This window comes from Ceratotherium simum, chromosome 1, assembly GCF_057802395.1.
Source record: "Ceratotherium simum simum isolate JZ-2026a chromosome 1, ASM5780239v1, whole genome shotgun sequence".
NCBI classification, from domain to species: Eukaryota; Metazoa; Chordata; class Mammalia; order Perissodactyla; family Rhinocerotidae; genus Ceratotherium; species Ceratotherium simum.
The window spans coordinates 30,181,204-30,469,561 of record NC_141900.1 but is presented as its reverse complement, the minus strand read 5'-3'; the positions used below and the strand labels follow the sequence as shown (position 1 = coordinate 30,469,561).

General features: G+C 35.7%; 1 protein-coding gene and 1 non-coding gene across 2 annotated transcripts; one reads left to right on the top strand and one right to left on the bottom strand.

Annotated features, from left to right (window-relative positions):
• The first annotated feature begins 51,936 nt into the window (after nt 1–51,936).
• On the top strand, nt 51,937–248,303 carry SEMA3D (semaphorin 3D). Its single transcript, XM_004431298.3, has 18 exons — nt 51,937–52,259; nt 114,466–114,656; nt 142,354–142,514; nt 159,926–159,988; nt 169,282–169,401; nt 174,393–174,486; nt 177,095–177,223; nt 187,524–187,666; nt 202,237–202,351; nt 203,555–203,624; nt 206,307–206,451; nt 219,466–219,688; nt 221,845–221,933; nt 223,764–223,805; nt 226,676–226,833; nt 229,095–229,159; nt 236,616–236,755; nt 243,972–248,303. The coding sequence occupies exons 2-18, from the start codon at nt 114,506–114,508 to the stop codon at nt 244,395–244,397; spliced, it is 2,334 nt and encodes a 777-aa protein (XP_004431355.1). The 5' UTR covers nt 51,937–52,259; nt 114,466–114,505; the 3' UTR covers nt 244,398–248,303.
• LOC147918168 (U6 spliceosomal RNA) lies at nt 154,178–154,283 on the bottom strand. Its single transcript, XR_015553522.1, has one exon. It is a non-coding gene; the product is annotated as a U6 spliceosomal RNA (small nuclear RNA).
• Nucleotides 248,304–288,358: the final 40,055 nt, after the last annotated feature.

Genomic DNA, 288,358 nt, shown 5'->3' with positions numbered 1-288,358 from the left:
TTTCATAAACATAAATATATAAGTATAAAATTGTCTACAAATAATAGAGAAAATATACATTAAGCATATTAGGTAATTAAACAAGATACATACTTTAAGCTTATCCTATCCCCATAACTTATCTATTAATAATTTTCTTGAAAGCAACACCTATAAAGAACATTAATGTTGCTGACTATTCTTATTGCCAATATGAGATTGCTCAGATAGATTTACAAAATAAGAAATTCTGAAGCGGCAAAGTCTTCAGTGGGAGGGTGTTAGAATAAATTCAAGGTAAAGCCATTTCATACTCTTTCATACATAATGCATTCCTGAAAAGAGCTACAACTCAAATATTGAAAACTTATCTTTATTTGGAAGATTCCATTTTTAGTTAGTTTAAAAAAATTATAAAACTCATTAACAATGAGTGCATGTAAAACTGGTAAAATTTGAATAATGCCAGTGGATTCTACCAATTTCCATTTACTGATTTAATTTTGTAGAAGCATATTGCAAAACATTACCATCGTGGGAAACCGGTGAAGAATGCACTAGATTTCTCTGTACTATTTCTTGCAACTGCATGTGAATATAAAATTATCTCAAAATAAAAATGCATTAACTCAGGGCCGGCACCGTGGTGTAGCGGTTAAGTGTGCGCACTCCACTGCTGGTGGCCCGGGTTCAGATCCCGGGCGCGCACCAAGGCATGGCCTGTCAGGCCATGCTGTGGCGGTGTCCCATATAAAGTGGAGGAAGATAGGCACAGATGTTAACCCAGGGCGAGTTTTCCTCAGCAAAAAGAGGAAGAATGGCATGGATGTCAACTCAGGGCTGATCTTCCTCACAAAAAAAAAAAAAAATGCATTAACTCTACCTCCTTCTTTAGACACAACTTTCAATTATATACCTCTAATATTTTGTGCCTATTCTTCATCTTAGGTACTTTACTCAAAATTGATAAGTTGACTGGCTTAAGTCAAATTAGAATGCAATTGCTGGTCAAAGATTTGCTCTTTTTAAAATACCTAATTATTTCCACTTTATCGCAGTATATACATTTAATGAGACACTGTTTTTCACACGAGTGACATCAGTTTTACTTTTCTATATTCCAGTTATTTAATAAAAACTTAAAACAAAACACTAAAATATTTAAATCATTAAACCAACAAATGCAAAGTATTCTGATAGAGATGAAAACACTGTAAAAAGAGTTCTTGGATTACAGGCAGTGTCACCAGGAAACAGCTTGAAATGCTACAAATGTGCTCATAGTAGTTTGAATGTGGTATATAAAAGCCAGTTGAGGTGTCAATGTGCAACTGCAAAAACTGTGGGGTGTCTGAAGCCATGTATGAAAATCTGGAGTAAATATTGTGGAATGGCATGGAGTCAAGGGAAGCTTACAAAATCTTAGTTGTACAAAAGAAACTAATAATCAAATAGGTTTTTAATAAGAAGTTTAGAGATTGAAGACATTAGAATATGCCTATAACAAAATGCAAATATTGAACTTTGAGCAGCCACCGCTCTCCTCTCCCTCTGCCGCTACCTGCCGCTCTCCTCATTCTGGCCTCACTCTCTGCAACAGCATTCCTTGCTACTCGCAGAGAAAACAGATGTCTCACATAAAATTGTGCCTATGTAGTCATCGTTTTCACCTTATGACACGCAATTAAAAGTGTTCATCATTGTTCTAGGCTAATTCGCCCACTTGTGTTTCAAAATCATGAACTCTATTTCTTCTGAAAACTTTTCTAGCAATATTAATTATTTTCTCTTTCACCCATATCATGCATCTAACCCTCTCAATTGACTCCTCGTCCTCAGCTGATGCCTGCTCAGATCGCTTCCATCAAAAAAACAAAGAAAAATCCATCCCTTGAACATATATCCCGTTCTAAACCTTACTTACCTTCCTTTGCCCTCTGAGAAATAGCTGTAAAATTAAGATGCTTTAGGTACATGGTAAATTGGTAGACTTAATCATCTTTTTTATAATGTCTACTCATCAGTTTAAATTTGTTTTCACAAAAATTGAATTTTTAAGTGATGAAAAAGACAGGAGCACTCAGTCTTTGCTTTATAAAATACCTTATTCTAATACACTTAGTAAGACATTCAAATTCTGCTAGACAAGACTAATTTTTATATATCTAAAAGAACTCACAACAATAAGTAAATTTGGAAGAGAAATAACATATATATAGATATCTTTTCCCAAATAGTAACAGAATTGCAATGATCCCAGAGAGGGAATTTTTCTAGAGAAGGGAAAATAACACTGTCCCCCACCACTGTTATTTTCCTCTTTCTTAATATGCCCAGAGGTGCTGCTGAGCAGCCCTGGGGCAGTTACGGCCTGTCTGTCTAAATACCTTGCTGAGGTTAATGACATACACACCTGTGCCAGCTCCTATCAAGCTTAGCTCACTCCCTAAGCAGCTGAGACATTCCTTAGGAAGCAGTGTTTATCTGAGCCCCTGAGGGCTGCTGGCCCGCACCGTGAGGGAGCTCTGCTCCAACAGATCTATGATGAAGAGCTGGGCAGTGGTGCAAACGGACTCTCCCCCTCCCCTTATTTTTCAGACTTTGTTTTGCCAAGCTATACATTCTAAAAGGAAGAATTAAAGTGAATAACACTATTTGCCTCATTATATCTTAGAAATGTCAAAATAATTTTAGTTCTTTTAAAACAACTATTTGATTATCTTTTAACATGATTTCTCTGAAAATAGATTTTATGCTGGATATCTATTTCTCTCTATACATGATTAACAGGGAAAAGTTTTAACTATAGAAGGCTTTCAAGAGTTTTTTCTGAGCTTTTCTTAAGCTTTTCTAGGCTTAAACTACATAGGTGCAGCCCTCAAGCCAGTGTCATCGGAGAGTTTGCCAGTGAGCAATTGTAATGCCATGGTCATTGCAATAGGACCACTGATCTCTGCAAAATCTCTTGTTTATCTTCCAATGGTTTCTGCTTCACAGTTGCCTCCTTTTGGGCCCCAGCAGCCTTGAAGGAAAACATTCTGGTGGACGGCATGATATGAACCTACTCCGGTTTGTGTGGGTGGCTTTGGGTTTATATGTCTTGGTCCTTTTCCAACACTTTACTAAAGCTTCCAGCTTTCTCTTCTTTTTTTTATTTCTTCCTCTATTTCGTATGTGGGACAGCACCACAGCATGGTTTGATGAGCAGTGCGTAAGTCTGTGCCCGGGATCTGAACCCACGAACAACAGGCTGCCAAAGCAGAGCACCCGAACTTAACCACTACGCCACCAGGCCAGGCCCTCTTCTTTTTTTTAAATTGTGGTAACATTGGTTTATAGCATTATATAAGTTTCAGGTGTACATCACTATATTTTGATTTCTGTGTAGACTACATCACGCTCACCACCTGTGGAAAACAGTATGGCGAGTCCTCAAAAAATTGAGAAGAGAACTATCAGCTTTGTCGTCTTTCTCACAATCTTCAAGGTATGCCCAGGGCCATTACAAAAGCTAACAGATGAGAGGTAGATACTGAATCCTTCATCTTCATCCTCGGCAACTACACCCCCTCTAGCTGCCAGAAACCTGAAAAGCTTCAGTTGAGCTTTTATTTTTTCCTGAAATGTTTTAACAGAAAAGTTGTAGACAGCATTCCCTTTTACCTCTAAAAACTTCAGCTTATAATATCTACGAACAACAACATTCTCTTACATTTACAATTGTACAATTATCAAATTAAGGAAATTGAACATTGATAAAATACTATTATCTAATATACTTTCTTCATCAGTTTTTTGACAGATTTCCCAATAATATCATTTATGACATTTGCCCCTGATCTGACTCCAGTTCAGGCTCTTGCATTGCCTATGGTTGCCATGTCATTTTAGTCTCTTTCAATTTGGAAGAGTTCTGCAACTTTTCTTATCTTTCACAGCCATGATATTTTTAAAGTACAAGCCTGCTGTTTTGTAGGAATAGAAGCTTTTATTATTGTTTTCTTTATTCTTATTGTTGTTATTGATATCTCTTCCTCTATATCAGCCATGAGTACTGGTAAAACTAGCCACTGCCCCCCCCCTTGCCGCACCCCATCCAAGATGATTACAAATATCCTTCCCTTCTTTCCTTTTCACGTCAATAACAATAATTGAACAAAGTTGGTGAGGGTGAAGGTTGCACTGGGGGATGCTCTGTCTAGGTAAACATAATGTAAAGCCTAGATTTAACCTAGTTCCAGAGTATTTATATAATAATCCTCTGGACTGTAGATTCTGATGAGATTATCCAAACTAATCATTTATGTACACACTTTCTCTTTGCCTTCTGGTAAGAATTTACAGGTGAGGCAATGTAAGTTTGTATCATGGCCCATATGTGGGAGGATATTGTCCCACCTTACCCAAGCATAGATGCCAAGCTATTCCTCTCTACACTGCCACCACTCCTCTGGGTGTAAAGTCCGTCCATGTTTTGTTAGAGGTTCTAACAAATGTCCTGAGTAATTAGAAAAACAGGATAATTCAGATGAGGGTTAGCAAGTGTTTGGTAATGGGTAGTTGTTCTGCTAGATGATGTAATGGTGATTTGAAGTCAGGAGCTCACACCCCACAACAATTAGTCTTGCAGAGGTTATGAACAATGACATGTGGTCAGCAAGCATTGGCATAGCTTCCAGTGATTCCCCAGTACTGACAGTCTGATGTTAACCTATACATTTTTCCAAAGCCCATTTCATCCCTCCTTCATCTCTAGTACTGCTCCCTCAGGTCATATTCTCATCTCTACTTCTCCTCCCTGTCCCAGCCCAAGTAAACCTCCAGTTATCTCCTAGTCCTCCAGATGGAGTGGATGAATCTTCTTCATTTTCCTTCTAATGTGACTATTTTTAATTAACTATTTCCTACTTTCTTCTACCCTTTCTTGTGATACATGGAGACCGTATTTTTTACGAAAAAGAGGAATTTTATTTTTCCTCTTTATACTCTGCCTATAATAGTGCCACTTTCCCCTCAGCCCACATGAAGCCTCTGAATGACTTGAAGAAAGAGCATATGTAATGAAATAAGAAAAAGAAAAGTGCAAAAAATAAAATCTCAACATTTTATCTTGCTACGTAAGAAACGTAGTGAAGACTGCTACCAGAGGACTTTATTGCTAGCTCATTGTGGTAGTTGAAAGAATTGAGTGATGATTTGGAGATTTCAACTCTTAGATATTTAGGAAACTTACAGTATTTTTTTACAAAACAAAAATGGAGTATCCATTTCAGGGAAATTAATGATTAATTTGGAATTGCAGAGGTTGAGTTCTCAGTGCTCACAACACACCAAGATGGATAATCTTAAAGCCATTTGGTAACGTGTCTCTGGAATTTAGAAGAGATGTTGGAATAAATCTAGACAAAGGTGATGGATATAGACAATGGGGTAAATACTATAACATAGTAATGGGGCTGGAGAGAAAAGAAGAAAAAGCCAAGCACAGAATCTTGGGAGTGTCTACATTTAGGGTGGAGAAAGGAAATAAACCTATGAAGACACAAATGGAAAAAAGGCATAGTGAGAGAACTAGAAAAGATTTATAAGAACAACAACCAATATATCATTGAAGGAGAACTCCTCAAAGAGGAGAAGGTGTAAAATATCACAGGAACTGAGCTCGAAGTCTTCAAGGGCTGGGACAAAAGCACATGATTAGGGTAAAGCTGTTGTTCTTGTTGAGCTTGTTGCAGTGGGCAAGAGGAGATGAAAGGAAAGCGGAGTGGGGATAAGAGAATTTAACAGGCAAGTAGAGATTACTCCTTTGTGCCCTTTGACATTGAGAGGAAGGAGAGTGGTTTAATGACTACATGAGAAGGTAGAAGGTTTGAGGGAAGGCATTTTGATGTGGGGGCGAATTAAGCATGCATGAAAAGTAGCAAGCAAACAGCCAAGGAAGAAGGAGATCTGAATACCATGGAAGAAGTGTGATCATTAATGAATTAAATTCAACTTAAATGAGCAAGAAGGAACGCAGCACATTAATAGGGAATTTAATCTTAATTAAAAAAAATTCGAGAATGGATAATGAGGAAAAGAAGAGAGATATTAAAACATCTCACATTGGATGACCTCGATTTCTACAGTGTAGGAAATGAGATATGTTGACTGCTTTAGTGAGAGTAGTGCATAATTATGGAAGATAAAAATAATCTGAAACACTGTTGATACTTCAATAGATTGTCAACATTGAGGATCTTGGAGGACTGATTCCATGTATATGTGTTGAACCCAAAGAGTGGCCCAAAATTACCAACACAGAAACTATAGTGTAGAGATAACCAAGGTTTTGATTTTTAAAGTAAGTGAAGAAAAGAGATTCTTAGGGTTCTAGCAATGCCATTGTTAAACTGGCTGAGCATAATAGAGACATGTGATTCTGTAAGGGCTCTAAAAAGCTTAGTGAAGAGAGGCTGAATAAGTCACAGAGGAGACCCATGGTGGCAAAAATCAGATTCAAGAGAATGGAGGGGGTGAGCAACGTGAAAAGGAGGGAATTGATTAAGATGCAGAGATACAGATGGATAGTCAAAGCTGTTTTGTTGTACGGTGGTCTGGAAGTGGTGGTGGGAAGAGCAAGATATGCTGATTGGACGTCACTAAATGAACTACAGAACAGAAGATATTTGAGTTTTGCCGTTCAAGATAACTAGGCTTTGTTTAAAGCAGTTAAGAGGAGATTTTTTTTTTTTTTTTTTTGAAAATAAGATGTATGCTGGAGCTTGCTTACATTTAAAACCGGGTTCCAAAGGATGGGGTAGAAAGTAAATAGTAGGCTGGCAGAGTAGGTAGTTGGGAATAAATAATCAACAGGAATAAGGGAAGCAAAGGATTTAGAAATAGACTTGATCAAAAATGTTAGTTAAGTAGAGGGGAAAATCCTAAGTATGTTAAATATGTAAAATTCTGGTGTTGGAAGACTTTTTATATTTAATCATTTCCAGTGTTCCATTTGGAATGCTAGCAGGATAAAATAGGACTATAAAATTTTACTTACTTTATTTTGATTTTTCACCAAAGACACTTAAAGATATATTCATATTAAAGTTATACATGTTACCAAACAGTATAGGTAATATGTGAAGTTCAGCAATAATGCTTTTATTACAAATAATTATTTTATTAAAAATAATGACCATTTTTGTGCATAAGTTCCAGTGGGGTAGATCCTACTCCCATCGAATGTTCTTGTTAAATATGGGAGATATTTTATATAATTTTACTGAATCAAAATATTCAACTATTGGAGGACATTTTAAAAATTAGCAACGAATGATGACACTTATTTAATAAGGCAGCACTTCAATCATATTCTGAAAAGTATTTTGCGTATTCTGAGAGTGAAATGATAGTTGGCAAAATCTTTCTAAGACAAAAGGATTATCTCACGAACTAATGTGTTTTTTTTAAAGATGTTATCTTCTGAAGGCTTAAGATTATATATGATTTCAAGATTTCTAAAATATTGTGACATTTTCTTTTTATTAAACATGGAAAGGCTCTATTTTATAACTGAGCATTTCCTCTTTCTTATACTGAATAACTCTTGGATAAGAAAAGAAATAAATACAATGGAAACAAGAAATGCATTTTCCAAAGAAAAGTTAAAAAATTAAGGTTTTATCTTATTTAGGAAGTAAACTGAATGTAAAAACATTGAAACAAGTGCTGGAGTTCCTTTTCTTTACTTTATGGAAAACTCACACAGTATATTGTGGCCAATATGCTGTGCTAGGTAAGGCTTTGTATAAACTGAACAACTCAGTTGCCCTCTAGAATTACTAGCATTGTAACAAATAGGTCATAAGACACTAAGTAGGTTTAGTTTGTTGTTGTTTGCCTCTTAGCCTACAGCAATGAGTTGCAAAGGAGGCACATGACTTCCTCTCTCTTCACCCATCTCATAATTCTCCCATCTCCACTTTCATAAAAAAAAAGGCATCATAAAAATGGCAGTTTTTAAGATGGCAAAAAGTAATAAGAAAAAGAGAGAAGGTAAAATGAAAGATCAGAAGAATAACAGATCACTAGGCCCCTTTGAAAAACAATTTTCCAAAACATGTGGGTGGTCAAAGAAAAGAACAGAATCAAGAGATTACGTGAAGAAAGAATAGAAGTTCAACTCTGCAGTCTGGAAGGCGTCAACACAGGTTATCTGATGAGATTCTTACACTGGAAGTAAATATTAGATCATCGTGAACCACTAGATTTTTGTCAAGTCTTACATGTCTCTCAATAGATAAATAGATAAATAGATAGATAGATAGATAGAGATATCTCTGATCTCTGATTTGTTCCATTTTTGCATAAACATACTGCTTAGTTAATGAGAAACACCTGAGCAAAAATGAAAATAAAGTCATCACTTATAAAATTGATATTTAGTGTAGAAAAATATCTGGACAACTGTTTCTTTCCCTTTTTTTATCTGGACATGTTGAAATTATTTAGCCACAACTCTGTAGTGTGTTGGATATGTTTTGACTTTTTATGGGCAAATGTTTTACAAGAAAAACAAAAGTAGAAACCCCCCAAATATCTATCAGTATGACAAACATATCAAAAGCTCAGAGGTACATAAGAAAGTAGTCACAGGGCTGGCCCCGTGACTTATTGGTTAAGTGCACACGCTCCGCTACTGGCGGCCCGGGTTCGGATCCCGGGCGCGCACTGATGCACCGCTTCTCCAGCCATGCTGAGGCCGCGTCCCACATATAGCAACTAGAAGGATGTGCAACTATGGCATACAACTATCTACTGGGGCTTTGGGGGAAAAAAAAGGAGGAGGATTGGCAATAGACGTTAGCTCAGAGCCAGTCTTTCTCAGCAAAATGAGGAGGATTAGCATGGATGTTAGCTCAGGGCTGATCTCCCTCACAAAAAAAAAAAAAAAGTAGTCACAGTTTTAAGTGAAAATACGTGTTGTTGTCCTGTATAAAATTGATAAAAAGTACAGTACAGGGCCCTGGCCTGGTGGCCCAAGCAGTTAAGGTGCACACACTCCGCTGCAGCGGCCCGGGGTTCGCTGGTTCGGATCCCAGGCGCGCATCGATGCACCGCTTGGCAAGCCATGTTGTGGCGGCATCCCAGATAAAGTAGAGGAAGATGGGCATGGATGTTAGCCCAGGGCCAGTCTTCCTCAGCAAAAAAAAACAAAGAAAGAGGAGGATTGGCAGATGTTAGCTCATGGGCCAATCTTCTTCACAAAAAAAAAAAGTACAGTACGATATTGTACCTATGACCAATTTAATACATTATAATAACAAATATTAAAAACTAATGTTTTCCTATGTCTCTATGCCAAGTTGATTAGTATCAAAATTAATGAGGGTGATGAACAATTTTTTAATTTATAAATTATTTGATGCACATATTTATTGCCAATGTTAATCTTTGTTTTCAATGTGATTTGCCTTGGAAAAATAGATTCTTGATCACAAATTAAAGACTTTCATATTATTGCACAAAGAATCTGAGAGAAATTGCACTTATAAGTAATGAAGTCTTACTTTAACAATTTCTTCACAATGAAATGATAAACAGAACTCTAATTTGTGAAATTCATCATATATTTGTTTTCTAAAAAAAGAATACAGTTTTTATCTGTAGACTTTATATTATAAATATTCATACATATATTACATATGTTTCAATTAAATGTCATATAAATTGACAATGTTTCAAAGAGAGTGATGTGGATATTTTTATTGTGTTCATACATTTTCAGCCCTAATCCTTACAATTCGTAGACAGAACATTTACAATTTTTAAAGAAATATTTTCCATCAGGATAAATACTTTGCAGTAAAAGATATAAATACAAAGGATAAAAAGAGTCAATTAATTCAATATCATTTTTCAAAAAAATAAACTGTAGAAAAGTTATCTCATTTATTGTTTTTATGATTCTATTTTATTTTTATTTCAAAGAGCACAAAGGTCATTGTGCTTAATGCACATGTCTTATAAGGAACCACAAGGTTTTTTTTATTTGCCTTCAGTTATTCACTGATGTCTAGATAAATCTTTACAGTCCCATAAATTTCCACAATATAAACTCGATAAAAGGCTACATGGCATGTACTTTGAAAATATCTGCCTTTGCTGTCTATAACGTTTCTATACCAAAAAGAAGACTACGTTTAAGCTTCACTTTAAACAATACTAATTAATTTGATGCAAATCTTTGGCTTAGAATACAAAGACTTTTCTTACATATGAACAACAACAACAAAAATCAGTATCTTAGGCTTTCAATGTTGAAACTGGAAAACTGCCTTCCCTTCATGTAACCATGTCATTAAAGCAAATTCTAAGTTCAAAATCCTTTTTGATACCACAACTACCACAAAATCTGCAAATATGCTATCTGGGGTCCTTCCACAGCCACAGAAATTGAAGGAATATTTGCTATCATTTATAGTTTAATTCCATACTTAAGTAAAGGAAAAGAGGTCACCAAGTATATAGTAAGTGTGTCATTAAGTAAGAATGTGAACTAGTTTTATAAAAGTATGGACACTGAATTTTCTCTAGATTGAAGCTGAAAAACCTCCAAGGGATTACAATTTTCACCTGCAACATGAAGTTGCCATTTTAATTTAAACCTTAAAAAAAGGATGGAATGGGTATGTCTTAGGTTTTTTTGAAACTGAACTCTTGAGCCCACTTCTAAAAAAAAGCTGTATGTTTAATAGACTGTCATATAAATTCAAGCGGGTAAAGAATATTTATACCAGAAAGAGTGAATAAAACAGATGAAAGCCATGGAATTTTAAACAGACTTAATACTGTAGAAAAATGTATTAGTAATGCACTTGTAGAAAAATATAGGAATTTGATGGGGAGGGGCTAAAAAAGAATTTTGACAATTTAATGATGAATTGATGAAAGACAAGCTATAAATGTAATTTAAGAAAAATTTCCCCTGTTTTAAATCAAAATTAGTACAATGTAGAAGCTTTATAGTCCTATTGTATAGTTTTGTATTTGTATTGTATTTGTATAGTAAGTAAAAATTTCAAGGCAATATAGTTAATATCTTTCTTAAGAAATTATTTTTGCAGCATGAAATCATATAATCCATTTTTGCTTATTTAAAAATGCATGCTAACACTTAAAAGCTTAAAATATTCCAATGCAACATGCTCTAGGAAAATTCACGACACAGCCTGTACTCAGAAATAAATTTTGATGTAGCATATATATATTGATTGCTGATGTTTCTCTGTGCCTTTAGTAGCACTCTTATTTTTCACAATTTTTTATTTCACAATGCTTAGGATAACTTCAAGTTTTATCTTTCAGACAAAGTGGAGATACAAAATTGTATCTATTAAAAGCGTGTTTAATAATAGGTCTGTGTGTTAGATCTAAATAAGCCACTGAATACAATAGCCTTTGCGTTACTCATAGCTTCCACACTTTTCTACTTACTGATCCCAGCCAGTTATACAAAATCTTTTGAAAAATTATCCAAAAGATAATATATACCTAAGGCAAACATAATTTAAAAATTAAAGAAGAGTATAGCCTAAAAAGCAAAGTGTCTCCCACTTAACTCCTCCGTCATTCCAGAGTCTCCTTCTAAGATATATACTTATAATATCACATACATTTCCTTGCATATCTTTAGTATTGCCACTGTATATACATAAATTCTTTGCTTTATACAGCTATTTCTCCTCAATCATGTTGCTTGCAATAAAAGTATAGATTGTCCATATTTCCATATCAATACATATAGATCTCCCAAATTCTTTTGAACAGCTACATATTATTCTACTATATTGATACATTAAAATTTCACTTAGAAATGAAACTTTAATTTGCCTCCAATTTTTCTTACTATTTTAATATTGCAACGAAAATTCTTGAACATATATATCATTGTAACTTATTAGAGTATTTTAGTAGGACACATTTTCAGAAATTAAATTTTTGGCAAATATTGATTTTAAAAATAAATTTGATTAATTATGTCTGGAAATTGGATTTATTCAATCCATTGTCTGCAAATTTATGCAATTAATAGATTTTTTTTAAATAAACACAACTAAAGAAGAAATTAGCTCCTATTAATATTGATGTTATGGACTGAAAGTTCATATCCCCCTCCAAAATTCATATGTTGAAGACCTAAATACTGGCTGGCTGTATTTGGAGATGAGGCCGCTAAGAAAGTAATTAGGGTTAAATGAGGTCATAAGAGTGAGGCCCTGTTCCAATAGGATTAGTGTCCTTATAAGAAGAGATCAGAGAGCTTGCTCGCTCACTCACCACACACACACACTGAGGAAAGGCCATATGAGCAGTAGTGAGAATATGGCTGTCTACAAGCCAGGAAGAATGCCTTCACCACAAACCAACCCTACTGATACCTTAATCTCAGACTTCTAGTCTCCAGAACTGTGAGAAAATAAATTTCTGTTGTTTAAGCCACCTAGTCTGTGGTATTTTGTTATGGCCACCCAAGCAGACTAAGACAATTGATGTCACAATTTTTCTGTCAATTAGAATAATTATCTAAATAAAAATTGATGATAATTATTCAGAAAAACTTTTATATCTATATATACTTACTGTATATACTTAATATATCTTTATATACTTACTCTTCTACACCCCCCATAATAAAATTCACACACTGTGAGTAAGATAAAAGTGTTATTATTGAAACTTTACAGATGAGGAAACTCAGGCTCAGGGAAATAAGGAAATGCATCTACGGCCTCAAAACCGGTAAATTATAGCCTAAAGATATGAACCAAGATTTCATGAGTATCAACTTATGTCCTTTAACCTGCAATGCATTCTATTCTTTCTTTCATATATCTTCAAATATGTGTTGAACAAACTTTAACGAGCATCCATTCTATGTTAGCACTGTGTGAGAAAATAGATGAGGGAGGAACATAGTGGTGTAGAATCAGAGAAGTAAACGGATGGTGTAAGCAGGGTAATAAATGCTCTGATAGAAGTCCACCCAGGGAGCATGGAAACAGGCAGCTGACTCAGTCTGGAGGATGTCAAAGAAAGCTCCCAAAGATGGTGATGCTTAGACTCGTATTAAAGGAGCCGTGAGAATTATCCAGATCAACAAGGGAATGAGAAGTCTAAAACAGTTCTTGTTAGGGGCCAGCCCTGTGGCGTAGTGGTTAAGTTCCATATGCTCTGCTTCAGAGGTCTAGATGTCCGGGTTTGGATCCAGGGCACAGACCTATGCCACTCGTCAGCCATGCTGTGGTGGTGTCCCACATATCAAATAGAGGAAGATTGGCACAGATGTTAGCTCAGGGCAAATCTTCCTCAGCAAAAAAAAAAAAGCAAAAAGAAAACAGTCCCTATTAGACTTCAATTTTCAGTAATACAGAAGATGAAGGCTAGTTACTGCTCCAAGGCCCTCTCCATGAGAATATATGTATATAGATAAATACATGTGCACACATATTAATCACATTGATATTTACCTACATGCATTTATATTCATTCCTGTATCAAAAATTACATTTATATTTATACATATTACATATTTACATTTAAATTCATTTCTATATCTATAGTTATTGAAATTCATGAGTTCACACCCCACTTCCAATCACATACAGGGTTCATTCTGGGTTTCTCCATTTCCATATTTGTAACTTCCTTCTCTGACAGTATGAAACCTGGGTCCCATTATTCTTAATTCGTTAACATATTTGATTCACCTCTATATTAACCAATCTCTCATTACTATGGCCACCCATCCCTTGCATGGACAACATGCTTACCAACTCTTGCACTAGAATAAATACCATCTTCACCACGTTCAGTTTTTAATACCCCATGCTCATTCACCCCACGTATAGATATCCTCCCACCCTACTTGGACTCTGAAACTCCAAGGCAAGCAATCCCTCCACAGGGGTGCTCTTGGCTTCTAGAACTTGAGCTCTGATGCCCCACACCAGGTCACCCCACCCCTCTATAGGGATGACTTCCTCATCCTGCTTTGGCTCTTTTTTTTCCTAAAGCTATAAGGCAGATTTTATTCACTACTACAGCAGTAGAGGAGAGACCCCAGTGTAACCTGAGTTCTACTCCTCTGAAACAAAAGGCAGGAGGCCTTTTAAACACTGAGGCGTGCTAAAAGAAAAGTACTGAAGGATGTTAAGGAGTATGATTAGGCCATCTGTGTCTGCTAACTGACACTTATTAAAGTTAGGCCCCTACCCTCTCACATAGCCTGGGAAACAGGGGCCTTATCCTTTTTTTTGTTTTCATTGAGGTAACATTGCTTTATAACATTATATAAATTTCATCATTATATTTTGATTTTTGTGTAGATTACATCATCTTCACCACCCGAAGACTAATAACCATCCACCATTGTACACGTGTGCCTAAACACCTGTTTCACCCTCCTCCCTCCCCACTTCCCCTCTGGTAAACACCAATCCAATCTCTGTCTCTAAGTGTTTGTTTGATGTTGTTTTTATCTTCTATTTATGAGTGAGATCATATGGTTTTTGACTTTCTCCCTCTGACTTATTTCGCTTAGTATAATACCCTGAAGTTCCGTCCATGTTGTCGCAAATAGCAAAATTTTATCTTTTTTATGACTGAGTACTATTCCATTGTGTTTATATACCATATCTTCTTTATCCATTTGTCCCTTGATTGGTACCTAGGTTGCTTCTGAGTCTTTTCTATTGTGAATAATGCTGCAATGAACACAGAGGTGCATATATCTTTATGCATTTGTGTTTTCGTGTTCTTTGGATAAATACCCAGCAGTGGTATAGCTGGATCATATAGTAATTCTATTATTAATTTTTTGAGGAATCTCCATACTGTTTTCCATAGTGGCTGCACCAGTTTGCACTCCCATCAGCAGTTTATGAGAGTTCCCTTTCTCCACATCCTCTCCAACACTTGTTATTTCTTGTCTTGTTAATTATAGCCATTCTGACGGGCATGAGGTGATATCTCATTGTAGTTTTGATTTGCATTTCCCTAGTAATTAGCGATGTTGAAGATCTTTTAAAGCACCTGTTGGTCATCTGTATATCTTCTTTGGAGAAATGTCTGTTCAGATCTTTTGCCCATTTTTAAATTGGGTTTAGTTTTTTTGTTGTTGAGATGTATGAGTTCTGTATATATTTTGGAGATTAACCCCTTATCAGATACATAATTTGCCAATATCTTCTCCAATTGTTAGGTTGTCTTTTCCTTCTGTTGATAGTTTCCTTTGCTGTGCTGAAGGTTTTTAGTTTGATGTAGTCCCATTTGTTTATTTTTTCTATTGTTTCACCTGTTTAGTCAGACATGGTACTTGAAAATGTGCTGCTAAGACTGATGTCAAAGAGCGTACTGCCTATATTTTCTTGTAGAAGTTTCATGGTTTCAGGTCTTACATTCAAGTCTTTAATCCATTTTGAGTTAATTTTTGTGTATGATATAAGACAATGGTCTACTTTCATTCTTTTGCATGTGGCTGTCCAGTTTTCCCAACACCATTTATTGAAGAGACTTTCCTTTCTCCATTGTATGTTCTTGGCTCCTTTTCAAAGATTAGCTGTCCATAGATGTGTGGGTTTACTTCTGGGCTTTCGATTCTATTCCATTGATCTGTGTGTCTGTTTTTGTGCCAGTACGATGCTGTTTTGGTTACTATAGCTTTGTGGTATATTTTGAAATCAGGGAGTGTGATACCTCCAGCTTTGTTCTTTTTTCTCAGGATTCTTTTGGCTATTCAAGGTCTTTTGTTGTTCCATATAAATTTTAGGATTCTTTGTTCTACTTCTGCGAAAAACATTGTCGGAACTTTGATAGGGATTGTATTGAACCTATAGATTGCTTTAGAAAGTATGGACATGTTAACTATGTTAATTCTTCCAATCCAAGAGCACGGAATATCTTTCCATTTCTTTGTGTCTTCTTCAATTCCTTTTAGCGATGTTTTACAGTTTTCAATGTACAGGTCTTTTACCTCTTTGGTTAAATTTATTCCTAGGTATTTTATTCTTTTTTTTTTTTTTGCTTTGGCTCTTAATATCCCTCACCACGCTGCACCTCCCGGCGAGCTCATACCTTGCTTACTGTGCTCTGCCCCACCTAAAGGTTGTAGGGCCGAATTGTTCAAGAAGAAAAAGAGGAAGGAAAAGAGGCAAGAATGAAAAGGAAGAGGAAGAGTCACAAACCACAAGAACTCAGCTTGCTCTTTTTCCAATGGAAAATCAAGAACAGTGATTCTCAAAAAGGAAATGCCACAGATTCTGTGGTTTTAGAAGCATAGCCAATAAATAATTTTGTATTTGGAATAGGAAACAAATATATTGTTTTCATGATACAAACTACTCAAAATGAAGCCAGACAAAATCTTCTTTGATAAGGATAGGATCTTGTGGTGAGGAGGAAAGGAAGTGAGATTTTTGTATTTATCAAAATGAAGCATCCGTTTAAAAATATTGCCATAGAGGATAGACATCTCAGCTTTTAGGGAATACTTGCTTAGCTGGCTTTATTCCACTCAATATTTATTAGCATTGCAGGGTAAAAGGTAGTTATATGACCCTTAAATAATTCAACACCAGGAAATCCTCAATTCCCTTAACTTCTAACTCATTTTATATGTTTATATATAATGATTTAATATCATTACATGTATGTTTAATATCATTATTATATATCATACATATAATCTCTAATATCATAGAACTCTCTTTACAATGAAGATATTATAGCACTTGTGTGAAAATCTATGATTGGCTAATTAGAAATTCATTTTCTTGTTACTGTTTTCTCATTTTTTTAAATATATTTCAAGTATTCAAACAAATCAGAAACAAACAGAGTGAAAAGCTATAGTGCGCAATTATTAAAGTAGGTATTATTGATAGAGTAACACGGGATGGGGGATTTACTCCACGTATTAGTGACCTTGCTCCTTCTTTTGGGCCACTTGGGCATGGCTATTTCCATCTATAAAAAAACTACAACCAAAGGGCCACATCATAATATTCTGGTTCAATTAAAAAATAATTGAGGGCTGGCCCCGTGGCTTAGCAGTTAAGTGCACGCGCTCCGCTACTGGCGGCCTGGGTTCGGATCCTGGGCGCGCACCGACGCACCGCTTCTCTGGCCATGCTGAGGCCGCGTCCCACATACAGCAACTAGAAGGATGTGCAACTGTGACATACAACTATCTACTGGGGCTTTGGGGAAAAAAAGGAGGAGGATTGGCAATGGGTGTTAGCTCAGAGACAGTCTTCCTCAGAAAAAAAGAGGAGGATTAGCATGGATGTTAGCTCAGGGCCGATCTTCCTCACCAAAAAAATAAATAAAAAAAAAATAATTGAAAAAAAGCCTTTAAGAGCTATAATATGTCTTTTGAAGAACAATTTCAAGAATTTACCTTAAGGAAAATTTTTTAAGGAAATCAGAACACATACAAACTTTTAGCTATACTAATAAAGATAACTATGCTATATATAATTTTAAAAATGGAAACTACTTAATGTCCAACAATGCAGGATTGAATGAATAATTACTTTATAGCCATAAATGGAATATCATAGAGTTTTAAAAACAATTTGAAGTAGACATTCATTAGGAAATAATTGTTTTATACATTTTTGAGTGAAAACCTAGTATATATTGGTATATATGAACATAATTTTATATTAAAAAACAAATTAATATATATATATTTGTGCATATGTACATAGAAAAAGATTTGATTGGGTGTAGATTAAAATACCATTAAGTCCTGGGGTTACCATTGATTTTATTTTTAGTTTTTCTTGTTTTCTCCCAAATCACTCTTTTGTTCTTTTTTTTTTTTTTTGCTATTCCTTCAACAAATATTTATTAGCTCTATCTCCTTCTAGGCTCGAACAGAAAGTTTCATTTCTTTTTCTTTTGGTGAGGAAGATCAGCCCTGAGCTAACATCCATGCCAATCCTCCTTTTTTTGCTGAGGAAGACTGGCCCTGAGCTAACATCCATGCCCATCTTCCTCCACTTTATGTGGGACGCCGCCACAGCATGGCTTGAGAAGCGGTGCATCGGTTCGCGCCCGGGATCCGAACCCGCACCGCCAGCAGCAGAGCACACGCACTTGACCGATACGCCACAGGGCCAGCCCCCGAAAGTTTCATTTCTTTCCTTTAAATAAAGATAAGTTATCGATACCTTAATATTCTTTCTAGCTCAATATACATGGCCCATCTCTTCTTATTTATAATTATCCAAAAAGGCACCTGAAAAAATATCCTGCAGCACCTCAAGTTATACCTTGAGTGATTTAAGCCTTGGGAAACATTAAAATTAAACTTAGCGTAAAGCAAATCTTTTGAATTTGACCTTTAAGAGTAAGAAAATCTAGGGAAATAATAAAGGGAGAAACTTTATCTCTGAGTATACATAAAAATTCTCTGTTCAAGAATTGTGGAATGTACTAGCTTGAGTTGTAGGTACACAGCGAATGATTTAGAAAATCAGTATCTTTCTTTAGCCAGGTATTAAAACCAAATAAATAAAATTTCTATATCCTGATTTCTAGCATAAAAAATTCTGATTACTAGAAAAATGTTATTCTACCTAGCTAGTTCAAGATACACAGTGAATTAGACTGACTACATCTATTTCTAAATTTACTTCATGTGATCAAGTAGATTAATTTGAAATATTAAGATAATGATTACTGAGTAGGAGGGTGACTATAAACTATAGGAAAATGGTCTTTTAATTTAGTATTTCTTATAAGCACAGAGAATTCCTAAACCAGTAGCTGCTGTACCATTTAATTTCTATAAATTGGTTCAGGTGTTTGTGTTATAAACAATAACATATGATCATAAGGAGTTAAGGATGCTGCGGTAACTTACAAATCAAAGAGTGTGACTTCATGAAAAGCAGCTGTATCCTCTTTATGTTAGAACCAGAGAACTAAACTGCCTAAACAGACCAGGGCAGTATTGGTATTGTTTACATTCTTTTTTTGCTCTAAATTTGGAAAACAGTCAATGAACATCAGCTGAGAGTTAAATCATTATTTTCTCTAGTGTATATTTCTTTGAATTTTTACTAAAATAAACAATCTCCTTAATTACTACTTTTGGATTATGATAGGATCAATTTTGCAAACACTTCTCTATATCATGGATTATAACCACGAAAGTTTCTGGTAGGATGCTGTGCATCTCTCTAACACAAAACCATGAGATCTATTTGTGAAGTGCTATCCTCAGCCCAACAGGAATGTTAGGATGAGATCCTATTGTGCTACTCCGTGTTACTACAGTTCAACCTCTGCAAGCTTTTACAACTAATTGTCTCATCTGAAGAGGATACAAGAGCTTTTTTCAACTTCCCTTCTGTATTACCTACAGTAGTTTGACTTATGCAGACTCACATAAATCCAGGTATTGCTGCTGCTGCTACTGATGATGAACAGTCTCCCCCTGGTGCAACACTGTGTATGCAAAATGGAGATACACAAAATCAGTCCAGTTCCATCATTTCTACGATGTTAAAAAAAGAAGCTGATGCCTTGTATAAAGGTCATTTGCCCTTCACTTTGCAGAAACATGGAAACTCATGTTCTACTTATTGCTTGGAGGGGTCTTTTTTTATTATGCTGTAGTTGAACACGTGAATTTGTGTATTTAAGACGACGTGATTGAGTCTGTATGAGAACTAGCTAAATGTAACAGCTGTCTGTGGTATAATGAGGGGCCCATCATATAAATTGCTAGTTATAGGTAGACGGTGATTATCTTTAACATAAAATAATGAATTTTTTTCATTCATGTTCCAATTATACTGAAACAAAAACCAGAGCAAGCAGAACTGTTTTAGAAAGTTTATGTTATAAGGTCCAAAGCCTGAATGTGAGCCCAAAGTCTGCTATGTGTCCTTCAGGAGGCAATTTTTGGAATGACTCATTTGTAGGCAAAGTCAAAATTCAAGAATATTGAAGCACTTTACTTATGCAGTCTTGCAGCAGAGATGGCTAGCTGTCTGTCAAAATCTGTGTTCTTCCATTTACCATGCAGAGTTATCACTGGAAAGTGCCGTCCAGCCCTCCTTGCATCTAGAAGGGGACATATGATAGTTCATCCCAATGCAGCACACGCAGAATCGATGTGTGCTATTTATGGGCCAAACCATTTAAAAAGGGTGTGTCATCTCCACTTTCCCTTCCTCTTCTACCAGCTGGATGCAAAGAACTCCAGGCTTTAGGGGATGAAGGAGCCACAGGATAGAAAAAGCCTGATTCCCTAAATGTCCCCATGAAATAAAGTCACCCACAGACTGGGGACAACTGTATCAGGCTAATTGATATATAAGCAATAATTAATTGTGTTAAGGGACAGAAATTTGGGGATTATTTAAGAAATTATTATTACTCAAATAATACAGTCTCTATGACACTCAAATAATGATTTGGGGCAGGGGAAAAGGTAGGGTACAGGAAAAAAGAGGAGAAGAGAGGAGCATAGGTGTGACAAGGTTTTTGTTAATGTGTGAACAAAATGATATACTAAACAATGATATAGCCAAAACTGGACTCATGGTTAAAATATGCACATTCTAGTTCCACGTCTATCACTGTTACTTTAGGCAACTTTGCTGTTACTTTACACAAATTTTCTGGGCCTTTTCTTATTTGCAAGTTAAGAAATTCCACTAGATGAACTTCATAATTACTTTCAGCTATAACATTCCCATTCCATATTTCTACTAACACGTGAAGTGATGTACTTTAAGTTACAAGGTGAACTAGCATTTATCCATGAAGAATTGTGCCATAGAGTAAGGAATACAGTGCTGGGAGTCACCCACCAGGATTCCAGTGTTTGTTCTCCCTCTAGATGGCTGCGGGTATTAAGAAAAGTTATTTAAATTCTCTGGACTTCAGTTCCCTCACCTATAAAATAAAAATAAAGATAAAACTATTTTTAGATTTCTTTTAAGCTCTATACCTGGCAATTCTATAAATAGTCCAGTTTGTGTGATTTTTATGGAAATGAAAAGCAATAGCACTAGTGTGCTTCTAAATAAATGACACAGCTTCCTTTACAAAGTGCTATCAAGAAGTTAGGCAAAAATCTGTTGACCCATAAATAATTTTTAAGAGATCATGACATTTTCACCAGCCCTTTTCTCACTTATCATTTCCTTAGTATAAGGAAACTCCCCTGAACAGCATGGCAGAGGCAGCAGAAGTGCAAATTTATAGTTAGCTCCTAGCCCCTAGGCCAGGGTCACATTCCTCACTGATGACGTAGCCCCGGGCAGGAGCGCCACTAGAGGCTGAAATGCAGCACAATGCCTTCCTTTCTGTGAGGCAGAGAGGCGGGTTGCTTGTGCCATGATTAGTCAAGGATGAGAAGATGAAATTTTTCTCAAATTAAGCTTTGAATGAATCAATTAATTCTGTCCATGTCTTTATGACAGCTCAGATCCTTCATACACAGAAAAGTGAATCGCCTGAATTCATCTTAAAAAAAAGTCAGTGGAAAAGAAAATAAAATGGCAATGACAGATCAGTTTAACCTTTAGCCATTAGTAGGCACACGTACACAGAAAGAGACAGAAACAGAGAGAGAAAGAGAGAGAGAAGTCTTTTTTATTAATACACGCTTTGTACTGGAATGGTTAGTTTCTACACATCTCCAGACACTCACCTCAGGTACTTTTTTTCCGTTAACGTAATTTGAAATTTAAATACAAAATTCCAATTTTATCTTTAGCTACTTAGAAAAGAGCTTTGTTTAAATAAAATGTCAACTCACTGTCAAAAGTATAAACACAAGGAAATGTTTAGCTTCTCGGGGGGATGTGGTATCAAAATAAATTTGAGAGATAAAGACTTTCAGATGGTTTTTTTTAGTTTTAAGGGTGTATATTCTATAAATGAGAGTACATATTAGGATAATTGGACAAGTAATGTACACATCTTGAGAACCGACAGCTAAATTTGATTGGGGACTTCTAAACCTCCCTGCAACTTTTGGCAGTTTTATTATCTGTAATGATTATTATGTTTGCTTCTGTGCTTTGCCTTTAGAAATGTCTCGCTTGATGGCTATTAACCCACATGTGATGAATTTGAGTGGCATAAAATAATCCCAGTTGAATGTGGCTTTCATAAAAGGAGAATTGGACATTTAAGTCAATGCTATTATTTCTTCACTTTTTTTGTGCTATTCACAACATTGATTGCTAAGTTTTCAATATAGATTTTCCCTCCTGCTTTCTCCTAAAGATACGCATAACGTTATTTGACATTTTACATGAGACGTCTGATTTTTCTGTATGTGTATGTGTATACATTTCATGTGAGTGACCATAATATGAAAAATTGAGGTATTATATACTAACCTATTTTATATTTGCTTATATTTTGAGAGCACTAAACATAATAAACTATCGTCGGTGACCACCAGATGAGAACATCTTGACAACCATCTTGGATGGTATGATGTAGGGTTCAAGAACACAGGGTTTGACAGAAGACAAAACCATATTCAAATCCTGATCAGTATGTGAACTTTGGCCTATGATCTAGCCTCTCAAGGCTTGGTTTTCCCAGCTGTAAAGTGAGGGTATGTTGGAGTCTTAACCTTTAAAAGGATGCAGTTTCTACTTCAAATAATAGAGTGTTATCTGAATTTCTATTTTTCTCCTTTTGCAATTTAGTTTGCATTTTAATTATATTTTTTGAGTTTTTTACTCATATTTTCCTCTCTCCCTAACATGGGCATCTACTGTCCATAATGAAATTGCCTGGTTGAACAATGGGCAGTTTAGATATGGACTCATCATTCCTTGTCTAATGGTCCAATGGGGTCCATGCTAGTTTTGTCTGTTTCTCTGTTAGGGTCATGATATTGGAGTGCAGGTCTGCTTGAAAAGATCTGAGGCCAAGGCCCTTTGGACTCCCCCAATCACTTTTTTACCTGACCCTGACCCTTGTAAAAAAAAAAAAAAGTGCAGTTTGCTGGTCCAACTTCTTCACTGCTCTCACCCAGTTTTCTGTTGAATTCTTTGTCCTACAGTTTGTGTAACATGAGTCTCTATAATCGAGTCCTGGCCTCTCTGACCTGAACCAACTGACTATACCATGGGTTTAAGTGATCACTCTGGTTGGATCAAAGAAGCAGAAAGTTCCTTTCATTCTCTGTCAACACCATCTCAATAGTTGTCTTTCAAACAGCACTGACTCTTTATCAGGCAAAAGTAAAACACTAATTTTAAATCTGTAGTCTTCTTTAGATGTTACAAAATCCATATATACCAATTATCTTTTTATTCCTTCTACCAAGAAAATGATGTAGCTAAGGCAGGTGTTACTGTAATCATAATTTTACACACAAGAAAGCTAAAACCCAGAGAGGTTAAATGAGTTGTCCAAAGTTACACAGTAAGCAAGGCGCAGAACTGAGGTATAATCTCAGGCTTTTTGAATCCAAAACCATTATTTTTTTTCTCTGACTTGAGCCATTCATAAAGTGTGAATCAAAATGAGGGAAGACAGCGTACCAATAAACATTTTTTGTTTCTTTTCAGGGGAAGAAGTGTGGCCAGAAATAACATAATGGTAAATTAAACATAAATTTAGGAATAGAACTTTGTCTGGAGAGAAAAAAAATGGATCCTGAAACTCTGACACCCATATGTATGTTTTATTGAAATGTTTCCAGGCTGGCTTGTTGATATAGGCCAAGAAACCAAAGTGTCACTAAAAGAGTGAATTGTTTAGGTGCATAGCCACAACACATGGTGTCCAGACCTGACTCAGAACATCTAGGATATGTTACCAGTTGTGAATATAAAGAACAGAACACCTGAAAGAATAAGATGACATAAAGTAAATTTAAAAAGTAAAAACATAGATTTCTTATTATTAAAGCTAGAAGCAAACAAATATATTTAGAGGAATTACTGACAATTTGCTAATGACATAGCAGATAACATATTTAAGCCTTGTTGATTTGAAATTCCCTATTGACAAAATTGGAATAATATTGATGAAAAAAATCCTGTGAGGCAATTGTGGGAGACTTTGAGTGTGTTCTTTCTTTATGTATGAATAATTTATCATTCAAAGTACTTTACAGTAATTTTTATTTATTTTTCTTCCACAAATTTCCTGTTAAATGGTTAAACCATATTGCTAGGTGTAATGTGAGATACTTTGCATGCATAATTATAGAATTATGTAAATATTCCACCAGTATTACTATCTCTCCAATGATAAGCATATATTTTGATCATTTTCACATCACTGAAAGACTTCTACAGTCTGGAATAGCTTTCTTGTGAGTGTATGCATGTGTGTGGGTGCATGAGTTGTGACTCTCTATACTTCTATTAGGCATCTTATTTGAAAATAGATATTTTAATCTAACTACTTTTACTAGATATATTGCATCTATGAAATAAATTGAACTCACATATAATTACTATATGATAGAGAATAACTATAGAATTGGTAATGTATTGCTGAGCAAATCAAAACGTCTTCCATTCTATATTGACTATTAATATGTACCAGGTATGAACAAAGTACTTGAAATACAAACATGAATAAAATATCATCAGTGTCCACTCATCTCTGATTCATTGAGGCCATTATCAGAGAAGCCAATATAACCAATTCTGCTCTTTAGTAGTAGAAACTTCTTCAGGCCCCAAAGAGCTCCTAGATTTCTTTCTTTTTCTTTTCTTTTTCTCTATGGGTTCTAAAGAACAATCTATGTTCTTTTCTCTGGCAGTTGCCACTACAAACTCTTTCCCCTAGGGTTTTTCACCACATATGCCTGAGTATACAGAGGATTTGACCTTCTAAGCTGTACACCCCTTGCTTGCTACCACTCAAGATGTGAACATGGGCCATATTCTATTTAACAGTTCTACAATTAACCATGATTAAGAAGCAGAGAGGAGATTTTCCAAAATTAGTGCATAGACAATTCGAGAATCTATGTCTTTTACTTCTCAATTTTAAGTGTGTTTCAGAATCACTTGGAGAGTACATTAAAAATGAATATCATGGAGCCCACCCAGGACCTATTGAATCCAATCTATGGTAGTTGGGACCTGGGAATTCCCATATTTTAAACATGCCTCCTGAGTGATAAAAATTGCTTTACAATCTCATAATATAGTGCCTAATTACAGATGGTAAATACAATTCTAGGACATTGGTCTCCAAAGTAGGTAAACAACTCTGGCTTGCTTATAACAGGAATACAGTATTCCAACTTTTATGTATATTAATCTTTATCGAAAATAAATAAACAATTAAATTATTTTCTGTTAAAGCTCAGGTTGAAGATTATACCACTAATAAAAACACAAATGAAATACAAAAAAAAAGAGGCAGAGCTGACACATCTTCCCCAAGTACAGATTTTTTGAACTATGCATCATGAAGTAGAATCAATGATGATCTCATCAGATATGCCAAGAAATCATATAAAAATATCCAAAATTTTCAAGACTATTTGAAATATAGAGTCATATCAAAGATAGTTAATGGTATACTTTTAATGAAAAAGTGAAAAGTACATTGAAATGTTGTTTATTTAATAATTATTTTATTCCTAATTCTTATTTTATGAATGTTTTATAATGTGCATAATGTATTAGTACAGTCGTAAATGTACATCATTTATAAATAAATAAACATACATGTGGGGAAACATTCAGATAGTTTTCACTCAAAGAAGTGTTCAGTCAGAAAAGTGTAGAGAACAAGTCTAGAGACTTCTTCTTTTATCCAATTAAAGGATATATCCCTTCACAAATTCTCTATTTTTTATGCAGGAAACAATCAAAGAAGAATAATTGAATGCCCTTTTATCTTAAATGAACAATTTGTGTTTCTTTGGGACTCCTACCCAGGTGGCACTATTCGGGCACTCAGCCATGCCCTAGAATAACTTTGTCTTTTGTAGACAACTCTATAAATGGCAAACTAATTAGCTAACTAATGATTATTATTAAAGCATACAATTCTGTGAATGCTACAATTGATCACTGAAAAGGGTGAGATCACAGAATAGTAGTAATAAATGATAATTTAATGACTAGTTCATGGCAAGTGTTGTGCCAAAATTTCATCAAAGGCAGTTATTGTCTCCATGTATAAATGAGGAAACACCTACATCAAGAAAACTAATTGCTTGGCAGAGTCATAAAAGGCTTCATAAGAGACAACATTTTTACTGGTCCTTGACAAATGAAAGAGTGTTTGCTTAGGCACCTTTTGGCAAAGGACATTCCGAGGCAAAGAAACACCACAACAAAAGGGTCCTCACATATTGGTTTCTGGGAGTTAGAACGCTCTCATTCATCTATCCTCTATTTTACTGGCTAGGTCTTACACTTCTTTATGATATTGACTTTTCTCCATTTATCAGTCTTCCTTGTCTATTGAATTGTGTCCCAGAACACATATCTTGATTTCTCATTTAATTGCCTGTCTGTAATCTCCCAACATTATTTTCACTACACTATAAGACCTTTGAAAGCAAGGACCATATCTCTCTCACTCATCTTTATCTTTCCAGAGTCTAGGAGAATGTAAACATATAGTAGGTGCCAAATAAATATTTGATGAATGAATGGCTGAATATATTAGCCTGGCTTGATAACAGGCATATGCAACTATCACCTTGTGGTATCTAGACAGAGTAAAAATAAATACTAGTTTAGCCTAAGTTTTGAAGGCCTATAAGTAAATAGAAGTCACAGCACTATAGTTAAAGAAGTGTAGACAACTGGAGGAGAAAAAAAATGGTACATATAAGATTAAACAAATTGGCCCTGAATCCAAGATGCTCCAGATTACTCACTCTGCGATATTAGCGGGCAATCTCTTGATACTTCTAAGCCTCGGTGTCCTTATTTCTAGTATATGAATAACAATAACACCTATTTCATAGGGTCTTTACACAGGTAGATGCAACATGAAACTAATGAAGCTTCTGCTTCAAGGCCTGTGATTTGCACAGGCACCTTTCAAGGCCCTAGCTAACGAGTGCAGGAGTAGTTACTATTGAGAGTGGTTATTACTCACTGTTAAAGAAAATCTGAAATGTCCTGAAACTTCACAGCTTTTATATGAAAAAACGTATTAGAATTTCCTGCAAATTTGACATTCCTAAATGTTTATATGATCTTGGCCACAACAAGTTATAAAGCTGAAGGACCTTTTCTAAATTACCAATGATAAAATACAAATTTTAAATAACTTTGATCGAGAAAAGACTGATTTTTTTCCAATTCTTTCTGTAGGAAAAAAATATTACAAAATTATTGTCATATGAAAAGGCCAAATAAGAATCATAGGAAGATGTGTATATGTGCATAGTCTGACCAGTCCTTAGAGTACTTGATTTGGGGTTTATATGTAGAAATAACCACTTTAATCATCATTATAAAGGACAGATGTTAAATTAAAAGAATTAAAAGAGGAACAATCATCTCACTCTCACCAGACTAAAATTAAAGAGCATCTTTCTCTTTATTGTCATTTGTTTCTCCCCTTCCCTATTGAATGATGCTAGAGAGGTCACCCTAGGTACAACTAATAAAACAGTGCAACCACTTTAGTATAAAATGAATACAACTGAAGTATATTTTCTAATGATGACCAATGTTGAAATGTGGAAAAGGTCTTTGTTGCTATCGGTCCAAACATCCAATTAGTGATTTTGGAACTAATCAACAAAGACTGATCAAGTGTGGATCACGCTCATCAGAGGAAGAAAGCGCCAACTGACCAAAACAATGTGTGTATGCTATTACTCTTCTGATTTGATGTTCGACAAAATAAAATGGTAGCTTCCCAAACCACAATGCCAGGTTATGTATCCAACTGGATTTTGTTTATTTGAATCGATACACAGGATTGTGCACGTCTATGGATTTATATTACCATAGCCACAGATGGTAGCCACTTAATGTATGACATTTTTACACAGATGCACATGTTTTCAATGATGCTAAACTTAATAATTTATATATTTTTTTATATAGCCCCCGAGACTGAAAGTCAGCCAAAGAGAGCCACATCTAGAAATGTTGCTGATGTCAACTAAATTAAGTTTAGCATAATGTTGTGCAAACAAAATAAAAATGAAAAATAAAACACATGTATCAAATGCAGTTTTAGTACTAATCAAATACTGTGGATCGCAAAGGTTAAAGACATCATGCACTTATATTAAGTGATTAAAGGGAGAACAGCTTCTGTTTAAACCCCAGAATACTGTCCCCTCTGGTCTTCTTAAAGGATTACACCGCACTAAAGAGAAGAACATTTTTCACCCATCTGTGAAGAAATACAGGCTATGGCGGATGCAGGGGGACCATCAATACACTAAATAATTAGAAAACAATTCCCTGGAGATACAGAATTTAAAGGGTGACTGTTTAGAAAGCAAACACATGCTCTAGAATTACAATAACAAGAACTCTTACCTGAAACTTACTGGAAAGCAGTTTTTTTCTTGCAGTTAATATTTAGCTCACCTGATAACATACAAATGAAGTGAAAAATGTCACATTGGAATTTAGTAGACTATACTTTCAAAGGAATTTCAACTCTTAAAGTTCAGTATCTCTGTGGGTGCTTTCAGCATTTGTAGAAATTATTCGAAAGTCTGGCAAAGTCTTTTCACATGCTGTTATTGCAAATAGAAACAATTTTTAATTCTTCATAGGTGTGTTTCTAAACTAAGCACACCACATTTATTAGATAACTGCTTACTGATAAAATAAGTTGCAGGAAAGACAATGACCATAACGGATGGTGTCCAATATGACAACTGTGACTTTTTAAAATCAGTAACATACATTGCTTAACATCTGGGAAAACTGATCTTGTAAGATTACTAGTATTAAAATCCCTAAATGCATTCTAATATGTTTTGTTATAAACTGATAACTTCTAGGATAAATCTACATGAATAGGAAACAGTTCTTTTAATATTTGACAAAATAAGCTTTCTTATGGGCAAAATTTAGGCAAGTCTATGATTCTGTCTAATGCACCATTATTACATGAGGTTTCATTTTAACAGACAGTTTGCCTGAAATGCAATCAGATGGTATAAAGTTGTTATATATTGAGTGGAAATGAAAAATACCTAAAATTAAATAATAAATAGCACATGTTTTGAAAATAATAGTATAAATTTGTAAATTAGATTTCAGAAGAAAACCATGTTACCAAAGCTGAAGTTTTAATATCAAAAAAGTTATCTTTGATAAATCATTGAACAAAGGTTAATTTATTCCAACTGTATAAAATTTTGATATTAAAAAGAGGAATATTTTTCAAATGTCTAATTACACAAAGACACACACACACATGCACACACATGCAAGTCACAGACTTATTCTTTTTAAACCTAAGCCCATATCAAAGCTGAAAAGTGGAAGAGACCACACAGGTACCATATTTCTCAGAATAACTGATTAGCCCTGAAGTCTGCTTCAGGAAAAACACCAGCTTAATAGGCACCCACCGCTGTTCTGAGGCTGGGGGTTTTCCAGCAAACACAATTTTTGCTCTGTTGAAGTGCTTTGATGTTAAGAATGCAAGTATCATATGAAAGAAAATGCTCAGGCTTTCTATCTTCACTTAAAGGTGTGGGATGCATGAATCCTCTCTAAAGAAAATATCAGCAAAGAAAAAGACACAGGGAAAAATGTGAATTCAATCTGGAAAAAGCCTTCAACAGAGATTAGCAAGCAGCAGAGCAGAATTAAAGAATAGAAACAGAGTTAACAAATGTTTAGAACTGGGTCCCATTTCTCTCTATATTTTCACCCATTTTTTATGAACTCATCTTTAGAGGCTCAATTTTTCAGAAATTCCTTAAACTTGTCTTTAAGCCCATTCATCCTCTTTGGTTAAACACCATTGATGATTGTGTCTGAGACAGAGGTGGGAGAGTAGAGAATCAGGGAATTCCCTACTTAATCTCTCATAGCACCATGCAACTTTCTTCCTAACACCTGTTACAGTTCCAATTTTATATCTATTTGAGAGCTAATTTTACAGTATCTGTCTCTCATCTAAACCATGAGTTAAGAGATTGTTTTTACTCACCATTTATCTCTAGCATCTGCAGCACTGTCTGACTCATAGTAGGCATTCAATGTACCATTTGATGCATGAATAAATAGAGGTGACTATAACAAAATCCTTGGCCTAATCCTACTGAAGACCATAAGCAATAAGCCTAAGAGTCCGGAAGATCATGTATTGACTCATATCTTACAGTATGTGCAGATCAAACAAATTAGATGGAGTAATGCTTGGCATAAGTTAGCAGAACAGCTTTTGATTTTTTGCCCTCTGTGGCTTTAGAATAGATAAAACAGTTTCCGTCTCTAAATATGGTCTCTTTCAAAATCATCTTTAATCCTACTTAATGTTTGATTTTATGTCTATTGTGTATGTGCTAACTCTTTGAACTGGTTGCTAATGCAAAAGAAAGTATATGGGCCATGATATAATTTTATTCATTTCAGATCTATGCTTTGCATCTAGTTACCTGGAATCTTCTGTCATTGTACCTTTCCTGTGTGAACTCCTAATGATCTTAAAATGTGTATGCACATATGGATGATTTTCAATTAACTTTGGAGTGTCAAAAGAACTGTGATTTGAGGAATTCGCTAAAACCATAAACTAAATGAAAAAGAGTAAGCCTGTCTCCTATAGTTTTAGTTTAAAAATAATTTTTCATTTTAAAAATCATTTGTGTTATGACTACATAATGATTAACCAATGTTTTGATAGGAGAAAGAAAGGCAAGAATAATCAATTTATTATCTTCCCAGGTGTAGAAATGTATTTTTTGTTTTCAAAATGAAGGTTTGTGATGATATTAATTAATATTTGCTGAGAGGCTGTGGTATATAATAGAATCTGCACAAAATGGATCCTAGTTCAGAATGTCCCAATTAGCTAATGGTGTGACCTTGGGCAAACCATTTTGACCCTCAATTTATTCATCTGTAAATAAGGAGGTTGGATCAATAAATTCCAAACCTGAAGTTCCACAATTTTCTGTCATAGCTCCAGGGTTATCATTCCAGTTCTGATGTTCTTGGCAAAGGTTTGAACGGAGAATTTGAATACATTGTAAATAGTTTGCCAGGTTTAATAATAATCAAGATGAAGACTGAGAATTGCAGCAAAGAGTACTTTTTTGTTGTTTTAAAGAAAACATATTTCAGTTGACCTTGATGAGAATTAAATATGTAGACACTGCATGTAAAATGTTTACAGCCTAAGAGCTCAAAAATTAGCTGCTCATTTATTATTGAAAAATCTTAATATGTTGAATTGAACAGTTTGAGTTTTAGAGTTTGTACTGGTTGGTAGTCTGATATAAAATTTTATTGGGGAGAAAAGGAATGTAGCATTAGAAAATGTCAAAAGAAAGCTGGGGATGAGGGGGATAAGATGGACAGAAAGGGAGACGATCAATAAAGAATAATAATTCTTTTTGCTCTTAAATGCTTTTAGATAATTAGTTGGTGAGAAACAGAACATCTACTCACCAGTGATGCACTATGATGTGTTCATCTCTCCCCACACCCTCTCCCTAATCCTTTCAGAGGCCTCCTTTTGATTCAGAGATACCTAACTAGCCTCTACCCAGGGGACCAGATGGTGTATGTCAACTGTGATGACTATAATTTTCACAAAGCTTTCATAGTATTGCACCAGTTGTACTTGTGTGTATGTGTGTGTATTATATTTAAAATCTACACTGTTATACACTAAAAAAAAATGGTATTCTCAGAGACTCGGTTTTGCCATCAATCATATCAGTTGATATATTCTGAGTTTGTTCTGTTAAAGAAATTTCATGCTCAGACTACTCTATAGGCTAATTTTGATTAATGTATTTTGTTATTTAGTGCTACATATTAAATTGAAAAGTTGACCATATGCAGTGCTGTTCTGGGGTTAAATAAGACTAATGGTATATAAATAAATCTGATGGGGTTAAATCAGACTATTGGGATGTAAAAGAGCCAAATTGCCCTTGGCTACATTTGATTAGGATGTACACATACCTTATGCTTGTCTTTCTTCAGAGGTACTGATCTCTCAAAGTCTGAAACAAAATTTCCCTCTTCCAATTAACATATCTAGATTATTTGTAATGATGTGTGGATTATCTTTGCTGTTTAAAGCTATATATGTGTGTATGTCAGAGAAGGATATAGCTGATAAGGCTTACTTACTTTCTTTGCCACTCTTCTCTTTTCACATTTCCCAATGGCAGTGTAGGGCGAGATGTGATGGAATAGGTGAGAGTGAGCAAAGCTTATCATCTTCTCAAAGTCACCACTCTTGTTTCTCCAGGCTCAGAAATCCAATTTTTTTGATTCTGTACAAAGGATATGATGAATTCATATTTTGGAAAATGCCAAATGAGCAAGTAACAAAATCAAAATTAGGCCTAACCAGAGGCTAAATCCAAATCTCACCATCGGAGGATGAACACCTAGGAAACAGAAAAAATAAAACATTATTTAAAAATTAATTATTTTTCAAAACAATTTAATGATTAAGTTTTTAAAGTTTGGCATAAAATGCACTAATTTCTTAGCACTGTCAATAACTTCTTTGTGCAGTAACTCTATTGTAAATTTGCAATATCATATGGATGCTCAAATATGATACTTTGTTGGTTGCTATGATGGTGATAATACAATGCTTAAAGAAGGCAAAAAGTGTCTCAACTTGTTTTGACACATCTGTATGTTAAATTTTTAAAATAGGGCCGGCCCTGTGGCTTGGTGGTTAAGTGCGCGCGCTGCAATGCTGGTGGCCCGGGTTCGGATCCCGGGTGTGCATCGAGGCACCACTTCTCCGTCCATCCTGAGGCCGAGTCCCACATACAGCAACTAGAAGGATGTGCAGCTATGACATACAACTATCTACTGGGGCTTTGGGGGGAAAAAATAAAATAAATAAATAAAATCTTTAAAATAAAGCAACCGGCCGGCCCGGTGGCTTAGCGGTTAAGTGCGCGTGCTCCGCTGCTGGCGGCCCGGGTTCGGATCCCGGGCGCGCACCAACACACCGCTTCTCTGGCCATCCTGAGGCTGCGTCCCACATACAGCACCTAGAAGGATGTGCAACTATGACATACAACTATCTACTGGGGCTTTGGGGAAGAAAAAAAAGGAGGAGGATTGGCAATAGATGTTAGCTCAGAGCCGGTCTTTCTCAGCAAAAAGAGGAGGATTAGCACGGATGTTAGCTCAGGGCTGATCTCCCTCACAAAAAAAATAAATAAATAAATAAAATAAAATAAAGCAATGTTTTACAATTGATGTAGTTAATTGGCAAATGTAATTATGTAAATCAAATGTTTATATTTTGTAATTAATGAGTTACTGAACTTTCTTTTATAAATTAGTGTGTGCAAGTTTGAAAATTGAATCTGAGTAAATTAGCATTCATTTAGCATATTATTTAAATAAATGAAATTGAAATTTTAAAAGATAGATGCTCATTCTCGTCTGAGGTCAGTGAAAGAAACAAGATATTTTCATCGAACTCTGTCAGTAGGCACTGTAGATGGTGATGCTATAACTAATTTATTAAGCTATTTTTTTTCCTATAGTAAATGACCAAGGTAAAGACCTATCTCCATGCTAGCTGCAGAACTTGAAGACTGGTATAGATGAAATTTCACTGAGGCAATTCACAAATTAAATAATTTTGTACTGATAAAAGAAAATACTATTTTCACACAGTTAACATGATTGCTTCCACTTATATTTTTATTTATATTTGCATGTACATGCTGCTTCACAAAATCAGTTGGAAAAAAATCCTTAGTCCTTGGATCTAGATATATGGCAATAGATCAATGCAATTGGCATTCAAGATAAAAATAAATAACATTTCTGAATTTCCACCTGGATCTTCACTTTCATTGAATATACACTTTGTTCAACATCTTTCCTAGAGGAGAATGATTAGTAGAGCCTTCACAATAGATATCATAAGAAACATATGCACTCTGAAAGAATATCATTTTGATTTCTTCTACAGCTGGTTTCAGGAAACTACTTTCTGTGCAAGCAACCATTGGATGTTATTAAGTATATGTCATCTGAAAAGCACTATATTAAGACATTTGTTAAAGCATTCTTTTCAATGTGAGAGCAGCCATTCTACCTTGTTGGAACATCTTGCATAAATAAATGCCAAGGCAGTTATAAAACCTCTCCTCTTTTATGGAGTTTGGCTGAAGGAGAATAATGAAAACATCCCATTATCTTTCTGCTTATGACCAGTAATTCTGTCACATGTCACTTTAACTGCTTTCTAAACATATAACTAAAGAATGTGAAAAAAATTTTTAAGATTGTGATTTCTCAATTAATCATAATCTTCACTGTGTCTTCTCTCTTATCTATGACAATTGTATAACAATTCCTAAATTTCCACACTATAAATATTGCTACTTTTGTGAGATCAAGAAATCTGTTGGTAAGAGAGTAAAGCAGAAACAGAATTTATTTGATATGATGACAATCTATTAATCATAGAATCATTGATCATGCAAATGTTCAGATACAACAAAAATAGTGTGGAAGTAGGTATTTGGCAAATAGCACGTTTGAGACAAGGACTGAGTCCAAAGCTATACTTTAGTGACTACATATTGTACACAGTCCTTCCCCCTCCAACTCCAGGCCAGTGTCAAGACTCCCTCACATTTTGGTGAGGAAATGCCATCTAGATGATCTTCTGGACATCTTCTCCCAAATTGGTGATATTATTTTAAGCATTTCAGTGTCTCATTTTAATCTTTAGACCCTAAAGATACCTCATTAGCATTTAAGTATACGTAACAAGGGTACAATTTTAAAGGCTCTTCATGTGCTTCCCTTCTATCCTTCTGAGCTCTTGGCCTTCTCCTGTTCTGCCCATAGTGTCTGTTTTCTGGAGCATGGAATTTGTGTCAGAAATGATGCATAGAAAAAGAACAACATTCTGCATATGATGTTCAACAATAAGATTTTGCAGCAAGAGATAGTTTTGTGAAGCAGGATTTTCCTGAAAGAAAGTTGTCTATTTTTCCCCTCATCCTTTAACATGTTCAGAGCCAAGCTTGGCTTGCTGGACCAAAGATTTTTACATAAAGTAAGTTATACGTATTTGGAAATAAGAAGAGAAAAAGGAAAACCTTGGTGATTTCCAGCCAATGGGTATTAGAAAGCAGAAGAGAGAATGAAAGCAGAGTCATGGATCAGTCAAGGGTATCCCAAGGTAGGCCTGGAGCGGGGAAAGTTTATTATAAGTCAGTGTAGAGGGAGGCTATGCCCCAACCATGTACCAACCTGAGCCCACACACATCAACTTGGGGTGAGGGAGGCTATGAGATGCCATTTTCATCAGAAACTTTCCTTTCCATGTGACCCAGCTAAAGAGACATAGCTAAGAGCCTGGAGAGACTGCCAAGATCAAGCTGTCATAGCAAGAAACTCTGAATTGATTGTTGCAGAGGAGACTGCCAAGCTGTGGCTCCATGGCCTTAGGAGGCAGATCAGTGTTCTACAGAACCAGTGAGGGCTGAGGTAGGCATGAGATAGTCATGAAATGCTGCTGGGCCTGATGAAATCAAAAGATCACTAGGTGCCCCCATCATGGACTTTAGTGCAGAAGCCAACAGGACAAGCATCACGCACCTGGGTAAGGGGATGTTCTGGAGGACAGAACAAGCCGGAGACGACACGCTCCAGGACTCTGGTGCTTCCCTGCCACTGGGGGGCTACACAAGCACCAGGCCATGATTTTAGGGAAAGAAGCAAAGGGAGGGACAAATTGTCCCATAGTGTGGTCATTTTTTTATCCAAAAGAGACAGAAAACAACTTAAAAGGAAAGTTTAATTTATTGATTTTAGCTAAGATAAGTGAAGGTAAAGGAAAAGAGGAGAAAGAGATAGGGAAAAGAGAAAAAATAACGGGAAATTTTTTTTGTTTTAATTTTTCTCTGATTACTGATGTTATAATTTATTAGAAAATTTCAAAATATCTTTGAGTTTCTTTCAGGGTCTAGAAAGTAACAAGAAAAACTGTATAACGTGTTGGAGTTCTTACTGAATTTGGAAAGAATGAAACCAGGAGTGTTGATAGGGAAAATGAATGCAAGAAAGCCAATTCCTAAGGTTAGAGGAAGAAAACACTGAGTGAGACTGGGAAACTAACGCTGGTTCCAGTGATCTTACATCCCAAAGCCTCTCTTCAGGACACTCAGCCTCCTCTTAGCCTCACCACTGTGGAAGAAGCCTCTTCTCCCAGATCATATTAACAATCCACAATATGGAAGGGAGCAAGTACCCATACCCATCACTGCTAGGAGTCCTCTCCTCATCCCACATTGAAAGAACTAAATATGTCTTCTCCATAGAAATGTTCTTTATTACATAGTAAGTTTAGGTTGCATTGCACTGGCTTAGGTCTAGGGGCTGTTCCTAGGAAAAATTAATTTCTAAGTCTAACCAAATCAATACATGACTTTGGAGGGCTATTTTTAAGTGGTCAACAGTCTGTTTTTACTGTATTAGATCAGTAGCTGCCGTTTGAAAGGTCTATTCATTCAAGTACTTTGGAGTAATGCTCAGTCAGTTTCAAATGCCTTTAGCAAATTGGAAAAGTCACTGCCCTCAGATGACTAAAGCAGAAAAGGTCAATTAAGTAATAGTCTATTCTAGTCTACCAAGCCTCTTCCCTGCCAGTGCCAAAATATGAATTTAACTTTTAGGAACTCAAAGTTTTTAAAAAATGTTTTTTATTATGAATTAGTTATACAAAAAGAAGTATTTATTTTAAAAGCTACCTTCTCTGTTTAATCTAGATTACATAGGACATATAATTTTCAACTATTTCTCACATCTGCACCTCCCCCTGATTCTATGAGTCATTCCTTGAGTTCAGATTCTTATTACCCTGGAAATTGGAATAATCTCTTACAAGGACTTCTAATTTCTCGCACCTCTAACACATGCTATTGGAAAGCTAGGCCTCTTAAAGCAAGAAGCATTAATATTACTAGTGTGATCAAAGGTTTTTTTGTTTTGTTTTTTTTTCAATCCTGTTCAATTTGTTTGTTTTTCTCTCTCCTGTTCAATTCGTAAGGTCCTGGCTTTCTTAGTCAGACATCCAAAACCTGCTATGATATCTTGCACATCTACTTTTTCAGTCTCATTCCCCACTCTCCACTTTTATAGATCCTCATTCTAGTAAAATTGAACATTTTCCTATTCCCCTAACACACTACCCACATTCCCACATTTTTACTTTGTTCACGTGCTTTTCTCATGAAATAGCCTCACCTTACAACCTCTCCCACTTATACTCCACACTTCCCAGGTACTTATATTCTGCTCATCCTGCAGGACCTTGCTCAAAAGCCATCTTAACTACAATCTATCTATACACTTAACTTTATAATCTCTTCTGCACAATGTTAGGTTATGTCTTTTTTTCTCTAAACTGCAATAGAACTTTACAGTTAGTCTTTTTTGAAATATCCCTTTTTGTCTTCAAAACATATGGCAAAACTACAATTCTGGTTAAATTTAACATTTCATTTAATCAGCCCATGAAAATATATGTTATATGAACATATTCATATTTCCAAAATAATTAGGACAAAAATATACAACCACATTGATTTTCTTACTGGCAACTCCCTACTCTTCTGGATATCTATTGCATACTTCCACTCTCTCCTCATTACACCAACTCCACTCTTCTCTTCAGCTCTTGGTCTTAATCCTACATTACTAAAAGAGGTGATAAGAAGAGAACTTCCACAAGCTCACACTTAATCTTCTACTTGCTGATCTGCATATAACTCTGCCCTCCCTCATTTTACCACAAACTGTTCTTGCTCTTATTAACAGTAACTTTTCAGTTTGAGTACTAGACCTCATCCTCTCTTGCCTATGCAAGGATATCATTCCAGAAGTTCTCTCCTAAATCTGCAGAATCATATATCTTTCTACTTCTACTATATAATTTCCATCAGTATAAAACCATAATGTAATTGTTTTTATGGAAAAAGAAAAACCTTCTGGGTTTCTGTAGAATAATGGTAACCACCTGCATTGGAATCCCTCCCCACAGCCTCTAAAAACCCATACAGAAAAAGAAGGAATGTACATGACACCACCCTTACCTCATTCCTAGATCTTAACTAGGAGACAGAAAATACCACAATCCTTAATTTAAATATAAGTAAGGAAATGAACATCCAAAAATGAGTAGGGCCAGATCTGGAACCCACATTGGAGCTAAGAGTGAGGAGGAGACTGAACAGAAACAAGGAGAGGGTGGTGGGGCCTAGCAATGGCAGAAAACATAAAATAACCCACAAGAGAAAGAGTCCCACACTCAGATACTGAGAAGAGGTCACAGCATGGACTGCTGGGGAATTATAAAGAAGGGACTTGACAGTTCAGGATCAAAACTAATAGTTTTGGAAAGGTACAGCTCTTGGGGGAGAGGGAAGCATTCCCTGGGGGATTGGTGCTGGCGGGAAAGAACAGAACAAATGGTGGAAACTAAGCATCCTATGGAAACGTAACAGAATTGCAAAATCAGAAGAGTTACCAATCCTTCTCATCCCTTGAAATGAAAGGAGCCATCCATGAATAAAACTGCCTTTTACTGTACCAAAAGAAGACTGTATTTTAGAACTAAGAAACTTAAGAATCCACACACTCAAACTCCTCATAGAGAATTACCTGTTTTTGCTGGTCTAGGAAAATCTGTTCTTTCAAAAGGAACAGAAATTAGCAAAAATATCCATATATAATTTAGTGAAAAGAAAGCAGACAATGAGAATTGAAACATTTTAGCAGATGAAAATCATTCCCATTTGAAATAAACAATATCAAAAAGAAAAACAGAAAACCAGACAACATAAAGAAAAAAATTACAAAAATATAACATTATATGTACAGTACATAGAGCACAAAGTAACATGACTGAGTTTTGTGAAAATAAACTAGTCATATTAAATGTAATGGGCTTAACCTACCTATTAAAAGATAAACATATTCAAATTGGCACACAAAGTAAAAGTCAATTATATGCTGAATTCGTGAGACAAACCTAAAATGATGTTATTCAGAAAACTAAAAATAAAAGGATGGGCAGAGATGTATCAGGAAATGTAAACAATAAGAAAGCATGGATTGTAATCCTGATAACAGACAAGGTAGGATAGGTAAAAAGTAGGAGACTACCACTTTCAGTGCAACAGAAAACAAGTAAATGAAAAAAATAAGGTTTAAGAAGAATTAAACAACATAATCTAGAGGATAGACTTTATGGAAATATACAGAATAGCAGAAAAGTGCCTTCATTTCAAGTACACAAAAAATAGTCATGAAAATTGAGCATATATTTGGTCCCTCAAATCCCCCAAATTTCTATAAAGTATAAATATTACAAGCAACATTTTCTTACAGGGATACAATAGATTTAGAAAATAACACAATTTAAAACTCAATGATAACATTTCTTTCTCCTGGAATTAAAAAAAACAAAAACAAAAACACCCCAAACTCTACTCATTTATTGGAGAGAGAGGAAATAGGAAATAAAATTGCAGAATTTCTGAAAAATAATGATAATTCAGCACTACATATCAGACACTATTGGCTCTGATTAAAGTCATAATCAGAAGAAAATGTATAGCTTTATGTGTTTATATTAATAGAAATGAAAAAGTGAAAATGATTGAATTAAATTCCCAAAACACATGTTAACAAAAAAGAAAGGAAACCCTAAAAAACAGCAAGAAGACAATAATTAACACACAGCAAAAAATTAAAGAATTTTAAAATAGAAAACAATGTAACGAATTAATAAATGAAAAAGCTGCTTTCTGAAAAAAATCAAAATAATTACTAGCTTACCAAATTAAAATATAAAAGACTCAACAACATAAAAATGAACAACTGGATCAAAAAATGGGCAGAGGATGTGGACAGATATTTCTCCAAAGAAGATATACAGATGGCCAACAGTACATGAAAATATGCTCAGCATCACTAATTATTAGAGAAATGCAAATCAAAACTACAATGAGATATCACCTCAGACTCGTCAGAATGGCTACAATTAACAAGACAAGAAATAACAGGTGTTGGAGAGGATATGGAGAAAAGGGAACCCTCATACACTGCTGATAAGAATGTAAACTGGTGCAGCCACTATGCAAAACAGTATGGAGATTTCTCAAAAAATTAAAAATAGGAATACCATATGATCCAGCTATTCACTACTGGGTATTTATCCAAAGAACATGAAAACACTAATTCAAAAAGATGTATGCACCCCTATGTTCATCACAGCGTTATTCACAACAGCCAAGATGTGCAAGCAACCCAAGTATCCATCAATGGATGAGTGGAAAAAAAGATGCGGTTTATATACACTATGGAATACTACTCAGCCATAAAAAAGACAAAATTGTGCCATTTGTGACAACATGGGTGTACCCTGAGGGTATTATGCTAAGTGAAATAAGTCAGACAAAGAAAGACAAATAGCATATGATCTCATTCACATGTGAAAGGTAAACAAACAAACACACAGATAAGGAGAAAAGATTAGTAGTTACCAGAGGGGAAGGGGGTGGAAAGAAGGCAAAAGGGGTAAAGGGGCACATATGTATGGTGACAGATGAAGACTAGACCATGAGTGGTGAACCCAATGCAGCCTATACAGAAATTGAAATATAATAATGTACACTTGAAATTCACACAATGTTATAAGCCAATATAACCTCAATAAAATAATTTTTTAAAAAGTTAGAGGATTGAGATTTCAAGTTTACAAAACAGATTGATATACTACTGCTTTGTGTCTGCTTGCTAATAAATGTGATTTAAAAATAAAAAATACATAAAAAAAGAAAAGAAAGAAAACATAAACATAATAAGAAATTACAACTGGTAAGAATCATTGAAACAAATTAAAAACTAAGTGATTATTTTGCCTGACTCTATGCAAATAAATTTGTAAACCTAAATGAAATAGATAATATTCTAGAAAAATATAATTTACCTATATTTATCCCAGTAGAAATAGAAAGGTTAAATTTCTATAGAAGAAAAAATTGTTAAAGATTTCCACCAAAAATTTCATAGACCAAATAATAACAATCGTATGATAATATTCATGAATAACCTGAAAGGATACATAGTAAAGAAACAGTAAAAGAATTTAGAAAATTAGCAGAATATAAAATTAATATATAGAAAGCAATAGCTTCTACATATATTAACAATATCCAGTTAGAAGATATAACAAAAGAGAAACCTCATTTACAATATCAGCAATAAAGTAAAATATCTAGAAGTAATACTATTAAAACATGTACAAAACCTATGATAAAAGCTTGAAAACAGTACGGAAAGACACAAAAGTAAATGGAATGATGTTCTTTGTCATTGGTTTGAAAGAGTCCAAGATCATAAAGAGTCAGTTCTCCTAATCTTGCATCATAATTTTCTATATGAATCTTAAAATCAACTTGTTTACCTCAAGGAAAAAAAAAAAGATCACTTATGAATCATACTGTGTATGTCTGTCTTCTTTCACTAACTATTGGTTTTCTGATATTCATGTACATTGGTGGTATAGTTGTAGTTTATTTATTTTTATTGCTGTGTAACGTTCCATTGTGTGAATTGTCCACAATATATTATCCATTCTTTGTTGAGGATAGTTTGCATGGTTTCCAATGTGAGATGATTTTACATAATTTTGCCATGAACATTATTGTACGTTTATTTTGATGAACATTTTATACATTTTACTTGGGCTTTATCTATGCTCTATCTAGAATTTCTGGTTATAGGGTATGCATATATTTATAGGTAATGCTAAAGAATTTTCCAAAGCAGTTGCATAAATTTACACTTTCGCCCACAGTGTATTCGAGTTCTGATCTTTCCATCTTTAGCAACTATTGGCATTTTGTCTTTTTCTTTTAGTCATTCCAGTGAGTATGTAGGATAATCACATTGTGGTTTTAATTTGCATTTCGTTAATGACTACAGAAGTTATTGGCCCTTTGAAAATCTTATGAAGAGTCTGCTCAAGGCTTTAGACCATTTTTCTATTAGATTCTCTGTCTTTTTCTCAATCATTTGAATAAGTCTTTTACATATTCTGAATATGAGACTTTGTGAAATACATGCATTGCATATATCTTCTCTCACCCTGTGGCTTGGCATTTTCCTTTATTAATGGTGTCTTTTTTTTTTTTCTGGTGAGGAAGATTGGCCCTGAGCTAACACGTGTTGCCAATCTTCCTCTTTTTGCTTGAGGAAGATTGTCCCTGAGCTAACATCTGTGCCAATCTTCCTCTATCTTTTGTATGTGAGATGCCACCATAGCATGACTTGATGAGTGGTGCACAGGTCCACACCTGGGATCCGAACCTGAGAACCCTGGGCTGCTGAAGTGGAGCCCACAAACTTAATCACTATGCCACTGGGCCGGCCCCTTAATGGTATCTTTTGATAACCAGAAATTCTTAACCTAATATAGCCCAATTTCTCAAGTTGTTCCTTTCTGATTAGCAGTTTTGTGTACTATTCAAGCTATCTTTGTCTTCTCCGAGGTATGAAGATGTTCTCCCACGTTGGTATCAAGAGATTTATTGTTTTACTTTCACTTTGAGATCTGAAATCCACCTGTAATTATTTCTGTATAGGTGTGAAGTAGGGTTCTATATTCATTTTTATTTTAATTCTGAATCTTCAATTTTCGTAGAACCTATTGGTCCATTTTTACATTCAAAACATTAATAAATGCATTCTATTTGGGGGAATGTTGCAAAAGAAAAGGTGCTAAACTGTCCCAATATTTAATTAATTATTATGTTCTAATTATTATTTATCTTTGTCTCACTAATTTAAAATACCATCTTTGATTATATATAGCATATATTTTGGAGATAACATTTTTGGGGTACAAATATTTTTACCTCAATTGTTCCTGGTTACCTCAGGACCCATCAGTCACTGAATTGCTAGTATCCCATGTCTTATGGGGTCATCAACTGAGAGAAGACCCGAAGGAATGCCGTGAAACAAAGAGAGTCAATTTTGAGCTTTAAGATTTCCAAACAGATTTCTTAGAACTCCTAGCAGGAACTTAAAAGACAAGGCTTTGTATTTGCACAAAAAAAGTCTGTTTTCAAGTTTGTAAATCCGAAGTAATAAAGTATATGCCATAAACAAGAGATAAGAAAGAGAATAGATGAAAAACCAGATTATCCCTACTCAGGGACTCCATGAAGCTTGACCATTCTGGGAAGTCGGCACTGACTGGAAGAAGAAAAGAATTAGATGGGAATATGGGTTTCCTCCAGCTTACCAATGTTTGACAAAGTCTGGGATGACAAAATATCCTGTACATTTGGTAAAATGATAGTAAAGGAGATTAGTACCTTGCTTCTGGACCTCTGGAGCTAGCAGCCTCACACTTGTGCCCCATAATACAATGGTGTAGAGTCAGTAAGTAGAACTGAGAGACTAAAATGTTCAGCCACAGGAGGATCCAAGAAAGCCATCACCACTCTCAAATCCCTATTTTTCACAGGTGTTGGAGTATCAAGGGATAACACGGCATGTAAGTATCTGAGAGGGGGCTGGTGATCCCAAAGGTGCCTCGCATTTAGAACAAAGAAAAACCTGAGAGAAAATTACGACTGGATGATGGGTATTCAGCAGACACAGTGGGAAAAGAGGATAAATTCCAGGAGCGGACTTTGTATTCATTTTAGTGTATGCCAGTGGAAGAAAGAAAATGTCTTTAAAGATATTCCCTTCCCTCTTGTTATGGACTGAATTGTGTCCCCCTCAAAATTCATATAACGAGCTCCTGACTCCTAGGACCTCAGAATGTGACTGTATTTGAAGATAGTGCCTTTGAAGAAGTAACTAAGGTAAAATGAGGCCATGTGGGTGGGCCCTGATCCAATATGACTGATGCCTTATAAAAAGAGGAGATTAGGACAAACACATATGCACAGAGGAAAGACCACGTTAAGACACTGCAGGAAGACAGCCATCTACAAGCCAAGAAGATGAGGAAAGAGGCCTTAGAACAAACCAACTCGGCCAACACATTGATCTCAAACTTCTAGCCTCCAGAACTATGAGAAAATAAATTTCTGTTGTTTAAGCCACCCAGTCTGTGGTACTTGTCATGGCAGCCCTAGCAAACTTTAGTGGCACCTGTTCTCTGAGTGCCATTCTTCCTTTCCTTTTACTCTTCCAGATCCCGCCACCCTTCTCTTGTTGCTCCTTCCGATATCTTTTCATTCAATTCCGTACATTAAATCCTTCGGTTTGACACACTTGGACTTGTTTCTGTGTTCATAACTGGCTCATAAAGGGCTTGAGACAGACTTTAAGTTGGGTAATAGAAAAATAAGGTGACATATACAAGCATGTTCATGCAGCATTGTTTGTAATAGCAAAGTACTGGAAACAACTCAACCAGCCATCAATCTAAGAATGGATAACTCATGACATAGTCACACAATCACATAATTAAGAGCAACGAAAGCAAACATGACAACAGCATACATAATAGGGAAGATGAATCTTAGATAGTGCTGAGTAAAGAAAGTCACAATAAATTACCATTTTTATGAAGCTGACACTATTTATAAAAAGCTAATAACAACATATCATGCAATATATTGCTTAGAGCCATATACATATGTGGGGATAAAAGGAAGAGAAAATAAGCACTAAATTTAGAATATTGTTTACTTCTGTGTGGTAGGCAAAGGGGTGGAATCAGGGAGGAATGCATAAATAACTTTCAAAGATACTCATACTGTTCTAATTCTTAAGTTGGGCGGCATATCTTGAGTGTGAATTCTATTTTATTGCGTATGTGCGTATGCTATTTTTTGTATTTCAAATGCTACATAACAGAAGTAATTTTTAGAAAGGAAGTCATTCCTTGCCCACTCAATTTTGGAGTCAGAAAACAAAAATCTCATTACATACGTGAATTATAATGTATATCCAAATCTGTTTTCTGGACTTCTAATTTGTTTTATTTGGTTATCTATTCACTAACCAGTACCTCACTGTTTTAGTATCTTAAATTTATAATGTCTTGGGCCAGCCCCATGGCTCAGCGGTTAAGTGCACGCGCTCTGCTACTGGCGGCCCAGGTTCAGATCCCAGGCGCGCACTGAAGCACTTCTTCTCCGGCAATGCTGAGGCCGCATCCCACATACAGCAACTAGAAGGATGTGCAACTATGACATACAACTATCTACTGCGGCTTTGGGGAACAAAAAAAGGAGGATTGGCAATAGATGTTAGCTCAGAGCCGGTCTTCCTCAGCAAAAAGAGGAGGATTAACATGGATGTTAGCTCAGGGCTGATCTTCCTCACACACACACAAAAAAATTTATAATGTCTTCATAGCTAACATTGGCAGAGCACCATTTTTAACATTGGGCATGCTATCAATAACATCATAACTTAAAATATTGACTTTCATTATTATGAATGACTTGTCTTTTATTCTTAGACATGTTAATTTAATTCCTTAATATATTTTTTAAGTGGCAATGTTTTTGTGTTTTAAAATTGGCTCCATTCTTAGAATTAGAAGTTTTAAATATAATAAAATTAGAGATAATTTTTAAAATATATGTATTATCACAGACTTTCAATGTAGACACTCTTTTGGCAACATATGAATAAAATTTGGGAAGTAAAACTTTGCCTGACATAGGAAAAGATAATTTTACTGAAGTGTGAAGTAGAAAGAGAATGCAATTTGTTAATAGTATTATATTATAGTGATTATTATTCACTAAATTAAAAATCTTGAACTGTTTTATGAATGCCCTATGCAAATGATAATTCTAATGAAAGTATACCTGTGCTTCAAGGGTCAGAATGATCATCGAACTAGATAAACTTAAAAGAAGAGGATTCCATTTTAGCAGTAACTTAGAAAAACAATAGCTCGATGTATTAAACTTTGGAAAGTTGTATTTATTCTTTCTGATAAGTAAGACACAATTTGCTCTTTTTCAGTAGCAATTTGCTAAAGAAAAAATGCAGATTAGGAAATGGCCCACTGGCCCACTTACACAAGCAGATGCAGTCAAATAGAAAATATATGATTTAAGTCACTTAACTTTAAGTTTCTTTGTATGTAAAATAATAATAATAATGTTAATCATAATAATTATTATTATAATAGGGTTAGACTAAGGATTTAGCAACCTGGCCTGTTTTAAATCTTTGACATTCACTTAGTTACTAAGTTATTTAAATCACAGTTATGTGAAAGTCATTCTCTTGATCAGCAGAGGTCACTTCCCACTAAACCCATCTGCACTTTGTTGTTTTAGGGAAACATGGTGGGCAATTTTTGAGGTATCATGAAATTAACTATATCTGCAAATCATAGGATGTAACACATTTGTTATATCCTCACTTCTGAGTAAACTAGGGGGAAAGAAGAGAAAAAATATATGCAGAATGAAAATCAATATTCTGTTAACTGCTTTATATTTTACTTTTTTTGTGTGTGTGTGTGAGGAAGATCAGCCCTGAGCTAACATCTGCCAATCCTCCTCTTTTTCCTGAGGAAGACTGGCCCTGGGCTAACATCCACGCCCATCTTTCTCTACTTTATATGGGACGCTGCCACAGCATGGCTTGACAAGCGGTGCGTCGGTGCGCGCCCGGGATCCGAACCAGCGAACCCCAGGCTGCCGCAGCGGAGTGCGCACACTTAACCGCTTGCACCACTGGGCCGGCCCCCTATATTTTATTTTTTTTAATGGAAAAATCAGTATCATCCCACAGTTAAAGAAATATTAGAGGCACAAACACAGTAGGAAAGGAAATCATGAATTTTCTCCTATTTGTGGAAACTGATGGTTTAAGTCTGTCCAAAACAAACCTCACTATTTAGGAAAGAAATTCTATCTAATGCGTTTATTTGGAAGGCATTTTTACAATATCTGAAAGAATCTGTGGGTTATTTTGGAAAGTCTCCCCCCGTTTTTAGGGATACTGATTTCGTTGTGGGTAAGCAGCTGCTTATGACCTTGAACAAAGCAGAAGTCTTGGAATGCCTTCCTGCTGTCTGCATGGACCTTTTCTCTCCGGTTACCGCACAAAGAAATGGTTTAATTCCACTTGGAATATAGGTATATTCGAGTTTCAGGAAATAATAGAGTACTGTTGATTATCTGTGAACTAGAACAAACAAGCCACAAGAGGGCATATTTTTCTTGGTTTCATCATCCTTATACAAACAAGGCTTTTGCCTTGATTAGGTATCATAAGAATCGCTCCCACTCCCCCTCCCCCATTTTCTTAGAAGAATACACTGTATCTAAAGTATGCTGTAAGGGTGGAGTGGGGGTAGCATGAGGTGTTAAGAAAAGCAAAGTTAAAGACGATATTTCTTTCCTATATGATGTATAAGAAAGTTGTTTATTTTTCCCGAAAAGCCTTCCTTGGGGATGTTGGTTGATATAAGAACATTGTTAAAAATAAAAAAAAACAGAGTCGTTTATTTGACTATAAACTCCCTCATTCTGCAACAGCTATGTGGACTCCTATATCAGGCACAGAAAGGCTTTCCAACCTCTAGTGAATGTTCATAGTCAAGGAGGTTTTCTTTTCTGAGGTCTCAGGACTTGAGCCAAAGGGGTTGGGCTGTGTTTTTATTTTTATTTTGAAGTGCATTCCTGCTGAATTTAATTATTCACCACACCCCAACCCAGCTAAGTAAATATAACCTTAAGATTCTGGCTTAGAAAGGTTTTGAAAAATAGTTGATTTTTTCTCTTTTTTTCAAGAAAAGGCTCTACAGCTGGGTGCTGTTTTTGTAGAGGGCATTGAGGCTGGAGTCAGAAGGAGCTGGGTGATCACTCCATCCTCTTGGCCTTGGTGTCCTCACGTATAACATCAAGGCTACAAGGTCTCTGAGGCCTCTCCTGACTCTGAATGTTTATGATTATTTATGATGTTATGAATTTAAAACTCAGGGACATTAAGCAAAGTTCTAATAGTTTTACATTCCAATTAACTGACCATAAACGACCTTCTGTCTTTGATGATTAGAAACAGGGATACATTTACTTCTGAGAGTTCTATGTATGTGTGATTAATACTGAAATAAAGATAAAAGTCAGGTGTGCTCTCTTCCAACACTAAACATGATCTAATGATCTTAATACGTAACTAATGATCCAGTGATGAGTAGATTGCCATGATCAAACGAAACAGGTGGAAAAACATATCTGAAGTTTATAAAGGGAAAACACCCGATAGATGATTAGGCGGTGGGTGAGCTGCTTTCAACTCCTGCCATCATTTGTCCCAATTAGACATAAACTAACATATATTCCAGTTTTCTCATATGAGTATAACCACATTTCTTACCTGTCAGTACTGATATGTTAATATGTGGGAGAACATACATAAAGTAGTATTTATTATAAGGTAGAGAGGTTTTATGTATGACCAAGGTATGACTAGTTTTATAGAAGTGAACACCGAATGGCTTGGGTTTTATCTCCATTTGTCTTGTCTCTGTGCATAGAACTTTGCAATCTCTTTTTATCTATTTTCTTTTTTTTTCCTTTTAAATTCACCAAATTTGTCTTTGTTTTGTGAATAGAAGACTGTACAGAGAGAACTAGGACTATAGATTTTGTTGGAAAAGAACTACAGGCTAGTACCTTCTGCCGAAAGTACAGCCAAATCCTCTGAGATCCTGCTGGATTTAAATTCTGGACCCAGTAATTATCTTTCTCCTGTTTTCTGGGCAGAGGTAGCTATATGTGGAGTTGGAGAAGCTTAGACTATATCTATTCTACGTCTACCCAACCCTACTGCCTTCCCCTACGGCTCCCATCATAGATTGACGATTCTTGAAATCCTACAATAGAACTTTCTTTGGCTTCATTCAATATTAAAATGTAATCCTCCAAGAAATAGTGTATTTCACATTATCTAACAAATATCTACTACCATATGATAAGAATGACTTACTCAGATTCTATCTGTGAGCCCTAACAGAGATGGCGAGGGGTGGTATGTCATAGAGGAAGAGTCGTGACAAGTTTACTTATTCAACAGTTTTTCCAAGCACCTGGAAAGTACTTTTTTTTTCTTTCCTTTCTTCTTTTTTCCTTCAGACTGAAACAGGCATAGCAGCAGCAATTAGGTAGTTCTAACTGATGATATACATATCTCTTTCAGTGTAATTAAGGATCACTTGTTGAATCTTGAATAGTCACCCTTGGAGATAAGCTAAACTATATAATACACCTTATATTTTAACAAAACTCAATGTAAAATAGACTTCCCACTGAGTGTTACTGCAAGAATCTAGATAGGGTATTAGCCCTAAAGGACACATTCCCAAATTGCTTTTGTGACAGTAAGTCTCAAACTCCTAGAAAGGGCTGTAAAACCACGCTGGTGGGATCCTGTATAGTTAGTAGAAATTCAGAAATAAATTCAGTGACTGATTATCCTCATCATATCCACTGCTTTCATTAACTCATTTAACCCCCAGAAATTTGTTAACACCTACCATATGCAAGACACTCAGAGAAGTACCCTGAGGACTACAAAGCCATGGACACAGCTGAGGCCATTCATCACAACTTGGGGCTGTGCAGCTGATTCTGCCTGCTGCGTGCTCAGAGTAATTAAAAGGAAGGCAAGCACAGAACCTAGTTTCCAGATGTTGTCTTCTCATGGTATCTTCAGGATGCTCTAGTAAATGCAGTCTAAATTTGAAGTCAGGGTACTTCAAACTAAATCAGTTCAATACAAATTCACAGGCATTGTTTTAGGGGCTGAGGAAACAAAGACACAAAATAGCCAACACTCTTGTACAGGATGCAGAAACATGCATAACTAACTATGATATAACACGAAAAGGGCTTGTAATAGTGAAATCAAAGTGCTTCGGGAAAACAGGAGGGAGTGATTAATTCTGTAGGAGTTTTGTAGAAAAGGTTGAAATAGTAGCAAGAGGGAGATATCATTTGCTTTGAGTATGTTAAGCTAGAATTTAGACAGGAAGGAAAAAGGGGAAATCCAGAGTTAACCATAATTCTAGTTAAACACAATATTCTGGCCAATAAAGTGACAAAATTATTAGAAAATTCATAAACAGTTTTTAAAAATCAAAAACTACTCATATGAACCTACCACGTGCAAAACCCTAAACTACGCTGTGGGAGACAAAAGAGGTATTTTGTCCTCACGCTCAGCTTGCAATTTGGATTGAGGAGCAACAGCATAAACAAATAAAAACAATAGAAAAATATAGAAAAGTGCAATAAACACACTAAGGATATGGTTAATTACAAAATGAGTGGCATAACATTGAATATAAAGCATTCAGAAGAAATGTTGCCATAGGTTAGAATAGTCTATAGAACTTAAATTTTCCTGTATCCAAAGAGGAAAATTATGGGGTGGGTTGGTTGACAGTCAAAACCAAAGTTACCAGAGATGGGGCAGCATGAGACACAGGAAAGAACCTTGGTCAGAGTTAGAAAACTAGAGTCCCTCCTGAGCCTGGCTCTGCCACTCACCATCTGTAACTTAAAATGACTCATTTAGCTTCCATGGCCCTCAGCTCTCTGTTGCTGAGGGGAGGCTGAATGAAGAGTCTCCTCCTCCCTTCCAGTTCTTCCATTGTAGCCATTGTCTGCTCACTACCCCCAAACCAAAACATCCCTTGTCATTTGCCAAGGGAGCTCTGGGACTTTACAAGCTGTGCTCTTAAATCCAGCTGACAAATGCAGGATGCCGGGGCTGCTTTTTTTCTACAGCTCTATGTCAAGTCAGCTTTATGTTTGGGACTAATAAGTGCAAGGTGTGTGACCACAGACCTAGAGTTCTAATCACAGAAGGATTTACCATGCAGGGAATAAGGCCCAAGCTTCAGGACTCATCACTTGCACAGGCCCTTTCCACGACCCTGAGGGCAGCCCAACAATGAATTCACATGGTCATATGTTTTTGTAAAATCTGTAGAATTAAGCTATTTCTGCACTATTTTTCTTAAAGAGCATCCTACTTCCAAATTGTGTAAGTTCCAGGCTCCTCAAAATGTGGATCCACCCCTGTCCCCATACACTTCCAAGTTTCCTGTTGCATGAGCAAGCTGTGCACAAATCTACAAAGGAAACCTCCTAAGACAGGAATAGGTGACATAGCTCTGTTGGCCTGGTATAAGTTAAAGAGGAAAGAAGACTTACATCTTGTTTTTTGTTTTTGTTTTTTTTTTTCCCCTCTGTTCCTTCTCGGTGCCAGCACCTAATGGAGGGCTGATCTCTGTCGCTCATCCCCATGCCTGCTCTTTCAAGGCCAGTAACAGTGGACCGGGGTTTTACAGACTGGAATACCGGCACTCTTTTTGAGGCTTAGAATTTTTAGGATAGTGTTTGTCTCGTTTCTTCCGCAGGAGATCCTTAGAGACTTTATGGTATAGAATAAACAGGTCCTAAAGACCCCGGCTCGGGCTCAAACGTCAGAGGTTTCTTTATAGACAGTGTCCTGTCCGGAAAACACCCCTCGGCGCGCGACCGGAGCTGCATTTAACCCCCGCTGCTGACAGCCCGCGCGGCGGCAGGGATGGCCTTGTGCACGCCGGGGAGGGCTGGCGCGCGCACAGGGAGGGGGGCCGCGGGCTGGGGGAGGAGATCGGAAGGGGAGAGGTAATCCCCGGCGTTTTGAGCATCCCCTTTTTAGAAAGACTGAGTCTCTCCCCGGACAGCTGCTGCGGTCACACCACAATCTTAAAAGCTGCCCTCCCTCTTGGAGCGTGCCTTTCCGCGCCACCCTCGCCTCCCCAAAGCTCCAGCTGGTGCCTGGCTCTCCGCCTGTCCCGGCCCGGCGCTCGGGGCCAGCAGCGCCCCCTGCCTCCCGGCCCGGCCTCCGCGGCCGCAGCCACCGCTCTCCGCCAGGGCCGCCGGCGGCTCCGCGGCTCAGCCAGCGCTGCCGCTCAGAGGAGCTCGCGCCGGTGCCCGGGTCGCCGCCTCGCGCGCCCACAGCCTGCATCCCCTTCCTCTCTCCCTGAAAGCACATCAGGCAAGGAGACGGGGAGAGACGAGTCCGCGGCAGGTAAGGCAGGTTTCGCGTCACCTGCTACTCCAGTAGCAGGGCGCGCTGGGGACTGCGGTGGTAAGCAGCGGTGACTGAATTTAGGGGTGGCTGTGGGTCCGGAGGGAGGATGCGGAGCGGCCGGGAGATGAGGAACCGTCCTGAGGCAGAAAAAGCGCTCCGGAGTTGAAGGGAGTGGGCGCGCGGGGAACAGAGCCGGAGTCGGTGCGCTGAGGGGCGGACGGCCCGTGCGCGGTGCCGGGACAGCGTGGCGGCGGGGGCGCACTCCCACCTCCTCGCCGCCGCCTCGGCCCGAGCCTCCGGCGGCCGGCGCGGCGCAAAGTTTGCCTCCTGGGACGCGCCCAGGGACGTCACTCTCTCCCTCGCTCCGTCGCGCCGTCCCGGCCGAGGCGGCGGAGAGCGCGGTTGGACGTGCCCCCTGGCTTCCGCCGGCTGCAGGTTCATTTGGAGACGCCCGGGTGGAGAGCGTCTGGGGAGGACTTGACCGAGGGCATCTGCGCACTCGCTCGCCCCTTTCCCGTTGGGCTGGGGGAGGGGACGGGGAGACCGTGGTGGCTGTTTTTGTTGTGGTGCTTTTGGGGAGGGATGGGAGACGCCTTTTGCCTTGGATGGGAATCGCGACGCGCCGTCTGAAGGCGGCGTGCATCCCTCGCGACCCTGAGGGGCAAGTTGGAGTCAGACACGAGCCACAAAGCTGGCTGGCTGGGAAGTGCGGTTACTGCAGAATGCACTCTGGCCCAGCGGGGCTTCCCTTGGTAGCCTCGGCTTGGCTCGCTCTGGAAAAGCCCGGATTTGACTCTGCTGGGAATTTAACCCCCGGCTGTTCCCTCTCGGTCCCCTGCCGACGCGCCCCGAGGTGACGCGTTAATGGGCGGCCCTGGCCACTTCTCCTTTCCTCCTGACTTGGGTTCGGCCTGGTGGACTGAGTTGCTTTGCTTCTCCCAGCGCGCCGAGGCGACTTGACAGGAGGAGGAGACGCCGCGCTCTCGCCCGCAGCCTGGAATCGAGGAGCCTGGACCGCAGCGCGCGCCCGGCCGCTGGGGCCGCTGACGTCCGCAGTTCCGCGTTACGGAGTTCGGCGTTAAATAGGCGGATTTGTCGCCATTTAGCTCCGAGTGAAGCCGTAATAAAAGGCAGGTGTCCCTACGAGAACTCTTCTTTTTCCACCAAAACCCCTCTCATCCTTTAAATTGTCAGGGTTGTTTGCACAAGCAAAAGACGGCGGGGGGGTGGGGGGAGCGGGGGGGTGGGGGGAGGGGGGGGACGATACTTAAAGTCTCAAGTTTAGCCGGAAAAGATTCCCCTCCTGTGTGTGTGTGTGTGGGGGTCCCTAACGCGGAGGGAAGGGTTGAGAGGGAGGTGGGGGAGACGGGATGAGACCCCTCCTGGGTCTGGTGCTGCTATTGTGTAACCATGGCAACCGCCAGGGCAAGTGCGGTCAGAGCCTTCCGGGTTCCGCACGTGGAAAGAAAAATGTGAAGGGTGGGGAAGGGAGAAAGCCACATGTCATCACTCCAGTGATGACTTCGCTTCTCCCTCTGCTCCGAGGCCAGACAGCGAGGAGGATGAGCAGGAAGAGTCAGGATTGAAAGTGAGCAGCCTCAGCCAGAAGTTGCTTTTACTCTGTCCAGCCTTGGAGTCGCTGAGGCTCGCCCGATCAACTAAAGCTGGCGGGAGGAGCCATCGCTAACAGACTGCAAAGTGATGGTCCAGGTCAGGGAGATGGGAAAAGACCTTGGTCCTTGGAAGAGAAAGGCCAGGAAATACAGGAAGGTGATGTGGGGAGAGATAAGAATAGGGTCAAGAGGTAGTTGAGAGACAATAAGACAGTACTGATCTGGACTGTCAACATTTCAAATGGAATTTGCCCATTTATGAAATGGAAAATTGGTAGAGAAGGGAAGGGACGTTTATCTAACACTTTGCATCCCACGTGCTTCGTACGTTGTCGCGATTAACATTCCCAACAATACAACACAAAGTGACATTTTTCCTTTTTCTTAGATGAAAAATAACAGAGTTAGAAATGGCTGGTGTCCCATTTTGGCTTTTGCAATCTTAACAAAGAATTACGATTTTTAAAAATAATATTGATGGTTAGGGGAGTAGACAAAGCAGTTATTCTCATTTTAGAGATGAAAATGAGATGTAAAGATAACTGATGTGTCCAAATGTAAGCTAGGAAGGGGAAAGCTGAGAATGGAACTGTTTTACCTAGGTGTGAGTCACCTTTCAGGGACGTCAGGCTACTTTCTATGACCTCACTTAAAGGGAGGACCTTTCTAAGATCGGTTTGATGCTGTATCTGTAATATTATAATTTGTAGGGGAAGAACACACAAATGTAAATGGGATCCAGTTGAGGATCGGTGTGGGCCATCAAGTCTATAGGCCATGAATCATATATACATGATATTAATAATCTGTATTTGTACAGGACCTGTACCTTATGGGAATCATTAGTGGCTTTAATAATGTTTGTAAAGGAAAAATGAGGAAAAAAGAAATGTATTTTGTCAAATAGTAACCCCATGGCTGTGTTGAGAAAATTTCCTGAGATGAATGAAGTTTTCTGTAGTCTACTTATTGCTTTCATGACCTGTGTACCTAAAAACTTACTTCATATTTTGGCACCTCTGGTTTACCTTTGTAAGACTCTGTTGCTCATTCCCTTAGGAGGAGTGGTGATTTGACTCCTGTTACCTTCCTGCTGACTCTCTGAGAAGGGAGATCAATGGAAAATATGGCAATGCAAAATGTTTTGGAATTATCAGGAAACTATAATCAATGTGAGCAAAAACTAAGAGTAAAAGGTAGAAAAATAATTATGTGGCTTTTCTTTTGCCTTCTTGCAGAATTGCCTTTATAGATACATCTTAGTTAATGAATTTGCATGGGAAAAATGCATAAAGATAAACTGAATTTTTAATCTCTTTTTGTGTGTCTGTGTAGGGAGGATTAGTAAGGGTGAGAGTTGGAATTATTTTTGGTGGCAGAGAAGGTCAGGAATATAAACAGTTACAAAGGCAGAGGAAGCACATGTACTCTTTCCAATGACAGGCTAACAGATCAACTATAGGTTTGAACTTGAGTCACTGAGCTGGATTACTCTCACATCTTTTCTTTTCCAAAACTAGGAAACATGTTGTTTGGGGTTGGAATTATATTAAGGCAGGAAGTTTCATAGTGCCTGGTTGTTATTCTTCGTACTATGTTCTCATTCCATTGCATGGGCATTTGTTAACTATCAAAAGATTTATCACAGACCTGAAAGTGTCCCTGAAGATGTTTTCTGGAATTGGCAGGTATCTCTGTGGCCCAGCTGGTGTTTACTGCTTGTACAGAGTTATTAAGTTAAATTCTCCCCATTTTGATTAAGTATTTGGAATATCAACTTCTCGGTCTCAAGGGGAAAACATTCCAATAGGTGCTGGCTTAATGAATATTAATATGTCTTCAGATTGTTTGTTATGGCTTCATTATTTTTGGAGAAACAAATGTGACTCTGAACTTTACTGTTCTGTCTGGGAGATATAATGCTTTGATGACATATGTTCCTTGGGAAGCATTCTTATCAATTAATAAGTGATTTATTTAGTAAACAAGAGTAACCATAGCTCTAGTTTGAAAAGTTACTATTCTTTCTGTAAATACCTGGAGCTATATAAATTACCCAAGTAAAGTGGCAAGTATTTCAACACTCAATGACATATTCCTTGAAAGGAAAAAGAAATATTCACATTTGTGAAATAAGCAGTAATAACAAAACTACTACAATATCAATAAAGAGTGGTGTAATGAGCATGTGAAATAGGGTATATAAGAATACTTAGTAAAACGTTGCATGCTGCAAAGTTATTATTTTATTTTTAAATTTCTTGTATTTTCTAGAAGGACCCCACTAACAAATGAGAATCTACCTCATCTATGTCCACATTAGTTCACCTTAACTTTAAGTACCTAAATGATAATTAGAAAGAAGATATAGCTAAAGCAAAATTCACTATAAACAAGAAATACACTGAGAAGCAACTGCAACACCTTTGAAATTATTTTGAAATTTAAGAAATAATAATGAGATATACTTAAATTATTAGACATATAAATATAACTTATTAAAAACAGTTGAGTGCTTCAAAAAGCTGGAATATATAATGACATATACTGTTCATACTTAGATTTTAAATGATTTTCATGACTTGTAATCTGTCTTTGTTAATATTTGATCATTTATCTCCATGTTAATCACAATATTTAATAATTTCTGATGTCATGAAGCAATATCTTTAACCAGCTTGCTAATCTTTCACTGGTAAATTTAGACAGTTTGCTCATTCTTTAGCAAGGCTCAATAAGCTACAAATATCCGTCCCATAAAAATGCATACAATAAACTGAGATTTAGTGACCAAGGGTTCCTAGAAGAGTCCGTGTCTATCTGAATCTGAATCTGTCATCCCTTTTAAGATGTGCTGTCTTCTGCTTCGGAAATTAGGAATGACTTACTTTATGTTCCTGTTTCTTCTACTGAGCATTTAACGTAACTTGAACATTTTATGTTTTTAAAACTAGTGGTTAATAATGTGTCCTATTAGTAAGTTCTACTAGCAAGTCACAGGAAAAATGGAAACATTTTGCTATGTTTTTCTAATTAAATAGAATTAAGCATCATGAAATGGGACTATTACTACTAAGAACAAAGTCAATTGAATAAACAGGAAAGTCTAAATCATTGAGTATCTTAAAAGAAATATAGTACTATTGCTTTCATGGAAAATAAAATGGTATAAGTATATGAAGGTGATATTATTAATCTACTATCAGATAAATGTCCAATTTATTTTTCCTATATTAATTATGTATTTTACTAAGTTTCCTCTTTAGTCAATCTTTTGCATATCTTTAAACAGCGTTTAAGGATTACCGTGTCGTATTTGGTCCGGAAATGAGCCTATATAACTCGTACCTAATAACTGTGTTAAACATGTATAGTTTCAAGCATATTGCATTAGCAGAAATTAGACGAATAAAATTGCTCAGTAGAGATGTTATCTGGAGTTGCCTTAGTGAAGAGACAGAGAAATAGCATAATCCATACATTTATTATCACTATGTATGAACTGCTTAAAAACAATGTCCAGAAAAAAACAGTACCCTCTTAAATTGCTTAAATAGTCCCATAGAAGCCTTTCTTTCACATATTGACCGCTGGATCCATGCCTAATGATGTCATAATTTCAAATTATGTCTAAATAATCTAGTTTTCTTTGATGAGATGTATAAAATCAGTGTTAGGCTTTTACACCCCCTTTTTGTTTTTTATTCTTATCATAAAGACCAGTGCATACATATGAGGTTCAGGCGTTCTTGGGTTTTGGTGTTTGTTATTGTTGTTGCTTTCAGATAAATATCATATCTGGGGCCGGCCCCGAGGCTTAGCGGTTAAGTGCGCGCGCTCTGCTGTTGGTGGCCCAGGTTCGGATCCGGGCGCGCACCGACGCGCTGCTTCTCCGGCCATGCTGAGGCCATGTCCCACATACAGCAACTAGAAGGATGTGCAGCTATGACACACAGCTATCTACTGGGGCTTTGGGGGGAAAAATAATAAAAAATAAAGAAAGAAAGAAAAAAAAGGAAAAAATAAATAAAATTAATAAAAAAAATATATCTGAAGTGATTATGCTATGAGAGAAAGAAGTGTTTTCTAAGGTAAAAAATGAATAGTATTCTTATTTGGAGGAACACTTTCAATTTTGAAATATAACACTTCATTTCAAAGACAGATATTTGGAACTTTCAGAATTCTCAGTTCACTTGTAATACTAAATACTGGGTCAGTAGAAACTGATACTAATTTGAGTTTTCTTGTTGAAATGGGGTGTGTGTTTTTTGTAAATCTTTTATCTTTATAGTAATAATTTTCACTACAAATATAGTTTGTGATCATTACTGAAAAACTAGAAATTACAGATAAATATAGAGAAGTGTGAGCAAAAAATGTATCCATAAATCTACTATACTCAAAGATATATGTTAATTCTTAGCTTAAACATGAAATTTATTTTCAAAGTAAGTTTTGTCTGTGACGCCTAGATCTTTTCTAATACTGTTCTCCAATAAAAGGATCCTTGGAGAAATGGCTGATTATAGGACTGGGGTAGGACATATACAATGTGAGCCTGAAGCATCTTGTAATGCCAAAAAATAAAGAAGTGCTCAAAACACACATATACACACACCTCACCACATACACACAATGATAGGGGTATGTCAAAGAGACACAGGAGCCAATTGAAAGAGCCCCCAATGGCCAAAGCTGGAACAATTTGAGCAAAAAAATAAAGTAGTATTGATTATAACCCAAAGTATAAAATAAATATCCATGAAATGATGCTAATATAAATAAATAATTGAATAAATTAATAAATGGAGAAGACACAAATTTCCCATGCAGTAAAATTTCAGATGATTTATGTAGATGCTTTGCCATCAAGGAAGGGGAGCATAACTCTCTGCTTCTGAAGTGTCAGCTGAGCATGGTCACTTCCTCCAAAAAGTACAGTATGGAAAGTGGGGAAAAAGAGTACTTTATAGTTGATAAGCCTAGCAAACAGTATCTCAGCCAGGTGATCAAGGTCAACATCAGTAGTCATAAAGCATGTTGATAGTATGTGCTCTTGATATGTTGGGACGAAAATTTACCTCTGCAGTCTCTCTCCCCAAAACCCATAACCCCATTATAACCATGAGAAGACATCAGACAAATTCCAATAGAGGAGCAGTCTATGCTATACATGACCAGTACTCTTCAAACCTGTCAAGATCATCAAAACCAAGGAAAGTCTGAGAAACTGTCACAGGCAAGAGGAAGCCAAAGAGACACGGACTACGTGTAATGTGTTATCCTGGATGGGATCCATGAAAAGAGAAAGAAAATTAGATAAACACTAAGGAAATCAGAATAAACTATGGATTTTCGTTAATAATAATGGATAAATATTGGTTCATTAATTGTAACAAACGTCCCTACTAATGTAAGTTGTAAAAATAATAGGGGAAATTGGGTATGGGTTATAGGGGAACTCTCTGTACTATCTTCTCAATGTTTTTGTAAATCTAAACTGTTCTAAAAAATAAAGTCTATTATTAAAAATTCTGTTTGAAAGTGTATAGACTAACCATGATGAGAAACTATATAAAAGGCGAACCGTTCTCTGATCAGCAAGGTTAATGTCCTTCAGTTAAATGCTTGCTTGATTCCCTAGTTCAAGGTACTGCTATTTTGCCATTTTTTTCCTATCGACGCTAAATATAATAGATCTTATCGTAATAAACACATATTTTGAATTAGTTGTTCTTATAATTACTTATTTTTTGAAATAAAATGTATTATTTGTATTACTAAAAATTTCCAGATCACCATGATTATGGGTTCTCATGCAAAGAAAACTGTGTATTAGTTATGACCTGTAAATCAATCTTAAATATTAAAAGAGAAGGCTGGATCCATCTACTTCTGTCTCTGCTGTTTTATTGATATTGACAAGATCTGTCATCAGTGCCAGATGTCTTCAGTTCTAGATGATGATTATGCTTCCAAAATTCTTGCCAAAATGGCTCAATGACTATTTATTATTTTTTCCCTTCTTTGAATTTTAAGGATGTCTACTACATTGTCTGTTAAATATTATTCCCTATCAAATATTATATGTCTAATACACATATCATTACTATTTTTAAAATTAGAAATATACCGAGGAGGCTTCTATGTCCCAGAACACTCATAAAAGCTGAGACTTATGTATGTTCTAGCCAATGTACAATGGGCAGGAAATAGAAGCTGCTATTTCTCTTTCTACCTGTGTGAGTATGTGTGTGTGTGTGTGTGTGTGTGTGTGTGTGTGTTTTCAGTGCTTTCCCTCACTTTATATAGATGTTTTCTCTCTATATATGTATATAAATCACATTATTCCTTTCCTTCCCTGTGTTCCAAATTGTTTCATATTTTTTTAAAAATTTGAGTTTTATTCTCTTTTAGTAAGCTCTCCTTACAGTTGGGCCAAAAGTCCTGTTATTTTACTTTTCTTATCTAAGCTTTTATACATGCTGATGTCTTATTTTTTATAGTTACCTCATATTTATAATTGTTTAACAATTACCTGACTCTGGGCTTTACAGTTAACTACAATTTCTACTGAATTTGTGTTTCTACTGAATTTGTGTTACACTGTGGCAACTGTTGAAAAGTTTAGCCATGCTTTTTTTTTTTTCTCTTTTTAGTTTGTATGAGTCATAGCATAAAAGCACATTTCAAGAACTTGTTCAGGAAAAGTCATGGAACTCTATTCCAGAATGTGTGACTAAAGGGCCTCTTTTTTGGTGATACCCCACTGCATTTCCTGAAATAATGGAAGTGTCTGGAAAAGACTCAGGTCAATATGACTAATAAGCTCTGGGCTCTCTTTGGAATCTCAGATTCAGGGTTTTCATTTTTGTTACACAAGAGAATTGAATACATTTTTTTAAAAGAGAGATCCTGTGTGTGATAATTTAACTCAATCAAAAAGAGGAATGAAGAAATATGATATTCTGACCAAAACCTTATAAAATGCATACCTAGTTTGCATAATAGGGATACATGCAATTCATATTTTTGCATAGACTAACATGCTCTCTCCTTTTTTACTTCTTATCAATATATTTTCAAGTAATGGATGGCCTATGAAGACATAATTATAACTAGAGTACTATTTTTAAAAATGTCTTTGTAAATAAAAATAGTCATCTCAAATCTTATCAATTTTGAGGTTTGACCCTGTAGTAGAGGAAAAATTTTTGTAATGGTAGTGCAATTGTATACTTATTAATTTTATCCTTGACATATATTCTGATTCACAATTTACTCTTTTGTCCACGTCCACACTAGCTTCTGTCTTATAGCTTCAAATATTACCTTCTCATAATCGAATTAGTGTGTTATAAGCTGCCCCCGGAGCAGGTTGGTAGAAGATTCAAGTAGCCAGACTATTCTGTCTGCAAAAGTACTTGCATGATGAAATAGTGTAAGATGAGTTATTTATAATTTTAAAATGGGAAGTTAATATAAATCAAGAAATTGTATCAACTTTTGAAGTTAAGACTTTTATCACCTGTAAAGTAGCCGTTCAAAAGCATTTATATTGGATATCCAGATGAGAGAATAACATTTCCCTTTCTTTGGCTGGATTCACATTTCACAGAGCCGTGGGGATTGTTGTCTTAGACTACACTGTGATGAGGTTTGGCAGAGAATGTTCATTGTTCAGGTTTTAAAAAGGGCAAGTTTTTGGCAGGAGTAACTTGCATGGTGAGGGAATGCTACGCTTACACATGTGCACTCAGTAAACCCTTCAGAGAGCTTGGGCTGGGATACTACAGACTCCTCACGCCATGCCACCCTCTGTCTCTGCATGTTGATTGTCTAGAACCCGTCTTCTGTTGTGTCACTATCACATAGGCCTTTTCATATGCAGGGAAATGGTACTTTTGATTCATATTTCAAAAGTTATTAGAGTACAGTGAGTAGTCATTTTACTTGAGATTTGAGATTGCACTTTCACTTGAGATTTATTAAATATAACATTGTGTTCAGATCTACTTCCCCCTAATATTTATCAGTCACACTACCGTCATCTGCATGACAGCCAACAATCATCCTTTTTATATATTTGTAACCCTTGGTTATTTCTGATAATCAGAAATGAAGATTTAGAGTTTCCCTTTTTTCCTTTATTGTGTGCAAGCAGTGTTGAAAAGCGTTTGTGCTTTAAGTAGATAATGTATGAGGATGATCAATAAACAAGACAAAACAGCATCAACGATACAGGCCTACAGTTTCTGTGCTCCTTCCTTATGGGGCTTTGGCTGTACTGATTTTTCCTTTCACTTGGAGTAGTTTTGTCTTTTACTGCTGCCACCTCTCCTGGATGTCCACTCTCCTTGCAACTGTCACATATCCACTAAATCTTGTCTGGAAAAGTGCTTTTCACTCGATTCTACCCACGAGTCTTTAAGATCTTTTTCAGTCCCCAATAACTCTTACCCTCTGTCTTCTAGTATCACAAGATTAAGTTTCTCAAAGATAAACACCAAATGGTTGTTACTTCCACATCTTTCTCCGTATTCCCATAGCACATCACCAAGTCTTGTACATAATAAGTACACAACCTCTAATACTTGAATTGAAATTAATCCATTTAGAATCCATTACCTCTGTTTTTTCCTCTTGTGAATACTTTAGATGTGTAATTCATCATAAAGTTTATTTCACACATATGTTCTTTCATCACAAAGGTTATTTCACATATATTCATATTACTGTTGATGCTTTCATATCTCTAATTCCCTTTCCATGTTTTCTTTAATTCAAGAAATATTTATTGAGTTCCTGCTATGTGCTGGGCGCTATAAGAGTCACTGATGAAACACAGATGACCATTACGCTGAAGTAGACAATTATAAAAGAATTCATTGTCAGGGCCAACCCGGTGGCGCAGCAGTTAAGTGCGCGTGCTCCTGGCGGCCCGGGGTTCACCGGTTCAGATCCCGGGCATGCACCGAGGCACCACTTGTCAAGCCGTGCTATGGTGGCGTCCCATATAAAGTAGAGGAAGATGGGCACGGAGGTTAGCCCAGGGCCAATCTTACTCAGCAAAAAAGAGGAGGATTGGCATTGGATGTTAGCTCAGGGCTGATCTTCCTCACAAAAAAAAAGAATTCATTGTCATCATGGGTCAGATCAAATCTCTTTATGATATTAAATCCAATAAACAAAGGTCCTATTCATAGTCTTGGTCTTTCCTCTCTACACTCTTTTCTTTAATGATATCATCTTCTTCCCTAACTTCTGCTTTTAACTGTGTGGAGATTATGCCCAGAGCATTATCTCCAACCCTGACTACTCTCGGTCCCAGTTATTTCACCACACCACTACAACACCTGTGGCTTAGTCTTCAATGTTCAGTACTCATAAAGGAGGTCACTCTGGTAACTGAAAGTTTCAGAGTCTTTGCTTAGTGTAACTTTAAACTGGGACTTTAAAGTCTGGGAGGGAATATGGTGCAATGGTTAAGACTCTGCCTTATGAGAGCAGACAGCCTGAGTTCGCATCCTAGCTATCACCTCTTAGCTGAGTGATTCAAACAAGTTACTTGACCTTTCTACATGTATTTCCTATCTTGAAACTGGAGGTTCGTGAAAGTACTAACCTCATACGGTTATTGTGAGGAATAAATGGGTTAATATAGGAAAATCAAATGCTCTGTGGCACATTACAATATCTGTGTGAGTGTTTTCTTTATCCTTACATAGATTATGCATATTGCACATAGGTCAGATTCTCACGCCATCTACACACTGTTTTACTGCCTTCTTGTTCTGTATCTGCTGAGTTACATTCACCTCATTCAAAGAGCAATCCTTTGGTGACCTCCCTCAGGTATCTTCTTGGATAAGAGAATGACATTTTAGGATTGACTGTTATCGCCTCCTTCTTTCGCACAGAAGTGTGTTTAAAGAAACATAATCTGGGGGCACACTGCAAATAGATGTAAAATGTTTCATGATATAGGGATGTGGGGAAGAATCCCAGGCGAGGAACTCTTCACTACTAGTTGCTATAGAAACAGCAGCTAGTTATAGAAGCTAAATAGCAAGTAATACAATCCTTAGGTGCCCTATCTAAATTTTCAGACTTATTTCTTAACATCCCACCATGCTTTTGTAGCTGTCTACTCCTGGATTTGTAACATTACATATTTCCTTGCTGAAGTGCCTCATCTTCAAATGGACGACACAGGTTTGTTCAACAGCCTCTCCCCTCTTTTTTTTCTTTTTCCCCAATGCATCGATATTTTTTAGCCCTCCAACATGAGCCTGCTGTCATTAGGTCCTCTTGCCCAGAGCTTACTTCCACTCTTTGAGCGCTACCTTTTCCCTGTACCTCCCCTAACCAGGTATTGCTCTTGGAACCTCTCATTAAATGCTCTCACTTTTCTGCAGTTTCAGAACATTCTATTTTAGTTCCCTTTTTAAGGAAGCGAAGGGAAACGAAGGGAGCTGATTCATTGTCCACAACTTGAGGATCTGGAAATATGCCCAGCAACAGTCCCCTGTAGTAGAGTCTCCTGCCCAGGGACTATACCTTTTCTAGACCACATGCCAGTGCTGAACTTGCCTTACTTGAGCTGTTTAGCTAGTGAAGAGCCCTGGTTCCTTAATCCCTAAGTTTTGAGTTTCAGGGGACCTTGCAGGAGCCTGCAATGCAGCACTTAACGGAATCAAGTTGGCTAAGGGAAGCTAAGCCCTCATCTCTCAAGGAGGAAGTTTAGGAAGAGCTCAGAGATAAATGAGTGACTCCTGCATCTAGACTTAATCTAATACGTGAAGAGCATCTTTGTCCCATGCTGCCTCATCTGCTTGGCATTTCTCTGGAATATAACTAATAGATGCAGTAAGATTTAAGTTCCGTGATAATTTCCAGAAATTGAACTTAAAGGTCATGTCGGCTACTGAGCAAGTGGAAGTGAAACTGAATAATGTTCCAGTTATTTATGGGAAAATACTTTTCAAATGCCTTTTTGGTACTGTTTCAGATTAGTCTGTTCCTATAATTGTCACTTTTGCTTATGAATGTTCATCAATATACCTTATATTGGTAATAATTTATAAATAATTTATATCTTATTGTATACCTTATATATATCTTAACAATTTATAAAACCCTATTTCTATTTCACAGGAAGTGAAATAGAGAGAGGATAAATAAGATTTACTTGAAAAATTTCTAAATATTTTCTAAATAATCATAAAGCCTATCATTCTACAATGTTCATCCTACGAATAAGAAATATTTCCTATGGTTGCAAATAGATAGATGTAAATAGATGTAAAATGTTTCATTTACCTTTTCATATGCGGAGGGAAAAGAGGTTTTTATATGTATGTATAATGTGACATTTATTATTCCAGGTAGCATATGGCATTTTTTTATTCCATTAGTTCTTAAGGATAATGTTGTTAGAGCAAATCAAGAGAAGGAAACATTTTAAGACTAGAATCAAGAGTCAATTTAGTTAGTTTTGTTTTTATAAATTCACTTTTATTCCTGTCTTTTTTTATTACTTTAATGAGTAAATACTCATAAATTTACTGGCTTCTCTCTTGATGGGATTTTAAGTAAAGGAGATAGTTTATATTACTTTCTAACTATTTTGCTGGGGCAGGGAGGGGTGTCTTTATCGAATGATTACTTTTAGGTGTCATTCATGGGCACCAGCCAGGTTAGTAGTGGGTTTTCCGGGTATTTACAGGGTCACTAAAAAAAGGGTGATCTGGGTCAAGGTAACAATTCTTATTCCAGGTCCATAGCCCAGGATTGAAGACAGGTAGGGAAGTGGGAAAATCTTAGGGCTATCATGCAGGTTCTTATTTGGGGCCTCTCTAATTCCTGGGTTGTATCCGACTGCTCCTTCTCTAGCTCCGTTACTGGTTCCCCTTTCTCCTCCCACTAATTGCACTTTGCCCACAGTTCTGTTCTTTTCTCTCTAATGACTTTCCTCACTGATCCATTCACTTTTCTCTTTCCAGTTATTGTTTACATGGGAAAGACACATAAATTATTAACCCTGACCTCTCTCCTGGTCTTGATCACTCTGCCAGTGCTCTTTCCAGTAGGCCCTAGTCTAAGGCAATTGATCCCTCATTTAACAAGCAATTTATCATCTCATCATGTACTTTTTTCCATTGTGGTGGTGATTTTGTGCACACAAATGTTTACACTATATTATGGTGGAGAGGGAGTACACTTTTGAGTCACAATTTATTATTTGGGAAAATTCAGTTATTTAGCTCTATCAGGTTTGGTATACTCATATACTGAAGTGGAGTAAATGACAGCTTTGCATACAAAACACATGTGAATATTAAATGAGAAAATGTAAGTAAAGAATCTCTCCCAGTGCCTGACACCATTGTTATTTAATAAATCAACAAACACTAATATAGTCATGTGCCATATAAAGACATTTGGGTCAACACCAGAGGGCATATAGGATAGTGGTTGCATAAGACTAGTATCGTATAGCCTAGGTGTGTAGCAGGCTATACCATCTAGGTTTCTATGAGTACACTCTGTGACGAAATCGCCTAACAATGCATTTCTCAAAACGTATCCCCGTCGTTAAGCCACGCATGACCGTATTTCATGATTTTGCCCATTATATATACAAAGAATTATTATTTTAATGGGAACTGTGCACTCAGCCTGACTTAGAACTGTTTTATGTTCCTCTGAGAACCTAGATATGTTAACCTTCAAACTTTCTCATTGATCTTATACTTTTTGAAATGAATGTATATTATTTCCAGTCACAATGGAACAAGTAATATCTTCCCACATATAAGGTCTGAGGTTAAACTTGATTCCAGCAGGATATAGATTACCTCATGAATTTTTTTCCTGCTAAAGGAAGTTGAATATTTCAAGTTACTGAAATAGTCTTTAGATACAAAGGATGGAGAGTTTGTGTAGACAGCAACTTTCAGGAAGATATTATTGAATTGGAAGTAGAAGCCAATGGCCATCATAACTAAGTATTTAGTTTGTGAAATAAAATAGTAAATCCTTATTTTGTTTTCCTATAAGTTTAACATTTAGTGTTCAGTGTTGCTTATGCTGTTCATCCTGAATACAGTTCCTTCCTTTTGTCTTTTTATTATTTTTTTAAAATTTCTTAGTATCCTGTCCATTTTTCAAAAGCTAATTAAAATCTCACCTTCTTCTTCAAGATATCAATTCACAAAATATAAGTAAGTTCAGTAACTTATTTTCCCTGCCACACACATTCACATTTTATAATAAATCTTTTTCATTAAAAATTATTTTATATGGATACATTTTATATCCCTAACAAACTCTCATCTCCTTAGGGTAGAGATGTCTGTCCACATCTTGTATTCATTCTCTTTGCCACCTAATATAGCAATCAGACTTTGTTGATTTGTAATTGCCAGCGAAAAAAATAAAATCAAAGTAGAGTTGAGAGGGTCAAAAATAAGATCCTAAATCATGTGTAGCATCGGCAAAATATTATTTTGTTTAAATAAATGATGAAATATGTGAACTTCAGCTACTCTTTTTCAGTTTTAGTTAGAAAGAATCAGGAAGTCTTAGAATGATTCTTTCTCAATCAAAGACATCTAAAATAAGTCTCATAGATAGCAGTAGTTATTTACTTTAAAAAAAATATGTTAGGTGCTAGGATGAGCTTTTCATAGCCTTCTGTACCATTAAGTTAATAAGCTATGAAAATGATCCAAGTGCTGTATTTCGCCTCCTTACTATCAGTTCACTTTGGCTTTAGGTTATTTGCATTCAAAAGAGTGTTAAAACCAAAAAATACTGTGTGAAAGTAGCACACAACCTGTTAGTGTTCAGAAAATGGTATTCCTAATGTTCACTTTTACAGTCTAAATATAATGAATTTGTGCATATCCAGTACAGAATTTTGGAATTTCTCCAGCATGGTGTATTTTGTTAAAACTTGTTTAACAGAACTAGTACCTGAGGGTTTTTGTTTGTTTTGTTTAATTCCAGCCTTGGAAATAATCAGAGTGTAAGCCTGATAAACTGTCACTCTCAAGATATCTATTTGGAAATCTCTCTAATTAAAAAAAATTATAAGTAGTGAAATAATTTTGTTTAGTTTGTTTCATAGACTCATGATATTTCAGAATAAAAAAGCAACCTGAGAGAATGTCTAGTCCAATTTCTTAATTTTACAGAGAATTGAGGATGAAGTAATGTGGATTCTCTCCTCCCTCCCTCCCTTTGTTCTTCCTTCTCTCCCTCTCTCCTTTACTTCCTTCCTTAAACATGAAAGAACAACTTCTATGTTTTAAGATTGGTGCTGAGTGTTTGGAGAGGAATGGCCCCAGGCTTGAGTAATTCATAATCCATGTCTATAAGACAATATTGCAGTGTGTTCCGAGGCACGCAGCTAAGTAATCAGAAAGCTAAGATTATAAGTGAAGTCTCTTCACTCCTAGAAGGGCAAACGTCCTGCTTCTTACTGATGTGGACAAAGGATTTAGAAAATACATCTAACGTGTTCTACTAGAATTTTTGTTGACACTTAGACCCAGGCGAGGTAACTACTACTTGTCACATAATGATGACCATTTCTGAAAGAACAAATTAATTTTTTTATCTGATAACCAAAGACTCTATTTTGCTTAGGATCACCAAAGCTATAGAGCTGCCCTTGATATGGTCTCTACCTAGCTACTTTTCATTATAAAAAAAAGAGTACACTTATAAATGTGTACCTTTTATTAACACTATAGAATTTTCTATCTGTATATCTATGTATACACACTCATATATACATATATATGCATATAACTAAAGGGGAGCAGAATATGTCACTCGAAAATATGCCTCTTTGGTATAAGGATTGTCTTGACTTGGTTATTTTTAAGAAACAACAGACACAGGAGAAGCTCTGAAAACCTAGAAGTTACCCTTTTGAAAGAGAAATTTACCTTTATAAGGGAAATCGCCAATTTTAAAGGTCTTCCTCTCTGTACCAGGAAGAGAAGGATGACTAAATCTTGAGAAACTCTTATCAGTGGAGAAGACCACTGATTTAAGTCTGCATAACAACCATACCCTTGTTTACTGTACTTTTCCTGTTAACCTTCTGTAACTGCCCTCCCTCCACCATCTTTCTTTTGTCTTTAGCTAAAGGAGGTATTTAAGGTGATAGCGTGGGCCATTTTGGTAAATTACTCAGTTTTTCTGAGTGTCTCCCATGTACACTATGCAGGAGGTACACATGTTATTAAACTTCCATTTGTTTTTCTTCTGTTAATCTGTCTTTTTATTACAGGGGGTTCTCAGTCAAGACTAGAAGCATAAAGGGAAAATTATTCTTCCCCTACAATCTATATATATGTGCATATGTATGTCTTTCATTCAACATGTTAATCTTTTAGCATATATATGATTCTATATACTATATATATGATTACATTTACTTTATATTATATATAGGATATAGTTTTATATATATATACATGTATGTCTGTGTGTGCATATATATATATTTATATATAAAGTAAAATTAACATGTTAGATGATAGACATTAGGTGATAATAAAATTTTGGAAAGTTATTAAATTTTTAAAAACTTGTTAAGAAAGAATCAGAGCACTGGGGCAAAAGAGGGAAATCCTACTGTCTCATGTACAGTAGTTTTTATAATAACAGTAAATAACATGAAAGCACATACTGACTCAAACTCTCCTCTCCCGGTTGTAACACTAATCCTTTGAAATTGCTTGTTTTCTAGTCTGTGTTCTCCATTATAATGTAAGCTCTGTAAAGGCAGGAATATGTCTGTCTTGATCATCGCATTATCACTACGGTGCTAATAAATACATGGTAGGTCCTCAATAAGTAAGTATTAAATGAATGAATGATTCTTATGTAGGATGAATGTCTGTGAAATGTCCTTTGTGATGCTCTCACTGGTTTAGGACATTCAAGAAGATTCTTTCAGACAACATAGAAAATGTGAAGTCTTTGATTTGCTTTCTTTTTCTTATTTGAGTTTACCCTCTAACTTACATTGTTGTTATCTATCAACTTTAGAATAACTTCATCATTCAATAAACCTAAACCAGAGATAGATTATTTGAAGGCAGCTTGTACTCATGCGCATTCTATAACTCATTTGTAAAGAGAGGCTTCTGGTAGTAACTCAGCTATTTTAAAATAAAAAATAAAAATAAATCATACTTAAACATTGTTAAAAGTTGTTCAGTAGTATTTGGTGTTCATTATTCCTTGCACAATTTGTTCCCAGTAGCTTGTAGAAAGGATGAAGCTTTCTTGGGACTGGCATCTAACTGCAACCCTCCCTGCCCAAAATGCTAAGTAATGATAGATTATGTGGGTAGACATGGGTCCTTTTCCACGTTTTTTTTTTTTTTTTGGCTGAGGAAGATTCACCCTGAGCTAATATCTGTTCCCAATCTTCCTCTTTTTTTTTGCTTGAGGAAGATTAGCCCTGAGCTAACATCTTTGCCTATCTTCCTCTATTTTGTATGTGGGTCACCACCACAGCATGGCTGACGAGTGGTGTAGGTCTGCACCTGGGATCCAAAGCCACAAATCCGGTCCACTGAAGTGGAGCATGCTGAACTTAACCACTACACCATGGGGCTGGCCCAATTTTTCACAGTTTTAAAATAGAAACCCTGATACAAAGTGCTGTCAAACCATTCAGCTATAGTGTATACTTTAATACAAAATAAATGTCCTCATCAAAAATATTTATGTTAACAGTATACAATGCAGCTATTGGTTTGTTGTTTATAGTTCTTTGTCTGTAGGGAGTATAGACTTTTCTAAAATGTTGCCACTTTCCTTTTATCATCTGGGTGTGAACAAAGAAAAAGAGATAACATTTTTACACAATATCATGCTTTCTTGATGTAGTCACCTTTAATAATAGAAACCAAAAGAAACATTTCCCAATGTATTCATCATAATTCTACCAGGAAGCAGATGTGCAGTCTTATTTCTCTTTTAATCATGTATTTATTTATTGCATTACATCTTTCAGTTGTAGATATATTTCTGTAGAGGGAAATTCCATCCTTCCTGGAATAACAATTCCCCAAGTTTTATATGTATTTTTTTATACTGGTGAGTTTATGTGAAAATACACTCTCCCTTCTTATATGTATTGGTCTTTTGATTATATGTCTTTACATGCTGAGCTTGAGTGCTTATAATTCTTCCTGAGGATATTGCTGTGGTATCAAAAAACGAATCCAGAGAATTTTAGGGGGAAATAATAGTATTCCTACTAAAATACAGACAAATCGATCTCCACCAATAGTATCAGCTTCATAGAAAATTATCATATCATCCAAAGGCGAAAATTTATGATAGCACAACCTGCTATCATTCTAGCTCTTTCATTTCTTTTCTTCACTCCTGCTGAAATGATTTATGTCTCCATCAGGACATCCCCACCCTTGGCCATCTTCCATATTTCCAGAGACTCTTAGTTTCACTTGTTCCTGTATCCAGCCTAGATCTCCGGATCAGGCATTACAAACAAAAATTTCCAGCCTATTATAACTTATATGCAGGTGTAGTTTCCTACATACTGATGCATAATCTGGTTTGGGATCCATTATCTCCACGTGAGTTTCTGTTCATCTGTGTCTAATGAAATACTTGCTGGTGGATATTTCTCTAGGGCCATTTATTTGTCTTGGTTTCAGGACACTGTTCAGCCAACTTTTGACAAATTTGGTAATTTATACTCATGTTCACAAAATCTGTATACTCTCATTCAGACAATGGTATGATCAGTTGCTTTGGCCATAGTCTCTTACACCCTCCTGTACAAAACCTCCAACTCATGTGTCCTTATCTACCTTTGTATCTTCCTGGCCTTCAAACACAAGCTGTGTAAAATAAGACAGAGTTTTTTAAATGTTTTATTTTCTTTACTGAACTTCTTAACCTCTTTTCTCTATTTGTATTATCGCCATCCAACTAGTAATCTGAATTTAATCAACAGTCGTCTCTAATGCAATGTAGAGCATGTGTTTTGGGCTTAGTCAACCTGGATTCCCATCCTAACTCTGTAACTTATTGGCTTGTAGCTTTGGATGCCTTATTTTATCTCTCTGTTTTAGTTTTCACATTTGTAAAATGGGGTAATAAGAAGATTTAATAGGTTACTGAGGGGATTAAATAAATCAGTATGAATTCCAACTTAAAATGCTGTCTGTTCCTTAGTTATCTCTAAGGAACATAACATCTCTAAGCATAAATGTTAGCTGCTATTATTATCACTTTCCTTTGCTCTCTATTTCCAGTTAGTTCAGCAAGTTTTCTCAAAATTTTTCTCCTTTCCATTCTCACTGCCAACACCATGATTCAAACCTTCACAATCTTTTGCCTGAATTATTTTAATAGTCTCCTAACTCATATTCCTGTTCTTGTTTAATCATAAACCCTAACTAACTTAGGATGTAGCATTCCAAAACATTTATGTTGGTTAGGAATGCTGTATTTGGCAAGATCAAGGTCTTATAGAAATATATAATTTAAGGAAAACTAAAAATGACATTAAGTATTATGTATGTGTATATATATATGTGTGTGTGTGTGTGTATGGTTATGTATTTGTGTGTATGTATATGAAATCTTGTAGTAAATAAAAGTGAAAGCAACCTCATTCTAACCAAATTAGATACTTATGGTTATTAAACCTGCTCATGTTGTTAGCCATCTTCTTGGCACCTTCCTCTGTTGATTAGAAAGCTACTGAAGAATGTAATATGCTAAGGTACATATTTATATAATTTTATGTTATGGAGGCCATATAAGTATCCTTTTAAAATTTGTGAACCAGTTTTCATTTTCCCTTTATATATATATTTCTTTTCTACCACATTTCTTCTCCATAAATTGAGGCTCCTCATACCACACACTTGTTTCTGTTTTGTACGAGAGGGATCAGGAATAGTTGATGCTCTTTTGTTTAAAAGGAATGACTCGAAGTGGACTTAAATGTTGTGAGTTTTTAAAAAATTAATATGCATATGCATCAAGATATTGAAAAATCACAAATAATGAAACCATTGTGGGTAAGGCATGATTTTCTCTTGATAATGTGATCTCTTCATTATCAACCGTGCTTGAACACCACTGTTGTCATCTACTTCCTGCCCTAAGTAAAGCCAGAATCCAGTTTAAATGCCTCAGATTGGTGTAATGTAACTTTGCAGCTTAGAATACACTTATCTTAGCCACATGAACCTATAACATTGTCTCTTTTCTCATGCTGTATCTTATGTGTCTCTTGAAATATTAGCCACTCTCAAATTCCAGTTTAAATGACATCCTTACTATGAAATTTTCATTGATTTCACTCTATTTCCTTCCCATCTCAATCAAGAAGATGATTTTTAAACTATATCATTCGTATTCTATATTTCTCTTATAGCACTTACATTCTGCCTAAATTACAGCTGTTTGTATGCATGTTTGCTTTAAGTACCTTGTTATCTGCTTGAGTAAAGGACTACATTTTATTGATCAGCTACATACAAAATACAATGGAGTTGAATATTATACAAGTTCTAAGTTATAAAGTCAATATTTAAAGTTAAAATCACATACTGTCAATATTATCCTGAAAAGACGCTGAAGTAATACATAAAACATTATATAGCATTTATGTGCCACATTAAGGACTGACATTGTCTCTCAATAATATATAACACTGAAAGTTTTCCTTCTGTATTGGTTTAAGTCACTGTTTCTTCACTTCCACACAGATGAAGTAATTGGCTTGTACTTAGAGGCTGTGTTGTAAGAAAAAAATTCGTGCATCTTTGAACATGAAAATCAAATACAGCTTGGTGAGATGCTCAGACTATGAGCAGTGAGAATGACTAAAGTGATTTGATTTTTTTCCTTAAAATTATTTTTAAGAAGCTGAGTGGTCCAACAAATTCTATTTTCTTGGTTTTCATGAAATTTGCTCATTTTCACAAGAGTTTCGATGGATAGATAGAGAAAGAGCTAGAGAGATAGAGATATAGTTTTGGGTAAAAATATACTAGTTTGGGCAATTATATCAAACTTAAAAACTTTTGTGCATCAAAGGAAACAGAGTGAAAAGGCAACCTATGGAATAGGAGAAAATAATTACAAATCATAGATCTGAAAAGGATTAATATCCAGAATATATAAAGAACTCCTACAACACAATAACAACAATAAAAAAATAACCTATTGAAAAATGAGCAAGAGACTTGAATAGACATTTCTTCAAAGAAGATTTAGAAATGACTCAACTTTACTAATCATTAGAGAAATGCAAATCAAAACCACAATGAGATATCATTTCACATCCATTAAGATGGCTACTATCCAAACAACAGAAAATAACAAGGGTTGGTGAAGATGTGGAGAAATTGGGATCCTTGTGCACTGTTGGTGGGAATGTAAAATGATCTAGCCACTTAGGAAAACAGTGTGGAGTTTCCATAAAAAAAATTGAAAATATAATTTCCGTGTGATTCAGCAATCCCATTTCTGGGTATATATCCCAAAGACTGGAAAACAGAATCTCAAAGAGATATTTACACACCCATGTTTATTGCAGCATTATTCGTAATAGCCAAGATGTACAAACAACTCAAATGTCCATCAATGGATAAATGGACAAACAAAATGTGATGTGTATATACAATGGAAAATTATTCAGTCTTAAGAAAGAAGGAAATCCTGTCATGTGCTACAATGTGGATAAACTTTGAGGGCATTATGCTAAGTGAAATAATCCAGTCACAAAAAGACAAATACTGTATGATTCCACTTTTTTGAAGTATCTAAAGTAGTCAAACTCATAAAAACAGAAAGTAGAATTGTGGTTTCAGGGGCTAGGGGGAGGCAGAAATGGGGGAATTGTTCAATGAGTATAGAGTTTCAGTTTTGTAAGATGAAAAAGTTCTGGAGATCTGTTGCACAACAATGTGACTATTGAGTTGTACACTTAAAAATGGTTAAGATGGTAAATTTCATGTTACATGTTTTTTACCAAAATTAAAAATGATTTAGAAAATACTATTTTAAAAAACTAGTTTAAATTGAGGATGATTGGCATTATATGATGTAGAGGCTCAGTTCAAATTATTATTCAAGAAAGTCTTCAATATAGAAACATTGTTAAAAGAGCAGACTTGACTCAGACTTTCATTCAAATCCATGTTCTGCTACTGACTGGCTGTATGACCTGAAGCACTAGCTTAACTTCTCTGAGCGTCAATTTCATCACAAGCTAATTTGGATTAAAAATAATATCTACCTGCAGTAGCTTGAAATGAAATGTGTTGGGTTTAGCACATAGTAAGCATTCATAAAACGTTAGTTATTGTTATTATTATTATTGATGGTTCCGTTTAAAAAATAAATACTTATAATTTATGACAGTTGAAACCTTCTTTGTTAGAAATGGCATCTGTGACTTGACTCAATTCAATTTATATCTGGGAGATAGGCAGGAATTATTTTTCTTTACTATTTTTGGAAGGGCATTCAGACATGAAATGCTTGATTATTTACTTGAATCAAGATTGAAATAGTTGGCTAGTTGAAGGCAATTCTGGGAATGAGAAGAAGGGCGCCTCTCTGAATGATTGAAGTTGGATTTCTGAATTGAGTCTTTCAGAAATAAGGGGCTTCTTTGCCCATTTTCCATGAGTTTACATTTTTCATAGTAAATTGCCTTGGATCAGATAAATTTTAAGTAACATCTTTCAATTTTTTATTGCTTAAAAAAGAAGCCTTAAATAATCTTAATCTTCCTCACTCTCTTTATATCTTTTCTGTTGGACACTTGATTCTTTCTTTTCTTATTTATTTTCCTATCACATTTACCATTTTTCTAGCCTTTGTTTTTTTCAGATTCCATTTCTTATTTTTCAAGTATTGTAATTACTTCCATGAATTTTTGGAAATATAGCTGTATTTTACTGTTCACTCTCTCATAAGCACTGTGTTCTTTGCTTTGCAAGAATTTTCTTACTGAGTTATCATGATTCTGTTGTGTGATGAGTGATATTATTTCCTACTTTTCACAGATGAGGAAACTGAGGCACAGAAAGATTAAATTACTTGCCCAAGTTTTCTCCTACTAAGTGGTGAAAATGGGATGTGGACCCAGGCAGTTTGATTCCAGTACTCAGGCTCTCAACTGCTACACAAATATTAGCTCACTGTCTTGGAGAGGCACTTTTGAAGGCTGCCTTTTTTTTTTTTTTTCTTGCCTTTATTCTCTATATATTTTATCTTTCTGCACATTTCTTTTAGGAATTTTCCCCTTCTCTTCAAAATGTAATTTAACATTTTGGAATATACTGCTGTTCTATCTCCTGTTCCTCGCCTTTCATACCACAGTTTCTGTCCTTCTGGGTCATTAGTTTACTGCTTGGGATGTCCTCGGCCTCTAAACCTCTGCCCTGTGACATTCAATCCTGACTCGGTTCCTTTCCTTATGTCTTCCAAGGAGTCTGGACATTTTAAATGTTATTTTCCTTTCAGTCAGTTCCAAGATGATGTTTGCTTCTGCTAAGTGTATTTCCTCTGAGCTACTGGAATCTTCTGTTCTGCAGATTGCTCCTTGGTGCATTTCAGAAGAAATTGCCAAGTTTCTTTTTGTGCATATTGTTGTTTTTCAGTTCCTGGAAACTTGACAGAGCTTCCACTCTTTTTCTACATTCTTCTTTCTCAAGTTTTGCCTCACTCTCCTAGTATACTCTGCCATATTGTTTTTTTTCCACCTCAGTTCACTTCAGAATATCCTCTTGTTCTGAATGCTTAAATGTACCTGAACCTTCCACTGTCTTTTTCCACTGTGGCAAGAGTGGTATTTTAATGAACTATGATACGTCATTCTGTGAAAACAAAGAGCTACATATGCTGGAAACTTAAGCAACTAAGTTTTGTTTTTATTATTTTTACCTGATCTACTTCATCTGCTTCTTTCATTCCTCTTTTAAAATAATTGTGCTTTAATGACTCCCAAGAAACTCATGATGAAGATGTGGCTTTACACAATAATCACTGTTCTGTGAACTCTAAGCATTTATTGGTGCTGTGATTGAAGACATGAATCATGTAAATGTAAAAATCGTGTAAAAATACTGTGTAAAAATCATGTAAAAATACTGTGCAGTGGAAAGATTACAGAGCATGCAGTCAGAAGATGCTGGTCTTTGCTGTTGGTGATTCTTCTTATAAACTTGACTTTGGCTTCTCAGTAACTCCGCTGAGTCTCAACTTTGTTATTTGGAAAATGGAGGATTAATAATAACTAATTCCAAAGGTGAGTTTTTCTCTCATTTCTCTCAAATGAGAGCAAAAGCGCACATCTGCTGTACAAATTGGAAATAGCTATACAACCGGTACAGATTATTATAATATTGACTCTCAAAGCACAGAAATGAATGTTTGTCAAGCACATAAAAATTTAAATGAAAACAAATGGAAAATATGACTAGACCAGTATAAGAATTTCATTTATTCAGTTTTCTATTGAGCATCAGGAATTTTCTTAAAATATTGAAATCTACACCTTGGGTTTTATTTAATAAAAGAAAATTTCTAGGTAGACCTGTGAATATTTCAGTGTGTGAGGTAGGTGAGTAACATACCTGTTTTGCTGACCAAAATATCGTAATTCAAAAATAATACCTGTGTGAGTAGTTCACAGTTTCTTCTTATGATAGGATTGGTATTCCAGTGCGATTTATAGGGAAAACACAGATGGCCTACGTGGACATGGCAGCAGCATGTGTTATTGTGGATGAAGTTCCACCTGGGAATCCTTAACTTCCTTCTGTGAGGAGCCATCTCACTCCCACAGGAATGGTGATTTCAAGGTTTTATATCTACCCATATGTCTAATTATGTAAGTGATTCATTTATGTTTTAATCTTTAGAAATACCAGATTGCAAACCAACACATAGAATCACTGGAAACAATATTAAAAGGACTTATTATCCCATTTTATTCCCTTCTGAAAACTGCTGAATTACTTTACCATTTCAAGTCACTAGTTAATGAAGACCATTGTATAAACAAAGTATGGAGGATCAAGCTAAATTTTTCAGTCCCCTTGAAAATGGAGCTTGAATTGTTAACATGATTCCAATATTTATTCTGTTGATTGTGTTATCTTCTAGAATCATGGCAACCATCTGTGTGGTCAAGTGTCTTGTATCTTATACATACAGACTGATATCAGCTGTTTCCCAGGACAGTGCCTTACTCCATATCAGGTGAACAGATTTATCACTTGTGTGCTTATACTTCCCTTCCTAATTTTAGGGTTGCCTTCCTTTTTGCCTTAATGCAATTATTCTCCATAAACCTCTCCTCCTTGTACTAGGTTAAATAATAATGTTTTCCTCTAGATTATTTATGTCTTTTGCCTGTTTGTAGATAGCTACTTTGCCCATCAACTTGTTGCTCAGCTAAGCTGTACTTGCTTAGTGCTTTAATCTTGCCTCATAAATCATTTTTCTCTGCATCTTAATCATTCTTCCATCGTGTCTCTGAACTCCTTCCAACTTCTGTGCTTCTTTTGGATAATGAGATGCCCAGTTCTGAACACCAGCTGCAGTCCCATCAGTCCTGTCTAGGAGGGTCCCATCACCTCCAGTGCTGCTATGATGCCTTCTTGTCCCCTGAGGTACTCATTAGAGAGATGATGCCTGTCTCTACAGGCAGAGTCAAGCACGACTACCTCTCCTTCATTCTCCTGCAACTCCCTTCTGGCTAATTCTTTTTCGAAAGTGAAAATCTCAATCTCTCTCTCTCTTTCTCATTTTCTTGCTCTCTAGCTCTCACTATAACTCTGTCTCTGTTGTTCTTACTGTTTCTGTTTTACTCATCCTGCCTGACTCATGATCTAATTCATTTATTTATTTCCCTTGTTCTCTCTTTTTCTTGATCTAACCCAACATCTTCCCAGTTCCACAATTTCATACTTGGTGTTAACAGCAGTGTCTGCCACTCTGATTGCTTATGCCTTCATCTCTTAACCACATCGATTTCTTTCCCACCTCCATGGGAAAAGATACATTTATTTCCTAACATTTATCTAATGTCTTACCTTTTTGTTTTTTTAATCAAATTGATAAGTAGTTTGGTATTATTCTGTTAGGCTTGAAATTTTAATTTTATCACAGTTGCTCAGAGAATTGAGATATAAATTATTTTTAATATTACTCTTTGCCACTTAATAAAATAACATTTAGTTCAGTTTTTTTATCTATAAATTATATATTTTTGGGGAAGATATGATAGGTATGGTATTTCTGAAGTAGTTACAATGTAAATTATGGCTTGTGTTTCTTAAATACTAAATAGTCCCTCTTTCTTTCTTCCTTCACTCCATTCATTCCTGTCGTTCCTGCTTCCTTCCTCCAATCACATAATGGTTACTGAAATCCTACCATCTGCAGGATAGTGTGAGGGACAGAATATAGCGCCTGTATTCTAGACCCTGCTCTGCAAGTGATTAACTGGGCAGCTTCATCAAATTGTTTACATTCTGTCATTTGTGTTCTCATACATAACAGAAGTGGAGTTCAAAAATATGATGATTAACTGAGAAAAAGACAGCATTTTATTCACAAATTATAAGAATACTGAGAGAGAAATTCCAAGTAAAGTTTTGGATCAGATTGAAGAAGACCTTGAAAAGTTATATATAAAAAAACAAAAGGCTCCCCATTGCCTGCCAAATAAACTTTATCAAAACACTTTCAGAGTATGAATGTAGTTTGTGTATGAATGGAGAATTGAAGTAATAGAGGCTGGAAAAGGAGCTAGGGAGATACCGTAATAGTCCAAGAGTTAGATAATAAAGACAGATAAGGATTAGAGCTTGGAGGAAAATTTGAGTGTGGTACTATGGATTTGGGAACCAACTTTAAATTCAGTGGCTGGTCAAAAGTGGTTGGATTGAGTCTTACCACCTGGAGTGTTTTCATGGTTAATTCAAACTCCTGAACACCCCACTGTGCTGAAATGGAATAGTATTTGGAGATAGTGGTGTGAAAACTGTACTTGTTTCAATCGCCTCAGTTGATTCCTGTGCTTATTACTGGTTACAAATTTTCGGGTGAAAGAGCAGTTATTGTCAAAATAGGTTAATTTTAGTGTCTAGTGTGAGTAGGAAAAGAATGGATAGCCAAAGGGGGTTAATGGACTAAGAGACCAGGATCACGGAGGGAAATACTGGTAGCTGCAGGGAGGGAGTGAGGTGGTTAACAAAGCAGGTCAACACACTGGACATAGTTCATGGGGACAGGTGAAGGAAGTTAAAGTAAGGAATTTGTGAGAGGCCTAGAAATTCTGAGCTTTTGCTTTGAGTAGAATAGAAAAACTTCTGTGTGATATTGCAAATTAGTGTGCTTTGGGTGACTAAAGTGAAAAGTTGAGGACAGAATATTTTTGGGGAAGGGAACTACACCTCTGCCCAGCAGAAATTTTGTTGTTTTATTTGTTTTGTTTTGTTTTCCCAAAATAATGGTGATGCATGTACAGCTGTAAATTGATGCTTTTCGTTTACTTATAAGTCTTGGGAAAGAAAAATAAAAAAGTAAATGGCAGATCGTCTCGGGGCATAGTGCAAAAGACCTAGACATCAGAATATTAGAGCAACCACTTTAGATAATGTACATATAGTTTGGACAAAGGTCAAATACTGGAGAAAAGACACATAAATTGTACAGTGGAGAGCTGTTTAGGGATACTAAATTGTTAACTTATTTATAGAAGCATCTTTTTAGGAACGTAGTGTCGCTTGGAGAAATGAATAAAAAAAACTCTGTTAATATTTTGAAAATAATTAGAATTTTTCATTCAAGTTATTTTCATTTATATTATATCAGTATTTTAACATTAACGTTAAAATTGTTACCTTGTTTGAATATTAACATAATTTATTTACTGCTATGTTTTTAGCATTGCCTTTTTTAATCCATCTAAGCAAATAAGAATGAATCTTTATTCTTATAAAATGAAGAAATAGAATCAAAATCCAAATCTTTTTTTTTTTTAATCTGACTATAAAGGTAGGCTTGTGTCAGGGATGGTGAGACTTTCTATATTTCAAAGTGGCATTTATTCCTGAAGCTTGTCAGCTTCTCTGCACAGTGACTTACTGTGTTTATCTTTATAAAGAGTAAAGTAAACTATTATGCAAACTCACTTCCGTTTGGGAACTGTAGTTCGAAGTGTTAATGGCATCATTATTCCAAACAAAATGTGTTAGAACCATTGCTTTTTGTGATAGGTTTCTTGTGGGAATTTCCTTGAAGGGTTTGTGGTATATAAGAAATTCACATGGCATGACTAGTTTCTTCTTACTATCTGTTATGCTAATGATTTTCTTGGTAAACAGGTTGGTCCTTTTTATAAATTAATGTCAATTTATTAATCTTTGCTAGCTATCTTTTTATATGTGTCTTCTATACTAAGTGAATATGGATGACATATAGGTGGTAGCTTTGGGGGGAAATGTAAACAACACATAAGGGGATGGAGTTGGTTTATAAGTTGGTCACCATCTTAAAATTTTTCAATATTGAATTAGAATGTCATCAAGACCGTAAGTCTTAAAGAAATACTTGTTTTTCTCAAGAGAGAATTTTTGAATTTTATACTCTTGAAAATCTACTTATGCCTTCAGGTTGGTAGAATCAAGCTGTAGCACATTCTGTGAAATACATAAAAGTGAAGTCTGCTTTATTATACTAAAAATTACTTATCTTATGGCATAATGTGAAATATAAATGTATTAACCACTTATTTTGTCTACAGGTAGCATTTCTAAGATTATATATATGTATCTGATATGTGTGTATATATATATATATCGTAAATAGGTTATAAAAACTCCCAATCTTCAGAAGAAAAATCAAAAGAATTGAATAAATCCAGGTAAATTTGGAACTAAAAGCACATCAGGTAAAATAAAGAGAATTACATAAGTGTATTGAGTCATATTGTTCATTCCTATTTTCAACAGCTCAGCATTAAATTGTTGATTAAGGTGCCTCAGTTTTTTAACGAGAAATCAAAGACTATTTACTTGTTGTTCTATGATAGGTATAAAGATCACCCTGGTAATATCAGACTCTTTAATGATTTGCATTCTAGTGAAAATCTAATCTGCATTAGAAATAAATATATAAAATAAAATAAAGCATTCATATCTGTAAATATGATACACCTAGAAGGTAAATAAGCTATAATTGTTTTATTATACTTTTTCAAATAATAAATCTGTTTCACAGTCACTAAATATATAAATGAATCATTCACAAGATGTCTTCAATTAACATCATCAGTAGGGGCTGCTCCCTGGTTTGCCTATGACTAAAGATTCGTGTACTCGTGCATGTTACTCCCATGTTGAAAATACGTTAAGTTTCAGCATGAGTAAGTGTTATTAGGGGTTTAATTTGTACCCATGGAAAAGAAAATAACTAATTGACCCATTAGGGAGATTAAAACGTAAACCATAGCCTTATAAGCACTAAGCTCTAATGGACAAATTAACTAGCCTTCTATTGATTTAGTGCGTAGTAAGAAATGTATTTTGTTAATTATTATCATCATCTCTTAGCAACACATTTTTAAGTTACAAGAGAAAATAAAAGAATTTATGTCATGCTAAAGTGTTTGGGAGTGAAGTGTGCTGATATCTTCATTTCACTTTGAAAAACATTTTTAAAAAAAAAAAATCAGATGGATTAGCAAGATGGATAGATATGTGATAAAGCAAATACAGAAAAATGTTAATTGTAGAATCCAGGTGTGGATATATGGATGTTTGCTGTACAGTTTATCTTTTATGTATATTTGAAAGTTTTTACAATACAATTTTGGAAAAACATTTGCAACATAAGAAAGACTATTACATCATTTTTGAAAGCAATCGATGTGATAAAACAGAAAGAGAGATGCCAATAATAACATGACACAATTCCTTATAAGTAGAAAGACAAACTATGCCACATTTTAAAATGAGAAGTATACTTTTAAATAAATATGAACTTTAGCTAAATTCCTTTCAGATTTATGCATTTTTTTGAAAAAAGATTTTATTCTTTTCTCTATATTATGTGTTTAAATCTAATTATTTTTTATGGTGGTCTATTATTCAGGGCTGACCTAAAGTTATCACCTTGTGTTGTATTCTTGTCAATGGGCTTATTCAGTTTTATGGTTCTCTCTGGTACATTTACAACGTACACTTTATACTGCACTTCTAGTTCCCTATAAACAAAGAAACAATCTGTACTACTGTATTTCAAATCATTGCCATCCTGATCATTACTTCATTTGCAATAAAAAGCACAAATAAACCGGGCAAGTGCATTTCTTACTGCTCATTTCCAGAGTGTTAATAAGTAAATGTCTGGTCAGCCTTGGCATAGAAGAAGTGGTAGACCCCCCACATGGTGGGGTTTGTGTGAGGTTTGGTGGGATACCAAGAGAGTCCCTCCTTGCCCATTCCCCTCTCTTCTATTAGTCCTTCCAGGTTTTGTTCCATCTTTTTTTAAATAAAATATTTAAGGCGTCTATAAATTTGTAAATGTTATCAGCCACTATGAGTTATTAATTAATATCTGAACTTTAATTTGTGTATATCCTAAACAGTCCCAAGAAAATGGGTCCTAGGGAGAGTTTAGAACTTAGAAATTCTCTTATATCTATAACGTGAACATTTCTCAGTTCTGCAGGCACAGCGCAGATGGCAGCTTGGAAGCCAAGCAGTCAGGAACAAGCAGTAAGGCACTGTTTGCTGAAAAAGAGGAGCAAGATAAGGGTCTCTTTGGGTTGAGGTGAGAGAAGGAGAGGAGACAGTCTACATGGTAGTTTGCCAAGGCTAACAGTCTTTGGATAATCTGTGTTGATACCATATGGAATATTCTTTATAGATATGATCAGTTCAAAAGATGTTGGATTACAAATGATGCTTGGGTCTCTGCTGCATACCTTTACTGATATTTTTCACTGAAACAAATACAGTGTAAAGTCATTGTGATGCCTTGGGTCATATTAGTCATATGCTTTCTAATGTTGTCACTAGGTTAGAAATTACCTGTAAATAGTGACTTAGCTCTCTCAGAATTAGCAGCCATAGCTTTCTGATAATGGCCCAATATGAACAAGGGCAAGTTTCTCAATTTCTGAGGCTACTTAGATTGGATTTACATGGGTGCCAGAGCAAAAGATTGACAACTATTCTAGGGCTTTCTACTATCTTATTAGTTTTATAGAATAACGAAATTTACCATATGGGCAACAAGCAATTGGTGGGGTTCTCATCTGGATCCATATTTGTGTTTGTTTTCAAAATATGCTTTTTTATAGAAATCATTTTGATAATGAGATTATTAATATATATTGGAAGGCATATTTCTGGTACATAATCTTAGCAATGCTCTTTTATTTTTATAATTAAATTATTTTTAATTTTAAATTAAAATTTTTTTAAATTTTAAATTAAAAATAATTTAATAATTTTAATAATTAAATTATTACCAGCTATCATATGCTCTATTAATGTTCTGCTGTTGTACTGTTTCCTAAACATCATCAATAGCTCTCAGTTTTCTTTAACAATAAGATTGTAATGATCAACCTTGGACAAATTGACTCAGCCTGAGATCATTTTCATCCTTGCCAACTGGTCTTACTTCTCCAGAAACCTGACGTAGGTTGATGTCCTTATATTGTAAACTATTCTAATTTGGGGAAGAGCAGAGTGTCTTCTGGCCACCAAATCATTTAATTTGTTCATCTGAGATCAAATTTAGTTGCAAGTATTGATATCTCTTTCACTTGCTTATGATTAACAATGATCCTTCCACATGCAGCTTTGGCTTAGCCTAATAATCAGTAAGAGGTCAATTCAGTCATTACTTATTTACACATTTCAGTAAAATTGTCCAAAAGTGGTTGAAATAATCAAAACCTAAGATCAAAAGGCACCCTCTTTGGATAAACAAATACTTTTCTACAGGTAAGCGTAGGTGTAAAATAAAACATAAAAACAAAACAAGGACAGGATTGAAGTCATGATAAATGGTTAATAAATCAAAGGGTAACAGAAAATTGTACAGTGATGATTATTTTCCTAAATTTTATTATCAGGTCATAGCAAAAATACGATAATGAACATAATAATTAGAAAGTGAAGAAAACCACCCAGGACATATAATACATTTGTAAGAGGTTTTCTTTGCAAATTAGTTTTGTGGACTTTTTAATTATTTTGATCAAAGTAAGCTCAGAAAAATTTTCATTCTTTTTTGAGAGGATCTAAAATTTGTGAATTTGTAATATGAATTCAAAATTATTTAACGTCTTTTAGGAAAAGTTTAATATAAAAGCTAGAATGGCCTAAATCTTTAGTTCAATATGATGAACTTATATGAAATATTAATGCAAAAGGCATTATATGAGATGCTTTGAGGATGTAGAAAGAATAGTATTGAAATAAACTATAATAATTAAATTAAAAACTGAATGCCTATATGATCATCACACGTACACACAAATCAATTATGAAACTCAATTTTAACCAATATTGAAATCTAGTCTTGTCTAATTATTGACTCTTCTGGTGAAGAACTATATACTTTCTGGAACTAATTTTGAAAACAATCTATTACTGTTTGTTAAGAACATCATGCTGTTTTTGTTTGCTTATATGTTTGCTTCATTTTGTTTTAACTTGGGATTGGAAAGGATTTCCAGAAGTTATTTATATATGTGTAAATGTGGAGAAGTTAACCTGGTTTTGTTGGAGATTTCCCAAGTGAAGAATGCAAGACGGAAAGAAGACAGTTTATGCAGGACCAAAAGAAGGAATGAGAAAATGAACAAACTTCATGAGTAACTATTTTCTTTATTCCATTTTTACATGTTTTCTGTGGCAATTTCCTTTTTATGTGGCTTTACTTGCCTTTTAGTCTCAGAAATATCAGATAACTTCTCTAATTCCATAGGAGTGTGTGTGTATTTCTTTGTTGCAGGTAACAGTGCTATTTAAACATTTATGTTGCTTAGCATTTGAAGAAAGTTCGAAGTAATACTAAGCTTTTAAATATTATAACTGGATTAAATTATTTTTAAAACTTTAGAAACATTGTTTTGAAATATTATTTTGTCTATCCCACATTTACAACAAAAGAAATTCCCAGGAAACACAGAATAACACCATCACCACAGAGGGAAGTCAGTGTGAAGAAAGTCAGCTTTGGACTCTTTCCAGCGGGGCTTAACTGTGGTTCTACAATAAGGATAATGTTATACCAGGCTTCTACCTACCTGGTAAACTTGGACATAAACTCAGAAGACAGTAATATAGAACCATCAATGACTATAATCCTGTGGCTGTAAATCTAGCAAAAGCTGGAAAATATGGAAGAATAAAGGAGGTATGGAAATGAAGCTTATAGAATCAATGGTAAATTGATTAGTGCTGTACATTGCATATGGAAATTCTCCTTCAGATGTGATTTGGTGGGTGATCCTACTCGCAGCAATACATTTTTTAATTTTCTAGAAAAGCACTTAGAATGGAAGTTTCCAAAGTTTTTCAGTTCACAGTACCTTAGCAGCTCAGTAATATTTTCATGGCACCACTAGGCGAAAAACAAACAAAAACCAAGAATTCTGTTTCAGTACTTGCAGCCAAATAACTTTTTAGTTACAGCCAAACAACTTAATGGGTATTTATGTCCTGATAACCTAAATTGAAAGAAAAAAATACATGTTTTATTTTCATTCTCAAATACCACAATTACCTATTAATGAGTGTGTGTGTATGTGTGTTGGGCTTTGCAAAACTTCTCAGACCTTAGAAACAGATTGAATGTTGCCAACTTCATTACCTGTTTCATGTGGATTTTCAGGAGGTGCTTACTTTTTATCACATCACCTGCTGGAAACCCAGCTTCGCACAGCTATGACGCCCTTGAAGGGAATGTTGCACTCTGTAATGTTGAAACTGTGCAACACCTTGACTAGCCGTTTGTATAGTGTCTGGCAGATGTTGAATGTTGTTATGTTTACCCTGACGTTTTAAAATATCCCACAGCATGCCCGGTGACTTCACTGTAGCACTCCAGGGTGCCTTGGCACACAGTTTTTGAATTACAAAATTAAATTATTAGGTGCTAATATGAATCATAGCCCCTGAATCTTAAAATTGAGAAGTCAAAAAGCCTCTGCCACAGTGAAAGAGAATGGAAAGCACTGGAAAGCAACTATAAAAGCTATATCTTATGCTTTAATCTCAGTGTTTTCTAGTTTTCTCAGTCTAGTTATTGCAAATATTTCACAGGATTCGCAGTATAATTTTCTGTGGCTTTGAAAATCTGATGTTAGCATACCCAGTGGTTGTGCATGTGCATGGTACCATCATCATTGCTTGAGGCAAGTGTTCTTGTATATTTTTAAGAAAATAATATTATCAGTGTCTATTAGGACATTTTAAATTTTGACATGGCGTTTTAGGAGTTGGGCTAAATGTTGTTCAAAGTTCCTCACTACACTTTTTCACTCAGAAGAGCTGCTTTTTTAAAACAGTTCATATGAGATGTATTATACTGGGAGGAGAGTTTCTGTCTTCTCATGTGTATATCCCAGCTGAAAATAAACCCTCGGCTGCTCTAAGTTAGGGAGTTGGAACTAATTTTCCATTTTATCTCATTTTTGCATTTCAGTAACCCAGTTAACTATATAAACATTGTTTCCTTTTAAAAACAAATACCATATAGAAATGTGTATTTGCTCTCAGCTAAGGAACTCAGTGGATCTTATCTGGATTATTAGAAGAAATCAAATAAGAGAATTTTTAAACTAGATGATGTAATCCATTTCCTGCACGATAAACTATGAGAGCTATCAGTGTCCCCAGCTGAAGGCTCAGAACAGAAAACTGTATAACAGCAAGTTATATTAAAGTGAATCGTCAAGAATATAAATCATTTTTTTTTTTTTTTGTGAGGAAGATCAGCCCTGAGCTAACATCCATGCCAATCTTCCTCTTTTTTGCTGAGGAAGACCGGCTCTGAGCTAACATCTATTGCCAATCCTCCTTCTTTTTTTTCCCCAAAGCCCCAGTAGATAGTTGTATGTCATAGCTGCACATCCTTCTAGTTGCTGTATGTGGGACGCGACCTCAGCATGGCCGGAGAAGCGGTGTGTCGGTGCGCGCCTGGGATCCGAACCCGGGCCGCCAGTAGCGGAGCGTGCGCACTTAACCGCTAAGCCACAGGGCCAGGCCTAAATCAATTTTTAAGTGAAAAGAAAAAGAGAAAATATAATATTGTAGAGCTCTTCTTACATACCTCAGGCAGGGCTAGTGTTTACCAGTAATGGTGATACCTAGTTCCTGTCACTGACATTCTTGTGATTTTGAATTCAGATTTTGAGTTATTCATTTTTTCCCACCTGTTCATTTTTAATCCTAACTTCCTAATTTGTTGATAAAGTTTCCATACCTTTTAATAGGTTGTGTCATCATAATCTCTGACTGTGGTAACAAATTAGCTGGCTTTAGTAACAGGGATCATTTGTTTAATTTTTACTCACTGGTTGAAATCATTTATCATCTACTACACAGTAGGAGTTTAAGGGAGTGAAACCCAGAACACGTGCTGGGCAGGCTAGTTTGCCGGGGATGTGAGTTCTGTCAGCTGAAAGACTCCTAAAAATCTATAGGGAGATGTAGCAGGCAGTTGGTCATATGAATGAAGGCCATTTGGAAGTAATGGGAAGGACACTTCACCTGTTATATGTCCAGGACTGACTCTGGTTATTTCCTATCCAACTACAAGAGCAGAGAGCAATAAATTAGCTGATATTGTGATGTGCAATATCTAGATAAGTGAAATATTAGGAGAAAGAAAATATGTAAATAATAAGGTACTAGAAGAAAAAATAATTTGATTTTTTTCATTTCATGAAATCCTATCACCTACATGTCATAAATATAAATATGTGTCTATGTATATGCATACATATGTTTATGTGTTTCCAGATTTTGCCTCTAAATTGATTGTGGCATTATATTTCCCATGATTGGTATCTAATTACTTTCTAGCTAGGTAGCTAGTGGCAGGTCTATAGATAGAGACATATTTACAGATAGTTAGAAATGGGGATGATTAGAAAGATGGACAGAAACTCTGCCCATGTACCTACAACTGTTAACAAATGTTAACATTGTCGTTTGTAGCACGATGAACCCCTTCCCTGGAGGAATGAACAGTGTTTTCCTGGTTCATTAACTTCATCCTAATTACTATATCAAAGTGTCTTCGTTTGGACTTTGTATTCCTAAGGCTGTTTCCTTGAATTCTCCATGTTGCATTTGCTACTCCTCTGAGCACCCACATAGATTTGCAACACCCTTTTGTAGCTTGCTTCAAAAGTCTGCTGCCATGTTGTCAAAAGTATCCTGAGATTTTGCTGTGCATTTCTCTGTGAATGTATGTATTTATAAACGTATGAGAAGACTGATTCTTGCGTCTACTCCTCCATTTCTTTTATATATGATATCTGCCACTATGCTAGTTTTTTTGTTTTGAAAATATGACTAATTTCTTCTTATCAGTACAATGACATGCTATCTTAAATGCAGATAAGTAAGGGATTTTAAAATAGTATAATATGTGTAATGTGATGTGTGTGTACCTATAAATATTACAAAACTATTAAATACTATACAAATATAAGGTAGATGGAATTATCCTTTTATACCAACTGGTTTTTCTTCATGTTCGTGTGTTTTAAATCTCTCAAAGTTTTATAGTTGAATCATCAAAAATAACTTCTCTTTGCAAGTTCATTATAATTTTCCCCCCATATAGGTCCTTTACCTTAACAGATATTTTTTGATTTTTTTTGTTATTAAACACACTCTATTATCTTGCTCAGTGAGAAGGTTGACTCCTGATAATTTGCTGTTCCTTTTATGGGAGTTCTTTCCTATGAGTTTTATTTTCGTTACTTCAAGTTTCCAGCAAGGTAGCTTTTGAAATGCCAAGTTTCTCTAATATTTTAGATAGACTGAGTTAAAGTATGTTGTTAAAATGGGGGGGGGGGGGAAGAAATGCAAAGTTTCTCAATTTGTCATTCAGTTCTTAAATACCTTCAGGACTGAGAATAAACAGTAGCATAAAATAATAGCATAAAAATATATCAATATCTTGTGATTATATTATTGTTTGATTTAAGGAATATACTTTTGTCTGTACTCTCCAAAAATACAATACAAAACATTAAAGGCAACTCAGATATGTTGTTCAGACCTTCACATCCATGTCAATACTTTACAACTTATATTTGGCTCCATTCGTTTATTTACTCGTCGTTTCTTTCATTCTACATAATAAATTGAACATGTCTTATGTACGAAGCATGATGCCAGACTGAGAATAAAATATAGAGTAAAAAGTAAAAGTATCCTCATAATTCCTGTGCTTCAGTGGAACCATTACAGGAGGAGGTTAAAAATTTAGAACATAGGTTATTGGGATGCTGTCATTTATATTCAACAATTCAGAGCCTTGAAACACTCCTAATGAGGTTTCAAGGATTATATTTTTCCTCCTTGCCTTATAAACAAATAAATTAAGCCAAACTAAACACTAATAAAGGCTAAGCTAGAACTGTGTATATTATCCAGCTGCTCCAGGATTTCCCTCCAAAACTTATTTGTTCTCCTTACTAAGTACAGTGGCCACCAAAGCCAGGTTGATTTGTAATGGTGATTTCTCCCATCTTTGAAATGTTGATCAATGGATTGACATTAAAGTCGGAATCCATGGTAAATCTTAATCAAATCCAGTGAGATATTAATATCTGCTTTATCTAATCAGATGTTTCAAAGTAGTGGTGAAGGGCACAGGGCAGATAAGAACAAAGGCAGCTTTAATTTTGGGCTCTAGACTGACTTAAGTGTTGCATATTGCAGCCTAGTTCCAAAAAAAAAAAAAGTCTGTATATAAATGCTTGGAAACTTTGCTAATGAGCCTCACAGAAATTCTGGTGGTTGTGTATATTGTGTTCATTTTTCTGTCATGTGAAGTCTAAGGCAAAAACTATATTTCTATGCTGGGAATCCCTTCCCCTCTATCTCACAGCAAAATATGTTTTTTACCTCTGGCGACAAGGATGAAGGGTGCAGATTTCCACATCCTACCTAATTTCAAAGCAGTCTTTAAATTCACCTTTTATTTTAATTAATTTAAAATTAAATTTAAAAAGTGATGCTCAATTCAATTATTGGAAAAGCTTTAAGTTTGTTGAAACAACTATGGTACATTCAATCTCCCTTTTCAGTTGTAAATTTTATGAAATCTGAATATAGTCCAAGTATTTCTTGAAAATTTAGCATCCAAATAGAGAAATGCTGAAAGTGTAAAATACACAGCTGTTTTAGGTTTCAAAGTTTTAGGATGAAAAATATAAAATATCTGATTAATACTTTACCTATTGATTACATATTAAAGTGATGATATTTTAACATATTGGATTAAATAAAATATAAAAATTGGTTTATCTGTTACTTTTTACTTTTCTTACGTGACTACAAAACATTTTACAATTACGTGTCTTGCATTATATTTTTATTAGACAGAACTAGTATATATTTTAGAACTGGATTATATTACATGTATATTTTATTTTTATGTTATTTTTATCTCTAGTCCTCTTGAAATTACTGTTATAAGAAAATTATTAACATTTATTTTAGAGCTTATGTCAGGCACTCTAGAAATCACTTTACTTATACTGACTATTTATGGATATGCCATGTCATCTCATTTTCATACCTAATTGCATGAAGCATCACGATAGGTGTATAGTAGGTACTCAATATCATTCTTGTGAATGATTAATTCTTAAGATGATCTTTTCAGAAATAATTTTTGCCTTATGGGTAAAGGTATGAGAGACAGGGTTATTGAAAAGAGGAGAGAGGGCTGGCCCCGTGGCTTAGCAGTTGGGTGTGAGCGCTCTGCTGCTGGCGGCCCGGGTTCGTATCCCGGGCGTGCACCGACGGGCTGCTTCTCCGGCCATGCTGAGGCCGCGTCCCACGTGTAGCAACTAGAAGAATGTGCAGCTATGACATACAACTATCTACTGGGGCTTTGGGGGAAAAAATAAATAAATAAATAAAATTATTAAAAAAAAAGAAAAGAGGAGAGAAAGTTTAGCAAATTGTCTGAACTAGACTTGCTCTTGACGTGACTCTTTCTACTTAAGGTGGCCATGTCTTAGCATTTGACATTCCCAGAGAACTCATGAGTATGGCTCAAGAGAGAAATATTCAGGAAAAAATGTATAAGATGGGTTATATTTATTTTGAGAAACCATCACTCAGCCAAAAAGAGAAAAGGTTATTACATTCACATCATATTGCTTGTCTGGGAATCTGTCTAGTGAGAAAGTGAAAGAAGCCATCAAATTAAAGAAAACATTGACAGGGTTTTCAGACACAAAGAAATGCCATCCCTCTTTCCTTTCTTATGAATAACCTTTTTCTAGGATCTCTGAAACCAAGCAAATAACAAGAACCTTTATTCTTCTTTCTAAAACTTGTCTACATCCTGCTCTCTGAGATGCACGATGAATGAAAATTGGGGAAAATTCTGTATTACCATCGAGAATGATTAAGTAAAAATAGGACCACCATGAGATAGTTAGATTCCGTATTTCCCTGATGTAGTCTGTGTTTTTTATAAATAAATTATGACATCTTCAGAAAGTTTCTATTATGGAGTTTTAAATAAGGTTGTAATTTCATGTCTAAGGGAAATAAGTTTTGACTTTTAAAACAATAAAATGTACGTGGAATTAACTCTAGCGGATACTGAAGTTATACTTTCTCAACACTCTCTCAACATCTTACTAGGTATTTTTTGTTCAAAAATCTGTTATATTGGTAAAGAAATGACTCTTCAAGTTTTAAGTAAACAGTTGAATAATTTAAAAATTGGAGGTGGGCCGGCCCCGTGGCTCAGCAGTTAAGTGCGCTGCGCTCCGATACTGGCGCCCGGGTTCGGATCCCAGGCGCGCACTGACGCACTGCTTCTCCGGCCATGCTGAGGCTGAGTCCCACATACAGCAACTAGAGGGATGTGCAACTATGACATACAACTACCTACTGGGGCTTTGGGGAAAAAAAAAAAGGAGGAGGATTGGCAATAGATGTTAGCTCAGAGCTGGTCTTCCTCAGCATAAAGAGGAGGATTAGCATGGATGTTAGCTCAGGGCTGATCTTCTTCACAAAAAAATAAATAAATAAAAACTGTAAAAAAATAAAAAAATAAAAAATAAATAAAAATTGGAGGAGAAACACCCACCAAATTGTCTTTTTTAATGATGTTGATATATCATTGCTTAGAAGTTCTTATACACCCAAACCAGTTAGAATGTATTTCCAACTTCCATATAATTCACAAAAACACATTGTTTTTCTTTTTCTTTCTTTTTTTTGGGGGGGGAGGCTGTTAAATTTAAATAGTATATTAATGTATTAAAGCTCTGTTTAAATGCATTTTTTTTACTCTTTTCCTATTTTCTTTCTTTGAGTGCAAAGTGCATTGCACACATCATAAATTAACACTGAGAAATTCAAATTTACCCCAGTAAGGTCTCTCAGTGATGACTTTATAAACTAGGTCCTTGTTTATTCTGTGTGTGGCCACTTTGGTTATTAGTAGGGGTTACACTGACTACCTTTTCCCAGATTTATGAGACTTGGCAAAAACCTTGAGAAAATAGAGCCCAGCTTCTCTCAATAGAAAACATTATTAGATACTAAATAAACATTAACTTAGGTAAACTGGTACTACTCAGCCCAACAGGAATACAACCTTATTTAGATTTCACTCTTATGTGTAAAAGAATAGCTGGGGGTGGGAGTGAGACCACAAAGGAGGTACATTTAAGTAATAGCTAAGACTTTGTCTTAGAACACCTTCATGCTCATTCATGAAGGCAGAGCTCCTCTGCCAGGGAGGCATATATCATGTCCTTCTCCCAGTGGAGAAAGATCAAGAGAACACTCAATCTTTTTAAAATTAGCACAGAATCCTGGATAGCACAATGATTAATTTTCTCTGGATTCCAACAAAAGCTTTGAGAAATAGCCATATTGTGCAGTTAGTTAACACTTGGTTTTCAAATGACTTATTAACTCTTGATAACACTGAAGTTTATAAAGAGGTTAAAGCATTTTTAAAAGGATAATTTGAACCTATCTCTTGTCAACAAGTTAGTGTTGTGAAAAAAGAAAAGGGGGAATGATTTGTGTGCTAGATTAAAAATGATAGAGACACAATAACTAGGTACAGAATTTCACACTGAATTGGATCCTGAGTTGTACAAATGAGCTATGAAGAATAGTTTGGGGACAATCCTGAAAATTTTGATATGGACTGGATATTAAATAAAATGAAAAGTTATTGACAGGCAAAATGGAGATAACATAAATAGGTTACAAAATAGAATATTTGATATAATCTCATTGTGAGAAAACATTTGTAGAAAAATGTGGATAGATAAGATTTTAAGAGCGATAATGTCTGAGTGGGGTATGAATAGGAATATGAGGTTTTTATTTTCTTTCTGCTTATCTGTGGTTTAACTGTGTAGAGTGCAAACATACTACTTTTGTAATAATTACAATCTGTTATTAATAAAATAACTAACTGGCAGAAAAATTTGCCTTGATGCCTACACTAAGCTATTGTATATTGTAAAAGAACATAAAGAACTCCTAGGCTTTACTCAGTATTGTGAGAGAATATAAAGAACCTCTAGACCCTAGTGCATTGGGTAATGTCTTTGTTTTGTGCTGTAGAATCCTATAGGTTGTTTTAATGCTACAGAATTTGTTTTCATTGATACTAAACTAGTTGGTACAAAGAACAACACACTGAGTTTGGTAAGAAATGTCGTCTCTTTCTCTACAATAAGAAATAGATTAAAGCAGATTTTTCCTCTTTTGCTAATTTTAAATGCATTTTGAATTTTGTCATTTTTAGGGTAACAAAACCAAGAACGTTGCTCTAAATAAAAGAGTTTATCAAACTCCTGTCACTCCCATCCCTGGTCATGTTATACATTCAGTCATTCAGCATTAAGCCATTCCCTCAGGAAAACGTCTTGAAACTTGGATTAAATAAATTTGGCTGTTAATAAGGAAGGACTCTGAGGTAACCAGAAACTGTTAATAATGTGGTCGTGTCTTGCAAGTGATGATACAGCATAAATGGTATATGACAGAGCAGGAAATAAGAAATAAGAACTCTGCTGTAGCAGGTTGGACCAAATTGTGTGCTGATGTTTGAAGTGACTGTGATGAAGAATGTCTCAACTTTTTGTTTTTTTTTTAATGTAAGTGATCTTGCACACACTAGAACAGTAAGACACCTTAAAGACCATCTTCACTAGTCCCTTCGTTTAAAGGTGAGGAAACTGCAATTCACAAAGGTAGAGTAATTTGCCAACAGTCACGCTGATATTTAGTGGCAAAGCTTAAACCAGAACTTAACTATATGATTTCTAACACTGTGCGTTTTCACTCTGCCACGCTAAAAGGTTTTCTGTATTTGAGGAAGAGGAGAAAATGCAGAAGTGTTATTTAATAAATCAGGATACATTAAAGAAAATCATATTGAAGTTACAAATGAAAGCTTGATGTGAAGCTGATTTCTCCTGGATGACCAAATATCTCCCTTTAAAAATTCAAGAACAGGGGCTGGCCCGGTGGCGCAAGCGGTTGGGTGCGCGCGCTCCACTGCGGCGGCCCGGGGTTCGCTGGTTCGGATCCCGGGCACGCACCAACGCACTGCTTTGGCAAGCCATGCTGTGGCGGCGTCCCATATAAAGTGGAGGAGGATGGGCACGGATGTTAGCCCAGGGCCGTCTTCCTCGGCAAAAAAAGAGGAGGATTGGCGGATGTTAGCACAGGGCTGATCTCCTCACAAAAGAAAAAAAAAAAAAAAATTCAAGAACAGTGGGCTTAAATAATACTTTCATCTTCCAATACTTTGGAGAGGTAAGAGGTTCGTATAACTCAGGCCATATACAAGATAATTCGACTGTAAGTTAATGTGGTGGAGAAAATGTGCCGTAGTGATCCTGATAGAGAGTGAATGTTTTGACTTGGAATTTATCCATAAATGCTTTTTGGATGAGATTGGATCTGGGAGGGCAGGAGATCATGCATAAGGGGAAAGAAAGGAACATGACTTGGATGGCATGTGTTCATTGAATTAACCATCTTAACTCAAACAGGGAGTGCACATTGAGGAATGAAAAGAGAGGACGTAATTTATGTAAAGAAGGAACTGGCATGCCAAGCTAAGGAGTTTACATTTTAAATTAGAGATGGCGTTATGAAAGCTAACACTTTGAGAAAACCATCTGGAAACATCAGGAACTCCCAGGATTGGAGTCCACAGGCAGAGTCCAGAATACTAATTATAGTAACCCAGGCATACAGTCGTAACAACTCAGGGCTCCATTAGTGGCCTTGAAAATGGAGTAGAAAAAACTAATCGTAAAGATAAAATAACATGTACTTTATTAAATGACATCACTGACGCAGATGACAACCTTGTTTGGTACTTAAAGAACAAAAATTCCCTTGCCTTTCCCTCAGGTATATACATGTATGTTACTTCTCTATTTGATAAAGAGAAATTAGAATAGATCTGAAAGCAGACTTTCTGATATCTGACTCTGCAGAAGATAAGATCCAATAACACTGATCCTTGAGAAAGCAAAATTGAATTAAGTTGAAAAAGTTAATCTCTTTCAAGAAACAGGTTTATGTATGTTGTCTGTTAATCGCTTTTAAAATATTTATATACACTTTACTAGAACTACATAATATCCCTGTTGGGTTGATGACACATCAACACACTAAATTTGCGTAAAGGAACTCTAACACTCTGTGGGGTTAATTAGATTCCTGAAGATAAGGTGTCTTGTAAGAGGCAAAATCAGGACTTCAGTCAGCTCTTGAGGCTTATAACTCAGTGCTCTTTCTGCTACAACGTGATTCATCCTTGCTCACCTTCTCTGCATCCTTTATAAAATAATAACTGGAGAAGCTGACATATATTTAAAAAGTCATATTTTAACAGCTCAAGTTGTGTGACAAAAATCTGTAAATAGCAAAATATTGAAAATATCTTCTAGTTGATGCAAATTCATTTTTAGCAGCAATAAGGCATAATTTGCCTTCTGATGGTAGTGATTTTATCTTTCTTATAGTATTTGAAAAAAATATTATAGACAGTTGTATAATTTGATTGCTCTAAACTTAAATAATCTTGAAATACCATTTACAGATTGTAATAATTTTTCCTAAAATATACAATTTTGTACTAGATAGATGATATATAAGCTTGTTTTACATGAATCAAATGCAATATTTGAAAAATCAAATTTGCATCATTACTTAATACTGACGGTTATCACAGTCCCTGGCAGTCAGCCCTTTTTGATTGAATAAGTAAAATAATACACAAGATAACTTTTAAAAAGAGACCTCTTAATTTTACTAGAGTAATGCAATACAAGAATTTTATTAAAGAGATATCAGAAAAACTGACTTTTGGAAGTGCCAAGGATAGGAGGATATCTTTTTCTTATTGTTTTATAATCAAGAATTATTTGCTGTTCTTTGACATTCCAAAAGATGCATGCATGCACTATTACAATTGAATTTCAGATTCTTTCTTGCCCAAGACAGCAATAATCTTTACATCTCTCTCTCTCTACTTTTTTCTCTAAGTGGCTTGCATATTTTACCACTTAGACACTGCTTTCCTATCCCCTTTTAATTTGGATATGCATTTACTTAGGAAAAGTTTTGTGCTGTGAATGTTCTAGGAATGTGGGAATTGTAAAGACAGGATGAATACTTAATGGGTGATTCTTAAATATGTGCTTAATTTCTGCTTATGTTCAGCTTTATGCTTTGTCTTCTGAATAAAACCCGACAATTGACAGAAAGAGAAAGAGGAAGTATAGAGGTGGTAGTAAAGAATCACATTAAAATATCATTTTTTTATTATTAAAGTTTCTCCACTGAGACCATGGGAATATGAGGGAATGAAATTTAACAGAATTTCCCAAATTGCTAATGAGCATTTGCTCATTTCCAAACTATGGTACCAACAGGATGCATTGGCAGACTACACTCATTTGGGGAATGGGATCATCCTCATCTGTAATAAGGAAGAATCATCAAAATGGCTGTTTATTTTACACATACTATGTGGATAGGGATTTTAATGTATATTATTTCAAATTGAGTAACATAATAAAGTTGCCATTATTTCCTAAATTTCGAAGAAATTCTTGTCCAGAAAGTGGTAAAACTCCAAATTTCAAATTCTTTACTATTTCATGCTCCCTCTCTACATACAGTGGTTTTCTGTTACATTCTCAAGTGAGGTTAGAGAAAAATGGGATTCCGAAAACTCTTAAAAAAAAAAAAACCCAGAAATACCAAGAATGTCCCTGACCCACTCAGTCATTCCTCCTGTTTTCTTTGGGTGTGAATCTTTGTAGCAGCCATGGGTCATTCTGGTTTGGTCCAAAAATTCCCATATGTTTCTGGTACTCTTGAGGCCATGCAAGTTTTTCAAGTCTTCGTGATATCACACACAGGGATGATATATAGAGATTTTAGCTCTTCATCACCATACATTATAAGTGGGCTGGTAAAGGAAAGAGGAGGAGATTGATTCCTCCAGGCACTGTGCTAGACTTTGGGGATAGAGTGGTGAATGTGATTCATGTCCTTACCTTCATGTGGCTTAAAAGAAGTACATGTGTCTGTAGCTGGAGATTACACTTGTTCTGGAAGGTAGAAATGCAAGTTTTATGAGAAGTAGGAAATGGCCTAAATATCATTTGGAAAGATATTTTTAGTTTTTTATTTATTTTTTGCTGAGGAAGATTCACTCTGAGCTAACATCCACTGTCAGTCCTCCTCCCTTTTCTTTTTTTCTTGAGGAAGATTAGCCCTGAGCTAACATCTGTGCCAGTCTTCCTCTACTTTGTACGTAGGACGCTGCCACAGCATGGCTGCTGAGTGGAATAGGTCTGCACCCAGGATCCGAACCCATGAACTCAGGCCGCCAAAGCGGAGCACGCAGAACTTGAACCACTCAGCCACAGGGCTGGGCCCTGGAAAGATTTTTTAAACTGTGATTTTACTATACTCTTAACAATTCAGTGTTTTGAATATGCTGAAAAATTATAGCAGTTATAACTAAAGCTCAAGTTCTTTATGTGTATAAACTCTTTTGGCCCTTATAATATTCAGATAAGATTTTAGAGGTAACTTTAGGTTGGCTAACTGTCAAAACTGTTTGTAAATATTAATCTCTGTTAAAAGACCTTCTCCATAGACTTTTTCTTCAAACATGTTTAGTAAACCCAAATTGAATATTCTAAAATAAGAACATTTATTTGTCACTCTGCCTTTATTGTTTTTTCCTAACAATTTCTATATCCAATAAAGCAATTGAGTTTGTTCTTTTGGTTAGCATTTCATTTTGGCAGTGCATATGGCTCAACGAATTGGAAGACCAGAAAAATAATGTATTATTATTACTGTCATAGGGATCTTATCTAATTGTGTGCTGAAAAATTTACATTGTGGAATAAAGATTGGGAACTTTAATGCCAAATTACACAAACGCATTTGCAAGCATGATGGAAGAACATAGAAGTTTCCAGATTTCCTTTTAAGTTTCATATCCTCTTATTGTCTTTGGAAATGTAGTTGCTATCACAGTCCATGCAAAAATGGAAGAGCTTTAAGCTAAAGTTTTTTGAGAGCTAGCTATGTGCCAGACAAGGTACTAAATGCTTTCCATGCATTATCAATGTATTCTTGAAACAACCATATTTAATAAGAACTGACAATGCTGTTTTATAGATGAGGAAACTGGATTTAGAGAAATTAAGTGAATTCTTTCAGGGTGTAAATCTGATAAGTAGCATAACAGGGATTACAACCCAAACCGTAAGGCAGAGCCTGAGCTCTTAGGCTGTGTCACTCCTGGGAGGTTCAAGAATTTTATCTCAATTGCCATAACACATGGTAAAAATAAATGAGTTTAATTGTTGAGGATTTTGTGAGATTATCTAAGGTGAATTCTGTATTTTAAAATCCAGACTACAGTGCTAATTTCACTTTTGCATCAACAACAGAGGTCATATGGAAGGTGGTATGACATTTTCTCTAAGAGAGAAAAATGTAAAAAATAAAAATGGGGAAATGTCTGTCTACAGCAGTGTGCTCAACTCAGGAATCCCCTGCTCGTCCTTTCTGAGGCAGAAAGACTTGGGGTGGCCATTTAAATCCAGTTTTTCAGATAGAGCCAAGGATATAATGAGACGATTAAGCACAGCTCAGAAACTGATATTTAAATTTGTACAATGTTACATACCAATTATATCTCAATAAAAAAGAAAAAGAGAAAACTGATAATAGTAGATAAAGAACTAGATAAGGATGGTGATAAGGGTGGAAGGGGAAATTGGATAGCCAAATATCCAGCACATGGCTTTAACAGAGCAATCATTAAATAAAAGGGCAAAATATGTTTCCATAAAGAAGACCCAGAAGGGTGTTTAAAAATATGGGGCTGCCTGATAAAGAAGTTGAAATTTCTGGTACTTTATCAGTCTCGCCTCATAAAACAGCACCCCGATCCAATCTTTACACAAGCATATTGCTCATGCACTGAGCAATTGCAAGTTACTTTTAAAATTCAAATGTGTGAGTCCACGACTTACTCTGTTATATGTATTAAGAGAATTTAGGTGAAGGGATTAATTCAGCTTTACCCATGAGCTCTATAACAAGGTCTACACTGTGCTTCCATATTGCATATCCAGTATATTTAATAGTGCTTCTGAAAGAAAGTGTTATAGAGTCATACTTTAAAATATAGTATCTTCATATGAAGGTAAATATAAGGAAAGTTTAACACATATTAATTATAAAACAATATTTAATCATTTTGCGATAATGCTATTTGGTATTCTATAATACATTGTCATGTTTAGTTTTATTAGTCTCTAATTAACGTGAATTGAAATATGCATTTTGAGGACAGTAAAGCTTATTTTATAGAAACATTGAATATTTATGCAAATATGTATTTGAATAATTATTGAATATGGAAGAAATTTTTTTTAATATATGCTTTTAATATTCCATCTTGGGGCTAGCAGATATATTTAGATGTTCTAAGAGGTACAATAGCTCTTTGAGTCTGTGGGAGAGAGAACCTCAAATCTTTGGTATGCTATTAATACAGCAATTTTGAAAACTGTTATAAATAATACTGGGCATGTTTACAGATCTGGAATGGTTTAAAATGTAATTGATAGTTTTCTTTTTCTTTTTAATTTACTTAACCTAATGGAATATTAACATACCTAATTTTGCTCTGCTTTGAGTCAGGAGATATTGCTTCCCTGCTTTCTGGGTTATTATAGTTGATGAACTAAAAATTATTTTTGAGCTCCTCTTATATATCAAATTTTTGCTATGTTATGATATATAATCATAGGGTGTTAATAATGAAGTTAGATCAACCATGTTTTGTAAGCTAGTATGAATTTCAAAATGTACTTTATAATAAAATAATTTTAAGGTAAGTGAAAATACTTGTAAACAAGTTGATCTTGGATGAAATATAACCATTTTTAAATGTGATTATTTTTTCATGCAGGAAAACTATTTAAATTAATTATTTAAAGTAAAACTCTACATGTGTCAAAAGGTGTCAGCAACTTATAAAATATAAACTATGTAAACTTTTTAAGTGGCAGCATAATTAGGCAGAGTAATTTATTTAAAGAAAATGAAAAACAAAGAACATTAATAAGAGTTTGTGAAAGATCTTTATAACCATTTTAAAAGTGAAGGTGAGTGGTAGGAATGGAAAATAGTACACTGAATTAAATAGGATAGATGGATAGATGCATAAAAATTAAAAAATATATAACACAGTAAGTTCCAATACAAAGGATATATTGAATTATAGACATATGTTATTGCTATACTTTGAATATACCAATGAATATACTATATCCTTCAATTCCACATAGCCTACAAGGTTATTTAAATTCCCTCTTTTCCTCCTTTGAAGCTGGTATCCTTTCTGGAAAACATGCCAAGGGAAGCCTAATCTTTTTAATCTTTTTAATACAAGTGAAAATCTTAAAGTCAAGTATTTTACATATTCACCAATGTTTATTCTATTTTTTTAAGGTTTTATATGAAGTTATTATTTTATTAGGTATTTAGTTGTTTTCCCTTTCTTGAAAAATTACGTGATTTAATATAAATGAGTAGCATTGGAAGTACTCCAGAAACAATTGTATCTTATCCTTCATAACAAAATTCAAACCACCACTGATTGCCCCCTCTTAAGCCGTAGAAATGGAGTTTATTTGCTTGCATGTTCATTTGTTTGTTTTGGTGATATCCTGTAATTATTTTCTTCATATTCTTGGAGGTTATATAATATTTTCCTGAGATCTCTTTATTTTACAGCCTTTATAAACTGTAGGCATATGTTCAGTTCATTATTAAATGTTTTTAAAACTATAATTTACTTTTTTACTTAAAAAGAATTAAAATTAAGACAAATTGAATACAATAATTTTAAAATGACTAACACTCATTGATCACTTACTATGTACTGGGCACAGTGTAGTGTTTTTTTACATGGTTAAAAAACATGGTTTTTTAATCCTTACAGCAAATAAGTTAATAATCTTATTGTCTACTCTTTCAAATGTGGTAAGTGAGATACAGTGAGGTTAAGTAACTTTCCTATCAATAAACAGGAGGCGAGTGGCAGACCTGGGCTTTGTGCCTGAGTGCTTAATCACCATGCTGCCCTGCTTCTGACATGTCCTGGAGGAGTTATAGGATATATAACCGGGGACATTTAGAAATGTAGGTAGAAGAAATTTAGCAATGCAGTCATATCAAGGAACAAAAATGAAAATGATAATATCAGTTTATTTATGAAAGTTGTAACTTTATTTTAAAAATTGTTTTTAGTGTTATAATAGCAGAACTGAACCAAATGTGAGAATATTGACTGGGTCAGTCTGGGTCTTGGGAACTCTTGAATTTCTGGTAGTAGTAGGTAGATTATCTGTGGCAAATTATCTGTAGCAAAATTCACAAAGCTCTATTATGGATAATTGTCTTCCAGAGACTAAGCCCTTTTCTGGACTAGCAGCCCCTACAGTGAGCAATATGCAAACTTATTTTGTAGTATTCACCTAAGAAAAACACAATTAGAAATATAAAAGGTGAAAATAACAATAGTTCTTATATAACAAAGAATTAGTTCTGTTTATCTTGTAAAAATTATTTTCCAATGCTGCCAACATAAAAAGATATATGAATGAGTACCTTTGTCACCATTATACTCAAACAAGTTTAAGAGGAAAGAAAATGGAAATTTTTAAGGTTATTCTGTTTTAGTTTTGCATTCAGAAATATAGAACAGGTAAAATCATGCCTCATAAATTCTTTCAATCACTGCCTAGATTTTCTTAGCAGGAAAAAAAGAAAAAAAAAATTCTTCCCTATTCTATTCTGTGCTTACATTTATGTCCCAGAATTAAGGTTACTATTATTACCTAGTAATTACTACTTTTACTACTCTAGGTTACATAGACTAGCCTCTGGGCCTGCACATCAGCAAGAGATAAAAAAAAAAAAAGCTAAACTCATTCAAAGTTTAATAAAATTGAAAATCCAGTTTCTGGGTTGCATGCCTTTCAAGTGTTCAATTGCCACATGTGGCTTGTAGTTACCATATTGGACAAGGAGAAGAGCATTGCCCTCATCGAAAATGTTTTATTGGACAGTGCCAGAGAGAGACTGGGGGACTTGCCCACACTCCCAGGCACTAGGTTGAGAACTCTCCTCCATCTCCAATGACATCCCCTTAACAGTGTGGACCCCAGGGCAGGCTCCTCACCTCCCCTTCCCCTCATAGGACCCTCCTCATCTGCATTGCGGAATGAGCTCTATGTTCGTGGTCACATGGCCCTGCGTTTGATTCTGGCTGAGAGACCTTGGCAAGTGATGTGCCTTCTCTTTGCCTCAGCTTCCTCATCTACCAAGATCAAACTGTTGAGTGCAAAAAAAGGAAATACAGGGGCTGGTCCGGTGGCGTAGTGGTTAAGTTCAAGTGCTCCACTTCGGTGGCCTGGGGTTTGCAGGTTTGGATCCCAGTTGCAGACCTACACAATGCTTATCAAGCCATTCTGTGGCGGCATCCCACACACAAAATAGATGAAGATTGGCACAGGTAACGCTCAGGGACAATCTTCCTCAAACAAAAAGGGGAGGATTGACAACGGATGTTAGCTCAACGTCAATCTTCCTCACCAAAAAAAAATAAAAACAAATGGATTGGAACAATTGCATATGAAGCATTTTAAACCAAGGTGAAATCCATTAACATATGTCATCATCACTAGAAATATAAACAATAGTCATTAAAGAACTTATTTATGCTCAAAGTGCTGGACAAATTTTTTATTTGTTGAAAAACCTGCCTTGTTTGCATAGTCATCAGTTATTGAATTCAATATGCTAAAAATAAATAAAATAACATAAATTACATTTAAACATTTAATTACATTAAAATTGTTATTTTATTTATTTCATTATTAATTAGTCACCAAGTTGGGTCAAATATCTTGAAATTCAAATCTGATATGAAGGGCCAGCCCCGTGGCTTGGTGGTTAAGTGAGCGCGCTCCACTGCTGGCGACCCGGGTTCGGATCCCGGGCTCCCACCGTCGCGCTGCTTCTCCGGCCATGCTGAGGCCGCGTCCCACATACAGCAACTAGAAGGATGTGCAGCTATGACACACAGCTATCTACTGGGGCTTTGGGGGGAAAAAAATAAATAAATAAAATCTTCAAATCTGATATGAAGACTGGGTTTCTAAATTCCGCATATGATAAGAAGTTCCTGTCACATGCTATCTATTTTTATTCCCAGATAGTGTTATGTTATGAAGTGAATTATTTAAAATCTTCTTCTTATGCAGATGGAATGCCTCACATTGCTAGCAATGTTTATTTCCCTAAGGTGTTTCATTAAATATTGAAGGAAAAAACACTGTTCAAGTGTTTAGCACATCTTTTTCCTTAAATAAAAAAAGGTTATATAGGAGTCATGTAACTTATCTTAAGTATTTTGATCTCACACGTACGTGCATTCCTGGAGAATTTATGTGAATGTGAAGTTCAAGGTCACATTTTTCCTGCTATATGTTGTTTTTTAGATAAAGAAGCTAGCTGTTAAATATTGTAGTTGCTGGTAGATTTGGTTGAATTTCTTGGTCTGTTCATTTAAAAGTGTCAGGAGTTTTACAGAGAATCTTTGTAATTGTTCTATCTATATCATATGTCTTAAAAACATAATTTAGGGGTCAGCCCAGTGGCGCAAGCGCTTAAGTGCACACGCTCTGCTGCAGCCGCCCGGGGTTCGCCAGTTCGGATCCCGGGTGCGCACCAACGCACCGCTTGTTAAGCCATGCTGTGGCGGCGTCCCATATAAAGTAGAGGAAGATGGGCATGGGTGTTAGCCCAGGGCCAGTCTTCCTCATCGAAAAAAGAGGAGGATTGGCAGATGTTAACTCAGGGCCGATCTTCCTCACAAAAGAAAACATAATTTAATTATGTCATAGTTATTTACTAGTTTCCAGTAGTATTTATTAGTTTCTGGTAGTTACAGCCTTAAGATTCTAATGATGTGAACCTTGTTATAATTTAGATTTAGGAACTATAATTTAGATAGGAACTTAATACTATTGTCTATATTCAAGTGGTTTGGTATAATAGGTTGATCTCATTTTTACAAATTGGCAACTAATAACCTCCGTATATTGTTTTTGAGGATATGATGAATTGTTTCATCGTCCTAAAAAGTATGCATTAAGTAATAAAAAATCTTTTTACCTTTCCCTCTTTTAACATAACTAATTTTTTCGATAAATATTTTTAATTGGAAAATATAACATACATGTGAAAATTATAAAAACAGGACCACCACACAGGTCAAGAAATAGAAAGAAATTCTTACCTTTACACATTGGTCTGGCCTTCTTATGTTATGCCGTGCTCTTCTCTTTGTGCATCCTTGCATTGCTTACTATGTCTTACTATACTTACTATAATGCTTACTATACTATAACGTTACTATAAGTGCTGCTGAAGCAAACACCATATAATATTTTTAAATATAATAAAATACTTATTTTGCTTTGAAAGACAAATTTCCAGTGCATAGAGGCCACTAAATTAGCTTGTATATAGACTATTTCGTACGTTATCATTGAAGAGTCAATGTTTTTAAGATTTAAATCCATTTATTGCCCACATTAGCATGAATATTAAATGAATATTGTAAAGTCTTGGAAAATCTTTATTGGACATATAACTCAATGTCTAAATTAATAACTAAATATGTATTTCAGTAAAGAAAGTTAAAATTTTTGAATATTCACCAAACCATCACTCAGTTATCCAATCACTCATTATTCCTAAGAGATAAAAACAATAAAAGAGAAAGAAGAACCTCTTACTAAAAAACACATGGTTAATTCTTATTTTATTATTTCAAGAAAATATAGTTGATTTGCCTTCTTAATTTCAGTAATTCCTACTCTGCTTTATTCAATATTCTATTTATTTAAAAAAAGCCAAAAAATATTTTTTTAAATGTAGGGGACACATGTCAGAATATTTGAGGTGGAAGGTGTTAAGTTTTAAAAAACAGTTTTAATAATATACATTTATATTTTGAATGTAAAAGGCAGACATTAAAATTTGACAAATTTTCTATATTTCTATAGAATATCTGCAAATATGCTATAATTCTCAAAAAGAATATCAGAATTCCAAAGGGTGAGAAACAAGATTATCTTGGTCATGAAAAGGTGCATGGATTAAAATGCCCTCTAGAGTGTGAGGATTTGTAAAGGAAAATCTAAAATCTTTGAATTGTGGATTAGTCAAATTTAAAGAGAGACCAGCTATGATCATGCTGTTTATGCTTTCTCTGACCCTGCAAGTTGATAACTATCAGTGCTCTGCTTTGAGTAGCAAATTGATATAAGATTTAGAATAAGGAAGGTGATTAGCAATAAAGTCACTTACAGTAGTGTTTTATTATTTTTTTGTAGATATGTTAATTATTTGAGCGCTTTGGACCTTGGGGACACTTGATTTCTTTAGGACCTCTTTACAACATAAGCATTGTTTTGTTGTTACTGTTATGTTTGGGAAAAAAAATGCAACCTACAATATTAAATCTAATAGATTCTACATGTATGTTCTGAAATCTCATTATTTTATTATTTTCTCTTGAGCTGGATTCATGAGGGGTAAGATCCCGAAGAATGTGATCTGGCTATAACTACAAGGCTATAAGGCAAACCCAAGTAACATGTAACAGTGGTGCTTTGTTGGGCAGGTATTTATGTAGCAATATACTTTCGGTATATTTTAGAAACGTTAACATGGTGTTTAAACCACTGCAAAATAAAAATGTAACTACTGTAATTTATCTTTACTGACAAAGAGTTTAGCTCAACATTACAACTGATTACTGATGATGTTCATATTTAGTTTGGTATATAGTGAAATAACACTGGCTGTTGCCATAAAGATGTTAGGAAGTAGATTAACATTTACTTAAATATAAATCTCTTCTTCATGATCTCTGAAAAATCAGATGGTCTCCCAGATTCCATGGGAATATATCAGTTGATGAGGAATTCATGACATCTGAAGACAGTGAAGTCCATTAATGAACAGTTAACATTTTTTTTTGTGTGTGAGGAGATCAGCCCTGTGCTAACATCTGCCAACCCCCCCCCCCGTTTTTTTTTGCGGAGGAAGACTGGCCCCGCCCATCCTCCTCTACCCCACATGGGACCCTGCCACAGCATGGCCTGCCAAACAGTGCGTTGGTGCGTGCCCGGGATCCGAACCGGTGAACCCCGCGCTGCCGCAGCGGAGCGCACACACTCAACTGCCTGCGCCACTGGGCCAGCCCCTGAACAGTTAAAATTTTTTAGCCAGAAGTTGCTGCCCTATAAATTCTACTCATTGGTAACAGTACTGTACACTTAAGCAGTGATTGCATACCCATGAATGTACTACACTAGTAGGATATTATGTATGTTAGAAAATTTAGAAAGGATGAGATGAAATAAATATATCTGAAAGTTTAGCATTCCAAGTTCCATCCTGGTGGATCTTCATACATACCAATTGCATTCTGCTTTCATATCACTACACTTGATCAATGAAATATAAGATAGCCCTCTGCAAACATAAAGCTTCTCTTTGTTTGCCATATTGTCTCTTTGGCTCTCAAGTTTCTTCTATTTCTATTTCTTTTTTGGTCCATATCCGTGCCATGAAGTAATGTTACTAATAATTGATCAGTCTTATGTACCCTACAGGAAAACTATCTAATCAAACAACTCAAAAATATGAGCTACAATTAGGCCAAAGTGAGTTTTTACAGATAGTACCTTTAATTTGGCAGTGGTCGAAGGTCCTCGTGTCTCCTGAGTTTAAATAATTCTCAAGTGACCTTGTGTGTCCCACGAAGGCATGAAGAACAAAAAGCTCTTTATAAATTAAAAAAAATCAAGGATTCTTTTCCTCTCTTGTCTAACCTACACACACACACACACACACACTCACAAACACACATGTACACACACACTCACACCCCTGAGAAAGAATCCTAAATCTAAGTGTTCAAGGTTTTCATGTGTGAAGACTTATTGTGTATTTTAATTCTTGTCCTATGCATAGAATCTACTTTTTCACCATAATTATACATTGTCTTTCCTTAATGACTTTTGAAACAAATGGATATAAATAAAAAAGGCAAATCAATGAAGTTCACATATAAAATTTTATATCCTTTGCTCCTCAAATAATATTTTTGATGAGTTACTGTCCATCTAATAAGTTCTGGACTCTTCGTATTCCTTTGGGAAATGGCACAAGGCCTTCTTGAGTGTTAGATTATGCATTTGGATCTTTGATTTGGTGGAACAGTGTGTTCTCATAATCAGAACACTCCCTATTGGCTCCACATCTGAAGATCCTCAAGAGTGCTGTTTGTCCCAGTGAACATCTGGAATAGATTACATGCAGTTAATTGGCTCCAGGTCGAGCTTGTTACAGACAGTAGCATGCAGTATAACCTATGCAGTTCACTAAATCCACCCACTTGAGGTGAAATCACACCTACTTCTCTCTATAATTCCTCCCAGATGCAGGACACACACACACATGTGCATACACAAAACACACACACACACACATGCAAACATGCACTGGAAGATAGCAAAATATCAATGGATTAGTGGAGAGGTTGTTGGCAATACATTTAACCCATAAATTATCTCAATTAAAAGATTAACTATTGAATTCAAAGGATTCTTGGGAAGACAAACAAAGAATCAGGAGAAGCAGATTATGGAGACTGACTGTTTTATAGTAGAAAAATATTTAAAGTTAAAAAGAAAAGTTCTAGCAGGTTCAGGATTTTTGTTTTATTTTGTCCCTCACCCTTAGCATATGTTTCAGCACGTGTAGGCACTTATCACAATGTCATAGTAGCAAGGAAAGCAGTGCTTTGATTTTTAACTTATGTAACAATATTAATGAGTTGGCTTACAAGGAACAGTATGACTACTGTTCACAGAAAACCAAAACATCAATCTTCTTAACTTATAGTGTTGGAGGCACAGGGCATGTCTCAGCGATTAATGACCAGTTGGAGGAGTAGATATCTCAATACATAGCCAACGGCCATTAACCCCAAGTGGTCATTAATTCCCAGGAAGTGTCCTGTACTGAGGTCATTATTGCTAATAAAATGCACACATAGAGAGTTCTCTCTCTTTTGCCTGTGTCCGTGAACATACATTCACGTTGCGTGCATTGTTACATGTCATGAAGTCTGGTAGTATTTCACATGTCCAGAAGTGCAGAAACACTAAGCCTAATGAGAAATTTAATATATTTAATCCCTACATTCAATTTACCTTTCACTTTTTTTTGGAGGGTGTGGGTAGGTGGAAGAATACTTGTTTGTATGTCAAGGCTGTGGATCTGCTGCTAACATGTGGATATAGGGAAAAGTGAAAGGAACAGGCAAATGGGATTAGAGAGGCACTGATGAATATGGATGGAACCAGCACACATGCTCTACTACCAAAGGCAGTGTGGAGTAATGGCATTGTTTGAGTCATAATATATTAGGTACCAGAACAGGTATGAGGCACATTTAAGAGTTAGGTCAAGTTCCTCTTTGGTGTCCTCTCTCTTCCATCCTACTGGATTATGCTACACTCTCTCTCCCTTCTCCTCACGGCAATCTAACCAAGTCTATCGTGCTTCTACCTTTTCAGGAACCCTTAATTAGGTATCACTGTTTTCCGGAACTGTTTCTTTTTGCTTTCCACTGTCGTTTTTCTGTCCTCCATGAAACTATCCTACTCTTGCTAAACCTATATGATACTCTTTTGAGCAGTCTTCCATAGCATCCCATGAAGGCTCTATTTTAGAAATTATTTCATGGTACTTTAATTATTTGTATGTATTCAACCACTCCTTTCAGAAAATCTTTTTCCTCACCTTGATAAATGGTTGGGAATTAGCTATGGTGTTAATGACTGTTAAGAATATGTATATATTTTTATATGTATATTCTTATTTGCATAAAAGCAGTAAGTTTTTAAGGAGAATCCGTAAGTCAAAGAATGTGCCTATTTTTCACTAGTGTAAAAGTCTAATTGGAAAGTTCCAAGGATGCATTTCTTAAGAGATTGAGTAACTTAAAACTCACATAATTTAAAACTAATCCTGATAAATTTTTCTGTAGACCAGCTAAAGTGACTTTGTTTCATGAAAATAGCATAAACATGCTGTCCTACTAGCTTTTTTTTTTTTTTTGTGAGGAAGATCAGCCCTGAGCTGACATCCATGCTAATCCTCCTCTTTTTGCTGAGGAAGACTGGCTCTGAGCTAACATCTATTGCCAATCCTCCTCCTTTTTTTCCCCCAAAGCCCCAGTAGATAGTTGTATGTCATAGTTGCACATCCTTATAGTTTCTGTATGTGGGACGCGGCCTCAGCGTGGCCGGAGAAGTGGTGCGTCGGTGCGCGCCCGGGATCCGAACCCGGGCTGCCAGTAGCAGAGCGCAGCAAACTTAACCGCTAAGCCACAGGGCCGGCCCCCTACTAGCTTTGAAATAATACAATTCTTTATTTTTTAAGAGTTTGTTTTAAGTATGTTATTTAAAGGACTTCATTAGTGTTTTATATTAAAATATGTATTATTGAAATTTTAAAAACTAAAATTTTCATAAAGTGCTGCTGACAGTAGAGATCTTTTTGGTCAGAAGGACATTCCTGTTTTCTCTCAAATTATATGCATTAGGTGAAACCATCAAGAAATGTCAAGTACATGTGAATAAAATATATGATATGTGGCATATTTAGTACAATAGTTTTAAATGATTTAAATGATTTAAATGATTATTTAAATCAGCTTGATTTAATTGTAGTAATCTTGATTTGCATTTGTAGTAATCTTCTAAATCTAAGAATTAAGTATGCATAGATTACACACAAGACAGAATAGTTTGGTGCTTCCTGTAGGTATCTTTGAGGGTAATTAATTAACTGAGAAAATATAATTTATTAAGCATTCATGTTCAACATTTCATGAAGAAACAACATAAAATTTGTAGTCTATCCTTAAAATGTTTGCCATGTATAAAAATAAATTAATATATCCCTAAATTTTATTTCCCTTTCCCAGATTGATCTTAACTTCTAAGATATAAGGTAACTAAAACCTTGATATTTAAAGTCTATGAGGGGGCCGGCCCCGTGGCTTGGTGGTTAAGTGCGCGCGCTCCGCTGCTGGCGACCCGGGTTCGGATCCCGGGCTCGCACCGACGCGCTGCTTCTCCGGCCATGCTGAGGCCGCGTCCCACATACAGCAACTAGAAGGATGTGCAGCTATGACACACAGCTATCTACTGGGGCTTTGGGGGGAAAAAATAAATAAATAAAATCTTTAAAGTCTATGAGGCATTTTAGTAAAGAGTTGATCTTCCATAAAAAAAATTTATTCTTATTAGACCTTCTCTTAAAACTAAACCACGTAGACATAAAATATTTATTTTGATATTAAATAATTAGAAAATTACGTAAAGTATAATGCTTTTTTATTATGGCTAAAGCTACCATCAAGGATGTACAGAAATTATTGGGACAAAAGTTGAAGCAAGTAACACTTCTGGAATCCTCCCTGGAAGTAGGCATAGCAAGATCCTTTCTATGGGCTATTTCTTAGAAAGACAGCAGTAACTTTGTGGAGAAGGAAGAGAAGTTGAAGACTGCATGAAGAGTTGGAGATCACTTGATTCTGCCATAATGAAAAGCACCCAAAGACTTAGGGGTTAAGAAGGCCAACTCTAGCTAAAGTCCAGACAAAATGTTTTTTTTTTTTTTTTAAAGATTTTATTTATTTATTTTTTCCCCCCAAAGCCCCAGTAGATAGTTGTATGTCATAGCTGCACATCCCTCTAGTTGCTGTATGTGGGACGCGGCCTCAGCATGGCCGGAGAAGCGGTGGGTCGGTGTGCGCCCGGGACCCGAACCCGGGCCGCCAGCAGCGGAGTGCGTGCACTTAACCGCTAAGCCACAGGGCCGGCCCAGAAAAAATGTTTTAATCCATCTCCTATTTGCCGTGTGACTTTAGCAGAACGATTTAACTCTGTACTTTAGTTTCCTCATCATGAAATGAGGTAAATAATTACCTATCCTTCTTGGCTGTCATTAGCATTGATAAAAAGTAAATGAAAGCATATTAAAATTTTTTTAAGAGTTTATTTGAGCACAAATCTATTCCAGTTGGGCAGCACCAAACTGGAAGTGGTTAGGAGCACTCCACTGACGGGAATCAGAGGAAAGGCTTGCATAAAGAAAATATGGAAGAAAAGAAAGGAAATTATTTGATTGGCTATAGCTTAAAGCCTAATTGTCTGTTCGTTGATTGGTTGTCCTTAGCGTTTTGAGTTCATGACTTTGAGGCATTAACAGGCTTAGATTTCTGTTTGCTTAAGTAGACACAATAGCATCAGACCCGCATCAGTCTAATGGCCTCTTTGTTTAGTTAATTTAACAGCTTTAAGTCATTTAATTTATGTAAAGCACTTTTTTAAAAGTATCTGGTACATATAAATAATGAATGAATGTTGTTTGTAATTATTATTATTAGGCATAGTTTGAAATATATGAGTTTTGGTTTATTCCATGTCTTAAAAAAAGACAACCAAGGCAGCTTATTTATGGCAACCTAGGTAATAACCACCTCCTCCCTCTTATAAAGTCTTTTATTTTACTATTTGTTTTTCTATTCAGTGTGTTGACTTTAAACAAATGGACAGCCAGTTATTTCTCCAGGAAAAATGAGTTTATTTAGGATCAGCAAAGAATTGCAATTCTGGGTTGGCAACCATGGCAAGCCATGTGCAAGTCCCCAGCAGCAAGTGGAAGAGACACCATTATTACAGGGGGAAGAGGAAGTTGGGAGGACTGTTGTAAACAAAGAGTCTGTTGGAGGAATCAAGAGTTGGATGTGTAGTGGCTTTTCATTGGCTGAGTTGTGACAGTCTTTCATCAGCTGAGCTTCTTGCAGGTCAAGGAGAGGAAGCCTTTCTTCTTCCTTTTGGGCTCTGCTATGGACACAGAGCATGAGAGCTACCCCTTTTGGCCTCTCAACTCCATTTTAATGGGGTTTCTGTTTATTAATTTCCACAAGTGCTGCCCTGTGGAATAGCAGAGGGTGCAGATTAGATTGCATTGTCCCAGGCCTAAAATCTGTACTGGTTGCCCTAACCTGATCATGTCCAATTTTCCCAATTTTAAGTAGAATTTGAAAATATCTTTTAAGTCAGAAACAAGAGAACTGCCTCAAAATGACAGCTTTTATTTGTTTTTCTTGGGAGTCTTTTCTTTTGGGATTGATTTGGGGACAGAGTAGGCTTCTACTAGTATTCTTATCTAATCAAAGAATTCATCAAGTTACAGAAAAAATTGGTTCCTCCTACATTTGCATTAAAAAAAAAAAACTTTAGTAGAGGAAGGGATGCTAATTAACATAAGTAGTTAAATTTTTAGTTTTGCACCTATCTCCACATCTGGGTAAAGCCAGACCTGAATTTTATTACTCAGTTCTGATTCATTTCCCCTGTAGCAATTTGTAAAAGCAAGAGAAAAGGATCAATTATTTTTTAAAATCTATATACATTCAGAAAATTATAATTTAGTAAGTCTAGGAAAATTTGCAAACTGCTATATTAATACTTCTTTTCTTATTTTTAGATTAAATTAACACTGTTTGAAAGAGAACATTGTTTTCATCATGAATGCTCATAAAGATGATAGACCAAAGTCCAGAAGCCACGACTTTTACCTTTTTCATGGCTTGATGATGCTAAGCATGACCATGCTGTGTCTTCCAGTCACTGGAACTTCTAAGCAAAATCTTCCACGAGTCAAGCTAACCTACAAAGGTAAATGTGCAAATGTTTTTCAGATTGTCCTTGTATTTTTGATTACTGTATTTCTTTTATTTAGAAATGCATACTGACTTCAGTGAAATGTTTATAGTATTGGCATCAGTTAATAAAAATATTATAGAACACAAAGCCCAATTACTTATTATTTTTTGTGAGGAAAATAGACACCTAAACTGTTCATGTACATCTTTCAGCCTATTATTTACAACGATCAACTACTGATTAGCATAATTAGGAAATTTTGGTCTACAAGTTGTAATCAGTTTTTTTTTCCTTTGGTGAGGAAGCTTAGTCCTGAGCTAACATCTGTTGCCAATTCTCTTCTTTTTGCTGAGGAAGATTGGCCTTGAGCTAACATCTGTGCTAATCTTCCTCTATTTTATATGTGGGACGCTGCCACAGCATGGCTTGATAAATGGTGCGTAGGTCCGCACCTGGCATCCGAATCTGCAAACCCCGGGCCACCACAGTGGAGTGTGCATACTTAACCACTATGCCACCAGGCTGGCCTCAATCAATTTTGTATTAAAATAAACCAATCTCTAAACATAGAAAAAACATTAATTGCATATAGCTGCTATTAATTAGTTTATCTCTAGAGGGGATTTTTTTTTTTTAAACAGTAAGATATCTTCAGAAAAATTAACACGCTAAAATACCTTTAACATCCCAAGCATATACGTTTTATTATTTTAAAAAAGCAATGTGAAAGTCTTAAAATATAGAGATGAAAAAAGTATTTAAGAAATGAAGTCTGCTAAACTAATTGTTTTTAAATGTTTAAATTATATAAAAGCAAAGTTTATATGAGTTATATTTAATTATCTTGTGTATATGTATGTATAACATATATAGAGAGAAAGAGATCGAGAGACAGAAAGAGAGAAGGAGCCAAATTTCATGCTCAAAGATTTATTTCTTATATTTTCTCTTTTATGATACACCCTTGGCTTCTTTAATACCTTAAGTAATGATAGGAATGTAGGGAACTCAGACTCCTTTATTATGAACTTGGCAGGTAAAAATTATGCTGGCAGTTTTAATATCCTGTGGTCTTTAAAACAGCTTATTTTCAGCTCAAATTAAATATCAATAATAAAAGCTAATTTGATGTCAAATGTAAGTGTAAGAGGAATTAGCATATTATACCCATTACACATTTTATATGTTGGTATTTGTTTGGAATTTGTAAGTCATGAATTAAAGAGTTAAGGCAATATATTATTTTTGAGTTTTTATATTCTAGAATTTTTAGAACAGATAAAACTAATCTGTTAAAAAAGAAAAATCAGAACATTGCCTTTGTGCAGTTGAGGGAATGATTGACTGGAAAAGGATATGAGAAGAAACTTTCTGCGATTATGGAAATGTTCTCTATCCTGAGAGATGTGGATCACTCCATTACAGTATATGGATTTTTTTACAGCCTATCATATTGCACATGTCAGATTTGTTTATTTGCCTGTATTCAAAATGTATGTTAAGAAAAGAACAGAAAACAAATATTAAAAGGAAACAATAAAAAAAAAGTAAGTTTGAAAATAAAGAGATTGAAGGAAAAACAAAAGGAAACACTATCTGATTTCTATGATATAGTGAGCAATACAAGAACATTGCATTGATAAATGTGAACAATGCAAAATAAGTCAGAGTTGCAAAAAAACTTTTATAATAGTTAATAATCAGTCACTGTGGATTCAGTGCCTAATCCTATTTCTCAGACCCTGTACATAAGTAGTTCTTCCCTGAAGCACTTGCCTCCCAGAGTGAACTTTAAAGTTTACAGAAGCATCATGCTGATATTTGACTAACTGATTATATGATTTTCAATTGTCAGAATTAAATGGAGTTGAAGAAGACCACATGCTCTATTTAAGGTCACTGGGTGGTCAAAAGAGATTTACAGATTTGTGGGATTTTATGTCCTTTGATAAATTTATGGAAAAAAAGTAGATTGTCATTGTGATAATTTGTGTTCATAATCAAAATTTTGTATGAGTAATTGTAAAATATTAACTCAAATGAGGTAATTTGATCATTTGAAAATAACAAATCCATCCCTAAAAATAGAAAAACATGAACTAATTCCACATAGCTGCTACTAATTAGTTTACCCCAAGTTAGAGGGGTATTTTTGTGTGAATACTTGTTTTTGGACTTGGAATCAACCCTATAAGAATTCAAAATCTTATTTTATTTATCTCTCTATAGATTCTCACTCCTCTCCCTCCCTAGTGCTTATATAAAAGAACTGGTATAAGTGTTGGATTAAATGCAATAAGAACTATTCTTTTGATGGTTCTTATATTCACTATACTTTCCAAATGTTATATTTTTCTGGGTTTTTATCTACATGTAGGTTATCTCCGTGTCAAAGGCTGGTAAGCAGTAGCAAAGACTGAATGCAGGGTAGGAATTATAGAAATCTCCTGCCAACCTACCCTCAATAGAGAGACACGTGCACACACACACTCCTGTTAGTTCTCCATGGCTGCTATTAGCCATTCATTTCCAGATTGTATGCTAATAATAGAGTAGTCATCTTGGCTAGGAGAATTACTGACAGCCTGTATGGAACACTCCTCTTTCCACTTTAAAGAATATGGAGTCTTTTCTTTGGAAATCTTCAGTTCAGCGTTATTCAGCCTACGTTTTCCATCCACTTTCAAGAATTTCAACAGTTTCCCTATCCACCTATACCATATCTGAGAGTTTAGAAGGAAAGTCGTTCAAATCTTGATATACTATCTTTTAAAAGTGGCCTATTCCTGAAAAACCAAAGTTGTGACATAAAAATTACTGCTAATTTAGGGTTATGGTGAGAAAAATTGCTTGTATACCTCAATCCTACTTCTGAGATAATAATCACAACTTTCCCTTGGCATTCTCTGTCTTCCTCTTGTGACTCTGACTAATGAATTGAGATCAGCTAGTACCACCCATTGCTTAGATAGTTTTGAGAGAGTCAAATGTTTGTGCTTGGGCACTAAAACACTGCCAGAATGTGAAGTTAGACAAATTAGCCATAATGAAAAATCAATTTTATTTTCAAAAATAATAGTTTTTATGGGCACGAAATCGGCTTTGTTTTCTTTGCTTTCCATAATTCATGCTTCCTTAGGTGCTGACCAGAGATGCAGCCAATATCAGTAGCGTTAGCTCCTTCAAACAGCTTCAAGATTATTTTGAAGGATTTCTTAAAGGCCAATAGAAATATAATAACCATTTTATCCAAAGAATGCTCTTTGATAAAGACTTAGCTTTAAACCTCTGAATCCATGGGAGCTTGTTTGGTTCTATTGTTGACTAGGGAGATTTCCCTTCAGTTGCATATTTTGAATTCTTCGTACTATATTTCTGGATTTTGTGTTGGAAAGTTAATATATATATTTTGCCCTACAAGGTGGGCTTCTCCCAGTGACTTGTACAGTTTATACTGCAGATGTAGTAAATATAATTTTTGAGAGATAATCTATTTCAATCTTGTAATAGTGTAAACATTTTCTATCTCACAGTCATCATGAAGGAACTTATATGAGTTAAGGATATTTATACCCAGGAATCATTAGTGTTTGCAATGTTATTTGTTTGGAAAACTCCAGAAGATGAGTTAGGTAACACAGCTAAAGAGGAAATGGACAAAAACTTTGGAAAAGGAAGAGAAAATGAAAGTTAACCAATATAAAAAGATTCATCCCTTAAGATGAATTGTAGTTTCTTTCATCTTTTTTTTCTTTTTGCATATTCTCTTTAGCTTTTTTCTTTCCTATTTTACATTTTAGTATTAACTTACATTTGAATGGCTTATAATAGATATAGATATAGATCTGTCATATATATATAGTCTGTTTTCTCACTACGTCCTTTTGCACCTGTGATAAGGAGAATTCAGCTATCAATTCCATTTGAATATTTTTCCCAAAAAACCCTTGCTCTCTCAAAGAATCACAGTAAACCTACAAAATACCAGTTAACACTGAACCCACACATATAAGACATCAGGAAGGAAACTAACCCACTTAGTACTTACCATATATTCACCTATTCTACAATTATGTGTTGAATACCCACTATGTACCTGGCACTGTCCTAGGTCAGAGAAAAGTCACTGTCCCCTTTGAATTATTTTTCCAGATAGGGAGACAGACAATGAAGAGGTAAACAAATAAATGAATCATTTTAAATAGTGGGAAGTGCTATGAAGAATATAAAGCAAGAGAGTGACTGGGTCCAGGTACTCTACTTAAACTTCATCATGTCTAAGTTTTATGACACTCTGAAAACCATTGTTTTTATACCCCTTTTATAGATAAGAAACATGAGGCTCAGAATCTGAAGGCCTACCCCAAAGCAAGAAGCTATTAAGTGGCAGAACTAAGTTGTGTGCTTTCATTTCTCTAGTTCAAGGCCCATGTTCTTGTCACCTTGTTCCCTTGAGGGAAACATTACATATTCAGGAATACAAGTATCAAGATACAAAAGAAAATAAGATTTCACCATTACTTCTTTGGCGGTATGCTCTTTTCAATAACTACCAATAATACTAATTATTTTCTGCTCCTCCAAAAGTTATATATATTTTCATAGTAAAGAATAACTTGAAATCGCCTTTAAAATTGTATCTGCTATTCTATAACTAAACATTAATGTAACTGATAGAATGTTTCTTTGTTTTGTTGGAATTCTCTGAGATATAAGTGGATAAGTCTATATGATTTTCTTTTTTTACAAATTACTTTATCTGTGAAATGCATGTGTCTCAAGTAGAGATTCATGGCTATTTGACTCATCTAACTTATTTCATTTGACTCATCTAATATTAGTTCTATTATCTTGATTCAGTATGATGTAACAGTGAAGAAAGCAAGTTCTGAAGCCAAACTGCTTAGGTCTTAACTGCTATTACTAGTTGTGAGATATTTGGATGTTTATTTTCTGTGCTACAGTTTTCTTATTCATAACATAGTAAATCTAGCAATAAATCTAAATGCATTAATTTATTTAATTCTACTAAGGTTGTTGTGAAGGTGTATTGATCCACGTAAAGCACCTAAAACAGTATTTGGCATAGTAAGCATTTTATAAATGCTTTCAATTATTATTTTTTGTGAAACATTATTATCTTACTAGATAATAGGTTTCCCTGTGTAAACAGGTTTGAAAAATAGTTCCCCCTTGGAGATTTACAACATATATTAAAATTGTTTCTGTTTACTCCCAAAACATTTTCTACTAGAGTTAGTTTCCCTCAGTCAAGTACCAACCATGGATTGTGAATTTATTGAAGGTACTTCCCAGTATTTTTACCTCTGTGGTCTTCTAGTAGTTAACAAGCCCTTACAGTTAAAAAGGTCCCTGTTGATCTTGATGAGAGTAGTGTCTTTGAGTGTGAGAACCATAGCACAATTAGGATGGATTCTTAAGAGCTTGAGCTCAGGGACTGGAGACGATTATAGATAATTCTTTGAGTGTCTTTGAGTGGTCGGTAGCCCTCAGAGTGGGTTAAAATGAATCAGAATCATTCAGGAGTTCAGACTATATGATGCAATCTAAAGTGGGCATTTTTGTTGTCAAATTAATGGGAAAAGAAGATAGCTTGCTCTGAATATCTCCCCCTAAGTATTTAGTGAAGAAGCATTATCATTCTTACAGTAAGAATTCCCATATAATATATTTTTTCTGTAAAGCAAGTCATTGATGGTTCAATTTTGGTGGATGTGCCATGTTTGAATGGACTCACTTGTTTTCCCAGACATACTTTCTCTAAACTGATGCTGTGCATTTGAGCTTTCATAGGATTAAGAGTTCAAGGATAATTTTATTGTGTATACGATATTCAACTGTTGACAGTTAATAACAGTAGTTTCTGAATGCCCGCTATGGTTCTAGCCTTGTTCTGGCAACAAGGGGATATATCAGCAAATAGAAGAGGCAAAAATCCCTGTCATTATGTAGTTTATATTCTGATATGGAAAGGCAGACCACACATAAGTACATTACATATCAAGATAGATGATAAGTACTATGGAGAAAAGTGAATCAGGAAAGTTAGCTAGAGAGTGGTGGGGGTGTAGTAGTCAAATATGGTGGTCAGGGAAGAGATCACTGGGAGAGTGATGTTTTCACAAATACTTAAAGAGATTACTGTTGCCAATCATGCAGATACTTGGGAAAAGAATGTTTTTTGGCAAAAGGAACGGCAAGTGCAAAAGTCCTGAGGCAAAAAGGTGTCTGGCATGTTCAAGGATCTTAAAGAAGAGATTATGGCCAAAAAAAAAACAGTGGGATGGGGGAAAGAAAAAGATTGATTAAATCAGAGAGTTAATAGGAGAGAAGAAGAATTTGATCCTTCCACTGTTGCCATTGTTAAAACGTTGGCTTTTAGTCTGAGTGTTATGGGAATCCACTGGAGAATTTTGAGCACAGAGGTGACATGATTTGACTCTCACTGTTGTAGGACCACTCTGGTTTCTGTGTTGTGAATACACTGAAAGAGAGAGATCAGGGAAGTAGGGAGCCAAGTTTGAGGCTATTATAATAATACAGATGAGAAATGATGGTCTATGGTCCAGACTGGTTGCAGTGGAGGTAGAAGAAGAGGATATGAAGGTAGAGCCAACAGGATTTGTTGATAGATTAGATATGAAGTAAGAGAAAGAGAAGTCAAGTCAGACTCCATATTTTTTTTTTTTTTTTTTTATCTAAGGATGAAGTTACCATTAATTGAGATGGCAACGATTGTGAAAGAAGTAGGTTTTGGGGGGAAGATCAAGTGGATATATTTGTTTGAGAAGGCTATTAGATATCTGAGTGAAATGCCAAGAAGGCATTAAAGTATATAATTTCTGGAGTTTATGGAAGATGTCAATTGAAGATATGAATTTGGCAGTTAGCATATAGAAATTTTTAAATTCCTGAGACTCTGAGATAACTAAGTGATTTAGAAGAATTCAAAGGATTGAATTCTGGGACACTCTCAAGTCAGGAAATTAGAGAAAGGAGGAATGAGCATCAAAGTGAACTGAAAAGAAGTGCCCAGGCGTGTAGGAGAAAAATCAGGAGTTGTAGTATAGAGGAAGTTAAAGAAAGAAAGTAAAGGAAAAGGGATTACCAGCAGTGTCATATTCAGCTAATGTGTCATGAAAGATGATAAGTAAAAATTAACATTAAATTTAACAACAAAATTGTTGACCTTGACGAGACAGTGTCTTTGAGTGTGAGAGGCACAGCACAATTCGGATGGATTCTTAAAAGCATGGGCTCAGTGACTGGAGACAATTATAGATAATTCTTACAAGCTTACATTCTAACAATTCTTACAAGATAATTCTTACAATTCCCCTAATGGAGACATGGGCAGTAGTAGCTGGAAGGACAATGAGATCAAGAGACTTGTTTTTTTATATGGTAAATAACAGCAAATTTATATGCTAATTAAAATAATCTGGGAAAGCAATAATTGATGATTCAGGAGAGACATGGGATAGTCTGTATCCTATTGAAGAAAATGTTGATGAGACTTCATCTTTTTTCTCTAAAAACAGGCTACTTTTAGAACATATGTTAATAAAACTGGCTTATTTTGCATAATAAACTATTATCTGGTATGCCAACTATTGTCTAGATGGAAAGAGAGATTAAAAAGATATAAAAATATTTTCAAGGAGGAATGTGCTCAGTTTGATATAGTGATACAGGTTGTTAAGTACTATATATGTTTAGAAAATTGATATGTAAGGATTTAGAAGTAAAACTCCAGAAAGATTAAATAATAACCCCAGGGTCACATAGTAGATAAGTAAAAAACTGATCCAAGACTCCTGGCTTTTCAATTCAATAGTGTTTGTGCTACAACTTGCCTGTATCCAACAATATTATTTAATAATAATTAAAATCTATTTAACATTGTATGTAGAGCACTATTCTAAACATTATCGATCTGTGGAGGTTCACAGAGTAGTAGAAGTTACACAATAATATAAGGTAATATATGATGTAATATTGCCATACAAATATCATACAAAAAGATTTCCTGGAATGAAGAAGATATATAAAAGTCACCGAGGTCTACAGTGGTCAGCAGTGTCCTCCCAGAAGGTAAAAGGGAACTTCGTCATGAGACACTGGTTGTGTCTTTGGTTACGCATAAACATGGAAGGAAATTTTGAGGGGGCATAACTTAAGTAAAGGCAATTTTTTCTGGGATTAAACCCAGTCAACTATTGTTTTGGTGAAAAAAGTTATTTTTGAACAGATCTTGTATATAGTTGGTTTACTATTCCCTAAATTATTGAGGAGATAAAAATTTTTATGTGCAACTGCTTCTTTTATGACTTCATTTACCTAAAATTTGGCTTTAAGTCCTTGGATCTTATTAAAGGAATTTTTGCAGTAAGATTCTTTCAATACATGTATAAAAATATAAATTTAAGGACATTTTTTAAATAATGTCGTTGGATCTTTTTTAACAGAAAATTTGACAAATGCCTCTCTGTTTCTTAAGAACTGGTAATATACACTTGGCATTTTTGTAACAGTCCTTTAAACGTGCTGATTTAATTCTATTCAAAAGAGGCATAAATTAGAACTAAAGTGCTTTTTACTTATAAAGAAAGATACTCATAAAGAGGTTTATTTGACTAACGCCACAGTGAGTCAGACACAGTCTAGAAAATAAGATAAATATTTCAGTAATCCCAATGGAATGATGAGGTGGAAGAAGCAATAAACATGAACTTGTCTGTGGGTGTATTCTGTAAAAACGTAAGTAGAGTTGTTTTGAAAAAGCATCTTGTTTTTCTAAGTAATGCTAAATCTTAAAATATAAAATATATCTGTAATGGGTGATGGGGCTTAGAGTTAGAAGACTTGGGTAGGTTTTAGCTCTTTCTCCGGCATACACTGTCCATACACCGTTACAACAATTATTTGCTCTTTGTAAGTCTAGGTTTTCTCATCTGGAAATTTGGGATAATCCTTCTGGTTCTCCTTGAGGATCACATTAAATAATATAGGGAAAGCACCTTGGATGTTATACAGCACAAAATGGATGTTATGACAAGCTTCAAAGAGAGACCAAACATAATTTATTATCGAATTAATTGAAGTAAAAGATGAAGAAAATTGAAGGTCTTTAAAAATATATTTAAGCATCTTATGAAGAATTTCTGCTGCCACAGATAACAGGAAAATTACTTAAAAGTCAATAATACATCATAACTTGTCATCTTTGCATCTTCCTTCCAGGTTAATGCGTATTAAATAAATGTACTTCCCTTCTTTGTATGAGAAAATTGAGGGGAGGAAGTTTATATATCATCGGTTTAAACTAAGCAGGTCATTTATTACTTATAGGAATTAAGTTAGTTATAACTTAATGGAATTAAGTTAGAATAAGTTAGGGATGTACAGGTTTGACCAATGTGGAATTGTGAAGGAAAAAATAATAATCTGGCCATCTTGCATAAATTAACGCATGCCATCATTTAAGGGTTTGAGAGAAACTCTAGTAAGGAGCAAAGGGAACGAGTCCAGCTCTTCCATGCAATGGGGCCACAGTGTTCTTTAGCCTTTCTACTCCAGCTATGGTTCAAGGACCAGGAGCAGCATAATCTGGGAGCTTGTTAGAAATGCAGAATCTCAGGCTTCCTTCCAGACTTCTAAATGAGAATCCATATTTTAACAAGATTTCCAGCTGATTTGAATGCTTGTTAAATCCTGAGAAGGACTGCTCTAGAATGTTTTCTTTCAGATGCTCTCTCATCTCCCCCACCCCCTACATGAGCATTTGGAGAGCACAACAGGAACTTCTTATGATTGCAAAGCATTAGAGCTATAATTGGGTCTCCAAATGGCACATTAACCTCTAAATTATTAATAAGACTATAATAAATCCTGACTTAGATGTTTAGATGGAAGGTAGATAAACCAACATAAACAAGAATCACTAGTTTGAAAAATCATTAATTAAATGTTTATTAGACTTCTTATATGCAAGAAATGGTGATGAATTACAGCTGTGATTTAGACATTATTCTTATCTGCAAGGGCTTCTACTCTTTTTAAGGGACAAACTAACTGCAAAGAGATTAATGCCAGAGGATTAGGGTAAATAAAACCAAACATTTAGAAGAATTTCAAAAGATGTTGAGTATGAAATTGAACTTTGAACATTGGAGGAAATTTAGAGCTTGTTGAATGCAATATATGTAGGCATTGGAGGATTTTGATCGTGAAATTGGTCTAACTTAATTGTGATTTAGGGGGGAAAATGCAGTAGGTTGCATCATGTGGTAGGGATTGGTGAGGGAGGGGGAATATAACAAGGTTGTTTATGAGCCTGTTATAGTAATTTAGAGAAGTAGTAATATGGATCTTAGCCTGGCTGACAGGAATAAATATTTGAGGAGGAAGAGTAGAAAATTTACATGATAGAATCTATAAAGCTTTAAATTTAGCTGGATATTAGTGTGAGGGAAGTGAAATAGACTTAGAGGTACCAATTATTTAAATAGGGGAAAAAGGAGTAAGGGAATAAGGAAAAGAAACTAAAAATGATTCTGATATTGTGAGCCTGGGGACTAGGTCATGTCATTAAAGTCATTAAATGTCAGTAGGATAAGATGATTGGAGGGAAAATGACAATGCCAAGCAGGCTATTGGAAATTCTGAACTGTGACTTGGGAGAGGCAGTGGGGTTTTAGGTGTTTATTTTGAAGTCATCAGTAGAGAACTAACAATTTATGAAAGAAAAATGATTTATGGGAAAGTATAAATGGAAAACATTATTTTATTGCTTATGCCCTATAAATACTGCATGAAACTCAGGAGAATGTTATTCTATGACTCTTTTTAATCTTGCTTGTGAAATTCTATGTGCATATTCTGATGAAAATTCTCTGCACATCTCTACCAGGATTATCCTCCTTGGACAAGTGATTACAGGACCCTTTCTGGGGAAAACCTAGAGAAAAGTTCTACAGATAATTGACATATGTTTGTTTTGAATGAAAAGCCAAACTGAAAATTTCCTAAATCAATGGAAATTAGATTTCAGATCAAATATTGCACTAAATGTCTAGCCTGATAAATGAAAAAACAAACAAAAAAACATATTCATGCCAATTATTTTAAATTTCATAATAGCAAGATAGCAAGAGTGAGGAGGTGATCAAATAACTTCCAGAAAAAACAGAAGATACATTCAAAGGCTTAGGATACAGATGGCATGAGACTTCTCAACCATGACTTTGGGAGTTGGAAGATAGTATATACATGCCTCAGATCTCTGAAGGTGAATGCTGTTCAACCCAGAATTCTATAGTTGGCCCAACTATCAATAAAGGTAAATTAGAGACATTTTCACACATGGAAAATTTCAAAAATTTAAGTCTTAGTCACCCTTTCTTAGGAAGATTTTGGAGATGTGCTCACCAAAATAAGAAAATAAATCAAGGAGGAAGACATGAGATCCAGGAAAGATGGGATGCATAACAGGAGAGAAGTAGGAGGAAATTTGAGAAAGCTGTTTCTCAGGCCAGAGACCAGCCAGTCCAGACTGTAAGAAAAGGAGGAAAGGCCCTAGGAGGGATGTCTCCAGGAGAAAAACAAAAAACAATCTGACAGAATTTCATTTGAAAATTTTATGGAGACATTTTTCATAAAGTGTGGAAAGATTTGATCATGATCTTAAAGAAAACGAAGCAAATGTCACAATTGGGAAATTATTAATAAAAGAAACATTTTTTTCAGGAAAGAAAGTATAATCAGAGAACACTGCTTTGCTAAGTAGGGAGGAATATTTACCTTGCAATAGTAATGGAATCATTGACTACAGCTTTCATAAAGATGGGCATTATTATAATGGTAGGAGCTTGGTTGGAGGGAAAGAGATGGCGTAAGAAAGCTAAAATTCTCAACTTCTATAAACAGGAATTCAATGGAAATGTCTGAAAATTATGGTTCAAAAGATAGTGTATACATACTTATAAATATGAAAATACATAGAAAATCTACTAAGTGTGTTAATGTGGGGGCTAGATTGGGGTGGACAGGGGATAGGAGAGGAGACAAGCTTACATATACTTGTAACATTACTTTTTGATGTACCTATACTTAACTTTAATGTAATTAATTTTTTAAAGTAATATTGTTATCTTTTAAGTTATTCTCATAACTCTTTGCTCTATACATTAATTTGTGGTGATCTTAGCTTAAGGAATTATTTGCTGCTCTCATATTTGTCTTACTATTTAGAGTCAATAGTAGATGGTGTAATAAGATATGACTTTCTGAGTTTTTTAAAAATTAAATTCACATACTTGATTGAAAACAAATCCACATTCATTTGTGACATGGTGTTTTGATTTTAAACCTTCTTTGAAATTTGAAAAGGAGAAATTCTCAATACTTTAAAGGGAATTTAAAAAATAATTGTCAAAGTAGAATCAATCTTCCCCAGAATTATCCTCTCAACTATTTCTGAGGAAGTTTATTCTATTATGGCATTGTTCTTCTGGAAATGTACTAGGTATTTATAATGTTAGCCTTTCTTTTATGTCAATAGGAAAAATTATCATAGCAAAGCTTTTGAGAATATAAAAGGACTCATTCTTACTCAAAGTAAGAATTTACAAGAACTCATAATCATAAATTATGAATCTCACATGTGATGGATTATATAAAGCATCTACTATTGAAAGCTAGCCAAATAAGAATAAACCTGTGATTTAAAAGCATGGATGTAGATGGAAATGTGACAATGTAAAATTGCCACACTCCTACTCCACATCCTCTCTTGGCAAGAACAGAGCTCTGATGATATAATAGGCTTTATTTGTTTCTAATTTATGTTTCTCTATGTGGTATCATCTGATTTATCATTGACATAGATAATGTTCTGTCTAAGACCTAATGAACAGAATGATCTCCATTCTGTTCAGGGAAAATGAGAATTTGATTTTTTTTTTTTTTTCTGATTTGACTTGCATTTGCAGGAAGGAAAATGTTTAGGGTTAAACTTCTCACTTAGGTAAGTAGAATGATAATATAATTTTGTCGTAGTCCTTTGTAGGGATTTTAGGTTTGAATAATATTCTTTTTTTATATATTTGATATTGTTTGAGCAGTTAGCTCTGGAGACTAAAAGTACGTAAATAGAGAATTATTGGCATTTTTAATTGGTGGAGGTGAGCTATCTTGGTAACCAAAATCTTTTCATATGATTGTAAGCCTGAGAAAACCAGTTGCAAGTCAGGTGGGGCCAATTTAAGATGAGTTAATTTTCCAAAGGCTGCATCCAAGAAAGAATCCTTGCTTTGGACCAAAAGCTGGAGAAGCAAATACAACTTCACAGAGAGCCAAAGGGACTCAGTGAGCCACAACATTAGGGACTAATTTTCATTTTGGAATGAGCAGTTTGCTCTCTTTACTCAATTCCTGACCTAAACTGAGAACATGCTTTTTTGGGGGAGAATGGTTTGGTAGCCAAAACATTTCTGGAAACTGTGGGAAGAAGGAATTCCATAGGAGTCTTTGGATACTTACAGTCAGCATGAAAGCCCTGGGAATTCAGAGATCAAGGAGGAAAGCTGAATTTATGGAGAAGGCAGGAATAAAAACTCCTTTACTTCTTTACTTCGACAGCTTTGCAGGGAACACACTGGAGATGTGACCATATTCAAGAAACCTCAGAACAGCCCTACTGATATAATGGCTATTTCCTTGAGGAAAAGAGAAGTGGGTGGGGCAAGAATTTGTGCTGAATGTCCTGAAATGGAAGAGAAAGGTGACTGGGTTTTGATCTGGATCCAGTTTTGGTTGTAAACTTTCTCTGCTGAGGAATTCTGCTTCTTAGGTTGGAGTTGATTGGAAATTGACTTTCCTCAAAGGTGATTTCCTTTTTACCCCATGACGTTCTGCTTTTAATAACCTTGATTTTCTTATTTTTAAAAAAATTTCCTGTTCAATGTTCTTTTTTAAAGGATATGGGAAGCCATTTTTTAGCTATGTAGTCTTTTCATGAGAGAAACTGTCAACTCCACCCAGTTCAGGATTTCTGGCAATAAATGCAGAATTTCAAGGATATGGGATTTTGTTCATTTAACAGTCAAATATTGAGGAAGTCTGTGTTGTTTAATCCTAAATTTATTAGATTCAATGTAACTAACCACTCCCTTCCTTTCTGGGGTGAAGAGGAAGAATGTAGATCATCAGGTCAAATGTTTCTTCAGGCGGAATGAACAATTGTATTAAGGGATACTAAAAGGGAGATACAAAGAATTCTTTTCAGAACAAACGTTTATTTCAAATAGGAGCAGGGATTATGCGATTCTTAGCCTTCCCCTCACACGGAGGGGCATGTGGCTGTGAGTGAGTAGATTCACTGTTGCTGCGCTCAGCCACTAAGATCTAACTGCTTTTGTGAAGCCCACTTAACCCTTCTGGACCTCACTGAATTGGTAACATGTAAATCAAACAGGATTATTGGTAAGATCTCTCTTTAGCTTTAATTGCTTTATACTGTATTTCTGTTCTTCCCAAAGGTTAGAGACTACTTGCTCCAAGGAACAGAGCAATGGCCAGGAGAAGATAGGTGAATGACAATTTGTTTCTTGATACCTCAGTTTTAACAAAGGTCAACACGGGGTTCTAATGCCATAGAACGCTGGCGTTGGAAGGAGCCTAGAGACCATTTGGTTTCTACACTCACACATATTGATGAGAGAACTGAAGTAGCATTATTTGGCTTGCTAAAGGAAATACAGATAGGAAGTTCTTTCCATTTTACTATCAAAGTTATTTTAACAGTCTACTACTTTAAGTACTATTGTCCTTTGTCTCAAATATATTTTCATTTTTGTTGTGGGTGAGCATTTCCTCCCCAGTAGGCTGTAAGATCCATGAGAGGGGAACTTGTTATCAGTCTTTGCAGCACTGCAGAGTACCTAGCGATCTTAGATGAGTCAGTCATTTGCCTTCAAAAGTCAAGTTTTATGAGGGTAGTGACTTACTTTCTTGTGCTAGAAATGAGAAATTATTCTAAATATGGTGATTAACTATACGTGGGAAACATACAATTTTCCCTGTGACTTTTGGTAAGATGTTGGAAGATGTCAATGAAGACTCTGGACATACTTTTCAAAAAAATTCATCCATACATACAAACATATGAAAATATCATGTTGTTTATAGGGTATTAGATCCTCAGAACCATCTTGTTGCTCTGTAGTGGTTTATGGATCATGAACACCTTGTCTGTGTCGTCATTCAATTACAGTCCATCATGTGCATGATTTCCATATTTAAACTCATGGGATAAATGAATAATCATATCTTTGCTTCATTTATTTCAGAAGCAATCATCTTGTAGATCTTCCAAGAGTGTATTGCCAGAACAAGAGTGGGAATTTGAGGGCCTGGGCAATTGAGTGAGATTACAAGCTGAGAACAAGATGATAGGACAGTGAATTACTAAAAAGAACAGTTAGAACGAGTGATTGTGGTGGATTAGGTCAAAGGTTTAGGTAGATAGAACAAAGAGTGCATTTAGGTCCTAGAAGTAAATGCTGCTGTCATCTGAGGAAAGGTGGGGCTGGTTAAGTCAGTACAGAGCAGGCCTCCTCCGAATGGCGTGTGTGAAGTAACACACTCACCCCACCACCCCAGGAGGGAAAAAAGAGACAGAGTTCCTGTTCAAAAGGATCATAAACTGTGGACAGTCTTAAAAATCACATGCCTGAGAATTGTCAGTTTAGGAAAAGAAAAAAAGAAAGCTCTGAAATATACTGTCAAATTATTAATCTTTAAGGTTCATGAGTTTGCAGCCTGTGGAGCCAGAATCCATTTCTGATTCCTGAAATCTGGGGGTGTATTAGCTTTAGGTGTTAAGATGCAGGCTCTGGATTGAACTTTTTTTATTTCCTGGGCTTTAGCTGATGATCTCCTGGAAACAAAAGTGACTTTGCTTGGTTTGGCAGAAACGCAAGGGAGATAAGCTGCTTGGGGAAGAGGGAACCTGTTCCAATCCCTGTCCCAAGGTCTTTTCAAAATGTGTGCCTCAGCCTGAGAAATTTTCATATGTAATGCCTAAGTCTAATTATTTAGTTTGGCTTCAAAGGATTGGCAAAGCATGCTTTAATCGTTTTGATGCTATCATTGTCATAAGGCAACATTAAATCATCTTGAAATGATGATACTTCAGGTTAGTCACTATTTTTGCAGCTGTTTTTCCTTGTCAAATTTGTTTGAAAGTAAACCCAATAGAATTGGTTATGGTAAAAGAAAGTGAAACAAATGACTACGTCAATTTTATATTTATTTTCCTCAATGTGTGAGTAGAAACAAAAAATAGATGCAAGATTTTTAAACATCTTCCTCTTCCTCTTGGTATTGCCGTAATTCAGGGACTCACCATCTTTCAGTTACTTCTGGGTAGTCTCCCTGCCCCTGCCTTTCCTGATTCTCATCCATCCTAAACAATGCAGCCAGATTTATTTTTCTAACACTCAGTTATAGTCTTAGTCACTTTCCTGCATAAAATATTTTAGTGGCTTCCCATTACCTGCATTTTTAACCAAAATCTCCACACTGCCATCTTAGGCTCTGCCTTTATGTCCAGCCTCACTTCTCACTACCCCCACATATTCTCTGTGTTCTAGTATACCGAACTACTTCAATTCCACAAATATTTACTAAGTACTTAATTTGTCTCAGACTCTGGGCTAGGTAGGTGCTGGGGATTCAAAGATAATAAGACATGGTCTTTGTCCTGAAGGAGGTCACACTCCAGAGTAGGAGACATTAAAAATGCCGTATGTAAGCACAACATACGATGATATATGCCCTTGTATATTCTAGTGCTCTTCTGCCTGGAATAACCTTTTATTTGTATCTTCTGTTACCGAAAACAAAGTGGGTTTGCCTCCTGGCGAGTTAAATCAGACTCTCCACCAGAAGTAGTTGTCTCACAAAGTAAAGTATATTTGCAGAAAATAGGAGACCACGCGGAATCATTTCCAAAGTCATGGCTCCCTGAACGAAGGGAAGCAGGGACCTTTTATCTTGGATGGGGAATAAATATTCAAAAGGGAGAGGTGGGCATTCACTTGTACAGGCTCAGTTGGAAAACATGCTTCCACACACATTGAAGGTTTTGGTAATAAGGCCTAATCTCCTCCTGGAGAGATTTTAGCATTAAAAATAAGCCAAAGGACATAGGTGTAGCTCTTGTGGTGAGCCGTGGTCTGGTTCAGGGTGGATGGTGATTGTATCCCCTTAACATAACAAAAGGAAAAAAAAAACAATTCGGAAAAACAGTTAAATGCTTCCAAACCCACCTTTGAGTTCCTCAGGCAATTAGTTGGTGAGAAAATCCCTCTAATTTTATCCTTCTCCTCATTCTTGAGGGGCACAAGTTGAAGGTCCATCTTCTGTAACTGCTTCCTGCTGAGCATGGGCGTTGTCATAGGGACCAGTCGAGGAGCAGAATTTCCAGCTAATCTCACATAGGTTTGTGGATCACCACCGGCATAGCCCCGAGTTGTTTGTAACAACCATGTGTAATTTTATAGCCTCAATGTGTTTAGTATATGTTTAGGATCCCGCCAGATTCCGCCAACTCTTTTATAGTCTAGATACTGGGTTGCCCATCCTTCTCTGATGGACCTTGCTGCCCAGGAACATGCAACCTCCTTGTAAGCATACCATGCCTAAATAATATGCAGTTTGTTTAGGATCCAGGGCAGGGCCTGGGGTGGATAGCCAGTGATTCAAAGATTGACAGATCATTGGGATTTACTTATCTTTATAGTGTCGCTGTAACAGAAGTTTCAAATTGGAGAGTGGTTTGCACACATCATTGATTGAGGAATACATCAATTTTCTGTGACGATCTCTCTTGATGTTCAGGCATGGGCGCCTTTTTACCTGTGTGTGGTGGATCCAAGGGGTGACTGCTTCTAATTTTAGGGAATAGTGAGTGGTTAGTAACACCAAGCGAGGCCATACCCAAATAAGATTTAACTGATCTTGGGATGAACTGCTTTTCCAAGTTTTAAGATAGACCCAATCTCCAGGTTCATATGAGTGGAGCTTGACCTCTATAGGCAAAGGAAGACATAAGTTTCCATATTTATTGAGTGCATCTACCACCTGCTTCAGATTGATTATCTGTTTGATTGTCATGGAAACCTCTGGGTCTGGGTTTGTGAGCAAATCTGAGTCTTTAGGGAACGGCCTCCCATAGGTCATTTCAAACGGGCTAAACTTCAGTTTGCTGTTTGGAGCTGCCCTTATCTGAGTGAGGGCTAGTGGCAGTAATTTTAGCCAATTTTCCTGTGTCTCTTGGCATAATTGAGCCAACGTATTCTTTAAAATTGGATTGGCCTACTCAGTTTTTCCAGACGACTGGGGTATCCATGTGGCATGTAGCCTCCATTTAATTTTTAAAACTCTGGCTACTTCAGAGGTTATTTTTGATATAAAAGCTGACCCATTGTCACTCTGAATTGATCTAGGCAACCCAAAATGGGAAATTATTTCTTTTAACAATACTTTTGTTACCTCATTCTCCCTTTCCAACCTATAAGGAAAGGCTTCAATCCATCCAGTAAATGTATCCGCAAACACCAAGAGGTATTTGTACCCTCCGGGGGCCATGGACATAACAGTAAAATCAAATTGCCAGTCTTCTCCTGGTAAAGTTCCACAAATTTGAGTGGCTTTGGCCAGGGGAGGTACAGGAGGTCTGGTTTGTACATTATTCTTCTGGTAAGCAACATATTGTCCAGTTGTTTTTTCAATAAATTCTTTTATACCTGGGGTGCATATGACCTTTGTCAGCCATAGCTATAAGGTCTTTTTCCATAATGGGTAGACTCATGAGAAGGAGCCCCCAAGCTGTTTGTTTGGAGATGTAAATCTTCCCTCATTGGTTTATCATCTAGCTCTTGACTATTGGGGACCACTGGTAACCCTGTGTAGTGGCTTCCCTTACTTCATCAGGGGAATGCACTGGTGTAAATTCATAGAAGGGTAGAGTGGAAATTAATGGTAATTGGAGAAGCTCTCCTGATATAGCAGCCCTTTTTGCAGTTGCATCTGCCAAATTATTCCCTTTTATGGTCTCTGATTCCCCCCTTTGATGGCCTTTACAAGGGATCACAGCTACTTTCTTGGGGCCTTGTACTGCTCTGGCCCGTGTTTAATTTCTTTGCTGCTGCTATTAAGAAGTCCTTTTTCTTTCCAAATGGCTGCATGAGCTTGAATTACAGAGAAAACATATTGAGAGTCTGTGTATATTATTATTATTATTATTATTATTATTATTTGTTTTCCCAATTCCAAAGCTCTGGTTAATGCAATTATTTCTGGTTTTGAGCCAAGGTGACTGGTGTCAGCTCCTTGGCTTTCATGGTTGTATGCAGGGATACTACTGCATAACCTGCTCTTCTTTGTCCATTATTCATGAAGCTGCTCCTATCTACAAACCATACTTCCTCTACATTAGGCAATAGTTCACGCTAGAGATCTCTGTGGCTAGAGTAAACCTGATCAATCACTTCTGGGCAGGCATGGGTAGTAGGCCCATTGGAATCAAGGAGCAGGGTAATTGGGTTTAAGCTGTGACAGGGTTTGAAAGAAATCTGAGGGGAATCTAGCAGCATAGCCTGACATGGTAGTATTCTCTTCTGGGATAGCTATAGATATCCTTTAGTCTCTAGTAGGCTAGAGACTTGATAGGGAGTCCACACGATTATTGGTTTGCTGATGATCAGTTTTTCTGCTTTCTTAATTAAGAGGCAAATGGCAGCTACAGCCCTCAAGCATGGGCACCATCCTTTCACCACGGTGTTTAGCTGCTTTGAGAAATAGGCTACCACTCTTTTTAGGGGTCCCAACATTGGGTTAGCACTCCTATAGCTGTTCCCTGTCTTTACCAACATATAGGTCAAATGTTTTGCTCGGGTCTGGTAAGGCCACTGCAGGCACTTCCATTAGCAAGCTTTTAAGCTTATTGAAAGCTTGGTCACATAGCTTATCCCATTCAAAGGGGTCCATTTCTGGCCCCTGTAGTTTATCATAGAGAGGCTTAGCAACTAATCCAAAGTTAGGGATCCAAATGCAGCAAAAACCAGCCATCCCCAAGAATCCTCGTAGCTGCCTACGAGTTTTTGGTGAAGCAAGTTGACATATTACCATTTTCCTCTCTTGGGGAAGGCTGTGTTGTCCCCTTGAAATGATGAGGCCAAATACTTTACAGCCTCTTAAATATTTGTGCCTTCCCTTTAGACACTTTATATCTTTTACTGGCTAAGAAGTTTAACATATTTAACTCAATTCTGACACTATCCACTTGGAGATAGAATCAGATCCCACAGGTTAAGGGTTCTGTCCCACAGGATTATGCTTTGCTTCTCATTTTAGATGCCAGTTGCAAGTCCAGGTTGTCACCTGTGCTTCTGACCAACCAGTCACAGACCAGAGGTTCCCACAACCCCCTCCTTGAGTTTAATTAATTTGATAGAGTGGCTCACAGAACTCAGGAAATCATTTTACTTAACAGCCAGATGGAAGAGATGCATAGAGCAAAATATGTGGGGAAGGGACATGGAACTCCCAGACTCTCTGGGCATGCCACTCTCCTCGAATCTCCATGCCTTTACCAACCCGGAAGCTCTCTGAACCCCATCGTTTTGGGTTTTAATAGAGGCTTCATTACATGGGCATAGTTGATTAGATCATTGACTATTGGCAATTGAACTCAATCTTCAGCTCTTCTCCCCACCTCAGAGGTGTGGGGAGGGGGATGGGGCTGAAAGTTCCAACACCCAAATCACACAATTGGTTTCCCTGGCAACCAGCCCCGACCCTTAGGGGTTTCGAAAAGTCATCTTATTAACATGAATTCAGGTGTGGTTGAAAAGAGCTTGTTAGGAAAAACAAAAGACACCCATTTCACCTTTATTCTTCTGGAGTTATTTCAAGAACTGAGGACTAAAGTACTTATAAGGAAAGATGCCCCTATGGCTCTCATATGGGAAATTTCAAGAGTTTTAGGAGCTCTATGCCAGAAACAAAATGAAGATATTTCTTATTTTAAATCCAGTACTGTATAGCATTGAGAGCACTAAGGTCTTGAACAAATCTATATTCCCCTGTTCTCAGCCTTTTTACAGGTAACATGGGAGTGTTCCATGGGAATCTCCATGGCCTGATCAATCCCTATTCTAAAAGCCTATTGATTACAGGAAAGTATGTCTTTATGGCTTCTGGCTTCAAGGGGTCAGTGATCTATCTGCTTCAATTTTACCTTTACTGGCATGGCACTGGCTGCTCGCCCCGCCTGTCCTTGTGCCCATATTTTGGAGTTAGCTCGGCTTAAAACATTTAGGGGAATCTTTTCCTTCTCAGGTGCTGATGTATCCTGTAATAGGGCCACAAGCTCAACTCCCCCACTTTGGGGACTTGGATCTCTATTTTATCTTATTCCTAGCTTATTGAGGGCCTTAACTTTAGATAGCATGTCCCTCCCCAGAGGGGGAACAGGGCATTCTGATGCATACAGATCTTATTTCACAAGTCAAGGGCTCCAGAGACCTTTTGGTCTCACCTTTTCCTGATACCTCTTTTATGTCACACTTTCCTTTAGAAAGGTTTCTCTTTGTGGGCATTCAACATAGAGAATGTGGCTCCAGTATGGAGCAAGAATTTTAACATGTTCTCCTCCTACTGCCAAGGTCACCCAGGGCTCCTAGAGCCAAGTGGGGAGCCCCATGGCCCTGTCACTTCTCATCTGTAGTCAAGGGAAGGTGCCATGGCTTGGTCCTGTTCAATCCCTTCCCTCTCTGGGGATGGTTGGGACAGTCCTGCCACTAATGCCCTTCCTGTTTGCAGTGCACACACTGATTATTCCCCAGCTTTGTTGGTGGCCTTCTGGTCCCTCAGTGGGGCTGGGGTCACTCACCCATGGTGTCTTCCTTCTCTTCCTCAGGTTACCTTGAGTAGACTGGAGGGCCACAGGTAACAGGGCAGCTTACCTTTTCATCTTCTTGTCTTCTTTTTCATGATCATCAGGGTCATTGGGATCCCACTCAGGGTCAGTCCCTGGTACAACCTGTTCACTAGACCTGCGAATGACTGATCCTGGGTCATATTCGTTATCTGCTTATTTTCTAGCTTTTAACAAAACAGCTGACTTTTCCTCAACCGTGAGGAGTGTAGTTAACAGGCTTTGAATATCTGCCCAGGTTGGATTATGAGTGACAGGTTTATGAATTCCTCTGGGTCAGCTTTCAATCCTTTAGTGTGTCTTCCAATTATACAAATCAGAAGTAGAAAAGGGGACGTGCACATTAATAAGTCACCCCTCACCATCAGGCACCTGTCTTAAGGGATATATCCCAGGTTTGTAACTAGTTCCTAATCCAGGTTTGTACTATCTGGAAGAGGAGGGTGAAGAATCTTTTGTTGTTGGAGAGTCCAATTCCCTGTAGAGGAATTGCTCGGGGTATGTGTGCGAGGTGGACTCTGAGGTGGGCTTTCCTTAGTCCCATGTTTCCTGATTTGGAAGAGCAGGTCCTCCTCATCAGAAAGATCTCATAATATGGGAAGTATTTTTGAAGTCTTCGATTCAGCCTGTAACCCTTCACTTAGACATAGTGCCATGAAGCACTGAACATAAGGGATTTCTTCCCATTTCTAGATTCTTTTGCAAAATAGATCCAATTGTAGTATGGTGTTAATATTTAGGGTCCCATTTTTATGGCCATTCTTCCCCATCTTCCAGTGAATATTGCAGCCAGGCTGTGTTTCATAAAAAGATCATCTGCTCTCGGGTCAGTGGGGAATACCCGAAGGCCTTCCAATTCTGGAGGATGCAGCACAACGGGCTCTCCTCGGGGATGGAGCTTGCTCCCTCATATTTTAGGATCTTTTCTTATGGTCTGTTTCCAACCTCCCAGGAGCAACTTGTAATGGTTGGTGGTGACGCAGATGCCACAAGGTTTTGCCCAGAGGAGGTTTAGCACCCTCATAGCCTGAAACTAGACCCAGGCCAAGTTTCCTCAAGCCAAGTCTGACTCAGGCCAAACTAAATCCTTAAAGGGAAAATAAAACTGATAGATGCTGGATTTCACCCAGCAACCACTGATAGGGAGGGCAAGGAAAAAAAAGGAGACCTAGGAGTCCAGAAAAGCTGGACTGTGGAAAAACAAGATTAATGTCAAGCGTCCTCCTCAAATACCTTAATGTTGAGCATCCTCGACAAATACAAACAAACAAACAAACAAACAAAAAACAGACTCAGCAACTCCAGAGGGGGGTTGACCCCATCTAAGGGGACCCCTCCTCCGATCACAGGCACAACACAAAGACAGACTCAGTGACTTCAGGGGGGACCTCGAACCCCCACCTTGTCACTCCAGAGGAAAATACATCTCCAGAGGAGACTCGAACCCCTGCCTAGTCAACAGGGATTGCTCCCATTTGCCAAAGTGGCCAGGTCGTGCAATCCATGAGGAGACTCAATCTCCAGAGGGAACTCGAACCCCTGACTAGTCAACAAGGATTGCTCCATTCGCCAGAATCGAGCATTGGTCCTTCTGGAGTGGCCAGGTTATGCAATCCTTCCCACCAGAGGGGACTTTCACTCCCCGGAGCCAGGCTACCTCCAGATGGGGACTCGAACCCCAAAGCCAGGCTCCAACAGGCAAATTTTGTGAGACAACTTAAAGAAATAACTCTTATAGCTGTGCTGTGGGGAGGTAACTCTTATAGCTGTGCTGTGGGTTTGGCAGCACTCACCTCCATTGAGAGATCCTCCAAGCAAAGCGCTCAGTGCGGCCGCTGGGTCTCCCAATGGGGCAGCGACGTCAAGCCAGTGGCACTAGCACCACGAAGGGGTAAGCCCCACGTTGGGTGCCAAATCTGTTACCAAACCAAAGTGGGTTCGCCTCCTGGCAAGTTAAATCAGACTCTTCACCAGAAATAGTTGTCTCACAAAGTAAAGTATATTTGCAGCAAATAGGAGACCTTGCTGAATCATTTCCAAAGTCATGGCTCCCCAAACAAAGGGAAGCAGAGACCTTTTATTTCGGATGGGGAATAAATATTCAAAAGGGAGAGGTGGGCATTCACTTGCACAGGCTCAGTTGGAAAAAATGCTTCCACACACACTGCAGGTTACCGTAGTAAGGCCTAATCTCCTCTTGGAAAGATCTTAGCATTAAAAATAAGGCAAAAGGCCCGGTGGCTTAGTGGTTAAGTGCGCGCGCTCTGCTACTGGTGGCCCGGGTTCGGATCCCGGGCGCGCACCGACGCGCCGCTTCTCTGGCCATGCTGAGGCCACGTCCCACATACAGCAACTAGAGGGATGTGCAACTATGACATACAACTGTCTACTGGGGCTTTGGGGAAGAAAAAAGGGAGGAGGATTGGCAATAGATGTTAGCTCAGAGCCGGTCTTCCTCAGCAAAAAGAGGAGGATTAGCATGATGTTAGCTCAGGGCTGATCTCCCTCACAAAAAAAAAAAAAATAAGGCAAAGGTCATAGGCATAGCTCTTGTGGTGAATCTTGGTCTGGTTCAGGATGGTTGGTGATTGCATCTCCTTAACATAACAAAAGGAAAAAAAAAACAATTTGGAAAAACAATTAAATATTTCCAATCCCACCCTTGAGTTCCTCAGAGTGTTTAGTTGGTGACATTTCCTGTAAAGCTTCTATCTGTCCTTCAAGACTGTTCTCAAATATCACCTCCTTTTGTAAGGTGATACACAGTTAATTACTTGAAAGATTTGTTAAGATTTTGTGTACACTTCTATTGGAATTTATTTCACTTTTGTTATGTTTTATAGATATATATAGGTATATATCTCTCTCTATATAGATATATGTATGTATATCTCTCTATATAGATATCTATTTGCACATCAACCTGTGAGCCCCTTGAAGAGCTCAGTCATCCCACAAACTTAACTACATGCTCCATACTTAACACGTACTAGGTGCTGATAAATATTTGTGGACTGAATAGCTTTCTAATATTATTCCAATATTATAAAAAAATAGAGATGTTCTAATCTTCATAAGTCAGGTTAATGGAAGATGAGACAATATACTTCAAGAGAACTTATTTGGACCAACTTGGAGTCTAATAATTGTATTCAAAATGACAGTTAATATTTATTGAACTTTTCCTGTATTCAAGGCATTGTTCCAAGAACTTTATATAAATTACTGCCTTTAATCATGAGTTATGACTTCCTTTTTATAGATTTTGTATAGAGTTTAAAAAATACATCATTATATAATAGCTAATAGCTACATAGCATTTACTGTGTGTCGGGCACTATTCTAATGCTGATCATATATTAACTCATTTATTCTTCACACCTACATCATTTATTACATAGTTTCTATTATTATCCCCATTTTATAGATGGGAAAACTAAGGCACAGAGAAGTTGTCTCTTGCCTTAGATCACACAGCTAGAGTTGTGAGGCTAGGATACGACCCCGGTGGTCTGGACCTAAAGCTCACACTCTTACTGATTAGGCTAAGCCCTGTTTCATTTTGTAATTAACATTGCAACACATGGTTCAGAATAGTTGATTACTATCCATGGGCACTTGAAATAATAAGCATTTATTTCATATAACCTCCTTTCCTCTATTAATTGAGTCAAGATATACTCTTGGAAATCCCCTTACATACTTTCCATTTTGCCTATTTCATTCTTTGTTAAATAAGGGGAAATCCCGTGGAAGATATAGAATTGCCTGAATGAATAAAGGTTTGTGTGAAATGTTTTCTCTTGTTAAGGCTTTAGATTATATCTGTCCTATCTATTCCTTTGGTTCCATTCTTCTCTCCTCAGTTCTGCTTTAAAATCAGTATGGAATGTTTATTGGATATTAGCCCTGCAAAAATAGGCTTACTGCATTTGGAGATGCTAAAATATATTATTCCATTGTGTCTCTGGTCTGAAAAACTATTAAAATTATATTCAGCTTAATTGAAAAAAAATTAGTATAGAGTTCAGACTTACATCCAGTGTATGTACATAAAGCATGATTCATAAATATTAATAAGACATTTATGTTTGGTAAACCCACACTCACTTGAGAATTCAAGTGAGAATGTGATAGTATCATATCTTCTTCAGCGTACAACCTTGTTGTTAGTCAAAACTAAGGCAAAAATCTATCTGACTAATGCAAATAATGCTTAACCACTGTAAGTTAGAAAAAAGAGTGAAAGGACTTTTCAAAAGTATGAAATAATAAAGTCCACATTTGATGATTGAATATATGGGCTTTCAATTTAAGGGGCTCAAATATCCATTTTACAGAGGTTGAAAACTGCCATGATACATTTTAGAAGTATCTTGATGCCTGTTTCTGAGACATTATCTTTTTGTCTTTCTCATCAATTAATAATGAATTACTTGAAAATAATGATTTAATTTTAAAGTCCAGTAACATATAGTGGACTTTAATGAGTGATATTATTACCTTATTGGTATTTAATACTCTAGGGTTGTAGAAAATGAGAGGTTATGATAAGTACTTGGGGTAAAATCTATTGAAAAGACTTGGGTTCCTGTAAACCCAGACCTAACTTTAAATAGGAGTCTGTCCATATCACAGTTATAAATGAAACAAAGAATTAGGACCTATAAACAAATGTCAAAGAGAAATGGAGACAGAGACTAAGGTTATATTATGAGCTTTGCTACTACATAATTTTGTGTCTTTAGGACATGTGGTTTCACCTTGTTGGAATTAAAGATCTTCCTTTGTAAAATCATGAATTTGCATTAATTGATTTTCAAGGTCCCTTCCAGCTTTACAATTCTGATTCCATTACTCGTTCAGGATCGTATCTCTTTCAGAATCCAGTTTCTTGGATTTAGCTTCTTTGTTTACATCGTTCTGAATACATGAAATAGGCACAGGGTAATCCTCCAAACACAGCATCAGTCTAAGCACTATCAAAAGTAGGAGGGGAAGGAGGCCGGCCTGGTGGCGCAAGTGGTTAAGTGCGCACCCTCCGCTTTGGAGGTCCGGGGTTGGCAGGTTCTGATCCCAGGTGCACAAGACACACTGCTTGTCAAGCCATGCTGTGGCAGCGTCCCATATAAAGTGGAGGAAGATGGGCACAATGTTAGCTCAGGGCCAATCTTCCTCAGCAAAAAGAGGAGGATTGGCATCGGATGTTAGCTCAGGGCTGATCCCCCTCACAGAAAAAAAAAAAAAAAATAGAAGGGGAAGAAATGCTATGAGATTTATTGCACACTTAGTTTGATGCTTACTTTGCATATATTGATTAATTCAATCAGTTTGAAAATATTACTATAGGTAGATGCTTTAATTTATTTAACTTAAGAAGATGAACACAGGGTTGTGAAATATTTTGCATTTAATTGCTTTTGAATTAACGTGTTTTATATTTATTTTAATATCATGCATTTTTTCATATGTAAGATAAATATTGTATCTACAAATGTAATAAATTATATCTATATATAAATTAATATGTGCTAAAAACTGTATATTGTTTGCATATATCTAAGTGGAATTTTTATGCTGTAAAGATGCGTTTACGTGGTAAGACAATGTATGTATTGAGGCAAATAAATATTTTGCTTATTAAGAATTTTTTCTTTCTATCTTTCTTTTACTTTCCCATAGACTTGCTTCTTTCAAATAGCTGTATTCCCTTTTTGGGTTCATCAGAAGGACTGGATTTCCAAACCATTCTGTTAGATGAGGAGAGGGGCAGGCTGCTCCTGGGAGCCAAGGACCACATCTTCCTGCTCAGTCTGGTTGACTTAAACAAAAATTTTAAGAAGGTCAGTTTATTTATATATAGTTGGCTGGATGCATTTATTTTCATCTGTATACTTCGTCTCTTTTGTTTTATTTTAAGTGACTCAATGTCAAATGCAGAAGGTCATTTACATGTCAAAAAAAACATATTAAAAGAACATATTGCCTCTGACATATGTTTTGGATTTTTATGGATTTAAGTATATATACATGTTCTTTGTTAAAAGTGAATGAGTATAATACCAAAACCTTTGAAAATATGAATGAAAGGCATGAAAAATTAGTAAATGGATAATACATTATACTGTAGAAATTCAAAGTTTTAGATTGAAAAGCTGGCAAATGAGTTATTCATCAAGACTTAAGATTTATGTCTCTAGCAATTATTGTAAAATTAAAGTTTTATTAACTTTCAATTAACAAATAAGCATACTTTCAATTGATAGTGTGACTATGGTAGCATTTTAACATCACACTGTTTTCTCTAGGCTCTCATTTTATATCTGAACAGGTTTCTCCTATAGCCCAATCACACTCAGATAATGAAGATTAATAAAGCCCCAACCATGGGCTCATTAAGAACAATCTTACCACTAAAAGGAAATATATACTAGTTATTCAAAACACAAAAGGCAACTGCTGCTATATCCTACATTTCAACTAAGACCACGATACCCAAAGGAAAGGGTTCCACGCTTTAGGCCTTATCAATTATTATCACCTAGTTCTTTAGCAAATATCAATATGTATACAAGCAAGATGAATACCAAGACTAGAAGAGATTGAATGACCGATAAGACATAAAATATGATGTATTCTTCATCTATGAGGCCTTTTTAATTGTTTTTCCTTTTCTTCTTTTTCAGAAGTATTGCAAAAGAACTACTAAGGGCCATTGCAAGGTTTCAGGTCAATAGTTTCCAATATTGAATTAGTAGAGACTTCTTCCCGTTCAAAAAGAGTTGTTTCTAGATCATCCTAGGACCTTGAAGCTTCATATAGCATTCACCTACAATGACTACTTTAACTTAACCCTCTAATTTTGAGATGCTTTTAATAACTAAGTATCAGTTACTCAGTTATAAGAACATTATCAGCACTCAGGACTTTAGTCTACATAGCCAAATATTTATCTCCAGATGTGTTAATATTGCCTAATTAACACTTTCATTAGCAACAATGGTTTATGCTTTTTAATCATTTAATTTTGAAGTAGTTCTTCCACACATTTTTGACTGAGATTCACCAAAAGGAGTTATTTTTTATGAATGTTCAGACCTGATAAAGAAATAATCTTCGAATGCAAATGTATATACATGCAGTTCATGTAATACTTGAGGGCTAAAATATTGCCACTAATTGTTCTTGACTTGTGTTAAAATCCAAAAACACAAACTCATAAGGTTATCTTATTTAAAAGAAATTATAATTATTCTATAGTCTGGATATTGTTTACAGTAAGGTGAATTGAGCAGTTGATTATGTGCTAGAATTTGAGAAGCTTACCCTCCATTCTGCCATTCTATCTCTGTTGCATTTATTCTTAAGAGTGTATTTTTTCTTTAGGAATTTTTTTTAAAAGTATTCATACTCCTAGGGGAGCCTACTGATGGTATTGACTAATATCTCAATCATCAGTAAATATCTTAGCAGGGGATGACTCTTTTTATGAAAGAGGTCAAAAAAATCTTAGTCAACTTGGCACTTTTGCTTTAAGAGATACTACATAGCTAACAAAGCATTTTTCCAAATATGTCTGTTTTAGTACAAAAGCAAAAAGCAATTCATACTTTTAAGGGAATTTGGTCTTGTGTTGTTCTCTGCCTTCAGGGATTGGAAGAAAAAGTCCATTTATCTGAACTGAGTGTATTAGATCATTGCTTAAAATAAATTCTGATAGCATAACTTTCTTCTGTGACTATTTTAAGCAAATCTCTCCTTGGCCGTATTCCATGCTTAAAATGTGCTAATATTTAATAGAATAAATGTTTATGAAATTTTACTTTCCCTTATGACGTTATTGAAATAAATGGTTATTTAACACATTATAAAGTTAGGGTCTGTACCAGAGATTTTCTGCCTAACTGATATTTCTTTATCTTTATAAAATGTATAATTCATAAGGGGGTTATGTGGGCAAAGGTAAGAATTTATGTTTATGTAGGTATCCACCTTAAAAATTTATATAAATCGCTCCAGTGCTAAAAGGTACTCTACAGTAGAAAGTAAGTGTCAAGATAAGTGCTTTAGCAGTGTTTAGACCTATGTGGTTTGCATTGGCTCAACGCCCTTCGGCAAAAATCCAAACTCCTCTGTGGAAGAAACCACACACATTGGGACTCTGTGGGGCTGAAGGATGTCCTTTGTACTCATTAGAGTTAAAGCAATCTACAACACATAATTGAGTCATGAGTGACTGGTTGGGAATTTTTTCCTCTGGAAAATTAAAAAAAAATTATTGAAAATATTCAATTGAAGTAGCAAAATTTAGGATATATGTTTATTTGAAGTTTTTGTACAAATAAGGCAGTGCCTATTGAAAATTAGCCATTATCATTTCATATTTGCCACAGGCCTTTAGTATAGAATCACCAGAAATGATAGCAAAATCATTTACCAAACTAATTTAGTCATAAATATTATTAATACCATTCATATTATCTTTATTCTGTTTAGACTAGATTTTGAATCTTGTACAATGAATGGTGCAGGTGTATGCTGAATAAACTTTGATGAGTAAATGACAGTAGAGCAAGAAAGTCAAAATTAGACCTTTCAGGGCATTTCTACTATCTAGAAAATAAAAATTAAGTAGACTGAGTTGTTTTTTTTTTTTTAACTCTGACATTTAGATAAGAGGGATAAGATTCTGATTTTTTTTTTAAGAGGAAAGACTATTTCTATAGTGTCTATATCTGTAGGGACTTAATAGACTTAAGGGCAAGTATGAGTACACATCATGGGGATGTGATACGTCACAATTTTAACTAGGCTTTTCCAAAGTTGGCCCATAAGGCCTCTCTTCAGTTAGGGAAGACCCTGTGGATTCCTCTCTGAGACAGGTTTGGGACAGATGTGGACATTGTTTTGACTTTCTCTTCCCCCAACACTAGACAAAACGGAGCAGTAAGAACCTGCCTGAGATGAACCCATTCCAAGGGAAGGCCAGGGCTCTGGACCTGTACTTACCACTCCCAACAGTTATGTTGTAGGTTGAGTTCTCCCAGAAGCCAACTGTGAGATGAAGATTAGTTTAGAGAATATTTGTAAGGGAGTGTTCTTATTCTTGGGATCAACACATGTGAGAGGGTCTCTAAGGAAGTAGTATTATACAAAGGGAGAACTGTGATGCAGTTCCAACAAAAGCCTCAGCTGACAGACCAAGCTGATAAGGTGGCAAACATTTCAACATTTTCCTCTAGTGTAAGTGATAATACCATTATTCAATTGGGTTTATCTTATAAAAGAGAATCTCCATTTTTTCCCTATCTGATCCATTCACCATGACCATCAGTGTTATCGCTTAAAAAAATAAAAAACTGATCATATTTTTTCTCTATTTATACACTTCTGGTGTTCTTGATTTCCAAGGAAATTTAACGAACTCCAGATTTCTGTTGACTTCTAAGTCTCTTCTCAACCCATTTCCACCCTATGTTTCAATTCTAGTCTCATTTTTATCCATTGTTCATTGTTCCCTGACTTGCACTTTACTTGCTGCTTCTCTCTTTCTCTTTCTCTCATTCTTTTACTCAAACTGCCCTATTAGATCTTTCCAAAATAAATAATTTTCCTTCAAGTTTTGTGCCTTTGCTAAAGCTTCCTGAAATTGCCATTCACTTTCTTGCTCATCTCACCCGTAATTCTGAAGGCACTTATCTAATTTTACTCTTTTATAGCCTTTTACTCTTCAGGGCCTTCTCACTGTTAGGAGACATAACTATTCTTTGTGTTTACTAAAGCATTTTATATATTTATACCAATGTCAGATCCCTATCTGAAAGAATTATCATTGTTCATTTGTGTAAATATATCCTGCATCCAAATTATATACTCCTTGAAGGGGGGACCTATTTTTCATGCACTTCTTATTCTCCTTTAGCACATAGTACAGTATTTTACACATAAAAAACACTAAGTAATGTATTTCTTCAATTTTTTTGAATTGATGATTTTGTTATCTTTTCTTCTTTTAAATATGAGATCAGTATATTAGTCTCACCAATGGATGTGAGATCAGTATATTATTCTTATCAATTAGCAGGCTGTCAGCTTAGGGTAAAAGACACCTAACTTGTACTGGTAAAGAATAAGGAAATTCTTATTATATTATATAATAAGAATAATGTCCAGAGTTTGGGTGGCTACAGAGATGGTAATATCATCTGCTTAATGATGATATCAAGGACCTAGTTCTTTCTGTCTCTTCTGTCTGCCATTCTTGGTGTTGGCATTATCCTTAGGTTGGTAGCAAGATGGCTGCAATAGTTTCATGGGTCACATCCAGACGAGGAAATATAAAGGGATAAAAGACCGTCACTTATTATGTCTCTTTCTTAGGGGCAAAGAAACCTTTCACAGAACGCTCCCTCACATCTCATTGGCCAGAAACGTGTCAATTCCAATTTTTAAATTGGACAGGGGCGGGGGTAACTATGATTTGCTTACAATCAATCAACTACCTTAGCTAGAAGAAATGTTCAGGAATCAGTCACATTGATTACTACACTTACAGAGAGGGAGTAGAAAATAAGCTTTCTGAAAAAAATAATTTACTTAGGGGACTGATTTTTTCTCATTAACATAGGTTACCTGAGGCAAACATAAAGTTTTCTCAGCCAATCAAAAAGAGAGTTGTATATTGCCTATTTGGAGAGAATAATAAAAATTAGCTAATTCTACAAGGAAATTATCTGGAAGGATTTATTTTTCTGTCAAGAGATAGCCTTAGACAGTATTCACTGCAAGTAAAAATTCTTGACATAATTTATTTTTCTTCATTCTGCATGGTAAAAATTGAAAATTTGCTAACCTTTGCAAATACTTCTTCTGCTTATGTAAGAGTTCGTTTGCCTCTATAAAAGTTCTCCGTCATTCTTTATTTAATCTAAGCTTTATGAGATCTAGGCTGCTGCAGATCTCTTCAAATTTGCTGATATCCTGTAAGTTTTCTCACTTCAATATTGTAATTTTTATTGGGGGGTGACATTGTCGGGAGGGAGTAGATTACAACTTTGCTCGAAGAATTAAAGACTACATCATTATTCTGTAGTACTAGTATTTAGCATTATCCACTAAATATTTAATGTATGGAGAACATATTTTAAAAAAATCAAATAACTAAATGTGACTTAAGCATCACTGAATGTATTTCCTAGCAGAATTATATCTAAAATAATGCTACTTTGATTGATTGGGTTTTGTCAGTCTCTGGGGCTGAAACCAATTATATGCACTTGTAGAAGTAAAACTTGAAATACTTTTTAGTGACTGAATTGGGATAATTTTTTTCTTTTGTCCTTCTATTTTAGTCAGTGTTTCTTTTTCACTTTTTCATAAAAAAGTCATTTGAATGTCTACTATTGGCACTAGGAACATTGTAATAGAATATAAAACTCAAGTCTTGACATAGCTAATGCCCTAGTTAGGGAAAGAGGGCATAACACAGTTAACTGAGTTATAAGACAAGTTAGAAAATCCTTAAATGTCCAAAATAGTGAGACACATCTATCATAGGAATTCAGGGAGGAGGGGGGAAAATCACATGTTGTGCATGGGATTTGAACTAGTTCAAGATGGATGGATACAATTTGGATTGTTGCTGACGGGTTAATTAAAAATACTTTGTATTTGGATTTGGAACTTGAGTTTTATTGTTTCCTTGTTTGGTTGGGATGGGGAAAAACATGTTTGAGAATAAAGTAGAGTCGTTTCTCCCCTCCATCTGTATATTTCTCACAGTTTAAATTAAGGAAACTAGAGTTTCCTGCCCTAGCCCTTAACATCCTATGCCATCTCTGGAGTCAGAGAAAGTATGTAAAAAAAGAATTTTAATAGTCCTTGGGAAAGGTGGTCAACTGTGAACAGACATTTACATCCATTTATCATTTATTTATAAGTGATGCTTTAGAAACCTGTTCAGTGTAGATATCATAATAATGAAAGTGTTTGACGTTTGTACGATATGGTTTAAGGACCGATGGTTTCTAAACAAAAGATTCTAAACTACATGGCATCTGTCACTTTGACTACAGGTGAACATTCCCCACCTCAGCCAGCCTTAAGTAGTCCTAGCAGTAATTCACATAAAATCCACAGCCTTCTCTATGTAAACTTCAGGAGTAATATATACAAGCTGAAAGTCTCTCCCTCTTTCTTTCTCTCTCTTTTTTTTAATGGAGTCATAGTTGACAGTAAAAAAAAATGTCCAATATTCTGTTTGGTTATGTTATTTAGTTGGGCTTTTGAGTTAATGAATTGTTGGGACCCTTCCATCTGAAAATGTTACTCATTTTGGAAGCAGTTCAAACCATGCATGGATGGAGTGAGTGTCTAAACCAGCATGTAAGCAAGCAGGTCACAAAGGGAATGATTTATTAAACTAAGTACTGCTTTTGTAGCCATATTATTCAAGCATTTGTTTCTTTCTTTTTTCTTCTCTCTCTCTCTCTTTTTCAAGTGGGTTGTAGAGGCAGACAAGTAGACTAATGAGAAATAAACTTACTCTGAGACTAAAATTATTATTTATTTTACTTACGAATCTAACAGCAACTGATATGTCAACTCATGAAGTATAATAATAAACAACTTTATTTTACCTCCCGTAATCGCTTTGAATCCACTCTGTGGGACTAGTTCTTCTCCTGGACCTGTTTGAAAATTCCAGCAGGCCCCATGGCTTTTGAAAACACTCTTAGGTAGTAAAGACAATTGTTATCCAGTAATTAAAAGGTCCAGTCTAATGTAATAAAACGTCCAAAGTCATTTAAAATTGAACCTCTGCTCCCTTTACCTGTCCCTGCTGGGCATGCCATGTGAGGGAGGGCTCCTGAGGAGGGAAATGTTCAGAGCCCTCTTCTCTCTTGTCTCTACCTAGCGTTCCTTCTCTTCTCTAAGCTTATTAAACACAATGTATGACCCCTCTAGAGTCAAATTAGAAGGGAAAAGAAGATGGGGTCAGAGAAGTATCTACTGTCATTGTGAGAGGGACCTCACTTCTCATCTTTCTGGTCTTGTCAGACATTTAAAGGTGACTTTTCTTTCACAGGCACCTTTGTGAGTTTTTGGAATTTCCTCTTTCTGGAGTTCTTTCCCTTGCAGTTCTCTGGATAAGCCTGACTATATTTCTCCTCTGACTGGTATGTTCTCATTCTTTATCCTGAGACAGATTGCAATTCCAGCAGGTGGAAGTCTTTTCACTCAACTCTCTTGAACAAAACATAAGGTGACCTCATGCGGTCCCATTTTTGAGTGAGCATGGTTCCCATCTGTTCCATGAGAAGCCTCTGTGTGTATTTTCCTGGACACTCTGGAAGTTGAGGCTAATACCAATATAGCCTTTGAGCCTGGCCTCTTTTTTCATTGCAGGCTGTCAGTCTCTCTCTGATCCTTTAGACATTAGTCTACAATGTCCCACAAAGTGCATGTTCAACAGCAAGTGCTTCTTGAGGTCCCATCAAAGCCCTTTTCCTGGCACCTATTCCTCACCCCTGAGGCTTGTAGGATACGTGATAAAACTGTCTCAGATGAAATATCCTTCTCAAGGGAAAGGAAAAAACTTTCTAATCTACAGTTTCCAGCTATTTTATGGCTTGAACATGGATGAAATCATCTAAATGATTCTTGGCCACCTACTTTGAAAATTTTTACATCTTGAGTTAGCATTTTGAATTGCATTTTGAATTTTTCCTCAGCTAAAACTTCTCTTTTAATATCTTGCTATACCATCAAAGCCATAAAATGAGCCCTCAAAAGAACGTTTTGTCTCCAAATGTAATAGGTGAGCTCTTTGTATATCATTCCTGAAGTACACACATTAGAATCAAAGGGGTAACCAAATGGACAATGTTAAGATTCTTATTAATATTATTTACCTTTTGGATATTAATAACCTCAACCAAAACATTTTCTGTTTTACATCTTGTTTCCCATGCTTTTAAATAATATTTCTTTTGGGTTCCAGCAAAGCTAAGCTATAATCAAGACACTAAAAGAGAGTTTAGGACATGAATTGATCCATTTTTAAATAATCTTCAAGTAGTTTACTTTCATTTTGTGATAATAATCTTTATTCCTTTTTATTTAATTAATTAAAATTTTTTTCTCTTGAAACTGATATGTGTCAAAATTGAATACTGTATATAAAATGTTCAAAGAATTGCTATATTAGCTAATCAACAGTAAAGATCTTTAACTGGGCCCCAACAGAAACCTATTAGCTAAACTTATAGTATTGAAGGCAAAAGCAGTATAATACTTAAAAATTTTCTGTTTAAAGTAATTTACATGTGTTTTTAATGTAAAAAATAATATGGTTTTTTGGGAAAAAAGGAAGTTTTCTTATGGGTTTTAAAATGAGAAAGCAACCAAAGCAATATATACATTATATAGCCTACCTAAGATTACTCCGTATATTTATGGAATAACCTGAGATGATTTCATTTCACCTTGCTAAAATTTAGGTCACCACATTTACTTAAGAACTTTACATGTTGGTTATTTAACCAAAAAATAATCATAATTATTTAAAAGGAAACATTGCGTAAACTTAAAGATGAAACACTTAAGCTAGAACATGGACACTCTGACAGGATTGTCCCTTTTTTTTTTAGCAGAATGTTAATAAGGTAATTATTGTCACACTTATGTCACATTTATGAATGTGACAGTTTTTTCTTCCACCTAGCAATCATAACGTAATTTTTATATTATTTTTCTCCTATTTTAACGTGAAAACTAGTCAGAGTACTTGAAATTCATCAAACTATGCCCCGATTTTTAAGCACTTAGAAGAATAAGTAAGCTAAAGTGAGTTTGTAAATTTAAATATAATACTTTTCAGTGGAATATTTAAACACCCTTCTTTGCATAGCCTGAAAAGCACTTTGTTATTTCCCTTTCCTTAAGGAAGTCTAGAACAAGAGGGTTTTCATACATAAGGATTCTGTACTTGCTTGCTTTATACTGAGTGTAAGCAGAAATGCTTTTATAAATCAGAATGACCTTCTGACTCCAGTTCTATTAACTCACTTCATGGCTGAATAAGACATTCTCATCTAATGCTTTACCCTGTAAGCCTATTATTTAGGAGGACAGACTCAGAATAAATAACTTCTCGTTTGAAATCAAGTTATTGATAAAAGAAAATTACCACCCTTTTTATTCTTAGTTAGTACTTGAAATTAAGAAAATATAAATACTTGGAAACCATGTGGACATCCCAATAAATTAACTTTTGGTATAAGGCACCCTGCTTAGTTTCATGGTGATTAATCTTTTCCTATTGCCTGCGGAACACATGCTGTCTAGTAATCACAGAGGTAAAACAATCGCCTAGTTCATGGATGTGCTGGCTTCCCGGCCAGGGTGCTGATGTGCAGGTCCCATCTGGTCACTGTAATGGACTGTCAGGATGTTGTTCAGACTGCTCAGACTCCTGCCAGAACTCTGACAAGAACTCTCTCTCTGTCTCCAATTTTAAAGGAAACTCTAGATCACTTTTCAATAATTATTGAGTGCTTATTATGTATGTGATACTGTGCCAAATGCTAAACAGGGTAGGAAGAAGAAGCAATGTTCCTTGTCACTCCAGATCAGTGGTCACTAAACTTTGATGAGTTATATACTTCTTTAAGAAGATAATGGAGACTGTGACCTGTATTCCTTACAAAATTTTGAGAGGATTTGATGGAGTAGAAAAAGAAAACAAATAAGAAAATATTTAGTGTTAAGTGTTGTTGAAAAAAATGTGCTATTCCTGGAAAACTACTTCAACTTGGTCTCCAGAGAAGGCTTTTCTGGTGAAGTGGTATTAAAATGGACACATCTATTTATAAGAAGGGACCATCCAGAGGAGGTCAGATGTATTCCAGGTAGAACAAGCTCATTTTGAGGATAATGCTGAGATAATATTTGAAAGCACAGCATTAGCTGCTAACAAGCGGTGCAGTGGGGACTGGAATTCATGTTCTTCTAATTTCATTGATTTTTTTTTTTTTTGTGAGGAAGATCAGCCCTGAGCTAACATCTGCCAATCTTCCTCTTTTTGCTGAGGAAGACTGGCCCTGGGCTAACATCCATGCCCATCTCCCTCCACTTTATATGGGACGCTGCCACAGCATGGCCTGACAAGCGGTGTGTCGGTGCGCGCCCTGGATCCGAACCAGCGAACCCCGGGCCGCCTCAGCGGAGCACGCGCACTTAACCGCTTGCGCCGCCAGGCGGGCCCCTCGTTGATCTTTATGCCTGGGAAAAGGTCCCAAACCAAATTTACTTGCATAAAGTGGCACATGGATGTGATAAACACGAGTTTATTAGAATTCAGAGGCGGTTGGTGGAAGAAGGCTAAATGTAAAAGAAATTTTGAGCTGAGTCCTAGAAAAGGAAAGGGAGAAACAATTCTCACCCAAGACTTGATGAAGGAAGCTACATGGGCCGATCAGACCCAAAACTTGAGAATTTAAACTTCTCGTCTGTAACAGTTTCCACCCTAGCCAGCTTCAATTATGCAAGCTTTACCTTCAGTGCGTCTGTGCTTATTTGTTAATACTTCGTTCTTTGAGCTTGGATGTCCTACCTCTCTCTGTCTTTGAAACCCAGAGAAGTCATTGCTGCCTCGGTTGTTCAAATGCTTGTGCCATACGGCATTTAGAGCAACATTTTTCCAACTTCTTTACAACCATTCAAAAACTTGAATCCTGTTCTTCCATAGAGATGGCCATTTGCCTTTTTAGGGCTCTGAATTTCTGTCTTTAATTAGGTTTTATGAACAAGTTGTAACTTCCTCTTGTGTATTCCATTCAGTTGTCTTGGCGTCTCTGAATTAGGCCAAAGGGCATTTGACTGACCTTGCACTTGCTAGCTTGAGTCAATTAAATTGCTTTTCCAACGATGAAACAAAGAGCAGATATAATTAGAATTTCCTTAGGATGTTGTTATAAGGCCTTATCACTATTTGAATGTTCCTGTAACTTGCCTAAAATTAAATAATTAAAAATAAATTGCTTGACATTTTCACCTTACCAAATCATAACTGTTAATGAATTACATAAATTATGAATGAAACCGGAATTGTTAAGGACATTGCAGTATTTTACTTGTGAGTTCCTCCTGCCTATTTGTATTCAAAGTGAAGAAAAAAGGCGTAAAAAAACAAACAAAAAAGTCATTTTGGATAGAGAGAAGCAAATAAAATCAATAATAGATAACTAGATCGTAGATAGTATTTTTAAATGAATGCAGCTCCCACTATATTTTCATAAGAAAATTAATATTAGATAACTTTTGAAAATGTGTTTAAAATATAATTTTATAGCATATGAGCATATATAAAGAGACACTGAAGACAATTTTCATTTCATTAGAATGTGATTTCATTAGAATCTGTTTTCATATTGGTAATCTATTCTCCAACTCTAAAAGAAAATAATATGTATATATTTATTTTTACTCTCATTCTTATTTAAAAAAAAATATGGAATGCTTCACGAATTTGGGGTCGTCCCTTTGCAGGGGCTGTGCTAATCTTCTCTGTATTGTTTCCATTTTAGTATATGTGCTGCCAAAGTAAGCATTACATCTTTATTTTTTGAGGTTAATATTTGATCCTTCCAAGTATAACATGCAAGAATTAATCCTCTAGAAATGATGAATTTCAATTATGAAATATTATGAAAACAATACAAACATACTAACATGATTAAGTCAGTAAATTGTAGAATATGGGGACTGACTTATCAGACATACTTGTTTTAAATTTATCCATAAATTATCACTTCTAAGTGGAGAAATTTTATAAATTTATTCTGTTTCCTACAGTAGTTTTCTGTTATCAACTTGGTTTGTAAGATTAGCACTCAAATTAAAGCCAATTCACAACCCCTAATGGTTTAGCAGTGATTAATTAGTAGTTACACCCTGGATAATTATGTTGAGAGGAATTCGTGGGCCCATCTGGTTCCACAGAAAAGATCTGTTTGGTTTCTGATGTCTCTCCTGCATGTGGGTGGAAAGAGCATCGGTAAGCTTTCTACATATTTGAGATCCTCGATATCAAAGCTCCAAGATTCCAACGACTACTCTCCAGCAAAATGATAGCCTTAAAGCCTGTACCTGGTACATCATGCAGTTAGTTAAGAATTAGTGTTCTGTGGCACTATTTCAGGACAATTGAAATATGACAATTACGCAAGTGGCATCTCTACTTCTGGTATGCCTCTTTGATAAGTGAAAGAAAAATACGTGTGGGTAACTTTCTAAGGGAGTAGTGCAGCTGCGTCAACTTTTAGAAACAGAGGTGTGTGTTTTGTTTTGTCCTGCTTAATGCAAGTTTTAATATGGCATGATACTGCCTGTGCAAGGCACTAAAGTGCAAAAAAATGTATATGTCATTTTAGTGCTGATAAATTCAGAAAGCAATGAGAATATTAATAATCAGTTTCAAAACTGTTCACATTACCTAATGATCAAGAGGGCTTTGTATAGATCTTGTGGACATTGTATTTTTAAGTGTGAGGTATGATTTCTGTCTGAGAGTGAGGCAATCTCAAAGTATACTGACTGGGTTACTGAAATAATCTCAAGATTATTTCTTCTTGGGCTTTTGTGTAAACTATGCTGAAACTTGAGACTATATATGAAGTATGTTATTCTATACCCAATTACAGTTAATATCTCTCTCTCTCCCTCTAGGAGAGAGAGTCTCTCTGTGTCTGTCTCTATTTCTCTCTCTCACTCTTTTTCCCACTCCATAATCATCTACACACACACGCACACACACACAACTTGACTAGAAAAATATGGAAGTGGTGGAATGCTTTTATATAGTTAGATAGATGGAGACATATGTCATATTATATATTATCACTTTAAAAGATTAATGAAAAGTAAAAATGTCATTTGAACATATTTCTGCAAACCCTATGTAAGTATAAAAGTGGTTTTTTGTTGTGATTTTTTTGTTTTGCTTTGTTTTGTTTATAGATTGAATTAGAAGAAATTCTGTTTCTTTAAATTTTTTACCAACAAGGAATCAAAAGAAATACTAAAATAAACCTTTGTTCTAATGACTAGGTGTCAAGTAAAAGAAAATCCCACCATAAATCATAATTAAAATGATATCTTTTAAATATTGGCACAACTACAATGATTTTGTTTCCTTTTAAGTAAATGTTTAGAGTCTGGAAAATAATCAGATATCTCCTGTATTGTTATTATTAAGGGAATTCTATTTGTGATTCCTAGATTCTTGACAGCATTGTGTCAAAATAAGCCAATATATAATCTCAATTAATCTTTATGTTTAAGGCTTGAGTGTTACCTTAAGAAGTAAAGTGATACTATCTTAGAATTCCTGTGCAATAATAATAATGATCTAAGGATAATTTCTATTTTTAACAGGTTCTAGACTTAATGCGATTGAAGGTAAATGATGAAAAGTAAGATAACATTTGGGGAAAATATCTGCTTTATAAACAGAACTTAGAAGATTTATTAAAGTTGGTTTCTGGAGTCCAACAAATTCTCAGTGCTTATGTATCTTTGTATAACATTTACTCTCTGATCAAAAACCTGATTTTCTGAAGCTTGTAATTTTAGTTTTATTGCTTTATTAACTAGGATGATACAATTTGATTTACAGTTATATGAGTTATAATCAATAACTGAAAATGTACAACAGAACCATTAATACATCTTTTAGAGATTTGTATTCCTTTTCAAAAAGAAAAAAGAATCTGCAGTTACTATTTTAGTGTCAAGTCCTTGAGAAAAAATTAGAGTTGAAACTATTCAACTAAGCTCAACTATTACATTAGAGTTGAAATGATTAAGAGCAAGAAATTTAAAACAATGGCTCAAAAGTTGGGACTGGTGGAGACTTTGTTTACCACTCAGTGCTCTCTAGTGCTCCCGGGGTATGGGGGCTCCATCCTCTGTGCTCTCTTCTCACTGTGTTTGGAATCTCCTGTGGAAATGCAGTTTCCCTCTCTGTTTACGGAACTATCTTCCTAACTTAAATCTGAGCACCTCAGTGCCGTAACTTGCCTGGTATACAGAAGGCCCTTCACAATATGTGTCTAAGGCACAAATGGTTAATGAATAGCAACTACTCTGTGCTTACTTTGGAACTTTCGTTTAGATTTCGAAATTGGCATAAGGATTGCTTCCACATTTTGTCAATCTTTGAATAACTCCCTCCTTTTAGAAGCCCATATAAAGATATTTAAAATCAATTTTAGAAACATCCTTTATCTCATAATTTACTTTAACTCAATCACCCAACACACTGGTTTAAGGTAAAAAATAGACCCCTGTGATGGTCTTTCTCCTCTTAAGTCTCATTTACTTAATAAGAAAGAGTTCTATATTTTCCTTTTCTTTTTTTCTATAGTATTAATACCAATAAGATATTCAGGTCTGAACAAATCTATAAATATTTGTTTGAAATTTATTTCTGAAATGTGATTAAATCTGACTCATATAAAACAGAAAAGAACAGGATCTGACATATTGAAAGGACTCAAAAAGAAATATTAATCTAGACTAGAGACCAAATAAAATGAGCTAAAGATTAAACCAATTGACAGATCATGGACATGCGTTCTGGTATAATTTATTTTGAGTCCAATGATACAAAGTTGTCCTTTGTAAAATCACTATAATATTCAAGAATCAGCAAGTATAGAATTGCAGTTTTGCAACATGAAAGAATTATAGGGATTGGTTGCACAAAGTAAATATACTTAACAATATTGAACTGTACACTTAAAATGGCTAAGATGGTAAATTTTATGTTGTGTATATTTTACCACAAGTAAAAATAATAATAAAAAAAGAATCAGCAAGAAAAAAGTGAGAGGATGCCTGGAGCTCATAAGCTCAAATATGAAGCAAAGATTCCATAAATTCAAGATGCCATTTTTAAAGGAGAGAAAAAGAACACTCAGTTCACTGTTTTTGCTACCAGTGGTTAAAAAAAAAAACTCAAAACAAACAAACAAACAAAAAACAACTTGAAGAAACTTTCAAATTTCCTGCCATCTGTGGTGTTTTATTGTTACTATTCATTTATGTAAGATTTCATGATTCTAGGTTGTTGACTGACTGTTGTCAATTGGCCTATGCATGGCCCATTTTGATTTATTTATTTACTAACTTTCTTTACTTAGTTGTTTTTAATTATGTATTAAACACCTGAAAATGCATCATCCAGAACAAAAGCTAAGATCTGGTAAATAATCTGTTTTTTACCACCAATTTAACCTTTTCCTTTTTTCTAATTTTGGGTAACTGCCTTTCTGAATCCTGTATTCATCACTCTCTTGCTTTTCTTTTTACATATTTATTGCATCTACAAATATACCTAAAAAGTGTATATTTTATTTTAGTTATTTTTAACATTATTCTAAGGGGATCATGCTGTTTGTAATTTGGGGCAATGTATTTTTTTTCACCTAGTAATGAATTGCTAAGATCCATCCATATTGCTTTTATTGCTGTCGTCCATTCATGTTTTACTGCTGGCTATTATTCAAAATTGTGTGAAAGTATAATTGCAGTGATTTAAGCCATTTCTGAATAAATAGCATCTTTAGTTCCTTATTGTGAACCACATCAAGGTTAGCTCGTCACTTGAGCCTACTGCTGGCTCAACCACCATGCCTATGTATACCTTTAAATTGTAATTTCTCGGTTGTTAAAATGTGCTCTAAATGGGGCAGGCCCCGTGGCTTAGCGGTTGGGTTCGCGTGCTCGTGCTCCGCTGCTGGCGGCCTCGGTTCGGATCCCGGGCGCGCACCGACGCGCCGCTTCTCCAGCCATGCTGACGCCCCGTCCCATGTACAGCGACTGGAAGGATGTGCAGCTATGGCATACAACTATCTACTGGGGCTTTGGGGGGGAAAAAAATGTGCTCTAAATGAACAACCTTGCTTCATTTAAAAATCTCAATAAGTTCATTGTATTTGTCTATTAAGAGAGTTTGAGTGCCATTCTCTGTTTTTCCTTATTCAGAGACATGAAACCCTAAAATTTCACTATGAAGATAATATCGTATAAACATTAGTGACTTATAAATCATTTGTTAATTCCAGGTTTAACAATCTCTTTCAGTATATTCCCTCAGGATATTCTCTTTTTTCTTCACCTATTAGAACATTTTCTGCTAACATTGGTGAGAGACATAATAAAGGTTTGTTGGGAACTCTTGGAACATTATAAGCAACTCAGAGCTTGCTTTTCTTGTTTCTTCTTGCCTATAGCTTAATGGAGAGCATTTCTTTCTGTAAGCTAATGTAGTATTGTAACTGTTTAAACTTTATTTTGCAAAAACCTCCTGACAGAGTTCCTAAAGTTTGTTTAAAAAAACAAAATGAAACAAAATCTTTGTGATAAATTCAAGACGGTTAAAGCATGATTAATAGCTATCAACCAAGGAGTTTGCTGCCCTTGTCTTTAATCATTTGCCCAAATAATATTTATTATGCAGTGGTTGAGCCCCGCCCCCCCCCCCCCCCCCCGCCCAGTTCAGGAAACACATAGACTTTGGGTCATATTTTAGCTTTGCTGTGAACTAGCTTCCTGGCCCTTGGCATGTTATTTAACAGCTGTATGAATAAGCTTTCTGACCTGAAAATGGGGAGAGTAAGTATAGCTATCTCATAGGGTCACTGTGAGATTTAAATAAGATAATGTTTATAAAATGTTTAACTAAGTGACAGATGATCTGAGCTCCAAACATGTTAAATATTGTCAACAAATTGACACTGGGCTTTGACTTGGAGTGATAACTTATGCTTACGATAAAGAGCTGTTTCCAACACCTCATTGCACATATTTATAATGTACTACTACTTTGAGTAAACATGGAAAATTAGGGTAAATAGAATCTCATACTTAAGCAAATGGTAATCTGAAATTCTGTTGATATCACAATACGAATTTATGGCCTTCTCGACATAATTTGTATATTGTTAAATACCTTTAAAAAGAAATTAGAAGATTAACAAATAAAAATGGATTGTTCTGCACAGTTTTTTCTTAGGGACTTTTTAGGGTGGCCTTGGAAAATATTTAAATCTCAAAATTCTTACATTATATCTAATGACATGCTCTTGGCTTGATATCCACTCTTCAATTTCATGCACTCACTTCCCTAATTAGAACTGTAGGGTGTTTTAGATATTCCGATTCTAACACACCTTGAAATGTTTTGCAGATTTATTGGCCGGCTGCTAAGGAACGAGTGGAATTATGTAAATTAGCTGGGAAAGATGCCAATGTAAGTATGAAACTTTAAAAAATATCTTTGTTAAACTGGTGTTGATATGATAGTAAATATTTATATTGGGTTTTATTCAATTAATGGCATTAGTATATTATTTTTAAGACCATACTAACTTATTTTGTACAAAGATTAATATGATATAAAATATTTCTACCTTGCCAAAAGGAATAACATTATTCTCAGAAATTTAGAAATACTACACGTTCTAAAGTGTTAATTTCAAATATTATTTTTTTCACAAAAAATCTTAGAAATACATTTAAAATATTAAAAAACAAACCATCAGAAAATATTGTGTTTCTAGGGTTGTGTATTTTTCATTTATTTGTATGTATTTTGTAAATGTACACAAAATCATCAGTTATTTTAGCATTATAAACATACAATTGATATTCAATTTAATTTGGGTTGAAATTAAGCTTGCGACATCTGGAAGAATTCTTTGAAAAGTTGCAATTAGAGAGATATTAAGAGGGATTGGCTGAAAGTGAATGACAACATTCTGGAATAAGAACTAGAAGTAATTTACTCTAACATTTACTTAAGCATAATTATATGAAATAACTTAGAAAGGATAAATAGTGGGGTCCTAATATAAACTTTTAGTTTAAGCTGCCATAATGACCAGAGAAAACCCATAGATATGTGTGACTAACCTAACTGTCTTTGGGGTGTCCTGTCTGGGTTGCTTTTGCATCGTCCAGGTTGTCCTGCGTGCTCCCCAAATCATGTTGCCTGTTTTACGTCCAGCAATGACTGAAGAGTGCTGTGTCTCTGACTGCCTCTTCTCCTCATCGCAGTGTTCTGATACAGGCCAGATGCTCTGTGTTCTGCCCTGACTCCTTGCGCTGTGGTGATAGGGAGAACTGTTTTTTTGGCAAAATAAATCACTTCCTGAATGTTAACTCAAGATGAAAAGAGATTCTAACTTTGGGCAGAATCATGGACATCTAAAGGCTGCTTTTGCAACATCTTCTAACGTTGCCTCTAACCACAATAACCCAGGAGTGTAAAGCTAACAATGCCTTCATATTTAATAACAACAAATAGTGTGTTATCTGAAAGCATAATTAAATTAAAAAATTCTCACTTTATCAATGTGGTAAAAGTAAAACAACAAGACACATGGTGCTTAATGAATTAAGGGGAAGCTTAGAAGAATCTGAGACAACAGATTTGTTCACTCCTTTGTTCATTTATTCAACAAATATTTATTAGAAGCCTAAATATGTGCATAAATATGTGTATGAAACTGATACAGTATCAGCTTTCCTGGAGCTTTCAATCTAATGAGGGATTCAGCTATTACTCACATGATGACATACAGTCAGCCCTCCATATCTGTGGGTTCCGCATCCTCGGATTCAACCAACTGATGATCGAAAAGCCTGTGATGGTTACGTCTGTACTGCACATGTACAGACTTTTTTCTTGTCATTATTCCCTAAACAATACAGTCTAACAACTATTTACATAGCATTTCCATTGTATTAGGTATCATAAGTAATCCAGAGATGATTTTTTTTTTTTATTTTTTTTTATTTTATTTTATTTTTTTTTAAATTTTTTGTTTATTGCAGTAACATTGGTTTATAACATTGTAAAAATTTCAGGTGTACATCATTGTACTTCTATTTCTGCATAGATTACATCATGTTCACCACCAAAATACTAATTACAACCCATCACCACACACATGTACCCAATTATCCCTTTCACCCCAGAGATGATTTAAAGTATACCGGAGGGAGGATGTGAGTAGCTTATATGCAAATACTATGCCATTTTATTTTATTTTATTTATTTATTTTTTTTAAAGATTTTATTTATTTATTTTTCCCCCAAAGCCCCAGTAAATAGTTGTATGTCATACTTGCACATCCTTCTAGTTGCTGTATGTGGGACACGGCCTCAGCATGGCCAGAGAAGCGGTGCGTTGGTGCGCACCTGGGATCCGAACCCGGGCCACCGGCAGTGGAGCACGCGCACTTAACCACTAAGCCACGGGGCCGGCCCGTACTATGCCATTTTATAAGAGATTTGAACACCTACAGATTTTGGTTTGGGAAGGAGGGGGTCCTGGAACCAATCCTCACCTCATATACCGAGGGATGACTATACATAGTAACAGTACTGCAAAACAAAATAATCAAAACAAAAGAAAGAAGCTTTTGGTTATGCCTGATTTTGTATTCAGTTCGTGTTAAATGTGATCTTTTCAGGCACATTTATGTTAGCAGAAATATATCAGGGAATGTTAGCATCAAATGCCATAGGAAACAATTTTTACATTTATTTTACTATAAATGAAAGAGATTAAACTATTTTAGAATTTATTCTTCTTCCTTTAATGTCTCTAATCTCTTCACCCTGTTCAATATGCCAACTCTGAGCAGATGCCCAGGTCTGCAAAAGCATCAATACTTTTTGGAACTCGTGGGGAAAAAGATACTTTGGTTATGAGAGTTTTCAAAATTATTTTGTTGAATAACAGTAGAAGCATGTCGTAAACAGTATGAGCACTTTTATATTTTGTTTTTCACCAGTATAAAGTGTATGATAAAGAGGCAAGTAGGAAAAGGGTGTTTTTAATTTACACCAATAAACTAATGTCACTTTTCCCATGGAGTAGATGAGGGATAAACACTCAAGGTCAAACAATCAGAGAAAGTTTTAGTTGTGACAGTGTTCTCGTTTCAGTATGTCCACTAATTCCAGTTATATAGTAACTCAGTTGTCCCTATTATTAAGTTAAAGCAAAGGGTGATAAACTTTTCTGGAGGTGGTATCCTAGAGCATTTAGGACCCGGTATATGGAACCTATTCTTCCAATTCAATTGTATTTGGGAGCTAGTTATCACCTCTCACCTTTACATATATCTACTGCTAACGCAGGATTAGAGATTTGGGGAGCTTTTCTCTTCTTACTGAACTCTGTAAAGTTTGACGTTGAATCCTATAGTGATAATACAAGTCCTTGTCTCCTTTTTAATTTGTCCCTTTAAAATAATATTATATTTTAGAGTTACTAAGAGTAGCTGACACTTTTATAGCACTTACCATGTTCCAGGAACTGCGTTCAATGCCTTATATTTATAATCTCGTTTAATCCTTACAACAATACTATGTACTATATTTTATTATTATTCCTCATTTTGCAGAAGAGAAGACTGAGACCAGAAAAATTAAATGACTTGCCCAATATCACATATCTGGTAAATAGTGAACCCAGGAATTGAATCCAGAACTCTTGCCCACCATCTGTACTCTTGGAAAACACTATAATCTACACATAAATATCTGAACTCTACATATAAGGTCTGAAAACTGTATCCCTCAAATCATTTCTCTCTTCAATATCACCGTAACATAGACCCTTTATTTTACAGCATTACATAAATTTCAGCCAACAGAAAACTGAGACAAATGTGTGGTTTTATTGATATCTTTTACTACCTCTGGCATTACCCTTTCTCCTCCCTTCTCTCTAGTAATTTTTACCTACTTCCCAAGAGTGTGTTTAGGATTAACAAGTGTTTGGAAAGACTGTGCCTTTACACAAAGGTACTATATAACTGAAAAATAGTGAATTATTTACCATAATGAAAGTTAGCTAATTGGGGTGGGGAGGGAGTGGATGATGAGGAAACAAAAGAGAACTATTCCACTTTCTTCAACACAGTCCCTAGTTTAATCCAAGGAAGAGAAGAGGTGACAGGAAGCTTTTTGGTAGTATTTTGTTTCTTACTTAGAATATTATTCAAAGGAAAGTCACTAAAGAAATGTCTGTAGTCCTGACTCTAAAGAGTGGAGTAAATAGCTCAGTGCAGGCAAAAGAACACACGGGGCGTGGGCAGCCTGGACTGTCTGTCAGCTTGACTGCAGAAGAGCACAACTTTGTCAGTAGAGACAGTACATAGAGTTAAGGATTTTCCGTCTGTAAAGTTCTATGATTACATTCTTGCTTTCCTTTCTTTTTTTTTAAAGAACGTTTAAAAGTAAAACAGACTATTCATTGTAGAAAGTTTGCAAATTATATAGAAGTCGTCTGTAAATATCTCCTCCCCCATGAACATTACCCAGAGATAGCTGGTGACATTTTGATGTTTATTCTTCTATCTTATCTATTTACTATTTTTCAGAATGAAATCATTGTATACATAGTCCCTTAAAACATTTTTTTTCACTTCGCAGACTGCCATGAGCAGTTTCCCATGTCATTAAGTTCCTTTTTATAACACTACTTTTAATAGCTACACTGCATTCCTTTATATATTATTTCATCAATCCCCTATTGTTAGAAGTTTGGTATATATCCAGTTTTTACTATTGTAAGTGATGCTGCACATGAAAAACCTTATATATAAATATTGTGAACATCTTTGATTATTGAGTAGAATTACTGGTCAAAGGGTATAAAATTTTTTATACACATTGCAAAATTGTCCTCCAGAAAGTTTATGCCTCTTATGCTTTAACCAGCAGTGCATGCTCGTGTGGGGGTATATTTCCTCATACTCTTGCTAATATTGGACCCAACATATAGTTAAGATATAATACTAATACATAAATGAATAAAAAAATATATTTAATCTTTGCCAGCAAAAAGAAAATTATTTTTGTTGTTTTACTTTGAAATTCTTTCATTAGTATAAATACTAAATATTTTATGTGGTTGTAAAATTAGGATTTATTTTTTACAATGGCATATCCCTACGATTTGTTCATTTTTAAATTTTAGTGTTTGCCTTTTCCTTACTGATAATTTACAGATTATACAGTATATATGTATAAAGTATATATATATATAAAGTATATATATATAAAGTATATTATTACTTTGTGTTCCGTTCATGTAAAAAATATTCCTTCCCAGTTATCCTATTTGATATATAGATTTTTAAATATTTAAATAGGCGTATATCTCAATTTTATTCTTTAAAATGTTTTCCTTTGCCCTTCTACCACAACTGGTTTTCTGCTATGTAGAAATCTCCACTGTTAGATCTTCCATTTTTAAGAGAAAAATGTAATACTTGGATTTTCGTGTATTTGATGTGTTGACAACTTATTAAAATATTTTCAACACTATAAGACCTAAACAGATATCTCTGCAGACTGGATTCTATCTGAAGTCTGCTAGACAAACCTAACATGTAGCACGATGACAGGCATATGGCGAATAATCAAAAAATGTTGGATGATCACAATATTCTGCAGAATATACTAAAAATAACAACAGACCAGATTCCTAAACCATAAGTGTCTTTCCATATATAACCTAAATAAATTAAAATTGCAATTATAAATTAGTTATCAGAAATGCATATAAAGTTGTATTGGATTTCGTTGAACTATATGTAAGTCTGGAGAATTACAAGTACTCTCTTTTGCTAATATTTTTCCAGGTACTAGGAAGAACTAAAATTCCAAGTGTTATTACCTAGACTAGTATATATTTGTGTTTTCTCCAAGTATTAATTGTTCTATATTTGTTTTATTTATTTAATTATATATACATGTATGGATGCATATGAGAGGTAAAATATTAAAACAAATAATATTACTTGAGAGAATTAAAAAGTTGATACTTGTTTTTAATTCTCTCTCTTTCTCTCTCTCTCTTCCAATGGGGGAGGTGGCTGGGTGGGAAGGAGGGTAGGTAGGAAGGATAGCGAAGGAAGGAGAAGTTCAACACTTTTCAGAAGTTGAGTATATTATTCGCCAAATTGAATTGTTTGGTTACATGCAACAACCGTTGCCATTGTGGGCAATAGCTGACAAATTAGCCAGCTTTCAGGGAAAGTTAAAAAAACTGCTTCTCAAAGTTATCTTTCTTCATGCCTCACAGAATTAAGCTACCATTAATCCATGAAGGTCGCTAAGTGAATTAAATCAAGTTAATGATTGTTCATGCTATTTAAGCAAAACTTTGAAACTTTGTGCATAAAAAGAAAACAAGACAGAATCTTTGAGACTTAAAAAATAAGTTATAAATTAAAAGAGAAATCATTGTAAAGTTTTTGCATTGTGTTGCATCGTAGGTTTGGCTGAAATTTCCACCCGAGTCCAAATTTAAAGTAAGAAACCTTATCTTTTAGAATCTCTGTTCCCAGGTTCCTTTCAGATGACCAATGCCGTTTCATTGCCTCGAGGCTGCTTAGTGAACTCTCCTCCATCAACTTCACTAGAGAAAACTTTAAGCAGAACTGACTTTTTTATAAATTGTGTCAGATAATTCAGGACTCATCCATACATTGTTCTATTCCACATCAGCCCAATCTGAGACAAGGGAGGAATTTCATAAATAAATCCTTGGTAATGTTTCACCAAGTCAGAAACTAGCATAATAGGTTACTTTAGAGGGCTGGCTGCATTTGAATAAAGTACTCCCAGGAAAATTAAAGAATGGGAAGTGTTTTAGGTGTGTTAGGGCTTTTTTTTTTTTATAATCACTAAAATTATATCTCCGACGTGTGTAAAACTTCACCCTGGACCTTATTTGCCTTTTTAGACAGTGCTGTGTCTCTCATCGTCCCTAATCGTTCTGGCTCTGTAATTTATAATCTGGAAAGGGAGTTGTTTTATTTCTTTATACAAATATTTATTTCAGAATCTTGTAAAATTACTGTTTTAGTCGGCTTGGGCTAACAAAATACCATAAACTAGGCGGTTAAAACAAGAGACATTCATTTGTCACAGTTCTGAAGGCTGGGAAGTCCAAAATCAAATCACATACAACAGTTGGCTGATGATTTGGTTCCTGGTGAAAATTCTCTTCCTGGCTTGCAGATGGCCATCTTCCTGTTGTATCTTCACATGGCAGAGAGAGTGAGAGAGCAAGCCCCTAGTCTCTTCTTATAAAGGCACTAACCGCATCATGAGGATCCCAGTCTCATGAGATCTTCTAAAGCTACTTTCTTCCCAAAGGCCCCACCTCCTATTACCATCATACTGAGGGTTTAGGGTTTCAACCTAAATGAATTTTGGGAGGATAAATATGCATAACAATTACCCTTTAAATTCTAGGGCAACTTGGTAAAACTGAGCTTTTGAAAAATGATGAAATAACTAGCAGTGAGTCAATCCCACCTCGCTCTAGCTGTATAATTCTACTCTTACCCTCCCTGTACTGTTCCTTGTGTAGATCTCACCCTGGCATAAATCTCTTCATGGGGAAAAGACCAAGAAATAAAAATACTTTCAGTGAGCATGAGTCAACAAAATAAAGGCTGGAGACTATTCAAACCTCTTAGCCTAGCAATGAAGCCAGCATTACAATTTATCTGATGATCATGTACATTTTTACACTTTTTGCCTTAGCTTATCTCATATTACTGTGTCTTTATTATTTGTCCAAAACTATTAGTAAGGCATATTTACTCTCTGAATTAAGTTTTCACTTGCGATTGCCTAACATGATGTTAAAAGACATGAGGCTAGTTTCCTATGGTGCCTTTGTACAAACAGAAGATAAGTTCTCTTCATCAGACACCTTGAGGGAAAGGTAGAAAGCTGACTTAATATGATTTTGTTAAACAAGACTATCTGCCAGAAAATTGTCTTAATGAATATAAAATTTTTCTTTCATAGGAGTCTACATATAATAAATGTATGAGAACATATACTAAACATATGAAAATATTCAGGATAATAAAGATGTCTGTAGTGTGATTTGCACATCCTTAGATATGACTTTTTTTGCAGCATACAACCCAAGCAACCATATGCAGTGGCCCTGCTCCTATTAGAGAGTGCTGAATCTTCCTGCCTCATAAGGAAACATCCTTTACTTGCATGGCTAGCTGAGGGACTGATACTGTCCTTTCATGCAGTCTTAGGCAACTGCTTTGTTTGCAGAGAGCAGAAGACTCAATGAGTTCATTGTAACATTTTTCTGTGGTAGAATGTGCACATTTTATTAACTGGGACCCACAAATTCTTGAGACATAAAATTTCCAGGCTAGCTGGACAAAGGAAGAACTAGATACAATTCATAGCTATTCACTATAAAATCAGAACAGCCACTGGGATATTGATATTTTGTGTAGATCAAAATCAGAGTAAGTAATAATTATTAAATGTTATATTGTTTAATGTAATCCATATAACAATCATAACAGTCCTATCAGTTGCTATCTGCCTTTTAAAAATTTTATTTAAGAACGACCCTGTCAGTTGTCATTGTCTTTTTTTTTTTTTTTTGTATATATATTCCTCCTAACAACCCTAACAACAGCAGTGACCAGTGGGTCGATAGCTGACTGGTGAGGAACTCATGGCCATTCAGACAGGGAGAAACTGGACTTTTTCTATATTTCCCAGGGTTTTCATAGGTTTCCAACTTTCTTAGTAAACACCTGCCCATCTCCTGGGTAGAGTTAATCTAGAAGAAAAGTATGCTACAGCCTAGTGTTTTCTCAGGGGTCTTTGGGTCCAGAAATCATGAAGCCATGGTTAAGAAATTGTTTCCAATAATTGTGTAACGATAAGGAATCACAGGGAGTAAATTGAAAATAATATATAACAAGAATGACTACCCTGAAAAATTGAGAGTCGCTATTTACAAGTAACTGGGGGATAGAAAATAATTGTTATAAAGATAATGAGGATGTAAAGAAATATTTTAGGCCTAAGCATATGCAAAACAAGCAGAAATGTAAAACTCTTCAAAACTTTGACTTGGTGTAAAAAAATATTCGTGGGAAAAACAGAAGAGATTCTTGGAATAAGCAGGAATTAAGCTGAGTCTTAAAGACTCTAACATTGAAAATAAATAGAAATAAAGTGGTAGGATATTCCAGCCAATAAGAATGGGATACATATATAGGAATACGCATCTGTGTTCAGTGTTTTGTTCAGTGTAGCTGAAACAGTTGATGCTGTAAACAGTAGGATCTACATGGGCTAGACAATGTGGGAACATCAGAACATGATGGGTTTTGTTCTCGAGGTAATTCTTGAAAGAAAGTATGGATATCTCATTCATATTCTGTTTATATCCATTCTCTAGGCCCTATTGAATACCGCAACAGGGATGTGCGTTCTAGCACTCTGATTAGTTAAAAACATTTAAAACTTCAAAAAGCTTCAAAGTCATTCATTTAACCTACAGTTTCTAATTTGTTTTGCCTCCTTTGCTAAGTCAGGTGTTTAAACATTTCTCATAAATCTTCATTTTTGCTCTTTTTTTGATGATTTATCTGCTTGGAAAACAGGTGGTATGAATGATAGTATTTCAAAAACCTGAATTGTGTGCTAACACTTTTATTTTTTATGCCCAATAGACAGAATGTGCAAATTTCATCCGAGTACTTCAACCCTATAACAAAACTCACATTTATGTGTGTGGAACTGGAGCATTTCATCCAATATGTGGATATATTGATCTTGGAGTCTACAAGGAGGTAATGTAATGAAATAGCATGAAAATAATTTATTATAATACCTTGTTACTTAGTATCTATGACATAAAAAAGGCAGATTTGAATATAAAGATTGAATCGTTTAGTTTATGAACTGTATAAAAACTCATGTCCCCAACCACTTTATGGGTTGCCATTTTGATTATACACTTTATATACCTAATAAAAAAATTTTCTATTAAAAGTTTTTTTAGTGAGATCAAAATTAATAGTGTGAATGTTGAAAGTACTTATTTTCTATGGGCTCTATGTATGTCTTTATTTTCTCTTGAGTTTCCTTTATAAGTAGATCTATAAAGTATGTTGCTGTTGGTAAAAATCCATTTTCTGTAAGACCTTGCAGTGGAATTGTATCTGATAAATAATTTCATTTTTCCCATCCAACAAATTTGACCTGTCACATATATTTACAATAGTGGACACTAAGTACAGAGAATTTTAATGATTTTCTTAAAATTGTATAGATAGTCATTAGTACACTGAACTCATTATTTCTGCCAGACCAAATTGACATAGTAGAAATAAAGGATGTGTTGCTTAGGAGTAATGTATGCCAGCTCTCAGTGCATTTTAATAAATGAGAAACATGCAGATTTTAGTAATTTAGTAAATAACTAATTCGTTAGAGTGCTTTTTTTGTGTCATGGACTGTGCCAGGCACTTTACATGGATTGTTTCTTTGGAATTTCACAGCAGTCTTAATGAAGTTAGTATCTTTATAACTCCCAGTTTACAAGTTAGTAAAAATTGAGCCTCAGTGAAATTAAATGACATGCCTAAAATCACCCAACTAATAAATGGTCTTGCAAGGAACTGAACCCAAGCAGTGTGTCTCCAGAGCGAATGTGCCCAGCTGAGCTTTAGAGTATGTACTCTCAAATGTTTCTTTGTATGGGTTGATGGGTTGCACTGTCATCCTTATGTTTATGTATATACTTCTTGTGAATAACAACACATATTTGCAGGGTAATTGGCTGCGTGTTTGAAAGTAAAGTCTGGGCTTATGGAACAGGTTTCTTTACATTCATTTGACTGATTCATGCAGAGATCAAACCCATAACTGTGGCTGGATTAATTTTCCTCTCTAACCAACTTGTCTAACCAGCCCAGACTCAACTGTTTGAAAATAAAGCAACTCTGATAGTTAAATCTCTGAACCACTAGGATACTTGGCAACTTGAATCCATCATTCTTTGTTGCTGGTGTATGTTCTCTTGCCTAGCTTTGATGAAGGGTAATATATAACAGTAGCTCATAGCATAGGGTGTAATTATATGAGATAGCCCCACAGCCTGGGTGTGTTTTGAGGCCTGAGGCTAAAGGCCAAACTCTCAACCGGCTGAGGGATGCAAATAGTGTTCTTTAGCTCCTAAAAGTCACAAGTGCTGAAAGGGAATTAGATGGAGCTAATTACTTAGTTTGAGACTATCAAGAAGCCCGGGGGCAGTCAAATTTACAAGTCCTGTGAATAAGAGAATTACGAGTGAACAGGGATATTGAGCCTTGTGAGTTTTCTGCTGGTCAGGACTACAGGTAATTGTATGTCAGCCCTGCTTGAAGATTGTTAACTTTTTAAATGAATTATTAGTCCCAGGAATTCATTGTCTTTCCAGAGGGAACTTAGAAGGCCCTTCCAGTTTCAAAAAGATAAGGTTGCTCCTAAGGTGGCTGGGAAGAGGGAACAACAATATGTAAAAGGGATGGAGGAGAGAAGTGTGGGATGTCCCCTGTCTGGGAACTTCTATTCACTGTGGCTGGGGCAATGGGAAGAGAGGAAAAAGCTAAAATGAATCCCAGATTTCTCTCTTTGGCACTGAGTTGGCGAGTGGTGTTATTTATTGAGGTAAGAATAGTAACAAGTTTGTGGGGAAAATGGTGAGTTAGTTTTTGTACATTCTGCGTTTGAGAAATGTTCAGTAAGCTACACCAAGTGGGCAGTTGGATTCAAATTTCAGGACAGAAGTCAGGGCTTTTCTCAACAGCTAGTAGTTCGAGCACGGGGAGCCAGCGTTTGAATTATGGCTCCCGTCATTTACCAGCTCATGGTCTCATGCACGCGTAAACATTCTAGGCTTCTTTTAATCCAGCAAAATGATGATGACAATAGTAGTAACTACTCCACAGAGTTATTTTGAGGATAAAATGAGAAAACGATTGTATAGGCTTTGGCATAGCACTTACTTCATTCCAGTCACTTCATTAATACTCAGCCATACTAGGCAACAGGAACACAGAAAGGTAAAGAGGCAGAGGTAAAGTGTAAAGGTAAGCTTTATATAAAATACCATCTGGAATATATGTATATACACACACACGCACTCTGCAATACTGAGAGTGCCTGATAGTTATTTAATAATTAGATTGGAAGTATGCTCTTTCCTCTGGGATCTCCTCTCTGCTGCTGCAAATGTCATCTTTAAATGGGGTTGATATTAATAATAACTCTGCCTAGTTGTTGTGATGATTAAATGTTTTTTTATCTTCTTATCTCTTTAACAGTGTTTTTCTGTGTGCAGCTTAGATAGGTGCTTTTTGCATAATTAATTAGGAATTTAGTGGGAAAAAATCTCATAAAATTGAAGTCTCAAAAGTTAGAGTCTTATATAATTCAGTTTATCTCGGGAAGTCCATTTAATCAGCCGTCATTTTCTACATCATTTTCCTGTTGGTGTCCTTGACTGTGGCTTAAGGAAACTTGCTTTCCTGCTATCTTCTTTCTCCAGGAGATTAGAAGGGAGACCTTCTCCTCACTCTCTGCAAATACCAATTTTATAGGCTGAGACCTTCTCCTCACTCTCTGCAAATACCAATTTTATAGGCTGAGACCTTCTCCTCACTCTCTGCAAATACCAATTTTATAGGCTTATCTTAAGAATTTAATGAAATGTTGCATTTTGAAAACAGAAGTCTGTACAATTATAAGGGATTATCTAGTATTTTGCATCAACTATGACATTCTCCCAGGTATTTTCTTGGTTTTTCTTTTTTAGCTTTTTACTATAATGTTCTGGCACACCAGGATTCAGTTTACTTTTTCCCTTTACAATATTCCATTATAGGCTTTAGAGTCAACAGTTCTGTTTGACCCGTGGAGAATAATGTGCCCTTAATGACATTTAAACATACTTAAGAGCCACTATCTGCAGGTGTATTTTCCTGACGTATCTCTGTCCCCATCACGGTTGGGAAGCAAGCCCTAAATGTGTTCTCACTGGGCTTTTCTCGTGCCTAGGCTCCACTATCACCACTTGTCATTAGCTAACCTGTTCTAACTAAACATATTTTGGCTTGATTATGTTACATGGTCACGGTCAGTCTGTAAATTGATTTCAACACATTTTTAAATCCGTGAGTTTGAAATTCTGAGACTACATTAGTTAAAAACATGGACTTTGGAGACAGACCTGAGTTCAAGCTATGGCTTTACCTTTTACTAGTTATGTGATGCTGAAAAAGGTACTTAACCCCTTCTATCCCCAATATTCCTCTTCTAGAGCTGGAATTCTTAAAGTGGCTACATCTTTAGGCTTATGGTAAGGATTCAATGAGACAATGTACATAAACTTCCTGGCCCATGGTTAGTACCTGTTAACTGTTAGGTACCAGTACTATTAGTATTAAAGTGCCCTTACTTAAAACTATGAAATAGCAATTGTTAAGCATGGTATCTAAATTGTTATTAATATTTTTTAATAAGGCAGTAGTTACTCTTGGTCCTGTTCAGAAGAAAAAAATCTGAAATGACAACATAATACTGCAAATAATTCAATTTCCTCCATCCCTTTTGCTTCATTGCTTGCTTTCTAGATTAGTAGCACTGAATGGTTCTGTCTTATTACATGTACTCTGATAAAACTTTGTAGATATGCCATCTAGAGAGAATGTCTGACATGCCTGGTTTCTCTAACTAGTGCATATGCAGGATGAGTCATTAGCCTTTTTTGCTGGATGGTAGTGTTGTCATTGTTATGAAACCCTCAAGCTCATGGGGCCATATTCATTATACATTCATATTTTTCTTGGAAAGTTCAACTTAAGATGTTATTTTTTTCCTGAATATTAAAAGTCTGCCAGTGTCATTCCGTCTATGGCCACTATTGTAAAAATAGATGTTTTAGCCAAAATAACTATGTGGCTTTAATGTGTACCGTGTTTTCATAATAGTGAAAATACTACAACAGGATTTTTTTGCCCGCATATATCAACAGCTCTGAAAATGAACTGCCTGCCTTAGAACACTTTTATGTCACTAAAATTACAAAATATCACAAGGCTTAAATAATTTGGTACAGTTGCAAATGCTTAAGTAAATAGAATGCAATAGTTATGAAAGTATAATTATTATAGTTAATTTCTTTCTTTTTTTTTTTTTTTTGTGAGGAAGATCAGCCCTGAGCTAACATCTGCCAATCCTCCTCTTTTTGCTGAGGAAGACTGGCCCTGGGCTAACATCCGTGCCCATCTTCCTCCACTTTATATGGGACGCTGCCACAGCATGGCTTGACAAGTGGTGCGTCAGTGCGTGCCTGGGATCCGAATCTCGAACCCCGGGCTGCCGCAGTGGAGCGCGTGCACTTAACCGCTTGTGCCACCAGGGCGGCCCCTACTTTATTTCTTAGGTCAGGAATTCAGGAAATTCATATATGGCATTCAGGAAATATCTATGCTTGATGGTTTTTTTCATAATGATAGTGGTCCAGACTAAATGAATTGATGGGTGTATTACTACTTCTGATTGAAAAATTCATTCAGTATTATCATTACTGCTTTGGGCAAACAGAGACCAAAACATGGGAATTGAGTCTTGCCAGGTATAATATTTGCTAAAGCATTAAGGAGTGCAGCATGACATGCCTGCTATGTGCTCAATCAGTTTTTGTTGAATTAACGAGTTAGAATTTAGTTATCCCCTATGTTCTTGCTGATGCTGATATTTTTAAAAATCTCACTTATGTTAATATTTCTCATAACAGGAAGTTATGTTCAAACTAGACACACATAATCTGGAGTCTGGCAGACTGAAATGTCCTTTTGATCCTCAGCAGCCTTTTGCTTCAGTAATGACAGGTAAGATCAATGACAGGCAGTTCTTGCTTTTAGGTGGTTTTCTAAAAAGGCATGTGTAGATTAAACCACATTTTCTTATTGAGTTAAAGATTATTTTGAATTAATCTTCCACTGGCTATTTGATTATAGTATTTTAGTGCCAAATCTCTCTATACTTAGCATCCTTATCAATAAAGTGAGGCCCCAGCAATCCGTAATGTCAGCAGTTACTACTTTTTAAATGAACTTCTGGTTGAATTCTTTTTAATGCAAATGACACATGCTTACTTGTTCTATAATTTTACATTTAGATGTCTCCGATTTTTTTATACCAAGTTATGTCCCTATTTGGCTCACTATGGAAGTTAAATTCATCAATTCCTTAAATATATTATGTTACAAAATGTTGAAGATTTGAGTGGAAGGATTAATAATAAGACATAGTGGATAAATAATTAAAACAAATGAATCAAACTATTGAATACAGAAAATAGAATGTTATAACACTTTTTCCCCCAATTTCACCATAACTGGATTATAATAATGGAAATGTGAAATTTTTGTTAGCATATTTAGTCTTCTCTTGCTTTGTATACATCTTAAATTCTCTTATGAGGCGACTATCCTGTTTCAAGAAAGCAGTACTGTGTGGTCTGAAGTCTGTTCTGAGGAATGTCAGCATGACCTCTGAATTTCAACCATTATAAGACCTCCTTTTGTCTTGGTTTGGTTCATGACTTTAGTCTCTTTTTATTTAACCTGTCTGTCAAATGTTTGAATAGATGATAAGAGTGAAGTGCCGTGACATTTTAATTTTCACTTAGTGAGAACTAGTGATCTTCCTTTGAAGTGAGAGAGTGTGTGTTTTTGTGTGTTTTGAAAATTATATGACTAATGTTTAGTCATTATCCTCAGAAAAGGAGATAGATGATTTGTGATTCTGATCTGTCAAGTGGGGTTAACACATCCTTAATAAAAAACAATAGATTGTGAGCATTGGTGACCCTTTTTAGGAATCTCTAAGTAATTTAAAAACAAAGAAGACAGTTTTAAAGCCTAGATATACTGATCCAATATTTAGTTTGAAATATACCATTTTTTTTTCTGACAAAACGTTCAAATGTTGGCAATTTTATATCTTTCAAACTAATAGTTTCCTTTACTCTTACAAACTTTTTTCATAATGTCTTTGTTGATGTTGTTATTTTTGTTCTTTTATTTTTTTAAATTTGCCCCACAATAAAATATTGCCATTTACCATGTATTTTCTGGGAATGCTTTAAGAGATGGAAGCAGTACCATATCTACATTCACTTCACATAACTGGATTTCTTTCTTTTGTGTTTTTTTTTTCTTTTGGAAGTTGACTGTTGTCATTATTTAGGTTGGTTGTCTCAATAGTTCAGTAAAAGGTTTATTTAGATGTATATAATCAAGGGATTTAGAAAGTGTCTGAATCATTTATACGAAGGCAGAAGTTTAAAGATATGTTTCTGAGGGAAATTAGATTTCAGTGATAAAACAGTGTTCTTAATTTTTCTTATATTTAGACATCTAAAACATCCAAATGCTCTATAGTGATTAGCTATTTTTTATTTTGGTCAATTCAATGCAAACCAAAGTAGCTGACTATAAAGATTTCTTGAAACAGAGTCTTACCTCTCAAAGGGGCAACATATTCTACTGTAGGGACAGCATTCTTCCTGCCCCACCCCCCTGCCCTGTCACCTCCCACCCCTGCCAAGGTGCTGACTAGCGTTAGGGAACATCGACCCCTGTGCCCCTCATTTTCTCCCCCTAGTCCTGTTCTCGCTCCCTTCTTCCCCCTCTACTCTCCCTTCCCTTTCTTCTCCTTCTCTTCCCCCTCATTTTCCTCCTTCCCCTCTTCCTCTGTCTTTCCCACCCTCCTTACCCTTCTCCGCCTCTTTCTCTCTCTCCTGCCTTCTTCTCCTCTCCTCTTCTCGGCTCTCCTTTCTCTCTTTCTCTTAAAACATGGTTATGCACTTTACATAAATAACAGGACAAAGAAGTTTGGTATGCAGTATTGGCAACATCTTTCCCTTTTCAGGAATTCCTGTTTATCAGAACTATTAGAGACATGATTAGCTACAAGGAATGCAACATGTTATAATTACAAAGAATGACTTCAGTGCTGAAAACTCCCTTTCAGCAGAGGTTAGGCAAAGAAAAGTTGTGGTCATTGAGGTTGTGTCGGTTAAGTAAATACTAATTATAGAATCCATTCCTCATTATGGCATTTACTTTTTAATATTTTTTTGTGTTGCTACAAAGAAGAGCTCCTAATTATGATGTATCCTTGAATTATTTGTGGAGAGAAGGGAAAGAAGAACTTATTCATAAGAGACGCTAACGCATATGCAATTGTTAATTCAGAAGACTTTGGCCTTTTTTACATTTAAGTTTCTAGCATCAGCTTACCAAAGTTCATTGAGTTATCTTTTCTTCAGCGACACAAATTTTTCAAAATCTGAAGGAGCCGTTTATGAAACAATATATTCTGATATTAAGCAATAAATATCTTTGGTTTCGTGCTGTGAAATTAGTCTCTTGTAAATAGTATCTGCTGGTGTACTCTTAGAAGTCCTGTGTATTCTTTTCTCCCTCCCAGATGAGTACCTCTACTCTGGAACGGCTTCTGATTTCCTTGGCAAAGATACTGCATTCACACGTTCCCTTGGGCCTACTCACGACCACCATTACATCAGAACTGACATTTCAGAGCACTACTGGCTCAATGGTTAGTGATTTTCTCACTTTTGATTGTTTTGCCTTTGCTTTTGGGTCGATAAGAAACTCATTATTATTCATTCAAATGTATTTTGGAATAAGCATTTCCTCACTAAGACAAACCTCCAGAACCTGTTGTGTATATAATAATAATAGCTGACATTTATTGAGTGTGTGCTATTGTCCTTCACACTTCTATGCTCTGATTGATTTTTTTAATATTCACAATGACATGTGAGGTATATATTATTATTATGTGCTTTTTAAAGATAAGTAAACTAAGGTAGAGAGAAGTTGGGTATTTTGGTCACGGTCTTACAACTTGTCAGTGCAGGGCTGGGGTTCAAGTTGGCTGTCTTTCTCCTGCAGTCTGTTTTTTAAGGACTAAGCCAAATACTGTCTGTGAGCCTAATGGAAAAGGGTTAGCTTGTAATGCTAACTTTTTTTGTTTAAATATAATTTGTGTTTGGGTAAAGACATGTCCTTGTAAAATTTTAAGCATATTGATATTGGCGTTAGTTTGTCTGATTACCTTTTTGTTTAGGGGTCATACAGTATTCTGAGTTTTCAAAAAAAGTCCCTCCTAAATGAATTTATTTAATTCAAAGAGCAATGCAAGGCTTTTTTTTTTTTCCCCAATGCCTTACAATAGGTCAAGTTTCATCGTGATTTCCTAATGTTTTCTAATTAACATAGGACTTTATTCCACTGCATGGCAGAATAACATCACACTGCTATTTAAGCAGGCAAACAGCATTTCTCATTCCCATGATAAATATTGAGTTTTAGTGGAGGAGGCCTGGGTAGAGATTTTTTAGGGACTATCTCTCTATCTGTCAGTTTCATTGAAGTACTGACCACGTAAACAAAAGGGAAAAACACGTTTAAAACATTTCTTTAGTCAGAACCTCCAGATCCATGTGTTTACACAGCAATGTGATCTCTATTGACCAAAAAAGAAAACTATTAATAGGGAAAACAAATTTAGAATATTCCCAACTATGTGATTACTCAGTAATTTCTTAACACTCATGCAAGGCAAGACTTTCTTCTTGAGCATTATGAGGTTTTTGTGGAAATACTTGGTTTGAGGGTGACTCCATAGATTTTACCATATGAAATATGAATTGTATTTCCCAGTCTGGGATGGCAAATATCATCATATTGCCTCTCTTTTCAGAGATTATTCTGTTTTTTTCCCGTAGCTGTGACATGTCCATAAAGAAGTCTGTAGCACTGCAAAACAATAAATGTAGGAAATATTTATTCAACTGTTATTTGCCTAGCATGCTGTTCTTAGTGCTGGATGATGAGAATTATAAAGGAGGAAGCCTTTGAGTTGGTTTAACATTCTCTCCACAAACAACTTTTGAGGGCCTATGGCATACTGAATGCTATTCTACCCACTGGGCCTACAAAGATTACATGGGAGAGTTGCTGACCTCACGGAAGATGAATGCCTGGAGTATAAGAAGAGAGTGGGAGATGGGTCTGGAAAGCCGTAAATATTGTCCTGAAACCAATGGGAAGTTATCTATAGTTTAATTCTTTTTTTTTGTATTTTTTGAGGTATAATTGACATATAACCTTATATTAGTTTCAGGTGTACGACATAATGATTTGATATTTGTATATGTGATCACTACAATAAGTCTAGTTAACATTTATTACCATACATCGTTCCAATTTTTTTTCTTGTGATGAGAACTTTTAAGATTTACTCTCTTAGCAACTTTCAAATATGCCATCCAGTATTATTAACTATAGTCACCATGCTGTACATTACATCCCTATGACTTATTTATTGTATAACTGGAAGTTTGTACATTTTGACCCCCTTCACCCATTCCGATCTTGGTCAGGGAATCAGATCTTTGTTTTTTATAAAGGTAGCTGACAATGGCGTGAAGCCAAGACTAGAGGAGAATGAGGACAGAGAGAGAAGAGGCCATTGCATGAAAACAGGAAAATGAGGGTGGGACAGAAACAGAGGTAGCGGCAGTGGAGGTGGACATGAGAATATACAGCAACGGATATTTGAAACAGAAGATATTTGTTTGGAATAGAAGAATCCAAGGATATGAGGAAGAATTCAAGAGAAGATTTTGGATACTGGGAAGACTTTGAAATTAAAGATGTCAGTAGAAAGGAAGAAACTGAAGGTTGGAGAAAGGATACACAGTACAGGAAGTTTCAATGGAGTGAATGCAGGCAAATGGTTAAGAATTAGGAGAAATAACATTTATGATTCTAGGACATTCAAGGCAGATTGTTTAGTGATAAATAACCAGGGGGACCATATGACCTGGTTTGCCCTGGACATGTCCAGTTTACCTTTGCTGTTCTTTAATTCTCAAAAGTGTCCCAGTTTAGACAAAAATTGTAGCTCTGTTTCTGCAAAACCTAATTACTAGGTTTAAGTCTTGACTTTCACTTAGTTGTTACCTTGGTCAAACCTTTCTGTGCATCCAAATTCTTTGTCTAAAAATTTAGCATAATAATAGTGTCTGTTCACAGGGTTGTTGTAAGGATTAAATTAGATCATATAAAGAAGTCTGATGGAAGAGAATTTTAAGAGAAATTCAGTGTCAATAATATCATCACCATCATTATTGTTATTCCTGCAGGTGAGGGAGGTAGGAGGTGGGACCAAAACCCTGAGTGCTCTGTGATTCTCTGACATCTATTTAACATTTTAAGCTATTGACCACCTTTCCTTCTCTTTCTCTCTCATGATTCTGTGAGCTCATCCATTCTAATAGTTTCAACTGTTTCCTGTGTTCCAAAGTTTCCTAAAACTGTATTTCCAACTTTTTCCTGTAACTAAGTGCCCTTAAAAATATTTGTTTGGATTTCTTACATTTCCTTCTCAGATTAAAAGAGAGAAACTGATTGTTTAATACGGGAATAAAGATATCTAAGCCTTAGCTTAGATTGTGCCACTAATATGCTTTGAGATTTTTATAAGTGGTTTAATGATCCTTTGCTTGAGTTTCTTCAAATATATACAGATACAGATACAGATATAGATATAGATATAGATATATAAAAGACTAATTGGATCTAAAATCTAAAATCCTGTGAGTCTAATTAAAAATTATTTTGTTTTCCCCTTCTAACATGCCCTTCAATACCAGTTTCCTGATTTTTATCTGTCTTAACTTTCTTAACTTCATCCACCCAGTTACCTTCAGGTTATCTTTGACTCCTTCCTCTCCTTCATGCCCTTTATTTAATCTGTCACTAAGACACTTTACTTCCTTCAAATATCTATTAACCATATTCTTTCCATGGCCACCATCTTCCTTGAAGTCTTCATTACCTCCTCTCTGGTTTATTGCCGCTATATTATTGTTTCTTAAATAATTTCTCTATCTCTAGTCTCTTCTGCTTCAAATTTATTTGATATAGCATCCATGCTAGTCACTATGTTAGGCACTTTAAAAGTATTATTTTATTTGTTTATTTATTTATTTACTTTATTTTATAATCCTGAGAGAATTACTATTTCCACTTTACATTTGGGGATAGATTAAAAGTCAGATAAATAGTCCATAGTTAGATAGCTAGTTGATGTGAGATTAGAACTCAGGTATGTCTTTCTTGCTCTAGACACTTTTTTTTTTTTACATTGTATGATACAGTCCATCAACCTAAATTCTGCTCTTTTGACTACTAAATACTACAACCTAAATACTATTCTTCTGTGCATCCTCTGCTCTTGCAGCCTCACTACAAACAGGCTCCATGTCTCCATGCCTTGTTGGGCAATAGCAAACTGAGGATATGGATCTGATTGTAAAGACCAGGGCAGATAGAAAAAGTATGGTTATGCAGGCAATGTGGAAGACCTAGGCCGTCTAGCTGGAGTCACGGTTAGTGCTAGCATTAGGTCAGACATTTGCTGAGGGACAGGCAGGCCAGAATGAGAAGAGCACAATGCTTCAGGAGGCCCAGTCAATCAGGAGCTTCTTGGCATGGAAACTAGGGCAGAGCAAGGGAGAAATTTTAGAAACTGTATGAGATTCTTGTAACGAGGAAGTACCTGACATGCTAAGGCAAAAGTTTGGCTTGGTTAGGGAGCATTTCTGTCCTCTGTTCTGAGAAGTAGCCGTTTCCAGATATAGTCAGCCTAGGGTCCATAGACAAAGGTCAAGGAAGTCATCTGGTTAGTGTCAGGAATGTGGGGAGATGAAATACAGTGGTTGTTAGAGGAACTGTGGTAATTATTGGGAATGAATGTTATCTTCGACATTATCTTATTCAACCTCATATTTTACAAATTGAGACTCAGTATGAAGAAAGGATGTGTTCAGTCTCCTAATTGCCAGGCTCATCTTTCCCTCACAATACCAAACTTCTGAGAAGAGTAGCATATCATATCTCCTGAATCTGGAAGCTTGACTGTCATTTTGGTGGCAGTTATGAGGATGAAGGCTCTGTTTCTTCCTAACACTGGACCTGACATAGCACAGTTACTGACACAGTCTACCTGCTCTAAAGCTACACTGTCCAACATGGTAGACACTAGCCACATGTAGCTATTTAAATTTAAATAAATTGAAATCAAATAAATTTAAAATTTACTTCCTTAGTCACACTAGTTATATTTTAAGCACTCAATAGCCATGTGAGCTAGGGGCTGCCGTATTGGACAGCACAGATATAAAACATTTCCATCATCACAGAACTTTCTATTGGACAGTGCTAGTCTAAAGTGTACTTGTTTACTAAATAATTGTACTTATTTACTAATAGCCCACAATCACATAATGCAACGCAAATGTAAATTTTCCTGACTATTCATTTAGCATGTAAATGTGAAACTCACTCCTAGGTTTCGTAAAATTGTTGCCAAGTTGAAAGAACTGACAGATATTTGAAATTTCAAATAATGGGATCAATGTCAATTTCTAATTAGTTTCTCATATATATTATGGCATCATTGTATCATTTATTTCTGGTTAGACAGTTTGAGAATTTTTTTCTGTTAAATTTTGCTTTCTGTACTTTTTTTTTTTAAAGATTTTATTTATTTATTTATTTTCCCCCCAAAGCCCCAGTAGATAGTTGCACGTCACAACTGCACATCCCTCCAGCTGATGTATGTGGGATGCGGCCTCAGCATGGCCGGAGAAGCGGTGCGTTGGTATGCCCGGGATCAGAACCCGGGCCGCCAGCAGCTGAGTGCGCGCAGCTAACCGCTAAGCCACAGGGCCGGCCCTGTACTTTCATTTTCAGTTTAAAACCCTACTTTTTACGTGTCTGTCATGAACTAAACTCTTGTAAATGTAAATTGATATTATGTTTAGATTAAGAGAAATACAAAAATTAAATTAAACCTACAAACAGTATTTAACTGTTAAGATACAGATTTTAAATAATTAACCTTTTAAAAAATATGATCCTACATGAAACTTTTATAAGTCCATTTATCGCTGAACCACTTACGGTGTTTAAAATCCTTGATGCTTGTGAGTATGACATATTTTGTTCTTTGCCTTGCCTAGAATTAACCAGAGTGAGATCAGCTGACTTTTTCACATACCAGTCCAAGGATCCTTGTCAGAATTTCTCTAGGACTTTGTCTAATCCAGTTCCAAAAGACTTAAGTATGAATCCTGATTCCTTCTTTGAGAAACTAATCTACCTATTAAATACCTCACCAGGAGGATGAAAAATTGCAAAAATGAAATACAACCGACAGTTCTAGATGAAGATGTAGATGGTTCTACAGTTTGTTTTTGTTTTTGTTTTGCAGGGGAAGATTCGCCCTAAGCTAGCATCTGTTGCCAATCTTGCTCCTTTTTTCTTCCTCCCCCCTGCCCACACGAGACCCCAGTACGTAGTTGTATATAGTATAAGTTCTTCTGGTTCTTCTACGTGAGCTGCCGCCACGGCATGGCCACTGACTGTTGAGTGGTGTGGTTCTGTGCTTGGGAACCAAACCCGGACCACTGAAGCGGAACATGCCGAACTTTAACCACTAGGCCCTCAGGGCTGCTCTCCACAGTTTTCTTTATCAATTTAAGCTTAGAACATATCAGGAAAGAGGAATATGGATACAAGTCACAGTAGTTACTCAAACGCAGTTGAGTTTTTGTGAGAATTTTAGGATAAAACTAAGAAGTATGACCATTTGGAAAATGAAAACAAACAGTGATGCCTCAGATGCATGTGTTTTTGTTTTCTTTTCTGGAGTAGATGAGAACTTTTGTTTTAAATTTTCATTTTTAACATATGGAGGCAGTTTTCATTTGAAGTTTCTCTTGGAGTGCTCTGTTGTGTATAAATTCTCCTTCCACACAAAAGGATAACATTTTTCAACAGTGGTAGGAAAAAGATCTTACAAGAAGAAGTACAGGAAAGTAAAGAACTTGCTATGTATTAAGTCATGGTGTAGGTATGCTCATCTGGGTAAAAAGAGGTTCAAAGGGAGAAATGAAAGTGATGTGTACTGCAGGCCTTGTGGATTTATGCCATTTTCATTTGGCAGTGAGTCTTGGTGTCGTGCTAAAAGTTCATTTGTGACAATGCACGATCTCAAGCTCCATTCCTATTAGGACGTGTATTTCAAATGCCAAAGGGGAGAAATGTGCTATAATAAAGCCCAGGTGTATATGAGTATGATTTTAAATTATTTAATCCAACAACTATGCGTGCCATACACTGATTGAATGATACCTATTTTGACCCAAATTTGGCAGCAAGTCAGGAAAGAGTTTTTATCATAAACTACTAACATCAGTATTCTAAGGCAAGATCTCAATTGAATCTGCAAGAAAGAAACTCTCTATTCTTGAAACTTGTATTTATTTTTAACTCATAAGTATACTTATTATTTAAACTACAGAACACAGTACTATTTGATACTAACTCTTTTTTCATAATTAGATTTCTTCCTTTAATAACATTTGGCTTAAACACCTCCATCATTCAATTTTCTTACAGTATTCCAAAATAATTTTCTTGTAGTACTTGAAAAAGAACCAACATCTAAAAGAGAGTTCAATAAAACCAACAGCCACTGAATAAACAAGACCAGCTATGTTATATATTAGTTGAAAGTTAAAAGAAGTACAACTTGGGAAGTTATCTGCTTTCCCCCATTAATGTGATAAATGAAATTCCTGAAATGTAGACTGGTGTCATACTCTACCTTTTGACCATTTCACATGGTAATACCTGGCAACACCTGGGTAATGTTTTGCATATCCGAAGTAGCTTGTTCTGTGTATTTCTACAATAGGAGAATATGAATTGCTGTATTTATTTGTATTCCTTTTAGACAGTGTTCATCTAGTTCTGTTTTAGAATTGTGTTTCTTTTGTTGAACTCTGTAAACAAGTGAAGACCCAACAATCGGCTCATGTAACCACTTCTCCTATCTGAGTGTTTGAGGAAAGCTTCACAAACAACTCTTCTTCACACCAGAATTCCTTTACCTGTGATGATTTTCTGTTTCCAAACACTGAGTTCTCATTTTCTCTCTGGGGAGAAAAGATTGTGTAAATTTTGTACCACTATGTTATTTTTAAAATTATAAATTCAACTCAATCATTAAGTAGGTCTGATAGGATGTTAACATTACAAGGATCGTCATGCTGCATGTGTAACTTCTACTTAAATTATATTTAAGTGCTATAATAAATTCTGCTTGCGTTACTCCACATTTTAAACTCACATATTTGTTAAGATAGGACAAGCCAATCATATTCCTGTAATTTCTGTATAGTTTAAATTTTATCCCTTTTTTGTCCCACTGTAATTACTTAAGAATTTGTATTTGTTATCAGTCCTCACTCCCCCTGTCCATCCATGCATCTGCATTATTAACCTTGGGTTAATGAGTCCTATCTATATCTTTTTTCCCATATATTAAATGGTAGTCTGTGTTAGTGACTCTTAAACTTAGATGCTTATAAGAATCACCTATAAGGTTTTATTTATTCTTCTATTTCTATATTTTTAAAACACACATGCCAATGCAACTGGAGATTTTGATCCAGGTTGCTGGCATTGAATTTAGGCATCTGTAAATTCAAAAAAGTTCTATAGATTATTACTAATGCTTGGTCTATGTCTGTGGGAGCCCACAGTTGGTTGTCTTTTTCTCTACTCATTGTTGTAATCTCCTTTCATGTCATTGGAAACATCAAGACTGGGCCTTGTCCTTAGCTGTATCTTGACCATATGTTAATATTTCCTTAATCCAGATTGTAATTGGTTTGACGTGATGTCAGTTCTTACTCATTTTTGTGTTCTTTGATCTTAGCAGTTTTTCTTGTTTTAAGTGCCTCAAATATAGTAGTAATTAAATATATTCTTTGTTTTCATGAATTTGCTGAAATCCCAATGCCATATTTGTAGGAAAATTTGTTTCCACAAAGAGTTCTTTTTTTAGAAAACATATTTAAATCAAAAATTAGAAGTGTTAATTTGTGACTACAAAAGAGTTTTTACTTTGCTCATGGATTCAAAATCAAGTGTTTACGACTCATTAACAATTTAAAAGAGGAGCTGGAGGGGAAAAAAAACAACCAAAAAACCTTGAATGGAGTTGTTAATGGATCTTGCTAATTTAAGATTAATTGAAAAGAAAATTCTAAAAAAAACATACGTGGTCTTCTAAAATTTACTTTTTTCTGTAATCTAGGACCATATCAAAAAGTGAGATTATCAGCAGTGTAAGAATCCATTGGAGTTCTAAATTCCAGGGAAATAATGAAGAACAAAGGAGAGAAAGTTCATGCACATATTTCCCCCTTCTCTTTTCCTCTTAAGTTTTCCCATTTAAGCAGAGAAGAGATTGGATGGGATACCCAGGGTTGACCAAGAGAGGCTGGGCTGATAGAGACTGAACTACCCATCTCTTGGAATCAAACGTTAACTTTAGTCTGTTGAAGGAGACTATTGTGAAGTCTTGTTTACTGGGCTATTGACCAACTGCTGTATGTTTGTAGGGGGATGATTTTCAACACTTCTAGGGTACACAGCACTCAGGGCTCTAGGCAAAACTCTAGAGAAGGTGGCAATATTGATCTTTTTCATCTCACGTTTATTCTTTTTTTTTGGAAACTTTTTGTCTTCTTTTGTCTCCTGCTTCTACTTCCTAAACAGTGCTCTGTGCTTCCTTCCAGGTGTTTCCCATTTTCTGCTTAATTGAAGTCCTTCCTTCATTACTCAATAACCAGTCTTTCTCTGTCTTCTTAGCTTTAATCAAAAGGATTATTTCTGAACTAGTATCACCCAATTACCCAATTACAGATCTGTTACCTAGTTAAGTCACAATTATGTAGAACCAAGACTTAAAATGCCCAATACTTTTTAAGCAAGGAATGAGTAACCCAAATTGACCTATCATTGATGCCATGCAGAGGGGTTAATTGTACTGCAAATACTTTTTTACTTAAAATGTATGATGGACATCTTTCCATGCCAGTGCAGTAAGAACTACTTCATTTTTAACAACTACATATTATTCTTATAACTGTATGGATGTGCTCAATTGTCCATCATTCTCTTGTTTATGGTCATAATAATAATAATGATTGTCATCCAATCATCATCTTAATAAATAATATTTATTGAACCCTTATTATGTGTCAGGCACTGCCATAGTAAGTGGTTTATATATCATTAATTCACTTGGTTATCATATCAGTTATCCTACCAGGTAGTTGATATTGTTGGCTTCATATTGAGTATGAGAAAATTGAGGCTTAGAGAAGATAAATGAATTGCCTAAGGTCACTCTTCCAGTAAGTGGCAGAGACAGGATATAAACCTGGAAAGAGTGTCTCCAGAGCCTACACTGGAGTCAACCCAAGCACTATTGGTTGTTTCAATTTTTTTTCCCTTTGGCAAATACACAAAATGCAGCAAATAATATCATAATATATTAAAATTGGGGGTATATCTATAGTTTTTCCTAAGCTCTTAATAATAGTCATTGTGGTTAAAAAACAGTGACTCCACCACATGAAAGGAAAATACAAAATCATAGAATCTCCAGGTTTGAAAGGACTTTCTTAGTAAGTTAGCTGAGTTGTAACAATTGTGAATATCAGTCAGTCCTGTTCTCACCTGCTCTCTGGAGTTCCTAGAGAACTTGCTCAGGACCTCTTCATGTTAATACATGTTTCTACACTGTGTCATGTTTATTTGTATGCATGTCTCATTTTCCACATTCTACTCATGGTTCATTTTATTTATTCTACTGCTAATTGTTTTACATACAAAAGACACCAGTACCATCGTGGCTGAATTATCTCAGTATTTTAATTTGTAGCTTCTTTTCTTTCAAACAGGAGCAAAGTTTATTGGAACTTTCCCCATACCAGACACCTATAATCCGGATGATGATAAAATATATTTCTTCTTTCGTGAATCATCTCAAGAAGGCAGTACTTCTGATAAGACCATCCTTTCTCGAGTTGGAAGAGTTTGTAAGGCAAGATATATTTATTTCATTTAATCATATGTATATATGTACGAACAATTAACCATGTAATGTTGAAGTAAAGTTAATGTTCATTATTCATAAGTGGTAGGATAAATGCATACTATCTTACATGTATAATTTTTGAGATCCAAAAGTAAAAAAAGAAAAAAATGATTCAAATTTGTCCACTATTACAGTTTATTTTTCCAGTGCCTGAACTGTTGCCCAAGTGTGAGTTAGATCTCTTTGGCAGCCTGCACCTATTATTGAGGGGCTAAACCTTTGCCAGTTATTGCTATTCCAGTAAGATTGCTGCATTGTCCTAATCCATAGAGGTTAAAATGTTTTTATAAGGTTATTTTGAAATTGAAAGCAACTTAATATAATCACTAGAGTAACTTAGACACTAACAGAAACGTATCCTGTATTTTTATCAAAATACACATCACATGTGTAAAATTACGTATCTTTACATGGATCAAATAAGTTGAAAATATAGTTATAGTGTTACTATAATAAATATTTTTAGAGTATTAATCTAGATTACGTTCTGAGAGAAAATGGACGAAGAGGAAAAAAAGAAACAAACCAGAATGCAAAACATTTATTTTAAAGAACATTGTGATTAGTTTTCTAATATTACCATTTTATGTAAGTTACAGGAAAACAGAAACTCTATAAGACCCTTCCATTTTGTGCCATCAAAGTTCTCATTTGAGTGAATACAAGTGTTATAGAATAATAATGCTACTAGAATCACACTTTTGACTTCAGCATATTATTTTTTGAAAAATTGCATTTATCTTCACTGAAATAACTTTTCTTAAATAGACGCTTTTAGCTTAAACTCAATTATTAAGAGGAAGAGCTGTAAAGTTAATAAATACTCTCAGCGGGAAGCTTTCTTTGGTCTTGTACAAACTTTTCATTTTCTTCCATCTGAGCCTATCACTTTTTGTCTCAATTTGTGCCCTCAGGCTTTTGAACACTTTCAGGGACAGAAATACAAACCATCATTGCACTTAAAAGTGCTAATGAAAACATGGCTTTTGAATGAGGGCAACTTGTGAGTGCAGATCATTCTTTACCTAGTGTCCTAGCCAGTAATACTGTCTCCCATTGATCCCTTCACCCCCGGGGGACAGATTCTCTAAAAAGCATCCTCATTCTTTCAGAGTCTAAAAATTCACAGTAGTTTCTCTTGAAGCCTCTCGCCTAGAGATGAATGCCCATTACTTGGAGTAGTCAGAGTGTGTTCGTGTACTGAAGCGTGCCTTATGACAACAGTATCCCAAGCCTGAAAAGCTGTGCTATGGATTGACATCGTTTGTAAAAGTGAGCTACATTAAATATGTCATAAGAGATTTACAATCAATTAAATGTATTTCAAGAGTCACTTTCTGATGAACATGTATAACAAGTGTGTGTTTTGTGAACCAGTTCAACACTTATTCCTTGATAGGGCTAATCCATTTGATAGAAATTCATTTATAACAAAGCAATGTTTTTACCCTATTCTTAAATATACTGAAAGTTAATCTTAGAGATAGAGAAATATATTAAAGAAAAATTTAGTTGCCCATTTATAAATGTCTATATTAAAAATGTAATCTAGACTTTAAGTATCAGCCATAGGATATTTTATTTAAATTATAAACAAACTCCTATAGAACTGAAAAAGCCAAGAGAACTGTAGTACATGAGTCTTCCCACCACTAAAAACTCTGAGACCACACAGTGAGATTTTGTAATGCTATTGTGTTTGGATGAAAAGCTAACAAATTGTGAGATCAAATAAGGACATGTGACAGATGAGTTTCCTTTAAAAATAGATATAATAGAGGTTCTTCCCACATTCGTGTATCTCTTTACTCAATCACTGTTTTCAGTTACCACCATCTTCAGAATTTCTCACTACACATATGATCCATTGGTCAAATGTTTACAATATTTGGTTCTAAATGCGTCTTTGTAGTTTCTTAATTGTAGCATGCCCTGCCTATGTTTTTAACTTTACTTAATAATTTAGGATTAAAGTGTGGCAAAAAGAGAGCACTTTGAAGTAGAGATTTCACTGACAAGATTAAAAATGACTTAATCTTTTAAAAAATATGTTATGCACTGCAAGAGAATAGCAAGTTTAATTTAAAAACAGCTATTCAGCATCATTATTGTTGCTGTTATTTATTATTTTCACATAAAAAAACATTTTTCTGACATTATTTGGAACATATTATTCCTCTCTGTTGTTTCACTTTTTGTTCCCATGGGGTTATTATAATATTATTTTTCTATTTTCCACAAATAGTAACAGAATGGATGTCTATGCTATGAAACAAAATTGGGTTCAATAGATATAAGCAAAGATCTAAGAAGGAAGAGCTCATGTTAGAGAGAATGAACAGTTAATGTACACTTTACTGAGTTTACAAAGCTTTTCAGTAACAGGGAAGCCCTTTATACTATTTGTTCCACCAGGATATTCCCACAGTACCTATTTATTTGGAAATATTCAGGTTCTGTTGTTCATGCTGTTATTTTTTTATTATTTGTTTTCATTTTTAACTGATAACCTTTAGCCCAATGAAAAACTGTTGACAACTTAAGAGCTCCCTACCTCTTCAGCTACTAAACTAAAGTAAAAGTTGTTTTATTGACCTGTCAAAGTTATTACTATTAGATTGAGTAGTATATAGTGATTGGTGAGGAGGGGGTTTTGGAAATAGACAAAAATTACAAAAAATGAGTAAAGAATTGTTTACAGAATAAGGGTGAGTCTTTTCAATTTTGTAACCCATTCATTCATTATTTTATCATTTCATTATTCCAATAACGACAACAAAATATAAGTTCTCCACAAAATGCAGTACACTAGACACTGGGAGATAAGTAAGTCACTGTCTCTTTTCTTTAAAACCTCACAGCACAGTGAGGGTAATAGAGATATAAACAGATAATCACAATATAATGTGATAGTTGTTGGGGCTGAGAACTCTACACATTCACTGAAGCTCAAAAATTGAGTCCTGCAGGGGGAGGAGGGCTACACCAAGGAAAGGAAAGGAAGATAGGCATTTTAGGCAGCTTTGTGACAGAGTATATTTTGTTTACAGAGCAGTCAAATTTTGTAAGTGTAACTCTGGGACGTGTATGGGGAGCACTGTCATTTGAGATTGGAGTGGTAAGTTGGAAGATAAGAAGTCTTGTTTCCCTGTTAAGCAGTTTAAACTCTATCCTGTAGGCAATGAGGAGTTATAAATGCTTTTAGGCAGAGAAGTGACATGATGGGTAGATATATTTAGCAATAATTTGAGGAATGCATCTGGATTGAGAAATATTTGTGACTGGGAGACCTGTTAGGTGGTTCCCTAAAGAAAATAGGAATGAAGAGATAAGGGTATGTTCAAGAGATATTTGTAAGATAGAATCTGTGTGTAGATTTCTAAAAGGCCCTTGACTTATTACCACTCTTTTATTAATTGCTTAGTGTAGACTAGTGCTCTCCAATAGATCTTTCTGCAATGATGGAATGTTCTATATCTGCACTCTCCAACATGGTAGCCGTGTGGCTATTAGTGTTGACATATGGCTAGTATGACTAAGGAACTGAATTTTTAATGTTATTTAATTGTAATCAGTGTTAATTTAGATAGCCTCATGTGGCTAGTGGCTACAGTATGAATATAGACTATTAAAGCTTTCATTAACTTAGCACATTTATTGGTAACTGACCCTGTGCATGACACTGTGCTAAACAGTAGTTTTATAGAAGTTAAAAAAAAGACACAGTAGTTGTACTCACTGAGCTTACAACCTAGTAGATGATATATGCATTAAATAAGAAAATACACAGATTAACATATAATTGGAAAGTGTGATAAGTGTTAAAATGGGAAAAATAACAGAATGAAATTAGGAAAAATGGGTGGACTTTAGCTTGGTTATGGAAGGTCTCTCTGAGAAAGTGACTTTTGAGCCAGATGTTGAAAATGATTAGGAAATTGCAGGGCGAAGGTGACAAGGATAGGGAAGAATATTTCAGGCAGAAGGAAAAGCACACGTGAAATCTCAGAGGTAGGAAAAAGCATTTAAGGAATTAAAAGAGATTTACTGTGACTGGAGCATAATGAGTAAATGGAAAATTAGCAGGATAGTGTTGTTTTCCTTTTAAAACATACATAAAATTTCAACAATCTTCAGAAGTCTTATATTCCCTGTTTATACAGTCGTGTACCACATAACGTTTCGGTCAACAGCAGACTGCACATACAATGGTGGTCCCATAAGTTAGTCCCACATAGCCTACGTGTGTAGTGGGCTATATCATCTAGGTCTGTGTAAGTACACTCTAAGTGTACTCTAAGTACATTTGCACAGTGACAAAAATCTCCTATTGACTCATTTCTCAGAACGTATTCCCGCCCTTAAATGATGCATGACTGTGGTTAGGACTGACTGATGTTGCAGATATTGACTCCACGGTGTATATGAAAGGCTGCAACAAGTTCCTGTCCTATTAGATCCTCGATGCATTTTAATTCTCCCTTACTCCTATCCAAAACATTTTGATACTTTCTCTGTAGACAAAGACTCTATATTCTTAGTAATTATGGTTTCCAGAAGATAAGGCAGAGATTAGGAAAATAAACAAAGACATACATTCTGATATTTGGGACAAGAAACACCAGGAAAAAGTTTATGGGTATAGATTTTATATTTGGATATGTTGACCTTGATGTGGCTCTGGGATATGCTGCCATAAAAGCCAGCTGAAAACATGAACCTGAGGCTCAGCAGTATCTGGACTCATGAATTTGGAAAGCACCGGTATATTGGTGGTTCTTGAAGTCATGGAAGTGTCTGAAATTGCCCAGGGAAATTTGTAGTGCAAGATCAAAGAGCAAGGATAGAATCCTGAGAAACAATGACGTTTAAGAAAGAGCAAAGGAAAAAGTTCACAAAGGCAATTGAGAAGAAATAGTTTGATAGCTAGGTGGAGAACTGAACAAGAGTGTTGTCACAAGTCAAGGGGAAGAAAACTGTTTCAAGAAGAAAACAGTTGTCAGTAGTTGTCAGACACCAAAAGGATATCAAGTAAGATTAGGATTAAAAATCAGGTATCAGGGGCCGGCCCCGTGGCTTAGCGGTTGAGTGCGCGCTCTCCAATGCTGGCGGCCCGGGTTCGGCTCCCGGGCGTGCACCCAAGCGCCGCTTCTCCGGCCATGCTGAGGCCGCGTCCCACATGCAGCAACTAGAAGGATGTGCAGCTATGACATACAACTATCTACTGGGGCTTTGGGGGGAAAATAAATAAATAAATCTTTAAAAAAAAAAAAAAATCAGGTATCAGATTTGGCAGTAAGGATATCATTGATAACTTGCTCGAATGATATGAATGTTCAACTGGCAATCAGATCTAGGCTTACATCTCTGCTATACTTCTTCCTAGCTCAGTTTCTTAACCTAGAAAATGAGGACACCCGTCTTTTCCATGACTGTTTTACCCAGCAAATGAAAGGCTTAAATGAGATCATATGAATTTGGATGTGACAGATACTGAGGAAGGTACTGGAAAACCAAGGTGACTTAGATTTCTGTTTTCAAGCAGTTAACAATCTAAGAAATTAACATTTAAATAATGTTAAGTACATGGTCATACTATAGTGAGTTAAAGATCAAAAATCACATGCGCACACACACACACACTTGTCATACATAAACACTTTTGGAGCCAGATCAACTAACCACCATGCTTAGGAGTGAAAGAGTGGTAGTGTGTATATATTGAGGAGTTAGAGACAGGTTAGTTCCTAAAGGTTACTGGGAAGAGATGATATTTTATTAGTTTTAAGGATTGAAGTTTCTGTTAATATTTTGCCCTCATTTTTAGCAATATTCATACTTTGAGGATGGATCTTATTTCTGGACATAGTCAAAAGAATTTGGAGACATATCTGGTGAAAATTGTGTGAACAGTTTGAACAATGCAAATTTTTGACAAGAGGTATAGACAAGGAGAGACACTACATAGTAAAGAAACTGACTTAGAAGTTAATTTCATAAGGCAACATTGATCAGTGACACCTCGGGAGAATAGGTGCCTTCATCGAAAGAAACTTTTTCAAACTCAGTGTGTTTATCATTATACATGGCAGAACACATTTACTAATGAATTATTTTTTGATAGTGTCATTACTTTCCTTTCAAACTACTTAGTTGTCTCATATTTAAAATAAGGTCCTTAGCCTAGAATGAGTTCTTGCCAGGCGCTATAATTCCTTGATTCTGTCGAACAGTCAGTATTTTCAAGCACTGAATGGTGCACCTTACGCCCTGGAGTGCTCTCATAGATTATAAATTACACAGAGCTTCGTGGTGAGGTAATAAATGCTAACTGAACCTGTTCAGGTGAAACAGCATGAAATAAACACTCTGAAAAGATTTGTGTCTATTTACTTTGCAAGTTTGTCCTTTCAGATACTATTATTTATATCTGTGTGGTGTTTATAACTGTGTGTGTATGTGTGTGTGTGTGTGTGTGTGTGTGTGTGTGTGTGTTTCCCTTCAAGACCCACCCTGTAAGTAAATGTGTGGAAATACCAGTCCCTTCAGTGAGGCTTGCTTGCAGCTTTCCGCCTCGAGGCTGTTTTGCATTATTTTTGGATTCTGTTCATTTTTGGAAGTGTTGTCCATTAGCTTACTTACGCTAGCCCACTCCAGATTCCAGCTGCAGATTATGCCAGTTCTCTTTTTTGTTCTGCAGTATTTCCTTTTGTCCATGCCAGGAATTCAGTTTGGATGTCCCTTTCACATAACTTGCCTGGAGGTCTAATTAATAGCCCTTTGCTTCGAATCCGCTCGCATTGTCTGTTTTGATATATGGTCCTATTTGGACAATCACTGCCTTTGAAGATTTGTGTTTTTAGGCCGATGACACTTTCTGTATTTATTGATCTCCGCCAAGTTGTGTTTTTTTTGCTTACTTTCCGTGTGTCACTTACAACCTGAATGAGAGATTTAGAGCCATGAGTTACAGATGTGCTTTTGCTTCACTTCCATCTGTTTTCCTGTCAGAAATTCCTAGGCAACGATTTACACCATGGTGATGGCTTTTTTTTTTTAAATTTAATGAACTCTGATCCTACCTGAAAAAGACTGCTTAACATGCCTAGATTTACCTAATTTTAATCTGTTAAATCTTGAACATAGTCTATTACCCAAGTCCTACGTTTTTTATAATCTTTACAAGTTTGTGAAATAGTTAGAAAAACATGTTCTCCGTTTCATTTCTCCATTGGCAAATCAAAAACAGTCATCTCTAAACATTAGAGTTCTTTTTTAAAAAACATTATTTTTTGCCTTGAAAGCCTCTTCAGAATTTATTGCTTAAAAACCATTGTTTTCAGTACCTGCCCTGCAAGTTTTTCGTTTGCTTTTTCTTCTCTCCTTTGTCTGAGATGTTTGAGTTTGGACAGTTTTGTTTTTCTACTGTTAAGATATTTCAAGATTATTAGTGGATGAAGTAGAAGACTCATTATTATTTTCTTTTTTTGCTTTTATATTTTAGTGGTCAGAACTTTTCTCTGGCATCTCAATGAAACTGTTACATGAAACATAGTTATAGCCTTTTGCAAAAGAAGACCCGGGGTCCAAAAAGGAAAGTACAATACAGTTCTCTCATTTGATTCAGTGGGCATGACTTCACTATCTTCCATTAGTTCATTTAATGTATTAAAATATCCTAATTTAAGCTCTTCCTCTCAGTTTAACAATGTATTTTAATGTATATGGCATGCTCTTCTAATGAGACTCTTGGAACTGTATTCCAAGTTTTATTTTTTGTTTCTATCACATCATAATCATAGTTTCAAGCTTCTAAATAGGCCATCGTGTGTTTGGATTATACTTATCATTCTTATTTACTTATACAGACCATCTGTATTAAGTTTACAAAGCTTCTAAAATTGGTCCCTAGAAATAACACAGTGAAGATTGAGGCAGCGCAGAGAGAAGCAGAGTGGACAATCGCTCTGAAGTGTCGGTTGCTGTGGTCCTGTCTCCAGTATTTCCTGGAGCAAATGGGTTTTTAGGCTATTGGATGGCACATCTCAACACAAGACAATTTAAAACCTGCAAGGTACAGCTGTTATTATAAATGACAAATCAGATAAAGAATATAAATGATGTACTGAAATGCAACAGGCCTTAAATAGAAAGCACAAAAGTATTAAATTGCTGTAATCTTATTTGTGGAATTTGTAGAGAGAGTCAATAGAAAGCTGGTGTGTTTGCCTCTATGTGACAGTTTCAGTTATGGAAAAACATTTTTATTGATTTGCAGTACGGTAGTATTTAGACTACACTTCAAAAGAAGGTGGATAGTGTTAGTTTAAGCTAAAATCTCTCAGATTAAATGTTATTAATGGGTAGGACTGGGGAGAGAGGCCCAGAAAAGGTGCATAGATTATGGCTTTCAAAGTGTTTCAGGGAATTCCATTCTCTTGCCTGCACAAAGATGAAGAGCAGCAGTAGGCAAAAGAACTAAATTTTAAGCAAAGGAGAATTTACAACCTCTGACTCCAGCATCAAACCTTTTTTTTTTTTTAAGTGCTTAAGGTATGTCATTCTCCAGTGTTTATTGATTTGAAAAGCCTAGTGTCCTTCAACTTAAACAAATTGATATGGTTACAAATCTCTGAGTGCATATCATCATTTTAATAGAATACATGTTCACAAATGTCTTGGAAATTCCATTAATTTATAAAATCTTCAGGATTTAAGAGCATTGGAGCTGAAAGTCGATTATTACGTTTTCCAAGAGCTTCTGTTTCCCGATATATAGGTTAAAATGACAATATTTATGAAGTGCTGAGAGATCCTCAAAGAGGATGATATATACAGATAAAACTGAGTTTAACAGATAAACCAGCATAGTGATCCAAAGGTCAAAAGACACACTCAATAAAAGTTCATGTGTGACAGCTTGTGGCTACTCTACATGTCTACGTAAGATTTATAAGGACTTGAGTTTGCTGGGACAGTAGAGGGAAAATAGAATCACCATTAACCTGCCTCACAACTGATCTGTGCATTAGCAGATAGTATGATTAGAAGACAATAGTATTTCATAATATGCAGCCATCATCCAATCAAATGATTCAGAAATACTATATTTTAAAGCTGCTGAAAGATGATAAACTGTTTTCTTTTTAAAATTTTTTCTTTTCTCTTTTTATTAATCACTTTAAAATTAAGAAATACGTCAAACACATAGAAAATAGGCACCTTCTGGACTAACCACCCAGATTGAACACACGTGGTCAGGCTTGTTTAAATTTAATTTCTTCGTTACTTTCATCTGCATCTTTGTGTGAAGGATGTCAAGGCTTTTGGCAATCTGACCACAAAGAAGCTGTGATAAATAGAGTGGAGACACGTAGAAGTGACTGGTGACTAAAAACTGCTGATTCTGACATCTCAATAATAAATTTATTGTGTTAGTGAGACTATTGTATTCTTTAGAGCTTCACGAAAATAAGCAAGGAGGTGACAATTTAGTACAAAAGTGGTTACCTCTCTTTCAGCCCTCTTCTGGGCTTTAAGTTCTCAGGGGGGATTGGGTGGATTTGCAAACAAATCCAGTGACTGAGAGCTGGTCAACAAAGTCAGTCAACTGACACTTCCTTACAGGAGAAATACATCTCCTTGTGAATTGAACTTTGCCATCCCAGGTCATGCTTCTGGATGTCTGTAAGAGTTACTATCCAGTCATTAAATGCTTATAATCCATTCCTGAGAACCATTATCCCAGGAACTATACTTGTTTCCCTGCTGACAGCAGGTGGCTTTCATCTTTGACCTGGCTTTTTAAAAATTTTTATCTTTTTATTCCTTGAGGGCCCAGGGAAGACTGCTCAATGGATAGACAAGAGCATTTAAAGATTCTTTTGTTCAAAGGATTGCAATTTCCATTTGTCAGGTTAAAAAAAAAAATGCAATTACTGTATGAAAACCTTTCCTGTCCAACAAATTTGGAGTTAGTAGAATAGTTAGAATTTTTTCATGATTTGTCTTAAGGATGGGTGATAATTACAGATAGAGAGGGAGACAATGTTTGAAAATGGACGTTTGTTGTCACTTTAATAAAATGTTTAAAAGAGAATGTGATTGCTCATTATTATGATGAAGTAGTGATGTTTACACCTGTTAAAGGAATGTTGTGGAGCAAATATTCGACATATCTGTTTATTCATTGAGCAAAATAATTTGAGCAACTACTCTGTGCTAAAGGTACAGCAGTAAACCAAACGTAATCCCTGGCATTATATTCGTGATAGCAGATATATTTCTCTATGTATATTGGATCAACACTATTTTTAATATTTATTGCTGCCTCTCAAAATATACAAATACAGGCCATGAAAATTTTATAAATACATAAATCTGTAAGAAGAATGCATTTAACTAATACTCTGCTTAGTACAACTAGGGCTTTGCTAAAAAAAAATGTAAAAACTAGGTATGTGAATTTAAAAAGATATAATTCAAGGGTCGTGAGAAGATGAGGAGGTAACTTACTTTGTATTTTTTAATTTATTTAAAATTTCTTTCTTTCTGAGTAATTCCAGATAATACATTTTCTCACTGGAATCCTACTGTACATTAACACAGAATTACATTAGGAGGAAGCATCAATATTTTTGCCCATTCATATTAATATCTGGATTTATATTTATTAAATGATCTGTGGATATTAGCCTTAAAAATAAAAGTCATATCTAGATAAATCTGCCTTCACCTCTGCAGACATTGGAAATCACCCAATAGCTAGCTGAAATATTGTTTTTATTGTTGAGCAATGATATTCAAATAATAGAAGCACCATATACAAAATATAAATTTAAGGGCAATTATAGACGTGTTTGTTTCTAAAGGGTTATTATATAGTATATATTATGTATTCATTTTCTTAAAGGAAAACTCTTATCATTTCACTTCTTTACTAATTACTAAATCTTTCAGTAATTCTTCAGTTGTGTACAAAATAACATACAGATACCTCAGCTTGGTATTAAAGCCTTCCTTCATATTACCCCAATTTACTTTTATAACATTTTCCTCCGCTATTGCAGTTTATCCCAGTCTTCCTCCAAACCAGATTTGTCCTGGTTCTCCATACATGGTCTGAATTTTCTCCTGTTGTCCTTCTCCCCTACTCTCCAGCATCTAGAATATTTCCCGAACCAGTCTCTGCGTGTCCAAACCTACCTGTTATTTTAAAGACAGTATTAAATCTGGCTCTTCAGTGAGGCCTGTTCTCATTTTCTCACTGCAAAGAAATCTTAGAGGAGGCTCAGATGCTTTGGCATTTATCTATACGTTTCTTTTTTTTTTAAAGATTTTATTTGTTTATTTTTCCCCCAAAGCCCCAGCAGATAGTTGTATGTCGTAGTTGCACATCCATTCTAGTTGCTGTATGTGGGACGCGGCCCCAGCATGGCCGGAGAAGCGGCGCGTCGGCGCCCGCCCGGGATCCGAACCCGGGCCGCCAGCAGCGGAGCGCGAGCACCCAACCCCTAAGCCACGGGGCCGGCCCTACGTTTCTAAAGACTTTTATCAATTTTATCTTGTGTTTTGTTATTCAGTACTTATCAAATGTGTTTTTATTACATATCTGACAAGCAGGGTGTTAGTGACATATCTAGAGTAGAAGTTGGGTAAAAGGAATAAGGGAGTGCGTTTTCTGGTGAGAATTAAAAACTATTAGAAAATAGATGTTATTTTGCTTTTTATTATCACTGTGTGTCAGCAATTCTAAACAGTAGCAATGACAAAATACTACTACTAGAAAGGTCTTTTGTTTGTCCAAGTTCTAAACAGTTGATATGGTTACCACTGTCTCTATTATGTGTATGTATGTGTATGCATATATGTATAGTAAGCCCCCAACACACATGAAACTCAGCTACACACATATCCCAAGAGTAGGTTCACAATGACTTGGAATCATTTAAAATTTAAAACTGTAAAAAGATGTGGAGAAGAGGGAACCCTCCTATACTGTTGGTGGGAATGTGAATTGCTGCAGCCAGTATAGAAAACAGTATGGAGATTCCTCAAAAAATTAAGAATAGAACTACTATATGATCCAGCTATTCCACTTCTGGGTATTTATGCAAAGAATATGAAAACACTAATTTAAAAAGATATATGTACCCCTATATTCATTGCAGCATTATTTACATTGCCAATATGTGGAAACAGCCTAAGTGCCCAGTGACAGATGAATGGATAAAGAAGATGTAGTATATAGATACACAATGGAATACTACTCAGCCATAAAAAAGATGAAATCTTACCATTTGCAACAACATGGATGGACCTTGAGGGTATTATGCTAAGTGAAATAAGTTAGATGGAGAAAGACAAATACCGTATGATTTCACTCATTTGTGGAAGATAAACAAACACACACATAGACATAGAGAACAGATTGGTGTTTACCAGAGGGGCAGGGGGATGGGGGCAGGGCAAAATGAGTAAACGGGGTCATTTTTGTGGTGACAGATGGAAACTACAGTATTGATGGTGAACAGGAGGTAATGTATACAGAACTCGAATTATAATGATGTACATCTGAAATCTGTATACAGTTATAAACGAATGCTATCTCAATTAAAAAACAATGAGACATAGTGCGGCCGTGAAGTGTGATATTTTGTTCAAGTGCCAATTTTGGTTCATATGTGAAATATTTTATTGAATTTGAATGTCTTTAAATTTCAAAATTATTCTTCTAAGTTATTTGTTGTAAACCTAAAGAACAACTAAAGACAAGAATAATTATTATTTATTTATACAGAGCTATTAGTGAAAATTATTTTGTTGTTTAGCAGAGAGGGATGTAAAACACGATTCATTCTGGGCTTCACAGTATCCCTTGGTGTTAGGTGCTAAGACTGTAAAGATAGCTATGGTCTCTGGTCTTGGTCTCAAGGACCTTACTTACTCTCTCAGCTCTCCCGTGAATCTAAGACCCATCTGAGAATTTGTATCTCTGTGTTACCCATGTTAATACTAAAAGGGGTCTCTCTCTCTTCTCTCTTCTCCTCACCCTTTCTTCGGGAATAACAACTATTTAAATGACTTTGAATTCTCTTGTTTGGAGTAGTCATTTTGATACTCTTCTCTAATTTAATTTCATTTTCAGAGATAAAAAGAACACAGGGAAGACAGTTTCTAGATATTCAGACTTAAAATTTGACAGTGAACTTTTTATTTATAGAACGTAGACTGCATGATGAATAAAACATTTTATAGAATTTATATTTAAATGTAAATATATTAATGGAACTAGCAGCTCCAAAAATAATTTTTGAAAGTGGAAATTAAGTACTTAATATATTTATACCATGAAACAATCTCACTTTATTTATTATAGGCATAGCAGATCTAGTCGAGTCAAAGAAAAACTCATATTAATTTAGTGTTCACAGCAACATATTAAATTAAAAATAAGAAATATATCTTTTTATGTTGAATTATTGAATAACATAACCCTGTTTATTCCATTTAATTGATTTTAATGCTTATGTTTTGCTAAATATCTAAAGAACATTTTCAGTGAAAGATTTCAGAGGAAAATAATGTATGGAAAAACGTTGATTAGTATTTAAAACAAGATTGCTCTTATATGTATGTTATTTTCTATGTTTATGTTGCCTTGGTGTTTAATTAGTAGGGCACTAAATTTGGAAAAGACTTTTTTTGTTGTTGTTGTTGTTGAGGAAGATTCACCCTGAGCTAACATCTGTTGCCAATCTTTCTCTTTTTGCTTGAGGAAGATTAGCCCTGAGCTAACATCTGTGCCAATCTTCCTCTATTTTTGTATGTGGGTCGCCATGCAACCATGGTGTAGGTCCATGCCCAGGATCTGAACCTGCAAACCTGGGCTGCCGAAGTGGAGTGTACTGAGCCCAACACCACGCCATGGGGCCAGCCCCTGGAAAAGACTGTTTTTAAGTCTGTACCAAGGCATATTTCTAAAGAATGCAAATATTGATCTAAATCATATGCATAATATACAAGCCAGTGCTAGCATTTATTAAACTCAAGTTCCCTGGCCTTTGCTAAGCACTGTAAAAATGTGAGCATGCTTATATACATTTTTCCATTTAATCATCAAAATAATCATATTTCAAGGCATTAATTATATTTTATTGATGAGAAAACAGAGACTTGGAGGATTAAACAACCTTTTTGTAGATCCTGGAGTGAAAATTGGCGGAGATGGGAGTTGATTCTAAGCCTGCCTTATTTACTGTTGCTTTGCATGCATCTGCTCATTCAGTGGAGCTATGTTGGTTACACTGCATTCATTTAACCATGAGAAAAGTAATTAATGTTGAGGGACAAAACTGCCTTTTCCCTCATTCGAAAGTTCAAGGACTTAAATATGTAGTTTTCTGTCTTTGTAAACAATAACATTGATAAGACACTGCCTGTAATAACCACCAGTTTTAGTTGGTGATAGAATCACGTTGGTCAATCTGTATCTTTATTTTTTTCCTTTTTTTCAGAATGACGTAGGAGGACAACGTAGCCTTATAAACAAATGGACAACTTTTCTTAAGGCTCGATTGATTTGCTCAATTCCTGGAAGTGATGGGGCAGATACTCATTTTGATGAGCTTCGTAAGTCGTGTTTCTTTTTGCTTAAAAAAGTCTTACTGCCTAATGAAGTAATTCAGCATTTATTTTATTTTAGCCCCAAATGCCTGATTATATGGCCCAGTACAGCTTGCAGGAGTGGTTCTTACTAAATTTGCACACACAAAGAACGTGGAGGTCCTCTAGGTCTGGATGCACATTGTAATGAAGCAATTCCTCTCTTTGTAAGAGTCCTCAAAGTTATGAGGGAAACAAAACTGCAGCAAGAGAGAAAGATGCTAGCTCTGGGACCACAATGTCCATCCATTCTCCCTTTACCTTTAGAAGGAGCCAGTCTGTAGGTAGCAAGAACTTGGGTTCTTTATGCTGCAGATGCCCTCTGCTGGAGAGCGTGGGAGATTGGTGAACTCTTGTCACTCTGACTTGTTAATAAAAAGAATACTCAGAGAAGCATTAGATAGATTTTTTTCTCCTTCATTTTCCCTCTTTACTCCCCTCAAAGCTAATTCTAGAAGGATTTTTTTTTGACGGCATATAAAGTTGGCATCATTAGCTTTTATCTTCTTGAACTTGTTTTTGTTGGCAGTGTAAAAATGGTTATATTGTTGATGATTTTTTCAGTATTGTATTTCGCAGTATTAAAGTATATATTCGGTATTCATGGGTGATCTCTCATGTTGTATATAAGCATGCTCACATCTTAATATTTTAAAGAATATTATTTACACATACTTTAGTATCATTATACATTAGTATCAATACCTCACAAGCAATGACACAAGTAATACTGTACAGGTAATTAACTTGTGTAGCTATTTTCATGTTGTTGTCAAGTGGGTAATTGAATTACTAATAAATTGACACAATTACAGGACAACGCTTTTTTACACTGGAGGGTAAAAATAACCTATGTTTTTAGTTTCTATTTTATGTGCAATTATGTACTCCTAATTGGAAACAGTCATGGAGGTTATCAGTCAAACCATCCTGTTTATAGGTGATTGAAGTAAACACCTAAGAGGTTAAATGTCCAACTCGATGTCACATAGCTAGTGAGAACCAGTCTTTTACCCTTAATTTCTTATGTCATAATATAATGACTTTCACTGTTATCTTAATTTTATATACTGTTTAGAGTCTCAGAAATATTGCTTTATTAAAGAAAAAGCAAACCTGTAATACTGAAAAATAAACTATAGTGAATCATTATTTTTTTCCCATTAATAGAAGATATTTACTTACTCCCCACAAGAGATGAAAGAAATCCTGTAGTATATGGAGTCTTTACCACAACCAGGTAAGTTACAAAAAAATGCTTGTAATCCTAGAGAATTGTTATATGTATGTAAGACAATACAGTTGTATGTTCTTTTTGTCCCTTCCTTTTGTGTGAAAAAATACATATTTTTCATTTTAATTTTTCACTTGGTATTTCCTAGAAATCGTTTAATATCAATAGAGAAAATGTCTCTTCATTCTTTTACAACGGCAGAGTATCCCCTGTATAGATTACCACAATTTGTTTAACCAGTCCCCTGTACATAGACATTTCCATTGTTTCCAGTCCTTTCTTGGTATACATAATGCTTCAGTGAGTAATCTTGTACGTTCCCTGTATGAGCAAGTATATCTGTGAGCTAAATTCGCAGGCTAAAATTACTGGGTACACAGGCATATGCATATACTAATGATAGTAAATAGGTCAAGCTGCCTGACATAGAGGTAGTGCTAAAGAAATACACGTCTTAGTCACGGGCTAGACTGTGGCAGTGAGATGGGCCCCTCTTGACTTTTAAAACGTCATCATATGCTATCTTCTTTGTGCTTCCCTGTTACCCTACAAAGATGGGAGTGTGGCTCTTATTATCATGATTTCACTGTTCTGCTGATTTAGGCAAAGGGAATTTGCCCAAAGAAGACTTTGGTCAAAGAAGAGGAGCCTATTAGGAGTAAAAATGGGACTAGACCTAAAGGTGTTTTCCTCATTTCTACCCCTATATTCTTGTCTTCTTACTGAAAAATGCTGTCCTATACTTGTTGCTGAGACTCTGTGACTTCCTTCAATGTTGTCTTGGCATCTAGGAAGGTGTCTCAAAGAATACATGGGCCCTACTGTCTTAATTTTATTTAATTCAGTAACTTACATTTGACTATGTTCAAAGTGTGCCTTTATTCCTGTTACATATTACTGCCTACAATACATTCTTTGAAATACTTTACACTTTCTTCACAGCTCTGCTATCAATCTTTATTAATGTATGTTCATATTAGTATCAGAGGAATTGGCAGTATTGATATTGGTATTAGACAAATGGTCTTACTGCCTCCTTTTGAATAAATTATTAAAATATTTTGTAGACAAATTATAATCTTTTTTCCTCTGGCATTACCCTCATTTAGTTCACAATACCTTATGTATAAATGCAAATCTACTATTGATTCAGAATATATCAGAAAATAAAATACTATTTGATTATAAGATATGGAATGCAAATACTTAAATATGAGAATAAAGAAGATACTCTGAGAAGCTGCTATTTGGGACTCCATTTTTCTGCTAATTTATATCTGATCTAAACAGGTGTAGGAAGAGTAAGTACCTGTAGTTACTCAAGTATCTCAGCCCCGGTTCTCTTGGTATCTTTCCATTCACAGAACTTTCTTTGAAGCCACTGTGTGTTCCACACACAAGGCATAGGTATGCGCTAGGGAAGTGTAGCCCCAAGATAGTTATTTTTTTCTCCTACCAAGTTTTTGCCCACCCAGAAGTTTGTTCTTGGGATATTTTATCATTTTAGTTTTCATACTGTCCTGAAGACTGAGGTAATGTCCGGATGCATGTCACATCCTTTGTCCAATGAGAAGATGTAATTAATCTGCAATAATAGCAATGCCATTAAGCATGCTGCATCATTCCTTTTAAGTATCATAGGCAGATCATGTGATTTTTATGGGAACATCACCTTCCTTCTTAGCAGCCAGTTTTCTCTCAGATGCCTGTTTACTGTCAGCTCTCAATGTTTCCCATTAATGTCATTCCAAGAATATTAATGATTGAATTACTCATGCTAGAGAATCCTTAGGTCATTTATCTACTGCTGAGAGGATATATCTTTTAGATCATAAAGGATGACCTCATCTTTAAGAACAGGAATCATTGAAAGTTTTAGACTCAGAGAAAATGTCTTTTAATTTCCAGAAATAAAAAAAAAGAAACATCTGTTGACAGTTTAACAGTTTTCATTATTAGTTTACAAAAGTTTGTAGAATTCCCATGGAGCTTTTCTGCCTCTTAATTTTGTGCACTCCAATCCTGTGTAATTATGATTAATTTTAAGCATCAAATAAGTTACATATATAAACTCAGAAATTCAAGAAGGAGCAAAAAGATTGTTTCAACATTTTTTAAATTAATAAAAATTATATGAGGAAATTATTAATAGCCAGTATTTATGGACATCCACTCACATTAAGATAACAGATAAGTGAGAGATTTATTTACAAATCTAAATTATTCATTTTTTAAAAAAATAGGTAATGTAACTTATTTTGTAAGTTCTTTGGAAGGCGTTGTACTATAACTTAAAATAAAATTCAAGAGCATGTGGATAAATATAATACTCTTTCCTGCATATTCCTTTCTATTCTCCAGTTTTTCTAGGTAATTCCTGTTTATCCATCAAGTGTCAATTTAGACGCCATTTACTCCCTGAAAATTTACCAGACAGCCGTGTATTGGGTTCTGATCTGTATGCTTGCTTAGCTTATTACTATAATTACCTGTAATGTAACTGTTGTCACACTTTATTCAAGATTACTTCGCATTAACCTCCTTTAGGATATACACACATCTTGTCTGCAGCACCTATCAAATGGAATATGCTGAATAAATTTGTCCACAGCACCTGGTTATAGTATGTGCTCAATAATGTCCATTGAATAAACCAGTGAATGATTGAATCATGTTGCTGTCTTTCAGCTCCATCTTCAAAGGCTCCGCTGTTTGTGTGTATAGCATGGCTGACATCAGAGCAGTTTTTAATGGTCCATATGCTCATAAGGAAAGTGCAGATCATCGTTGGGTGCAGTATGATGGAAGAATTCCTTATCCTCGACCTGGCACAGTATGTATCCCACTTAATAATGAAATTATTTTCTTAAGCTCATCTTCTCTTCCTAATTCTATTATAATAAACTATGCTATTCACCACAGCAACATGTACTGTGGTTTTTAAAATAACTATTATTTATTTACAGTGATGTATTAGCGTTTCCATCCTTCACTGGAACTTAACATTTTTCTTTTGAGTAAGAATTTTAAGTACTAGAGGAAACAATCGTAAGGAGCACACTATGCTGAGAATGTGGTGCTTATCCTCAAAAAGTCTATAGAATCATCAAAATGATTTATTATATGGAATGACAAATATTCCAAGTTAGATGGAAATGCCAAATAAGTGTTTATTCTCCACATACAGCTCTGCTTATAGCTGGAGTCTTCTAGTTTCCAATTCTACTTTTTTTTTTTTATAAGACATTGTCTCTTTTTTTCTTTTTAAATTTTTATTTTATTTATTTTTTCCCCCAAAGCCCCGGTAGATAGTTGTATGTCATAGTTCTAGTTGCTGTATGTGGGACGCGGCCTCAGCATGGCCGGAGAAGCCCTGCGTCGGTGCGCGCCCGGGATCCGAACCCGGGCCGCCAGCAGCAGAGCCCGTGCACTTAACCGCTAAGCCACGGGGCCCGCCCTCCAATTCTACTTTTAAAAAGACTACGTCAGTTATAATGGTTCATTTAAATTATCTCCTTTCTTGTTATGCATTTATCTTTTCTTATTATGTTGCACCTTGGAATAATATGCATATTTTAGGTGGGGAAAAGACCTAGAAAACCCTGTGTCCGAAATTCTATCCAAATAGTATAAATTATGTTTAAAGCACAGATGAAACAAGTGAGAAATGTGTTTTAGAGTTTATGCATATGTTTAAAAAAACAAAGTGCAGTTTACAATCCATATGTGCAATATAAATGGAGGCTTTTGTTTTGTTTTGTTGATGTGATTAAAACAGTTTAAGTTACTTAAATATTTTAAGATTGGTTAATTGACCTAATATAAAAGGAAAAACTTCTTTAATTTTTTTCATGTAGGATTCACTATGAATATTTCTACAAAGAGGTCTAAAATAATCATCAAAATCTCTGAAAAAAATTGTTGAGTTAACCAGTGTATTTCTACTGAATTTTGTCTTTTCATTTGTTCCTTCTTAACGGGGAAACAGCTGGTAGCCAGGCTGTCTGAATTCTCTTTTCATCCTCCTGTTGTATGACCTAATTAAATTTGGGAAACACATTTTACAACTGTGTCTATTTCCCCTTTCATAATTCCTCAATATAAATATGTTTCAGGGATGTTTCCTGGACTGATTATAAGGTAATCCCAACTTTTGTGGAAATAACCTTTTTTTTTGCAAATAATATTATGATTTTCAGGATTCACATTTTTATTTTGTTTGAATGTCAAAGCTGTACTTGCTTATTTTATTTTATTTTTTAACAGTAACATAGGGTGTAGGGACTCTTAGGGTGGGTGTGCAGGTATCCTTCTAAAGGCTTTGCAAATCTTAACTCAGTCTTCATAATGATTCTCAGAAGGAAGTGCTCTTATTAATGCCATTTTGCAGATGAGCAGTCTCAGACACAGATAGGTGCAGTAATTTGCCCCAGGTCACAAGGCTGGTGAGTGGTGCAGCTGAGTTTTAAAAGCAAACACTCTGGTGGCAGAGTCCAAGCTCTTAGTCCTGTACTATGATACTATATTAAAAACTTTTAATATTGAATTATATTTATTTTCCCTTTCTCCGGGAGATCTTTCACTGAATGTACATCCCATATATATGCGTATACTGGGGATTCTGGAGTTAAGTATCACAGACTATCACATTCTGAGCTGTTTCTGCATGAGTTTATTTTAAAAAATAAAGACTGTGACCATTCAGGCCATTTTTAAAAAACATCTTCAATTATCCGGACGTTACAGGAGAAAGAATTTGGGACTGAAACCATCCACGTTAATTACAGAAAATTATTTGAATACATATAGATATAGCAGTTGATTCTTCTAATACTAAGAAATTGAAGTTATTTATCAAAATGATCACATGCTGATGCTTCCAGATTATATTACTTTCCAGTTATGGTGTAGGTTAGAGGTGCTGCAGAGGTGGGTGTTATCACTGCTTCCTGCTCTTGCCTGAAAGAGCTGTGAATGCCATATGAGGCTTAAAGACAATCACTGCTGCGTGATTCTCATGAGTACACAGCCACTTCTCTGAAATGTGAATAGGTGACCCCTACCCCCAAAATAGTAAAGCATACATGTCAGTGATGAGGGTCTGTCATCAACGAGAAAAGAAGCACCACATTATGGTAAACATTCCAGTCTTTGCTGCTGAGTACTCAAAATATAAAGTGTTTACACGTATATATTTTCTTGAAGAATTCAGAATTATCTAGAGAATAGGCTGTATCCAGGCCACCAAAGAAATACTTAACATTTTTTTCTATGTAACAATTTAGAAAAGGAAGAATATTATCATAAGGAAGTGCCATTTAACAGAGTTATTCCTTTATCCTTTCTAAATATCAATATTTCTCATAGAATTCCTATGCTTTTTAAAAATGTGTTAACATATTTGCATTTGAAGCTGAGCTTTGAGAATTATGCCTAATCTTTTTTCCGTAGCCCATTCTCGGGCCACTGTTGGTAACAGAGACAGAAAGACAGTTTGCCTCAGAGAGACTCCCATCTGAACTCTCTCCTTGAATAGGTAGATTATGTCCTTTTTATGGAACTTAGAGGAAACAAATTATACTAGTTACTGTCAGAGGTTATTTACTTTGCTTTATAGTTTATGTTAAAAGGGTGGTTCTTTCTTCTTGTTCTGAACTAAACTGAGATATGTCTATGCTGATTTTAAATGGGGAGCAACAGGGCCAGCCCCGTGGCTTAGCGGTTAAGTGCGCGCGCTCCGCTGCTGGCGGCCCGGGTTCGGATCCCAGGCGCCACTGACGCACCGCTTCTCCGGCCATGCTGAGGCCGCGTCCCACATACAGCAACTAGAAGGAGGTGTAGCTATGACATACAACTATCTACTGGGGCTTTGGGGGAAAAATAAATAAATAAAATTAAAAAAAAAATGAGGAGCAACAATATAAGCCAGTGTAAAGAATTTTTTATGTAAAACAATAATATTAAGGTATTTTTAAATTATTTTTTATTGACCAACCTCTCCCAGTTGGTTCTGTGTAAAAATAGTGATGGACAACTCCTCCTGAAAGGTTTGCAGGAGTATCGAGTGAGAAAGCTGCAGTAGCCAAAAGATATCAATTATTTCCAAGTAACTAGTTACTTTTATAGTCTCTTTGGACTCTCTCTGACCAAATTTGAAAATGTCTAAGATCATACATAAATGTGTAACTTTGTTGCTTCGTTACTTTTAGTTATTTTTTAAATGATATCTTACTTTTTATTTGCATATAATAGTATTAATCGGATTTTCCACATTATATTTTATATATTTGGAGGGCTGGTATTGAAGTTAGGAACATCATATATCTGCTATGATAATCTGTTACACAAATATGCTTTTTATAAACTGACTTTACTGTTTTAAATAACTCAGTATTCATAAAATCTTTGAAATTGTATTTCACGGTGTATCAAATAACTACACTTGTAAAATTTGAGAATCTGTAAATCAGAATGGGTGATAGAGACCACATAATTCACCTTCATTTTACAGGGGAGGAAACTGATGCCCAGAATAATTAAATAACTTTCCCAATATCATATCACCAAACACAGCAGAGTGACGAGGGATGTAGGAGTTTTCTGAGCCGTCTTCTCTCCTTTACTCTTTAAAATTCTCTGATATTCACATATTCTAAATTCACCTAATTGACGTACTACTGAATGCCCTACTGAAGATTAGCTGCATTTATTTTTACTTAATCTCCTGACATTCTCTCTCATCTAATTTTTTTAAGCAGCCTGATTGCAGTAATTTTTAAGTGAAGTTATGAGTCTTCTTATTTTCTACAAACTCCCAGTTCAGAAATTTTAGTCAAAACCATTATTGAACATGCCTTATGATCCAGACACAGTGATAAGCATTTATATGTTATCTCAGTACCTCCTTGCAGCAACATAGTAATGTAGATGTTATTATCACAACTTTATAGATAAGAAAAAGCCCAGTGAGGATAAGCACATGCTCATGGTCTCATAACTTGTGAAGTGGTGAAATTGGGATTAAACTTAGATTGACATGCCTCCGAATCAAATGCCGTTAACCTCCATGCCTTTCTACCCTCAAAGAGATAAAAACGAATGACCAGACAGAATTTTGTTTCCCCGGGGATTGATCTGTTCTCTGCACAAATATTAATGAAGTTTTGAAACCTTATTGTATTTGTCGTTTCTTTCATTGTAAATCTTACTTTAATAAAAGCATTGCTGAATAATTTGCTTTCTTATGGAATGTCAGAATCTATACTGAAAGCCACTTTATACTTAAGATAAAAATTTTAATAGATTATTTTGAAAAGCACCTTTGCATTTACATTTTCTCATCCCTATTGCTATTAAGGTTGAATTCTTTGTTCTCCCGCAGTGCCTTCTGTTGACGTTGTCACTCAGGTAATTAAACACTACAACTTTCAGTGTGCCATAGCTACCTTAATTTTTTAGTTTTGACAGAATTCTGTACTTCTTGTGACAAAAAGTCAAACATAAACTCCTAGCCTTACAGTGATATCACTACTTTACAATATCAATAAGCCTGGAAACTCCAGGATGCACGAGGATACATTTACAGAATTCCTTCACTTCCAAGGATTCTTCTGCCCTCTGGTGTCCAAATAGAATGTCTGAACAAACTGTGTTTTGTTCAGATGGACTGTTTTAATCATTATTGAACTGCAGGTCTTGGTAATAAGAAGTTCCAAGTGAAATGAAATATGGAGGAATCCACCATACAGTGAGTAGTGCAGGTCAGATACGGAAACCAAACTGAGGTCAGGCCGAAAGTAACAGGCTGCTGGAAAACCCAGAATCTGGGGAAGATTTTTAAAGGCAGAAGATTTCCTTTCTGATATGTGATTTATTATAAAATATTTACTCTGTAGTTTTATTCTTTTTTTATAAAGAATTTTTATGATTTATGCATAGATGTAAACTATTGATAAATGTTTACTTGAAAGTGAGTTTCAGTTTTTAAATCATTCTGTTATCAAAAAGGTGAGATGAAAGTACTTTTAAAAAAAATCTATTGTGGCAAGAACACTTGAAATGAGATCTGCCCTCTTAACAGATTTTTAAGTGTACAATGCAGTATTGTTATCTATAGACTATAATGTTGTACAGCAGATCTCTAGAAGTTATTCATCTTGTGTAACTGAAATTTGATACTCATTGATGAGTGACTTCCCATTTTCCACTTCCCCTAGCCCCTGGCAACCACAGTTCTATTCTTTTTTTCTATGAGTTTTACTACTTTATATATGTAAGTGGAATTATGCAGTTTTTGTCCTTCTGTGACTGACTTATTTCACTTAGCATAATGTCCTCCAGGATCCTCTGTGTTGTCACATATTGCAGGATTTCCTTCCTTTTTGAGACTGAATAATATTCCACTATATGTGTATACCATATTTTTTTATCCATTCATCAGTCGATGATGCCACATACAGTGTGAAGATTCTTCAAAAAATGAAAAATAGAACTACCATAAGGTCCACCAATCCCACTTCTGGGTATTTATTCAAAAGAATTGAAATCAGGATCTTGAAGAGAGATTAGCACTCCCATGTACATTGTGGCACTATTCACAATAACCAAAATGTGGAAAGTACTTGTTTTTGAACTTCACATATTTAAGAAATGTTTCACTACTCTTGAATCATTTTGCTGCAGTTTTTGATAATTTCTAAACCTCTAATTTTATAAATATAACAATTCATTTTTAAATTCATTTTTCCTCCAAATAGTTACTGCTTTTACTATTAAATAGCTTTAAAGACCAAAACTTACACATGAATTTCCCAACTAAGGCTCCAGTTTTTTTGTTAGGGAGCAAAAAGAGGTAGTTATAGGTACTCTCTTTTAATCTCATAACTTGATTTTACTATGAGTACACTGGTGAATGATAAACACGTTGTAACTCCCATTAATAGCTTAAACACCAGCAAAACATGTTCTTTCTTTGTATATAGATACTAAAAAGAGGTGATGCGAATGGTGATTGTCAGGATTCCTGTGAATTTCTTGGTGCAAACATTTGAAACAAAGCCATGTTTCAAGGAACACCATGACATGGTAAAAAGCATCCTTGACTGAATACTAAAGACTTGACTTCTTGCCCCAGCTCTACCTCTTACACTGACACTGGACACATTGAATAAATGCTCATTTTCAGCTCTTAACTTTCTAATTCTTTATGTCGGTGGTGGTGGTGGTTTTATTTTGTTTGCTCTTAAGTCACGTGAAATGTCAAAACCTCTAAGCTAACCTCCTTCCTGTTTATTGCCCCTCCATGGTTTATTTCTGAGCATGGATAATATGCCCTTGTCTTTTTAGTGAGAAAAAAAGAAGAAAAATATTAAAATGTCCTGTAAAAAGTTGGCTAAGAATTGTTAAATCTCAAATAATCCCTGAATAAACATCTCCCCTCTCCAATTCTATTTTAGGAGTTCAGATCTTTAGAAAAATTTTAAATCTTTTTTCTGAAGTCATCATATCCTTATTAATCGATTAGCTAATTAATGTAACTGATCCAGTACAAAAACAATGTGAAGTGATTTTTCAGCTACCACCAAGTGTGTAATAGTGAAATCTCTCCCTTTCTGTAACATTTCAAATCTTCATCTAAACCAGAAGTCCCACCACGGATAGCTCCTCACATAGTTTTCCTCTAGAATAAATCAAAGGGAAAGGTATACCATTTCCCGCCTTTGCAAGAGGGCCCTTATTGTCCATCTTCTCTGTTATGAGAGAAAATCTCCCAAACTCTGGATGGGGCTGTGGATACGTCTAACAGTCTTTATTTATTTCCCACCAAATTATAACACTTTCTAACTCTATAAAAGACACTGAAAAATCACAAAGTTCTTTTTATTCCAGGTCCACTGGAAACTTCATCTTACCAGCTATGCTACCATGGATGAGCCCTGGGTCCTGGCATATCCACCTGGCCTAAAAAGGCCCTTTTTACTCTAATATATCAAAGCATCACTGCCTTCACTGAGATTGACTTAGGATTTTGCTTCAAAAAAGCAAATCCTGGAGAGATTGTATCATAGATAATACTATGTAATGTCAGTAACTCCATCTATATAGTAGACTGGATATATGTAATGGTACTTCACCTAGAACTAGAATGATTACTGAGAAATTCCAACTTTCCCCTTGGAATCCACAACTTCCAACACTCTTTGGGCACCCTGTTTTCTCTTCCTGATCTACCTAAAATATTTGGCTTGAGCAATGACATACTCCTGCAACATGTTTTTCATAGAGCAGATGATTCTTAGAATTGTATGTCTTCATTAATCTCCTAAATTAGATCTGGGTTGTAACCTAGGCTGGCCCCATTAAGAATTTTCTTGATTATATTGTAGAAAACAGATGTTTTAAGGTTGACTTCAAAAATAAGTATGCAAAAAGAAAAATATGAAATTCAGAAGTAGTATTCTAAACTTCCTTTTGATTTGTATAGTGTTAGACTGTGATAATCTTGCCAAGTGGGACTGAAAAATCGTGGAAGAATTCCCTCACAGTGCCTCACACTATCATCCCATTTATGCACCTGAGGAATGGCTAACATTTTGTTGTTGTTGTTTTGTTTTATTGTGTTTTAAGTAAAGCTTCCTAATTAATTTAAAATCTGTAGAAAACTCTCTGCTTTTATGCGTCACTAGTTCATAGATGCCTCTCTATCATGTTAAATTCACAGTTTTATTTTCTTCCCAACATTGGTCACTGCGTGGCCTTCCACTTATTGGATAATAAACTGTTACTTTGTTACCATCTTTAAATTACTGAGGATACATTTAATTCTATTTCTTTTAGGTTTTTGATTCTAGAAGGGAGAAGCAGAGGCAGGACTAGAATCTGGGTGTCCTGACTCCAAGTTCCTAAATCTTATTACACTGAAGAAGGCGTGTGACAAAATATCACGATCATTTTCCTTTAACTGTATATAGGCTGTGTTTCTCTGAAAGAGTGAGAGGCAATTGATTCCTAACATAAATTAATCTTTTCAACTGGCTTTCAGCTTTCTTTTCCATAGGGCTAACATTCACTTTTAAAATAAGGTTCTCGGGCTGGCCCCATGGCTTACCGGTTAAGTGCACGCGCTCCGCTGCTGGCGGCCCGGGTTCGGATCCTGGGCGCGCACCGACGCACCGCTTCTCCGGCCACGCTGAGGCCGCGTCCCACATACAGCAACTAGAAGGATGTGCAACTATGACGTACAACTATCTACTGGGGCTTTGGGGAAAAAAATAAATAAATAAATAAAATGAGATTCTCCAAATCCCAGGCTACTTACTATGTTCAATAGTGTTTTCCTTTTTCTGATATAGAAATTCCTCTAAGAGAAAGGGAATCTTAAAAAAGAGAGAGAGACACTGACTTCTATATATGTGCCTGTGGCCTTGCTCTCTCTGATATTGAATATAGGGTCCTGCTGTGTCCATATCTGTTATAAACTGACTCTTAGATGAATAAGAAGGGGGATAGGATGGCACCTATTAAATTTGCATTTTTTACTTTATAAATAACAAACAGGCTTCCTTTACATATTTAGTTTATTTTTTCCAGCTTGCTAAAATGAAAGCCTGATTCAGTCTTTCCTTGTGCCCTGTCTTCGCTCACATTAGTCATTCCTCTGATTTGTTTTAAAAGGAAACTGCAACCTGTAGAAAGTAGCCTCAAACAGCAGGGGGAGAAAACTTTTAACAGCTGTCTGGTGCCTTGCCAAGGGGCAAAGTTCTCTCATTGGATAAAAACCATTTTTCTCCTCTTATCCATTGCTTCCCACTGCACTACCAAAGGCCCTGTACAAACATGCAGATCTGCCAAGCATAACACAATCACACCTAGCCAGCTGTGGCCGCCGGCCGCGGAGATAGGCGCCCGACCAGGGCTTGCTGCTGTCAGGTTTACCCTTTCATCTCAGGGTCTGCCGAGGCAGGTCTCTTTTCTCTTCTGCCCTTGTGCTGGTATTGTTTCCAGCAAGATTCTGACATTTTAAAGTTTTGGTAATCGCTTTCTTTCTTTGTTTCTTCTTAAATTTTGAACTGTCTTAGAGTTTTTCAAAATAGTAGATGGAGATGCAGATAAGTTCCTGATTTATTTCCTAGAGTCATTGGAGCTAAAATGTGGAAGTCAGGCAAATATTAGAAGCTGGAGGTAGAAATAAATAGTCCTCTATGATGTAGTCAGAGGGACTGTGTTAACAGGTAGAAATTAAAAGTATGTACATGTGGAGAAAAATTCACTAGATTTTTAATACCTGGGATGTATAGCTGCAATAGGAAAATTTTCTAGGGTCTTTTGAAGGAAAATAATTGAATATGTTCATTTGTTTTAGATGTAACATTTTCCCACACTTTCTTTTTTTCCTTTATGGAATTTTTCTTTCCGACTTTTACCTGCATGCGTTGCTTGGCATCTCAAGTTATTTTTAGATCTATGTGCTACACAGCAATATGATATCAAAGGAAAAAATTCCACTGGTTTCTAAGGTACAGAAATAATATTTGGTTCAAACTGTGCTATCTTAAACCTCAGAGAGTAACTACCAAATCACTTTCATTTGTGAAAGCATAGAGGAGACACAGACCTGAGAAATCACACACAGCCACCCGGAGGATAGAGATCTTATCCAAACACTGGCAGCATGCCACAAGGAAAAGCTGCCATAAGAAAAAATACATTCTCAAAGATCATTTTATAATAGTCAATAGAAACCAGGTTTTCCTTCTCTTCCTTTTTTCTTAGATTTTATTGCACTTAAACTTTTTTGTCAGAGGTGAGCAATGAGGAAAATTGTCGTAGTTGTTTCTTTGCAAAATGTTCACTTCTTCATTCATCTATACTTTCTCACATTAAAATTTCTTATTATTTCAAAAATTGATATCAAAAACTGTGCCTTGAGTCTCATGATATTACTTTTGAAATTTTGGCTACTGCGAAACTACAGCTGCAAAGTCAAAAGAGATTTTTTTCTTAAGTTGGAAGGCTGTTTCAAAAATGTAATGCAGGCAAAATCTTGCTTTTGCTTTGATTTCAAATGATAGACCAACCAGATTGTGCCGCAGGCATTATAAGCTATAAGCTCTCTGTGAATGGCTTTGACTGAGCCTCAAACATGCAGCCTGTAATTGGGCAAGAGCTTTGTATCATTTGAGCTCCATATCCATTTTGAGTCTCAGCTTAATCTATTTAATATAGGGTTCCTTCCATTATCGAGTTGACAGATTCCACTTGGCTGAAGGCTAAGTACTAGAAACAATGGCTGAAGACATAGACTTAAGATCTTCAGACTAACATTCAGTTAAGAATATGCTAAGTATTACCAAATGGCTAATATTCTAGGACATTTCTAACCTCTTTGGTGCAGACCTGGGACACGTAAATAGATATCAAGAAAAGATCAATTTCTTAAGACCAGACATGTGAGGTTTTGTGGAAGACCAAGTTAGTCTCAAATTTTTTATCGAAAATCATTAGCAGATTTTTTTTAGTGCAACTTCTTTGATATTTCTTCTAATTTAGTGAGCCATTATGATTTTATTGCTATAAAATTTGAGGTCAGGGTCATATATTATGACTAACCCAAGTATCTTTAGTTCCAGTATCTTTAGTTCCCTAAGAATTGACCCTCTTGAATGCTTTGACTGAGAAGTAATTGTGAAACCTTGACAAGAATCAAACTAGTGCCTGGTAAAAATGACTCACTTCAGCGGAGATTATGTTTCCAACTTGTCTAAAAACTAACATAGGACAAAAGCAGTACTTTTTTTACAAACTTTCCTTAATGTCACTCATTTTCTTCTCTATGCCTGTATCATAAAACCAAAGTTTTCCATTCCAAAAGTAGGTATTAGCTTATTAAAAATTCAAATGTGAGGGGGCCGGCCCGGTGGCGCAAGCGGTTAAGTGCGCACGCTCCGCTGCGGCGGCCCGGGGTTCGCTGGTTTGGATCCTGGGCGCGCACCGACGCACTGCTTGGCAAGCCATGCTGTGGCGGCGTCCCATATAAAGTGGAGGAAGATGGGCACAGATGTTAGCCCAGGGCCGTCTTCCTCAGCAAAAAAAGAGGAGGATTGGCGGATGTTAGCACAGGGCTGATCTCCTCACAAAAAAAAAAAAAAAAAAAAATTCAAATGTGATAGTAGAATTGTTCTGAGGTAACTTCCAAAATTACAGTATATTAAAATCATAAAATAGATTTAGTATGTGGTAGGGGAGATATTTGCTGGAAAAAAATTCAGATTATAAAGTAAGTCCCTCTTTATTCATGTTCTTTGGGTAAAGTCACATCAAATTCATTTAATTTGTACTAGTTTGAACTTTTTCCTTTTACCACCAGGGGGCAGGGTATGCTAACTATTGAACTAGTGAACGCTAAAAAGCACACAGGCAATTTTAGAGAGAAGTGAAAAATTCGTTGAGGGTTTCTCCACAGATCCTTCAAGGGAAGAGCTTTTGAATTATTCACAGTATAATTTTCACATCAGTTACAAAATAACAGGTAATTATGGTGTCCAACTATTAAAGCTCTGTTACAGTAATTTTTATAAGTTGATTTGTTCCATTTTATTTTTAATAACCCTGGTTTTAATTTAAAACTGAAATCTTTAATTAAAGGAAATTGAAAATAATGGTTTCTTATATATTCCCATCTTTATATATCACTTTCTTGATTATTATTTCAACTTAAATTTCATGTATCTTCATAAGAAACAATAATCTTTGTAAGAAAGGAGCTCACTTTAAAAACTTTAGAAAATACAGATAGATGTAATTTAGAATTTTTTGAAGAAACATTGAGAAGCTTTAATAAGCAAGGATAATTTGTTTCACAAGTTTCTCTTTGATCACCATTAGCCATTCCACATGCTGACAAGGAAAGACAGTTGCCTTAAAATCTGAGGTTAATTTAAGAAGAGAACAGTTCAAAAGACAATGGAAATATCTAACATGGGAGTTTTATGTTCAGTTTTCTGAGATCAGCCTTTTTGGAAGAAAAAACATTGTCTTGAGATTGAAATTATAAATTTCATTTGTGCCAATGCAGCTGGAAAGAGTATTTTGAAAACAAGAGCCCAAGTGGGTATTGACAAAAGACTTAAAATATGTGCAGAATTAATTTTCATATTGAGGTACAATTGACATATAACATTATGTTAGTTTCAGGTGTACAACATAATGATTCGATATTTGTATATATTGTGAAATGATCATCACAAGTCTAGTTAACATCCATCACCATACATAGTTACAAAATCTTTTTTCTTGTGATGAGAGCTTTTAAGATCTACTTTCTTAGCAACTTTCAAATATGCAATACAGTAGTAGTAACTATATAAAAAGTTTGTACCTTTTCACCCCCTTTACCCATTTCACCCACTCCTCCACCCCCACCCCCACCTCTGGCAACTACCAGTCTGTTCTCTGTATCTGTAAGCTTAGTTTTTGTTTGTTGTTTGTTTGTTTTGCAGATTCACATGTAAGTGAGATCATACAGTATTTGTCTTTGTCTGACTTATTTCAGAATAGCATAGTGCCCTCAAGGTCCATCCCTATTGTCACAAATGGCAAAGTTTCCTTTCTTATGGCTGAATAATATCCCATTGTAATAATTTAGAATAGTTTTGAGAGAGAAAACTGGATTTAAATATATTTGAGGTAAACTGCATTTATTTACAAGAACATGTGATTCCATGTTGATCCTGTTGACCATTGCTTTAATATTATCAGTGATAAACCTTAAAAACTTTCTATTAGAAGTAAATGTAAATTTCTCAGGTGCCTGAACAATGTCTTTATTCCCCTCCCCATTTCTTTTCAGTGTCCAAGTAAAACTTATGACCCACTGATTAAATCCACCCGAGATTTTCCAGATGACGTCATCAGTTTCATAAAGCGGCACCCTGTGATGTATAAGCCAGTGTATCCGGTTGCGGGAGGACCAACATTCAAGCGAATCAATGTGGATTACAGGCTGACGCAGATCGTGGTGGACCACGTGGTTGCAGAAGATGGCCAGTATGATGTAATGTTTCTTGGAACAGGTATGCTAGAACCAGGTTGGGTTTTCTTTAAAAGGAATTTTTCATCATTAGACAAAGAAAACAAAACCTTCAAAAAAATTTATTGGTCAAAATTAAAATGAATAATTATTAGATAATACCTAGTCAGTATGTCTTAAAACTTCATAACGTGCTTTTAATTGACAATCATAAATATCTTCTAGCCTTCGTGAGTGTTATTTGAGATTTCAAAGTATATTTGTATATTATGACTGCAATGTGCCTGCTATAGATTAGGTGCTCAGTACATATTTGTTGAATGATTAAGGACTAAAATTAAACAAGTAGGGCAAAGCAATGTTTCTTTAGGGAGGGAAACTTCACGTTTCCCTCTTTCTACAGAGATATTTGATAAGCCCTACCTCAAAGGATCCCTTCGCCCAATTTTGAGAATCGCTGACTTAGTTGACTTAAGATGGCTTTTCAAAAATGTTAATCATTGCTGTGTAAAGATCTTTAAGAAGAAACTTCTTAGAGATTATTTTTCCTGTCCTTGAATTTTGTGGATTAGGTGTCACTTTCATTCTTAGAGCCTGTTTTATTTGTTTCTTATTTTGTCTGCCAATTCAGTAATTAAAAAATGATTAAAAAATATTATTTCTACAAAAAGAAAAATTGCTTATTTGGTGCGTCTCAAAAAATAGAAATAAAATATTATCTAATAATGTCACGTGAATTCTAATGGCGTGAAAGATAACATGTACCATTAAAACAAAAGCACTGCGTCCTAGGTAATGTTATGTAATTAAATGTATCAAGCCTTGCATAAAGAAATAGAAATTAATGGGTTTTCAAGAAATGGACTTTTTTATTGAAATAGGTTTTCAGGACTACAAAACAATTTTAGAATAATTTTATTTTTAAAAATACATTAGTTTTTAAAAAGTTAGGTTTATTGGGAAGCGTGTGTGTGACAGACATAGAGGGCTTTCAAGAACACCAGTTGTCAAACCTGATTATGTTGTAGATGGCGATACCAAGGCCCAGGAAAATAAGTGATGCTTTCAAGACTACAGAGATTACTACTGAAGCATCAAAATTTGAAATAATTAGTTTGTCACTAATTCTAATGAGTTCACCACTTAATTTGCACTGCCCACCCAAAGCTCATTCCTAGATCTTCAACATTTCAGTGTCATCAATGCGATTCAGCCACTAGGTGGTACTGCCTAACTTTCACAGAGAAAATTATAAGAATACTAAGAGATGGATAGATTTTGTTATGACATTTGCAAAATATATCTTTAATATTTTTCAAAAATCCTAGAGTAATTTAAAAACCGAGTTAAATAATCCCGACTATTTTGTGCAAACAGGATCATTACCACACATGTTAATATACTCCAACACCAGTGTTCAGAAATTTAAAAGCATCTATTTTGTATAAGTTAATTTCCAAATGGGATTTTTTTTCTTTTTCTAAAATTTTCTTTTGATTGTCTTTCTATAATAGCATGCCACCTTGTAGAACTACAATATAAGATCTTGTATTTAAGGCATCTTTTCTAAACATCAATTTTTAGTTTATATTATTAAAGTCTTGTTATAGTCTTTTAAATTGAACTACAATAATTTTGAATAAAATTTCAGTTTCTAGCCCATTAATAATGTTTCCCTAAGTAAAATATATTTGATGAATGAGCTACAATTTCTCTCATGTAGACAACTTCAGTGATTTCTCTTTCATTGGTTAACATTATTAAAAATACGTATATCTTACCTTTTGTGGTGAGTTGATAAGTACTGAATAAATATTTCTTACATTGAGAGAATTTTTTTTATTCTAATATATTTTAACCTTTTTAATTAAGTTCCAAAAGTGTCATTCCACTTTTGTTATCCTTTCAACTAATATTTAAATGAGGCATATATATTCCTTTTCTTAGGAATATACTCCAAGTATATGTCTTTTAATATTTTCTTTATAAATATGTGTTTTATGAGCTAAAAGTTATAATGTTTCAGAAGGGGAGAATCATATACATTAAACTTCCCTTCTTGCATGCTTTATTAAATCTGATTTCTTGAAAGGCATTTCCAGAAAAATGAGGGGAGCCATGTGAAGGTTGTTAGGAATATACTTACAACTAACCATGGAAGTGGAAACAGCAGGATCATGGGTAATGTCTTTTTTTCAGACGTTGGAACAGTCCTAAAAGTTGTCAGCATTTCGAAGGAGAAGTGGAACCTGGAAGAGGTGGTACTGGAGGAGTTGCAGGTGTTCAAGGTAAGACTTGGTCTAGAGTTCCGGGAGAGGAGATGGCAAAGCTGAGTGGTCCTTGATACGGGACGTGTTGGTTTTAATACATCATCACTTTTCCTGGAGAAGTCTTTGCAATTAGCTCCTTTATTTTTCTTTTCCTTAATCAAAGGAGAAAAGTTTCAAAAGCAGCTAAGGATGGAACTCACCTTCCCCCGTAGAATATCCCTGAGTTCCGAGCTCCCAGGATTGCCCCTCGTTACTGCATTCTCTGAGCATGTGGTCAGACAAATTGCCACAGTAGATGAAAGTCTGGGGTCTGTTTTACTATCCAGATGCTTGTCTACTTTATAAATTTTACTTTTCAATTTTTCTGCAATTGAATTTGAGAAAACTGGAAGAGTGTCTAAATCACGTGTCCTTGCTTTTCTGTAAGGAATTTTTTTTAAAGTTTGCATGATAGTAAGTCTTAATGTGTGCTAGACTCCCCTCACTCACCAAAAGAGTTGTAGATCTAAAATAATAGTTTTCCAGATTTGGGGAATGTCTTTGACTTTTAACAATAAATTTGAATTGTGGCATTCTTTGTGGGTCCTCAGTGAAATTCAATTTAAAATTATTTCTTGAAAATAACATTAGAAATAAAATTGTATTTCTTTGAAGAGCTTTTAAAAAATATGCTATGCCTTTATAACATTTTTGTTGAGACAGTTTATTAGAATGGACTGTTTCCACATAAACACCTATTGCCTTAAAAGAGAGAAGACCTTTCCACTGTGAGGGGCGCAAGTTAATTAACATGCTGGTTCCACAGGATCCTGTTTACATTGTGATGATAATAGTGGTCAAGGAGTTAACAAGAACAAGACCTGCTATCTGGCATCTACCAAAAACAAAATCTTGGGTGATTCCTAAGGGAGAAGCTGATGTCAAATATAAGTGTGAACCCAGAACCAAAAATAAAACCCCCAAAGACAGATAGGCACATTAGAACAAATCTCACTCAGTGGTTGCTAGTGGTCAAGAGGAATTGTTTGGATTCCACTGTTAAGATTGAATAATGAACCTATTTTCTTAATTCATATCAAAAAAGTTATTAGATAGAACTTTCTTGCTTTAAAATTTTTCCTTCATATATTTTCTTAAATTTTTGACATCTGCTACTGGTTGTCAATTAGCAATATTGGCTGGTGAGAAATGAATGAATAGTAAATAGATAGATAGATAGATAGATAGACAGATAGATAACAGATGAAAAAAATTTAAACATTCCATCCTTTTTAGTTTGGTAGCTTTTGTGTTCATGTTTCTGATTTTATATGACATGCATAGAGCCATATTTTCTACAAGTAAAACTGGTCCGAGTACGTATCATATGCATCAGCATCTTGCAGTGTTCCATAAAGAATACGGTCAAGGAGCACTCTAACTTTCAGAACTCTGCTACTTGGATGAGTTTTTGAACTACTGATCTAAGTAAGAGCAGAAAGAGGTGATAAATAATTATGGAGATATTCTTGTCAACACTAGTTTGAATTATATGGAAACTGTTAAGATAAGCAGATTTAGAAGCAGGAGAAACCTTGTGGGTTCCTGGGAGCGATTTTCAATGCAGAGTGTTTCCTCATACATTTTTCTTTAATAAGATACTTTAAAACAACTATTTTGATAATTTCTATTAAGGTAGAATCACTGCCCATTGGAAAGAAATAGCAAACACTAAGATCCTTTTCTCCCCTGGATAACAGGGCCTTGAAGTTTACATCAATGATCTTTGGTATAAGATGAAACACTATATTGGCTACTATAAAAGACTGTTAATGATTATCTTTATTAACATTTAACTTCTGTTTTCAGCACTCATCAATCATCTTGAACATGGAGCTGTCTCTGAAGCAGGTACTTTCTAATTTTGTATGAAAGTTAACCACAAAAGCAAGAGGTTGCTTGAATCAAAGTTCATTTTAGGGGTAATCCATTGAAATTGAAAGTTAAATTATAAATAATGTAAAAAGCTTTAGATTATTTGTTTCTTTTATAACTGATTAGAGGCCGTTGTTTCAGCCTTGCCTTTGGAGAAACTGAACCAAAGTTCATTAATTGAATAATGTATTCTCCCCTTCCTTTGCCTCTTGAAAATTGAGCTCATGTTTCTAGTCTCATGAGAATGTCTTTCTGTCAAAACCATAAGAAATTCATGTAGAATATCAGCCCTAATCATTAAAAATGGTGTTTAATCAGGGAGTCTAGGAGGTAGACTGTGGACTGTGGTGGCAAAGAGCCCAACAGTCAACCTCCAACCTTCCACTTAATATCTGACTCCTGGAATCAATTTCCTCAGCAGTAAAGTTAGAAAAATAATATCTACCTCTTAATAAATAGGATGCTTCATGCAAAATTATAGACAGAGAGCTGGTATATTATAAGTGTGAAGTAAATGGTAGGTAATAATAATAACAACAATAATAATATTTAACATGATTTCACAGTTATCAGATGTGATACTCCAAATTCCAGTTGATTCAAGAGGTTCAGACTTGCATTAACATTTCTGTTTATACCCCCAAGATTTAAGAAAGTCATATGATAATATGTTCAACATTAAGGTGTTGCTAATGTTGTCTTAATCTACTAGGACTAGTATGGTATAGGGTTATTAGGGAAAAGATCTAAATAGGTTTCTTCTTCAGGTCTTTTCCATTAATTTATTCATTCATTCAACATTTAGTTCTTGAAGGCCTACTACTTGGAGGGGACAGAAATTAATGAATGACATAGCCTTTAACCTCCAGAAGCTTATGGTGTTGTTGGGAGACAAAAGAGCATGGTAACAATGCAGAGCAATAATGGAAGCACATACTAGGGAGACAGAGGAGAGGAACTGGCCTAAAAGGGAGCTGGGAGCAGTAGGGGAAGATAGCTAAAAGAAGAGAGATGTAACATGAGCTATGAATGATGTTACAGTTAACCAGATAAGGAAAAAGGGGGATTGGAGGGGGAAGCCTTTGCCAAGTAGAAGGGTGTCAAGAGTATGATGAATGAAAAGATGTGAAGAGTGAGAGACCATAGCTTATTCTAATAAGCCTGTGTACCATTAGAGCAAAGGGCAGATGTGTGCTCAAGGGGCAAGAAGGCTAGAAAGGAATCTGGGGAAGTAAGACAGAACAAGGTTAGGCACATCCTTATATGTTCTCCTAAGAAGTATAACAATTTTATCTAAGGACAGTGAAAGCCTTTAAAGATTTTAAGCAGGAGCGTGTCGTGATAAGATTTTCCTTTTAGAAAGATCAGTCTGGTGTGGTGGTGTGGAAGATGGATTGAGTCCTGGAGTAGAGGTAGGGGTTGCTGGAAAACAAGGCTGAAGCCAGCGGAAGTATTAGGAGACTTACAAGTAATCCAGGAAAGAAATGATAAGGACTGATACAAAGGCATGCCAGTGGAGAGGAAGAGGAGGAAATAGACTAGAGAGTTCTATCTGAGAGAATGGAAAAGATATGGTGATGGTGACAGACTAAATGAGAGAGAAAGAAGTTCAAAGACAACTCCCACCTTTGTGTCTTGGGTGACTGAGATGGTGCCTTTCGCCAAGGTAGGGTCACAGGAGTACCTTTAGGGGAATCAGTATGTCCACATTTATGTTGTTACATCTGAGTCTTTGTACAGTAAGAGGGGTAAGGAAATGAGAATAGAAAAGAGGGAAACCCAACATTTAATGCAAAGAAAAGAATCATCAAAGGAGACAGAAGTCTTAGGCAGAAATAAAGAGAGAGAACAGGAGAAAGTGAAGAAAGTTTCAAGGAGGATGTAGTCCTTAGTGTCAAGTACTATGGATAATTTAAGTAAAACAAATACAATGTATATTGCATTTAGTAACCAGGAAGTCTTAACTGACATTTTATTGGGTGGTAGAGGTATAAAACGTATTTCTGTAAGTTGAGTACCTGTATGTTATTTATGCCAGTATCTATTTCTTAGACTTTTTTCCCCCACTTGAAGTGTGGCATAGTCCTCTAGAGTTGACCATGAGTTCCTTGAAGGCACAGACTATGGTTTATTCACTTGTATCATCTCTCTCCCTACCCCACCCCTCACCACATACATTCAAATGAATACATATAGGGAGCAGTACATTATTTTCAGGACTTATTTTCAAAATGTAATTTTATTTGCTAAGTTTTTCAATATCCTGCAGCCTTTCATTTGTGATATGGCATCCCTCAAGTCTCCTTAATACTTTCTTCACAGTGATACCAAATACTTTCTCTCCCACTTATAGCCCATTTTCAGGAGTCAGTAAGTACTTCATTAGCAAATGAAGTGCTTAGTTAAAACCACAGGAAAGTCTTATAAATCTGTTTTCAGTCATCTCTCATGTAAGAAGCCACGGCAGGGGAAGACCATCAGTGTGGCTTCTAGCATCTGTGCTTGATATAATCTACCAAAGTGTATTTTCAACTATTGAGAAAGAATTTGACATCTTAATTCCTCAGTCTAGCTGCTGGTTTTTGACCTTCTTAAATTACTGCCAAGGTTATTCTAGCTCTATAGAATGCTGTCCATTTCAGTATCAACATCTTCAAACCACCATCCTGCCAGGGCAGAAGTGATTGACTTATCTTACTCTTTGTTACGTGTCTGTACAAGTGTTTATAATGGGTAGGACACCCGAGGAGACAGATTTAGATCTGTGATGTGGTATTCAAGAAAGGGAAGTCCTTAAGACTCGTCTGAAAGATGCTTCTAATTCATTTGTTTTGCCTGATTTGCAGCAACAATTGTACATTGGTTCCCGAGATGGATTGGTTCAGCTCTCCTTGCACAGATGTGCCACTTATGGGAAAGCCTGTGCCGACTGTTGTCTTGCCAGAGACCCCTACTGTGCCTGGGATGGAAACGCATGCTCTCGCTATGCACCCACTTCAAAAAGGTAAGAGGCCCATAGAGTGAATATGAAGCCTTCTATTCTACACAATGAATATATCACACAAATACTTTGTCTAATAGTTTAAAGAGAAAATATATAGAAAACATGGTCTGTGGTAGGAATATTAAAATTCAAATATTGTTTTATAGTTTTGCATAAAACTATATGTTGAAGGAAGATAAAGTAGAATGTTCTGAAATTCTGAAATGTGGAACTTTTAAAAATTCTGATAAATTGTTTATATTCTTTTCCTTTATCTATGTTAAATACTATTAAAAGTTTTTTTTTCTTTACTTCTTTGCCCTTTCTACATTCCTCCCTTCTTCCCTTCTTCTTTCTAAATATGTATATAGTCATACTTACTGTGTTGCAAATGTATAAGTATATGTGTTTGTAAAAGTGTGGCTTATACAGAACCCACAGCACATCCCAGTGACTCGGGACAATTTTCCTTTACTGTCATAAGTTTAACTTGGTCAATTTTTGCCACTCAGATATACTTAACCATCAAACTATTTCTCTGCTGTTTGTAGTTCATTGCTTTATGTGCTCTTAAAGATAATGCTATTTTGAGCCAACAGTACCCAGCTAGGAATTTATTCTATACACACGTGGGCAGAAGTACCACAAAACTATACGTTCGAGGATGTTCATTTCAGTACTGTCTTCAAGGGTAAAATTACTGGAAACAACCTGAATGCCCATCAATATGACTGATCCTGGCTAAATATATTATGATATAATTGTTTTAAATGTGGATTATAGTTTACACTTTTTTCCTAAAGTATTCTTCAAGGTATATTTTTCTCTACATAAAATGTCAGCAAATTGTATGTGGTATTCTTTTAATCTTTAGGTCTTTATTAACAAAATAAGGTAAAAAGTAAGCATATGTTAGTCCCACTAGTACATATACACTTTTTTCTTTTTGAAAGTTACTGATTTGTCAAATTGCAAATTCTCAGAATTGCAGATTGAATGTATAGTACAACAGTAGATACTGTTGTTAAAATTAGGAGACATTTTATATTCCCTGAAATCTCTTAATTGAATGTGAGTGAGGAGATACCAGTATTACAAGTTGAAAGTAAAAAGCAGCGATATTTTGTTATAGTTTTTGGCTAAGAATATATTTATCATAGTGAGTCTTTGGGGAATATTTTTCTTTTCTAGAAGCTAAAAAACAAAAGTGCTCGTTAGTTGGTAATGAACCTTCAGTTTGATGAGTTGACCCTGTTCCTTAAGAGGCCAAGATTTAAAAACATTCTTCACCTTATGTGCCTTATGCCATCAAAATTTTTTCATCTTGTATTTCCCAAAACTGTGTCTCTGATCTTGCAGACATGCCACTGTGATGTTTTCCCTTACCTAACATAATGTCCATGTGAGCCAAAAAATGTGTGTGATAGATGAATCTTGTACAGGATTGTCATCTGGTCAGCATTGCCCTTGAGGAACAGCCTAGATATCGCAGAGGGTTTACCGTGACTTCTATGATTGCTGAAGTGGCAACATAAAATAGCCAAAGCAAATGAAAATATACTGTAAATATGACTTGTTTAACTTAGATGTAGCAGATTTTTCTTTTTTTTTATACAACAGTTACTATTTTCTCTTAAGGAAAATATGTGACCACAATGCAGAAAACCATTATTTATTGTCATTATCATTATCACTACTATCGGAAAAGGAATGTGGGCTACGTTTCAGCAGATAGGAATCACTTCTAGTCATTCACACCATATCAAATTTTTACTTCTATTTCAAGTGACAGTATGTATCTTGTTGCTTAATCAGATTTGTATAATAATGAGTATTCATGTGAAAGGGGTTTTGTATTTGTGTGTACTTGCTACCCACTAACTAAAGCTCTTTTATATCTTATTACTTTCCTAATGACTGACTGAAAAAAGAGGGTAGGGATAGTTACCCCTGTTTGAGGGATATAAAACCTGAATTATCTTTATATTCAACCTGTTCTGTTGAATAATTTGTCAAAGTCAGAGAAAAAGAAAACTGTGGTAGTTAAATAAAATTCAGATCATCTTATGGCCAAAACAAGATTTGACTAGTTCCTGATACTAATTCTGCTACTAGTAGTGTTTGAATTAATGTTAGAGTGATTGGAGTATTGACCTGCATTGAAGTTGAGCAGTAAGATAAGCATAGTTCTCCTACTGCCACTGTTATTGTGTTAGATGTAGACTTTGGATAGTCCAGTTATCATGCTTGAAGTTCTAAACAATTTAATTCCTGTTCCATAGGCGAGCTAGACGCCAAGATGTAAAGTATGGAGACCCAATCACCCAGTGCTGGGACATAGAAGATAGTAAGTATAGGTTTAATATGCTTTTCTCTCATTTCAAATTTTAAGCTTAGTTTTTGTGTGTCTTTTTGTTATATGACTTAAAACATCTATTATATAGGAAGATCTCATTTTGTATAATGCTTATGTTCTGGAAAAGCAATAGGAGATTTTATAAATCAACCCTCTGTCTACATGCCTAAGTGAATAATCCTTTGTTATATCACTATTTGTTTCAGATGTCTTTTAAAATTCCTCTCCTTTTTTTTCTTTTTTACTGCCTTATCCATCCTTGTAAAGTTTGAAAACTGCTGTTAGATATAAAACAGGATATAGTCCAAAACATATGGACATTTAGAGTAAACTCAAAGAGACCCTCCCAGAAAAGTCTGGTGGAAGTGTAGGCACTTATTAGAAAGAAGTTTTAGGTAGCCTGTGCATTATTTGTATCCACTTTTTAATTCATGTTTTCATTCAATCAGTAAATATTTATTAAGTGACTTCCATGTGCATATAATTGTCCTGGGTATACTTGGAGACAAAGAAACTCCTTAGAGAGCTTATGATTCTTTGGGGAGATGTCATAAGGCACGATTAGTGATATGGGAGTTGAGCAAAAAGATCACCAGAAGCCTTATTGTTCAGAGAGAATTTCGTAGAGTGGAACATCTTGAAAGTCTGAATATGAGCAGGGCAGAGTGAAGAGTAGAGAGGGCATCTGTTGAATGCATCTGATAACAGAGAAAAAAATCTGTGAAAGTATATATTCCAGAGCTTCAGTTACTTTCCACCATCAAGCTCTACCTTCAGATAGAAAGTATATGAGCACATGCACGTGCATGTGCACATACACACACACGCACACACACAACTGGAGGAAGAAAAGAACTGCCTTCCCTTCATTACAGTGTTAGGAACCACCCAAACACTGAATAAACAACCCAAATTTCATAGTCTGGTCTAGCAGTTTTCTTAATTTAAAAACAAAACAATTATTTATAATTCATAATTTCATTCTTCTGAAAAATAAGCTCTGGTCCAGAATCGTATGTTTGACTTCTTGTTCTAATGTGTAGGTGACTCACTGTCATGTCCAGTGTTTTATTTAGCAGTCATTACTGTGTGCTCTGTATACAGTTTTTCACATGTGCATATGAGATTTATCAGAAACTGTTGTGTATTGAAGACACACCAACAAACAAAAAAGAAAGGAATATGTGCATTCATGGACTTACATTCAAGTGTGTGTTAGGGGAGGGAACAGGCAATAAACATAAAAACCAGTAAAATATGTGCTCTGTAAGATAATGATAAATGTGATAAAGAAGGTGATATAAAACACAGTTACTGCCCAAGGCCCTCACAATGATTGTCTCCACTTCACCATATCCCATTCTCACTATAACCCATTGCACACAGTCTTTTGTAGTCATCATCATCACTCTACCCAATCCATTTTTTGTCGAGATCATCAGCAATTTCCTCCTTGCTAAATCCAATGGCCAACTTTCAGTTCTCATTTTTACTTAATCTCTACCTCGCTCCTGCTTGAAACGCTCTCTTCTCTTGACTTCCATGTAGTGATGTGCTGGGGCCAGTTCTAATGGTCCTATGAAAGCTGATTGCTTATTATTTAGGAATTTTGTGAGCTGGTTTTAAACCATTGGTAGCTTTAATTAGCCATAGTGGGAGTTTTTACACCAGGAAAATCAGCAGGCACTACAAATCAGGGCTTTCTGTTTTCAAACGGATGGTGTTCCAGCGTACCTATGCTCGTAGCACCACATCCTTCCGGTTTTCCCCTTACCTTACAGGCTGCTCCTTCTGAATGTTCTTAACTTTGCTTTTCATCCTACCATCTAAATATCCAATCTCTGCCTATTCACTCCCTAATACCATCAATTTCAGTACTATCAGAGGCAATTTGACTCCTAAATTCATAGTCCAGTTCTGAACTCTCCCTGTGTGCCAAATTTGCATGGCTTGTAGGCCTACTCAAGAACCCCTCTTAAATGCCTAATAAGCATCTCAAATTATATCTGAGAAAGAATTCTTGTTATCTTCTCCAAAATTTATTTGTTCTGCAGACTTCTCCACATTAGTAAATAGTACCACCATTCACCCAACTGCTTAGGTAAAAAAGCAGCTAGGACTCTCTCACTAAGTCCTTTTGGCTCTATGGCCACAACTACTACTACTTCTCATCGCCTCCATAGATGCCAACCTAACTGAAGCCACCACACCTCTTCAGCAGCCACTTAACTCATCTCCCTGCTTCCAGGCTTGCCCCACTTCAGTTTTTACCCCACTTACTAACCAGAGTAACCTTTTTGAAAACTTCAGTCTGGGGCTGGCCCAGTGGCGTAGGGGTTGTGTTCAGCATGCTTCACTTCAGTGGCCCCGGTTTGTGGGTTCAGATCCCAGTCGCAGACCTGCACCACTCATCAAGCCATGCTGTGGCGGCAACCCACATGAAAAATGGAGGAAGACTGGCACAGATGTTGGCTCAGGGCTGGTCTTCCTCAGCAAAAAGAGGAAGATTGGCAATGGATATTAGCTCAGGGCCAATCTCCTTCACCAAAAGAAAACCTTCAGTTAGATCATTCCCTCACTCAAAATCTTGTGCTAACTTCTTAGAACAATTAGTAAAACATCTGCAGCCTTTACCATGGCCTACAGATTCTACTTGATCTCCTGACCCTCTCTCACATCGCTGTTACATGGCTTGCACACCAGCTTTCTCTTTTTCAAAAGCACCAGTCTTCTTCCTGCCTCAGCTGGGTTTGCGTTTGTTTCCTCTCTACATGAGGAACTCCTCTCTTCAGACGTCCACATAGCTCCATCTGCACCTCATTTAATTCTGTACCTAGAATGTTAATTTCTTAGAGACACCTCTCCTGACCATCCGCTCTGAAATACCTTTCTCCCTTTCTACCCTTTATTCCCTAATCTGCTTTATTTTTATTTGTAGCGCATAATTGCCAGATACTAAATTGTTCATTCACTTGATTACTTTGTCTCTGTCACTAGAATGTAAGTTTCTTAAGGGTGGTGAATTTACCTGTCCTGGTCAGCAGTACATCTCCAGCACCTAAAGCAATGCTGGTGTGGTAGGCAGGTAGGAATGTTTGCGTAAAGCATGAGTAAAGGGCAGGGTGGTCAGATAGATAGCATTTGAGCTGTGCCGTAAGCAGAAAGTCAGATTTTACAAAGTAGATGAAGTAATGATAATTAAAATCAGAAAGACCTCACAAGGGTTGGGCTAAGTTTGTGATGGTGCCTATGTTATTCTATGGAATTTATGTTTACCCTGTAGGTGATAAGGAGCTATTTCATATTTCTAAGAAAAGTTGTTTTTTAAAATAAAAGTAATTGACACCTGTATAGATAATTGATTGGAATAGAAGACAGAGAATTAATCGTGGGAATTAAAGTAGAGATTATAAGGGTATTTACAAACTAGATTATTTGCAGCCTTAAGGGAGAGAAGGGGTCAGATTTGAACAACAGTTTGTAGTAAAGAGGAAAGGAGGTGACTTGCTTATAATCCACCATAACTATGTGTTTTCCTTTATTTGGTAATCAAGGCTTGAATAATTGACAAATATATGTTTTGTTTTTTCATTCCTTTCTTTCTTTGTTCAATACTTAATGGTTATGTGCTGTGATGCTGCATGAACATAATTAACAACATTAAAAACATCTAATCTTACTGCAGTGACTAATATACGACTTCAGTGATATGTCATATATTTACGATAAAGAGCTAATCCAGATATTTCACTATGAAAAAAATTTTTGATTGTAATCAGGAAGATTAAAATATTATCTTCAAAATTATTTTACACTTAATGAGATATTCTGCTACTTTGAAACGTTATGGTATACAACTTTTGTACTTTTAATAATTGATAGTAATATAATATTATATATAATATATATGTATGTATGTATATATGTATATTTACATGCATATGTACATACATACATATATTTTAAAATTAAAAATGGAAATTTTTTTTATCGAGGTATAACAGACATAACATTATATTAGTTTCAGGTGCACAACATAATGATTCAATATTTGTATACATTGTGAAATGTTCACCACAATAAGTCTAGTTAACATCCATCACCACATGTAGTTACAAAAATATTTTTTTTCATGTGATGAGAACTTTCAAGATTTACTGTCCTAGTAACTTTCAAATATGCAATAGAGTGTTATTAACTATAGTCACCATGCTGTACATTGCATCCCCAACACATTTATTTTCTAAGTGAAGTTTGTACCTTTTGACCTCCTTCACCCATTTTGCCTACCTCCCACCCCCTGGCTCTGGCAACTGCCAATCTGTTCTCTGTATCTATAAGCTTGCTTTAGCTTCCACTTATAAGTGAGATCATATAGTATTTGTCTTTCTCTGTCTGACTTATTTTACTTGGCATAATGCCCTCAAGGTCCATCTGTGTTGTTGCAAATGGCAAGATTTCCCTTTTTTATGGCTGAATAATGTTCCTTGATATATATTTCATATATATGTATGCCACATTTTCTTCATCCATTAATCCATCAATGGACACTTAGGTTGTTTCCATATATTGGGTATCGCAAGTAATCCTGAAATGAACATTTGGGGTGCATACATCAAGTTCATGTTTTTGTTTTCTTCAGATAAGTATCCAGAAATGGAATTGTTAGATCATATGATAGTTCCATTTTTAATTTTTTGAGTAATCTCCATAACGTTTTCCATAGTGACTGCGCCAATTTACATTCCCACCAGCAGTGCACAAGGGTTCCTTTTTATCTACATCGTCACCAACACTTGTTATTTCTTGTCTTTTTGATAATAGCCATTCTAACAGGTGTGAGATGATATCTCATTGTGGTTTTGATTTGCATTCGCCTAATGATTACTGATGTTGAGCATCTTTTCATATACCTCTTGGCCATCTATATGTCTTCTTTGGAAAAATATCTATTCATTTCCTCTGCTTATTTTTTAACTGGATTTTTTTTTGCTATTGAGTTGTTTATATATTTTCAATATTAACTCTTTATCAGATACATGATTTGCAAATATTTTCTCCCATTCAGTAGGTTGCCGTTTCCTTTTGTTGGTGATTTCCTCTGCTGTGCAGAGCTTTCTAGTTTCAGGTAGTCCCACTTGTGTATTTTTGCTTTTGTTGCTTGTGCTTTTTGCATCAGATTCAAAAATTCATCAAGGGGGCTTCTCACCAAAGTTTTCTTCTAGGAGTTTTATAGTTTCAGGTCTTACATTCAAAACTTGAATCCATTTTGAGTTAATTTTTGTGTATGGTGTAAGATAGTGGTCCGGTTTCGTTCCTTTACATATGGCTGTCCAGTTTTCCCAACGCTATTTATTGAAGAGAATGTCATTTCCCCATTGTATGTTCTTGCTTCCTTTGTTGTAAATTAATTGACCATATATGCATGAGTTTATTTCTCAGCTCTCTATTCTGTTTCGATGATTTATGTGTCTATTTTTATGCCAATATCGCACTGTTTTAATTACTGTAGCTTTGTAATATGGTTTGAAATCAGGGAGCATGATGCCTCCAGCTTTGTTCTTTCTCAAGATTGCTTTGTCTATTTGGGGTCTTTTGTGGTTCCATAAAAATTTTAGGATTGTTTGTTCTATTTCTGTGAAAAATGCCAATGGAATTATAATAGAGATTGCATTGAATCTGTTCGATTGCTTTGAGTAGTATGGTATTTTAACAATACTAATTTTTTCAATCCATGAGCATGGAATATCTTTCAATTTATTTGTGTCTTCTTCAATTTCTTTCGTTAGTGTCTTATAGTTTACAATATACAGGTCTTTCACCTCCTTGGTTAAATTTATTCCTAGGTATTTTATTCTTTTTGATGAAACTGTAAATGATATTGTTAAAAATAGGAAATTTAAAACTCAGTAATGAAACAAACAACATTGGAAGCAACAATAAATTTATTTCCAGTCAAATTGATATAGTGATGACTTTGTGTCAAAGGGTCACTGTTTTTACCGATTTGAAAAAGGATTTCATACAAACAGCTGTTTCATTTTTCCAGTTGATTGCACTAATTTATCTTTTACTAAATTGACCAATTCTTTGGTTGAGCCAGTCTAATTGAGATTCTCCTGAGCCCTTGTCCCATCACCTATCAATCAACTTGCATCCTCCTTACTTTGTTCATGAACTCCCTTTGCTCAGAAAAACAGTATCTGTTAACTATGAGATGCGTGTCTTTCTCTTCCATGATCAGCACTGGTGATCTTTCTGTGCATTAGGAACTTATTAACTGTGAAAATCGTGGATATAACCTGTTGAATTGGCAGAGATAGTGGATAGATTACAGGTTTCAAATGGAATCCACACATTTTGAAGGTTAGATGAGGTTAATTCATAATGGTGCCAGCATGCTTGACTTAATCATTGCTGGTAAAACACAAAGAAGTTCAAAAGAAGTTTTGTGAAAAGAAAGCCTAACTATTGGATGTATGTGCACTCATGCCATTTGCTGGTAATTTTGTGTGCTTAGATTTGGATTCACTTAGGTCCCTTAAGCCTTACTCTTTGGTTTATGCCTAAAATGCTAAGTGGGCCCATCTGCAGAATTGAGACATCTGAATATATGATGAAAAAGTGCATGTTTGGGCCAGGCTGAGCAGCCGTCATTTTTTATTTGATCAAATTTGAGCTACAGATCTTAGATCACACGTGGAGCACAGCCTTTGGCTACTCTGGATGGAATGCATTTCAGATGGTGCAGTTGATTTATGAGAATAAGGTGTCTGAGACGCTGCTCCTTTAGCATCTCATTAACTGTCTTATAGCAAATGCATATTGGGCTAAAGTATCCCTCTTTGAATAAAAGAGAATGTGTTTTGGTAGATAATACAGATAAGGTTCAGATTCTGAGTAGTAGAGCACCTAGCTTATTATCATCATTATAGAATTTCATCAAGCATATACCACTGTACTTGCTTTTCTGGCATCACAATTTCGTGATGTTATATGGTCAGCTCTGTGGACTAATTCATGATAGAATTTCTCTTTAAAGATGAAGTAAACTGCTCTTCCAGAGCTATCTGCAAAATTGGTTATATTTTATACAAATTAAAAAGTGTTAAAGCATTAAAAGATGCTAAAGTTTTCTTCAATTCAGCTCACAGAAAGAGACTTAATGCTTAGAGATAGATCTTATGAATTTTTATTTAAAAAAATCAATTGCAAATAGTTAATATATTGATGAAAGAGTAAAAATTGCAATGCAGGGATAGAGTTTTAAAAATCAATTTATTAGGTAATATTTGACTCAGGTAATAATATTATAACATGAATTTCCTTTCTCTTTAATAATGTGTATGAATCTTTCCCCCATGGCATCTGTTCTAAATCAGTCTATTTTCCTATTGCTTTTAAAATCAGGTCAAGGTTAATCTCCTATTCCATGTTTGCTTTCCAGGCATTAGTCATGAAACTGCTGATGAAAAGGTGATTTTTGGCATTGAATTTAATTCAACCTTTCTAGAATGTATACCTAAATCCCAACAAGCTTCTATTAAGTGGTATATCCAGCGGTCAGGAGATGAACATCGAGAGGAGGTAAGTTATAATCATCAAAGAATGCTCACCTTGAAGGAAATAGTATAAAACTTAAATCAAATTTTGGTTGTGAGAAATGTTCAACTTTTAGTGCCATATGGTATGCTCATCACTATTTGATAGAAAAGAAAATAACAGTTTATACTCACTAACATCAAAGGTAACAGTGCCTTTGAATAGGAATAGGTCAATTCAATACAAATGTGTTAATAAAATATATTTAAAAGCAGATTGAATTTTTAAGAAGTTTACATGATTTTTTTCAAATTTTTATTTCTCGTAGATTGCCTATATTTTAGAACAATTCCCTGATCAAGAACAAGAACATGATATTTTCCCCCCCACAGTAGCACAGTGACTAAATTTTAACTCATATTTATTCACTTTAGATCATAAAATGAAACATGTTGAGTATATATAAAAATAGAATATCTATCTTTATCATATCACATGAAGAAGTTGCATAAGTATCTGGACATATGTACTTTTTTACTCATGTATTAAAATTAGATCAACAGAGGGAAAAGTAATATGGACATTCTTTTCATCTTTTGACTTTTTCTCTTTCAATCTTGCTAACATATACATGTGATTGAAATATATGACAGAGATTTTGTGAGGTAGGTAGATTACATATGTTAGTCAATGTAATCGGATGAGTTTGGGTAGTCTGAGACATCCTATATCAATATTATTTGAATGTCATGAAACAAAGATTAATTGGCAGAATTTTTATTTTTCTATTTCAGGGCCTAAGAGAAACCAATAATAGTCTAGAGTTCTAAAATTCCCAATATTAAACTAAAGACACTGTAATGAGTAAAGGAATGAACATGGGATTCAGATTTAGGTATCCTGAGTTGAATCATAGTCCTGTGTCCTCTGGTAATATCACTGAGCCCCTGTGGGCCAAAATTTTCTAACATGAAAAAAATAAATTCAAAAGTTACTGTGGAAGTAAAATGAGAAAGCACATATGAGAATGTGAATTTCAAAGCAGAGGATTACTCACAAGTGTAAAATATGCATATAAAATTGCAGATTTACTGCATCAGGTAGGATGTGTGAAATACGAAATAGCACTGATCACGTGTTCGGCTTGACGGCTGAGGATTCATGAGCAGGTTGTAACTTCTCTAACACTCAGTTTCTCTGTCATATAAGTAGGTGAACCAAATGTTCTCTAAAATATCAGCCTCCTTGATATGTCTATAAACATTTAAGATAGTATATGTAATCAGTCAAACATTGGTGTAGAATTGTGGTTCTCAACCTCAGGTGATTTTGCTCCCAGGGTGTCTACATTTGGCAATATCTGGGGAAGTTTTTGTTTGTCACAGCTGGATGAGTGGGTGGAGAGTGCTGCTGGCATCTGGTGGGTGCAGGCCAGGGATGATGCTAAACGTCCTGCAATGCACAATCCCTCACAATCAAGAATTACCTGGCCCCAAATGTCAGTAGTGCAGAAGTTGAGAAAACTTGGAGTAGAAGAATCAGATTTTATCATGAGAAATTGATTTAAAGCTATGTTCCACTATTACATTAAGAAGTTAATTTCAATCTCTTCATCTAAGATCTTCAAGAATAAATTTTTCTATCAAAATGTTGACCCTTTACATACTTAATACCAAGGGAATAACTCCATTCTTTATTATGTCAGATTTCTCCACTAAAACTTGATTCTTCATCATTGCTGACATCCATAAATTCTTAGATTACACCATATCCATATTTATGCTAAATGTATATTTTAAAGGTCCCATTTTTACCAATACATTAAAGTATTATCTGACATAGAAGTGATTATGTAATTTTGAAACATAAAGCATAGACTTTTTATCCGAGAGATATTGGATGAATGTTATCCAAATTTTTTTAACATGCAGATTTTCTTTTAGTTACATTGCATATTTTACTTTTAAAGGTCCCAAACCAGTATTTTTAATTTTATAGTTAATAAAGTTTGATAATTTCTTTTTAGTTAAATATAATTCTTTAATAATGATTTTTGCTTTGGCAAATTTAATCTGAGTTTTAAAAAAATATGGTACTCTGCTTGGGGTATAATCTCCCGTTATGAGTACATACATTTGCCTATGCATGTTTGCATTCACATCTTTCATATTCCTGAAAATGCTATGCATTACTTTAATGTACCTTTTAACAGTATATCATGCAGTCATGGTGTTACCACGCTCCATGAATTTCAATGGAGCAGAAATAGTGTATTTATTGAATTTTATTTAAAAGTGTCTTAGCTGTAATATTTCAACTGGTATTTTCATCTGTCTTTGTAAATAGGTAGTTATACATTGTCCAGGATACGCAATAGTGCTTCCTGAACTGAGGAAAGGGGCAAAATCCAGACTAGATTTGAAGCATTTTTCCCAGCAGGATACCTTCTGCTCCTTACCAAGGTGACAGTTTGGAATCTTTCCTCCACTCAAAAAAAGCCTGAGGGAGGGCCCAGGATCTCCTGTGGCACAGAGGCTGTCACCAGGTTATTCTCTGCCAGGAGGAGAACATTTCCTTGCTGAGCTGTTCACAGTTGGGTGCTGTTGGGTAGGTCATGAGTCACTTATCTGCTGACTTTCTTATAAAGCTGTTCTTGAAATTGATGATATTTATACTGTAACTTAGCGAGTTATTCAGCAGTCCCCAAGCTTCTGTGGAACTTTTGGGATATGAATGAATAAAAGAGGCAATACCTTATGCCATTCATAGTAGTATTTTTTTCTGTAGATTTTTAAAATATTTTGAAATCATCTTTAAATATTTGCATTTTTCTATTTGTAGATCTTAGTTTTATTTTTTGTTCTTTTTATTATAATACAATATAAATGGTTTTGAAAATATAGTAACACGTAAAGAACTATGAGGCCACTAAGTGTAGATAAGCAAAAATACTATTTTGATGTCTATCCCAGTTTTTTTTCCTACTAACCGTTACACTGTGAGCATTTTCTCTTATCACTCAATTTTCATACCATGTTTTTGCTGTCGTCCATCCCCATCACCCTGATGCCATAGTCATCCATGGATGTTCTATGCTTTATTTAAATAGTTCGTGCATCCTCTTAAAAAAAACTAATCAACTTCCCTATATCTAAATCTTTCTTTATTTGTCTAACTATTTTCTTAGGACAAATTCTTAGATGTAAAATAAGTGAATTAAAGGCTTTAGTTATCTTATGGCTTTGGATAAACAACTGTATGTTGCTAATTTCCCATCAAAATCACCATATTAGTGACTTTTCTGAACTCTTGAGGCAAAATTGTGTATTATAATTTATGAAAATCATTACCAGTTTGATATGAAAAAATATCATACTGTGTTAATGTCTATTTCTTTAAACATTACTGGATGTGAACTTACTTTCTCATGTTCCTTGGCTGTTGGTGTTAGCTGTATTTGGTGAATTGCCTTACCTGTCATTTGATTAGTTTACATTGATATATTCATTTAAAAATTATTTTAACAAACCCTTTATATGTTATAGATATTAACATTTTAATGTTATACATATTATAAGTAACTTTTTATTGTGTTTTATATCTCTAAACTTTTGATGTGTTCCTAAGGTAAAAAAGTTTTATATTTTATATAGACTAGTCTATTGATTTATATCTGTATGATTTCTCCCTTATAATACTTAGAAATTCCTTCCCCAAAGAAACAGCAAATATATATTTTCTAGTTATTTTATGATTTTCTTTTTATAATTACAGTTTACATTTTATATTTATTTACTCAAAGATAATAATTAATCTAGGAGTTAGTTATGTATAAATTCGATTTTTGTTCTTTTAAATAATGAGCCAGTTGCCTCAGCACTTATTTTTAAATAAATCTTCCTTCTATGTTTGTTGAAGAAAGGAGATATTCTTTTTTTTTTTTTTGGTGAGGAAGATCGGCCCTGAGCTAACATCTGCCAATCCTCCTCTTTTTTTTGCTGAGGAAGACTGGCCCTGGGCTAACATCTGTGCCCATCTTCCTCCACTTTATATGGCACGCCGCCACAGCAGGGCTTGCCAAGCGGTGCATCGGTGCACGCCCGGGATCCGAACCAGCGAACCCCGGGCCACCGCAGCAGAGCGCATGCACTTAACCACTTGCGCCACCGGGCCACCCCGAAAGGAGATATTCTTGAAGACAGTTCCAAGACACATGCAATACGTTAGCTGTGAAAGAACTGACAGGTGAATTATCCGCAAAGGAACTGCCATTAGGCTGCTATTATCAGAGAATGAGGTCCCTGACCTCTACCTGCTGCTTAGAGCCTGTGTCCTTTGTCCCTTTCCCTGTTACTCTTCTCATTTTAAATGAATTGCCCTTCACTGAAGATCTACATTTAATAATGCCGAGTATATTCTCCTTGCTCACATTAGGCAAATGGATAGTGGACCCCAGTTCAAGCATGGTTTTGATTTGTAAGGCTGAGCAGTTTTTACTTATCACTTCTAGAGTGGAGCAAATTCCATGAGTTTAAGTCAGTGGCTGGAGATTACATTGTCTCTTTGTAGAGGAGCTGAATTTGCTAAATTGACTGTGCTGACATTTCACTGTCGAGACGCAGTCTGCATAATGCATCCTATTCCAGCATGGAATGAAAGCATTGCAGAGAGTGAGAATGTAAAGTAGGAAAATGTTAATCAAGCACCTAATTTCTGGGTCACGTATTTCTATCTCTAGATTGCAAAAATTCTATGAAAATATATCATTTCAAAATGTATTTCATTAGACGTACCATTTCATTAAAGGCATATTTTGAAATTTTGGAAAGAAAACAATCACTTAAATGATCTAATAGACATTAGATAAATCCATAAAGAAGTTTATTGAAGCAAGTTTTAAATCTGTAGGTCAAAAACCGAAGAAAAATGAAGCATCCCATGGAAGAAAGGAAAGGGGAAGGATCACGATGGAATAATGAAATGCCACATGTTTATGAAACTGAGTCCTGTAGGGACAGAAGTAGACTGGAAAGGAGGGAAGGGAACCAGACTTCAGAGTAAAACAACATCAACAGGATACAAAAAGAGAACAGCAAAAATAATGCTGAGTGTTGTGTAATATGTGTGAAGTCAAAGTCATAATTTCTTCCTGGCAGTAGATTAAAGAGAACAATAAAAAGTAGTGAGTCAGAGCCGTGACAATCTCTAAAAGCCACAGCAAATTCAGTTTAAACATTAGCAAGAATACCAGTTATGAAAAGGAAATCTAGAGATGAACCGGAACTGAAGTCACCCACTTTGATTGTCATGCTAATAACTACAGGCCATTTTCTATTAAGAGAATTACAGAAATAAAGCCTTCAGAACATCACCTTTCCAGCAACATGGCAGTAGTCTATAACGTTGCTAATAATACTTCACATTTTAACCTTCAAACAGCTTTACTTTTAACCCCTAAATACACCATATGCTCTGTCACCAACTTGATAAATGGGAAACCAATTGGGAAAGATAAATGAGTAATCATAGGAAGCAGAGCAGACAGGGACCAGAGCCTAGACTATGGAGTCAGAATGTGCTGATCTAAGATGCATTTAAATTTTAAAAAATAATTTCTACAAGAAAATTATTTAAAGGAAAAAATATATGTAGTGTGTTAAATTTGAGATTGGTATTTCTGCTTAAGATTGGCCCTTTAGAACCCTACCAGTTCAAATTCACATTTATTTTAGGCATGAGACTACTATAGTTTCTAAGAATGTAGGTAATTTCAACATTAGTTTGTATTACAATAGCATTTTAAAATGTCTGGGCCTTTAGAATAAATCCATTAGGAAAAAATACTACATACCCAGCTCACCAAATGGGCACAGTAAGGAAAACAAACAAACAAACAAAACCCTGATGGTGTGGATTCAGTGTAGAGCGAAGGCAGGGCTGGAGACCATTCAGCCTCATTAACCAGGAATCTGAGCTGTGACCTGCCTCTGGCCTCGAGTGGTACCCCGCCAGCTGCACTTCTCTGGCACAGAGGGTGGTTGGCCATATACTTGTTAGTTAACTGGGCTGGTAGCCAGAGATGTTTCTTTTCCTTTTCTCATATTTCCAGAATTGGAGGGATTTTTCCTACATATTTTTCACATAAAGCTGCAGAGTATAGTCCACCCACTGTGAATAAATTTAATTTAGCCGTCTTTGTGCCTCCTCGATTTCCATCAACTAAAGTCTACAATACAGGGGCAGATGTGTAAACTGGGAAATCTTCCAGACTTCTTTGTTGTTGTTGTTGTTATTCTGGTTAATGCTGAGCCACTCAACAATACTCCACATTAAACAGGGCTCTTGTGTCTGTAAACATGCCTCTAGTTTTATTGAGGATAGGTTTGCTCTTCACACCAGATTGTGGGCTGGGCAAGCTTAGATGTCTGAATTGTCTTTCAGTACTGCTGCTTCAAAGGGTAAAGAGCATCACATTTCAGGGGAGGTTCTTTTTGTTCATTGAGCTTTCTCACACTTGAAATCACATTACCATGTTATAGTACACTGAGGTATGGCAAATATTTCCACAAATGACATAGTCTAAAGTATCATATATACACACAGTATCAAAATTCAATCCATAATAAAGAGAGAAATTCAGCTTTAAATGTTGCTAACCTTCTGACTGTGGTCCTACTCAGTTACAGCTCTAACATCCAAAAGGCTGTATCCATGCCTTTCCACTTGACTTTTAACAGGTCACCACTTACATCTTCCATATGCTATTCAGATCATTTATTTGGTGATGTCTAGAAAACAGAGTTAATTCCTTTTGGAATCCTTGTTCTATTCTGCATTATAGGTAGTAACATGCACTAGAGCTCTTTTTCTACAGAGTGACTGTCAATGTCACAATCTAGCTCTGAAATTCAGATACCAGTTGGTGTTCTTAAATAAGTAAATATGGTCAGTTGATAGTTTCCAGTTTTACTTCATTAATTTTCACAGCTTTTCATTCCTATCTGTAGACTGGGAGGAAAACTAACTGTATTCCAAAGGTTCAGTTAGACGTAATAAGAAGTAAAGATGCATATTTGGGGGCTATTAGTTTAGTTGAATTTTTTCACTCTCTTTGACTATAGCTGACAATATTATGCTTGATGAGAGAGAGATGAGGAATATATCTTTTAGGTTCATCTAAATAAAACTATGTAACCTGTTTTCATTTGCTCAGAGCCCTGTCTGTTTTTCATTTATTACCTACATTTTTCCAATTCTGCAGTTGAAACCCGATGAAAGGATCATCAAAACAGAATATGGGCTACTGATCCGAAGTTTGCAGAAGAAGGACTCTGGGATGTATTACTGCAAAGCACAGGAGCACACTTTTATCCACACCGTAGTGAAGCTGACTCTGAATGTCATTGAAAATGAACAGATGGAAAATACCCGGAGGGCACAGCATGAGGAGGGGCAGGTCAAGGATCTGTTGGCTGAGTCACGGTTGAGATACAAAGACTACATCCAAATCCTTAGCAGCCCGAACTTCAGCCTCGACCAGTACTGCGAACAGATGTGGCACAGGGAGAAGCGGAGACAGCGAAACAAGGGCGGCCCAAAGTGGAAGCACATGCAGGAAATGAAGAAGAAACGAAATCGAAGACACCACAGAGACCTGGATGAGCTTCCTGGAACTGTGGCCACGTAGTTTTCTATTTAATTTAAAGAAAGAAGTCTTTACCTGCAAAAATACTGTCTTCTGTTTTGTACATCCCTTATACTAACTCATAAGAGTTTTCCATGGAGTTTTGCTGAGGCGCAAGAACAATAATCTAAATAAGACTATCTATGGTGAATATGGCATAGTAAGGGCAAATAATTCATCCGAACCAGTTTTCCATGAACTAAACTTGTACCTGCAAAGTATCAAAATTATCCTCAAAACAGGGACTTTACATTTGTAAATGTTTTATGTTCTGAGTTTTTGAATTTATTATGTCGTGTAAATAATTGACCTAAGCAGGCATCAAATTTGGTATTGTAATAAGGTGCATTATTTCCCTTGCATGGCCATTAAGCATGGAGTTTACCATGCAGTTGTACTATATGTTCTTATGAACAGATATGTCATTCCACTCGAGAACTGGCTACCTTGTGGTAGGAACTGGAGGGAAGACACAAATTCATACAGCTCACATCATCAGCAGGAACTTTCCCAGTGAGCCATTCACTTCTGGTGCATGGTTTGGGAATTTGGAGAGGTGCATTATTTCTTCAGCCCACAAGGGTTCCCTTTAGTGTACTGCAGCATTGATTTACTGAAGGGTATAAATGCTCCTCCCAGGATTCCTTATGACTTGTCAGGAGTAACAGGTTCACAGAGAGAAGTTGGTGCTCAGTTATGTGTTTTTAGAATATACCCTGAACTTTACAGGGCCAGAGGTTTAATAAATATTTTAATAAGATATGGGAAAACATTTTAATAAAATAAGAGAATCATCATGATGTATACTGCATCCTAATGGGAAGGCATCCAGATGGGATTTGTTAAGAAACAGAAGGAAAGACAGCCATAAATTCTGGCTTTGGGGAAAACTCATATCCCCACAAAAAGGAAGAACAATCACAAATAAAGTGGGTGAAGTGTAATGTAGCTTTATTCACTAGAGTATAAATAGTGGTTAATCTGCAATCCATCTGTTAAAAAAAAAAAATCCAGATTATAATAAACTGCTAGCAAAAGTCTGAGGAAAAGTAAATTTTCTAAAGGATCATGGGAAGAATGAACACAAATTTTATTTACAACCAATGGGATTTTAGTATGTACTTCCTCTCTTTTTTCTAAAACTTCATCATACTCTGTAAATTATTTCCATTTACTGCCTTTATTCTCTCCTGAATATTGAATTGTTGGATTTTATCTGAGTAAGTAGGAAAAAACAATATATACATATATAGGGAGATAGAATTAGATAGACAGCAGTGGTGGGGATCGGGGGTATATATTTGTTGAATAACAGAACAAATGCAAAAATTTTGACAACGGAAAGGGTTAAATTAACTCTTTGACATCTTTTCTTCACACAATCTTTTTGCATTTCTGAGATTATGTGCTGTAATTCAAGTAGCATTATTTTAGTAATTTAATAATAAATAAGCCTACTGCATGTAAAGAAAACAAACTCACAACATTAACAGAAATGCTTTTCATGTTTCGTTAGCACTTTCAAATGTTTCCAATTTGACTTTCCCTCTGAATATGTTTGGTATGTTTCCTGCCTGTTTAAGTAGGACTCACCTTTCCTTTTCAGAACACAAAACCCTTAGCCTTCTGTTTTGCCTTTTCACGCCCTTTTTAGTGTGAAATGAAAAATTAGTCACTTCCTCACACGGAAGGCAGCTTTTCAGAAAACTAAATAACAGACATTGCTCGTTTCTCATGCATTCTGCATGTCTTGAAAGAAAAGCCTGTGAGAACCCATGTGATTAGAGGGCAACTTATTACAGAGTTCAATATCATGTCTGTGACTGGCTTTGTTCAAAACATTTTCTCTCTCACACTATTTTATTTGTATAGCTTACCTATCTCAAAGTAGTCACACTGATATATAAGGTTAAATAGCCCTTTTGATATGATACTCATGAATATTTGTAGATGTTTCACTATAAGGAAAACTTAAGAAATGTAGGTTTAAAGAAAAGCAAACCAGAACAAATCACTCTTTTAAAAAGTAATGCATAAGGAGAGTAGCAAGATCAGACTGCTAATTGAATATCATAAGAGTGTTTGTAACTATTGATTTGCTGGGCTAAAATGTTCCAGGAACTCCTAGTGAGCTCAAAGCAAATATGTGGGAGCAGGTTTTATTTTTTAAAGGTTTCCAAATATTTGTATATCAGACAGTAATGATCAAATTGTGGATGGCTTTGGGAAAATTACATGAATCTCAAATGTTAGGATTGACTTGTGAAAATAAATTTGGTTTTCATAAAATATGAATGTCCAAGCCATTTTTTAATTACTTCTTTCTGATCTTAGTTATTCAGACAAAATTTGGGGAACCTATTTTACTTTACAACTAATATTCTGGCTGCTTTGGATTTAAAACTATTAATTTATGATAACTACTTAAAATATATTTGAAATATTGTTAGTAAAATAAAATGTCATATGATAAAAAACAACATATGGATTTATATGTATTTATAAAGATAGAGGACATCTAAGCTATGATTAATTTTTTAACCTTTTAATTGCCTAGCACACTTAGAGGAACAGTGTGAATATATTAAATCTAGAGACGAAACACAATGTATACTTCCTCACCACTGAAGCTTTTACTAAATTTTCTTTGAAATAATGAAAAATAAAATTATAGTTTATAGTTTCAAATATCTTAGCTACGAAATCAGCTCTCTATGGAGAGGTCTTAAAATGTCTATGTTTATTCTTGGTTTCATATTTTTCTCCCCTGTTTTGAATACATATGTCTTTGACTTACATATTCTCGCCTGCATTTCATTCCAGCTATTTATGCTGCTAAATGGAATCCTGCCTGTCTGCATTCATTTACATTCAATTTATTGGGAATTTTAAGAGTTTGTTTAGAAATGGATAGTCTAAGTTAATTAATTCATGTAGAACCTTTTTCTTCCCCAAAGCACTCAAAACAACACTACATTCACATTATTGGAAAAACATTTTTGAAAACCCACCAAATTACTTAAGAGATGGAAAAATAGTCATAGAGAAATTTAGAAATTTGCAAAAACCACGATAATAGTAGAAGAATTATAATTCACACCAAATCTCTGTTGGCTAAATAATGCTCATTTACAACATGCTGCCTACAAAATGGTCTTACTCTTGAATTTTGCCTTTGGTCTATATTTTGGTTCTTTATATTCTATTAAGTTTTATTCCTGCTGAATTGTATAGACAACTAAAAAATAAGTTTACAGTGGCCAGTGCCTGTTTTTCAACATTACCAAAATTAAATTTTCAAAGACAGTTTGATATCATCCAGATGTCCACAAAATATTAAATTGAACAAGAGCGTTAATTAAACAGTGATATTTTAAACTTAAATATAAGATATATTTCATATATATCATAAGTACGAATGGAAATCAACACTGAAATACCGTCCCTTTCGAATGTTACATTTGTCTTAGACATGTTGGAATTGATTAGCCTTAATGGGAATGGATAGTTTAGAAAAAAAGAGATATTTGAAATGTTTTTATAGAAAAATATATTTTTCTCACAGTATAGGACCCCAATATTTAAGTAATTTAGCTTACATGTGAGGTTAAAAAATAAGATCTAAAATTCCAAGATTCTACACATTGACAGTGCAAAAACAGGAACATGCACATGACTTATACCTCTCATTTAAATATTTTGTAGTATAAAGTATTTATGGTAAGTTTGAGATAGATGATTTTGTGGGAAAGGGCAAAAATCTGTCAGTTAAATGTAATTTAATTCTGGTATTGTAAGTGGTTAGCAATCAATTTTGAATTTACAGTTTTGCTATTTTAAAAGAAATGTAGTCTTGTAATCTAAAATAATTGAAAATTGTTAAATGTATATTTTGGTTGTATTATAATAAAACACAAACATTAGTGTTCTGTGGTTATAAACAGAATGTTGATTTGTGTGCAAGTTTTGTTTTCAAACCTGAAACATGGTAACTGAATTTCATACATAGAATTGCACTAAATCAAATACCAGAGAAAATATTTCCTGACGATTTTCAGTAGATATGTTTTGCACTGTAAGTATGCAATAATTTCCCTTGTGAAAGAAAAAAATATGTCTCTCCCCAATTAATACAACTATGTAATTAAGCTTTATTGTGATTTAAATTTAGTCTTTGGTGGACTGAGATGAACATTACTACACAAATAACTACTTTTAAGATTTCCAATTACATCCTATAAGTGAAATTGTAAAATACTCATCTATATGTTTAACTGTATGAGTATAATTTATTAAAGGAGTAAGCTGAAGTTTTTGTTTTTGCTCTAGAAAGATATTTCTTGAATTTCTTTTAGAGAAAATTGTATTTCTTGCCAATTTGGTACACACATGAAGGATATTTTATATTTTCAAATAGATAATATTATAACATCCCCCTAAACCTGTTAATAAAATAACTCGTGGAGATATTATATAGAGAAATGTCAAGTTTTCTGAGTGCTCTGATAAGCTTCAAACATGAGAGTTTACAGTAATGTGTAATCTTTAAAAGAAAAAATAATATAAGGCATTCTTATGTCCTAGATCACGTTCAAGCTGTTACTCTAACCAAAATACAATACAAAGTTAATAATCGAGAAAATTCTAGTTGTGTTTGTTTGAATATAGAAAGACATGGGAGTGATTCTCAAGACAAAAGAAACAGGAGTTTAACATTTAAGTTGAAAATCAAAAACATTGATAACCTCACAACTTGTTATCTGCATTAACGAAGCTTTACTAGTCCAGGAAGCTCTTGCTCATGATGATGAAGCTGCAAATAACTTTATTGTTTGTTTCAGAAACTCATATACCTTTCCTTGGTGTACATATTGGTACAAACACACATCTTGGAAAGTGATTTGGCAATATCTAATGAAGTTTAAAATGCACATACTCCAAGAACCAGCTTTTCACAATTAAGTATATACCCTTGAGAATCTTCTCCATGTGTGCAATAACAGACATTTTTCAAAAATATTTATTGTAGGATTAATTATAATAGAAAAAGGGCACAATCTGTATGTTCTACAAAAGCAGAGTGGATAAACTGAAGTATAGCCCCTAATGGATACAGAAGTTTAAATGAGAAAAAAAAGCTACATGCATCAACATAGAAAAATCTCAGAAATGTAATGTTAGAGGAATAAAATCAAGGAATTTAGGGGCCGGCCTGGTAGTGCAAGCGGTTAAGTGAGCATGCTCTGCTGCGGCTGCCCAGGGTTCGCCGGTACGGATCCCGGGCGCACACCGATGCACTGCTTGGCAAGCCATGCTGTGGTGGCGCCCCGTATAAAGTAAAGGAAGATGGGCATGGATCTTAGCCCAGGCCAGTCTTCCTCAGCAAAAAAAAGAGGAGGATTGGCAGATGTTAGCTCAGGGCTGATCTTCCCCACAGGAAAAAAAAAAATCAAGGAATGTAGGAATGCAAACAGAATTATACTGGGTATATATCAAGTTTAAAGAAGCAAATGATACTACTTATGGATACATACACTCATATGTAAGTAGTAAACATATAAAAAACACTTCTGGAAAAGTTCAGCACCGAATTCAAAATAGACTTTCCTCTGAGAAATAACAGAATGAAGACACAGGGAACTACAACTGTTTCACTAATGTTTTATTTCTTCAAAAAGCTTCTAAACCTAATGTTATATTTATATTACCTATATTTGTAGGAACTAGTATACTTAAATGTTAATATTTGACAAAGCTGGATATTGGATTGCAATTTAAATATATTACTCTCAACATAATTCTGTGTGATTGAAATATTTTATAATAAAAGTAGCTTAAGGATCTAAATCTTAATAAAAGAACAAATTACTCAATAGTAAATTCTGAAGAGAGAGAAAGAAAAAGAGGGAGAAGGAAAAAGAATAACAAAGAAATATTAGCTATTCAGCCATCTTAATAGATGCAGCCTTCCATTCCAGTTACTCCTATATTATGGACTTTCTTGGACACCCTGATTATTTTAAAAATGCGGCAGCTAGGACTTTGTTTGGCCTCAGGGACTCGGGATAATGCCTAGTTTTCAACCATCACCTTATTGTTATGGAAATGCCTAAGGCATCTAGGATATCAAACTATGTGCTTAACAAGCCAGAAGACTCCAAACAGCTGAGTTGGCCTTTCTTGGATTGAACACTGTTCAAGGTTGATATTTAAAATTATAGGGTTTCTTCTTTCTGGCTAACATATGAAAACCAACTCATGCTCTTTAGGTAACCTGGAGAGGGAAGATTTATATCTTACAAAACATCTTTGAATGATCCCACAAATCATTATTTTCGATAAGAAAGATTATGTATCAATGTAATTCACACTGTTAATTTACTATGATGTTTTGTTCATGTGCAGAGATAGGCCAAAATTTAGCTCAACATTTTTGCCGTTTACAAATTCTCAATTTTATTGGGTCCTGTTAGTGAGGGCTAGTATATTTAAATATGTATTGTAGGAATGTAAGGGGCTATGTTCAGAGAGTATTAATTTAAAGTACATAAACTTGGATAAGAAGAAAATGAAACCAGTTTACCAGATGGGAAGTTATCATTTAGAATCAGGAAAAGGGCTGTTTAATGGGCCATATCCCTCTAAGCTTTTAATACATTAAACAAATTACTATTGGGTAATTATCTCCAATTATTGAACTGTGTTATAATTGTAGCTCTTTCCTACAGGTCATTTTTTTTGTGTGTGTGAGGAAGATCAGCCCTGAGCTAACATCCGTGCCAGTCCTCCTCTTTTTGCTGAGGACGACTGGCCCTGAGCTAACATCTATTTCCAATCCTCCTCCTTTTTCCCCCCTTTTTCTCCCCAAAGCCCCAGTAGATAGTTGTATGTCATAGTTGCACATCCTTCTAGTTGCTGTATGTGGGATGCGGCCTCAGCATGGCGGACAAGCGGTGCGTCCCTGCGTGCCCGGGATCCGACCCCGGGCCGCCAGTATCTGAGCGCGCACACTTAACCGCTAAGCCACGGGGCCGGCCCCTCTACAGGTCATTTTAGTATGGAAAAACAAACAACAAGAGCTTAGAATCTCCTGTGGTAATTTTTGTGTTGTTGTTGTAGTTTGTGTTTATAGACATTTGGAAGTAGTCTTTGGTTTCAGTGACCCTGGGCAAATTTAAGAGTGAGAATTACCACACTTATTCACGTGTGGAAATCACAGAAAGCTGCACAAGAAGGCAAGGGTCTGGTTATTAGGAATTTTATAATTCAGACTAGAGACTTAATCCGGTAACAGGGGGAGACATTTTGGTATTTTTAAGCAGAGAAATGACATAATGAGATTTTCATTAAATTTGCATATGAGAAATAAACATAAAGTGAAAAATGACCCCTTGATTTCCATGTTTTGCAACAGGGGGGATGACAGTTAAAAAAAGAAAAAAGGAGGAAGTACAGTGGGGAAAAACAGTTAGGGTGGGGAAGAACATGGTTTCAGCATTGAGCACTGTGAGTTTGAGATGATTTGAGGAGTGTCCGGAAGGCAGTTGATACATGGGTTTGGTGCTCAGGAGAAACGAAAGCTGGAATTATTTTGCGGTCACTGGCAGCAAGTTGACAGAAGCAATGTAGTAGGGAATGCAGTGAACCTAAGCAAAACTGGGTGGTTAACTTGGGGCCTAAATTAGTGTGCATCCCGATGTAAGTTATCATCCATTTCTCTGTACCTCAGTCAGATGTCTCTAAGGTACCAAACAGCTTGAAAATTTATGAATTTTCCTTATTTCTTCCACCAGAAACTAAGCTAAATTTCTTGAGGACTAAATCTCTATTCTAAATATCTAGTGTAATTTCTAGTAACTAAAGAAGACAGTTAAACCTGTATTGCAAAACAGCAAAAGAGTTTTCCTCAAAACTATTATGATTCATTATTTAAGGAATTAGTAAGAAAAAATTCCACCAAATGGAAGCATTTTCTAAAATTCCTACCCCATGTGCTTCTTTTTAAATCAAATTGGTAAATTGATGAAGGTCTATTTTCATTTTGAATGTTCATCTGTTTTAAACAAAACAAGTCAAACTGGTGGCATTGGTTTTTTTTTCTTTGATTCAGGTGGAGCCAGTACCATGAACTACAAGGTTTAAACTGGTAGAAAAAAGGTCCACGTAATTTTTAATGGATGATTTGTTTAAGCACAAGGACTTGGAAGAGGTCTTTGAAGAAAACTTTAAAGATTTAAATGCATAGCACAGTCAAGAATAGACAGATTACTGACAGATATTCTTTGGTTAAAAATATTTTAAATTATGTTCTTTTTGGCCTAGTATTTTCTTATTCAATTTACATTAAAGAGCACATATGTCTTAAATGGATCTTCTTAGAAAAACATTCTGGTAGTCCTTCAAAGTCCAGTGCTAAATGAGAGCAAACCAAAGTTGTAACAATATGTCTTTATCCCTTTTCATCCTGTTTACATTGTCTCAAAAATGTAGTTGAATTAGGCATATTGGTTACATTTACACATTTTATCTCTTAAATAGCAAAATGATAAAGTTAATTTCTGTCACTGACTTAGAACTATTAAGACGCATTTTAAAAAGTGAAATACTGATATATGAGTTTTGATTTTAATTTGAATCCAAGATGATGTATGCAATTTGATAAAGAGAAATCAGCTCTTCAAGATCCTGCTCCTGAAAAACAAACATTCCTAGCCATTAGCAAAGCTTAGAACTATTTGCTTTCTTTGTGATTATATAAAGACAAAAACAACAAACTACAATCCTCTCTTTTGGACACTTAAAATTCATTAAAGCTATTCATACCCATATATCACGTATATAAATAATTTAATTAACAAAAATATAAAAATAATTATTTTTGAGGCTATAGAGCGTTGTCCGAGATTTATATGATTTAGATGTATGTCTGGGAAATCCAAGAAAGAACTCCACACCACACACATTTACACAACTCTCCTTTTATGGTTCATCTCACCAAGGGAATGACTAACATGGAGAAGAGGTTTGTGGTATCTCTTGCCAAGATGGCAAATTGGATAAGGTTCTAGTTCATTCCTCTCAATGTCAATATGAAGGTGTGAGAGGTGATAGGGACCAAAGGGAAGCAAAAGGGTGCTCAATTCTTGTCTTATTGGTGGGGACACATAGATATTGATAAGTGTAAGGAATCAGTAATGGTGAATTAATAGGAGTATATGTCTTAAGAATAACCTCCATAGAAATTAAAAAAAAAAAAAAAGAACAGGGCTAAATTCTGAATTTAGCATGGACAAGTGGGGATTTATTGCTAAGAAACAGAGAGCATTAGTGGATGGAAAATTACTAAGAGGAAACATCAAGGGTGAAGGGGTCTTCTGGCTTAACCAACTTGATAGGATTCTTGCTGAAGGCAGGCCAGGGAGATCAGATATCACTGAGAAGATGGTGGGGGATGAGGAATTTATCAGATATCCAGGGTGGTCAGATATTGAGGGTGGGGGATTCTGGCTAAACCAGCTTGACAAGATTCTTGCTAAAACTGGATGATGCAGGCTCAACAAGGATAGACACTGAAGCCCAAGGTCAAAGCCTGGTTGAGAAGAGACCTTAGGGGAGCCTGACTAAAATTTGGTCAAAGAAACAGTCTTTGTCAGTGAAGCATCCCAAAGCCCAAGAAGGGACTAGTGGTGGAGGATGGAATACAGATGCATAGCCTGGGTGTTCACATGCATGTGCTTAAGGCCCCTTGAAGTTCAGGAAGCAGAGAGAGTGAATCAGGGACCAGAAGCCTGAGGCCTCTGTTTATACTCTTTCCCCAGCCCTCCAACTATAATCAGCTAGCCTAGATATGGGGATGAAATAAACAAGCAAATAAACAAAGGGAGGGGATTTGCATGAGCCAATGACAATAATGTGTGATGAACTGTGGACTACAATCAACTCAAGCCTCTGTAGCTGAGGTTACGAAGGGAGAGAAAGAGTATTGCATTGGTGCAGACGGACAGGAGAGGACAGCTACTGAATTACTGGTCCACGGAACATCTGCCCCTTTGTGGACAAACAACCCACCATGGATGTTACTGCAAGAAGAAGGCTCCCTTCTGTAAAGGTAGCTGTAGTCCAGATTTCCTAAGTGGGTACTTAGATTGCTACGTTTTCATTGGGATATTGCTTTTATTTTTGTTAACTTTTGAGTGAAATATTCTTACATGGACTTTTCCGAGATACTGGCCACAATTTTAAATAGTTTCTTGGGGAAAATGTGCTTTGACTTTCAAACCATGGAACACAACAATAATGAAATTTATTAATACCCACCAATTATTGGATGTGTACTATGTACCAGCTACTTTGCAGGCATAGTCTCGGTTAATGCTCACAACAACACTTAGACAGAGGAATTATTGTCCACGTTTTTCAGAAGAAGTTGAGTATGGCAGAGAATAAATGTGTGACTTAATATCATTACAGGTATTGCAAAGCTGGTAAGTGGCAGAACTGAGATTCACATCCAGGCTGTCTGATTCTAAATTCCAAGTTGGTAACAAAAACAATATTTTCTTTTGCCACATTTGTAAGCTGGAAATGTCTATAATAAGTTCTCATTACTGCTACATGGAGATTTAATTTTGTTTCTATTTATTAATAGCTAATCATTATAGAAACTAATATTAATTTAATGCAATCTGCATTAAATTATTTTAAGAATCTAATAAAGTAAATACTATTTTAATTTATATTTACTAATGAAAAAACTCAGAATTCCAGAGATTAAATGAATTTTCCAATGATATTTTATTTATTTTACACATACTAATATGTACATAGTTTGTGCCAGTTCTAAGTGTTTTAGAAATATTAATTCATTTAATTCCCACAACCTCCTGTGATACTAGTACTATTTCATCCAATTTTACTGATGAGGAAACTAGGCACAGAGAAGTTAAATAGCTCGCCTGAGGCCACGTGGGGGCAGAGAGAGAGAGAGAATTTGAACCCAAGTGGGTGGGGTCTGAATCATTCTGTGTTGCCTTACAGCTACAAATTGATAAAAAGGAGCACTGACTCTCAAACCCAACCCTTAAATTCTGTTCTAAGAACACTTATATTACATTATCATAGTCAAGAAATTGCACTTAGAATGACTATTAGGTGACAAAAATTGAATAGTCATACTAATTTTCCGTATTGCAGCATAAGAATTCTTATTAACTGGATTTGCTCACTTTCTTTTGAGATGATGTCCATCCTTATGATTCTCTGAATTAATATATTCCCATAGATTTAGAAAGTGCAATCATAGAATTAGGAGATGGCATTGAATTAACTGACTGGTAGTTGTGGCACTAGTTAAAATATTCATGTTCCTAAATTCAATTAATAGCATTCCAGTTATTCATTCACTTTATGAAATCGAAGCCTTCCCTTTCATAAATATTTAGTTACTTTCGTGTTTTAACATTAGCCTTTCAGCTAAGATCAATTGTGGTTTCCAGAGTGAGTATCAAATAAATATCAAATTAAAGGTCTTTGCTAAGTCTGAGAGGGTCTGTTGATCAAAAGTTATTGCTCTTCTGCTTAGAAGTAAAGAGTGATAGAGTCTGCAGAACTTAAGTGAATTATGGCTCCATTTTAGGAGGCATTTTAGACAGAAAACCTCTACTGGAGGCTTAGGGGACTTAATTCCATTTTTTCTGTTGGCATAGATCACTTTTTCTCCAGGGAGCCAAGTTTGTAATCAGAACATATGTCAGGTAACACTATCAATAGGAGCAGGCTGTGCTTTTCTCCAGAACAGCATTTGTATATTCTGTGCTGGCCAAGGTGTAGGACTGATTACACCCAAATGATTACACGCAGAAGAGTAGGTTCCAAAAGAAAGTTGCAGGCAATTACTATAATGGGTATTTATAAACACAGTGAACTGGAGAGAACACCTTATCCTACGAGTGACTAGGAGCAAAAATAGAAAAAAATAAAAGATAAAGGAGTGGTGATTAATAATGTTCTAAATTGTAGGTTTCTGGTGGGTAGAAGCCTGGCAATTTTCCACCAATATTTTATTCTTTATTTCAAATTGTCTCTTGTCAATTTTTTAAGAAGGATTTATCTTGTGAACACATTATGAATTAATAAATTTGTACTACATAATCGTCCAAAATTACGAGAGAGTGAAGCAACACAGACAGGTTAATTAAACTATATTTTTTCTTCCCCCTCAGACCTCTTTGTGGAAGTTTCCATGTCACTGCTCAAGTAGAAAGATCCTAAAGCAATAGGATCAGATATATTTCATTAGAACAATAATCTCTTTAGAAGCAGAATCTAAACTCTTCAGATTTCTTTGTGTGTGTGTGTCTGTGTGTGTGTGTGTGTGTGTGTGTGTGTAGGCAATCTTTACTGATCATTCTCATTTCTTCTGCTTTAAAGATATGTGAGGTAAGGAATGAATCTGGCCAGGGAAAAGGAAGCAAGAAGTGCACAGAAAAGGCTGTGTTCTTCTACCAGTATCTTAGTATGCTAGAGGTTGACAGAGGTTTATCTCTTTCTCTTCCTGGAATCATTTCCCATATGATTTCCATAGTTTCTTCCAGCCTGGTAAAACTACAGTACCCTTCCTGGCTATGTGTCCACAGATTAGCCAGTCACCAATGTTCAATCACATGCTCATTTGACTTCATACACACTCTTCCTGGGTAGACATGAAGACATGCACTGAATAGTTGGTATCAAGCACATGTTTACTTGTGCATTATACGTGTTTATATACACACACGACGTGCCCACATCTAACAGCTGTTATGAGATTTTGATACATCAAGAATTAAAAGAAATGAAATGAAGAAGGGAAGGCTGGTGAACAGAGCAAGGGAACTGGGATAAGAGAAAAAGGTTGAATTGGTGAGGCAAATAGTAGAGATTACAGCTAGATAACGAACAGGGAATAAAACCTGGATGAGAAGCCAAGCGAAAGACCTGAAAGAAGGCAGAATAAGAGTCTCAAAAGGTGGCAGTAAGATTCTGAGATTGACCTGGAAGTAATATAGACATCAGAGTCTGGCATTTGACGCAGCGAGACAGGGAGAATTATAGGAACTATCGGGGAGTTATGCTGAGCAAATACTTTTACTCCAGGGAAAGAAGTAATCCTCAGCTAGAAGGACCCCAGTGAGAATAAGGATGAAAGCCAATATGTAAATCAAATGGTGATATTTCTTACATCAAGGTGACGGGCTGAGAGGATTGTGTTGAACGCAAGAAAGGATGAAGGACGGGGCTACAGCCGTGTGGAGGATGGAGACCTTCATTCCTCTCTCCTTCACCACTGTTAGATTGGGATCGGTAGCCAAAGTGAAACATCCCTAGGAAGTTTTCCTAGCACTGATTTTTTCCTGCAAAAGAACTTAAGTTTTAGTCAAGTGTCTGCTCATTTCCAGGTATAGTTGACAGTCACCTTGACAATGTGATACACAATGTTAGAAAGTCTGCTCTGACCAAAGAACAATTCCTCCCATTCATCTGCTGTGATGTTTGACATTTCCATTTTTAGAAATGTGAGGGTTTTTTTTTTTTTTAAGGATAAGGTCTTTTATCTGCTTTTTTAAAAAAATTAAAATACATTTTTTAAAATTTCTCAAAGGAAAGAAATTCTCAAGTGCAAATTTCTTCAACTTCCCCCTTCCCAATATTGCACCTGCACCTACTCTTCTCTCTTTCAATTGTAGCTTAGAATTCGAGGATAACCTGTCCACTTATGCTTTTGATCTCACCCACTTCTGTCTTCACCAAGAACTTAGTACATCAATTCTTTTCCTCTATTTTCAACATCACTTCTTCCTCTGCTATATTCTCTGTTTATATCTCTTCCAACCTCCTTTCTTTGTTGAAAGAATGACATGCAAATGTATGTATGCAGGGATTCGAATATATGGCAGCATATTTATTGTATTATGAGTATAATCTCTGAAAAAACAGAGTAAATTAGATGAGTTTCAATGAACAGAATGAAGGAAAGAATTATTTGAGGATAGAGCTGGTTAGGGCACTGCTGTCCAGATTTCTGTGTCCTAGGAAGGGGCCTAGGGTAAGTGAAAGAAGAGAAGTCGTGAAATGGGAAGTAGCTTGGGTCAAGAGTACCTAGGTAAAGGGAGATTTAAAAGAATTGACCAAGAACCAGTGGGTTACATGGAAGGCTACAGAAGCAAACCTTACCCTCCTTCATATCTAGTGAGAGTTTCTAGTTTCCCTTCCCCGTCTTGCATTTTGTATGTGCAAATATGTTGACAAACCATCCCAGTTCACCTAGGACTGTCCTGGTTTTAGCACTGAAAGTCCTACCTCCTGGGAAACCCCTTGATCCTGGGCAAACCAGGATGGTTGGTCACCCTGTTTGCAAACTACCATATCTTGAAGCATAACATATTTTGCAAATTAAGACAGTGTTGACTGACTTTAGTGTGCATCCATTGTTTATTAAAGCTATAACTGTCAAACTCTAATTACTTGACAGTCACTGTTTAGTTCTTGAGAACACAATGATGAATTTAATATTGCCCTTTTCCTTGAGTATCCCTGTATAACATCTCAAAATAATTTATACTTCAAATTGTTTTTTATAAATATGTATGGAGTCAGGCTGAAAATTTAGAACAATAGGTACTTCTGATATAGATTCTTTTTTTATTAAAGACTTTATTTTTTTTGAGCAGTTTTATGTTTACAGTAAAATTGAGAGGGAGGTACAGAGATTTCCCATTTACCCCCTACCTCCACACATGCATAATCTCCTCCATTATTAATATCACTCACCAGAATGCTGCATTTTTCACCAAGGATGAACCAATATTGATATAGCGTAATCACCCAAAGTCCATTTTTTATCTAGGGTTCACTCTTGGTGTTGTACATTCTATGGGTTTGGACAAATGTTTAATGACATATATCCATCATTATACTATACAGAGTATTTTCACTGTCCTAAAAATCTGTGCTCTGCCTACTCTCTCTTCTCCACCCCCTAGCTCCCAGCAACAGCTGATCTTTTTATTGTCCCCACAGTTTTGCCTTTCCAGAGTGTCACGTAGTTGAAATCACACAGTATAAACCCTTGTCAGATTGGCTTCTTTTACTTAGTAATATGCACTTGAGGTTTCTCCATGTCTTTTCATGGCTTGATAGCTCATTTCTTTGCAGTGCTGAATAATATTCCACTGTCTGTAGGTACCATAGTTTATTCATCCATTCACCTACTGAAAGGCATCTTGGTTGCTCCCACATTTTGGCAATTGTGAATAAGGCTGCTGTAAACATCTGTGTGCAGGTTTTTGTGTAGACATAAGTTTTCGACTCTTTTGGATAAATACCAAGGAACGTGATTGCTGGATCATATGGTAAAAGTATGTTTAGTTTTGTAAAACACCACCAAATTGTCTTCCAAAGTGTCTGTACCATTTTGCATTCCCACTAGCAATGAACAAGAGTTCATGTTGCTTCACATCCTTACCAGCATTTGGTGCTGTCAGTGTTCCAGATTTTGGCCATCCTAATAGGTACATAGTGGTATCTCGTTGTTGTATTCTTCATAGGGCTGAAAACCAAAGTTTGATTCCAGAGAAAGGGAATATGTAAAGGCTAGAGCCATTTTTAAGTTATACTTAGGTGGGACAGGTAAAAAAACTTGAAGAAAGGAAGACTTTACAACACAGAGACAAGAAACATATTGTGTAGTAACATACTTGGGGAAAGATGGAAGAAGAAAGCTTCTGTTCCCTTGTGCTGTATGTTATCAGGTTTCTCGAGGACCCAGAAACCCATGCCTCTGAATCACAAGAAAGAAAAACAAATAGGTTTCTTTCATGTACAGCTAACCCTCCATTAGAATGTGATAATTTTTTTTCCCGAGAATAAGTGGTTTGTGATACTGGAATCAAAAATTCTTTTTTAAATAATAAACAGTCATAAATACATTCCCTGTGAAAGCAGGATAATGTAATTATTGTACCAGATGGTTAAATTAATTCAAATTTTATCTTGGTTTAAAAATAACAGTTCTTACTAATGGCAATAATCAGATTTTTAGGTATATTTTACTTTCTAAGTTATCTCCAGATTGGTAAAATTATACTTACTATTCAATTTACCACATAGTTTAAAAGACCTCCAGAGGAAAGTTCCAGAAGACCTTTGCATAAAAACACTATTATTTTTCCCTGACTCAATCTTTAACAGCTACAATCCCACCCTAGTTTTGTTTACTGAGCTAAGTGCTCCCATAGTAGCTTTACCACTGATACTTTCCTCCAAGAAACTAATATATTTTGTATATTATTGAAATGTTAAACTTGATTAATAGCAAAACTGCTTATTTATAAAAGAGGCTTCCATCAATGCTTTATTCTGAGTATGAAGTAGATACATAAACATTAGATCCAGACTAAATTTGTAGTTGTGGCAATGAAGGGAAACAGGATAGGCCAACTTGAATTACTTGACTATGTTTTGCTGGTTATAATCAAAGATTGAAACAAAATCATACAATTTATATTGATTCCTATCAGTCTTGTACCATTTGATTTATACGAAAAGTATATATAAGTATTTAGCAAGATAGTCACATATAAACAGAAAATAAAACACAGCAGCTTTGGCAGTTTAGGATTATCTATTTGTTAGTGCCGTCGAGTTGATTCCAACTCCTGGCAACCCTGTGTACAGCAGAGCCAAACTCTGCCCAGTCTTTTTGTGTCATCTTCTCACCTTCCAGTGCTATATCAGGCAATGCTCTGCTGCTATCCGTAGGGTTTTCATCGCCAACTTTTTCGGAAGTGGGTGGCCAGGTCCTTCTTCCTACTCTGTCTTAGTCTGGAAATGCCACTGAAACCTGCTCAACACGGATGACCCTGCTGGTATTTGAAATACCAGTGGTGGCATAGCTTTCAGCATCACAGCAACACACAGCCGCCACAGTATGACAACCTATAGACAGGTGGTGTGGTTCCCTGACTGGGAAACGAGCCCAGGCCATGGTGGTGAGAGCACTGAATCTTAACCACCAGATCACCAGGACTAGCTTTTAGGAGTATTTACTTGATTATAAATTCATTAGACAATGAAACAACTCTTTAATATATTCTAAAAGAATAAAGAGGTCATATAATTTTATACAGATAAGTGCGTTTAACAATGATCATTAGTGGTGCTATGCATACATATTTGAAGTGTGTGATGTAGTGAAATAATTAGCCTGGAAATCAGGGTCTTGAGTACTATTCTGGGAATTGACACTAACATATTATGGATACATCACTCAGATTATCTCTGCCAGGTTTTTTTCATAAAAATGAGAAAGTTGGGACAAGATGTGTTTCCCAAACAGTGCTTTTTGAAATATTCTTCTAAAAAATTTTAACAGATATGGCATTGAAAAGGGGTTGATTGATCACATATGTTTGGGAAATACTGTTTTTTATATCCTGTCGTGAAAATTCACAGAGCATATTTGTAAATTAAAGACTCTAAATTAAGGCTGCCATTTACATTTTTGGGGGACAGTGTGTTTAACAAGGTTAATTGGACTTGGATCACATTTTTCATGTTAGTTTTAGACACATTTATAAGTTAGAGGACTTCCAAGTCTTTCTCATTTTTGAAACTCCATGATTATATCTCCAGAAGCATTTAAGTAACATGCCAGTTAAAAAGAAATCAATTGCATCTAAATTAGTGAGGAAAGGCAGAAATAAAGATTTTAAGGTATTTTGCTTTTATCAGACACTGATGGATGCAGAAAGTGTGGACTCCCTATTTCTTTGTAAACTGTATTTTTCTGAGCACATCAAAATGCCTTCATTTCCTTACTCCATAGTCACTGGGGTCAAGGGTCAGTGACTAGGATTTTCTGGAGGAAAGGAGGAAGGCAGTTTGAAGTATAACATTAGATTAATTTCTATTGACTAAATCTTTCCTGAAGAACAGGTCAGCAGGTTTGTAAGTTGGCTAAATGGTCATCTCTTAGATACATCTATGTTTGAAATGCTGGACTTTATGGCAGGAGGACACCTGAGGTTTTCCTTACCTAAGGGTACTGAGAGCATCCTTAAGTCTACTTACTACACAGTCTGTTTCCCTCTCATTTGGAAAGGGAAATTCTGTCTGACAATTTTGTGTTGATGAAATTTTGCAGAAATTACAACCATTTGCATGTAAAAAATTTTAAATACTCATTATGAAAAATATACCCTTTCTCTTTCAGTCTTTAGAAATCACATACATTTCTCTAGATAAGAGAGTGAAATGACTACCTCGCAACCAATTGTCTCTCCCTCCCTGTCAGTTTCCATCAAAATTACCAACAGGATATAAAAATAAGGAAAAGTTACATCAGTACGGAAAACCAAAGAAGTCTATTACTGAAGACCTCCCAGAAACTTCAGAGTCTTTGTTATATCTAGACAGATGGGATAAGTTTAAAGGATAGTAGGGAAAAAACACTTGGGATTTTCTCTATATTATTGCAGTTTGGTGGTAATCCTGACAAAAGCCCACTAATACCCCTTACACAAAATGGAAACCACAAGGGGAGGTTAAAGTGGGTGGGATCATCAATCCAAAAATAAGATACTTGGGGGCTATCCTTGAATTGCGTGACCAAGTCAGGCAGAGTGCTGGCATCTACTGGGCTCATTTATGCCACAGGGCGGCTTCACAGGAGCAAAACTCCATGCTGTGACTTCTCTGACTCTGGCTCTGTCTTTATTCTCATCTTTGATATTACAAAGTAAATTCACAGTAGCTCTATTTTCCTTCTCTCTTTCTATAGACTTGAAGGTTTAGGGAAGGGACCCACATCAGTAGCTGACAGGATCTATCTCATCTTCTGCTTGACTATAAATCAATAGTCTCCAGTAGAAAAGACCTCTAGGGATAAGTGTGAGCAAATAGAGACCAATAATCACATGAATAAAAAGTTGGAGCTTGGCAACCCAAAACTGGTAGCTAGGCCTAATGTTTCCTACTGAACATGAACAATGCTTGTGGACTATAAACCATACCCAGACCTGACCACCTGGTGACTATGGTGGACAAGACAGACAAGGCCGTTCCATGACTATACGTGAAATAAGACAGAAACAAGGATACTCTGCAAATACAAAAATAACAGCCCTGCTGCTGATTAACATGAGGGAAAATTTCTTCTTTATCAATGACAACTTTAGCTTGACTTTAATCCTCTTGCCTTCTAGATAAAAATGACGAAGACAACCAGTCACTGAACTGCCCCTGCTTCCTGACAGCACTCAATCCAAAATGGGCCTCCATTTTCTCCATCTTTTCTTGGAATCACATAATCCAAGCCAGATACTGTAACAAGCTCCTCCCAAACACTTCTCCAGATAACCCACATGTCCACAGCAAGGCAAATAAACCTCACAGTTGTGTTCCTGGAAGTCACGGCTGGTGGGCTTCGACACCATCTTGAATCATCAGAGGCTATGACTTGGTATGAATTAGTTTGAAAGAAAACAAATCAAAACAAAACCAGCAACACAAAAGGTAACAGGCAAGAGAAAATTTTAGATTTCTATTTTTTTCTCCTTTTCAACGAAATTCAAGAGAATATAGAACTCTGAAACTTGAACAAACAATTAGGTAAAGGAAAATTTGAACCAAAGGAAGATTTCATGAAGACAAGAAGCAGAACTGATAAATTTAAAAGTATAAGGTAGTGACCACTAGATTGGAGGTTGCATAAAATTAGTTGAGTGAAAGAAAGGACGGTAGAATGTAGAGTGGACATACTACGTAAGACTGCCCAGTGGATGAGTGAGCAGGGGTTGAATCCAGCCCATATACTTCATTCCAAGCCATAGGTCTTACCAAGTTGCATCCACCTACAGGAAGGGGAGCATTTTTACCTCCCCAACACCATCTGAAGCCACAAAGGTCAGAATAGCCCAATATCAGACCTGAAGAAAAGTATATCTCAAGAGAAGTTTTTTCATAGACTAGGTTAGTGCATCCCACGCAAGAAGCCACAACACATGCAGGTGCTCAGAAACTCAGTTGCTCATCCTTTGTGCATCCTGTCAGACCTGAGGTAGGCTGGAGCCCTTGAAGTCAAACCTCTCCCGCTGCAAGAAACCACATCCATTTACCCTTGTTTGCCATATATTTTCTAAGCCTGAGCTGACATGAAAAAGGTGTGGAAGCATTGGCCTTGAACAATTCAGTTATTCAGTCAGCCAGTATTTATCAAGTTCCCCTGGTGTGCTTAGTTCTGGAGAGCAGCTGAATAAAAGAGTTAAGTGCCCTGCATGCATCCTACATTTCTCTACATGACAATATAGTTTGCAATGTCCTCCTAATTTTATTCTCTCTCATACTACCACACAACTCTTCTTCAGAAGCCTTAGCATCTTAATCCATAGGATCACTGAGTTCTAGATGTCTTCATCATTAGCTTGAGATATAATAATAATAATAATAATAATAAAATGCTCAGTGTGAGTGCATGTGTGTGGGTGAACATGTGTTGTGTGTGTGTGTTGGGTAAGATAAAAATCTGATACTAAAGAGGTCAGTATGTGGGTGACGTGTGCCTCACAAGTACAGTTCCGGTCAATTCTATTTGTGTATTGAGTATCTCTAGTAAGTTTCCTATTGTTCAGCCAGCTTGGTCAAGTTGAAAGCAGTCATTTCTTTTGCTGGGGCCATTGCAGAAATCAGCTCAGGTTTGGAGATTTCTGAGAGCCCCTCTAATCCTTTTCTCTTACTTTGTAGTCCTTACATGAGTCCTAACAGTTTCAGATCTTTTTTATTTTTCTGGCAAATCTAACCATTCCACTCTCAACTTTTACTTTGAATTGTTTTCTTCAACTTCTCTTATAATCTCTGAATAGAATTAAAATATGTCCTATTTGAGTTTCAAGTTCAAATCATTGTGAGGAGCAAAGGAAGAAAATAAAACAAACAAAATCAATATCAAACAATACAAAACAAAAAGCCACTAGTGGCTTCATAGCCACCTCTTTCCATCACCATCACCCCTCCTCTTGCTCTCCTTCAGAAACTCTGTTTTCCAGCTAATTTCTTATGCTAGTCCCTGAGACAGGCCTTGCTCTCTACAGTAAAGCCTTCTAAATATTCTTACCCTCTGTATTTTCCTCCCTCCCCTTAAGCACGTTCATTAGGTACTGAACCTGAACTTTTTATTTAGCAACCTTCATGTTGGATCCTTAAAGGGATCATATTCCCTGAATCAAAATTAAGACATGTGGATCAAAAACAGTGCAAAATTTCTAAAATTGTGACGGCGAACCAGTATCCATTCATGGCAGCAAACAACAGAAACACTGTGGATGACTTCAGCAAAAAAAGGAGTGAGTGAAATGTGAGGACATTGTGGGGTTCATAGAATTGATGAAGCTTGGTAAATTGCCTGGAATAGGAGAAGGGCTGTCTGTCCCCACTGACATTGTCATAATTGGATGTAGAGCTCTGCTGGGCCCTATGTTGGGATTTTATGAAATAGAAGTTATGTTCAGATGCTTTTGGCAAATCCTAGATATAAATTCACTGTTTCACTGCTCCTCTCTCCTTTCTGTTCAGTTCTCTGTGTTCTAGCTCCTTTTCATGGGCTGCTATGGCCACCGTTCAGCTTTCCTATTTATTTATGATGTGCTCAGCACACTGCTTGACACATACTAGATGTTCAATTAATGTAAGTTTCACTTTTCCTACCTTTTCTGTGTGAGTATACCTTTTCCTCTCTCCTAGCTGGCCTACCAAAATGCTTTTTCTCCTAGCTGGCCTACCAAAATGCTTTTTCCCACACCTCATTCTGTGTATAATTTGGGCTGACATTATTCACAATTCTGGACTTTATCATATTGTAACTTAAAAGCAATGCCAATTCCAACTATGCTTTTAAAATACTAAAGACCCAGTGATTACATTTCAAAACAAATGTGTTAGTTCCACTCTTGGGAAAAACTATTCAAATCCATAGTTCTTTTTTCTGAGTGTGGTATTATTCTATTATTTCCCCCTCAAGTGAGAAATCCCAATTAATTAGACCCGGTCTCTTTTCCTCTCCAATATCTCTTTGCTTATCCACTTGTCCAAATTCTATTTTAGGAAAGAAGACAAAGGGGAAGATTTAAAAGCTTATTTCTAAGCTTTCAAACTTTTCCCCTGAGTTCCCTTGAGAACTAGGGCTCAAAATCATATAGATACTGTTCTCTTTAAGATAAAAGGAGATACTGTTACCCCACATGGTGAATAAATCATAATAAATCCAACACACGGAACAAGATGAGCATTAGCAAGAGACCAGAGAACAAGTTTGGAGAATCTGAGGATTAGCCAATTGCTCCCTAATGTCAAACCAAGATCCAGTAGAAATAATGGTTCTAGCATCTGACAGAAGAAGTCAAAGGTCGGGATTCAATGTCACTATAGTCTGATTTCCCAACTTCATTGAGCAGGTGCTTAATAAGGCATGATTATTTGTTATGTTTTAAGAGTTTAGAGCAAAGTAAGACGTAGAGTCACAAAAGAGAGTGATTCCCAGCTTTATTATTCTGGTGAGAACACTGTAACCTTTTTGTGAACGACAATTATGTTGAGGTCATTACTTTGTCAGAGTTGATTTCTTTGCCTAAGAAAAATATGGAATGCAAGCATATTATATTACACGGAACTACTAATGTCACTGATGAGTCTTCAGTGATTACAAAGGAGAAGAAAGAGTTTAAGGTCAGCAAAAAGAGCCCTGAATAATTGGGTGGTTAGATAAAAATGTGTTTCACTGTGACTTCTAAGTGAAAAGCTTGTGTAAAGCTGGCAGAAATTTCCACACAACCACCACGATTTAGTCATAAAAAGAAAGAGAGAATGAGAGCCAGAGCAAGGTGGAACAAGAGCGAGACAGAGAGAAAGAAAGAGAGAAAGAGATCTTTTCACAGCAAATGTAATTAATACTGACTATAAGCAGTTTCAGTTAATGAGAACTTTAATCATAACAAGCATAACATCAGGGATTTAAAATATTGCTCAGTAGGCTTGTTTCCTTTTTTTTTTTTCTTAGATGTTTACATCAACAAAATTAACATTTAAATAATTAACAAATAGGGTAGGGCCTCAGGAACTGCCTGGATTTAAATCCCAAGTACCCCCTCACTTAACCTCTCTGTATCTCTGTTACTTTGACATAACAGTGCACAATCATGAGACTTAACAGTGACAATCTTTGTGAAGTAAATACTTGTTGAAAACCTAACCAACACTCCAGAACACTAATCTCCATGCCTCCTGATATTTATGCCCTTGTATATTTCCCTTCCACCTTGAATCTGTGCTGGCTCTATGACTCACTTCTAACAATAGTAGTATTTAAACAGCACAGAAGTGACACTGTGCAAGTCTCACATCTAATCCTTAAAAGGGCCTGGAAGTTTCTACTTTTGAGCTTTTGGGAACCCTGAACCACCATGGATTAAATCTGATTATCCTGCTGGAGAGACCACATGGAGAGGGCATGTGTAGAGGGAGAGGACTTGAGACTACAGGGAAGGAGAGAGAGGCCTGGCCATCCCAGCATCCCAGCTCAGCCCAGTCTTGCAGCTCTCCCAGCAAAAAGCCAGAATTGAGATATGGCCATTTTGGACGTTCCAGCCCCAGTAGCTCTCCAACACCATGAGCATGAGAGACATAAAGCAAGACCAGAAAATGACTGCAGGGTCAACTCAAAGAATTACGAGATATAATAAATTGTTTTTTTAAGACATTGACGGGGGGACATAGTTTGTTATACAGTAGCTAGAAGCAAGCAACAATGAAAACATGGAGCTGTATTGTTCAATATGGTAGCCACTAGCCACAGGTAGCTACTGAGCACTTGAAGTGTGGCTAGTATGCCTGAGAAACTGAATTTTGAATTTTATGTAAGCTAATTAATTTAAATTTAAATGCTGAAGCAACGTAAAATAGTTTTTCTGTTAAACACAGCTTTGTTTTGGTAGGATGACATTTCACTTTGTTGTACTGTCTATAATATTGTTATTGGATTGTAGTTCTGTCAGACAACCTGTGTCATTTTTAGTATCACACATAAACACACTACCAAAAAAGATTGTAATATATGTTATTAATAGTTTTATATCAATTACTTTTTCAAATACTAATATTTTAGATATATTGAGCTACATAAAATAAAACATATTATTAACATTAATTTCACTATTTCTTTTTAGTTTTTGAAATGTGACTTCTAGAAAACTTAAAATTACATATGGTTTGTATTATATTTCTATTTGACAGAACTGTTATAAAGGATTAAATGTAGGATTGTTTTAAAGTAGACTTTGTTTTTTAGAACCGTTTTAGATCCCATATACCCCAAACCCAATTTCCACTATCATTATCATCTTGGATTAGTATAGTTCATTTGTTACAATGAATAAACTAATAAATATACATTATTGTTAACTAAAATCCATTCTTTATTCAGATTTCCTTAGTTATTACCTAATGTCCTTTGTCTATCCAGGATCCTATCCGGGATACCATATTATATTTAGTCATCATATTTTCTGAGGCTTTTCTTGGCTGTCACAGTTTCTCAAACATTCTTTGTTTTTGACGACTGTGGTGGATTGAATAGCGACCCTCAAAAAGATATTTCCATGTCCTAATCCCTAAAATATGTGAATGTGACTTTATTTGGAAAAAGAGTCTTTTATAAGTAATTAAGTTAAGGGTCTCCAAATGAGATCATCCGGGATTATCTGGGTGGGCCCTCAATTCAATAACAAGTGTCCTTATAGGAGACAAACAAAGGAGAGACATATGGAGAGAAGAGGAAGAGGCAATGTGATCACAGTGCAGAGATTGCAGTGATGCATCCACAAGCACAGGAATGCTGATGACCACCAGAAGCTGGAAGAGTCCAGGGATGGAATCTCTCCTAGAACCCCTGGAGCACAGCCCTGCCAACATATTTGGAAATTAAAACAATGACTTTGACAGTTTTGACAGTACTGTTCAGGTATTTTCTTGAATGCCCCCTATTGGAATTTGTCTGGTGTTTTTCTCATGGTTAGATTGGTAATATGCATTCATCAGAGGCCAACCATAGAGATAAAGGGTCACTTTCATCCCATTGTATCAAATGCACATACTATCAGCATGATTTGTCACTGTTGATGTTGACCTTGATCATCTGATTCAGGTGGTATTTCTCCATTATGAAGTTACTCTTTTTTCTACTCCTTTCCATATTGTACCCTTTGGAAGGAATTTTGACAAATTAAAATAAAACTTATAATCAAACAGAAAGGACGAGATAGCCATGAGAGCTGCTGAGAAGGAAGAGAGAGATAGATCAATAATAATCACAGTGTAAAAATGGTGGGGCCACATTTGAAAAGGAGGGAAGACCTCTACTCCTCTGAAACAAGAAGAAATAAATAAAGGAGTGGTAAAGAGAGAGAAATATTGAATAGGTAATGCTAAGAAAGGTTAAAGGCCTCAGATAAAGTCATCTTCTCAAGAAAGTAGAATTCAATTCAATTCAATAAACATTGAGACTTACTATATATCAGACCCTGAACTTGGACCCTGAAGAATCCAAATTTAACAAGATTTAGTTTCTGCCTTAAGATATTTACCACTTGAAAATGAAGGATATCGTATGAATAAGATATAAAAATAAATATAGCAATGTAGGGATATTATAAAAGGGCAATAGAAGAGTAGCATTCACATCCATCTGAAACTCAGGAAAGTTTCCAAGATCAGCTGGTATCTGAGAGAAAAACCACTAACCACGAAAACTGACATGGTAGCATGACCTAAAAATAATTGCCAAAATAGTTCTCAACTTTGAAGTTTCTGAAATGCTATTTGTTACTGACCCAGAATTGATTAGACTTGGGGATAGAATTCAAGCCAAGAAAAATCATGAAATATAAACCAGAATGAAAAGTATTAATTATATTGAGAACTAAAACTGTCAGACAAGCTCTATGTGGAAAAATTATATGAAAAATTGAACTATTAAAAGATTATTTGATGAACCTTGAATGAGAGAATGGAGTATTAGTTATTTACATGGGCTCAATCTGTAAAGGCATTAACCTGGTAAGCTTCAGTTCCATGGTCTATAAAAAATACGACTAGAAATAGCTCTTATATCAAAAGATCAAATGAAGTGAGGCGTGCTTAGCACAGGGTCTGGAACATAATAAATTCTCAGGAATTATTATCATTGCTATGACCATTATTATTTGTTTAGCATCATTTTCCTTCCCCATCCTGGGTTCCTTCAAAATGGCAGCCACGTGATACTCATTTATGCTTCTCTAGTGGTTAATAAAGTACTTGTCACCAAGAAGAAATACAATAATGAGCGTATTCCTCTTAATAAAGAGGAGTTGAGGGGCCAGACTGGTGGTGCAAGTGGTTAAGTGCGTGCACTCCACTGCGGCGGCCCGGGGTTCACCGGTTCGGATCCCGGGCGTGCACTGATGCACGAGTTGTTAAGCCATGCTGCGGCGGCGTCCCATATAAAGTGGAGGAAGATAGGCATGGATGTTAGCCCAGGGCTAGTCTTCCTCTGCAAAAAAAGAGGAGGATTGGCAGATGTTAGCACAGGGCTCATCTTCCTCACACACACAAAGAAGAGGAGTTGATTGTATCAAGGAGCAAGAAATAAAAGTAATTCAGTGGTTGATAGAAACAATGTGCTTCAAACTAATTTGTTCCTTTAAAAAAAAGGAAAAAATAAAAATATTTGTCCATTTGAAAAAAGTCTTATTAAAAGCCATTTTAATGCTCGTGAATATATACATAAGAAAATGTATACATGAAAAAGCTTTAATTCCCCTTGCAGCAGTACTGTGTCCTGTTCTTGATTAAATGGAAAGAATTAAAGACAAGCATGAGGGAGTGGGGGTTGGAGACTTCGTTGCTATTTATAAGCAAAAAATGGAAAAGAAGGTGTCATAAACTTAAACTAGGGAGGTCCAATACTAACTACGGCACAATATTGTCTCTCTGGGCTGAGTTAAGCCCCTTAACAACGTCTCTGTTTTATTCTCTCCATCTGTTTTACCAGACTATTGGGAGGATTATTTAGTTAATGTGGAAGTCTATATTTATCAATTCCACAAAATGTCTGTTATTTAATGATGAGAGAGCTCTAAACGACGCTGTGGGAGTATCACAGGGGCTAACAACAGCCTTATTGTCAGCTGAGTCCTTCAGAGACCCACAGGACAAAATACGATATGCAGTTCTCAGAGCATTTGGAATTGTGTTTCAATAATTATTTCTCCCTCTTACTCCTCCAGGTCAATTGAGTTTTCTACTTTGTGGGCTTGACAAGCAATTTGTTTCTTATGATGGTGGAACTTTTGAGCGGTCTCCAACATTATTCTGAAAATGATTCCTCTAAACAGAAATTACGGTGACACAATGCACTACAAGGTGATAAACTCTCTACGTATCGAGGAATGTGAATACTTCACTTTACCTCCTTATCCAAGATCTTTCTCTTTTCCTTTAGTGAAAGAAACAGTCTAATTTTTAGTAACTTGATCCTAAACTACAGGCTGGGAAGCCCTCAATATATCACATTTAATTGCGATTTTTCCTATAGTATATACAATGCAGAGAGACTCAGAATTTGAAATAATAACATATGCTGAACACTTTAAGGAGAAAAGAATTTCCTTTGTGAAACAGGGTTTAACAGCAGTCTGCATTTTAATAATTCCATAATAGGTATCATTCTGACTCAGTGAAGATGAAAACATAGCCCAATATGCTTTAGCATACCTCTGATTTCCAGTTCTAGAATATTAACACAGCACCTTGTAATATGCAGTTAAATATGAACCTCCCTACTTCAAAAAAGGACCATAGGGAAGAAAAATATTTCAATACACTCTTAATCAGCATACAATGTGCCAGTCTTTCAATAAGGCCTGGTAAATAAAATCCCCTCTACAAAGAAACCTCCGTATGAGGGGAATCAGTTCTTTCAGGCCAGTAGGGTAGCATTTGGTAAATTACCTCTGCTCCTTCCTACCACGAGAGATTGATATTACCTCACATATGTGGGCTAGTAATGCTCACCACACATCAAACTCTTCTGAATTGCTCCAAGGATCATGCCCGCTTTGAATAAGACTGAAAATACTATTAATGGATAATTTAGACTTTAGGCCTGAGGCTAGATTCATGCTGTTACTCGGTCAGGATATTAGCACTTTCCCTTCTTTAAATTATGTTTGCACAACAGCAATATGAGCTAAGCTCGCGAATATCCTTCCGGAAATCTGGCCTGAGTCCCTCTTTGTGTGGGTTTAATTTGCACCCTTCATAGTTTTTCTGTGTATTATAGTTGCTTTCATACCAGGTTGAATGGAATTTCAGACATGATTGAAAGGAGTTCTATTTTCGTAATTCAGAAGTAATCATGCCCTGGCAACATGAACGTAGCTCTCTGGGTAGTAAGCCTGGAGTTAATGTTCTCACTTGAAAATGAAAATACTCATTTGCGATCTTTATTGAAGGTTATCATGTCTACAGAGCTTGTGTTGGCGTGACTTCAGAGTGTGGTTCCAGTAATTCTACTGTGCTGCATGTTAATCATGTTAAAGCAGGGGCTCGGTTTCATGTCAGAATCATAAACAGAGCTGGAGTCCCGAATGCTGTCCACTGTGGAGGAGGATGGCGGCAACTGAGATGTCCCGGAAGGGTCAGCAGGGGCTCAGAGGCAAATGTTAAACCTGACCGTTTAACATTTCTTGTCTTTTTTCCCTCTGTACTACTGGAGGAGCTTGTACTAGGTAAATACTATTTCAACTGGCAATTATTCCTGGAAAAATTAGGAAGCTTGACCTACGTGCTCCAACATAAATTTCACAATTCAGCATTCTCCATTCCTGCAATCTTCTCCAATCAACTCAGTGCTTCTTCCTGCCTCCTCTTTCTCCCACCACGCAGATCCTGCCTCTTCCTCGATCACCCAAAAAACCTGCTATGGATTCTAGCACAGTACTGAGCTCTGGATCATCACTCATAGGTCAGTGATTATTTGAATAGACTGTAGGTTGGACTAAAAATTTAACAATCATTTGAAACATTTTGTGTGTGTATCTGGTTTTCTAGGCAACATTCACATTTTAATAGTATCCTTTAATAATTTAAACTAAAGGCAGTGGTAGGTGAATTATGAGGTACCTGCCTGTCTCACATCCTATTTCTAAGAAAACCAGTCCTGTCTGTAACTTTCCATATTATAAGATTCTTCCCCTATCCAGCCTTGCTTTATTGGGTCAGGGATGGACACCAAAAGTGTGTACAATCAAATGAACTCTTTGGAGAATTAGGATTTGAGAATCAGAGAGGGGATTAATTAGCTCTGGGGAGCACAATGGAAAAAAAAAAGCCAAGTACAATCACATATTAAAGAGAGCATTTCTTGATGTCCATTTGTGAGTGGATAAATAAAGGGGAGTCAATCTACAAAGACAAAAAGAAAATAAAGCAAGTATGCTGAAGAAGATAAAGATGAGAGTCTCTCTTGTAAATCTAGGAAATAGATAGATTTAAGCGTCTTAATTACTTTTCAGTTCTTTTGAGGCCTGGTTTTTATCGTGTGTGGGTTTTACAAGACATGTATAAAATTTCTTTTCTCTATCTGCCGCATATCATTCTTTTTTTCTAGTGCTCTCTTGCCCTTTCTTGTTCTCTCTCCCTCCCTTCTCTGTTTCTCTTACTCTCTTGGTCTCTGAATCTCTGTCTCTTTGCCGTTCTCCTTTTTCCCACTGTCTCTCTAGCTCTCCGTCCCCTTTACTCTCATCATTTTATTTGATGATCTCTCTCTCTCTCTCCCTCTAGTTCTCTCTTTGTCTCTGCTTCTTCCTCTCCATTTCTCTTTAAAGTTGAATTTCTCTAGATTTAATTTCCTTTCAATGAAATAGGATGATGGAATTTTTAAGCACCTTGGTAGGACCAGTGGGCAATCCAAGTTTATTTACAAGTGAATGTGTTGTTTTGGGGATTTCCTCTGTGCCCCTCAAATCACATCCACTTTACCTAAGGCTATGTAAGAGCAGCATTTGTAGTAATGCCTTCTAAAACACTGGATATTAAAGGCTCTGATGGCCTATTTTGAAAAAAGTCATGAACTGTTAACAGAGCTACGATCTTGTTTCGGACCTGAGAATAGAAATTGTGAACTCTGAGAAGCCTGGCGGTATTACTGCTAAATCGTTTGTAGACTGCGAAATGATAGACTGATGGGGGCGCCAGTTCCTTCAACAGTATTCCCTTGATATTTCCAACTCTCCAAGCCTTTTCACAACTCAAATCACTGAGTAGAAGGGAGACATAAAATGTAGAAATGTGGAATTAAATTTTTCACTTGGGAATTCACTGAATAGAAAGGAGTGTGAGCTCTGCCAGCTATTTTAAGGTCTGAAGACAATGCAGAAGAAATGAAACCCGATGTTCTGTATGGTGCTGTAGTTTCACATGTGGTTATTTTAATGAGACTCAATTATCACCTGCCTAAAAAAAGTAATTGGTTTAAATAACCTAAAGTTATTTCTCTATCTTTATCCAAATTAAGGCCTCTGTTGTGTTGTTTCTCTTGGGTTAGATATTATTTTAAAAATATGCCTTAATTTGATAGAGAGTTTATAATGCTACATCTGCATGTTAAACTATAATAAGAAAACCAACCTCGTGTACCCACCAACCAGCTTAAGAAACAGAAACTCGAATATAATGTAAGCCCCTTCTGTAGCCCTGGTATAAAATTTACTCTTTCCTTTTCAATCCATTGTCTTCTTTTGCCTGCCTCCCATGTTTCCCTGTCTAGAGTGCCAGACAAGGGAGAATACAAGTAAAGAGAGTATTCATCCTTGCCTTGTTCTCATCTTACTGTTTTCAGTGTTTTACCATTATGTAGGATGTTTACTCTAAGTTTTTTGTTGATTCCTTTTATCAGAATGAGAAAGTTACCCTCAATTCTTGGTTTACTGAAAGTTTTTTTCAAGAATAGAGATTGAATTTTGTCAAATGATTTTTTTTTCTACGTCTGTTGAATGATCATATAATTTTTTCTTTTATTCTACATTAGACACTGACTATAAATTCTAACTTCTGACCCAAAATCCTCATAAGAGAGAATATGATTGGTCCAGTGTCAGATGTGAGTGTGGGTCCAGCCAATTGTAACCCAAGGAGGAGACAGGTTAGGTCCAGGTAGATCATTTCCCATTCAGTAGAGACTATGGTTAAAAACCCTATGATCAAGGATGTGGCATGTCCAAAGCATATGTGGGGTGTGGAGAGTGAGAAGAAGATGATTGTTACCTCTTATATACCTTCTTTCTTGATATCTTAATTTTACTATTTATTTTGTAGTCCCTCCTCTAACTAAAGGCAGTTGTTGAATAAATAAAAAATAAATGCAAAATATCATCAGCATTCATTAAATGTTTAAGTCACAAAAGAAAACAACTACAAAAGTAGAACCAACAAACCATCAGAAAGCCATCATTTTTAAAGCATTTTTTATTTCTTTCTGCATATTTTACTATTGAAAGAGCATACGAGTCATCTTGCTAGATTAAGGCCAAACTGTTAAACTAATTTATATTTGATTTATACACTCAGCATACTTAAGCAATTATAAAAAACTGGCAATATTTTATTTCTCATTATATCTTGGCATAATGCCAAGTTTGACAATAATTGACAGCTATTCTGATTTAAATAAATCAGCATTAAAAAAAAAATGTACTCGGTGACAAAGTAATAAGCCTGAATACATCAGTGCATGGATGATAAACAAATCATTGATGTAGGATGCAGAAAATGAAGGTGCATCATGCAGGTTTTGGCAGAGTGGAACAACAAGGAATAATGAAACAAAATTTGAGAGCCAGTGATTTGATCTCGTGTGCAGGCTGGAAGGGTTGAGGGGATTTTCCATCAATCAAACATTTCCAAAATAAAACCATCTATCAATTATCAATTCAAAATGCTAAGGATATTTAACTTAATGCAGTAACTTACTGGAAACCTTTCTTTTTTTTTTTTTTTGGTGGTGTATATTGTCCCTGAGCTAACATCTGTGCCAATATTCCTCTATTTTTGTATGTGGGATGCCACCACAGCATGGTTTGATGAGTGGTGTGTAGGTCCGCACCTGGGATCCGAACCCAGGAACCCCAGGCCTCCAAAGTGGAGCATGCAAACCTAACCACTATGCCACTGGGCCAGTCCTGGAAACTTTTCTTTAACTATCAATGTTCGAATTGTTATTAACCTCTCATTCATTTTAGTTTAGAAAGCAACTTTCTAATAAGACTGCATTATGCAAAGGTGGGAGGTGGGAATCTCTCTGCAATGTGCAACTGCTTTGTTTGTACAATTAACCTGCTTACTAGTATAAGATATGGAGGAAAGTAGTATTTTGACCAAATTGTTATTAAACAAACCTGTAACTATTTTTATATTGAGAAACTGGATACACAAATGGCCAGTGGCCAGATCGTATATGACAATAGAACTCTAACCCATAATCTGATGCAGGAAAGGCAAACCACGGCCTCCGTAGCAATCAGCCCAGAAAGGGCAGGACTTGGTCAATGACTGCCAGCTTCCCTAATTTTTGCCCCTGCATCCAACTCAGGACCAACTAGTGAAAGTCAACTGCTCTCCAACCCAATCACATAGGATGCACACCTCTAGTTAACCTGGCTCTAGCTTCCTCATGCCAACAAACTTCAATCAGAGTATATATGAAGCCTTCCATCTTTTTTTTTTTTTCACTGTAAAGCTTCCCACTCTCATGACTGCCGTTGAGTCTGCCAAACCCAAGTGATGGTGGCTGACTTCCATGTGATAGCAAGTTCTGAATAAATAGCCTCTGTTTGTTCTCATTTGGTGGCCTTCATTTATTTCCACAACATATTTTTCTATATCAGAGTACCTTAAATATTCACTGAAAGACTTAATAGCAGAACAATTTATTCTGATTTTTAAAATATATAAAATATTTCATGATATCTTTGAGGAGATAGCTAGGGACAGTGGTAGACTGATCACATGCATTATTTACTTTCAATGACGCTCATTAAAATGAGCCTTCAGGGGCTGGTCTGGTGGCGTAGTGGTTAAGTTCACGTGGTCTGCTTTGGCTGCCTGGGGTTCGCAGGTTTGGATCCCAGGCGCAGAGCTGTGGACTGCTTATCAAGCCATGCTGTGGCAGGCATCCCACATATAAAGTAGAGGAAGATGGGCACGGATGTTAGCCCGGGGCCAATCTTCCTCAGCAAAAAGAGGAGGATTGGCAACAGATGTTAGCTCAGGGCTAATCTTCCTCCCTGCAAAATAAATAAATAAAAAAAGTAAAATGAGTTTTCATCACTGAAGAGAATGGTAACTGAGTATTAGTTGACAAGATATCTCAGTACATTTCTAAAAGACAAGGCAAGGTACCTCATGGACAATGTGGAGGAGATCACAGCCTGGAGTACAGTACGAAAGAAGAACATATTCTCTACAGAATCACAAAGAGGCTTAACAAGGGGTCTTAGAGTCAGACCTTTTTTTCTACAGAAACTAAATAAATTTTGCCAAGAGAACTAGAGGATCTAGTGTCCCAAAATAGAGATGTCTGGGTTTTCAAGCTTCCAACAACAATAACCAACTCTCTGCCCTCTTACATTAAAACCTCACCAATCAAGGAGCTCCGACTAAATACACAGAGTTTCTAATTGGCATAGCAAAATGAGGAATTCTTCTTCTAAGTAAGATGTAGTAAGTCTAGGCAAGACCAAAGATCCCATTACAACAACTAGACAAAGCTGGTTAAATTACAAAATTCATATTTCTTTTTAAGGCATCAGATAGCTGTGAAGGAGAAGAAGTCCTGATTGGCTAAAATTTCAAAGATGGGATTATCCTTTAGAAGCAAGCTAACAACAGGCAGCTTGTTTCCTTTGGGGGTGTTTGGTGATTCTGAGGATGGACATAGGAGACAGGCTTGACTCAAGCAAAGGGCCTCTACAAGGGGAAAGAGAAACCCAGCAAAGCTTTTAGCAGCTGCACAGAGAAGTAACAAAGTTGGATATTTGAGGGGCCTTAACTGAGGGTTGAATTTGTGAAGAATTTGCTGAAGTCTAAGGTAGCAGAGGCCAAAAAGCATAGTCTGATAAGCAGAGTGTAATCTCCCGCAGTCTCACAGTATTTAGGAAACAAAGGCCCTCCTGGGGAGGGTCTGAAAACAAGAGAAGAGATAAAAGCCCTAGAAGGAATGATGAATTGACACTGTGCATCTATAATCACTTTTCTCCTTGAGGTACTTTCTGATTCTAGACACTGGCTAGTGGCTGAGGAGAAAGAGCATTAGGCTTGGGATTTGGCAGAATGCTGCTTCTCAGGAAAGAGAGTTGAACAGTCACATTATTGACTAAACAAGAGGCTTGAAGAGGTCCAGTCCCAGTACGGTCTGGAAGTAAGCTACGAACTATGACTCATGAAGGCATATCATAAACATAAAAAAAATGTGCAAGATTTTGACAATATATATGGTCAGAAACTAAAGGAACATGTATAGATCAGGGTGGAAGGAATATAATCTTGGATCAGTCTAAATGTGTTGATATCAGTGCATTAAGCAGAGATTCTGGATCCAGTGTGTTAACTCAAGCAATGAGAATGGCTCTAATAGTTTGTTTGAGTCGTCTACACCAAATGAAACTGAAATTGCAGAACTTCCTTGGTATGCTATAGAGGAAGATATGCAAGAGCTCATGGAGCTTGGAATCCTAGAGTAGATTTATCATTTAAGATCTGCTCAACTGTCCTCTTAATATGTCCCCTGGGAGAGCCTAGAGGACACTCTCATTACAAAGCTTTTTAGAAATGCATTGTGGAGGACAGCCCTGGAATCCTGGAAGAGTTCTGTTTGGGCTGTTCTCCACAAACTAGGGATACAGTAAGAATGCCAGTGAACTCGATTCCCTGAATTCAATGCAGATGATTTGCGCCTGGGATAGTAGAACCCAAGTACTGGCAAACACCCAAAAAAAGGTGAGAATGGTTACTGTAAGGGGCATCACTGTCAATACAGTAATTAAAATGGTTTTACCTGCAGAGATTTTTGCCATTGACTAATGGGTCATGGCCTCCTAGAACTGAATAGATAGCAGTCTACAAAAATATTACTTGATTTATATATTTTTTTAAAAGAGTTCTAAATCTGGTTAATGTTAATAGAAGACTGACTTGAATTACCAAAATAGAGAGTGATAATCCCTCAACCAGTTCCCATACTTGATCCAGTTCACAGACTGAGAACCCCTGGAGTATCTGGGAGGCCAGGTCTCCTTGAGGAAGGACCTTGCGACGCTGCCAAAAACATACTATAAATCTTCTTCCTTCTTCAAAGAACTTGTGGCCGTTTTTCAGAGTGACTGTGAGTTTGGGAAGGGAGAATAAACAAACCATTCACGGATTACTGGGCACTGACTCTGAACTGACCCTAATTCCTGGAAACACCAAACAGTATTCTGGCCCAGTAGCCTGAATGGGGGCTTATGGAAATTAGATAATCAATGGAGGTTTGGCTTGAGTCCATCTTAGAGTGGGCCGAGTGGGTCCATAAACCCATCCTATGTTTTTGTTTTGTTTTTTTTTCAATTCAGTTCTGGAATTCTTAGTTGTAATAGATACACTTAGTAACTGGCAGAATTCTCACATGTCTTGCTTGACTCATGGAGTAGGTGGAAGTTGTGCAACTTCAGCAGCAACACTCACAGCAGGTAGGGGGTGGGTGTACTGACCAGGAATGGGGATCTCGGAGAGACACCAACAGCATCCACTACTGCAGACATCTCTAGGAGGCTGGGTAAGGAAATGGACCCTGATGTTTTAATTTTTCACATAAATTTCATTTTCATTTCATTCTCTTTATTTTCCTATCATTCCTTTCCACGTTTGAATTTTATTTCCATATAACACATTATTTTATAATAATTTTAAACAATTCAAAGAAGAGAAACTAAATTCTACTTTTGAATTTTCCCTTAAAAAATTAATACAGTAATGATTTAAAAGTGACTTTTTAACAATTCTTGTAGTAAAAATTGGGGATGCCAATCTTTCAACCCCAAACAGAAGCCTCACTCCTCAGAAAATGTGGGAGTAACTGATACTTACTGGCTTTAAAATTTTCAAGACTTATGCAAATTCTCACTATTTCTTCACACTTCTGTTGACATTTTTATTGAGGGATGATAGCAAAAAGACCTTTGCAGACATAAAATAGATCCATCACATTAGCGCTGAGGAACTTAGAGACCACTTGGCTCAATCTCCTTATTTAGAAATAATGTTATGGACGCACAGAGAAGGAAGGTGAATTGACTGAGGTGGCAGACAGTTAGAAGAATCAGGACTCACAACCCCTGTGTTCCAGTCCGCTATTAACATACTTTCTACATGTTTTATGAAGTCCTAATTCTCAGACTGAAAAAGTTGGTTTATAGGGCTTTTCTTTTCTGATCATCTGTTAAATCCTTATATATCAGGGAGAGAGAAGTAAGACCAGAGCAGAATCATTTTGTTGCGAATGACTATTCACTATTAGTTGAGTATAAAAAAAAAAATGATGGAATGATTGAATTACCAAAGTATTCCTTAGAGTAGGTTTTTCTTCCAGAGGAGAGAAAAGAAGTATGCGAGAAATTTTAGGACATGAATTAAAAATTCCTATTGTTGGATGTCAGAATAGGGGGCAAGATAGGAGCTTCGTTTGACCCAGAGATAGCAAATAAGCACTAACAATTGTAGAAATCAGCAGTCAGTTCCCAAGAGGTCAAATAAAGCGAGAGAGAACTTACCAATAACAAAAGTCGAATAATATGCAAGGTACAGAAATGTGTAAAGCATATTATGCGGCAACATGTATAAAAGTGAATAATACTTTTATATTTGCCTGTATATATACAAAACATCTCTGAAAGGATACAGAAGGAATTGATTATATGAGTTCTCTCCTGGCAGGGAACCAATTGCTTGGGAATAGAGAAGGAATGGAGAATTTCCAATATATATTCTTTGTTGGTCTTCAATTTTGAACCATTTAAATGTGTCGTCGACTCTAATTTTGAGTATTATGAAGTGAAAGTAGAGCTCCAAATTAAAAAAAAACAATGATGATGACAAAAATAATAACATTTAACAATATATTACATTTGTTAAGCACATACATGTGCCAGGCATTTTACATACATCACCTCATTTAATCCTTACATGAATTCCATTCCTTAGGTTTTGTGAAACTGAAGTTCGGTGAGGTCATCTTTTTAAGTTTTCCATAGGTTTGATCCTGTGTGAAAAATAGTTCGAGCACTAAGCATCTGCCTTCAATATGAGACTAAGAAATTAATTAAATATTCAGATGAACATTGCTCTACCAATTAGCATTACAATATCCCTAAGTGTTTCTTGGAAAACATTGCATGTTAGCATATCTATATTCTAAAAATTGATTGAAATTGACTTTAAAATAGAAACATTTTGCGGTACCTAAGACATCAAAAAGACTGAACTGTTGACTACAATTGCAGAGTATGGATATCTTCTCCTGGAGCCACAAAGCTACCCGCAGCTGTGCACCTAGGATCACTCTGCCTTCCGTGTCTTCCCTTTCTGCCACTGCGAATGATCTTCAAAGCAGAGGACTGGACTGTGACATGTTGAAAGCCATGTGGAAAGCATTTTCCTCACTGACTGTTGAGATTGAGTGTGAGCTTAAGTTCACCTTTTGAAAAATCTTTATATGATTTGGTAGGTTGTTCAATACCACACTTTGCACACAGAGTTGCCTATACAAATTCTACACATAATTCTAACATCTTATGCTTGTAAGAGAAGCAGACCAACAAACTATGTGACATCAAACTGGACTCTAGCGTTCCATTTCTAGAATCCTGCTTTATATTTTGTTGAATATCTGAAAGAAGAGCAACAAAGAACCGCTCTTCCAAGTTTGTCAATATTTCCTAAAATATCAAAATTTATAATACCTTCATACATGTATTGTATTTATGAATCTCTGAGAGCTTCATATTTTAGTGCTAGATATTGGAAAGTTTATCTCAATTATTCCACACAGGTATGAAAAGAAGCTCTCTTATATATATGTGAATTTTATTACTTTAATTTCCTGGTTCTCAACCTATAATTTCAGAACAGATCCCCTTACTTTATGCTAATTACTAATTGTTTCAGTGAAAAAAAAAAGACTTCCTGTATTGACTCTTTTTGTGTGTGTCCAGATCATATTTGCCTCAATAACAGCTGTTCTACCTGAAAAGAATTCCAGAGATAGGACTCTCCAAGTAAGTGCTGTGAGCTAATAAAAATGCCTTCTTTTACAGAATGAACTCAATAAATTACATTCTAGAAATGACTTTTAGTGACTTATCAACATGATTCTAAAGCAATTCAAATTCAGATTTATACATTTCACATGTAGATAATGTTAGCACAAAAACTATAGCATTCTGTTATTGGATTTCATCTCTTATACGTAATTTTATTTTAAAAATAAACTATAACTTTCAAGAGCCAACTCAAATGTCTCTGATACTGAATTTCATTTGAAACACTATATTCTGTGGAATGATGATATAACATATTTAACAAATTCTCTGTTACTAGATTTTTATTTTTATTTTAAAATTTTTCTAGCATGGGAACAATTGGCTTCTAAATTTTACTCTGACACCTCTCATGTCACTAAAACCCCATACCATCTGAAAATAATCTAGCACAGGGTTATACCTCACCAAGTCCAAGGGAGATGGAAGCATTTAAGTATCTCTTTGGAGGGAAGGAAATGCTATCTTTAATGTACTTCTCTATATACTGTGTCAACCTCATAGTTAAATTATGGTATGGACTCATACCAAGCCCTACTCACGGTCACACCTCTTATCCCCTTATTAACCTTTAGGTTTTTATGATCTGTTAGGCATAGATGCACATCTGTTCGACAGACCAAAATCATATCTAGACACCTGCCTAAGTATTTCAAAGGCTAGTAGTAAAACTACCTTGAGTGTATAAACAGTGCTAGCTTCACTTTAAGATGAACATATTTTCTATGTACTACAACCCTCATGACCCTGTTTTTAGCAACTCACATGGTTGACACCTGTGGCTAGTTGGTTCTGGATTTGGGTGAGGCATAACATCTCAGTTCAAAGTATGTTGTATCATTTAACAGGAGGAGGGTGCACATTGACCCTGGCATCATATAATGAAAATTCTTTAAAAAACACTGTACTGAAGTGTAAATTTAATTTGAATTGAATTTTCTAGATCCAGGAATATTATAGGAATACTATATTATAATATCATAGGAATGTCAAGATTTTTAAAAACAATATTAAAGTATTTAAAAAAACCTCGATTTTGTCCCATTTATTTCAAAGTCTTACATAAAAGAAATTGATTAATCAGTACAAGCTGGACACACTATCATTTAAGTATTTTTTCATTAAAATTTTCAGGGTTTTTCCCTTAAATGCTCTACCTCAACAATTTTAATTTCTGTTAAAAAATAAAGAATGCACTGAATAATTAATAAATCTGGGTTGAATTAAAGGCAGCAGAGGTAACAGAAGTTTACCTTTAACTAGAAAATGTCTATCAAACGGTACATGGAAACAAGAAATAAAGCTATAGCGAAGATTATTTTTTTTACTATGGCACGCTACTAGATTTAGAAATGGTTACAAGCAAGAATATAATATTCATCATGTAATTTATGAGTCTATATTATTATATAATGGAGAGAGACAGGATTTAAATCACTGGGTTTCACTTAAAGAAAATATGGACGAACAGTTATATGCTAAGCTGGGATTGTGTTGTATTTGGAAAAAATGTAGTCCAGCTAGCCTCTGTTAACCTTTTGGCAACCTTGTAAGAGGTGTAGAAAAAGACATTAGGAATTCAATTTGAATAGTGGCAAGGAAAATATAAATGGGAGCGGCACTGTCCATTGCTACCATAAGTATGTTTTTTTGTTGAAGTCTTAATAGATTATTCTTAAGGGGGTATTATTTGTGGGCCCTGAAGTTTAGAAAGCAGAAAAAAAAGATTTCATAAAATGTCGTTGATTCTAGTTATAGGACTTTCATGCTATCTTGAACAATAAATGATAGAAATTTGATTTCAAAATGCAATATTAGTTATTGGTATTGATGGTGCTCAGGGCAAGCTGCCCCAGGAAGCACCACTCTGGTATGCGGATTATTTCAAGCTGAAGAAAGTAAGGATATTTGACCTCCCCCACTAACTGCCTAGAGAATCTGGCATGGTGGCTCATTCCTGGAACAGATCTTCTATCATGATGGCTATAAAGATAATGTAAAATAGATGTTGCAATGGGAGGGGCACCAAGCCCCTTTTATCAAAAAACTCTATCTCTCCCTGACCAAATTATCAATAGATGACCCTAAAAAGAATTGTCCTTCTGCCCTCTGAAGTCCCAGGCCACTACCCACCCCCAACACGTTCCTTCGCCTTTAGCTGCAATACTTAAGCAAGCAGCTTAGACAGAGGGAGGAGTTGCTCATTTCTGAGCTTCTCCCATGTATACATGTTATTAAACTTGGTAACCATTTTCTCCTGCTAACCTGTCTTGTTGATTATTTGGCCAGCCAGAAGAACCTTAAGGGAAAGGGCAGAGGGAGATTCTCCCTCTTCCCCTGACAGTATGCAAATAGCTCTTTCCATTTCCATTGTGGTCTATTTTTTCATGAATTCAAGAGAAGTTGTTTAAAAGTATATTTTTGCATGCGTGTGAAATCTACTGGCCATGAGCAATTTCACAATCATTACACTGTGTTTATTTACAGTAAAAATAACACAAGATTTGTAGCTAAAGACAATCCACATATTGACCAAAGGCATCTAAAGAATAGATGATTTCTGTTACATTGTATGTGATAAGTCTTTGGCAGCTTAAATTTTATTTCATTATTTTTATAATGATACAAATGAAAATAGTAACATGGTGAATGGTTTTAAAATAAGATAGAAGCAAAAGATATGTTAGTTACTGTACATTTTCATTGGCTACTACACCTTTCTCCAAAAAACAAAACATATATACAAATATACACCATTATAGGTGAAAGACATGGGCACATATAGGCACAGATGTCTTCATGATTCTTTCCTAACTAGGTGTTCTCCAGCGCTGTGATTAAAATATCAGCAAGTAAGATACAATTATGTTGTCAAGGAATCAGCAGTGAACATAAGATTTGTTGCTGCTTCGTTTCTTCTCGTCATTCTCAGTGGCTAGGAGCCCTTTAATACAGGTGTTTGCAGTTATCAATCACTGAGAGAATCTCTCAGCTTTTCTCCTCTTTCAATCAACTTTCACTGACTTGTTGATGCAAGGAGTGTATTTGCCTCAAGCAATTGGCTTAAAAGCACTTGTAATTCAGAGAGGAGCATTTTATGCTATCTTTGTTAAAACATTACAATTATAACTTTCTGCCAAATTTATGGACGGAGAGAGGTACCAATTTATGAGTTCCTGGTAGAAATTACTGGTGCTATGAGAGAATGGAACAGGTAATTTTGCAGTTATCAACAGTTTAGGAAGGTTCATTTTCATTCTTGTTTACCCCTATATTTGAAATCCAAAGTTATTGTGCTACTGATGACAGCTATGATACAAGTTGGAATGTGAACAGCTTGTGTAACCAGTATTCCCTCAGACCACACTAGGCTAAGGATTCAATAGTGTCACATTAATAATGAAGAAAGTTCAACCCCAGTAGCAAAACTGTGAGAATTACAGGTTCCTTCAGATCCCTCCAGCTATTTTAAGTATTTCCTGTTAGGAAGGGATCTCAAAATGCTTTCAAGAATAACTCTTGGGGCTTCCATAAAATATATAGTTACACTTTAAGTGTGTTTCTCCTCTGCCAAGACTAGATACAAGTCTATGGGACTGAAGTTTGGAATCATTTCAGTGACACTTTGCTCAGAAGTTAATATTTCTCTCTCTCTGCCAAATCTTACCAGATGTCTCTACTTCCCCTCTTCAGGAAGGTGTTCTTCCACCAAGCATCTCAGTTCCACATATGCCGGTCTACGTCGCTCCTGTTAGATTTCCTGTTACAGGCCTCCTGATATTAAAAAATAAATTTACTGTGATAAAATATACATAAAACCTACCATTTAAACCATTTTTAAGTGTACAGTTTAGTGGCATTAAACACATTCACATTGTTGTGCAGCCATCACCTCTATTCATTTCTAGAACTTTTCAACATCCCATACTGAAACTCTGTACCCATTAAACAATAACTCCCCATTCCCTCTGCCCCCCAGCTCCTGAAAAGCACCCTTCTACTTTCTGTCTCTGTGAATTTGACCTCTCTAGGTACCTTATATAAGTGGAATCATACAATATTTGTCCTATTGTATCTGGCTATTTTACCTAGCATAATGTCTTCAAGGGTCATCCATACTATATCAGAATTTTATTCCTTTTTAACACTGAATAATATTCCATTGTATGTATAGGGCATATTTTATTTATCCATCTATCTGTCAATGGACATTTGAGTTGTTTCTACCTTTTGGCTATTGTGAATAGCACTGTTATGAACATTGGTATACAAATATCTGTTCAAGTCCCTGCTTTCAATTCTTCTGGGTATATACTCAGAAGTGGAATTGCTGGATCATATCATAATTCTGTTTAACTTTGTGAGGAACTGGCGTACTATTTTCTACAGTGGCTTCACTGTGTTACATTTCCACCAGCAATGCACAGAGGTTCCAATTTCTCCACATCCTCGCCTTGTTATTTCTGGTTTTTGATAACAGCCAAAGGTATGAAGTGGTATCTTGTGGTTTTGATTTGCATATCCCTAATGATTAGTGATAAACATTTTTTCATGTGCTTATTTGGCCTCTCGATATTTTAAGGTCATGCTGCCACATCTAAATTTAGAATAATCCTATGCTAGAGCATGTACTGAAAGCAATAGTTGTAGCCGTTGAACTGAAGGCCAAGATAATAAGCTTCTGGTGCTTAAATTGAAATTTATCTCTAAAAATTTTAGGAATCTTTTCAGGCACCTAGTGCTACCCTAACATATACTGAAACTGGTTCCTTGAAGAAGATGCAACCAGCAACGAAAACTAATGTATAGGCTATAGGCTTAGTGGTCAAATGGCAAAGGGCAAAGAAATAACTATCCTAGGTTGGAAAATTGGAGATTCATCATGTGCAAAGGCACAAGTTTTATAAAATTGTTTCCTGTAATAGCAAGAATGAAACTAACAGATTTTTAGCCCACTGAGAATAACTCTGTGTGAATTTTTTTCTTTGGCAAAAGAAACTAGTGCCATTAAAACACTGCCTCAGAACAAAGACCAAATCAATCTAACCCTTAAGACAAAGCCGCAGGGCATGACCTATTCAAGGATGTGGGTGGCACAACCTTTGTTAGACCTCTGAAAGGGTTAGGGTAGAACCTTATAGATTCTTTGAGTTGGCCCAAAGCAATCCTATAAAGATTAAGTGCATGGTGTACAGGAACCTGATATGTCCAAAGCCTCAGTAAATAAATCTAGAGGAAACGTTACGGATCAAAAAGACTTGTGGCTTATGCAATTGACTTGAATCAAAAATATAGAATACCTACAGAATTTTTGAGAGCTCTATTGGCAGAAAAATACTTTAATATTCAAGATATAAAAATACCTTTAACACTGTAACTTTATACGGAAACAAAAGTGGGCTTAGAAAGCTAGTCAACCACCAAGATTATGTTCTTCAATGCCCTTTTCAGATATGACCAAGGCAGATGATATAAAAGAAGGACATCCCA

Coding starts and splice junctions, on each gene's coding strand:
- SEMA3D (XM_004431298.3), top strand. CDS start 114,506: ATGAATGCTCATAAAGATGATAGACCAAAGTCCAGAAGCCACGACTTT. Junction 203,625..206,306: donor GGAGTCTTTACCACAACCAG/GTAAGTTACAAA, acceptor GCTGTCTTTCAG/CTCCATCTTCAAAGGCTCCG. Junction 221,934..223,763: donor AGGAGTTGCAGGTGTTCAAG/GTAAGACTTGGT, acceptor TTCTGTTTTCAG/CACTCATCAATCATCTTGAA.